This window comes from Carassius gibelio, chromosome A6, assembly GCF_023724105.1.
Source record: "Carassius gibelio isolate Cgi1373 ecotype wild population from Czech Republic chromosome A6, carGib1.2-hapl.c, whole genome shotgun sequence".
Classification (NCBI taxonomy): domain Eukaryota; kingdom Metazoa; phylum Chordata; class Actinopteri; order Cypriniformes; family Cyprinidae; genus Carassius; species Carassius gibelio.
In genome coordinates this window covers 20,380,586-20,668,943 of record NC_068376.1, presented here as the reverse complement: position 1 = coordinate 20,668,943, position 288,358 = coordinate 20,380,586, and the positions used below count along the sequence as shown (strand labels likewise).

The 288,358-nt window shown below is 36.3% G+C and overlaps 6 protein-coding genes, 2 long non-coding RNA genes and 1 pseudogene across 14 annotated transcripts in view; 6 read left to right on the top strand and 3 right to left on the bottom strand.

Moving 5' to 3' along the window:
* LOC128015671 (plasminogen activator inhibitor 1 RNA-binding protein-like) overlaps positions 1-3,478 on the top strand; it is a 5,193-nt gene extending 1,715 nt beyond the window's left edge. Inside the window, exons 2-8 of one of the 2 annotated variants that reach the window (XM_052599718.1) lie at positions 1-31; positions 436-576; positions 662-733; positions 832-906; positions 1,163-1,334; positions 1,697-1,882; positions 2,420-3,478. The exon at positions 1-31 is cut by the window's left edge and continues 153 nt beyond it. In XM_052599718.1, coding sequence (XP_052455678.1) covers positions 1-31; positions 436-576; positions 662-733; positions 832-906; positions 1,163-1,334; positions 1,697-1,882; positions 2,420-2,479 — 737 coding nt within the window. In that variant the 3' untranslated portion in view covers positions 2,480-3,478. The remainder of the gene's footprint in view (positions 32-435; positions 577-661; positions 734-831; positions 907-1,162; positions 1,335-1,696; positions 1,883-2,419) is intronic. The other variant, XM_052599719.1, reaches the window with a different exon arrangement.
* Positions 3,479-4,969: 1,491 nt separating this feature from the next.
* Positions 4,970-19,534, bottom strand: LOC128015670 (interleukin-12 receptor subunit beta-2). 3 transcript variants are annotated; one of them, XM_052599715.1, is made up of 16 exons: positions 19,391-19,534; positions 18,992-19,101; positions 17,926-18,177; positions 17,377-17,491; positions 17,067-17,242; positions 16,130-16,263; positions 15,063-15,204; positions 14,458-14,543; positions 13,875-14,076; positions 13,602-13,772; positions 13,406-13,504; positions 12,527-12,682; positions 12,177-12,314; positions 11,946-12,045; positions 11,757-11,841; positions 4,970-6,326 (listed from the first exon to the last, which is right to left on the bottom strand). In XM_052599715.1, exons 2-16 carry the CDS (start codon positions 19,059-19,061, stop codon positions 5,955-5,957), a joined length of 2,298 nt encoding a protein of 765 aa, XP_052455675.1. In that variant the 5' UTR covers positions 19,062-19,101; positions 19,391-19,534; the 3' UTR covers positions 4,970-5,954. The 3 variants fall into 3 exon arrangements, with proteins under 3 accessions (XP_052455675.1, XP_052455676.1, XP_052455677.1); XM_052599716.1 differs by having other exon boundaries at positions 11,757-11,823; XM_052599717.1 differs by lacking the exons at positions 18,992-19,101; positions 19,391-19,534 and having other exon boundaries at positions 17,377-17,510; positions 17,926-18,049.
* Positions 6,323-11,038, top strand: LOC128015673 (uncharacterized). Its single transcript, XR_008183984.1, has 4 exons — positions 6,323-8,268; positions 9,101-9,170; positions 9,587-9,768; positions 10,679-11,038. It is a non-coding gene; the product is annotated as an uncharacterized LOC128015673 (long non-coding RNA).
* Positions 19,535-23,146: 3,612 nt separating the features above from the next.
* LOC128015669 (interleukin-12 receptor subunit beta-2-like) lies at positions 23,147-35,655 on the bottom strand. Its single transcript, XM_052599714.1, has 15 exons — positions 35,305-35,655; positions 34,939-35,211; positions 34,470-34,587; positions 34,156-34,319; positions 33,848-33,984; positions 32,873-33,029; positions 32,707-32,789; positions 31,676-31,874; positions 31,364-31,552; positions 31,095-31,193; positions 30,232-30,387; positions 26,709-26,885; positions 26,131-26,218; positions 25,844-25,934; positions 23,147-24,905 (listed from the first exon to the last, which is right to left on the bottom strand). The coding sequence occupies exons 1-15, from the start codon at positions 35,366-35,368 to the stop codon at positions 24,384-24,386; spliced, it is 2,517 nt and encodes an 838-aa protein (XP_052455674.1). The 5' UTR covers positions 35,369-35,655; the 3' UTR covers positions 23,147-24,383.
* Positions 35,656-40,023: 4,368 nt separating this feature from the next.
* On the top strand, positions 40,024-50,852 carry LOC128015668 (UDP-N-acetylglucosamine/UDP-glucose/GDP-mannose transporter). 2 transcript variants are annotated; one of them, XR_008183981.1, is made up of 12 exons: positions 40,024-40,192; positions 40,874-40,907; positions 41,018-41,104; positions 41,314-41,381; positions 41,477-41,548; positions 41,657-41,725; positions 41,900-42,002; positions 42,694-42,786; positions 43,768-43,835; positions 44,260-44,664; positions 47,618-47,696; positions 47,789-47,847. XR_008183981.1 is itself a non-coding variant. In XM_052599713.1 (12 exons), the coding sequence occupies exons 1-12, from the start codon at positions 40,041-40,043 to the stop codon at positions 48,071-48,073; spliced, it is 1,017 nt and encodes a 338-aa protein (XP_052455673.1). In that variant the 5' UTR covers positions 40,024-40,040; the 3' UTR covers positions 48,074-50,852. The 2 variants fall into 2 exon arrangements, 1 of the variants encoding a protein (XP_052455673.1); XM_052599713.1 differs by lacking the exon at positions 44,260-44,664 and adding an exon at positions 47,965-50,852 and having other exon boundaries at positions 47,789-47,871.
* A 335-nt stretch (positions 50,853-51,187) lies between these two features.
* Positions 51,188-56,738, top strand: LOC128015667 (mesoderm induction early response protein 1). 2 transcript variants are annotated; one of them, XM_052599711.1, is made up of 13 exons: positions 51,188-51,304; positions 51,812-51,839; positions 52,051-52,202; positions 52,330-52,494; positions 52,582-52,699; positions 53,091-53,146; positions 53,239-53,311; positions 53,427-53,578; positions 53,673-53,754; positions 54,227-54,321; positions 54,456-54,583; positions 54,712-54,842; positions 55,511-56,738. In XM_052599711.1, exons 1-13 carry the CDS (start codon positions 51,296-51,298, stop codon positions 55,735-55,737), a joined length of 1,416 nt encoding a protein of 471 aa, XP_052455671.1. In that variant the 5' UTR covers positions 51,188-51,295; the 3' UTR covers positions 55,738-56,738. The 2 variants fall into 2 exon arrangements, with proteins under 2 accessions (XP_052455671.1, XP_052455672.1); XM_052599712.1 differs by having other exon boundaries at positions 51,189-51,304; positions 54,537-54,583.
* Positions 56,739-60,360: 3,622 nt separating this feature from the next.
* LOC128015666 (low-density lipoprotein receptor-related protein 8-like) lies at positions 60,361-207,970 on the bottom strand. Of its 2 annotated transcripts, XM_052599709.1 has the most exons (19): positions 207,804-207,970; positions 206,902-207,021; positions 142,023-142,145; positions 119,294-119,422; positions 103,323-103,706; positions 101,264-101,389; positions 99,881-100,003; positions 95,438-95,557; positions 95,044-95,169; positions 86,776-86,947; positions 82,581-82,808; positions 81,338-81,456; positions 80,479-80,618; positions 77,435-77,576; positions 75,096-75,248; positions 74,533-74,901; positions 69,444-69,518; positions 66,381-66,568; positions 60,361-64,752 (listed from the first exon to the last, which is right to left on the bottom strand). In XM_052599709.1, the coding sequence occupies exons 1-19, from the start codon at positions 207,868-207,870 to the stop codon at positions 64,714-64,716; spliced, it is 2,943 nt and encodes a 980-aa protein (XP_052455669.1). In that variant the 5' UTR covers positions 207,871-207,970; the 3' UTR covers positions 60,361-64,713. The 2 variants fall into 2 exon arrangements, with proteins under 2 accessions (XP_052455669.1, XP_052455668.1); XM_052599708.1 differs by having other exon boundaries at positions 60,361-66,568; positions 207,804-207,962.
* A 43,978-nt stretch (positions 207,971-251,948) lies between these two features.
* LOC128015118 (uncharacterized) lies at positions 251,949-262,425 on the top strand (annotated as a pseudogene).
* Positions 252,537-256,588, top strand: LOC128015665 (uncharacterized). Its single transcript, XR_008183980.1, has 4 exons — positions 252,537-252,775; positions 253,415-253,480; positions 254,050-254,166; positions 254,960-256,588. It is a non-coding gene; the product is annotated as an uncharacterized LOC128015665 (long non-coding RNA).
* Positions 262,426-288,358: the final 25,933 nt, after the last annotated feature.

Here is a 288,358-nt window from a genome sequence, read left to right as displayed (position 1 = left end):
CTGCTGAGGGCGGAGAATTCTCAGTAGACAAGTGAGTCAATTGACATTTGTTTTGCTGGTAATACATAGTTTTATATTGAAAACATTTAATTCCATTTTAATGCTTTATTTTATTTTATCATTTTTATTTCTGATCTTTTAAATTTGGCGTGACATGAAAATTGTCCTGTTTTCCAATTCCATGTTGTACATCTTATTGGGAACAATTCATCTGTGCCTATGTTTCATTTTGAAAATATTATTTTGAACTCAGAATGTTTCGTAAACTCTTAGTTAAAACACCGACTTCTCTTTGGTAATCCACTTAAACCTTTAAAGGAACTTAATGCATTCTTTTTCCTGCATACATTTCTACAGTAAGTAGCAAGATCCAAATGTAGGTAATTTCAGCAGAAATGGCTGACCTCTAACTGCTGTATTATCTCTCCTCTTCAGGTCTGTCAGTGACAGGCCGTTCCGGGGTCGTGGAGGTGTCAGAGGAGGGCGCGGAGGCCGGGGCAGAGGTGTCGGCAGGACTGACGGCTTTGATTCTCGCGGCAAACGCGAATTTGACCGACACAGTGGCAGCGACCGATCGTAAGTCATTTGCATCCACGTGTTGACTCCACCTGTGATGCTGCCCATGTGGCATATCAAGGCTAAGTGTTAATTTTTGTTTCAGCAGCCTGAAAGCAGAGGAAAAACGTGGAGGAAGTGGATCTCATAACTGGGGCACTGTTAAGGATGAGTTGAGGTCAGTGGAGCAGCAGATGAGTTTGATTCAAATACGGGTTCATTGGAGGCCTTTTGGTTCAGTATGTTTTGTAAAATTGGATACATTTCTTTTTACAGTGAGCTTGACCAGTCAAATGTCACTGAAGACACCCCTGAAGGAGAGGAGCACCCACCTAATGACTCAGAGAACAAGTGTGTACACTTCAGCTCTAAATTAGCACTGCCGAGTCAGCACTATTAGCTTATGTTTCCACCTATAATAAAAGGAAACTTATAGGGTGTAACATTGGGCTTGATTCAAGCATGATGGCTCTATTAAAAGCACAATACATTCACAATCTTTAATAGTTATTGAAAGGACAAGTACTATTGATTAATTGGGATTTTTTTAATCCATGCAACTAGATGCAGCACTTTAAGGTCAGTTTTGTTGTTGATGTTTCCACAGGGAGAATGAGGTTGAGGACGCTAAAGAAGAAGGTCCTAAGGAGATGACTCTGGATGAATGGAAAGCCCAACAGAATAAAGAAAGAGCCAAAGTAGAATTCAACATTCGTAAGGCCAACGAGGGAGCCGATTGGAACAAAGGATACGTTCTGCACAAGTCTAAGGCTGATGATGTAAGAAAAATGTCAACATTTGAGCTTTGTGTTTCATAGTGTCAATTTTTTTTTTCATGTTAAATGGAAAACTGTGCTGCATCCCTACCATTCCCTAAGACAAGTTACGTTTGTTGTAAGAAGCATGGAAGTGTGCTTGAGGAATCTGATTGCTGTCAATCTCATATGACATCATTACTCTAAAAGCACAACACCAGTGTTTTTAAAACACGCAAGCCTTTAGCCTGCATTATTAAGAAATCATGTCCTTTTCAACCCAGTTAATAAATGAACAGCTTGAGTTGTTTGGATGTTGAACTAAAATGCAAGTTTAATAGAAAAGCACAGTATTATATCATATATACATATTCACTTTCCCACAGTCCTCTGCTGATGATGCCTCTGGAGATCACCAATCCCGCAAGCCTGCGAATGACATTACATCCCAGCTGGAGATTAATTTTGGTGACCTGGGTCGCCCAGGACGTGGTCGTGGAGGTCCTCGAGGTGGCAGGGGAGGCCGTGGGGCCCCTGCTACCAGGCCACCTCGCGAACGCAGGCCAGACAAGGTACAGTTTCTTTGTGTATTTGATCTGCAGGTATGCATATGTATTTGTACGACTGTGGAAGAGTTTGCCCATCTGTCCAAATATTGGATGTTCTCATCACAACCTTATTTATAGAGTTACGCACACCTGATTCGATCATGATTTCTAATCGGTTGGTAACATTTGGCTGACACCATATTGGGGCCAGTATTCAACAAGGACAACATTCAGTTGATCAAAAGTGTAAAAAAAAGAAAAAAAAAGAAAAGATATTTCAAATCAAAGCTGTTCTTCTGAAATCTCTAGTCATAAAAATTCTGAAAAACACATCAGTTTACACAGATATTAAGCAGCACAGCTGTTCAAATAAATGCAGCCTTTGTGAGCAAATCAAGACCTCATTCAAAAACAGAAATCTTACCATGATGTCCATGGCTGCTTGGGGAAAAAAACATGAAGTATATGTAAAGTAGTATTGCTAGATAATCTCAAAGATGAACCAAAACCAAAAACAATTTGACTCAAATGGGCTGCTTTTCTTGTATCTGCATCTTTTAGGCCGGTGGAGTGTCTGTCCCTAATGTGGACGACCCAGAGGCTTTCCCAGCCCTGGCTTAAGCTGCCCAGACAGCGCTCCGCTCACCCAGGAGGATAACTCCTCAACGGGTTCCTGTCTACGAGGCTTGCATGCAAACGGATCCTTCAGCAGATGAAATGATGGAAGACCGTCATCATGCCATTCACCCCTGAGGACTGATTTTACTTGTTTTAGAAAAAAAAAAGATGGAAAAATAAAAAACCAAAAAAAACTAAGGACGGACTTCTTGCTATTCTGAAGCAAATTATTGGTTGAGGTTTTGTATTTAGAAATAAGGTAGCAGGGATGTTTTCATACAGCGTTTTTGTTTTTTTCTCTCTCTTATGCATTGTTCATGGATACTTTTTGTACTGTTGCTTGAATATATGCGTTTCCAAAAATAGGTGTGAAAAGCACACCAGTTTATCTTAAGGTGTCCCGTAGCTAGATTGCTTTTTACACACAAATGCCTCAAAACAAGGCAGCCACTTCAGGAATAAGAGCTACAAGTTAATTATTTTAATTTGTAGAGGTTACAGCATCACTAGGGGAAGTTACAGAGCATTTTGGTACTGCTCTTTATTTTATTAAACATCTCGATTCGCTGAACGCCGGCCTTGAAACAATCTGAAATCATTTTGATTAAATATACAATTTATGATTAATAACTTATCCAAGATCCAGTTCAGATGATTGTTGCATTCGCCACAAAGTGTCTTTTATTAAATGACCACTGTCTTTTATACCATTGACTGCGGTAACTCAGGATAGTATCGTTACGCAAAGCTCCAGTGTAAATGCAGGAAGCAAGTTTACACACCCCACTCCTGTTTACTGAGAAATGAGAGCTAGGTTATTAATAAATCCTTTTAGAAATTATTCTATTTTTCCCCCATTGCGTTTACAACAGCTTTACTGCATAACTGATCTGAAAGAAACACCATCCTGTTCAGTGTGGAACAGCTGACTGCTACGATAATGTGTGAATTCGTACCCTGCTATTAGACCTCTGTCAATAATTAAAAGATGATCGATTCATACGGAGTTGTGTGGAATTTAACTTCAAAGATGAATTTGCTTCCAACTTGTTCTTGTCTGATGCTTGTCAGTTACATTTTAAAGTCTCGAGTTCCTAAAAAAAAATCCTAGTCTTGTTATTAACAGAATAGGGTGTCTTATGCTATGGTGCAATATTGGTTGAAATGGTTTCTGAGATGGAGTTTGGCTAGTAAATAACAATGAGGTCCCAGTTGTTAACATTTAAGTTGATGCATTAGCTAAAATGAACAATGAGATTAATTTTTTCTTTTGCATCTTGGTTAAAGTTGATCAAATGCAATAGTTCATGTTAGTACATGATGCATTAATGTTAAATGATTAGTAGTTCGCATGCAGAATGAAAATTGTCATCATTTACTCACCCTCCACTTGTTCCAACCCTGTACGAGTTTCTTTCCTTTGTTGAACGTAGAAGATATTCTGAAAAATGTTGGTGAACAGTTGATGAGCAACTTTGTCATAGTAGTAACAAAATGCTATGGAAGTCAATGGTGCTCATCCACTGTTTATAGATACCAACATTTCAATTCAAAACAATTCAAGTTTTTTTATTTTGTTTGTGTTGAACAGAAGAAACTTAAACCGTTATGAACAAGTGGAGATTGAGTAAATGATGACAGAATTTTCATTCTGGAAGTGAACTAAACCTTTTAATGGATATAAAAAAAAAAAAGTATAATAATTTTGAAAACAAAATTACATATGTGATCTTGAACAACAAAACCAGTATTAAGGGTCAGTAAATTGATATTTTCTTTGATGTATGGTTTGTTAGGATAGGAATCAGGATGATATTTGGCCAAGAAAATCTGAAATCCGAGGGTGCAAAAAATCAGAGGGTTCAAAATACTGAGAAAGCCACCTTTGAAATGGTCCAAATGAAGTCCTTCGCAATGCATTTTACTAATCAAAAAATAGGTTTTGATATATTTATGGTAGGAAATGTACAAAATATATTCATGGAACATGATCTTTACTTAATATCCTAATGATTTTTGGCATAAAAGAAAACTCCACAATTTTGACCCATGCAGTGTTACTTTGGCTAATGCTAAAAAATATACCCCGGCGACTAGACAGGCTTTGTGGTCCAGGGTCACATATACTGCAGAAATGTTATTCAGTGTATTAATGTTAGCGAATGGGACCTTGTTGCAAATGAAATATTTGTAAATCTATTGTAACTGAAATAACCAGTTGCTCATATAGTGATTCCTGGCACTGGTTAATTGGCATTTTACGAAAGCATTAATTTACGAAAGCATTTGGCAGCGGTCAGTATTTCTGGTTGCTGTTGTTGGCCATTCTCATTTTCTTTAGAAATGTTGCAATTTAGTTTATTGTTGAGGTTTAGTTTGGGCAATACACAGGGACTATTTATGGCTGACTGGTAAAACGTCTATCTATAGACTAAAGTCATGTGTTGCCTTGCAATATAATTAAAAAGATGTATTGACAGAAAACCACACACATACAAAACCGAGAACATATTTATTTTGTCCTTGATGCTTTGACTTCAACATGTTTACATTCAAATACAAACTTTACATTAAGACAGTATTCAGCTAAGCTGATGAAAAACAGATGTGATTATGACACATTTATTTGTGTCAAACATCTTGCATTGAGAGAAGATAGGAGTACAGAGTCTGCCTTGATATTGAAACGTGCAATTTTTTTCTTGATTGTAGAGAAAGAGTTAAAAAGTCATTGTTAAAGTTAGTGTTGGACAGCTGCTGAGTGTTTTAGTGGAAAGAACGACCTTTTCAAGTTCCATTCATTAAGTATCTGTACTCTTGATGGTCTGTTCCCAGTCTGTTAGATCATCTGCATTTCAGAGATAAGTAGCTGAGGCAGGCCGTGTGTGCTTAAAAGAATATGATAAGTTAACCTTGTTTTTGTTTTAACCCTTTATCACATCCCAAGAGGCCTACATTGGCCCATCCCTCAAACACAGCCATACAAGCTTTTTACAATTGGCATGAAATTAAAATGAATCAATTTTCTTGTTTCTTGCTTCATCCATGCATTTTTTTTTATTACCTCAATTTGTTATTAAAATAGAATTTAATCTTTCGGTGAAGCATCAGACTTCTATGCTAGACTTCTCCAAACATTTGATCTGCTTAAACTAACCCCTTCCTTAAAATCAACTGCAAGCTTGCATTCTGATCCAATCAACATCAGATATATATGAGCAAGTCCCTGCATTTAAACCATACATTTAAACCATTTCACTTGATTGTTCATCACAATACAGGAAACGAAAAACTGTTGCTACTTTGTTTCATTATGACTTTAAAATGACAACATTGAGATGTGCAGGTATGACTTGAGATTGAGAGCAAGAATATGTCTGTCCTTCTGACTGACAAATTATTTTTTGGATGTGCATGGTTATTTTTCCAGATCCACAGTACAGTCACAGTCAGGTCTAATTTTAATGCCTCTCGAGAATCATGTGCAATCCAGAAATTCACTGCAGTCTATTTTCACTACATCCAGAGTCAGCTTTCCTCCAGTTAAAAACAGGGGCTCCAGGAAAGGGCTGTGAGTGCTTGGGAAGAATTTAAATTCATCCAAACTCCTCTCTTCTCCTTCATATTCATCTTCCTCCTCTCCTCCACTTATTGCCCCATGAGTGGAAATGTAGTCCTCCATGATGTCTGTGATCTTGGTGATTTGGGTGCCATCAGAGGAACTGGACTCGTGAGAGAAACTTTTGATGTAGGCGCAGATGGAGGGATAGGGAACTTCCTCCACCTCCACATTATCAGGCTCCTCATTCACACTGGAGTCACACTGGTCTAGATAGAATTTTATTTCACTCTGTGGGAAGGGGAACAGGTGTGAACTAGTTAATGAATTACATTTATAGTTCATATTTGCACAATTTTTGTCAACCAATCCAATTCCATGTTTAAACAAAACAACAATACTGTGATAGGTTTGGGAAACCTACTTTGCTACTATGTGGAACAGTAGTATGTAAAAATAGTAATATGTCCGAATTCATAGTTCATTAAAAACAAATTGTAGGCGAAATACATTCTACTTGACATTCTAAAGCAACTTCTGTATTGCTTTTATACAACAGTTCGATAAACTAAATATTAATATTGCGCAACTATCATTTTAGTCACGATATTGCCAGTTGCCTACTTACAAAATACAAATTGTGCTCTACGTTCAAAAATAGTTCAGTTAAAACAAAAAAGAATGCTTTCGAATAAATCACTTGAGTGAATAATTCAATTCACTGAATTCTCGCTCATTAAGACAGTTGTTTTGTTCCTGAATGAATCAATATTTTGAATGAATCATTTAAGTAAATGATTCAATATCTCACTCACAGTGTAATACTGTTTAAAAAAAAAAAAAAAGAAAGATCCACCAAAACATTCCAACCACTAATGCACAAACTGACAAGCCAGCAGAGCTGGGTAAATTACTTGTCAACTGTAAACCAATGACAAACATTGTAGTCAGTTTCGTAATCCATTACATTACACATTTTAGGAAATGTAATCGGACTACTTTTTGATTACTTTCAGATTACGTTTGAATTAACTCTTTTATCACATTGATTTAAATAGAATAATCTTGTACCATATTGATAAAAAAATGCAAAGATAATATATTCCATTCATTGTTAGTAACAACCTATAAAGTGCATTAAATGTATTACTCCCTTGGCTAATTGCTAGTTTGTAAGAAAATGTGCTTCAGGGTTGGTCACACTAGACTACAATACAGTTCTTCGGGCACTTGTCTTTTAAAAAAAATATAAATTCAACAAATAATAATAATAATTAAAAAAATGAAAATAACCTCACATCCACTTTCCTACAATGCCACAAATCTTCAGTTTTAAAGCTTTTAAGAGGTCATGCTATGATGTCACCCAACCTGTAAATTTGAATGCTTTGGAATGCAAAACTTCTTTGCATAAGCTCGTGTCTCCAGAATTCTCACTCATATGAATTGAAGTGAATGGCAGTGTAGTGTGACCGACCGAAAAGCTTAACATAATGGCTGTGTTTATGCAACTAGCCTCTGATATACAGTACAATACACTGTAACAAATTTCTGTAGTTTTCACAGCATTATTACTGTAAAACGGGCAAATGCTTACTGTAAAACCTGTATACAGCATGTTACTGTAGATCTGCAAAGCATCATGGTCAATTTTCAATGGTGGGAAATTCTACAGTAAAAATATTTTTTTCTGTGAATCACAATACAGCAATTTCTAGAGGATTTTTTTTCCCCAGAAATGGAAAGCTGAAAAGCTAGATTCCACACTTTCATTGGAATTTTAACTTCAGAAAGGTAACTTTGCTGATTTATTTCCACAGTTTACTCTAGTCAAGTTAACTATTTGTTCAACTAATTTATTATTTATTATTATTTGTTCAAGAGTGCACTGAGAGAGAGAGAGGTAAAAGAGCGGGACACTTCCTAGTAAACTCGTGTCTTGTGTGCATTTTATTAGCAAAAAAAAAAAAAAAAAAAAAAAAAAAATAGTGCATAATTTCGATCGATTTTCTAATCTGGCAACATTCGATAACGTCATCAGTTTAGAGAAGGATAGCATTGTTGAATAAAAATTTAATTGGAATTGTGTATGTGTCTGTTGGTGCACTAGCAGGAGTTTTCTCCAGCCAGCTAACGTCAACTGTCACCGCCGACACCGCGTGCGTGCGTGTGGAGCAGTAAGCCAAGCCAGCCCGACTCCAGAGTCCAGACTCGACAGAAAACGCAGTTAGAGGTAAGACTTAACACATTTTTCATAGGTTCATGATTTTTCTGAAAATCATCGCAAGTCAAACCGCAGAAACAAGATTGTTGATAGTCTAATTTGAAGTGCCATTCCCGACATGTGGGAGCATACTGTATAAAGATTTGTCTTCTCTGGCAACATTAACGTACATTTCTAACGTCTTCAGTTTGATTAAAGAGTAACGTTTAGTATTGTTGAATAACATTAATTTGAAATTGTGTATTTGATGTATGTGCTGACGCGGTAGCCGTTTGAATAATCTCACTCGTCTTTTTTTTTTTTTTTTTTTTTTTTTTTTTTTTTTTTGCTTGCTATTAACGTTGGCGCCTGAAGAGTCAGACATTTAAGCGGGCCGATTCGAAAGTTTTATTCATTCGAGAGTTTTATTCATGACACGTGGAAGCATAATAATATATATATATATATATATATATATATATATATATATATATATATATATATATATATAATGATTTTTCCAGATCTTACTCGTATTTTTATTTGCCATTTGGTTCATTTCTTGCAGCAAAGAGGCCTTAACAATTAATCCAGGTAACGTTACATAAATTACATGAACTGGCATGTAACTATACAGTGTTTTTCAAATGCAAGGAATGTTGTTTCTCTTCAGACACAATCCCTAGAAAGTGCACATAAAACGTGCAAACATTAAGACATTTTGTGCGTTACAGACCTACATGTACCGATATTACTCAAAACCTAAACCAGCTAACGTTAGATCTCAAAAGACACACTTTCCCTTATGAATATTGTACTTGTGATTTCTAAAAGTGTTTTTTCTGTTTATTTTGTGTTACAGGAAACTTCCCCCCAAGCAGACGTTGAGGACCAGATTTCTCTGCCAAGCACTCTAAGACTCATCATGCTCGGTAAGATCCCAGCACTAGACATACTCAATAGATCCCCATTTTAAGTATATATGTATATTAAGTGTTTAGTATATTTGTATCGATTCACTGTGTGAACAAGGTTTTACGTCATTTTACACTGATCCAATAGAAAAAAATGAGGTCAATGCATGTATTCAAAACTTCATTTTAAAAGGTCACACTCACTCATCCTGTGTAATCCATGTCTCCAGTATTCTGTTATATGATCAGGACTTTACAGACACCCAGATTTTTACTAAATGAAGTGCACAAATTCTGCACTGTGCATACATGTGCAGGCTCACTACCTGGCTGTGCATCAGAGGATGTTATGAAAGTGAACTGGGTAGCAAAGTGTTTTTTTTGCCAAACAGTAAACCCTATCAGATTGAATGCTATACAAATTCATTTTTTAGGAGAGTCCATTCTGGGGGCAAATAGGTGGATGCTTTCCATCGAGGGCAGAGTTCTCCAACCAAATCCAACTGAGTGACCGTTTCGAATTCACTTCTGCTCTGGCTGTTCTTTTTGCATCATACTATATATTTAACATGGAATATCCTGCGGAGGCAGCCACCACATTAGAATGTATCCAGAGGTAAGCACTTATTTGTTGTTGATATATTTTTGACTAGGAATGGGAATAAAATATTAGAGTACTCATTCTTTAACCACCTACCTGATTAGTAAAATACTTATCAAAGTGTTTATTTGGGATTATATGGACTGTTGTGTAATTTTTAAACATCAAACTTTTATTTTAACTCACCATGCAAATGGTAGAAAAGTAAGCACAGCCGCTCTAAAGTCTAAAATTCATGCACATCACATTTTCTTTTCGTCACTTTATTACTAAAGTACTTGGTTTTTAGAGTACTTCTAAATTACTTAAACTTCCCATCTCTACTCTTCACACTTCCATTATTGTGCTCACTGTTATGAGCATATAAAATATCAAAACTAAAAATATTTATTTAAAAGACCATTTGTGAAGCTGTTTCATGACTAACGTCTATGATGACCGAGATCACAGTCTTTGAAGATGAATTGAGCAGCTCTATTTTATAATCTCTCTCTCAGCATCTAAGCAGGACAAAGGCTTTTCAGTGTGTTCAGTCTCATGTCTCTTCTACATGTCCACTCTGGATGTTACAACACTTTAATACTCATAGATAACAACACATTTCATCCTCTCTTGGAACGAAAGTGGCTAACTTCTGTCAACCTCATCTACAAGCAAGAACATAGATTTTAGATTCTGAAATAAAAAAAATAAACGCTTTTAGAATCTATGCAATAGCTAGGTGAATCGATTTTTCTCTCCAGGCCCTAATATGTGTGTTTTAAGTAAGACTTTTGGTTTATAGAGAAGTGGACATTGTATTACATGTTGTATTACACGTTGATTGGCTAAATCAAATGATCCAATCAAACTTTTATATATTGTCATCAACCCATCTGTCTTGCTTATAAACCTTTCCATTAATAATTAATTTCTTCCACTGCAGGGTAGAAGACTCCAGCCCAGGAAATTGTCTAATTCAGGCCCGTTTCTGAAGAAAAATACAGTTCTGGGAGAAAAACAACATTCAGGGACCAAATTCTACTGTTTGAAATCCTGCTGTTTTTAAATAATTAAATTTGCCTTTTATACATTCTAATTTTAACCGAACATATTAATCCATTTGAACAGGATTGATTTGTATGTTCAGAAAAGTGTTGTTGTATACAAAACTAAATGAAATGTTAACAGACAAATGTTTACCTATTGAAGATTTTTTTTTTTTTTGCTATGCTATTTTTATTTTATGAATTTAGAAATTAAAAGTGTGAAAAGTTATCAATAAATGGCATTTTTTTGGCAAAAACAGTGTCTTCATTTTACAGTACACAAAATTAATGCTGTAATCCTTATTACAGTAGTAAAATATGTGAGGTGATGAAACACAGTACTGTGATTATTACTGTTAAAAAGTTTACAGTATTTGTAAAGTTACTGCAGTTAAGTTTACAGTAAGCATACTGTGAAATGAACTACAGCAACTTACTAGCTAATTGCTGCCAGCAAGTTACTGTAAATTTCACAGTATTCTTCTTACAGTGTAGCACTGGGAATTTTCATTCTTTGTATGAGCCCACTGGCATGCAGAGTTGGGTAGTGACTGTTTACATGTAATCTGGATTCATAATTAAATTAAATTAGTTCCTTCAATAAGTTCCTTCACGAATATATAACTAGTCTTAAAGAAAAAAAAAACTTAGATGACCAACTTGTAGGACTAATCTAGGAAGTTCATGAAACTTGCCCCCGAAACTCTTGCAACAACACTCAAGCTCTGGAACTAACTGCTGAATACCAGTGAATGAGATTATAAAGCTGCGGTGTGAGGGAAATATTTTCTTACTGTCCTCGTTTTCCACAGAAAAAAAGTCTTAGTGGATGAGTAAATTATATCATTTTGATGAGTTTTCATTTTGACAGAACTATCCCTAAATGCTAAAGCTTGCTTATGATACCCAGAAATGCTGTTAGGTAGCTCACTTGTTTTGAAAATACAGTCTGTGTAGGCACTTCCTTACATTTACCTGGTCATCAGCATACGTCTTTGCACATTTGCTGTTTGCTGGATCTGGAATAATGGGCAGCAGACCCCTGCAACAGCATAAGAATCTATCAAGGAGAACAGACATGGCAGTGTTTCAAATCACAAAAAAAGTATTATTATTATTATTATTATTTGTCTGTAGAATTCAAGGATTTCTGCTGATTCTTACCTTCTATGGACAGAGGAGAACTGACAGATGCACAGGAGGATTAGACAGGCCAAAAGTACTACTCCACCAGCCAGGATCACCAGGGACAGAATTCTCTCAGCTGAAAAAGGATATCATAGGTCACTCTTACCTACATCTTCTTTGTCCACAAAAGCGCTTAAAAAATGCCAAATATTTGGATTTAAACCCAGTAAATGATGTTGAAGTGCAACAATCTTCATAAATACATACAGTCTGATAGCGTGCAGAATGGGAGATCAGTTCCTTTGGGTCCCTCCCCTGCATCAGTCCAGGCAGTGACCCACAGATTGTAACACTGATCTGGTGACAGACCACTGATGACAAACTGTGTCTTTGGATGGTCTACACCTGCAGCCAAAGTGCAGCACCACATCAGAAATCTAATATCTCAGTTGATTTAGCACTGCAATTGATGAACATCCCAAGCAAGCAGTCTTTTTATATTGCTTTATAAAATAAATCTTGAGAGCCAACAGTAAATATTGTTTCAGTGTTATACATTTTAACATTTATCCCCAATTAATGCTTCTTGAACTCCCTTTAAACAAGATAAGCCTTACTGAATTTGTGAATATCTCCCTTCAACTTGTCCATCAAGTAGACAGTGTATTTTTTCAAACAGCCTCTTCTCTTCTTTTGAGGGATTTCATTCCAGGTCACTCTCAAGCTCTTTGTGTCCTTCCCTAAATGTTTAGGATCTGGACCCTGTTCTGGAGCTGTGAATTCCAAGATGAAACAGTGATTATGATAAGGAGAGTCATGCATTTTAATGTATATTTTCACCAGGGCTACATTTCTTTTATTACAAATACAGTCAAAATAATAGTAGTGTTTGTGTTATATACATATTCTTGTTTTATATTTTAATACATGTTAAAATTCAATTTATTGCTATAGTGTAAGCTGAATTTTCAGCAGCCATTACTCGTCTAAAGTGTCACCCTTCAGAAAGCATTATAATAAGCTGATTTGTGCTTCAGAAACACTTCTAATTATTGTCAACGTTGAAAATATTTTTTGTGGTAACCATTGCATTTTTCAGGATCCATTGCTGGAAAAAAATGTAATCAAAATAAATAACAAATGTCTTAACTGTCACTTTGATCAATTTAATGTATCCTAGTTGAAAAAAAAAAACAAATTATATATTTATATATATATATATATATATATATATATATATATATATATATATATATATATATATATATATATATATATATATATATTTTTTTTAAATAAATAAATCGTACTGAAATAAAAAAAATAAATGAAATAAAAAAATTAATAAATCTGCAAACTTTTGAATGTGCACTGAGTGTGTGTGTGTATATATATATATATATATATATATATATATATATATATATATATATATATATATATATATTTAATTCACTTTGATGATTATTTATACAGAATGAGAATTAGGAATGAACCTGATTGCCATGAGGAGATGCCTTTGATGGTTGCCATTTTGGGACCAGATGATCGCAGAGCGGTGACTGCAACCTGATAGCATTCTTGAGGCTGCAGACCTGGAAAGACAACAGAATATAAGGTATTTTATTACAGTGTGGAAACCAACCAACTAATTTCGACTGGTCTTAACTCATACCATCCAATTAAACCTGCCTGTAATGTGAGCTGTGGTATCCACCACTCTGGTCCACTGAATCCCCTCTATGTTTCCAACCGGATACCAATGCACCACATACTCAGTGCCTGCAATGTCAAGCTTGGGCCAGAAGAGGGCAATGCTATGATTATTCAATGGCCTGTGTGACAGTAAACCTGCAACTAGACCTGTGAACACAATATGCATGGCTTAGCTTTGCTATATTGGCCACAAGCATCTTTCAATTATTTGGCTCTGCATTGCAAAAATTTCAAAAACCAAAGGCTTACCTGGAAACCGCAGCTGAATAATTTTGACAGGAGATTGACCCTCTGAGTTAACCGCGGACACTGACACAGAACAATTATAGCAGCATATGCTCTGATTTCTGCTGGGTGGAACTACGATGATAGAGTGCCTCTTTCCCTTTTGCTCCTGGACACTTATATTATAACTCTGAATTTTCCCCTTGGCATCTGAAATGTTCAGTTCCTAAAACATAAAAAAGCTGAATATTAAGGCAATCTTTATTACGCAGTTCAGTTTGTCTAAATGCATGCATCTGGCCTGTGATAGAGTCAGCCGTTAATGACATGAGGCACAAAAATGACTCTAAAAGAGAGAATTCTCAAATCCATCATTTCCTCTAAGCCCCTGCTCAGTTTTTGTAAACTGAAACTAACAGTCGACTAACTTTTGGTTTCAGACTAAGTGTGTTTGGGAAGATGCAATTCACACAAGCAAACCATTGCTTAGAGGTGGTTTGACATTTAAGGACCTGTGTGAAAAGTAAAGTACAGGGGGAGGGAATCGTGTAAGGACCTGTCTAAATGAAACATTAATAGAAAATAGGTCAGTGAAGGGGTTACGTGCCTTCCAAAATATGCGGAAACACTTGCTTTTAGATTGTGGGGGCTTCTGTTCTTGGAGGTACCAGACATCAAGTGCCTTATCAGGAGCTAAAGAAAGAGAGAAGAATAAAAACAGTTCTATTACAATCGGTCACACTCTTTTTCTTTCACTTGGCATGTCAGTTGTTAATAATCCGTATAATGTGGGGTGTATTCGTTGTTGTTTTTTTTGATTTTTTTTGCTAAACCAAAAGTCAGTGCAGTCCCGTCAAATTTGAAAGTTTTCTCTTTAATCACTTCTTAACGAAGTTAAGTAACACTAAAAAGTTAATTTAATCAGTCACCACTCACGTTTGCTTTAGTTTTGCCCATTATCTCAAGCACCTGCGACATGCTAACAAAGTAGTGACTATCCCACGCCAGTACAATCAACTTATCTAACACCATCATACTTCTGAAGCGCTCTTTCCAGCACACGCGTAACTACCCACATTCATACGACCCCTTACAGTTTCTGATGAGGGAGCAGCTCAAAATGACTACACAAACTAAGCTACCTTCAAAATTCTATAAATACAAAATGTGACTTAATGAAGGTCCTTACGAGTCATATATTTCATAACCTACCTTCTTCTTTTGTTGTTTTTTGCTTTTGTTGACTCCAGTCACTCCAAAGACCTGCTGTGTGGTTTATTTTCCTCCTGATCTGGAAATTGTACGTGGTATCTGGATGTAGCGAGGATATGTTCAGTCTGCTCTTATTATTAGTCTGCGGAGACAACATAATCAAATGTGTTGTTATCTCACCAGATGCGAAGATAAATATGAAGATTTCTCTGTTAGAATATCTTTCAAGAATATTTGAAATGCTTCTTTTAAAAATGTTAGCATCTGTTTTCAATAAAACAAAAGTTGATGGAGTTAAAGGTTAAAACCGTTGTGCAGCTTAATATTTTTTAAAGAAATTGTGATCAATTTTTCAGAATCCTTTGATGTTTCTTTTATCCATTGCTGTTCATTATAAATATCTTCATTCACAGTTAAATACAACATGGCATCTGTGGATGAATCACACACTGTTTGATGTCATTGATGCCAAACAGCATTCAGAATTTCCCCGTTTGTGTTCCAAGGAAATGAGGGTGAATAAATGACAAACAATCATTTTGGTTGAACCATCCCTTTAAGCACACGATTGACTTTCACCAGTGGAAAGCGTCCTTAGGTTTAGAGTCAACGAGACCATCTCTGGATCCCCAAACATATTTCTTTATCAAAATTAAAATATTTGGTATTCCTGCAAAGCTGTCTGTCCTGTACTGTATGGAATAGTTACTGAAATAATTTCATTGATAACGAGACATCAAGACGTATGTTGTGGGATGTGCAACAGTCATCCTAATAATAAGGATTGCAAAAAACCCCTTTCTTGACATTTCTTATTCCAGTTTTGAGTCATCACGGAGGGCTTGTGGTTTGACGACCAAACTAATCTGTGAGGTTTTGTGGGTTTTGTTTTTGTCATCATGAATCGACTCATCTTTGCAACTCTGCATTTTTATTTATCAGCTTTACCAAGATAGACAATGGAGAGGTCTGCAAGTAAAAATGAAGTGGCTTTGAATACCACTTCAGTCTGATTCTAACTGAAGATGCTGAACAGTTAAACAACATTTCAGAATCAGAAGCTTTACCTGGAAGGTGTCTGAGATCCCATTTACAGCACTGTACTGGATTTCAACCAAGTTCATGCTGTGATTGTCTGTGTGTAGGTTGCACCATCGGGAGGAACAGCTCACATTAATGATTTCAGGCATTGAGGGTTTTACTGTAAACGAACAGAGAAACATTGCATCATTTTCGGGCCACATTTCTCTACATCTGAAACGCAGTCCAATTCTTTTTGGTTTTAGATTAAGTCAAGATCTTTTGCAGCAGCATCTGAAATAATAAAGTCAACTAGCGTTGGTTGTAAAAACAACCAATTCTATAAAACTGACCAAATTTTTTGGAATCCTCCCAACCCACAACTCTTCTTGCTAACCAGGCACAGCATGACAAAATGAAAAGCAATAAAAGCTATTAACATCATTTTTTTTTTCATAAATAGGCAACAATTTTTCTATTCTTATTTATTTATTTTTTTTATGACATGGACAGACTAAGGTGAGAAACTGAGAACTTTTTGTTCTAGTTTTAATGCAGTGGCTTTCAGGACGAGTTCATTTTTTAATAAGACAAAACAAGCAAGCAAATAATATCTGTACATTTTAATATTGTAAATATTAATATAATTTAATATTGTATTTTAAATAATAAGGCTGAGAATGGCCTTTACTGTTTTACAAGTAGCCAACAAAAATCTCATCCACACACTGTACTGACTGGCTTTGATATGCATCATGCAGCATTTCTGCTTTTGGTGTTGACAGAAAAACTTTTTCTAAAAATATATATATTTTTTTTTTTTTACAAATCCAGGGTGCAGTAAAAAGACTTTGGAGAACTGTCAAAAGTTAATCAATTCCATCATCCATATTAAACATAACTAAACCTAAACATTGAGTGAATTCAACTGAATGGTTTCACTCTTTTTGTTGTTAATAATTATGAGTTTGGGAATTTATTTACCTATATTTATGAGGTTGATGGTGTGAGGGCCTGAGGTTTTTGAGCCCAGGGTATTAGAGACACTGAGCCACACAACAACCTGTGTCATTTCTGAGCTTTTGATGGGGAAAGTGGAGTGACAAAATCCTGTAGCGTTCATAAAACTCTCATAGCCAAGTTCCAGGTCACCATGAACCCTGAAAAGGCACAGGGAAAACATCAAGTCAAATAATTAAATTAGTTGTACGTGTGTCTCTGCTTTTGGTTGTATCGTATGATCTTTAACCTTAAAGATCCTCCTTATAAAGCTGATTTGACTCTTTTTACTAACCGTAACTGACATGTGGTGTCGATTATGGTACCTCTTCCCGTTGTCCAAATGCAACTGACATTGCGAGAATTCATTTTTTGAACACATGTGAGGTTTTGTGGAATGTCTGGAGGGTCTGAAAAAGAAGCACATGACTGTGAAAGTTTCAGAATTAAAAGTGTCAGAGTCTCCACCCTTGCCAAAGGGTGGAACAAATCATACTTGTCAACGTTTCCCACTAATTTAGTTTCATTAATTAGTTTCAGCCCTTTACAAACATTTTTTATTTCTCTGCACATCATTTTTCACTAAGAGAAGGTGTCTTCATTTTGTAACTCTAAAAGACACATTTTGCAAAGTTGAATAATATGGCATGATATAAGACAAGGTTACCACACATCTAGAAAGATAAAAGTCTGAAATTAATTTTCAATTATCATTTTAGCTGATTGCAGAGCTGAGAATTACTTGAAAAAATTGTATAATCAATATAGAAATTTAGTGATACAGACTGTCCATGTGTGTGGGAAACCTGAAATAAAGACATGTTCTATAAAGTTACAAGCTTACATCCAGGTTTGATGTCGATTCCACATGGTTCTGGGTTCTCCTCACACCTGCAGCTGAAAGTGCTGAACTCTTTTATATTCACAACTTCCACAGACACCTCCATTGACATGGCTTTCTTTTTTATATATTGAATTTGCGTTCCATTTAGAAAAATGAGTTTGGAGCATTGCTTGTTAAAGATACAGGAGAAGGTGAAGTTGGATCCTAAGAGGACTTCTTCACCTTTGCTTGATCTCACAGTGCACACAGTTCCTGCAAGAAGCATAAACAGAGGAAGCATTAAAATAAAAACTATGTTATCACAGTATAGCACGGGATATTTGCACCAGGGTTGTAAATATCATAGACATTCCTCTGTACTCCCCATTATTCACAATAAGCAATCATTATGTGCTTATAGTTCATTCTTAAATTAATTTATTTTGTCCACCACAATCCCAATTATGTGTTCACATCCTTAAGTTTTTGAGTGTTTTGTATGCAAATCTGAACGCAGAAGCCAAATGTTCCATACAAATTAGGTCTAATTTCCATTCCACATTCTCAATACATAACATTCTCACTGATGACGCTGTCCAAAATTATATGTTTTGATATTTAGGCCACATAAAATTTGTGTTTCTTTAACTTAAGACAGTTTTGGTCCTGAGGACTCTCTTTGTCATTTATTTGAATAACAATATCCGACTGTCAGTAAACATGCATCACCAAATCTGCAATTTGTTTTTAAAAGTCATAGTGTCAAGCCACAGTGTCATTTCCACCACAACATCAAACGATGTCGTTTTTTTCTTTAATAACAATCTATGCTAGAAATGAGAACGATGCAGATGACTTGAGTTTTTTTTTTTAATAAAAGGTCTAATTTTGCAGCTAGCCTTAAATAACATTAACAGTTTTTTTTGAGAAGTAGCAAGAATAAACGTCGAAGCCATGAAACGGTTTCCAAGCGCTTCAAATAGGCTAATGGGAAAAAGTGGTTTGTTGGAATACAAGTCAAACCGTGGCCCATCAAATATCCCGAATCTAAAGCAAATCTCATACATTAAAAATAATTATATCATACCTTCATGTGCACCTGTAGCCAGGATGAAGCAGAACATTACAAGGATCGACCACGTACATTCAGAAGACATCGAGCTCGGTGCTGAAGACCACACAAACTCACAAGACCCTCTGTAAACAAACATTCATGAGATTTTAAGAGTTACCTTCCAACTTTACTTGCTTATTGAGAAGTTCAAGCCACTCTTTTATCATTTAGACAGGTGGAAAAGAACGCGTTCTACAAAAAAACAAAGCTATAATTCAGCAGTATACACGTCTCCAATAATATTACAACAGTAGAGCGTTTGTCACGTCGCGTTAATGTCGCGTAATTGTAAGACTTGAAGACCCAAACGGTTCATCGTTTAAGATAACACCTTTCAAGATTTTCTGGTATATAACATAGCTGTATACTTACCCCTGCCCATGGGACAGAACTGTTCGGTTTGGTCATCGGTGCGGTTTGTGAGTTTTAATGTGGCAGTAGAGCCCTCAGGCGCATCTCCTCCCTCTCCTGTTGAAGAGCTGAGCGCGCGACGTCTTGTGTGATTTGTAACAAATGAGCGCGTATGACATCAGTAACCTCAGCACTCGGTTTACTGCAGGATACTGTTAATCAGGATTTTTTTTTCATTACTGTATTGTGAAGTACAGACGACACATTAATCATAACGGTCATCATACAGTCATCCATTGCATTTTGAGGTCTGTTTTTATTTTATTTTATTATTTTTATTTTATTTAGAAAATGTGAGAATATTATATATATATACACACATATATTTATAATATATATATATATATATATATATATATTATTTTTTAATATCATAACTTATTTACATTAACAGCATTGAACCTAATACAGCTAATTACAAATATTTACGTTTTTTTAACCCTTTAATATATATATCAGATTGTTTAAGATGACGAAAATATTTATGAAACATTTCAATTAGAGGTGAAGTGAATAAAGTGAATAGCACTCTAAAATATTTATTAATAAATTATCAGTTTTCATGCAATGGACATGGATGTTGGTTTAAAAATGCCATGTTTAACGTTTTATCCAATTAGCCTATTGCATATATGATGGGAACAAAAATGTAGCCTAACTGCATAACAGGAATGATTCGTGACACATAAAATAAAAAGTGCTGCAGTCCAAAATAAACGGACTTGATCAACAGGCCATCCCAAAACAATTAACAACCATTTGCAAATTTAAATGAACAGAAAGTCTAAAGCAATTTACAAACAACTATTTTATCAGTGCAATAACATATATCAGGAAGAACGATAAACTATACCTGAATATAGTTTATTAATAGATTATTATATTATACGTTTTTGCCTTGATATTAGGTTATTTCCCTACTGATCTATAACAGAGAAATTTAATATCACTTTAATAGCTATTTTTAACATAGAAACATAGAAACCTGTTAATAGTGTTCCTGGGACACCATACAAAAAACCCTAGTTAATAACAACATAACATGAAAAATATTTATTACAAATCTAAAGGTTTAAGAGACTGAAAAAAACTAAAAACGCCTTTCTCAGGCCTTTGAAAGATGTTGCATGTTTTCTCCAAAGCATTTTCTCTGCTCTCAAGTGCAACATATGGCAGCTCTACATTATTTCACTTTACATAATCGTAAAGGGACAAAATAAGTGCTTTTGTAAGGACAGACTCCCCACCCACCCTTAAAGTTCCCATACATCATCTTGAAAGGTATCATTCAGTATCACAATAATAGAGTGGAATGTTTGTGCAGAGAAGTGCTACAAATAAGTTGATGGTGTCTCCTCACGTGTGAGATGATGAACTGTATTCTTCAGGGCGACGAGTACTTTCTCAGGAAGTTTTAAAAACAGCTTTGCGGTGCAGGTGTCTCTGCAGGATGGAGTGTAACTGAGAACCAAAAAGAACCCCTTGAGACTCACTGGCTAATGGTATAAATAACATGTCAGGTTAACAAGGTTATACAAGTCAAATGCAGCATGTCAAATGCAGCTTTGCAGGTTATTAATATGTTCTATCCACCATCTTACTGTGTCAAAAAATATAAGCACTGCAAGACTGTATATAAATCAGATTTTATTCAGTGATTGGTTAAAACATTCAGAAAGAGATTTGTAAAGTGATTTGTATTTTAAACAGGAAAATCACACTAGAATATACTTTAAATGTACCACCATTCCTGTGAACTAGCACCAAAATATAAAGGTGTGGTTCCTGCTCACTGAGCTTTGAAACACCTGCAGTTGTGGTACAAGACATGTATTAGTTCCTTTAAAATATCATGCCATTTTTTTTCTCCTGAAATCTATATTTAGTGGGCCAGCATACATTCAGGAAGTCCTTTGCGACCATGAGCCTGAAATGAAGATGAAAACAGTTTTTGTTTTATCCAGCTGTATTTACTCAGTGCAACTTATAACATCAAAGTAAAATATATCACCAACATGTCGGCAAAATAAATAAATAAAAAACTAGAATCATTTCGTTGGAAAAATAATCACCCCCTTCCTAAAAATGACTTGTACAATCAATCAGATGTAGCTAACCACCTTCTCAATGGCACACAAAGCCATTTCACTTTCATTTGTGATCTGCTGTATAATTTTAATTATAGCTCAGCATGAAAAGAGCTAAACTATGGGTGGCAAGGCACTGTCAAAAGATCTCTGGGATAAAGCTGTGGACAGTCCAAGTCAGAAGATGGATGCAAAAAAAAAAAAAAGGCTTTATCAATGCCTAGAAGCACACTGAAGTCTATTATTAAGAAGTCAGGACGTCTCTCCAGACTGGATGAATGAACCAGGAGGAAACTGGTCAGAGAGGCAAGAGACCTATAGCAACTCTTAAGCAGCTGTGGGAATTTTAGAAAATGAGTGGTCATTGTGTGCATGTGACAACAATATCACAAATTCTCCATAAATGTGGCTTGTATGGGAGGGTTGCAATAAAAAAATGCCACTTCTCAAGAAAGGCCACATGCAGTCACGACTGAGCTTTGCCAAAACGCACCTTGAAGATTCTGAGGCAGATGCAATTAACACTGAATTATTTGGCCTCAACACCAAACAATTTGTCTAGGGGAAGTACAATACAGCTCACCATCCAAATAACAGCATTCCTTAAGCATGGAGGTGGAAATATCTTGGATGTTTCTCTGCAGCAGGGACTTGGACTTGGATCTTATAAGTTGCATTCAGTAAATACAGCTGGATAAAACAAAAACTGTGTCCATCTTCATTTTAGGCTCCAAAGGAACAAAATGTGATAATTTTAATTTTTTAAGTAGGTGATTCTTATCTATACCCACTGTGTGTGTGTGTGTGTGTGTGTATGTATATATATATATATATATATATATATATATATATATATATATATATATATATATGAGCAGAATGTCATACATACACACGTTGGATTTTCGTGTTTTATGAGGACACACACACACACGTTTGTTTTTGTGAAAAGTGGGGACATCCCATAGGCGTAATGTTTTTTATACTGTAGAAACTGTATATTCTATGGCCCTACACCAACTCTACACCTAACCCTCACGGGAAACTTTGTGCAGTTTTACTTTCTCAAAAAAAAAAAAAAAAAAAAACTCATTCTGTATGATTTATAAGTGTTTTGAAAAATGGGGACATGGGTCACCCTCTCCTTGTAATAGCTGTGTCCCATGTCATTATACAAAGTTGTGTCCTGATATGTCACAAAAACATGCCCGTATAAGTCTCTCATCCTTTTGTTTGCCTCAGATTATTACATTTTCCTTACACATTTGTTAAATAAATTAGTTGTCTTCAGAATTCATATTTAATCTGATGAACTTTCATCCGAATTTCCCTTGTGAAAACAAGTAAACTTTAGCATATTTTTACTGAAATAATGTACTTTAAAAGAATATACTTAATGTAATGTAATGATATGAATGTAAGGTTTTTGGACAATTGATTACATGTTAATTACAATTAAATAAAATTGTATAATAATTTAAATTGATATTTAATGCAGTTAGTTGAATATAAGAGTGCTTTTTTGACCTACCTAAGTAGGTCATTTAATGCACTTATTTTAACTGTATTTAAGTGTGTTAAACATAATCATGAATATTTAAGTACACTCAAAAATTTTTTTGGTCAAAATATACTCTCCTAACCAAGTTTATTATTCATTGACGACTTTACATTGAGATGTTGAACTTACAGAAATTCTTCTTGATAGGTAAGGTTAACGTTTTTTTCAACACGTTAACTCTACTTTCAAGCCCCATATAACATAGATATAACAAGACACTGTAAGGATAAGAATAATCTTAAGGGGATTTTTCAAAAGTTGTGCAAAAATATGCTTTATATTTGTGATTGTGTTAGGTGAGATTAGTATCGCAAATACTACAGACCATGGCTTTTTATTTAGTTAATATTATATTATCTGCAAGTATGTGTGTGTGTGTGTGTGTGTGTGTGCGGGAGTGTGTGTGACCCTGGACAACAAAACTAGTCATAAAGGTCAATTTCTTGAAATTGAGATTTATACATCATATGAAAGCTGAATAAATAAGCTTTCCTTAGATTTATGGTTTGGTAGGATCGGACAATATTTGGCCGAGACACAACTATTTGAAGATCTGGAATCTGAGGGTGCAAAAAAATCAAATACTGAGAAAATCGCCATTTAAGTTCTTAGCAATGCATATTACTAATCAAAAATTAGGTTTTGATATATTTATGGTAGGAAATTTACAAAATATCTTCATGTAACATGATCTTTACTTAATATCCTAATGATTTTTGACATAAAAGAAAAATCAATAATTTTGACCCATACAGTGTATTTTTGGCTATTGCTAAAAATATATCCCAGTGATTTAAGAATGGTTTTGTGGTCCAGGGTCATATATATATATATATATATATAGATAGATAGATAGATAGATAGATAGATAGATAGATAGATAGATAGATAGATAGATTTGAAGTATACTACAAGTGCACATTCAGTACAATTAAGTCAGTCATGTATCTTTTCTTTTGTATCAAAACAGTATTCAAGAGGAAGACGTTACTATGAATAAAATGATCAGCAACATACAGGACAATTTACTTTAGATACTATCCACAGAATGAGCGCAAACCAACATGTGATTTAGATGTGTCTGACTAAATGTGGACAAAACAGAGAAAATAGGCTATCATATCTGTAAAAAAAAAAAAAAAAAAAAAAACAATCTTAATGCTTTATGTACAAGATCATGTCATACAAGATCCTGTATATGCTTGTGTTTATGGCCAAAACACATCCATGCACATATAGTTCAGAAGTAATCTTGCCACATGAAATTTCTTAAAAATGTGCCTAACCCTATTCTGGAAATGAAAAACTATGACAAAGCCTTTGTGGGGAGTATTGGTAGTACAGTTTGACTTGTGAAAGTGCTCTGATTTACATCTCCTGGTTCCACAATCCTCTCATTCTCTTCCACTTCTCCATCCTTACTGGAGACTGTCTGAGGGGGAGTGAGGAGGTCTTCAAGAATGCCCAAAGATCCTAGCGCTCCATCCATAGCTAAGAAGCTATTAAGACGTCCATGTATCACGGGAATACAGGGTAAATCCCAGCTGAAGTCATGATGTGATGGAGACACCAACAAAGGGAATTGGTCCTCTTCTTTTAGCTCTTCCTCTGTAATCTCAGAGAAGTCTTCGTTTCTCTGTGAAGCTGTCAATAGCTGAGGTTTATAAGGAGAATCAATGCAAAACTGGTCTGTTGTTGGCATTTCTGTGACATGAAGCACCGTTGGATAAGAGTCTTGCCTCTCCAACGACAGACTGACTTCCTCAACGGGAGTTAAGGGAGGATCGCTGTTTTCAGGAGGAGCTCCCCAAGGGCCATAGCTGTCGTCCTGAGAGCAAAAAAAAAAGTATGGACAATGTCAACCTCTGATATTATTTTTTGCAATAACAGGTGCAATATTGTATCATAATTATAATGCATTTGAACGTATACTGAGCATTACAAGATCGTTATGGGCTGTCCAGACAGTTTTGGCATTTCTGCATTTTGCTTTTTCATCCCAATCCACTTCTCAGCATCTTGTGTTTTAAATGCGAAAATGTGTTTTTTCAATGATAGCTTTAGGATGTGTGGTTTGCTGTTTTCACTCTTTTCTTAACTATTATTTTTACAACCACCTTTCCAATTAAAAGCATGCTGCACACCAGTTAGTTAAATATTGACAACATCTAGCAACCAAATCTCAATTTATAACAGGTAGAAATGTGGCACAAGGCATCAGAAAGGTTGAGAACCACTTCAGAACCTTGTTATTGTGTCAAATCTTATTTTACAGTTTCGTATAATCGAAGTTCAGTTTATTCGTTTAATTGTTGACGGATACTGAGGCTATGTTTAACATGACATTTCTGCTACTGTGCTTCATAGTGGGGGGAATTCTGGTGGAAAATTTTCAAAAAAAAAATATGACATGTTTTGTATTTTTTGAAAGGTTTCATTTTCGGGTCATCTGTCCACATGCCAAACAGGATACAGAGTCAGTATTCTTGTGCAGTGGATTTGTCAATGCTGCTTATAATACAACTGATGCCAGCAGACACCCAGCTGTTATGTTGAGATTCTGTGACCTCCTTGAAGTTCAGTATGCTTCAGATTGAGTACTTCTATTTGAACCTTTGAATTCTCCCATCCAGGCTAATGAGCTACTAACTAAACCCACATCATAAGATTACTTGTGTTGTATTTGTTTTAAAGAAGGCCTCCAAACTCATAATATTGCATCATGATCATTACATTTAACTAAAATGTATAAATAAACATTATTACCTTTAGTAGTTTTATAGCATTGCTGTTATCAAATTTCGGTAGATTTTCGAAAATCCAAGAGACTCCAATGGACATGCACATTTTCATCATTCTGTAAAGAGAGTTTTTTTTTTTTTTGAGAAATAAAATAGCAGCTACACACACACACACAACTTACACACTGTTCACACTGACTGTGACTGTAACATTATGAAACAACGCAGACATGAGCCACATTGTGAAACTACTTGCACAAATGAAAGTGCAAACACTTAGTTAAATCAAAACGCCCTAGTTCAGCACGTCACCTCTGCCGCACACACTTCATGTACATCAGGTTGGCCAGGATCACCATAGGAACAGCAGCAGCCAAACTAATTCCAGCTATCATTCCACCTAGAATCACATTAGGCACTTTAGGATACACAAATGACATCCAATTGTTTGAACAAATCTGCATGAACTGCTCCTAATATTTTTGAAATTACTTTATAAGTGCATAATCTATGAATAATGCATGAATATTATTCAGTGTCTTTTATACACACAGTATAATATTGTAGTCTGAATGTGCACTGAACCTCATGCTGATTCTCTTAAAGGGACAGCATTACTTTCTTTCATCAGTAAAACACAAAAATGCTGAAAAATGTCTCAGGGTATTTTGTTCATACAGTGAAAGTCAACTGTCAACTATTGAACTTTCAAACACTCTAACCCACGTTATAATCACTTCTGCAGAAGCCTTCTAGAAATATTCATGTTTGTAATTGATTGTGGTCGAACTAATGTGATTTTTAGTTGAGTTGAGTTCCTATACATAATCCAACACTCCTTTATTTCAAAGATCTTTGAACTTTCTCATCTATTTCATAAGGAAAGGCACCTGTTGTCTTGTATGAATCAGTTTGGTGAGGTAGTTTGCTGGGACAACAGCAAGTGGCAGGTTGTCCTTTGGGCCCTTCACCCGCAGAATTCCATGCAGAGACCAGGATATCGTAACAATCCTGTTGGCCTCGCAGCTCCCAACTCAAAGATCTAGGAAATGCATAAGGCACAGTTTCTGCAAGAGACAACAGAACATGAGGAGATGAGGAGTGTTTCTTCCAGGATGTTTCTTTCTGCAGAAGATAACTAAGCATTGTTTTGCATCACTCACACTCTACTGTACTATAGCGATGACTAGTTAGCTGACTGACAGTTTGTCTTTGAAACAGGTTTTATGGTTAAGCTTCAAAGATCTTTCAGTAACTCTGTAGAATGAAACATGAAAGTTAAAATTCTCATGTAACTGTTCAGCAGGGTGGAGATGTTTAACACTGGCAAAACTGTTATGTACTTTTTCTGTCTGTTCTGCATTTTTTGAAAACACCGTTATGCCACTGGATCATAACAGACATTTTTTAGTTACTGATGTCTGTTTAACAGCTTGGTTAGAGTAGCTTATGTTGGAGACAGAAACATTTGCACACAGCCACATGCTTTCCGCTGTCTACTTCCTGTCATGCCCTGAAGCCACATGTTAAGAATAGCTGCTGAGTCTCAGTCGCGTTAGCCGGAGCTGTAACTTTAAAGACACAAAATGACACAGAAAACAGAGGGCCTCAAGAGATTTGAGTGAGAATCTAGAAAATACGAGAATACATTGATGTCCAGCAGGATTGGACAAGACATATGAACGGCCTAGGGCTGGGATAAACTATTATTTTTTAAACGATTAATCTAGCGAATATTTTTCCGATGCATCGATTAATCTAACGATTAATTTTTTCCAGACCGATTCGATTTCGATTATCTGCCCATTAATTGACTACTAACGATTTATACATGTTGATTTACATATCTGAATGAAAAAAAACACAAATTCCTTAACATTGCAATATATTTTTTTTTGCTCTTAAAATTACAAAATAAAAGACTGACTAAGAATGCATTACTTTGCACTTGCACATAGCTTACTGAAACAAGCTTATTGAACACATAGGGCCTAGCTTACTGAAAAAAGTCCTTCTTTCAGATGAAAATAACAACAACTTGATGTCTAGCATTCAATAAAAAAGGTCACCCAAAATACTTGTTTAGAGCAATTGAAAGAATACAGTAACCAATGTAAACTTGAGGGCTTTAAGCTAATACAGAGAGTGCTTTTCCAAAACAAAAACAAAAAACAAAACAAAACAAAAATTAACAGTGGGAGCAAGCAGCCTATCATGGAGAAAAAAAAAATCTCTGAATGCTCCAAGTGAAACTTTGGCGTTCCGCCCTTTTTCCATCGTTTCTAATGACTTTGGTTAATATGCACTAGGGAGAGAGAGAGAGAGAGAGCAAGACAGCACTCGTGTAGTTTGAAGACTGTGAGTGCACCATCGCGCCTGAAACTTTGGTGTTTAGCCCTATTTCTATCGTGTTTAATGATTTTCATTAATATGCACAAGGGAGAGAGAGAGCAAGAAGCGCTCGTGTTGTTTTAAGACTGTTAGTGCGCGCGCACAGCCGGGGCTTTCTCTCGTACGCGCCCTGTCAGGCGCAGCAGTCATTCTATTCTACATCACATTTTATTCGTCTTTATTTATCGTTTAATTTTTGATCTAGAGATTTAAACTATATTCACCATGTAGGCTACAGTGATTTACGAAGTTATTAAAACACATTCATGTAAGGTTTTTTTATGCTGCGGCTCCCGGGGAGCAGTCGGGGGTTCGGTGCCCTGCTCAAGGGCACCTCAATCGTGGTATTGCCGTCCCGAGACTCAAACCCACAACCTTTGGGTTAGGAGTCAAACTCTCAAACCATTAGGCCACAACTTCCCCACAAATTACTTTTTGACCCAATTAGTCAAAAAGTACATAAACAATGCAGCAAGCATGTGAGCTGTTATCAAAGGCAAAGGAGCCATTTTTTGTTATTATGTGAATAAATACTATTTAGTTTTTTCAGTTAGTTTTTTGTCCAAATATTAAAATTCCATTAATAGAACTTTTTTGACAGATTCCTATAATATGTGTGTTTTTTCAGGTGGTCTAATAAATTGTTAAGGACTGTATGTTTTCATAGCATTCAGTTGGCACATTTGTTTTTAGGACATTGGGCAGAATGTGGAATAGTGGGTTTTTCTCAGTAAAATTAAAATAAAAAAGGGGGTTTAATCCGATTAATCAAAAACATAATCGGCCAACTAATTGATGATTAAAATAATTGTTAGTTGCAGCCCTAAATAATTTTGTGCGACTACAAGTATATTATAACATTAGAAATTGAAAGTCACCTGCTACAGTCGTAAACATGTGAACCCCATCTGTGAATAGTTTTCACTTTCAGTTCAATCTGACATCTGGGCCTGTCCCTCTGAGAGTGACATCTTTTTTTTTTTCCAATAATAATAATACATTTTTCTTGAGCACAAAATCAACATATTAGAATGATTTCTGAATTATCATGTGACAGTGAAGACCGGGGTAATGGCTGCTAAAAAACTACTTTCCCATTACATTAATTAAATTACATTTTAAATTATAGTAAAATATAAAACAGTTATTAAAAAATAGTTACTGTATTTTTGATAAATTAAATGCAGCTATGGTAGGTGAGACTTTTTAACCGATCTGTCAGACCCTATACTGGTCAGATGGCTTGCTGGTTATTTAAGATTCCGGTGAAGCTTGTTTCATACTCAGTTTCATATTTTGTTGCATCAGGGTAGGAAAAGCTGATTTGAGCTGGTCTGTAGGCTTTATAGGGCTTTTTGGGGCACTTTTCAGCAGGTGAGTAGTAGATCAGCTGGCCTCCCAGCTAAACCAGTTAAACAAAAGCTTTGCCAGGCTGGAAGTCCAGCTAAAACCAGCAGCTTAGGCTTACGCTGGTATAGATTTTTTTTATAAAATATATTTTTTATAAGCATGCATATTGATTTTGTATAATCCATTAACGCAACAAGACATAAAACGTTTTAAAAGTGATTCCCATGTCAGTTGCTTAAAAAACCATTACCTTATTTACACTCAGTTGTTTGCAGTCACAGTTCAGCAACACACAGAACATCAGTTTTAGACCAGTGGTGTAGAAGTGTAGAGGAGTGGGGTTACTGGAAGAGGATGTGTACTCTTTCAGTAAATGGTGGAAAACCCTGCTGTCAAACTGTGGGTGTGACTGTGATGAGTCTCAAACCAAAGACAGGTAAAGTCTTTCCACTCTGCTAAATGCACAAAGGTGCACTGCATTACTTGTGGAGTGAGGTTAAAGACGCCAGAGTAGTTGTGAAAAAAAAGAAAAAAAAAACTTTCTTTTTTTTATATTTAGACAGTGTTAGCGAACAAACAAAAGTTCTGATTCGCATTTACAAACCATGTGACTCCTGCCCTCACACTGACACAAACCACAGCCCAACACACTCACACAGCTGTTTTACTCACGGTTCTGAAGAAGTCTCTTGTCAACATGTCTCTGGAAGTAAATGGTGTAGTTTCTGATAAATCCCCTTTGTTTTTCTTGCTTGAGCTCTTCCCATTGGATCAAAATCAGGTTTTCCCCTATAGTGGTAATAGATACATCTGGACCAGCTAGAGGCTCTGAAAGAGAAACAACACACTGGATTAAGAGATTAAGTGACACTTCGATCTCTGAGCAGGAGAATGTTTTAAAAATTATAAAAACTAAAATGTAACCTTTATAAATGCTACTGTATTTAATAAACTCATTAACTCACTTATTTTTTACAAATTCACTGTCGGCGCCCTCTTGTGGCAATTTAGAGGGAGAGCAGGGTTCTTGTAACCCTTTTTTTCTGCTCAATTTTTTTTTTTAGTTTAGCCTAATGTTTTTGAAGTAATGCCTAAAATATCTTTGACATATTAGTAACTGTAATAATATAGTAGAAAATATTTTTTATTTAAAATAAATGCTATTATTCAGAACTTTCCATTCACACACAAAAAATATAAATAAATAAATAAATACATAAATGTATCATAAAACAATCTAATAAGTGCATATAGGTGAGCAAAAGAGATTTCTTTTGAAAACATTGAAAAATATGACTGTATTAAGTTTAAGTTATTACTAGTATTACATTTGAGTAAGAATGATCTCACCTACTAAATTCTTTAGACAAAACCCGAATAGGTGTGCTATTGTCAGTAGTTTCCCAGCAATAATAATAATAATAATAATAATAATAATAATAATAATAATAATAATAATAATAATAATATAAGCAACAACATAAAGCTCACACAGACGTTGAAAGAAAGAGAGAATATAGTAATCATGTACTTACTCTCTTCCTTTGCATAAACCTGAACAAATGCAGGGTCTGAAACTCCACTGGCTTCTTCAGTATATAATGAAATGTTATACAGGACTCCGGCTCGCATCCCTGCAAGAAGCAAGAACAAGTTCAGAATTGTTTAAGGACTTTATGATGAAACTTGAATAACGAATATTATTAAATGAACTAAATTAATCTACAAAACATATTATACTGTGTTTTTAATCGTTTTAATACTTTTCAACCTTAGATGTTAAGATCAATAGCAAACCTCTTACCTTCTAGAAATGTACAATTATAATCTTTTCCTAATCTCTTCCATTCTAAGGTCACTGGGCTCTGTTGCCACTGCACAACAAAACCCAGAATGCCCTTCAGCTCCTCACTGTACTGAGACACATCCCATGCTAGAAGCACACTGCCCCCTGCTGCTGGACCTAAATGTGTTATCATGGGGGCCGGTTTACCTGTGACACACATACACCGCAACGAATATAACATTTCTGTGTAGACACATGTAGATGGCTTTTAAAAGAATACTATCACTTTCTGTGAGTTCTACATAACTCAATAAATAAATAGTTTCTGACCTGTATATGTCAAGCTTACAGGAGCAGGCGGGGAGGAACCAGCTGCTGTCACAGCACTGACATTAACCTCGGCTGTGTTCAGCTGAAGAGTTTGATGAGTGACAAGAGCTGAGCAGTTCAGTTCGTGGATCTTGCCTTCTTCTTTATAAGATAACTTGTAATATAACAAACCTCCACTGTCATATTCTGGTCTATAGTGCTGTAAGAAGGAGAAATAAATAGTCAACAAGTGAGTTCATGTTGAGGGCAAAGGCCTATGAGATTATAAATTGTTCTTTTTAGTCAGTTCTTTCAATGAGCTGCCTGATGTGGTTCACAAACTGAACTGAATGATTCATTCTCAAACTGGACTGCTCCAGTTCACAAACTCGCTTCTTGAGTGGGATGGAGAAATAAAGCCATAGTCCACCCAAAGAGTATCTCATTATGGTTTAAAGTTAATAAAGGTACTATATATATAATTTCTTATTTTATTTTTTACAACTATCAGATCATTTCAGAAAACTCTGATTCATCAACTGTCTTACAGATTACTGTTATGTTTGCTTTGCATGTTTGTTTGATTTTTAAGCACTGGCTATGACTATTTGCATATTATCAACTCAAAGTAATGGATCATTTGATTTGGTTGGAAAAGCCCTTAAATTTTCAGTTTAATATTTAAATATAATGGTCTACTGTATAATGTCAATGAACTTTCAAAATGTTTTGGATCTAAGAAATTAATTAATTAAAGAAATTAATACTTTTATTCAGAAAAAAATAAAAAAAGTTTTTTATTTTACTTAAATATTTAAAATATAAAAAAAAAAAAAACACACACACACACATACAAAAACAGTTTTTCTATGATAATAATAAAAAGAAATGTTGCTTGAGTGATAAATTACTAATATTTGTTTATAAACATAAAAAACCTTACCAATCCCAAACCTGAAAGTAATCTATGTTATATACAGTTATTCCTTTGTTTGAAATCTACAACCTAATTTCATGTTATGATTCATCTGTGCAGTAGGTGGTGCTGTTACCTTCCACAACACTGTGACATTCACAGGTCCATGAGGACTGGTTCTGCTGATGACTCTCCACACATCAAGTTTGTGTGATGGTGCTAGAACATATTAAAACTAAATTGTCAAAACAATATGCAGGTAAAACACATTGACTAACCTAATCTGACTATAAAGGAATTACCAATTCCTGGGCTGATCATATTGAAGGGATGACTCCACATGCTGCAGTTTGTTGAAGAAACACACACTCTCAGCTCAAACTGATAGGGTATCAATGGTTTTAAGGCTTTCTGCATCAGAATACATCCATCTAGGAGCTCCTTCACACTTCCCAAGACCTGATCAAATATGATAGCAAAAATCTCTAAGACAGCTTTTGGATGGTTTGCTTTTAAAGGAATGGTTGACCCAAACAGGAAAATTTGCTTCGCCCCAAGGTCATCCAAGATGTAGAAGAGTTTGTTTCTTCATCAGAACAGATTTGGAGAAATTTAGCATTACATCACTTGCTCAGTGTATCTGCTGCAGTGAATGGGTGCCGTCAGAATTTGAGGTCAAATATTTGATAAAAAAAAAACATCACAATAACCCATAAGCAATTAACACAGCTCCAGTCCATCAATGAACATATTTTGAAGAAAAAAGCTGCATGGTTGTAAGAAACAAATCCATCTTTAAGACATTTTTAACTTTAAACCATTGCTTCTGGCTAAAATATGAGTCCGTTATCCATAATATTGCTTTCTTGTCTTGTCTGAATCAGTAGAAAAATATACACACTAGTCCAACCCAGTCCAAAACAGTTCTAAACAAATGTCAGTAGATTTTGATGTGATGCAAAATATGTAAAATCGTATTTTATCCATAAACAAGCTTTTTTTCTTCACAAGATATTAACCGATCGACTGAAGTTGTGTGAATTATTGTGATTTTGTCAACTGTTTAGACTCTCATTCTGACGGCACCCATTTACTGCAGAGGATCCATAGGCAAGCAATTTATGTAGTGTTAAACTTTTCCAAATCTGTTCCTGTGAAGAAAAAAACTTGTCTACATCTTGCATAGCCTGAGGGTGAACAATTTCTCAGCAAATTTACATTTTACTATACCTATTATTAACATGTTTTTATATGAGAAATAGGCATTTGACTCTCACCCAGTCCTGGTCATCATGTGTTTCTCTGAACCTCAAAACTGGTTTCAGCGTATCTTCCGAGCCATTCCAGTATATTGCAGGAGAAAGAGTGCCATTTTCAAACACAACTCTTGTTATCTCTGGAGTGCCTGGAATCACTGAACATAAAATTGATTATATGATTCAGGTTAAACAATCGTATCTTGGGATGTCAAAATATATTCTATAGCACTTTTACTGAGTGAAAGAAGAAGATCAAGAGACCATGATATGTTCAAAATGAGAAAGTGCTTCAGAAATTAGTAAGTGTGTGTAATTTATTCTCTTACCAATGTCCCAGATCGAGAAGTTAAAAGTAGAGTGTGACTCTCCTAATGCATTGTGACCTCTTACATGGACTTTGTATGTCATGTTCTCAACAAAAAGTGATCGTGGAATAGAGACATGACCATCTTTGTTCATCACATACTGGAAGAACTGGGAAGTTCTGTCGCTTTGCATAGAATAATACATAAGAAAAATAAATATTGTTTTGATTTTTAACTCTATATTTGAGAAAGGTTTCTTACATTATTAAGTGTACAATACCATCTTAATGTCATCAAACTGTTTAAATAATACAACTTGAATAAGAAATACTTACTGAAATGTCACTGTGAAATTCGTGAATAAATATGTCTCAGTTGTGACCATCAGAGAGCAGTTTACATACTCCGAATTTTTGTATGTGAGGCAGCTGAATTTCGGTTTACCTGGAGGGTCTAAAGCAGAAAATTGATTAATAACTGCATATTTGTAATCAAAATCTGGGTAGTTGTTCAGAATATTCACAACTAACTAGCATGTTTAACCAAAGGAGAAACATATGGGGAATTAATGGTTGGTGAATGTCACAGAATTTTCATTCATATATTTTCATATATATTTATATTTCATGTATGTGATCTATTGTCTCTTAAACTCCTTAAGCTATATTTAACCCTTCAAATCATTTAAATTGGTTTAGATTGATTCAGTCATATGAAATTATATTTTGGCCTGAATAAGCCAGTTATTTGAGATATTGCATCTATGGTGTAGAGCGTGTGAATACACATAACATATGAACTTACAGCCAGCCTTGAAGTCTTGACCGCAAACAGTGTGCCATGTGTCTCCCTCCTTCACCTTGCAGAGTAGCCAAAAACTGGGCTGACTGATGACTATTTGTGTTTTTATTACAGAGCAATTAATTGTTTCGAAAATGGTCTGTCCATTGAAGACTAAGGCAAAGTGTCTGCCACAGTCCTCCGTGTTCGACTGGCAACCTACAGTCAAGTTGGAGCCCAGGTGGATGACATCTGAGTCTACTATCAACTTTCCAACACAACTGACTCTGTAGCAGTCTAAGCAGAGAGAGAAACCCCTGTTCAGTTACAAGCTTGATCATAAAACATATTCAAATATAATACAAATGCAATCACAGTGACTTTACTCACCACAGAATTTGCTGCTGAAAAGGAAAAAAAAGACCACCTGCCAGACTCTGAGGAAATAATCCATTTCATGCCTTTCTTGTTCTGGTCCTCAGTGTTGATCATTGAATAGTGAGAATATTTTTTCCCACGCTTCATGCCTAGTCCTTACGCTTCTTCTCCTGTCCTCTCATTGCATGAAGCAAATCAGCATGTAGCCTAGTCAGAACAAAAAGTGGGTTGCCTTCCATATCATCATTCCTTTTTAAAGATGTAAAACGGGTCACATGTGTGCATATGAGTATTGTATATCAAAGGTATTAAAAAAACTGCCAAGGCTGAATGTTCACAGAAAATGATAAGCTCGCGATCTAGTCAGCATCCTCATGAGAGATACTGAATGCTACAAGCCTAATCTTTTTTATGTCAGCCTGGTTTTCTCAGAGTTGTCTTGCTCTTTTAAGAACCAATGACCTAGATTCGTGGTATTTGTGCCTTCTCTGAAACTCTGAAGCGTGTTTCAACAGTCATGCATCCTACTTATTAAACCACCTTTTTAGTCATCACGATCATTAACTGCTATCAAACAGTTACTTTACTGTACAGCATACATGAAATATTCTGATGTTACATTAACTTTACCTTTAAAGTCATGCATCATAGAATCATGGTAATTCAAATCTAAAACTGTAAAATATGTATTTCAGTAAGATATGATACTTCAAATGGCAGTAGAAGAAAAGTGAAAACCAAACAAACCTTTCTAATGCACGTACAATAGTGATTTCTCATCAGTTTGGGCTCCTCTGCTGTTTCCATCATAGATGTTATGAGGATGTTAAAACCAGTGGAGGAAGAGAACAATACTCATTATTTCAGTAAAACCTCCTCATGAAGCATGATGTAATGTCTCTCATAAACATACATTTTACACACAAACTCTGTTGATAGCAAAATTATACTTAAGCAAACTAAAGACAGCTAAATATGTGAGGCTCTCGAACAACGAAATTAGACTGAATTACCCTTGATCTCCTAACACGTTCCCTCTCACATGTGCATAGCTTGTGAAAATAACACCACAGAACAGCCTTCCTGCCTGCCCCAGATTTTTGATCTCTTTAAAACTTACTTTCCATCTTAATCTTCAAAATGTTTCTGGGGAAAACCAACTGACATAGATGAATCGGAGATACAGAGTAATACGAAGAATGCACTAATAACAGATTAATAAGAAGAGGCATTTATAATAATAATAATAAACAATAAAAATGATAAGCTTCATGAGATCAAGTTATTTACAGTAATGGTGTGAAAACTGAAAAATGAACAAAACAAAAGAAAACAATGAGGTTAGCGTTAGTCCCACAATTACAGTTTGTGTAAAAACTGACACGTCTAAACCACAAAGACAGACCACAAGTCACAAAAAAAATAAAGAAAGGAGGAAGGAAAGAAAGACATTAAAATATCTCATTCTTTTGCATGTCTCATTCTTTTTGCATTTAACAAATTTACCTTAATAACTTTTTTGTTTTGTGAACATGAATAGAGACATATTAAAATATGCACACTTTTTGTGTTAAACACAAAAAACTCCCCAAATAATTACTCATATCCTTTGAGACAGTTGCTAACCTTTGACTTTATCTCAGGAGTCGTCTTATCTTTCTTTGATAAAATGAACTGAGGTCTTTCGACCGCAATTCATTTTTTACGAAACACAACCAGAACCTGCTTATTTGAACTGTTAATCTACCTAGAAAATGGAAGCCGGTTTAAAATTATTAATTGGTGATATAAAATGTGGACTAATAATCATTTTAGGTTGTCACAGTATAATGAAAAAATTTCTCTAGTATTTTTATGCGCGCGCGTGTGTTGCAGTTGTTGTTGTTACTCTTGTTTTTATATAATTCGCACACTAGATGAAACAAAACACAAATGTATTTAATAATCACATTATAAACATAATAACCCCCAAATAATAAGTATATAATAACAATGCATAACTTTGGTCTTTGAGTATGAAAGGGGGCGTGGTCATCCAAGGTGCTATGTTGCTATATTGATCAACAGTTAGTTCTGGTCATTGAATCCGAAGTTGGTTGATAAAATAACTGCAATAAAGTCATTAACAATTACGTATTTGTTTATATATAGGATACATAGGCCTAATGTATTCCAGATTATTTAATCAATTATAGGCTATAGTTGTACAGAATGTTCTAATTCAACGTACTGTGAGTAGTCAAACTAATTTAACATTTTCTAGATATTATTTCGTACTCCGTCATAGTTAATCCGGCTCTTAAGGATTTAATGCTATCTCTTGGAATATGAAAGTGACATGCATGTGACATGTGGCCCATACTCTGCATTTGTGCACACACACAGCAATGAACACACACACACACACACAAAGCAGTGGGCAGCCATTTTTGCTGCTGCGCCCGGTGAAGCAGTTGGGGGTTCGGTGCCTTGCTCAAGACCATCTCAGTCCTGGTGTTGAAGGTGGAGAGAGTGCTGTACATTCACTCCCCCACCAACAATCCCTGCCAGTACGAACCTCAAACCCACAACCTTTGTGTTACAAGTTCAACTCTTCTTAACTGTATTTGTTATAGTAAGGCTATTTATTACCAGGCCAATAATTTACCATCAGCCTCGCGATAGGAATGGCTCGCCTCGCTCAAATCTCACCACACTTGTCGAGCGCGCTGGTAAACGTGCGCCGCTCACGCTCAATTAAAACTCTCGAGATTACTGAAACATGCGCCCGTGCATCTCTTCCATCCAGAGAGCACCTTTGCCCTCCAAGAACCCCAAAAAATGTCTAAGGTTACGTATGTTACCCTGGTTCCCCGAAGGAACGAGACACTGCGTCGAGAACGAATGAGGAACGCGTCCAGTGTGACGTCTCTGAATAATGGTATAATCAGTCCAATGGAAGACCGTGACGTCATAGGCGGGTGACGTCAGAGACCAGGAAGCATAAAAGCATGAGCGGCGAAGCCCGTAATCAGCCTCAAAGGATGAAGTAAGCGCCGACCAGAGATGCTGGAAGTGTAGCACTGTGACGCAGCGTCTCGTTCCTTCGAGGAACCAGGGTTACATACGTAACCTTAGACGTTCCTCTTCAGGAACTTGAGCTACGTCGAGAATGAATGGGGAACGAGAATGCCCACGCCGTCAGACTTTCAAATCTCTGCCTAGTGTGGAAGAGCACAGCTAAAGCAAGAGAAGGAGAAGGAGCCTGACAGAAATCGGGGACAACCTTCCAATGGCCAAACTTCAGAAGGAGTGAGACTTGACCCCCAGGAGAGGGGAGATCAGAGGACTCGAAGCTTAGGTTAGCATCCTGATCACAACTTAGCATAAGCATCTTCTTGCCGGAGGCCTCAGCGCACCATGGAGGAAACATGTAACCAGAGGGTTTCTGCTCACTGACTGGCCACCGAGAGGGGCGCAGTAGACCACCATGGCCGCCACGTAGACCTTCAGGGTGGAGTGGGTCAACCCTGCGGAGAACCTGCAAGAAACTCCAGCACTGTACCATCTGGGTAGTTAACTGGGTCGAGCTGGCAGTCTCCGCACCAAGAAGTGAAAAGCTTCCACTTCAAGGCATACAGTTTCCTCATTGAGGGAGCTCTGGATTGGAGAACGGTCTTACAACCTTGGTTGAGAGACCGGAAACTAAGAGTTGTGCATCCTCAGAGACAACACCTACAGCCTCTAAGCTCCATGCAGGGGCGCACCCTCCGCCTGCGAGAGGAGATCTCTCCTGACGGGAACCTCCCATTGAGTGCCGTCAAAAAGAGAAATCAGGCCCAGGAACCATACCCGGCCCGGCCAGAACGGGGCTACTAACAGCAGCCAGACTCCGTCCCGGCACACTCTGTCCAGAACTCCTGAGAGCAGAGCAATCGGGGGAAAAATGTACAGATGAAGCCTCGGCCACGTCTGGACCATGGCGTCCAGCCCCACTGGAGCTGGATGAGTTAGAGCAAGCCAGAGGGCACAGTGCGATGTCTCTCAAGTCGCAAACAGATTCACCGGAGTCTGGCCAACCTCTCCAACCCTGCTTCATCACCTCAGTGTGAAGCCGCCATTCCCCGGGCCTCGGCCCATGCCTCAACAGGATGTCTGCTCCCATATTAAGATGCCCAGGAATGTGAACTGCTTCGCCGCTCATGCTTTTATGCTAACTGGTCTCTGACGTCACCCGTCTATGACATCTCGCCCTTCCATTTGACTGATTATACACGTTATTCAGAGATGTCACGCTGGACGCGTTCCCCATTCATTTTAGACGCAGCTCGAGTTCCTCAAGAGGAATCATCTATGCATGCTGGGACACAAAACAAAGGGAGCACTGCATGTTCTTCAAAACAGAAAATAAATAAATTAATAAATGTATCACTTGGTTTGATATCATATTTGAGAATGTCTACCTAAAAGTTCATGATATTAGTGTGATTTTATATTAGTTGAATATATGTTACAGTTATCTGAAAACATTTTGTGCTATTTTATGCTAAATTAAAATCTGTGTTGATATGCTAATGGTCAATGTTTACCTGTTGAATTAAAAAAAGTCTAAGATAACAATATCCAGTATGAAAGTTACATTGCTCTGTGGGTAAATCTCTTACAGTCTGCTGCCGCAGGGCGGCGACAGAGCACTGCGCTTACGTATGTAAATTAGAAATGTTGTCGTCACTGTATACGTAGTTCTGTAAACATGGCGGAAGTTCAGAATGAAGCAATGTGAATGTGAGCCAAGGCATGAAGAGGCTGGGATGGCGGACCAGACGTTGACGGTACTTTTCAAACTTTTAGCTGCGGGATTTTATGGAATCAGCTCTTTCCTGATAGTTATAGTGAACAAGAGCATCTTGACAAATTACAGGTAAGAAGACTTTTTACTGGAGTTACATACTCTGTATTTTGTGAGTGCTTGACTGTCTCTAGATGTTGAATGCTTGGGATAGTTGGACACTTAATTGTTGCCGAATTATCAGTGTGCTACGGAAGGCCGTTGATCTCAGTGGTCAGTGATCTTGTGTTTTTTTTTTGTTTGTTTTTTTACAGAAAAGTGCACATGTACCATTGTGATACTGTAATATTGCTTAAGTACTTTAGAGTACAGTGTTAATACAATATTGCATGGAAATGGTACTCATTCAGTAACGGTTTTATCAAGTAACGTTATGCTATTACCGTCTTGCACAATCTCTTTTGTATCACCACGTCCCATTTTTCTACGCATAGTGAGCTACTACCTGGTTCTAAGTATTTAAAATGATGATTATCTAGATTTTGCCTTTTTTTAAGTGCAAGAATCCTGAAACTGTGTAAATAAATAGTGTGACTGTAAAATAAAAAAAGTCTTTTGTATGGACTAAACTGAGTTAGGGATGTAGTATAATAATACTGTATATATATAAAAAATCACAATAAACTCTACATTGCATATGATGGTTCATTCTATATATAATAGCACAACAGTAATGATAATGAAAAGAAACATGTAACGTAAACAAAACTTTGTGCTTTTAGTCTTTGCTAAAAAGCAATCTTTTCCGAACAGGTTCCCCTCTTCGATATGTGTTGGAATTGGTCAGGTGGGTTTTCATTCTTCAGAAAAAAGTTTTTCTCACTCTCCATATTTTGGGCTTTACACATTACATTACAGAGCAGAGTGTCATGTACATAATGTGACTTTCCTCTGCAGATGCTGGCAACAGTTGTTGTGTTACGGGTGGGAAAGGCCCTCCGGGTGATCACCTTCCCTGAGTTTGATGGGAGCATACCTAGAAAGGTGAGGAATACTGGTGTTGTCACATGTTCTTTCCCCACAGAACACATTTATTCCAGAACAGTGGTGAAAGTCTTTTTTTTTTTGTTGACATGGGATAAAATACACTTGTGGGGCTGCAAAAAATAAAATAAAAATGCTGCTTTGTAAGTGTTGCTCACAACTTTCTTGTATGCCTTCTCAATATTCATCTATCTATTTTATAATTGCAGACATTTCCACTACCTTTTCTGTATGTTGGGAATCAAATAACAGGACTCTTTGGGACAAAAAGACTTAAGTATGATTCTGTACATAACAGCTTTACACCAGTCTGCCTTATTGTTTAGTATTTTATTCATTGGTATCTAATTAATTAGTTTTTCCTTCCTTCAGCCTGCCAATGTTTACAGTGTTGAGGAGGTTTTCGATTCTCTTTACGATGCTGGCGGAGGGGTTCTTGTTAAAGTAAGTGACAGTTCTCCAGTTACTATGGCAATGTTTCTGATAGCTTTTATCGAAATTAATTAATATTATGATGATAAAAGTATCACTGATTGTGTTTCCTCATTACAGGAAGAAATTCTCCTGGCCGGTTCAGCTGACAGTGTTTACTATGATTCTAGGGGCCTTTGTAGCTGCAAGGTAAAAGTTGCCAGTGACACGCTTTTTGTTTGAAGAACATGGCAATTATTCAAGTTATTGTTTATAAGAATGTCTTACTGCGAATCAGGAAAAAATTCCAACCAAATCTGCATGCATTTAATCGCATATGTCTTTTTACAGTGTTTGATGAGTGCCCTTATATTTCTTGTACAGTGCTGACTTGGCTTTTGACCTGCAAGGGTACATGTTCATTTTAATGAACGATGTCTTTACTGCTGCCAACGGAGCTTTTGTGAAACAGAAACTTGACTCTAAGGTAAGGAAAGCAACACATTCATGATCAAGATTACTCAAATACCTTAAGTGCATTGTTAAATTTGACAACGGATTTAGGCAGCATGCAGCATTTTGTCCGCACATCTTGCTATCCTACCCACAGTTCTATCAGAACATAATGGAAACCCTTTGGTTTTGTGGCTTTCACATATTAATTTTTACTGTACCCAGTCTGAGAAAAACTTCACATATGCATGTTCTAACATTTTAAGCACAGGTTCAGTTTCAATCTATTTAGAAGAAATGCGTATGTTTGTGTTTAATGACACGGAGAGTGCTGGCACCATGATGAGCAGTGTTTACTGCATTACCCTACTGGCTTGGACTGAAAAAAGAAGTTCTGTGTGTTCTGTTTGAGGCCTTCAGAGAGAGTAGTTTTATAACCGTTACAGCTTTCATTGAACAATGTGGGTTATGTGGAAATACAGCTTTATCCACTGACAACTTGAATACGGAAGTCAAAATTTTGCAACCTGTTAAAACTTACGCTGACATGCTGAAGAAAGACCGTTGCTTCATTTCAGACTTTTGGATACCATCTGTTTCTCTGTGAGAAAAGAGCAGCTAGTGTAGAGGGTGCGAGAGAAGTGAGAAATCATGACTTGACGTTACTGTACCTCAATTTGTCTGTCTCTCTTTTCTTTTTCTATTTGTTGATTTTTGTCCTGTAGGAGCTGGGAAAGTATGGCCTGCTCTATTACAATTCTTTATTTATGATTCTTCCAACACTGCTATTAGCACATGTCACAGGGGATATGGATAAGGTAAGTTTATTTATTTATAATTATTTTATTGTATTATTGCACTTATTTTTAAACCTTTTTTAATTTTATATATAGTTTTATCTAGCAATGGATATTGGCTCATTAATTAAAATAGAAGTGCACATACAGCAGATAGATAGTTGGATAATTCTCACTTATACATAATATATTGTGTTCACATACCAGACCTTAAATAACCCCCAGGACTCTAGTCATTTCTAAGAGTCCATCTCTCAACAAGACTTCATACCCATAGATGATCTGGCAACCGCAAACACACCATCTGCTCAGCTGCAGTGAGCTCACATTGCCAGAGAACACACAATTAGCCGATTGGAACGACTGCACGTTTGTCATAAATTCTTTTGAAATCATAGCAAGCTGAAGGACATAAATTTCAAATAACTGCATTTTCTGAAAGCGTGCTACATCCTGGTCTTTTTGAGCAAGTATTGTGAGCACTAGGCTCAGATGTTTGAGAGGTTAGGATGACAGGGCCCTGCTCCATGAATCCCTCATTTTATTTAGCTTGGTGAGTTTATAGGGAGGTAACAGTTTATTTGGCAGGTGCTGCTTCGGGAAGGAGAGAGGACAGGAGGCAATGTTTTTTTGTTTTGTTTTTTGCGCACACGGCTGCCATTATACCAGTCAGGGTAACTAGCATAGTGAATGTAGTAGTTTATGAATTTATTTGTTAAGTATATTCCTTTTAGGTGAGCTCTTCACCTCTTTTTAGACTTGTTGAGTGGATCTGTTGTTTTTTACTCCCCACGTGAATACATTCTCTACAGTTTCAGCTATGATAGCCTATGAACAAAAATAAACGTGTTATGTTATGACATTTTTACCATGCAAGACCTTTAAAACTGAATGGCTGACTAATGTTATCACTCTGTTTGTGTTATTGAAGGATCTCTAGGTAATTATTTCATTTAAGTGTGTCTTTCCATGCATCAATTAATGTCTTGTTTTTCCCCCTAGGCTTTTGAATATGAAGGCTGGTCAGATGTGCTTTTTATAGGTCAATTCATTATCTCTTGTATAATGGGGTAAGTTAACAAAGGAACTTTATATTTGGTAAATACTAGGGCTGTTAATGTGTTAATTAAGTGGCACTCGTGTGTTTTAGTTTGTGTTAGTGTGATTATTAAAAATAATTGTCTGTAAAAGTAATTTTTCTTTTTGTAACTGATCATTCATAAAAGCTCAGCAAATGATATACCACCAAAACATTAAACTCTATCAATTGTAGAAACGCAAACACCAGCCAGTGCCCTTGGTCTATACAGATGTAAGATCACATTTAAGTGCCAAAGAAAATTATTTTATTGCAGAAGTACCTTGAGCTCCTCACATTTAACAAAGACCCACCAATACACTCAACAAATGAAACTACTACTGTAAATTGTCTGAATACTTGGTAGGGACTTTTGCTTTAATTACAGCCTTACCTTGATTCTCTATGGGGTTCAGGTCTGGTGAGTTTGCTGGCCAGTCAAGCACACCAACACCATGGTCTTTAGCCAACTTTTGGTGCTTTTGGCAGTGTGGGCAGGTGAGCATCTTCAAAAACCTGGTCAGCAGAAAGAAGCATGAGGTGCTCCAAAATTTCTTGGTAAATGGTTGCAGTAACTTTGGTTTTCAAAAAACACAATGGACCAATACCAGCAGATGACATTGCACCCCAAATCAACACAGACTGTGGAAACTTAACACTGTACTTCAAGCAACTTGGGCTATGAGCTTCTCCACCCTTCCTCCAGACTCTAGGACTTTTGTTTCCAAATGAAAAAACTTACAAAGTTTTACAAAACTTGCTCTCATCTGAGAAGAGGACTTCTCAGGGCAACAGTCCAGTTCTTCCTCTCCTTAGCCCAGGTAAGACACCTCTGATGTTGTCTGTGGTTCAGCAAATTCCTAGACATGTCTGTGTGTGGTGGCTCTTGATGCCTTGACCCCAGCCTCAGTCCATTACTTGTGAAGTTCGCTCAAATTCTTGAATCGATTTTGCTTGACAATCCTCTTAAGGCTGCGGTTCTCTCGGTTGGTTATGCATCTTTTTCTTCCACACCATTTCCTTCCACTCAACTTTCTGTTAACATGCTTGGATACAGCACTCTGTGAACAGCCAGCTTCTTTGGCAATGAATGTTTGGGGCTTACCCTCCTTGTGAAGGGTGTCAATGATTGTCTTCTGGACAACTGTCAGATCAGCAGTCTTCCCCATGAAAAAAAGGCTCAGGAAACCTTTGCAGGTGTTTTGAGTTGATATGCTAATTGGCATGTCACCATATTCTAATTTGTTGAGATGGGTGGGTTTTTGTTTAATGTGAGCCACAATCATCACAATTAAAATTAAACTACTTAAGTGTGTGTGCATGTATTTATTACTCGAATTTGACAGTTTGGGCCCTATCTTGCACCCAGCGCAATTGACTTTGCACACCGACGCATGTGTCATTCCTATTTTGCACCTGCGCAAAGCGCGCTTTTCCCTCCACAGAAACACGTCGCTAAACTAGTGAATGAACTTGGGCTCCCTGGGCGGTTCAGCGCAAAAAATGAGGCATGTTCCGGCGCAAACAATCCCTGGTGCTATTTTGCTGTTCCATTAAACAATTGCGCCACTGACCAGAAAAAACCTAGTCTAAAGTCATGCTTGACCATAATGTATACCGTGCACAACGCGCATACACTTTGCTCATGTAATCTACACAGATGCAACAGTTATTTTTGCAAATCATAAATTGTTACACTAAAAATATATTAACACATGAGATGACGGAAATCATTGTGGTGTGCCACGAAGACGTGAAAAAATAGGCATAAATCTAGCTTACAAATTATTCAGGCTAATTGTAGTAATTAAGGATCAGACCTGTTTGAGGTCATATATGTATATAAGGACATCTGACAAATTGGTTTGTCCGTCAAGAACCAGGAAAAAAAATCGATGAAACAATTGTGGCTATTTCCTCCCACGCCTGTTTAACCGACGCTATTTTGGGTGGGTTTCTCTCATCGCCATACTACACAACTTCTCTGTCTTTCACTGCTCTTACAAGAACATCAGTCTCCTCGGCTGTGAACCGCTCCTGGCGTGCGCCTGGTAAATATGCCATAATAATAGCAATCCATAACGGAACTTGCGCACCTGCTTTTAAAGGGAATGTTGGATGACGCTCTGATTGGTTTATTTTACGTTACGCCCAAACCACACCTATGAATAATGAAGCTACTTCAGACCAACCCATTTTAGATTTGCGCCAGGCGCAAGAGCCATTTATCCCACCGGGAAAATAGCAACAGCGCCGAGACCCGCCCACAAACTTACTTGCGCTTTGCGCTTTGACACTTGCGTTTCAGATCGTTAAAATAGGGCCCATAGAGTTGAATTATTGAAATAAATGATCTTTTCCACCACATTCTAATTTATTGAGATGCACTTGTAATGGTGAAAAATGATGTTGTTAAATTGTTTATAGCATTGTTTTAGTGTTGTGTGTTGCCATGATGCTGTATGACACTACACACCTTCTATATAATAGTATTTACCTGAGCTTGGAAGGGAAAAACTTTGTGACTAACTGTGGTTTTACACATGGCTTTCTTAATGCCACTTGTGTTTTAGGTGGTTGTAACTGGATTATAACGAAAATGCAAAATACATTTTAATACTTCAGTAGATTGGAATATTACAACCCCAAATCAGAAAAAGTTGGAACGTTTTGTAAAATGCAATTAAATCAAGAATCTGTGTTTAGTTAATTTTCTTTAACCTTTATTTAATTGAATATAAGTGCAAAGAAAAGTATTTTGTAAATATAAACAAATGTACATTTTGATGGCTGCAACACACTCCAAAAAAGTTTGGACAAAGGTATGTTTAACACTGTGTCTCATCTACTTTCCTTTTCATAACAATGTTTAATCGTTTGGGAATAGTTGAGTATACTAATTGTTAAAGTTTTGAAAAAAGCATTTCTTGCTTGATACAAGACTTCAGCTGCTCAACAGTCTGTGGTCGTCATTGTCTGGTCTCCTTTTCATGACTGGTCAGTCATTTTTGATATGAGACAGATCTGAACTGCAAGCAGACCTATATTCTTTGTGATCTTGCATTGAGTTTTTTTTTTATTATTATTATTAGTTTATTTTTCATTTGTTTGACACTTCTCTCATGAAATTTGTCATGATCCAGCTTTGCTTGTAATGCTCCTTGGCTTTTATACCCCAACTTGATACTCTCATCGATTACCAATTCACCTGCTTACAGTGAACTGTTTCAAAACGGTCTAATTTGGACATAACCTTTTCACTTTTATTTTTCCTCTGTCCCAACTATTCTGGAGTGTGTTGCAGCCATGAAAGTCAAACATTTTTATATTTACTGAATGGATTTAAGTTGGTCAGTGAAAATATTGGGAATATTTTCTTTGTGCCTTTGTCAGTAAAATAAAAGATTAAAAGAATTAACATCACAGATTCTTGATTTCATTACATTTTTTTTTTTTTTTGCAAAACATGCTTACTTTTTCTGATTTGGGGTGTCAAAATGATCTCAGTTAATAATAAATGTAATAAATACATTCGTTTTATATTTGTGTTTTTATTTATTTCATTGCATTTTACAAAACGTCCTTACTAATTCTAATTTGGTGTTGTAACATTTTTTTCATTAATTTATTTTTCTAATATAAGTTAAGCTTAACCATTAAAAAAAGAAATTGACACTTTTTATTTTTTATTTTTTATTAAGATAAAGTGTAGATTTATGATTTCAAGCATTAGAAATTTCCTAAACAACACATCTTCTGTTGGTAAATTTGCAGGTTCATTTTAATGTACTCCACCGTACTTTGCACTCAGTACAACTCTGCGCTAACTACTACCATTGTTGGCTGTCTAAAAGTAAGTGTTTTTTTTGTTTTTTTGTTTTTTAACATGCGAAGATTCAGTTTGTCCTGCTTTTTATTATATTAAAAAGTTTTTTCTACCTACAGAATATATTAGTGACGTATATTGGAATGGTGTTTGGAGGAGATTACATTTTCTCATGGACTAACTTCATTGGTCTGAACATCAGGTAAGAAGTGGGCTTTTCCCAGAAGGGTACAGATGGGATGCATGGGATTTAGTGTGACGCTGATGATCTGATTGCTTGTACTTGTCTTCTCAGTATTGCTGGCAGTCTGGTGTATTCCTACATTACCTTCACAGAGGAGCAGACCACCAAACAGAGTGAGAATACCAACAAACTCGAGGTCAAGGGGAAAGTGTCTGTATGACCAGTTTGTTTGACGTTTATAATGCACAAGGCTGTATATATGAGTTTTTGTAAGAAGTCACTCTTGAGATTGCTTTTTTTAAATTATTATTTTATGAAGAAGATATAGACTGAAAAAGGTACACAGGTGCTGGCAGGACATCATATCAAATGAAAGATTCGGTCAAGTTTCAAATATACCAGAATGTGTTATTCCAGAGTAAAATTTGCCTGTTAATTTTCACTTCCGTTAAGAAGTGGTGTCTGTGTTATACTGATGATTTGTGTCCTGCAATGTTGGACGCTTGCCACAAATTGGGAATGAGAGCTGTCATAAGTGTTGAAACGCCTGTTGTATTCTCTATTTAAGCGTTATTTTAAAGAGTTTTAGTCAGTAAGGCTGTTTATTTTCATGAGAGTCGTTTTTTTATTGCTAGGATTGTGAATTGTATTTTATTGTTGGTAAAGGGTTTATTCTAGCTATAAAAAGGGAGTTTACATACATTTGATTAAATAATCTTGTGACAGTTCTCATAACCTGTTACACAACTTGAGTTTTAAAGGAATGTTCCTTCAAAACCTGAATGATAAATGGAAAGTGAGTGTTTGAATGTGTAAAACAAGGTACATGTGTGCAACTTAAGTAGATGTTTGATTTTGAGTCTTTTGATAACAAGCTTTAAAGAACAGTATTTTGTGTTAAGTGTTCTCAGTGTTACACAGTGTTCAACTGGACATATTCTTATAATGGCTTTTGTATTTTTTTGTATTTGGGAATGGGATGCAGTATAACTGTTTTGTATTAATGAAATCATTATTATAAATGCAAATGCTCTAGTAATTGCACTTAAACAGTTTACAGGTTTTCTCATTTGTCAGTGACTTAAAATGGATATTAGTTTTTGCAAGAACATTGTAATACAATATGCACAAACATTTCAGTATGTTGGTCTGTCTTGTCTAAGGTTGGTTGCTACGTTTGGGCAAATAAGAAAAGGAGGATGTCTCCTACAGTCGTGGCCAAAAGTTTTGGCAATGATATATATTTTGTGGTTTGCAAAGTTTGCTTCTTCAGTGTTTGTAGATTATTTTGCCACATGTTTCCGTGATATACTAAAAGCATATACGTTTTAAAGGTTTTTATTGGGAAAATAATGGGAGTCAGTATTTACAATGTTTGACCCTTGTTCTTCAAAACCTCTACAGTTCGTTCTGGCATGCTGGATATTAGCTACTGGGCCAAATCCTGACTGATAGCAATCCATTCTTGCCATAGTAGTTCTTGGAGTACAGTATATCACAATTTATGGGCTTCTGCTTGTTTTGAGGAATGACCACAGGTTCTCTATGGGATTGAGATCCAGGGAGTTGCCTGGCCACAGATCCCAAATGTCAATGTAATGTTCTTCAAGCCACTTCTTTATCACTCTTACTTTGTGACGTAGTGCTCCATTGTAATTACTCATGGATCGTTGGAAGAAGTCGCTCTTGCAGGATGTTCTGATACCACTCTTTATTCATGGTATTATTTTTGGGCAGAATTATGATAGAGCCCAATCCCTTGGTTGAAAAGCAACCCCACACATTGATGGTCTCGGCATGCTTCATCAATTTTTAAGATTTCCTAAAACTTTGGAAGGGAGCTTCATCAAAGAAAATAACTTTGTAACAGTCTTCTGCTGTTCTCTCCTTGTTCTTCAAGTAGAGTCTCAGTCTGTCCTTGGCGTTTTTCTTGGAGAGAAGTGGTTTCTTTGCTGTCCTTCTCGACATCAGGCTGTGGTTCTTTGTAGCAATTTCGTTGCTTGTGAGGACATTTTGATGCAAAGCAACGAGGGCTGCACATGTTTTTGGAGGTAACCATTGCTAATAAGGACACAATGATTGGAAGCGCTTCTTCCCTCTATCAGTCTGCTCTTACAGTCTAATTAGTCTGATAGAGAATTTACCAAACTAGTACTCATCCACACTTTCACATGTGCTGCTGAAATTATTAGTCAATTAATGTTAGCTGGTCTTTTTGTGTCGGATCAACAAAAAAAAAAAAAAAAAAAGTTAAATATGTTTGAAAAAATTTTAGCCAATGAAGCTTTTAGAAATTATTTAAAAGGCATCTGATTACTCTATGATAGACAGTCTAGAAACAATGTAATTGAACACAACACCAGCTTAAGCAGCAAATTTTGCAAAATACAAAGTGTATGTCACTGCCAAAACTTTTGGCCATGGCTACATTTATGTCTGATGTATGCTAGTCTGAAAATATCACAATTCTCAGTTATTTATTGTGCTATATTTGTACATCTGGAAAAGCTGATGCATTCTGCGGTTACTGAATGAATGTCTGTTTTCAGTCAGGTATGCTACTTTTTGAAACACTTTGTGTTTAGATTTTAATTTTATGGATGGTGTGCATTTTTGTGCTTTATTTTATTATTATTTTTGCACCGATTGATATTGTTGCTGCAGAAGTATTTTGGGTTCAACTTGTAATTTTTATTTTATCTTTTCACGTTTTTATTCACTTTAGTTGAAGAAACATAGCTTGATCAATTTCATATCTGCAAATTCTCTGTGATCAGTGAGAAATGGGATGTGTACAACATTTAAAATACCTCAGCTCAAAGAATGAATATAAATATATATATATATATATATATATATATATATATATATATATATATATATATATATATATACGTGTGTGTATGTATGTTATTTTCTGTTGTTAACCAAAGTACAATCCTTTTTCTTTTTTCATGTTGTCTATTGCTACTGTGGCAATAAATTGTGTACTTTCTCTAGGGTTGTTTGTATGTTATTTGTTACATAAAGCCATCTCATAGTTTTTAGTTCTACAAAACATACCATTCTATTTGGCTACTTCTGGGATGTCTAGAAGCAAGCACACATGATGTGACTGCTCCATGTGTTTCTAATGTGAGTGTACATGATTCTAAACCATTTTTTTCTAGCATACTATTCATCTCTTTATGGGTAAAACCTTATTAATTTAATTTGTAATGAGAGGGAAGACAAATTTTGAAATACGTTTTAACAGTTTCCAAATATACGGACAGTAACTGGCCAGCTGTGCTTGTCACGTTTTTTTTTTCACATTTGCGCAGTGTTTGGACTTTGCTCATGACAGGACTTTTATTGTGTAGTAGCATTGACCACAGTAGTGCAGCTCTAACTCATTTTTAACACATGTATTATCGCTGGCTTCACAGAACCTACAACAACTATGGCGGAGGTAAGATAAACATTACAAAATGCAACATATAATGCACTTGAGCGGTCAGTGTAATCTTTTAATTAAATTTTATTTTATTTCATTTATAATTTTAAATATTTAAACGATGACGTGTTTTTAACGTTCAGCCCTGAATACTTAGGGCGCCCAATTTGAATGTGTTAGCAGCTAGCAGCTAACTTGTTGCTTGAGCGCCAAACTCACATTCAGTAAGTTATATGTCTAGTCTGCTTTTATTAAAAAACACCAGCAATGCCTAATAAATCATAACCCATCGCACCCTGTTATTTCTAGTCTCATTCATTAACATGAGGTTGTACTTGCTTTAACAGCTTTGCCTCTGACTGTAGATAATTCATAGTCAGATTCAGGTCATATATCATGGTTTTTACTTATGGTTTTTGTTCATATAATTAAACTCTCGGAATTAAATAAAAATAATAATAATAATAATTAATTAAATTAAAGCGTCTGCTAAATTTTTTAAATATCTTATTTTCTTCCCAGCCCTCCTTAAGTGGTCCAGGCTCTGAAGGTAAAGATTTCAGTTATTTTTATTTTACTACCAATAAAAAAATTAATGTAGGCTGCCACATTTATATTAATGTGTAGTATCATTAGTGTACATTTAATGCATTTAATAGTGTGTGTAGATATTATTAGTGTGTACCTCTCTCTCTTTCTGTGTATAGAATAGATAATTATATTAATGTAAAAAAAAAAATACAATATTTCTTGTTAAATAGGAGCACATGGAGTGGTCCAGCATGAGGACAAAGACTTTGATCCTTCAGCAGACATGCTCGTACATGACTTTGATGACGAGCAAACATTGGAAGAAGAGGAAAGGCTGGAGGGAGAGACCAACTTCAGTGCTGAAATTGATGACCTCACTCGAGTATGGACCATCAGTTTTTTTTTTTATTATTTTAGTACATATGTTTGTGATGATATCATGAGGCACATTAAATAACCTTCACAGTCCTTGTCTTGATTCATGACTTTACTACTCTCTGGTTTGGTAGGAGGGTGAGATGCCCATTGAGGAGCTTCTGAAATTGTATGGCTACAGAACTGGTGGGTCTCCAGAGGAGGAGGAGGAGGAGGAGGAGGAGGAGGAGGAGGAGGAGGGAGACATTCAAGAGGAGGATCCTTCAGTGAATAATTGCAGCAGCCATAGTAAACACAAAGTAAAGCTCTTCATGAAAACAATGAATCTGTATGTTTTTGTATGCATAAGCATAGTAAAATCAACGAATCGTTGTTGTGGCTGTCAGGAGCTTTCTGATCAAGAGGAAGAGGACGTGCAGTCGTCTGGTGAGGAGCCTCCGTCCTGCAGTGTTTCTCACAGCACAGCTCAGCTCCTCTACCCTCGGCCATCCAATTACTTTATAGGTATGATCATGAAAAAAATAAAGCATGCTACATATGTATGAAAACGTGTTTCCTCCATGATTCCTCTCTTTAATTTTGAATATTGTGGTGAAAGCAAAATAACTATTTTGTAAACTCAAAATTTATAGGGAAAAAAAAAGTCAGGATTACTTTATAATTTGTTATTTTATTATTTTTTTTATCCCATGAAGACCATGGCAAAAACAGGTTTCCATACACAAATCAGCATCACACACTATATTTATCAAATAATTTCAAATGTAACAAATGTACACTAATGTTAATTAATTATTTCTGTTTTTTCATGTAGTATTTGCCTGGTAGGACCAGCAGATGGTGATAGTGATAAAGTCTAACTAGATCAGGCTCCATGTGACTTTTTGTTTTATAGGGGATGAGGAAGAATCTGAAGATGATGATTATATTCCATCTGAAGATTGGAAGAAGGTAGATTTTAGATTGTTGTTTTTCCTTCCTTCCTTCCTTCCTTTTTTTTTTTTAAGATTTCAAACATGGATTTTTTTTTCTGTCATTCTTAGGAGATAATGGTCGGTTCAATGTATCAAGCACAGACTCCTGCTGGCCTTAGCAAATATAAGGACAATGAAAAAGGTGACAAAACTGAATGATATGCTTATTTAGATGTGATGTGTGTATATATTTAACACATGTTATATGTACACTTTTTTGTTGTTGTTTTTCATCTGCTTGTCTCCTATAAATGTAGTGTACGAGAATGATGATCAGCTTTTGTGGAATCCGGAGTTAATTCCAGAAGAAAAGGTTGTTGAGTTTTTAGCCGAGGCTTCTAAATGCAGCGAAGAGGAGACTGGTGTCCATGCAGTTCCTGAAGGATCTCACATCAAAGACAATGAACAGGCAGGTCACCATCCAATGACAAATTTACTTAAATCATGTCGACGATTCCCTTTTGACATCATGACGAATAGCAATTTCTTTGCTTAAATTTCAGGCTCTTTATGAATTGTTTAAATGCAACTTTAATGCAGAAGAAGCTTTAAGAAGACTGAAATTTAATGTAAAGTCTACCAAAGGTGAGTATGTGTTTGTGTGTGTGTGTGTGTGTGTGTGTGTGTGTGTTAAAGATGATGTTAGTTAATGTTACAGGGTTTCTTAATTCATCCACAAGCCATCCACAAATTGAGTGCATTCCAATACTGAAGTATTTTGTCAAATACATTAAAAAAAGTAATAGAGACTGCTTAAAAGTTGTATTTTAAACATCTAAGTGTTGCTAATATAAACTAATTTTGTGTTCTCTAGAACATATGTATGAATTGTGTTCCCTTCAGTTTATTCCTTACATTTTCGGTCAGACTTTTAGTTTGGGGACCAATTCTCATGATAAACTATGACTTTGGCCTCAATAAGATTCTAAAGATTTGAATGTATTAACAGCTTCAGAATGTTATTTTTGGGAAGTATAAAATGCTCCAAGGAGCTCTTAGCACGTCAGTCAACATTATCTCAATGTGTCACATCAACTAAAGTCTCTCTCTCCCTCAGAGGACATTTCAGTTTGGACGGAAGAGGAGTGTCGAGGTTTTGAGCAAGGACTCAAGACTTACGGAAAAGATTTTAACTCGATACAAGCAAATAAGGTTAGTGTTTAATCACATTCCCCATTCTAAAACCTAATAGGATGGTATATGACTGCTGATTAGAGTAATCAGTTAGTTAACTTGGTTGTCTTTATTGTTCACTTAGGTAATTGTTACTTAATTAAATTTTCCAGGTGAGAACTAGATCTGTAGGGGAATGTGTGGCCTTTTATTACATGTGGAAGAAATCTGAGCGTTATGATTTCTTTGCACAGCAAACCAAGCTTGGAAAAAGAAAATACAGTCTTCGTCCTGGAGTTTTGTAAGTCACTCATCAACACTGTGGTAGATTAAAGGTCACTAGTCTACGTCCTCTAATTAAACTGTGTGTGTATAGAATCAGATGCTGTTTAAGGTCATATCCTGCCTGGTGTTTGTTTGGCATTACAGGGATTATATGGAGTGTATTTTGGATGAGAGGGAGAGCTCTGAGTCCAGTGGATCTTCATCTTCACTTCCCAAATCTTCCAACAACAGCAAACACCCATCAGAGCCAGAGAGTGACTCAAATGCACAGAATGGTAATCATCAAACTCTAACAAACACATTTTTAACCATATATATATATATATATATATATATATATATATATATATATATATATACACACACACTCACCTAAATGATTATTAGGAACACCTGTTCAATTTCTCATTAATGCAATTATCTAATCAACCAATCACATGGCAGTGGCTTCAATGCATTTATGGGTGTTGTCCTTGTACCCATCCTCTGATGGCTACTTCCAGCAGGAAGCTCGAATCATTTCAAATTGGTTTCTTGAACGTGACAATGAGTTCACTGTACTAAAATGGCCCCAACAGTCACCAGATCTCAACCCAATAGAGCATCTTTGGGATGTGGTGGAACGGGAGCTTCGTGCCCTGGATGTTCATCCCCAAAATCTCCAACTGCAAGATGATATCCTATCAATACGGGCCAACATTTCTAAAGAATGCTTTCAGCACCTTGTTGAATCAATGCCACATAGAATTAAGGTAGTTCTGAAGGCGAAAGGGGGTCAAACACAGTATTAGTATGGTCTTCCTAATAATCCTTTAGACAGTGAATTTATTTTTCTTCATTAAGTGATACTTTGTGGAGTTAACCCCTTAAATGATCTCATATTACATATATTATGTGTTTTTAACAACATTAAATATAAAATGTTATCTTGTTGATTTTACAGGTGTAGGGAGCCATTCCTCTCAGCCACTTCTTTGTGTCACAGATGAGAAATCTCAGGCAAACGGTTCTTCCACGTGTCCAGATATTTCCACAGGAAAGTCAGCACCCTGCTCTAACCCTGAAGCCAGCAGCCTGAGCACACAAGTCATGGAGATCACAGTCAAACAGGAGGAGGAAGATGAACGACCTCTCAAAAGGCTTAGGACTGACACCCTGTTTTTAGCGTAAAGGAAGCTGTGTGTGGGAATTTCAGGGATGCAAATGAAGAATATTTCTGTCCTCTTACATTACCGTCACTGGGCTCAGTTCATATCTCAAACACTCATTACTGACTGTCATATCAGACAGTCATCTCTGTAGCACTATTTATTAGTAGAGGTTAAGATGATCAATGCTATTGTGTTTTCTCTAGGTTGTTTGAAACAAACAGCTGACTGTATTTTTATTGTGAAGCTTCTGTCAATTAGTGTGCTTAACATTGCTCTAGCTGTAACTTCACACTGTGGGAAAGCCCTCTATATGAAGTATAATACTGTAAATATTTGAAATCTAAAATAATTATAAAATACGCTTTTGTGTTTGGAACATTTTTAATAATTCAGGCGGTTGCAAAACTGCAACATTCCATCCTTTTCATTTCAGAATTTCCTACTTGACCAAAGTGAATGGTTGATATTGGTATTTTAAAACAAAAAGCATTTTTAGAAGCTTTATCCTCTTTATATGAAAAACTGACTTATTTTTGTATTTGATAACTATTTATTTTTTTAATCAGATATTGGTGATGCATGAGGCCAGTATACAGAGTATATTTGTATTAAGCCGGAGTGAGTGATGTTGAATTTAAAAGGCAATGCGGAAATGATGGGTGCTATTTATTCATTTTCTCACTGATAATGTCAACCCATACCTAAGATAGCAATTTTATTTTATTTTTTTTACATTTTTGTAGGAGCTCTGTTATTCCTGTCAAAAATGGTAGAGTAAAATGGGTTCTACAGTTTCCATTAATTCGTTTTTGTCCATGTCTGCATAGCTTAGGAAAATCAGTACAGAAACATTACAGGGTGTCAAATAGATGTCAATTTCAATTAGTGAACTACTCATTCATTAAACTTGGATTATTTACTCAAATCCATAGTCTTTTGTGATTACTGTAATGTTACCACATTTTAGTGGATTGGATTGTACACTGAATAAATCTATCAAGCTGTTCTTATTTTGAAGAATCTGCCATTTCTTGTGTTTTGTTTTTATCTGCCATCCTGTATTTCATAAGGTCTGACTGGGTTCAAACCAAGAAAACTGACCTTCGTGTGGTCAAAGAGCCTTTGTTTGTTTGTTGCCCATTCATATACTTGAACAGCAGGTGTCAGTGTTGCTCTTAATATAGCTGAAATATGCAAAAAATAGAAACACATTAATTGCCTGTATAATCCCAAACACATTATTTCATAGAACATGGCAACATGGGCTTAAATGTACGAAGGACTAAAATAAACATAGAAGAAAACAAAACATTCAAAGTACAAAAATATGTTCAACTGTGATTGGTTCATCCAATAAATCAGTTTGTGAATCAGTCTGAATGCACAACATATGGGAAGAAATGTAAACAACTTAGATATAACCACTTTATGTCAAATTAAAGCTGCAGTAGGTAACTTTTGTAAAAATATATTTTTTTACATATTTGTTAAACCTGTCATTATGTCCTAACAGTAGAATATGAGACAGATAATCTGTGAAAAAATCAAACTCCTCTGGCTCCTCCCAGTGCTCCTATTGCCATTTGCAGAAATACATCGCTCCCGTTAAGAAACAACCAATCAGAGCTGCGGTCCGTAACTTTGTTTGTGTTCAAAATGTAGAAAAATTTATATAATAAGTACACCATGAATCAATTTTCCAAACCTGGTTTTTTGCTTGTCCTGAATCACTAGGGGGCACCTATAATAAGTGTTTATATTCTGACTATTTTAGATTGCTTCGGGGATACCGCGGCGGAGTAACCCAGTACCTTTGTGATTCTTCATAGACATAAACAGAGAGAAGTAGTTCCGGCTACGATGTTCTTCCGCAAGACGCAAGCAGTTCTGTTTATTAACCGCTAGAGCGTCAAAAGTTACCAAATGCAGCTTTAAGGCTTAAAATGGCATGACAATGATCTGTGCAAGTTTTAGTGTTCAATCAGCTTAGTGAAATTTAAAGTAAATCTCTGAGTCTGTGACTGATATTTACAGAGATATGAAAAATAAAAATAAAAATAGTTCAAAGTTGTCTAATAAAAAGAATAGCTGAACGTAAGTTAAAAATATACTGTTTAAACTATACTGCTGTGAGTTGTTTTAATAAATGTAAAATGCTTAAAAACACTGTTGATGAGATTTATACATGACTTCAGTAAATAGAATATTGATTACTCTGTTGTTAGTGTAATTAATACATGACTTTAATAAATAGAATATTGATTACATTGTTGTTAGTGTAATTAATACATGACTTTAATAAATAGAATATTGATTACATTGTTGTTATTACATTGCCAATAAAGCACATATTGAATTGAGAGAGATAGGTCACTCATCTATACAGCCGTAGGACATGAGCTTTTTTATTATTAAAATATATATATAAAATAATAATAATAATAATAAACTAGCAAAGTATGAAAATATAACTGGTCTATATTACAAGTCTTGTGAAGCTACTGGATACTTGTGTGTGAGATTTGTATGCGACACTAATTCTATTGATTAAAATAGAGTCATATTGACAAATTCAGACCAATTCAGCAATATAGTGTTTTTCTAAATATAAAGTGCAAGATTAGAAAGGAAAGGACTCAAAGGACAATTTATTCATAAATTTGACAACTATTTCTGTCTCTAAAAAAAATTATGTTCATAAATAAACTAAAGGTGCATTCTAATTCGATTATGCAGATTCGGTGGCCACTACATGCCGTCCATGCAAACTTCTGCAAAGCTTGCACTGAGGCGACTTCTACACGACAGTCAAAGTGGCATTACGTCATGAATGTGTGAACTCAAAAGCAGACCACTGTAACGATACCTTTGAAAATTAAAATTTTGTGTTTTGGACCAAATTCAGTCAGATTTGAACCAAAAAAGCTAAAAAAAATTCTAGTAACTACATAGTAGAATTTCTTACAGATTTGCAATGACATTGGGGCATGTACATTTCTGGGTGCACTATCCCTTTAACAAAAAAAAAGCAGGAAGGAGGGCAACAGGAACAGCGGCATACTGGGTTTTAATCCAAAATGCTGTTTTCCAGTTCCCTATCCTAATCGGAATTACCTTCATGTTTACCATGCCCTTTTTGCAGATCCTTGTTTATTTGTGAAAAACACACTCCCTGGTACCACAAAGAAATATTTAGCAGTAATTAAGTCGTAATAGCTTTTAGCGAATGCTCTGTCCCCCTTCCACCTAGACAGATGACACAGACACCCAGCTCTCTTTGCCACAGTCAGACCGGCTGCATAATAATTGGGTGTTCGCACAGAAGTAGGGTTCTTTAAATGTCATTCGCCCTGCTAAAATAAAGCTGGAAAAAGAAGAAGAAATAACTGTACTTTTGAAAAAAAAAAAATTATTGAAGGATAGAAGTGATTAGGGACTGGGAATATTCATCTATTTTAAATGAAGATAACAAGATTCAGTTCTCTTTGAGGACTATTTCAGAGACTACATACTCAATACCATCCATCTTACACAAAGAACTACAAAAGTGCATTAGTGCCTGTGCACCTTTTCAGCAGACTTGGTTCCGGAAGTATACTTGCCTTTCATTTTAAACCAAATCAAACAGCTATGAGATGAACCACAACAACATACACTTTAATTTGAATCAAGTGTTTGAAAATTGGACAAGAAGACAAATGTACAAGACTGTTTTTAACAGCTTTATTGAGGGAAAGAACTACAATCCCATAAAGTACTGTGAATGACAAAACACACAGGCACACACACACTAAAGTAATTTGGGGTGCTTCATGGGAGTGAGAGTTTTAAAAACATTTTTGGTGTGATTTGCTCACCATGATTCTCTGATTGGTGGATAGTTTTTTCCACAATCATTGGTAATGTAGCTTTTCACTAGCAATTCTGCTGTTAAAAAGTGTTTGTTTAAAAATACTAATCATCAAAAGAATCAATTAACATTTACAGATTCAATATTTATTTCCAGGAGCTGTACTATTGCACTCTACAGCAATGTGTTCTGCTCTCTAATGTAGAGTTGTGCCACAAAAATTAATGAATTTCTTACCCCCCACCCCCGTCGTTCCAAACATGTATTTCTTTTGAATGACATTCTTCAAAATATCTTCTTTTGTGTTCTGCAGATAAAATAAAGTCATACAGGTTTGGAACCACATTAGGGTGAATAAATGGTAACAGAATTGAGATTTTCGGGTGAGGACCATGACAACTTTGTAAAAAAATCACATTCATCAAATGTGTCCGCTGTCAAGGCGGCCGCTGGGAGTTCAAGCAGTTTCTTCATTTTATTTAGGTCTCCCTGTAGGCTAATACTCACTGCAGACATTAGCAAAATCACAGTGTGACACCTGGCGGGGGAGTATCTCTTCCCATTACCAGGCACAGAGCCACCATCTCCTCCGGGGAGCCAGACTTAACCGCAATGTCGGCATACTGACAAGAACTGTAAGCTGGTATGCAGGAAAGGGCCTGCAAATTTATGCAGGGGTACAAACGATAACAAAGAACTTTAAATCATTTCATCAATACCACAAACAACTGACAACAGTTCTGATTTAACAGAATGCAATGTTTAAGAAGAACGAGACAAAGAGCGACAAAATATTTTGAACAATTTAATATATCAATATATAGATATTTATCAACAACTTGAATTTCATAGAAACGTGAGTGTGACCATTTTGGCATACAGTACAGAAATTCCATGTAAGTACAGTTTTGCTAATGTTAAAACCCCCTCCCTGTTCCCACCACCTCCGACCCACTGACAGACAGCAGAAAAGCAAACAAAACATAACATTATAGGAAAAAATACATGAACACATACAAGGCACCAATAAATTAAACTGTAACCCTCTCTTTCAACACTAAGTCTAATCTATTAAATAGAATTTCAATTAAATGTATCTAATAAATAAAGGTACAAGTACAAATTAAACACTATTTCTGCGATGTTTGCGGTTAAAATGCAAAAATAAAATTAAGAACGGGAGGAAGAAAAATAAATACAAACACTTTGGCAGATTGTTAATTTTTAGTTACAATCAAGTAGTAAAGAAATCCAGTGCTTTTGAGTACATATAAATCCATATGGTCTACACTCATTTTTTGTCTAGGAGACTAATATACACATCTTCATTTTACAAGAAAAGTTTAAAACCTTATCAAAAGTTTTGCTGTATGAAAACATATTTACAAATCATGATTCAGACTCATTGGACTGCAACGGCTACCCCTCCCCCCATCCTATGTAATCATTTATACAGTGCAGAAGGCTTCTTGAAAAAGTTTGTGCAACAAACAGCGTACAAAATGTCTCCATACAGCTATGGACGCATGTTTCCTCAAATGACAGGAATGACAGGCCCTCCTTCCTCCCCCCTACAAACCATACAAAATATGAACAGTTCTTCAAGTAATATACACTTTTGTCAACATGATCTCAGGGGCAAACCGTTTTTTTCTCCCACAGGTCACAAAGAGAACAGACGGGAATGTTATCATGACTCTTCAGTGGTTCAGCTCTACAAGTCCACCAAACTAAACAGCACTGTTCCAGGAGAGGTTTCGGCATATCGTCCGTTTTAAAAGAATGGTAGCCCTTTCAAAAGCAACGTTGGGCCGATGTGGATGACAGGTAGACGGTGATGAGGAGGAGTTACGGATATTACGAATGTTAGTCACAGTGGAGTGGGGTGAAGGAGCAGCGTGGCGAATCCCTGCAGTGCTAAAGGAAGGCAGGACTCGCCGTTACATATGCATAGAGTAAGAATGATGGAGAACAGTCATGAAGTACTGCTTGTTATCTACTGTACAGAGAGGCTGAAAATCCAAGGTCTAAAAGCCTGTTCTAGAACCTTCTGTGACCAGACTGAACATGTGTTTATAAATTATAATAAACTAAGTGATCTGTTTGTAAAAACCTTGACAGCTAGAGAGCTCAATGCAACTATTTTTTTTTTGCACTAACTCTAGAGTAGCATCTCAAAACTATGATGAGTTTGGGGTCAGGAGAAAGAAACATTCATGATTAAAAAAAAACCCTGATTAAATCAGCCTAAGCTTATTTGTTATTCTTAACTGGTCTTCCAGGATGGCTATGCTGATTTTCAGTTGGTTTAGCTGGTCAGCAAGCTGGTTTGCCAACCTTACCAACTGGCAAGGGCATAAAATCCATTTAAAACCAGTTTCTGGTCTTAGTTTGTTTGGTGTCCAGTTGGTTTCAGCTGTTCAACAAGCTTGTCTTCCAGCCTAAACCAACTGATAAGTGTCCAAATTCCATCTGAAACCAGTTTAGGCTGTTTTTTTTTTCTCATTTTAGTTGGTCTCCTAGCCTGGTGTCCAGTTGGTTTAGCTGGTCAAGAAAGCTTGCCTTCCATTCTAAACCAGTCTAAAAAGTGCCCAAAATCTTTATATTTTTATTTTAGTTGGTCTCCTAGCCTGGTGCTCAGTTGGTTTCAGCTGAAACCAGCTGATGTGCCCAAAATACCAGCAAACTAGATCTAATAAATCCATGGAAGGCGCTTCTGAAGAAAACAAATTTATAAATCAAACAATAATTTATGACATGAAAGTTCTGAAAAAGCACATTAAGCAGTTTGATTACCCTGTATTGCTAGTCTTAGATTCTCAAATCGAAAACTAAAGTTTCACTTTTTCAGAACCGTTATTTTTTTTTAAAAGTACTCAAAACATCTAAACTGCTACTGCTTCCAAAGTCCATTCATCCATTATACTTTCCATACTGTATACACCGTTTGAGAAATGGTTAAGGATGAATGAAGATTCAAATTATAATATCGACGACAATAGGTCTGTTATCTCCAAAACATGTCTTCAGTGAAGACATCTCACGCCTATTTGATCAGAAAATCAAGTACAGACTAGAGCTTCTTTAATCTTCACAGACAAAAGCCTGAGCAACGAAACTCCCACATGGTCTCTCTTCCTAATGGAAAGCAAACAGTGACTTAATGGAGGATTCTTTGAAATGTGGAGGGATGTTTCACAAGAACCACACACAAGATGCCTCATCACAGCAGAGAAGAGCAAAGGTGGCTCCAGATGCGAGACCAGCCACATGCGGGCCAGAACCAACCATACATCTCCGAGACCAGCCACATGCGGGCCAGAACCAACCATACATCTAAGGGACTTTCGGTAGCCTCCAACAAAGGGCAACTCCCTAGTTCTTCAAAACCATCTGATCTAACATCACACCCCAGTAACAAAGAAACATACTTTCACATGTCAAGTTTTGATCCCTGCTAGAAAATCTTAACCCAGCCTAAGTTATTATTATTTTTTGCTGGTTTTAGATGGTTTAGATGTAGTTAAGATGGCCTTAATGGTCTTTAGGATCTATAAATCAGTGGTTCTCAACCAGAACAAATAGCAAACTATCAGGGGGGCACCAATTACATATTTTCTTTTTAGTTTATTTCAGTTAGTCTTGGACAAAGTGGGATAACCACTTTTCTAAATCCATCAGAGCCCTTTCGACCCATCAATTTAGGCTAGGTTTTTTTTTTTACATTGTCCAATCAGTCAGTGTCTCTCTGACAGTGATACAGAAATAACCAAGCACTCATTCATCACACACAGAGAGTTGGAGAGTTGATATGTACAGGAAGCCTATATTCAGGCACTCCTCATTTCCTGTGCCACGTGTTGAACAAATGACTGTTCAAAGGAGCAAAGCTTTGTTCTAAGACTCGAATCCATCCCGCCATTAAGTTACCCAATATGGCAGACAATGTCTTCTTTGTCAGCATGCTAAATGCTTAAGAGTTTTCTCCAAGGCATGACGAATGTAGGGGCGGAAAAGACACATTTATGTTTGTGCGAGAACATGTGTGTATTTTTGTGTGTCTGAGAGGGAGCGATCTAGACTGTAGATATGAACAAACAGCATTTAAGCCATTATCAATCCTTGGCTACCGTATCTATAAGCGTGTTTGTGATAACAAACCACACAGATTATATCGATAACTGATTTTATTTTAGAAAAACTGACATCCTGAGTTACATTTTTGGGGTTATAAATGTGCCTGGGCAGGAAGATTTTAGTTGGTACTAGAAACTTGAAAAAAATGGAAGACCCAGTGCTGGAAATAAATAAAAATGGAAAATATATTATTACCTCTCAAAGCTGGGAGGTGAAACCCTTCATCTCCAGACAGTGGCTGCAGATCTTTTAGAAGGGTCCAATCTGACTCGAGCGACTATGGAAGACGCCAAGGAACACTAGTCTTGGCATTAGAAATATGTAAGCAGGAGGATGGAAAATTACAGACTCTGACTTATTTACAGGTAAATCTTATTTTTTGTGGTATATTATTTGCTTGTGAGATTATATGAATGCATAACAGCCACATGGAGGAATTTGTGTTATGTCTGCAAATATGAATTTTCCACATCCTATCTCCAAACCTATTTCATATTTCCTTCTATTCATCTCCTATGCTAACAGCATGGACTGCCCACAATTCTCTCCCAACAAGTTTTGCCAGACAAAATGGCCATAGCTCAGCTCCAACCAGCTTAACCAGTAATACAATTATTTCTAATAAAAGAAAGAGAAAACTACAGCACGAGGTTTACAGGAGAGCTACTGAATGTTAGCAACTACTGACGTGATGAGCTATGAATTTAGTCATCATTAGACAGCACTACTTATAACTACTGACACAGAGCAAGAATGATGCTAGTAGTTTAATTTTAGAATTAGTGATTATTGCCTGAACTGAGGGCTTAAGGGCTGGAAAAGACACTATGAGAAGACAAACCCAGTTTGTAGCTCTCGGCTGTGGAGAGCAAGTGCTCCTGTGTCCTTTTGGCTAACTGCACCTTGCTGCGTTGTTTCGTGCGACCTCCTCGATGGAAGGAGAGATGGAGGACTAAAGGACGCATGGATTCAGGGATGGAGAAGGAGAGTGCAAGTACAAGAATCCCCTCAGGGGAATCCGTCATCGTCCCGATTGAGCGCCACGCGCTGCGGAGAGCAAATAAAAACAACAGTTACACGTGTTGAGAGAAAGGGTGAGAAATAAACACATAGGAAAAAATGAGAAGGACCATGGAGAAGGAGACGGCTACAGAAACATCCAATATGCAGATCCCCTGCCCCACACACACACACACCATGAAGAGCGCGATGTGTGTGGCACTGGAGAGAATCCTGTTATGCCACTGGGGCGGCCCGCCCCGTTTCTGGTGCGCGACTGATGTCTTTATCTCTGCTTGTGCTTGACATGCTGACTGTAGCACAGGAGGTTCAAATCACACTGTTATAATCCCTCACTCTGAATAACAGCTCTCAACAGCGCCATGGTAGCGATTTTAACCCAGGCCGACCGTTATGCAAATATATTAATTAATCATTACACCATCCAAATAAATTACCAGCAAACACCTAAATTAATAAATAAATTAGAATATATTAAAAGATTGTCCAGTCATTTAAGGTGCTCGTTGCTCATCCCTAAAGTAGTTGCACTGAATTAATAAAAAGAACAACAACAACAACTATTGGATAAAGGGAGAGCACAATTTCAAAGCTTTCAAACGAGGAAAGCATTTAAAGCTTCACACACACACAACTCGAGGAAACCAAAGACCATGGCTGCACCCAAAATCGCATACTCCTGTAGTATATAGTAAGCAAAAAAAAAAGGAAAGGAAAAGAGTAGTATGTACCACTTCATAGTAGTCTTAAAACAATAGGTGAACAGTTCCCATCAACTTTACTCTTTTCTATCCCATGAGGCCAGAGGAAAGAATTTGTGATTGGCAGTGAATGGGTGATAGGTCACATGATAATGACAATCTGGCGAATGTAGTACATCTGGATTAAATTCAAACTAAACACATTCATACTATTTACTAGAACACATTTTTTAACGGTCGCAAAGTAATTACCGTATTTTCCGGACTATAAGCGCACTTGGCTGGTCCTGCGACTTATAGTCAGGTGCGACTTATTTATCAAAATTAATTTGACATGAACCGAGAGACATGAACCAAGAGAAATAGAAAGAAAACATTAAATTCTTCAGCCGCGAGAGGGCGCTCTATGCCCTGTAGTATACACTGAGCAGCATATAGCGCCCTCTCGTGGCTGTTTTCTCTTGGTTCTTGGTTCTAAATAAATGCGACTTACAGTCCAGTGCGACTTACATACGTTTTTTCCTCATCATGACGTATTTTTGGATTGATGCGACTTATACTCAGGTGCGACTTATAGTCCGAAAAATACTTTACTTATTAAAAATGGTACCTACTCAGAGAGTACGCGATTTCGGAATCAGCCTATGGGAAACACATACAGACTAATGAAACCTCACATGGTAATCCGTACACTAATTAAACATACATTTGAATGGAAATGTGTGGTGAATTATGGGTATAAATATGTGTGACGAAAGAGGTAGCAAAACGCCCTCTCTTAGGGAACGCTGTCTTAGCCCCGCCCACATTTTTATCACTATCCGATTGTCTTCCTCTCTTTGTTCACTTTGCGCTGGAGAGCATAGGTGCCCCTGAGTACCAGTGAGCTGCGGGGTCTGGGATACTGCCCCCTAGTGGCAGTGCTAGGTATGGCTGTCTGGCACTGCCACTCACTGCAGGATAGACGTGGCCGATCTCCTCGCTGCGGCCGATGTGGATTTCGTCGTCGTCATCCTCTGTGGTCTTGCGATAAACAGGGTTGTCGAAGTTCATGCTCTTGGTGTTTCGTCTCCTCCAGTTGCGCCACACCAGGTAGCCTCCGGTACACATCAGGCCGATGACCACTGTGGCAAGGATAGGAACTGCATGCATTTAACACACAGTCAACACATATGGCGTGGGCGTTAACACAGCCAGGCGACACAGAGCGGTGCATAATAACACATACACGCACAAACACATATTTATTCAAGCTCACACACTCAAACCTTAAGGTGCATCATGGCAGACCAGGGTCAAATGGTTTTATTAAAATGGTTTATAAAACAAGAAATTTGGTGGATGACAATATGTATCAAGGCAAATCTCACTGTATTCCACAGAATCACCAGATGATAACACTGGTGTAAAAACTACACTATGTATAGAACCTACTTGTAATATATCAGCAGTATGCATATTGTGTGCAGTATTTGCATTTTCTGTATGCATGGAAGATCTTACTAATTAATAAAAAGAAAAATAGTGTGTTTTTTTTTTTCATTCAATGCTTTCTACGTTTGCAACTCTCTTACCAAAATCTAGTACATATTTTAATGGAATTTAAAACCCTTATTTGTGTGATTTTATACCAATAAACATTAAATAAAATCTACAAAATTGTATAGGTTATAAAAGTGTAATTTAAAAAAAGGAAAAAACAAACCTGTCTACATCAGCATGGAAAAAGAGGCTGTAAATGTAGTTTTTTTAATATAAATTTTACTTTTGACAAAAGAAATAATGTTTTCCACAAAAATATTAAGCAGCACAGCTGATTTCAAAACTGATAATAATAATAATAATAATAATAATAAGAATTTTACTAGAGCAGCAAATCAGCATATTAAAATGATTTCTGAAAGACAGAAAACTGGAGTAACGGCTGCTGAAAATTGAGCCTTGCCAACACAATAAAATACATAAATATATTATAATAGAAAACCCTTATTTTATAGTAATAACATTTCACAATATTACTGTGTTACTGTATATTTGATCAAACAAATGCAGCATTGGTGAACATAAGAGACGTCTTCTAAAAACATTCAAAAATCTTATCGTCCTCAATCTTTTAAATGATAATGTACAGTACATAATTTAAGAAGAGTCAGATCATATCACCACCAAAAGGACTACTTTAAAAGCAGGTCTAAAACCCCCAAAATAGCACATATGTATATTTTATAACTAGGGCTGCCAAAGATGCACCTTTCCCACTCACAGTCACACACGCAAACACACACACGTGCGCGCAGTGGCTTACTGGAATATGTGAGAAAACAGGTGTCTAAGGGGTCCAGGGGAAATTGAATTGGACTGTGTGTATGCTCACACAAGCCTACATGTAAATGGTTGGGGGGAGCATATTGCTATTCTCAGTGAATTGATAACCAAGTGTGGCTTTCCTGCAGTGGCTGGCTAACCCATTCCCTATTTTAAAAGATCAACCGTGGCTTCTCTGGTCCCCTGGAAGTTCTCCCTAATTTCTAATTTGACTGGGAAACCTCAGAGACCTCCTCATGATGTGTTTTTCTCCATCAATTAGGTTCTATTGTCTCACTATAAACACTTTTTTATATGATGATGTTTTTTTTTTTTTTTTACCAAACTACAATAAAGAAAGCATTTAGAAAAATGTTGTAAATTTAAGGGATGGTCATAGAGGGACTGTTTTTTTTTTGTTGTTTTTTTTAGAGGAAAGGTATTTCACATAGTGTCTTTCATTTGAATATGAGCACAGACAAGGTCATTTCAATCCCACTAAGCCACTCACCAGACACAGCTCAGACAATCAATGAAGCCCATCAGGTCCTTTTGACAGAGACTTTTTGCAGAAATGTATACATTACTGTACTTTAGATATAAAAGTACTATTATTTAGTTTGCTCAAACAGTCAAAAGGACGATGTATAGAAACTGAGAGAATGATCAGAATCAAAATGCATGAGTGACACTTTTTGCAGGATCAAAAATAACCATTTATAAAGCACTAATTTCCTAATGAGCACAACATATTTAAAAAACATGTTTTGACCGCTGTAATATACATTTTTAAAATAGACACTTTAATTTAGAAAGAATATTCTGGATTAAATACAGTTCAAGATTCAAGCTCAACCGACAGCATCTGTGCATGATCTATGGATAATCTACAGTACTGCTCGTCATTCAAAAAATGAAATTATGGAAATGTCATGCTGTCTAGTTTGAAGCATTTTTTTAACCTCGTCAGTGAAAAAAGATATAAATAAATACAAATGTAATGAAATATGAACGTATAAATATAATTGTCCTTTTTAATAGAGCAAAATCCACCCACAGAAAAAAACTGCAACATCAATATCCATTTCACTGCACAATGTTGTTTCTAGGCAACAAGAAAACTCATGCTTCAATTCAAATTCATACAAATAATTCCAATCTAAATGTAAGGTATTTAGTTGAAATATAAATCAGATTTTTTGGGTCGATGAAATTGAAAAATCTTTAAAAATGTTTATGAGAGAAGTTTCAAGAGCAAAAAGTGTGTCCTCCACATTGTGTACCATTGCCGGGATAAGAATGAACAGATACAACTGACCACCGGGATGTAATGTGACCTTAAAAAAGATTTTACTGGTTTATTCCAAGTAATCTCTAAGAATAAATATTTATTATTAACAATTGTTTCATGCATCACGTGTTTGCAAAGTGAAGAAATGGATTTGTTGCACAGAGGGACAGTAACATCAGATCGCAAACTCAGAAATTATTTCTGGAATAATTAGCATGCTGTCAGTGGCAAATTGTATTTAACCAGGAATAATAGGCTAAATGAAGCAGCAGCTAGTTTATAAATGGCTAGTTAGGACCACCGTAAGTGTCTCCAAAGCAGGTAGTGCACATAAAGCTTGAGGTCAAAAGCTGTTCATTTACTGGATGAACAAGTCTGAATTCAAAATGCAGTATAAATGCTTAGTTGAGATTAATACTCACCTATTGGAATGACAATACCCAAAACTGCAACAGTTATATTGCTACCAAGAAGGAAGTGGTCATTTCCACTGCCAGCTGAAATAGAAAGATGAGCAAAAAAGACAAATGAAGGAAGAAGACTATTAATGATCAATGAGGGAAAACAAAGAAAGACTATTAACTTTCTATTTATTCACAAAATCTGTAATCTGCAGTTTAGTAAACAGCATTGCATTGTCCACAATTATTGAGAGTGAGCAAATGATGACAGGTTTTCCTTAAGTGAACTTATTTCTTAAAAACAGCATCAAAATAAAACACTGACTGTGGTTGCAGCGTGTAACAGGCATGTTTGCATGTTTTCAATGCCTTTTCATTTAATTGAATCTTCTCCAGTTTGTATAGTAAAGTGTCCATTTACATTGCTATCTTGCCCAAGGCCATATATTGCTATTCATACAGCACTTTGCTTTGTGCTGTTGCTTCCCCTTTTACAGGTTTCTGCTGAGCAGTTGTTTCCACCAAATAAATCCCACCTCAATCTCACAATTAGCACGTGGCCCTCTTTTAGTTACAGCATAATTAGTGTCTGATAATGGAGTCTGAGCCGGGAGATTAAGAGGACTAGATAGTACAGCATTGGCATACAGATACAGACAAGACAGCCTGAGGGCTTGGAAAAATCGGTAGGAAACTAAATAAATGCAGTGTATAACACTAATGACCGCACATAAAGGGAAAGGCAATCAAGAAACATTGTCAGAAAGGGGATCCTCTTAAAGATAAAGTGTGTGTTTTATTTGTGTGAGACAAGTGGCATCTGGGTTTCCATGGCAACGCTGCATTTGCATCATCTGCTTCTGTTTTATATAGTGTATAATTCCTGTTTAAATGTTATTATTATTATTATTATTTTTAAAGCTCCTATTAAAAGAGCACTGCATTTCTCTTCATGCTAAATTTTTTATCACATCCATAAAATCATTCACAGAGCCATATGGCTGTGAAAAGATGCAGCAGTGTATCCAAACTCAATAATGTGGAAATGCTTTTAGTACAAACAACTGGCTTGTAACAGGTGATGCTGACAAACTCCATTAAGAGCACTGAATACAGTTAATACACGCTTAATAAATTCACAACCCATGGTTTTAGTTTTCATTTTGCACAATATTTGATATATATTTTTACAAATCTACTACATGTACATGCATAGCTGGTGTGCTTGGCACTTAAATCACTGTTTGCATCTACATACACCACCGTTCAAATGTTTGGGGTTAGAATAGTTTGAAACTTTTTAAGTGTTAATAAGATACTGACCAAGGCTACATTTATTTGATCAAAATACAGTAAAAAATTATAATATTGTGAAATTTGATTACAGTTTAAAATAATTTAGTAGCCGTTTCTCCAGCCTTCATTGTCACACGATCCTTCAGAAATCATTCTAACATACTGATTTGGTGCTCAAGAAACATTTCTTATTATCAGTGCTGAAAATGGCTATGCTACTTAATATTTTTGTGGAAACTGTGATTTTTTTTAATTGCTGGAAAAAGTGTATATATATATATATATATATATATATATATATATATATATATATATATATATATATATATATATATATATATATATATATAATGTGTGTGTGTGTGTGTGTGTGTGTGTGCGTGTGTGTGTGTGTGTGTATATATATGTATGTATGTATATAAATATCTTACTGTTTCAAAACCTCTGAACAGCAGTTTATAAAAGATTTAGTCATATTTGTAGAATTCTCCCAAAATCTACAGGCAAGTCTTTGTCTTTATTAGTAATCAGCCATAAAAGGCGGAAAGGGTGCTAACGTAATTCATCACTATCATCAGTGCAGCAATTTACAGGTTTTATCTAATGGAGAGTTTCACATGTCCGTCGCGTAATATGCTGGTAGTCATAAAATATTCAAGAGCAAATTTACGGTTAACATCAAGGATGAGCACTTCTGCGCTTTAATTATGGTTTGAGAGGTGACAAGGCTACTAAAATGTTGTTTTCCCATATTTCTAGTCTCGACAGACAACCTTTCAAAGACTTTCGGAGGGCTATCATGGATGTAGATCCTATTACTGAAGTCACTAATGCCTTTTTTCCTGCTGTGTCAAGGTGGCTGTGTACCTGAGCATCCCCACACAAAGCTCAGAGGCTGTGGGGGGTGAGAGTGAAACACTGAGTGTGGAGAGGAACAAGGCTGAGGGCAATGTTCATCAGTCAGGGCTGGCTGCTCGGCTCTCTTCACTGGCTGCTCTAATTCAGCACAGACACACACTGGGACCCTGGGCGACCACTGCTGCCTCATCTATCACTCTCAAGTGGCCCAGCGATGCACAGTAAGCAAATTCCACCACACATTACTTTTTCAGACTCTGAGGACTATTGTACGAGTACTTTATGAGAGTATTTATATAAGCTTCATGCCTTCAGCTGAATTTTAGCCGTGATGGAAAACAAGTACAACACAAGTAAATCAACACAATATCACGATATCATTCTTATACAATAGTCCTAAGAACATTTAAATAAAGGTCAATGACATTAAATACTCTTAAAAGTTTGTAGTTGGTTAGATTTGTAAAAAAATCTACAATTTTTTTTTATAAAAAATACAGTAAAAACGGTAATATTCTTACAATTTCAAATAAGTGTTTTCCATTTGATTATATTTTAAAATTTACATTTATTTTTGTGATGGCAAAGCAGTATTTTAGCAGCCATTACTTCAGTCATTATCACCATTAATCGTTCTGATAAGCTGATTTGGTGTTCAAGAAACATTTCTTATTATTATCAATGTTGAAAACAGTTCTGCTTAATTATTATTTTTTTTTACGTTGGTCAATCAAGTAGAAGTACATGTTTTCCTAACACCTGGAATATGCCTTCTTAACCATTATTTTAAAAAAAGTGTAGTACATATTTTTATTTGACAGTGTTCTGTTCACAAATACAAATAATTGATAATTGTTAATTCAAAATGTCATTATCATTTTTGCGGACCTGAATCACATGACATTTTACAACTCGTAAAAATATTTATATTTAAAGTTATTTTTAAAAGCATGCTCATCATAGAAAAGGTGTACTCGAGTTAATGCATATGATTTACATTGTAATTAGTGCTGTCAAAATTTGCGCGTTAACGAATTAGATTAATGCTTTCAGTTTAACATTGTTAAAAATATTTAGTGCAGTTAACGCAAGGGCGGAGCTAGGGTTGGCCACTCCACTCACTTGCATCTGCCTATTTTTTTTCTAGACAAGAATTGCGTTTATTTAGACGCAGTGAGAAAAAAGGTACAGGTGACAAGGGAGCTTCAGTAGAACAGCAGTGAACTGCAGTCATATGAGATTTTGTCAGTAAAAATAGATTTTCTGTTGTTCTAGAATCCTGATAGCATTATACTGTGATTATAGCACATGCTCTTCAATGGTACGCACAAATTTCATATGATTATATTTCATATTAAAGCGAAAAAGAAACCACGAGCAAACAATGTCATAATTATGTCATCAGACAAGTCATGAAATTACATGCGGCAACCTCCCGCTCTCTCTCGTGAAGCCAACAAGGAAGTGACTAAAACTGCAATTCATCGACTGGCCGCTTGAGGCTGGCTGCAAAAGGGAGTCAGTCCCATATTTGTCCCATATTCCCATATTAGACTGAAATCAAAAAACGATTTCAGTCTATATAGCTAATTTTACCCTTCATGACAATTGTGAAGGGAGTGATTTTTTTAAAATATGTAATTCATTTGTTTAAATTATATTAAGCCTTAAATTTCTGCATATTGAAAGGGGGTGGCCACTTGAGTGACAGGTGGATTGCCGCTGCTTTCACCTCCGGCGCGCTAGGTAGGTGTGGCTTCAGCAACCAGCTCCCGCCTTTTTGCCCATTTTTGATTACACCGGAGTGACACGCGGTGACGCATTGCCAAGATGGCAATGGCCTGCTCCGCCCACTTTTGGCTTCAAAAAACGCTCTTCAAATCTATGGGTGACGTCACAGACACTACATCCATGTTTTTATACAGTCTATGTGAAATTACCAAAAAAGGCGATTAAAGCTGCCTTAAAACTGTGCTTGCATTTAAGTATTTGTTATATATGAGTCACATTTAAGAACATGTCTTTGAAATGCACTGGTTTTCAAAACTGTCCTGGAGCAGCCCAGCACTGTCTCCCTCATCTACTGTAACACACCTGATTCAACTCGTTACTCGTCAGCCCATAAGTACAGGCTTTAAGACCTGAAGTGGGTCAGAAAAAATAAAAAGAATCCTGAAAAAATACGATGCGTGTCAGATCAGCATCATGTTCAGCAGCGGCAGCTCTTATAAAGTAATAGCAGCCAAAATAACCAAATAACCCAGCTATTGTGATGTCTATTAAACAAAGAAAAAATAAAGGAAATCAATGACTTATGTAGCTTCATCTATGAGGATCCATCTATGTTTAATTTAGAATTTAGTGTTTAACTTCATTCAATTTCCCAATATTTCTTAGTGGTTGAAAGGCACAGGCTAAATTTGACAATTATTATCATGGGTTCATATGAATGGCTATAATCAATGGTTAAATATTAGGGGGAAAATATTTAATAGAGATATCAGTAGTAGTATTGGTGTTGATATTGGCCTTCAGTCATAAAAAAGACGCCAGTTAACAAATATAACTGTTCCTGTGGCTCAAGTGGTAGAGCATTGCATTAGTAGCACAAGGTTGTGGGTAAGATTCCCAGGGAACACATGTTAGGTAAAAAATGTTAGCATGAATGCACTGTTAGTCGCTTTGGATAAAAGCGTCTGTTAAATTCATAAAAATATTTTCTTTTAACATTAATTTTAAGATTGTGTGTGAAATTATTGAAATATAAAAGTATATTTAAAAACCTTAATGCTAGGTGGGATTAATCGCAATTAATTTGAGAAGAAAATGTGTGATTAATTAGTTATTTTTTTTAATTGATTGACAGCACTAATTGTAACAATTTTAAATAAAATAGAGGCAGACAAAAAAAAACATTATGATGTCATTGATGCATAAAACAAAAACGGAAACTCACCGCGATGAGAGAGATTGCCATTGGCCCCTTGTATGCTGTTGCCGTGGGTGATGGTTGTAGATGTCTGTCTGTGATCTGCCGGCGTCTGGGTGGAGGTTGGCTGTTTCCATGGCGATGTAGTGCTAGACTGAGTGGTCACTAGGGTTGAAGTGGCTGTGGAGTGTGTGGTGCTGGAATGAGTGGTGGTGCTAGGGCTGATGTTGGTTGTACTTGATACTGTAGCTGTAGGTGTAGTTGTGGAGATTGTACTGGTTGTTGTAGGAGTATCTGTGTTTGTAACTGGAGTGGTGGTTGTAGGAGTGACAGTAATAGAAGGTTCTGGTGTCGTAGTAGTGGTTGTACTTGCAGAAGTTGTCGTCTTGGGTTTGACTATAACAAACAAAACAGATATATAGAGATATATGGAGACATGTGCCTCCTAGAACTATAATTGAAACTTGAACTATAGTTGAAACTTCCTGTAAACCCTTCAGGACCATTTTTAACTCCCAGACATCAATCAGGTGACTTTTGTTTCTTTAAAGTGTGTAGTAAGCTTGATCTAGGGATCTGTATTTTGTTACCTGTCACACAGCGGCGCATGTCTGGGCCCAGTTCCATGTTGTCGGGACAGGCACACGTGTACTTGGGTGAGTGGTCTGTAATCTGAGGAGCTCTGAGGCACAGGTACTCACAGCCACCATTGGGCAAACTCCCCATGTTGCATGTATCTGGAGCTTTTAGGGGAAAAAAGTTTGGAAATAAAAGATCCGGCATTTTTTTTTTCAGCCTAATTCACCTAAAATTAGTTTCTATGTACTGTATAACTACACAGAGCCATTTTTCACTGACAAGCTGCGCAAAACATCAAAATATGATGTTTTGTGCAGCTTGTCAGTGAACAATGGCTCTGTGTAGTAAATGCTGCTCCATGTGAAAGCGTGGAGATTTACTGCTGATTACAGAACCGGCTTTACTGACAAGATGCACATTAAATATCGCATGCGTTTTATTGTGCAGCCCTAATGGCATCTCAAAGTATATGCAAAAATCCATCAGAAAGCATACATTTTTTGGCTTGTGGAATTGTTATATTTGTACTTAAAGATAATAATTTAATACATATGTTTTATGACCAGAAACTAGAATCATTCTTTTGATGTTATCATCATCAGTTGAACAAGTGTTGAACAGAAATGTACAGCAATGGAAATATGTATGAAAGTTTAATTCTAAAAACAATACTCAATTATTATTATTTATTTTTTTTGCAGAATAATATTTTATGTGTAGTTCTTTTTTACACATTCTCATAAAATCATGTTTTGCAGGGATGCATATTTCACTCTTGAGATACACTTCAGATACAAAAAGCGGTTGGATTCCATTCTCATCATTTCTTGTTCAGCATAAGTGTTTTCCTGCGTTCGTTTAGAGCAACGCTTAATTCTTTGATTTAGATTGAAATAGCACTTCTGATTTATTAATTTGAGGAGGCTGTAAATTGGTTCTTCTGTTGGCATGCTGTGCGTGGTCTATTTGGTCTACATTTACACTGCTTCTTTCACTTTCTCTGCCTGTCTCCAGAATAAAAAAATCACCATAAATATACTATTCGACAAAAGGACTGCTATTACTGGGGGAAAAAAAAAACTGGGAATCAGCAAAGGTTCTCCTCTCATTATTATAACAATGCTAAAGATATGACACTGTGAAAATAATTCTTTTCAAGCATAGTTTCTATTAGCTCCTAAACAGGCATTCTTTTCTTTGCTGCTGTACCTTTAAGAAATATATGCATATGCATTGAGAATGAGCATAGAGAATAGCTGTATGGCTGAAACGTCTGCTCTTGCTCTAATAAAATGACTGATTCTTTTTTTTAAAGACTTTGTCTAGTTTTTCAGAGTGCGAACCATCTACAGTCTCTTCTACATTTTACTGGTTTTCACGCACCTGGACTTACAACTAGCCTTCATCTGAGCGAAACAATATTCCCTTGTCCTCTGAGTTTATTGAAATAAGAAAAGTTTTCTTTATTGGAAAAACTACCCTAGTTTTAAATTCACACTAATTAAAGTGTAGTTAAAGGTGGGGTATGTATTTTTTCAAAAACACTTTAGAAAACTGAGTCGGGTCGAATACCAAAACAAACGTGTAGCCAATCAGCAGTAAGGGGCGTGTCTACTCATGATGTGGAAGAGAGAGCACTCAGGATGGACTTTAGCTGAGCCAAGTGACGACAGAAAGATAGAGATGGCGGTAAAAAAACAAAAAAAAAAACATTTACAGACCAAAAGGTGGTTTACAATAAGGTAAGAAGAAGGACCTGTAAATATCGGATCAGCTTTCCAGCACTGGAGAGAACTCAAGGCCTGCGTATGGACACCGAGGTTGCTTTGTTTCTTCTCGATAGATGAGTAACATTGGTTTTTCTTTGTTTCACAGAACAAATGTATGCTGGCTTTTGCTTGAATATGCTCATGTGTCATGTTTGCTTGTTTGTTCCTCTGCAATTGTATTGTCGTTCCCTTCAGCTATGACAAAGACGTATATAAACCTATAAACCTGAAAACCTGGAGCTTCTAAACATCCTCCACTGTCTGTTTCAAGCATCAGCTCCCAAAGGGTGTCCGAATAAGTAAGGTAATATGTTTAATACAGCAGATAATAACACAGCAGATTCCACCATAATCGTTGCCTGGGTTGTGTACGTATGTGTGGGGCTGAGCTATCAAAATAAGGGCGAGACCCTTTTGGGGTGGTGTTTGTTTTGGTGATTTGAAATACCAACATTGGCCCCCAGAAATTACTTACCACACCTTTAAGTAAACGACTACATTTAACTAGTTACTCTCTGACAATAGCCAGATTAGTCAGACACATCTAAAGTGATGTAAAGTGTATTTCACTTGTTTGTCACCTTGAGGCTGCCGGAGCTCGTGGAACACCACCACGTCCAGTGGGTTGTTGAGATGTTGAGCCAGCATTGCCACATCATGTCCCGTCAGCCGGTTTACACTGTAGATAGCCTCATCCTTCAAGTCTGTCCAGTAAACCCGGTCCTGTAGAAACACACAGAATGTGAATTCTGCACAAGCAGGAGCTAACGCATTCCTGTGGTTCAACAATTACAACATAGCACTAGCAATTAACTAATACATAAACTGATAATATGTATATGTATATCTTGAATAGAATCTGCTTTGTATAAAAGAGTGGAGACGAGAATAAATGCAAATTGTAGCAAGTGACGTGTCAGTTTTATGCCCAGTTTACACTACTGTACATAAGCTTGGGGTCCGTAACATCAACAATAATGTTTTTGAAAGTGGTCTCTAATGCTCACCAAGACTGCATTTATTTGATCAAAAACACAGCAAAACAGTAAAACTGTGATGTTGTTATAAAAGTTAATTTTGATATATTTTAAAATGTAATTTATTCTTGTGACAGCTAAATAGAAAGCTGAAAAGAACCGCGTTTATTTTAAATATATATTTTTCTGTAACAATGTAAAAGTATTTACTGCTGCTTTTGATCAATTTAATGCAACCTTGCTGAATAGGGGGTGTATTATTTTTTTTAGAATTTCTTTCTTTTTTTTTACTGACCCCAAACGGTTAACAAATATATTATAATTTAGTCACTTCTTGTTTTACATGAGGCCTCAAGTGACTACTATTCACATTGTTCTTGGCTATTTTATTGTGAATCAGTGGAAGATGGATACCAATACACAGGACACAAAAGATCAAGATCAAAATCAAAATCAAGACAAAAAAATCTAACCAAACAAGTATTATTCGGTTGGGCATGTTTTTATTTTTTCTATGTATGATGCAAGACACCGAAAAAGGAAAGAAAAGAGAGGAAAATGACAGTGAAGATAAAGGCTTCTGTGTCTTTTGGACCACAAAGGTTTTTCATCAGACTAATTAAAGCTCACAGCTCTATCTCTCATTTGTATCTTCACCTACATGAGCCTGAAAGCACACACTCCACCGTCTGACAATAGCACTTTCAACATTCTCCTCGCTTCTCCATCTGCCTCCTCTGATCAGGCCTTATCAGCAGCTACAGATTTATTGAAAATGTGAATGGTGAGATGGTCTGTTACTATGACAACCTAAAATTCATCATCTTTTCAAACAGGGGCAGAAATGGATGAGGAAGTTCTGGAGGGGGTGGTTTTTGGGGTAACAAAAGAAAATTACAAGAGGGAGCTCGACAAAAAAAAGAAAAGAAAAAAAAGTTCCAGAGCACTATGAATGCCCAAGTGGGCGACTGGCTTTGAGTATTAGAGGATGTTTACAGAGACGTGATTTTTTGGAAAGGTCAGGCTGCTGGATCCCAGTGGATCTCCGTCAGGTGCTCCTGCTGGTGGCGGTTGATCAGTAGGAATCCTTAACCTGCACTAGACAGCATTCAAATTCTGCCGCATTGCAGCTCTCATCTAACGTACGGGCCACAAAGGCACCATATCTGATATAGATAACGGCTTTAATCTATGACACAAAAGGCCAGCTTCTAACATCCAGGTCTGAAATTGGTACTCCTTGAGCGAGGGGAGCGTCTTTATTAAAACCTTTCATCAAAGTCTTCGCTGCATTTGGAAAGGAGCAACTATCCCTGTGGAACTGAATGGCTCTTGACATTTTCAATGCTTCCCACTAACCAATAAAATAATGTGAGAGCTGATGTGGAGATACTGGTCTGTTATGAGACAGGGCAATGTAAAGGTCACACATCGTCTGAAAAGGTGACAGGGAAATGGAGTTAATTTATAATATGTAATTTGAGGTCTGCTATGTTGGAAGCCATTATGTGGTGTACAGCACTGTCTTCTTTAAGATGCTAAAATAATTCCCTTAGTTCATTTAAGCCATAGCACATTAATTTACAGTAAAAATTGTAATATTGTGAAATATCTCAGAATAACTGTGTTCTATTTTAATATACTTTAAAATGTAATTTATTCTGTGAATGGCAAAGCTGAATTTTCAGCATAATTACTCCAGTCTTCAGTGTTATGATACTTCAGAAATCATTTTAATATGCTGATTTGTCGCGCAATAAACATTTCTTATTATTAGCAATTCTGAAAGCAGTTGTGCTGCTTAATATTTTGTGGAAGCCATGATATATGTTTTTCCTAATTCTTTAATGAACTGAAAGTTCAAAAGAACAGCATTCGTTTTATAGCAATTTAAAAGTTTTTATTGTCACTTTTAAACAATTTAAATTTTAAAATAAGGAATGCCATATTGGTTTGTAATGAGATAAAGGTGATTAAATGATGTGGGGAAAAGGGAAAAGGGCATTTAGAAGCTTCAATTTTCAATACGTAATGTTTTTTTTTGTTTACTTTTAAGCTGTCAACTGTCAAAACATAATGTGTACTTGAAAAATGCTCCAGAACTTCGAGGGCAGTTTTTGGCTGCAGTTGTCTCTAACTGCAACTTCAACAGCCAAGTGGAGAACTTTAGGAATACTTTAGGACCAGCCTCAAGGATATTGCATCAAACTAGCGGTTCATTTCACATGTGCCCTCGACAAAAGTAAAAGAATGAAGAAAACAATTTGTTTTTTTTCCCTAGTGTTTGGCCCCGGGATGCCCTCTTACTGAGCTGGCTCATCGACTTGCCTGATGAAGGGCATTAGGTGATCTATTGTTTGGGCTGGGTCCTGCCTTCAGGCACCATAGAAGCCGCCAAAGTAAAAATACTTTTTAATTTGGTTTGTTTCTTTGGCTGGTGCCAGCCACACAAATCTCTTGGCAAGGGTACGGTCTCACAGTGAGAACCCTGTTCACCAACTACACCCTGTGTGCAGAAACATGTTCATGTATGCATTATGAAGCCAAACTAAGCGTAGAAGCATCTTAAGGCCTGTTCTTGCCAATGGAGCTCCATTAGTGCTTGCATGAATGAGTACCTCAGTAAATTATTTTATCAATTTATTCACCTCAAAAAGAGTAAGAGCAAAGGGATGTCCGAGATGATCCATGGAGGACAGCAGAACTCTACGGTTGTCCCCGTTCAGGTCCACACTGGAGATCAGATGGAGCTTGGAATCCACCCAGTAGAGTCGTCTACTAGACAGATCTGGAAGAGGAAAGAACATTTAATGGAACATATAAGTAGTCAATGATACAACAGATGCTTTTATTTTAACATGAGTGGTCAAAGCAAACGTAGAATAGTGAGTAGTATCTGAAGGCATTATTTATATTTCAGTTCATATTCTATGATTTTTAATTATAAAGCTTTTTGTTTCTAAATTCTCAATTCCACCTTTTTTTTGTCAATATATTCTTTTTCTATCCTTCTACCATAAATGTTTTTTTAAATGACTTTCATGTTAAGTGAGCCAGAGAAATGATATATTGACAGCGTTGCTTGAGCAATTCCATTTAGTTTTTCTCAAACTGACGGGTGATTGATGAGAAAGAGAAACAATGAAGGTGAATGATTCAAAGCCCTATTGGCCACAGGAGGCTGCTCTTCATTATTAACACTCTTTCTTCTCCTTCTGCCTCACTCTTTCTGTGTTTGTTTGGTCTTTCTCAATTCTAAAGTTGTTTTTCTTGCTCTTGTATTTTGGTTGATGTCTTTGTCTCTTGTAAAGATGGCAAACGCAGCTCTCGCATGTCTTGCTTTTTGGTATGATATGCTTTGTTTTTCTCTCTGCTGTTTCTCTTTTATCTCTTGTTGTCTTTTCTGCTATTCTCCAGTGTGTTCTCTATTTTGACTATATTTGAAGGTGAGAATTTTCGATCTGAATGGGAAAAAGTGAATTGCAAAACTTTCAAGTGGTGTTTTACCGAGCGCAATCCCATTGGGCCACTCGATCCTTTCTGAAACCAGAACCTGTCTATCAACCCCGTTCATTCCGGCTTTCTCGATCTTCGCCTGCGTTCCCCAGTCTGACCAGTACATGAACCTGAGGGGGTCAAAACAAACAAAATATTCATGATCAGAATCATGGAGAGATCAAACCAGTGGTTCTCAATCCTTTTTGCTCTATTGTCAATATTTGAAGGCACCATGATTTATATATATATATATATATATATATATATATATATATATATATATTTTTTTTTTTTTTTTTTTTTTTTTTACAAATTTCTACCCAATAAAATATTTCAAAGCTTGGCATAACCACAAAATGTATTTTTCATCATAAAAATGAAATGCCCATGGAGTAAATATGATTTAATTAATTTCCAGGTGTAGAAATCACACTCCTAAAATTAAGCTACCTCATAAATCCAAAATCTCTGGTTATTTATAGAGAGATAAAAAAATGTGAAATAAAAATAAGACATATCTGGATTTTCAGTTGTTTTAGCTTATTTTAATGCTAGCTTTGTCTTAATTTGATTTTGTTTTAAATGATATGAAATCTCAATTTGAAGTTTTTTTGTGTGTGTGTGGTTCTTGATAGTCAATTTTTCCGTGAAATAATATCTGATATGTGGATATCTGAAATTTTGTTACAATTCTGTAAAATTTCCGGAGCTTATGGACGAGTTCCCTTTGTTGGGGCCACATAAGCTTCATGCTACCAAATAAACAAGATGGAGTTAAGTGGAAAATAAGGAAGCTCCAATGGCTTTGAAACTTTTACGCTCATCACCTGTCAGAAATCAAGATGAATAGGTGAGAGTATGATCATTAAAAAGAGTCAGTATACAGCTCCGGCCCTATAAGAGGGAAGTGGGCACTCTACCCACAGGCAACAATTAGTTGGTATTCGCACCAGCTTAAGACTCATTTGCATGTTTTTCATGCTCTTCTACTTGTGTAATATGGTGAAAAGACCCCTGAGGGGAAAGATTCATCACGATGAATGGCAGTAAAAAAAAAATGAGAGGAAGGAACCTTTGACAAGGCTTTCAAAAATCTTCATGTGTTGACATAGATCATGCAACGTACACCATATTTACATTATTCATTATTATTTAATGCAACAGAGGGTTAAAAAAATAGGCGGGAGGAGGCTTAAAGTTTTCTTTAGGGTGTTGAGAACATGCACATACATTAAAAACATCATATTGTTACCCTTGTCTTGGGTCAACAGCGATGGCACGCGGTTCCCCAAGCTCTGTGTGGATCAACACCTTCCTCTTCTTGCCATCGCCAGTCGCCACAGAGATAGTTTTGTGCCCAGAGTCGGTCCAGTAGATGTTCTTATGGACCCAGTCCACTGCTAAGCCCTCTGGGGAATGTAGCGCAGTGTCTATGAGCGTGATCTGCTGAGAAGCATCGCTGGCTTTGTTGATGTATGCGCTGAAGAGGAACAAGCACCCTGTTAATCTACATCCAAAGCATTTAAGCAGATGTATCTATCTATTCATAAACAATCACAAGATACTAGATGCATTCACAAGACTCAAGATGGTGAATAAGCATGACATTAATAGCTGACACTCCCAGCTGTTGTTTATCTACATATAGGCAGCAAATTGAAGCAACATCTGCATGTTTCTCAAAGAACAATTGTAGGATGAAATGGCTGTGACTTTTCCTGTCTCTGAAAGTTACAGTGACTTACAGTGAAGCTAGTCTGATTGCCCTTTGAAGCATGATGTAATATGACGTGACTGATCTTATGATCTAGCACTCATGAGAAAGTGCCATTATCACTTTGGTGCTACCTTGGTTATTCGACAAAATGGATTCCATTTGAATACGCTATATACATGTGCAAACAATTACTTTAATGAGTAGCTAATGCCAAATGTGTTGCTACAAGCATTGATGCAAACACTAACAACAATCCAGTAACATTTAGTGTTTTTGGCTTGTCTCCACTCAGGTGTTTCTTACAAATTAGCATATTTTCATGAAAATACAATACGGAAATAAAAGTTAACACTGTGTCTGTAATCTTTGTTTATACACTACCATTTGAGGTCAGTAAATAAAAAAAGCTTTTATTCATAAATGATGCATTAAATTGATAAAAAAATTACTTTAAATCATTCCTAATCTTTTCTATTCATCAAAGAATGAACAAAAAAATGTATCACAGTTACAAAAGTATTAAGCAGCACAGCTGTTTTCAACACTGATAAAATAAGAAATGTTTCTTGAAAAACAAAGCAGCAAATTCAATGGTCTCTAAAGGATCATGTGACACTGAAGACTGGAGTAATGGTTAATGAAAATTCAGCTTCACTATTAGATTTAATATTATTCACTATTAAATATAAAATATTTCACATACTGTAATACTGTTTTTACTGTTTGCAGTATTTTTTATCAAATAAATGCAGCTTTGGTGAGCATACCAAGACTTCTTTTAAAAAACATTTTTAAAAAAATCAGTAGTGTAACAGTGTATTTTTGTTTTACTGACCATGCATTATTAAAAAGATTTAACATTTTGAAACACTTACTTAAGACTACTAAATATGGGAAAAGGCACACGTTTCATCGAACGACCCACCTGTCACTGACAGTGAGGAGGTGGTTTTTATTATAACCTGATCATTTTTTTCCTCAACTGTTTACTTTCACTTTAAAAAATAACTGACAGTTTTTTCAAGCATGATTTCCAAGGTGGATATTTTGACATATTTTGTATGTATTTGTCGGCACAAGAGCAAAAATAAGCAAATTCGATGTTCAAGTGTTTTGAGACGCCTTTCTCTACGTGAGCCCTGAACACCAGAACACCGCGAGTACTGAATTGGGCTCTTTCACATTTCGTTCGTTCAGGTGCAGGAGGGACTTCGAGGAGAACTTTGCAGAAGAGAGCTCGATTCAGTGTCGCTGTCCGTGATGCGCGGCTCTCTCTCCGCGTGCGCACCGAACACAGTGCGCGAGAAACCAGCTACTCTGTTCAGGTTTTCCGCGTCTTGTGTTTGGATGCTTTAATGTTTAAATCGAAAAAGCAGTAAGGCTTAAAAACATGTGAAAAAGATAAGCTTTCGTGACGATGCGCAGCAGTGACCCGTCAACTGTCCTGAGCATCTTTTTAGGCTGGCCTCAGCCAGTCGGTTATATAAAATATCAAGGTGAAAGTTATCATAGCTTGCTTAGTATAGACCCAGCTCCCAACCCAACTTTGAGAATAGATTAACGGCGATATTTTTTTTATCGCCCGATAAGAGTCTTGCTTTAACGCTGCACGTTAACGGCGATAACGGCCCACCGCTAATATATATATATATATATATATATATATATATATATATATATATATATATATATATATATATCACTACAGTTATGGACCATTTTATGGACCAATCAGCTACATGACATTATTAAGAGTACTATAACACCATGACATCCTTACATTTCAGCAAATAATTCAGTAAAAATGCTGGACAATGTGACACAATCACTGCTAATCACTACTTGGAACTACACAACAAAAATAATAATATATTTTATAATATATGAATATTGACAAAACTGTTGCATATCACTTGCTGCATCACGTCTGGTTTACGGCATGGTGTAACAAGTTAAAGTGAGTCAAACATCTATCAAGGCCAAAACCACTAGGCACAATGATGTATTTGATCAAAAAGACAGGGTTTGGGTTCACATTAACCCAAAATGATGTTAACTGGAATTAATCAAAGCAATAAACACAACATTAATCTATCAATCCTTATGCTGAAAGAGTGATTTTGAACTCTAATGCAAAAAAAGAATTAAAAAAAAAACTTCCTACTAACAGCACCGGTAAGATCAATAACCACATGCCGGTTCCAAGTGAACTGAAGTGAGGATTGTTTAATGGCCCCAATAATGGCCCTTAAAATTGATGTCTCATTTGAGGTTTCAGCTGTCAACAGACATCTACACTGCTGCGTCTTCACTGTAACCATCAATTCATGCCACTCTCTCTGTCAGGGACCACATGCATAGATTAAACTCCCTGCAGACAAGCAGAAGTATTTCCACTGCTCTTCTAAATGGGTTCATAAAGTAATAATGAACTGTCCTATGTCGTTCCAACACAAGCCCTCCTGAGAGGAGTGGGGATGAGTAATGGGACGCATTATTGTGGGAGGTAAATTATGGGAAACATATGGTGTGGTTGAAGTGATTTAGAGATGGTCCTAGAGGCTGATGTGAGTCAGAGTGATTCAGGAAGTGAGGTGGAGACCCGAGCATGACGGGCCAATGTGCACACTGGGACAGTAAAGGACAAACCCTGGTCAAGTTTTCCAGCAGCTGTTGAAGCACAGGAGGCTGTGTGACAGGCTACTGTCTGACTGATAAAGATGACTTTGTTTAACGGTTGGTAGTGAGGAACTGAAATGTCCTTCCATGAGGACAAACACTTCTGAGAAAAGTGTTTTGTTAGGAATGGAGTGGCAGGGATTGGAAATTAAAGGAACGCTGCAATATATAATTTTCTGAAAATCTGAATTTGTTAATATTCACAATCATTTAAAAATTTTTACATGGTTTTGAAAAAGTCTTTTGATCAAAATAAACGACAGTGAAATATTTTTTTGTGACTACAGTATCACAGGATCCTTCAGAAATCATTCTAATGTGCTGATCTGGAAACATTTCTTATTATTGTCAATGTAAAAAAAAAAAAAATCAGGAGTTAAAAAGACCAGAACTTATTTGAGACAGAAATCATTTGTAACATAATCTACTGTCGGTTTTGTAGTAGCGTACATTGATATTCTTTATGTGTTATAAAAAATATAATATATTCTAAGTAATGACACAAAAATTGCACTAAGTAAATAATAAATAATTTAATAAATAAATGAATTCATCAATCTGAAAATGTCCTTTAAGAGGTTTTTGAGGTTTATGCTTAATACAAGAAGAACAAACAAAAGTTAACAAGAAAAAAAAAAAAACATCTATTTCAACATATATTCTCTCAAAAGAAGTGTTATAAACTTTTAACTTGTTTCCTTCTCAAATAAGTTGATCTTGTTTTGAGGATGTTTATGTCGGTCAATCACACCTAACAAAAAATGTGTGATTGACTGTGAAATGTGCATAGAAGTAATTTCCTTCACAGCTCTCCATCCATGATGCTGGTTGCTGTGAGAAAATTTCCCACAAGTCTATAGCAGCTGTTCTCATGCATTTAAATATCTGCCAGCTTAGAGGAGGTGGGAAGAGGTTCTCGAAAGAGGGTTTCAACACGGCACCGTCTCCTCCTGCCGGAGTGTTGAACACTAATTGCTAATTATCCTTTTAAAATAAAGATTAAACAGCTGTCAAGTTAGATAAATGGAACATGCCCTAATGTTGTGCATACCTGAAGATCTTGCGATGGTAGAGGTCACACCAGTACATCTTGTTGGTGTTCACGTCCACATCTAGGGCCACGGCGTTCTTCAGGATTGGCACTACCTGCGTATAGTCCTTCTTCAGCAGGTCAATGCGTCGGATCTCATGGCGGTTAGTAAACATAAGATAAGGGCTCTTACCTATGAGGGGAACAGAAAAAGTTTCATTAGAGCACTTGTTATCTTGGGATCCTCCCAACAAATGACTGAACTGACAAACCAATTAATAATACGCTATTATGAGACAATCAACATCAGCAAAATCTTTAAAAATAGGACACATAACTTCTCAATTTTCAGTTCACCTTGATAAACTGTGACTTTTGCTTATTAGTGAAAAAAGAGAGCAGAACTCTCACATGTATCCCCTTTTGTTTGAGAAGAGATCCTAATGTCAAGATCACATTTATGATAAATGTAAGATACCAAATTCTACAAAGTAAAAAAAAAAAAAGTAGACTAGGACTAGTGGCTTTTTTTTATTTTATGAAAAATATAAACCTTTAGTGTTTCATTCTGTACTGTATTGTTAATTATTACAACTATGCAGTTAAGCAAATTCAAATAATTCCAACTATTAAAAAAAAACTCAAATTTTTCTCATACACTTGAAAAACTAAATGATCTGGACTATGCCATTCATGTTCATTTTATAGCTCTTTAGTCTTACTGTATTCTACCAATTGTTTCATTTGTCTTTTTTTCTCTCTCTCTCTCTCTTAATGAATTTTTAGAATCTCTGGGACAAAGTTGAGGTTTAAATAAATCATTGCTAAGAACTCAAATAATAAAATAATTTAACTCCAAAATCTACCAACAAATGACTGCGTTTGTGTTGGATTCCACTGTCACATATCAGTGCACATATGTGCTACAGGGCAAAGGTAACAAAACACTAAAAATCGAATGATTAAAATGCTCTCAGAGCAGAAGAATATTTTATCATTTAAATAATTACACTTGCCGGAAAGCAAATGTTGTAAGAATGAAGCTAATGAGAGCTGGCACTTCAAGTATTGCAGCAAAAAAAAAAAAGAAGAAGAAAAAAAAACAGCAGTCTTCTCAGATGGCTAAACACACTAGGGCATATTATATTTAAACAAGCATAGTGGCTGATTTGCACTCATATTAATTAGAAGGGCATACTTGAAAATAAAATGAAAATAAAAAAAAATATAACCAATGTGACTCGCACAAGTGCACCCATTTGTGTGTGTAAAATCACTGACTGAAATTTTTGATTGTTTATTTCATTTGCAGACTGAACACAAGTGTGTTTTTGTGTGTTTCTGCAGCATTGGTTTACTCATGAATGGTGTGTGAGACTGCAGTGCACCTGCAGACCATGATTCAGGTTTCCAGGTTACTGACATGTGGCCAAAATGGTTCTGACAGTTTCCCGGATATTACCCTGCACTGTGGTGTGTATGCAGATGAGTGAGGGTGTGTGTGTGTGTGTGTGTGTTTGTGCGCGCTGCTGGGGAGCTTAGTCACTGTGATTTGGTGCTCAGTCATGCCAACACAGAGTATCACTGACCCTATTAGTTTATCCGCTATGTAGCCCCCCCCCTCCCCCCAAAAAACCTACTTGTAATAGGTGTAATTCATTTTCATCCTGTCACCTGCTCGTGTCACCAAAAAAAACTACGTTCCTGAGGAAAAATCTGTTTTCCCAACCCTCACTGTACCCTTCCTGTGCCCTCTATTATACTTTCATTGAGCTTTTCATCTCTAATAAACTCACTGCATCCGAATATCTCATGGTTTGTATTACTGTAGAGGATATAATGTGATTTGGGTACTTCTTTTGCTCCTTTTACTCTCTAAGGTATGCTGACAGGGATAGAGATTTCAAGCAAAAAGCAACAAGTAATTAATTAATTAATTAATTAATTAAAATTATTTAAAAAAGTGAAAGCTTATTTTTATTCATTCATGCAACATACAGTACAGAATAAAACAGCAATGCCAATAAATCTTTATGCAAATAACCTTGATGAAATAAGGAATGTGTACTAGCTACACACAAAACCAAGCCCCACAATTTGGTGAGGTCATGGTTGATTTGGTAGACTATTATGCCTAAGGTGGTGGAAACACATGGTCTGAATTCCACAACTAACTTCAACTTTGGCTGGTTTTATAATAGGGTTTTTAACTTAAAGGGGGGGGGGGGGGTGAAATGCTATTTCATGCATACTGAGTTTTTTACACTGTTAAAGAGTTGGATTCCCATGCTAAACATGGACAAAGTTTCACAAATTAAGTTGTACGTTTGAAGGAGTATTTCTGTTCCAAAAATACTCCTTCCGGTTTGTCTCGGAAAGTTTTTTTCGAGTATGGCTCTGTGTGACGTTAGATGGAGCGGAATTTCCTTATATGGGTCCTGAGGGCACGTCTGCCGGAAGAGCGCGCGCTCCCGTATAGCAGAGCACTGAGAGGCTGAGCACAGGCATTCACTGATCAGAGCGAGAGCGTCGCGAAATGTCACAAAATGAGTTTGTTTTTAGTTGCCAGTGCAAGACAACCCTGCACAGATTACCAAAAGAGAAACAGCATTAAGGGACCAGTGGATGGAGTTTATTTTTACAGAGCATCAACGGAGTTGTGCAAGTGTTTGTGTTTGTTCCCCTGCATTTCGAAAGATGCTTGTTTTACAAACAAGGCCCAGTTTGATGCCGGATTTGCACATCGTTTATTTCTTAAGGATAATGCAGTCCCAACGAAAAAGGGTCACGATCGTGTGTTGGAACCGCAGGCGGTGAGTAAAACTGCTTCAAATATCTCTGTGTTGTTAACTTAGCTATCGGCGCGTAAGAACATCAAGTAAACAACTTGCGATGTTGTCATCAATCTGCATGAGTAAAACTGCTTCAAATATCTCTGTGTTGTTAACTTAGCTATCGGCGCATAAGCACATCAAGTAAACAACATGCGATGTTGTCACCCACTCGCCAAACCAGACAATCCACAGACATTAGATTCACATATACCTTGATGTTTTTCTATAAAACCTGAGAACAGTTTTGGGGAATTTCATGTTTGGGACAAGTTCACAGAGAATATTTTTTACTGTCCTATCAGCAAAAGCTTCCCTCACAAGACTGTATGATACACAGATGGCCAAGTGTTAGAAATTAATAAAAGACAACCAGAGTGCAAAAAAAAAAAAGGGAATAGTGTAGGGGGTGAAGGAGAGGGAGACAGTGAGTGAGCATGATGAGCAGCAGGTGCTGCGTGGCCAGATGTCACTATGAGAGTGCAGGAACAGCACTCAGGTTTGGCAATGATGAAGGGGATGGGGATGAGATCTCATGTCTCTGTTATTCTCTACCTCCCTGCCTCCCTCATTCCCTCAGCAACTATCTCTCACTCTTTCATACTTGATCTTGTCTAAGCCAAATAGCGCTTTTGCTGAGGCACTGAGCAGTGCTTGTAAGCTGGACAGGTGGATGGAAAGCCCTCCAGATTGTGTTGGAGAAAGAGTGTTTCCTGCTGCACTTCAGAAAGCCCTTATGGACCACTATATTGTCAGCAAATATTTTCATTTTCAGCAAGAGTCAGGATTCAGTAAAAACTCAGAAAGCGAGGGTGAGAAAGAGAAAAAGAAACCGAGAGAGAGAGAGAGAGACAGCAATGTTACTTCCTGCTTTATCTGAGCTGCAATTACATTAACATATAACATGCTGATCATCTTTGATGTCATGACAAATACTTTTGAGAAACACACAAATCAGCACTTTCTCAGATGGCCATATGTGCTCTAAGCATCTTCATTCTGAAGGTGATACACCGCTGACTAAAGGTTTTTTTTTTAAGCTAAAGGCCATGAACTCTTAAAGAGCCTTGATCCTTTTTTACGAAGGACTAAATCAAACATGTTATTTTAATCCTTAAAACATGCTGAAGTGTCAAGAATAAGGTATATTATGCGACCTAACTCCATAAATTTCTTAATTTAGCATTTTTACCCAATTGATTTTATTTTTTTCTACAAGCTGTATCAAACAAAACTACAAAAATAACAGAATCATTTGAAATGCTACTAAAAAGTAAATGGGAGTAGGTGGTTGCAAACAGGGAAGGAATTGACAAATGTTTTTGCTGTTATTAACAAAAGCATAATATATTTTAATTAATTTTTATATATTGTGTCAAAATGTAAAAAAAGAAAATATTATGTATCAGTATCTGAATTGTCATAAATCTTTAAAAAATTATACTGGTCAAACTCTTTACAATAATCCATTCTGTAGTTACTGGCAAAGGTACTAAGCAAGGAGTTATATATATATATATATATATATATATATATATATATATATATATATATATATATATATATATATATATATATATATATATATATATATATATATATATAATATATATATAAACTATGGTAAATGTTTTTTCTCAAGGCTAAAGTAGACTGTCCAGTTAACGGCTCACACTAATTGGAGATCCACCATCATTCTGTTATGATCTTCCACCAAATCATTCATGCTTTTGATCACACACACGCGCGCGCACGCGCACACACACACACACACACACCCACACTGTGCTTTATTCCGAAAACATAATTAACTCCAGAGCAGGGGACACCAAACTCAGTCCTGGAGGGCCGGTGTCCTGCAGAGGAAAGTTGGAGCTAAACTCTGCAGGAGTTTGGTGAGTCCTTCTCTAGACAGTCACCTGTGCTTTTGATCTCCACTCTCAAAGTCCACTATAATTCTCCACTGTGCTTCACCTCTGCAATCATTTCATCCAATAATATCCCTTAGCTGCTTGCAATGGCAGCTAACAGAATAAATGTGAGGCATCAGTCCCAAAGACAACACGACACATTCAAGCATTTGATTTCCTCCACGAGCTGTTCTACCCCGCAGACAGGCATCATCCTATTGGCTGACACCCAGAGTGTAGAGCACATAGAGCATGACATAGTTTCATCAATTTCTAGAGTCATATTTAGAAAGTGGGGTGACATAAAGAAGGTGGGAGTGAAAGCATGAAGATAAAATGATGCATGTGGGAGTGTAACACCTTGACCGACAAGTAACAATGAAAAGAGATGGAGACAGACATGAAAAGTGTCTGTGGTTATGCCAGCGCCCCTCATTTCTCATACCCCCCCCCCCCCCCCCCAAACCCTTCATGTCACTCAGCTGAGTCTCACATTAAGGTCAAATTACACAGCTCAGATTCACTCTCAACAGGTGAGTGACCTCACACTTCTAATGACAGTATGTGACAGGCCTATCAGAGAGCTGGAAGCACATGACACACGTTAGTATAATCCCACACCATTTCACCACACTATCTCCATGACTTCTCCTTTCATTCAAATTTTCCAGATAAGGATTTAAAAAAACATTCATCACAAACAGTCTCTTTACAATATTTTAGAGCTGTGTATAACTAGATAAAAGCTATTTACTCTAGTCATTTTCTTGACTTAAGATTTAATTCATTTCCATGCCTTTGGCAGGATCTGCAAATTCTTATCACAAGCAATTTTCTTTTTTTAAAGACTAATATTTGTTCTGACAACTCACAATAAAAGGCAAAAAGTAAAAGTGAATGCACATCAACATATTTTTTTTATTTATCAAATATATATATAATTTAACCTTTTAGTGGAATTCAGTGGGCACCAACACTTTTTTATCACCAATATTGTATAAAATATGAAAATAATTAATAAATAACAGAATAAATGACAAAGATTTTATCATTTTTTAAGGGTATGTGCACTCCATTTGGTGCTGTGGGTGATATGTACACAAATGATTGGCTTGGGTTTTCATTTATAATATTTGTATCCTCAAATCTAAACAAGTTGATTATGTTAATTCAGATGTATAAGAATATTTCATTAAAACTGCTGGCAGTATTGAGCAACGATGCTCATTTCTTCAGCATCACATATGAAAGGCACTGTCTGTTTTGTTCTGTTTGATTTTGGCTGCATTTGAAAGAATTAAAAAAAAAAACTCTGAATGTGAAATCTGTGAAATTGGACTGGTCGTGTTTTGTCTTACTTACATGGTCACTGAATGCTCTCTGCACTCTCCATTCATATCACAACTCATTATAGCTCATATTGGCACCCAGAGGTCATATTTGCTATTACTATTGTGTCTGAAAAATGGCTGCTATGCCCAGAAAACCAAAGTCTGGAACACGGTGTATAAAAGTGCACTTCTCTCTTATCTTTAATGTGTCTCTGCCTGATATGCTTATGAAGGGGAACAAAAAAAGTTATTAATTTTACATTTTGAAAGATATACCTGACAAAAACATCAAGCTATTCAAATGATTTAATAGCTTGTCTAGGCACACCAACAAGGTGGAACGATGAAGAAAGAATATAAATCACAGCAGCCCTTTAAAAGAGAATTTAGAACGACTGAAAAAAGTTAAATATCTAATCCCTTAATATGAATCTGGATCTGTAATCTTAAACACAAAACAAAAATTCCATTTCATATCACAGAACAAATCAGAAGTCGATCTTAAAAGTCACATTAGTTACAGTACACATATTCTCTATTTTTAGCGCCAAGAACCATATAAAGATTGAAATGTCACATTAAAATAAATAAATAAATAAATAAGTATGGATGCACCGAATCCAGGATTCGGATTCGGCCGAATACTGTGCTTTTTGACGGGGTTCAGTTTCGGCCGAACCTTAGGTTTTTTGTTCACCAAAAAAAAAAAAAAAAAAAATTGAACTCATTTCATGTGAAAGATTAGAGGTTTTATGTTAATTTAATTATGATGCAGGAGATGTGATCTTCCATAATATTTTTCGTAATATTTGGCTACTGCAGTCGTAGTAGGGTGACCAGTAGGGTGACCATATGCGGGTTCATACGGGACACGTCCCAGCCAGGATCTTAATATTGCCTAAAATATCCAGGTTTTTTTGCACTGTGCAGGTTGATCGTTGTGTAACATTCATGAGAGCTATAAAGAGCAGAGCAGATGGCTACTTATGCTTTCGAATCACTTTCACGTGTTTGTTCGTTCGTTTGACTTGAAACATTGTGGCGCACTTTTTTTGGGGGGGGGGGGGGATTTGTACGCAGCGACGCTTCAAGTCAATCGAACGAACAAACATATTTTTGCGCATATTTGCATTGCTTTGATCTTTCCCGTCTTGATCTCACCTTCTCACACGCAGCCCCACGATTGGTCAATTATGTACAATACCTGCATGTTATTGGTTAAACTGCTCTGGATGTTTTAGGCATTATTAAAATCCTGGCTGGGACGTGTCCCGTATGAACGGCGCATATGGTCACCCTAAATCGTAGCCTATTCTACTGTTATAAACGAAAACTAAACAGCCTACTATCCATGTTTATTGAGTTAATGTTCAATTACATTCATTTCAGTTAATTCACCAAACATATTCTGATTTTTAAAAAGAAAAGAAAAACACTAAACTTGGTAATTGTCAAAAAAGTTTTTCTCACTTGTCATCCTGGCATAATGTTGCCTATTCTTTTTTTTTTTTTTACAGTTAAAATAAAATAAAATACAATGCTGTTGACGTTGTTTACTTCATTAATGTGTTTTACTGTGTTAATGGAATAAGGATGCGAGTAGGATTCGGTATTTGGTTTCAGATAGGCCGAACCCCAAAAATCTGGATTCGGTGAATCCCTATAATTAAGTAAAAATTAAAACTATTTTGACCTAAACACACACACAAATATGACATATGACATTTATATGAAACTTACCACACAAACTTGAACTGATATATCAGACCCGAACACAATACCAACTGAATGCAATTTGTGCATACTGTTTTCAGTTTTGTTTGGCAGCTTTACACACTGTACTCAATGACAGTGTTTCTCCAGCTGCCACGGAGCCTATCGGGAGTACTGGAAATGCACTGAGGTTTTACGCAGGCTGATCAGGCAGATGAAGGACAATACAGATTAGCTACATTAGGTACACAAAACCCTCACAATTCCAAAGTATACCATGCCACACCAATCCCATCTTCTTTTTAAAACATACAAGTGGTCAACAAAAAAGAAAGAAGAAAAAAAATCCCACCCTCTTCCTCACTTGAAAAATACACATATAATACACATATAATATAGCAATTTTATTCCATCATCACAATGTAATGTGATGCGATACCATCAAAAAGAAATAAATGGTCCAGAACAGTGAATGGATGGAAATGTTACTGTGGAGTTTCTTACCCACTGCTTTACATGTCTTGGTAACCGGGTCCATCTCGTAACCCTCATAGCATTCACATTTGTAGTCGCCTTTGAGGTTGATACATATTTGACTGCAGGCGTCAGGGTTCTCACATTCGTCTATGTCTGGCAAGGACCATCAGAAAAGCATTAGTAACAGAAAAGATACACAGAGAACAAAGGCTTTTGTAGTGGTGTCCACAGACAAGATAAATGATGCTTGCAAACACCATCTGGGGATTTCTCTACTATCAATTTCAAAGAGAAGACACTGAGAATAAACAAATCCTACATGTTCACAATGCACGTACAACAGTGGGCTTCAGGGAAAATGTGTACAATGTAGACTTGCACAGCATCAAAATGTTGGTGTCTGACATAATATATCGGTTACCTCCACAAGTCTTCTTGTCCAGGAGCTTGTAGCCCGAGGGACATTCACACTCATAGCCGATCTGCCGGTCCTTACATATGTGAGAGCAGCCTCCATTGTTAATGGCACATTCATTCAGACCTATGAAAAAAAAGAAGAAGAAGAAGAAGAAGGTCAGTGAGCCCAGCGGGAACTGGATGGTAAGTGCCCCATGCAACCTGACAACAGCTGGCGATAGACTGTTTCCTTCTCATTTTCTAGGTTGAGCTTCAAGTTTGTGTCAAGACTTTATGAGAAAGTGATGAGGTGAGTGCAGTCCAACTGAAAGACCTGCCTTAAATCCTTGGGGGAAAAAAAAGCAGTGAATAGGTGGAAACTGCTTGTGCGTGAGGTGCTGTGAGAGAGAGACAAAGCAATATGGCAAAGGTCTTGCCAGTATTACATTCGATAACTTTTCTCTGAGCAACAAACACATCTTAATTATGCAAGGTAGACATTAATTACCTTATCACAATTGACCCTTTGAAAAGACCTGCCCCCTTAGTTATACAGTAGTTACGTTCGACAAACCATAGCTCTTTCACAACACACATTGTTCTCATGCAGTGGAAATTACATCTTGACACTGACAATGTGGTGACAGACAAGATAATGCAGTTTACTTTTAGTATGAAACAAAGTGTCAGCTTTCATATTTTGTCATTTTTTAAAGAATTTAAAACAATAAATACCATTTTGTGGCTCATTAATGTGTCGAGACAGATGGCTGTCTTAGTTTAAGCGGCATGTGAACCGATCATCTCTTCCTCTTTACTAGTTATAGCACAAAAATAAACATGAATGAACATCAGAAGGTATCTCATTTCATCTGTGAAGAAACTACAAAAGTCCACTGACGTTAATCTATACTCTTGTCTGGTTTGTTTGTTGGACAAAATAGTGTTATGATTGGTCGGATTGCCTGTCAATCGTACCCCCGAAGGGTAAATTAAAAAGCTGAATAAATACATTAATAAATATGAACTATTTATAAAATGTATGTAAGTTCATATATATATATATATATATATATATATATATATATATATATATATATATATATATATATATATATATATATATATATATATATATATATATATATATTATTTCGAAGATATTCTGCATTTCGAAGATGCTTGTTTTACAAACAAGGCCCAGTTTGACGCCTTGACGATTTGCACATCGTTAATTTCTTAAGGATAATGCAATCCCAACGAAAAAGGGTCACGATCGTGTGTTGGAACCGCAAGCGGTGAGTAAAACTGCTTCAAATATCTCAAATATCAAACTGCACTTTCCACATGTACAGCTTAAAAAAAAAAAAAAAAAAAAAAAGACGACATAAAGTGGAACTTAGTCATTTTCCCAAACCGCTAAGCAAATATATACAGTTTCAGTACATACCACATAGAGACGTTGTTGCTGAAGCTGCTCTTGTTAAATTTCAGCCTCTGGATCTGATTCTGGATCATAAATATACGCTGAATCTGACTGTTAGCCATGGTTTGTTTTGGATGTTTTTTTCCCTCATGGTAATGTCACAGCTTCCAAACACTCTCAACGCAAAAGCCTACTGGCGCTCGTGATTCTTTAGCTCCGCCTACACGTCACGCCTCCAGCCGGTCGTGTTTTTCCGGGAAAAATCGGTACAGACTATCTTTCTCTTATGAATATAATAAAACTGAAGACTTTTTGGAGTTATGAAGGATGCAGTACTACTCTATAGGTACTCAAGATTAACAGGATATTGAGTGAAAATGAGCATTTCACCCCCCCTTTAAAAACCAAAAATATTAATATTAATACTTTGCTTTAAAACAAATAAATAAATACATTTTTTGGATATCAGTGTGACACGATGTGTGCAAGTACAACACAAAGACACAAGAACAAGCCTGACAGTAGAAAAAAAGAGGAGGAAGGACAGCAAGAGAACAGAAAAAAGAGAAGAATAGCTGATGTTAATGCTGAGGAACAGCTGACAGCAGGAGACAGACGGAGGACAGAAACACCACAGGAAGTTCAAGTGAAATAGGGGAAAGAAAAGACAGAGTAGAATGAAAGGAGAGAGGTTGAGAGCAGAGGTAGGACAAATACATGGACCGTGACTAAAAGAAATGCGCACTCAAAAAGTCAGTTAGAGACACTCTCCAACAAGCCAGAAACTCTATTTTCTCTAGGCCGCATATAAATCATATATAACAAGTAAAGGATGCACTAGTGAATATGGTAGAAACGTAATCCCTGGCACCAGTCCTAGTGATTTAGCATGCATAGCTGCAGTGGCCCACTTGAAGCCGGTCCAGAATGCACTGGGCTCAGAGGGGGGCGTCTGCCGTGCGTCAGGTGCCTGCACTAATCTCATCTGCTGAAATTAACACCATCCTGAAGACCCACTGTGGGACCATGCATTTTACATCACGGATTGATAAAAGAGTGAACATAACCATGAGGAAAGAAAGAAATAGAGAGAGGCCGAATCGAGGGAGGAGCTGGCATTTCCTAAATACCATATCGGTTTAACATACACCTCCAAGGTGTTTGAAAACTGTCTGAACATTTAGTTAGTAAGATGTTTTTCTTGTAAAGGTGAAGAATGCAATATCTATGTGACTAGCAATGCCACAGAGCCAAATGCTAAAATATATCGATTTTTACATTTTATGACTGAAAAGTGAGTGGTTTTACCTGAGCACAGCTGAGCCACAATTTTTTCACTGTTGTAGGTGGTTGATGGGAATTTCTAAGCAGCTGTGTGTTCTGAGTAGCTGCTAGGTGGTTGCTAGGGTGCAAAATACTGCAATGACGTGGTTTAATGTAACATCCGCAAATCTGGGCATGTGACTAAATGTGCCAGCTTTCTTTTATAGTGCGTTAGAAAAGATGAGACCACCTCTCTGTACAAAACTTGCCACATTGTTGGTGTGCAAATGTTTGCATAAATAACCATTTATTCAAATTAAAATGTTTATTGCTTCAAATTTTCGCACTGAATATTCATCTTGTGTGAACAGGCTTTTTTAGTCTTTAACTTTTTTTCACTCATTTTAAATGTAAATTCAATTGCTTAAAAAAAGTATCTCAACCTTCAAAACACTGCTGTTATTATTATTAACTGAAACTAAAACTATTAAAACCATTTTTGCTAATTGAAATATTAGATAAATATTAGATGAAACACTGAGCAAAACAAAAAAAAAGAAGCACTAAAATAAATAAAAACTAAAATACAAGTAAATTAAACCTAAATAGTAATGTTTAAAACTAATAAAAATTCCAAAAACACATAAAATTTGTAAAATTGAATATATAAAAATAAAAACCAAATATGCAGAAAAGATGTGAAGTGAAGTGACATTCAGCCAAGTATGGTGAACCATACTCAGAATTTGTGCTCTGCATTTAACCCATCCGAAGTGCACACACACAGAGCAGTGAACACACACACACACACTGTGAATACACACCCGGAGCAGTGGGCAGCCATTTATGCTGCGGCGCCCGGGGAGCAGTTGGGGGTTCGATGCCTTGCTCAAGGACACCTAAGTCGTGGTATTGAAGGTGGAGAGAGAACTGTACATGCACTCCCCCCACCTACAATTCCTGCCGGCCCGAGACTCGAACTCACAACCTTTTGATTGGGAGTCCAACTCTCTAACCATTAGGCCACGACTTCCCCACAACTATGCAGTTCAAGATATGCAGTTCTACTCCAATTCCACACTACAGTTTGAGCCAGAAGTTGAGATATTGAACTGCTCAAACAAACAGAGCCCCACAAGCATTCACACTCTTCAGGAAGTTGACCAATGAATGGTTTACTACAGTTGTCTCTGTACGTTGAACGTGGAAAAATACAGATATTTTAACATCAAATGTTTTTTTTTTTTTTTAACTTTTTCAGCTCTAGCTCATCGCCGAAGAAAAATTCCAGTTTCCCAATATGATGAAAGACAAAAACAGAGAGAAAAAAAACAGATCTATGGGAACCTGCATTCTCTCTGGAGGGCAGCAGTGTATGCTGGGCACGTTCTCCTTGTATGATAGCCCCCGAGGGAAGACTCGCACTTTGATCTTACTGATCGCTCTGTGGGTAGTTGGCCCTTGATCAACTGAAGCCCCTAATAAGCCAACGCTGTATATAAGCTTAAATTCTGGTCTAGAATTTCTTTTCCCTCTCCAAACCCAACACTCCAAGTGAGAAAGGAAAAGCTGAACCTAGTTCACTGGCTGCAGGCATAACATTTTAAATTTTTTTACAATTCTATCTTTGGTTTCCCACACTGTCAAAACTTACATTAAAGTCATCATATAAAATATCTCATATAAAATACTTGCATATGAAACCTAATTTATAAAGTCCCAAATATATGATAAGTTAACTGAGGATGTTTGCATTGGTGCAAAAGTGGCTGAACTCACCGCACTCCTTCACAGGCTCATCAGACCAGTCCTTGCAGTCCTTGAGACTGTCGCACACTTTACTGCTGTCGATACATTCCCCGCTCTTACACATGAACTTCAGCAGACCTTCACATTTGGTGGCTGTCAAGGATACAATAAAGAGTTCTTACAGTTCTGGTATTTCAGTCGTAGCACATAAACAAAACTAAATTATGTAGAGTACAAAACATGAACCGCCATTACACAAAACACATTTTCAAACAACACTCATTGCATGAATTTTCATTTTGCTCTTTGCCGTACAATGACAACAGACAGTGACAAGATGCCATCAAGCTCAAAACAAGAACATAAAAGCACCATAAAAGTCTGTGGAATTTAACACTATATCTCAAATCATGTAAGGTCAATAAAATCGGTCTGTGTGAGAAACAGGCTGGAAAATATGGCTTCAGAAGATCTGGAATTTAGTGCACAAATCATATGGACTACTTATTTGGTACTTTAATGGTCTTCTTTTTTTTTTGTACTGTCTGGATCTTGACAGCACCCCAGCTCACAGTATGTTTCAAAGAACATTGCTTTTAAAGTCTAAATATCTTTAAAAGAAATATCTTACCAAGACTACATTTATGGTCAAAATACCATAAAGCAGTAATGTTGTAAAAATGACTGAAATCTAAAATGAAGTGTTCAATATTTATATGTATTCTGAAGGTCACACTGGATTAAATTTTCACATTTTTTAGCTTTTTTGCATTTAGTCTTATTACTTCTTATGATTATCCATCTTGGAAACATAGCTTATGTGGTAGCTTATGTGGAAAACATGATACATATTTCAGGATTCTTAGATTTTTTTTTTGTAATATTATTAATGTGTTGACTAGCATTTTTTTTTTTTATTATTTTAATGCATCTTTGTTTACTGAATGAAATTATAAATTTGAATAGCAGTGTATGTGTATGGGAAAGAGCACTGAGCACACTTTTTTTTGTGTTTCAGAGGAAAAAAGTCATCTGAAATGGCATGAAGGTAAAAAAAAAAAAAAAAGGACATCAACATTTTGGCCAAATTATGCAATTACAACATGATTTATCCAAATAAATTTAAAAGTTTGTCCTGGAAGAACCTTCCTATCAACCAACTGTAGCCCTAATTTTACCCCTAAACCTAACCCTTTAGTCACAGGACTCTGACTTATCAACAGAAATGTTGTTTTAGGACCAACAAAGGATGCTGATCCTATGTTCAACTTAAATCATGTTATGGATCTACATGATTGGATGCACTCTAGTCTTTCATCTTGAACTGAACTGAAAATGCTGCTAGAAGAGGGGAGAGATGAAGAAGCTAATCAAAAGAGTGATAGGGAAAGGGAGAAGATGGAAGTTACTCACTTTTGTTGATGCAGCCAGCCTCGTCGCTGAAATCTGGACAGTCGTGCACTTTGTTACATTGTTTAGTGCCGTGAATGCAGGAGCCGTCGCCGCACTGGAACTCATCAGGACGACAGGTCAGCACAGCTGTACAACAAAAACACGGTTTATATAGGACTATCATTCCGTTAGATATATATATCAGCCTTACCAAATAATCAATATCTGGTCATTTTGCGGAAAAATGCAGAGCGGAGTATGATTTACTGATTCCCAGAAGTGGTCATTCCACCTAATTTCAATTCCAAAATCTGCTGACATCCTTGTCAATGGATAGTACACATTTTCTGTTTTTAAATATTCGTAGTTAATTTTGAGTAAATGATGGTGATAAAATAAAATAGATAGTATATAAGATATTATAAAATATATAATAATTAAATACATTTTAAATAATATTACATACCTATACATTTGTTTATTATTATTTAATGTATATGACCTTGTTTTTTAGACATCTTTTTAAACATCAGCCATTAAAACACATTTTGGTTCACTGCAAATGTGTTATTTAAATATAAGTCACTTTGGAAAAAAGAATCTGCCAAGTAAATGTAAAGGACTAGATAAAGCCATATGTTGGTAAAAGCTGTTAAAAACATGCACACTAAAGCACTCCATCACACTTTCTATAGTAAAAAGTGTGTCACACAATAGTCACACATTGCACCTCTGTTTGTGAACTTTAGTTCTAAAACAGCACATGCTTTTGGCTTTTACCTCCTGTCAGATCTCAAGGTAATAGCTTATTTACAAGAGTTTCCTCAGAAAAAAAGCTCTGAAGATTAAAAACAATCAGTCACTTACTCTGGGGCATAAGCGAACACACTGAAGAAAGAAAAATGTGCTGTTCGACAAAGAAAGGTCTTAATTTTTCACATTCGTCTTTTAAAATCTCTTTAATCATTCATACGGTGTAATTTGGAGGAGCTGCGGAGGGAGAACATTCACCGTGATCAGTTTCACTAGAGCACATCAACTTATCTCATGCCAGCTCTCTTGCCTCTATACACTGCTTAAAAATACGTTTGATCTATATTTTTGTCCTAAAAGAGCAAAAAAAAAAGAGCATGTAATGCAGCAAAGTGATAAAACTGATTATTAAGTAATTTCATTCATTCATTTGCCACACAGCAATCCTCTCCAATGTAAATACCTTAGGAAAAATGCTTGAGAATGTTAAAGGGGGGGTGAAATGCTAGTTTTTTACACTGTTAAAGAGTTGGATTCCCATGCTAAACATGGACAACGTTTCAAAAATTAAGTTGTACGTTTGAAGGAGTATTTCTGTTCCAAAAATACTCCTTCCGGTTTGTCACAAGTTTCGGAAAGTTTTTTCTAGTATGGCTCTGTGTGACGTTAGATGGAGAGGAATTTCCTTATATGGGTCCTAAGGGCACTTCTGCAAATATCTCTGTGTTGTTAACTTAGCTATCGGCGCGTAAGCACATCAAGTAAACAACATGCGATGTTGTCATCAAACTGCACTTTCCACATGTACAGCTTTAAAAAAAAAAAAAAAAAAAAAAAAAAAAAGACAACAAAGTGGAACTTAGTCATTTTCCAAAACCGCTAAGCAAATATATACAGTTTCAGTACATACCACATAGAGACGTCGTTGCTGATGCTACTCTTGTTAAATTTTAGCCTCTGGATCTGATTCTGGATCATAAATATACGCTGAATCTGACTGTTAGCCATGGTTTGTTTTGGTTGGTTTTGTCCTCACGGTAATGTCACAGCTTCCAAACGCTCTCAACGCAAAAGCCTACTGGCGCTCGTGATTCTTTAGCTCCGCCCACTCGTCTCGCCTCCAGCCACTCGTGTCTTTCCGGGAAAAATCGGTACAGACTATCTTTCTCTTATAAATATAATAAAACTAAAGATTTTTTGGAGTTATGAAGGATGCAGTACTACTCTATAGGTACTCAAGATTAACAGGATATTGAGTGAAAACGAGCATTTCACCCCCCCTTTAATGATCAGTATATTAAAAATATTAGTCTTCTTATACACTTACGACAGTTGGTCTCATCAGACTTGTCCTTGCAGTCTACATCTCCGTCGCATTTCCAGTTGAGGTGAATACACTCTCCACTCCTGCACCGGAACTCTCCTGCAGTGCAGTGGGGTTTTTGAGGCTCCGTCCTGCGGCTGCAACGCTCCAAAGATTCGTCCGACTTGTCTCTGCAGTCGGGATCTCCGTCGCAGCTCCATGGCGCTGGGATACACTCGGAGTCGTTACAGCGAAACTCGTGCGGCCCGCAGGTGCTGGCGGTGGCTGCCGTGCACTTCTCCTCATCGCTGCCGTCGCCGCAGTCATCATCCCCGTCACAGACAAACGTGGGAGCCACGCACAGACGATTATGGCACTGGAACTCTTTAGCAGGGCAAGCCTTGGCATCTGGAAAAATAAAGAATGTACTTTATTAACACAGAGTCTCAAAGTCCCTCAAATACATATACAGTATGTAAAAACATTACTTAAACAATAAATCAGTTCAAGGTTCAAGGTTCAAGGTTTCTGTTTAATGATGCAATATAACCAAACCAATGAGGTACCATTACAGTAAAATGACTGAACCACACTTCTCACTGGAAATTTATGGCAAATGCAGCATGAGCTCAAACAGAGCTATCCTGTGCTGATGTGAGCTCCGTGACCTCACTGATTCAACTGTGCTGCAGATGACCTGAGATTCACACTTCAGCCCCACACTGGCACCAGACACTAAATGGGCTTAACGGTGCTGTAGTAAACGCCTGTCCATTCTTTAATGGGGTCAACCACCCCACCGGAATAACCGTTCTGAAGAGCTGTAAGGCGACTGGGTATTACATTCACGGAGGCCAGTTTTGTAAAAGGATTTGAAATGGCTTACGAGCATGTGATCAGGTGTGAGCATGTTTGACTGGATGGTATATGAGAGAAATCGATCCTGATTTTTTGTGACTTTGTGTCAATAAACCTGTAAATATGCAAACAACTTGCAAAGAGCAGCTGGGGCTCATAAATCACTTTTACCAACAAAACAGTGACATTATCAAAATTGAATAGCCGGATTTAAAATCAATGTTATTTGTGCTGCTCCCAGAAAGGTCATTCTTCTTGTTTATTAGCTGATTTGTAGTTCACATTTCTGTCACCTACGCTAGTTGCTTTTCAAGTCAATTAAAATAATGAGAAATTATGCTAATTGTCTTTTTATAAAGCTGATTAGCCAACAATGATCTATAATAAAAATTAAAATTAAAATTTCCAATCAACAAAGTCTATTAGGAAAGGATGCTCTGCATCTGCTGATGACCAGTCAAAGGTTTCTTCAATGACCATCGAACAGCTGAGAGGAAAGTTGTAATAATATTTTCTGGAAACTGTAGATTTTATCTAGATGCTACATTTCTCCACCCTCAAGGTCAAGGCAGCAAACAAATGTAGCATGTTCTTAAAATAAAGTAACGTGATTGGATCTTTTTTGTGTGTACAGCATTGAAGGAAAGTTGTATTTGCTTTAAGCAGGGGGAGATTGGATTGGCTGACCCTTCCTGTCTTTGGAGGGATGGAGACAGCAGCCTAAAACAACATCCTCTCAGAGAGGAACAGAACAACCATGGACAGCTTTATTATATACCACTGTCACATTCAATCTGGAATGAAAATCAAACCACCCAGCACTAAACACTTGCAGAAGGTGTGGATTGGATGCATACAATATTATCACATACTAAATAAATCTACACTAAATATTGTTTAGTGGTGCTTGCTAAGTGGTACATTGAAGAAGAGACCAGAGATATTTCTAGGGGCATTAACAGGATTGTTTACTTGGGCAAGTAAGCAGCCACCCAAAATATCCCAAAAACCAACAAGAACATCCTAGAAACTGCAACTAATTGAAACACCCAGAACACCTTCCTTTATGACAATTAACCATGGTTTTACTACAAATGAAACCAAAAATAATTATTGTAAGTTATTGTATTTAAATCATGGTAACCGCAAATTAACCACCAGTATTTGTACTATTTGTAAGAATACTGTGGATATACAAATTTTAACAGCCAAAAAAAAAAAAAAAAACATGGTTACTACACTTATACTTTAATAAACCCACTGTTAATTTTCATAAGCGTTAGCACCCACATACTCCTAAAAACTATTTAACATTAGCATGCTAGCATCTTTAGTTTTTTTCATGGACAAGGACTTAAATGTTCTTAAGAAAACGTAAAAAAAAATAAAAATAAATAACATTTCTAAGTATAATCAATCACAAATACAAAAACAGAAATATACCACAAAATACTATTTAAAAAAAAATGTTTTACTAACTAATGTTTTGTACCAAATGCCTAAAAATGTCATTCAAAGGCTGCTGTGTGGATTTTGATGCCATCTCGTTTAGAGGTCAGGCACAACAGTGAATGGATTTTAGAAGAACGGAAAGGAAAAGCTCAAAGCAGGTCAATTGAATTCCACTGACCAACGTCAAATACTCATTCCCCGGGCCAACAACAGACAGGTAGTAGATAGGGCTTTACATTAACAAGATCTCTGTGGCCTTGAACCGCACAAGCAAACAACAGAGAGCTGAAAAATATATAGCAGAACTAAATGTGAAAGAATTACATGCAGCTACACAGAGAGACAACACAGAATATTTGACCAGAACTAACTGTTGTATAATATATGACAATCACATATGTGTTGATGCATGGCACACTACAGGATATTTCCACTTTACAAAACATTTCATCATTAACTTTTTCTATAAATTACATAAATGAACCTGCAGGTAGTGACAAGTCTTTATGAGTCATTGAATCATTCAACCAATTTTTTTTAAACCCGTTTTTTTTTTACAAGCGATTGTTTTTACAAGTGATTGTTCTTACGTGTAAGTCACTATATAATTCAATACAACCAATTATTTTAAAAACACTGATTCATTCAGTAAGAAACAAGTTACTTCATTCAGTTAGTTTGTTCAAATAGACAATTTATTCTGATTCACTAATGTGAGTTTACTCAAGGATGCACAAAGTAATGTGCATTTATGACATTACTATGACATTTGCAATGAATTTAGAATAATAAATATTAACTTATTGGGCTCTATTTTATCGATCTAAATGCAAAGTGTAAAGTGCACGGGGCAGGTGCACTCAGGGCGTGTGCAAATCCACTTTTGCTATTTTAACGACAGAAAAGCGGTTTGTGCGCCCGGGCACATGGTCTTAACGGGTTGTCCCTATTCTCTTAATGAGTAATGGGTGTTTTTTTGGGCGTAATGTGCAATAAACCAATCAGAGCCTCTAAAATTAAACAAAATAAACATTTGAAATATATCAGTCTGTGTGTAATGAATGAATATAATATACAATAATATACTTTTTGAATGGAATTAGTGAAATAAATCAACTTTTTGATGATATTCTAATTATATGACCAGCACCTCTATATTTGTCTTAAATTTGTCCATTCAACCGGAACAGAAGAAAGTATTTGTATATGTTTAAAAATACACACTACACCTTTTAAAAGCAATGGGTCTCATTCATGAAACATTCGTAAATATACGAGTAAATATGTGAGTGATTTGCCCGTAAAGAGAACTTCCCGAAAACTCTTCTCCTGATTCACAAAAACTTCGTAAACGTCAGATGTGATAGTGAAATGTGTGTGTGTGTTAATGAATTCCAATCAGTTGTAAATGGGATGCGCATGCACGCTCACTCTCAATTACCATAAATCCCGCCCATTAAATCCGACTGACAACTATATATGAGCATCATATTATGACACCAAACGAAGGATTTCAACATGTCTTCTCAAAAGCAAATGAAACATTTAAATTTCTCAGCTGCAGAAATTGAAATTTTATTATCAGAAGTTCATTCAAAATGCCACGTTTTATTTTCAAGCGTATATAGTGGCGTGTCAGGTCCTAAAAAAAGGAAGCTTTGCAGCATATTACAGATGCTGTTGATAGAGTTTCATCTGTTAATCGAACAGTCCCAGAAGTGAAAAGAAAAACCGTATGTAATTACTATATATAATATTTTTTTCAAAATGCTGTGTAAATATGTACCCGATTATGAATTAAAATGCAGCCGTATTAATGAGCAAAACGTTCAGACGTTTAACGCACTATTTACGCGTGGCTGGGAGCAGGTGTAGATTTATTTTGTACCAGCTAACATTTGGAAAATACGAATGTTTTAATGAATCCGAAAATTTATGCCAGAACCACTTTACACGCGATTTACACAAAAATTTCTTCTGCTCGTGTTTCATGAATGAGACCCAATGTGTCTGAAGACTGGAATATTTTTAACACAATACTTACACCAAAGATATTTCAATTTAAATCACTACCCCATATCTGTGAGAACAAGCCACCGGGGGCAGCTTTAGCACTGAGGTTCATGCCATACTCAGCAAATGGCCCGAGGCATCAAGTCAGCACAGAGTTAATGATGCATTCGCCACTGTCCTCCATCAGTCCGTATTATTATAGTATCCCGTATCAGAAAGAAAGACTAGCCTCCTCCGGGGAGAAAGACTGTAACCATGATGCACTGAGCTGAGGGAAATAGGTGCCACAAACATACTGAGGCAGCTAAAGACTGCGATGCTTTGGATGAGATCTGCCTCATGAAGCTTTTCCCAGTGCTGACAACAGCACCTGCAGGCACAGCGTAAGGAAAAGAGGATATACTAGCAAGAAAGAAAAATTGAAGAGGACAGGGAATTAGTTCAGGCCGGTAATTCTGTAAGCCCTCGGTGTGGTTTCTTTAGTTAGTTAGCTTTTGAAGGAATAAAAGATTTTGTTTGGGAACTCTGGTTTATGACTCTTCTTGTGTGAAAAAAACAAACCGGTAATGTAGATCTGGCGGTGAGCTACCGTTTCACTGAATCTCTGCTGTAAATTCAAGTTTTGATGCATTTCCAAGATTTTGACTGGACTATCTGTTTGGACAAAAACCTGTACAGTGCAGGATGAGTCATCAAAGTCATTTGTGCTCCATTTTTCAAGAAGAGTCTAATTACAACATCTCTGCTAATTAATGTCTAATTGAGTCAAACAATGTTACAAAATAAACCAAGAAGGGACAGTGGTCTAAGGAAGGAGGACAGTGCATTAAAGGGGGGGGGGGGGGGGGGGGGGGGGGGGAGGGGTGAAATGCTATTTCATGCATACTGAGTTTTTTACACTGTTAAAGAGTTGGATTCCCATGCTAAACATTGACATTTCAAAAATTAAGTTTTACGTTTGAAGGAGTATTTCTGTTCCAAAAATACTCCTTCCGGTTTGTCACAAGTTTCGGAAAGTTTTTTTCGAGTAGGCTATGGCTCTGTGTGACGTTAGATGGAGCAGAATTTCCTTATATGGGTCCTAAGGGCACGTCTGCCGGAAGAGCGCGCGCTCCTGTATAGCAGAGCACTGAGAGGCTGAGCACAGGCATTCACTGATCAGAGCGAGAGAGTCACGAAAAGTCACAAAAGAAGTGTGTTTTTGGTTGCCAGGGCAAGACAACCCTGCACAGATTACCAAAGAAAAAACAGCATTAAGGGACCAGTGGATGGAGTTTATTTTTACAGAGCATCAACGGAGTTGTGCAAGTGTTTGTGTTTGTTCCCTGCATTTCGAAGATGCTTGTTTTACAAACAAGGCCCAGTTTGACGACGGATTTGCGTATCGTTTATTTCTTAAGGATGATGCAATCCCAACGAAAAAGGGTCACGATCGTGTGTTGGAACCGCAGGCGGTGAGTAAAACTGCTTAAAATATCTCTGCCTCCTTGTTAGTGCGTCCGCCTCCCATGCCTGAGACCCGGGTTCGAGTCGTTGCTGCTGCTGCTCTCGTTCAGTTTCAGCCTCGGGATCTGATTCTGGAACATAAATATACGCTGAATCTGACTGTTAGCCATGGTTTGTTTTGGATGGTTTTTTCTTAACGGTAATGTCACAGCTTCCAAACGCTCTCAACGCAAAAGCCTACTCGCGCTCGTGATTCTTTAGCTCCGCCCACACGTCACGCCTCCAGTCGGTCATGTTTTTCCGGGAAAAATCGGTACAGGCTATCTTTCTCTTATGAATATAATAAAACTAAAGACTTTTTGGAGTTATGAAGGATGCAGTAATACTCTATAGGTACTCAAGATTAACAGGATATTGAGTGAAAACGAGCATTTCACCCCCCCTTTAAGCATTTGATGTGACCAACCTGAATTTGAATGAGCTTTTTACCACTCTCATTTTCTTGCATTTCTCAATCACATTTCAGCTTGCCGATGTGTTTATTGTAAATAAAAATAAGTTAAAAAGCAAAAATAAAGTGCCAAATGGGTATTTAATGGGGATGAAGGGTTTAACAGCATTTAGAGGCAGTTCAGCATCTATTTACACAATAGCAACGATATTTGCTCTTAACGCAAATAGCTTCTGCCAAATCTGAAACGCACATGACCTGCTAAAAGTGAATTAGTCAGCCAATAGGAGTATACTTGCATTTAAATGTTATAACACACATCAACTAAAAGCCAAGAAAACTAAAACTTTTATTCAATAGGATCTTTTAACTGACTTTAATTTAACCTAAAATGTGCTTAATGTGTTAGCATCTGAATGAACTAGTTTCAACCAACTCAAAGAAAAGAATGAAGTCTGAATCAATCTGTATAATTTGGTTTATTCCAATAAAAGTAATTTTTATTGGTCATTCGTATAACCTGATCTGACTTATAAAACCAGAAAAAAGCTCGTCAGGTTCATTTTTACAGAGCGGAAATAACTGAGAGAGCAGTTGAAACGGTCTGAATCTCTATTATACCGTTTGGAAAATGACTGACCCCTCTGTGCAACAAAATCATTTAGAGCAGAGCTCTGTGGAAAAACCTCTCTGCACCAAGCCTTCAGCTGTTTACGGTGAAAGGAAAGACATTTTCACACCCGCTGAAGTGCGGCTATATGTTGACCAGGGGTAGAGGGGCATTACCTTTGGGTGGATAAGCAAATGGCAGCGCAGATGAAAGGGAAATATCAGGCTATTGTCAGGGGATAGCGGAGGTTCAGCATAACATCTGGCATTACACGGGTGCAAACACCTCAGCCCATGCAACTGTGTGCTGAGTACAGCCAACATTCTCACCCACATAAAGCACAAAAGGCCAAAAGCTTCCCTCTATCGACGGCACTAAGCAAACAAAATAGTCCACAACAGAATAAAACACATCAGACTCATGTCATCAAAATTCATTTTGGCATTATCAAAAAGTAAATGATTTATTAATTTCACTAGGAATCATGTTGAGTTCCTGTTTTCTTCAGTCAGGGTGCTAGCATATATCAGAACAGCACATATCAGAATTCATTAGCTTCAATGTCACGCAGGAAATAAATGAACACCAAGAACATCGTCACACCAAAAATATTTAAAACACAGCGCGGCTTACACTTTCTGCCAGTGCTGTAATTAGAATTTTACATGGATGCATGAAAACAGATTTAATATTTGCCCTAATCACATTAGCTGTCAGTAATAACCCCGCGGATACTGATATAATCAAATAAAGAGATATTCTTATGTAGCATCTAGCCCCTCTGAATCTCCCTTGAGGAAATGCTTCAATAGATGCTGTAATACTTCATTATTACGGCCCTCCTCAGTGGTACAGCAGAGGCTGGGTGTTGTAGGTGGTGATCGGTTGTGTTTTTCAGTGATGACAATTTTCACAGCACCCAGAGATGTGCTAAAGCCTGGGAATGGAAATGGAAAGACGAGCAAAAAAAGCGAGAAAGACAGAAGATCTGTCCTGCTGTTTCGAATCCTAGCAAGCTGCATAAAATGACATCCTTAATGGATAATGCGACCTCAAAATTTACAAAAACTTCTGAGATAAATCATCCAAGAAGCCAAATTTATTTTTTAAATAAATTAAATTATATATTTAAAAGTATTTTTTTTTTATAAATTAAATAATATAATGATACATTGCCAGTTATATTTATAACTAAAAAAGCTAATATTTACATAGTTACTGACAGACAGAAAGTATGATTGAAGTCTTACCAAGAACAGCAAAAATAACACACTCACATAAACTCTGTGCAATTTGTACAGTACTCCCACACATAACCTCTTTCACCACTAACATACTGGTTCACATGTTTGTCTTTTCCAACTTTTCTGGTATTTTATCCCTCCATTTCAATATTTTTATCTGTATCGGTGCACTTCAAATCCTCCCACATTAGGATCTACTGAGTGTCACCAGCTTCCCTCGCTTCTCTTATCTGATCTCACCATCATCTCAAGGCAATGATCGACATTACACGCCTCAGTGCTTGCCAGCAATTTCCATTCGATCTTAATTGATTGAATAGGCTCTGGTGTGTGGCCAAACTAGCTATATGAGAATGAGATCACAGTCGAGTACCTGTACATTTCAGTGCTAGCAGCAATGCACACAGCAAACATGACCTTCCTCTGACCCTGAGTGAGCTGCAAATGCAACTTCACATTTATGTTTGATTGTCATGAGAAATTCTGTTATAAATATTGAATGTAGTTCAAATTTGAGTTGCTGTTCCAGGGTACAGTTTAAAAGTTCAGGGTTGGTAAGACATAGTAAGAAGTGTAATATTGTGAAATAATATTACAATTTAAAGTAACTTTTCTATTTAAATATATATTTAAAATAAAGTGATGGAATGGCAGAATTTTCAGCATCATTACTCCAGTCTTCAGTGTCACATGATCCTTTAGAAAACATTCTAATATGCAGATTTGCTGCACAAAAAAAAAAAAAAAAACATTTTTATTATTACCGACATTGAAAACAGTTGTGCTGCTTGATTGATGATTTTTCAGGATTTTTTGATGAATAAAAAAGTTCAAAAGGACCGCATTTATTTTAAATAGATTTGACACTTCTCGTCAATTTAATGCACCCATGCTAACATAGAGTATTATTTTCTTAGATTTAGCTTTTAACCTTTATGTTACATAACATTAATGGACCTAAATGGACTACATTTTTCTAGACTGTATCAAATTTCATACATCATTTGCTCAAATACTATACACAAAGTCCCTTGATCCAAAGTTACTACTGCTTTTACTACAGATCATAAAGTTCACAAAAAAAACAGCGCCATATACCCAAAGTTATAGTGATACACACAGCACAGAAGATCACATTAATCCCACATAACCATCATGACTTTGTTATGCATAAAAGACATATGTGAATATATTTAGAGCAAACAAAATAACAAGGACCCTGGTGAAAGGGTAAGAAGCAGAGGAAGACAAAGAAGAGGTGTGGATAGGGTAGAGGAAGAGGAGAGGGAATAGAAATCTATTTCTGCATCCAGCTCTGGAGTTCATCTCTTCCTGGAGATGGCAAATGTTCATCTGCAAGATCTGATAAAGCAACTCTTCTCCAAGCAATAGAAAGGCTTGCAGGGATTTGGAGTCAAACGCATGCCAGGTGCAGATAATTCAGTAATAAACATCCTTTTTTAATAGTTAAGCTTTCACTGTGATCTTTTAATACATGACGAGAATGCAGTACTTAAGTATGAAGTAAAATTAGAAATATTTTGCTAAATTAAGAGTCTGTTTGGAGACCCTTGATTAGTTTGGGGTAATATGTAAAATTCTCATAATGTTAAAACTTCAATACAGAAATCTAGATACTCTAGAGATTCATATAGTAATCTATTTTTGTGGTTTTCGTATTTCTCCTAATCAGTTTCTGATGGTTCTGCTGGAATCAAGTGGGTGTCTGTGTGGTACATTGAGAGGCAGAAGTGAGGACATAGAATGAGACAAAAAGAGAGTGTCAGAGATAATAACACAAATATAACGGTGATAAATCCTTTTATATTACAGCATAAAACATAAACACTCCAATATTTAATATGCATAAAAGGAGCTGAGAATAACCAATAAAAAATATTGTTATTCTTACAAAAAAAAAACACACATATATATATATATATATATATATATATATATATATATTCCCTTAAAAACATGTTCAAACATCTGCAGTGACAAAGTGACTGGATGTCATTAATTTTTAACTGCCATATACACGCTTTAGTTAAATACGGTTGTCACTCTTCAGCTTGAGAGCTTAATCTTGTTCTGTTCACACAGAGTTCAGCTGTTCACATGAGTGAATCACATCCTGTGACCGTTCACTTACTGCAGTTCAGGACCGAACTGGACATGACAATTTTTGAAACTGACAGCTCATGAGATTTCTGCTTTTTCCTGTCCATGTGCAGTGCAAGCAAATCAACTGAGGGATGTGACTTGAATTAACTGACGTTTATTGTGACACCAGATTTTCCCAGTAGTCCTGTGCTCTAGGGTTGACCAAAAACATTGTGACTTGGTGAGATCATTAAAGGGGGGGTGAAATGCTCATTTTCACTCAATATCCTGTTAATCTTGAGTACCTATAGAGTAGTACTGCATCTTTCATAACTCAAAAAAGTATTTAGTTTTATTATATTCATAAGAGAAAGATAGTCTGTACCGATTTTTCCCGGAAAAACACGAGCGACTGGAGGCGTGACGTGTGGGCGGAGCTAAAGAATCACAACGCGAGTAGGCTTTTGCGTTGAGAGCGTTTTGGAAGCTGTGACAGCTCTGAAGGCTGAAACTGAACGAGAGCAGCAGCAGCAACGACTCGCTCCGAGCGGGGCTCGAACCCGGGTCTCCGATGGGAGGCGGATGCACTAACAAGGAGGCAGAGATATTTTAAGCAGTTTTACTCACCGCCTGTGGTTCCAACACACAATCGTGACCCTTTTTCGTTGGGATTGCATCATCCTTAAGAAATAAACGATACACAAATCCGTCGTCAAACTGGGCTTTGTTTGTAAAACAAGCATTTTGGAAATGCAGGGAACAAACACAAACACTTGCACAACTCCGTTGATGCTCTGAAAAATAAACTCCGTCCACTGGTCCCTTAATGCTGTTTTTTCTTTGGTAATCTGTGCAGGGTTGTCTTGCCCTGGCAACCAAAAACACACTCCGTTTGTGACATTTCGCGACGCTCTCGCTCTGATCAGTGATGGTCTGTGCTCAGCCTTTCAGTGCTCTGCTATACAGGAGCGCGCGCTCTTCCGGCAGACGTGCCCTCAGGACCCATATAAGGAAATTCCACTCCATCTAACGTCACACAGAGCCATACTCGAAAAAAAACTTTCCGAAACTTGTGACAAACCGGAAGGAGTATTTTTGGAACAGAAATACTCCTTCAAACGTACAACTTAATTTTTGAAACTTTGTCCATGTTTAGCATGGGAATCCAACTCTTTAACAGTGTAAAAAACTCAGTATGCATGAAATAGCATTTCACCCCCCCTTTAAGTTCTATTCAAACCAAAAGTTTTAAAAATGTTCTAATTCTATGAGAAAATTAAATTCCATGCCACCGCTTTAAAAGTAATGACGAAAAAAAAAAAACGATATTGTTGGAATCACATTAAGAACATTTTACTTCCATTTGATGAACGGCAAAAACACTAACAGCCAATCAGAATTTAAAACTCAAACTTGAGCATTTAAAGCAGCAGATGACATAACTGCAGTGTGCGCTTATAACAAACAGAATGCTCGGTTGTTGTGGACTCTAATATAGTTATTATTTTTGGTATGAAAAAAAATATTTTTAATACACACAAAACCTAAAATTCATTGACTGGCAGAACGATATTTTTCCATGATGTTGTTCCAAAACTGTACGATTTTCTTCTGTGGTTTATAGAAGATATATAGTTTTTGCTTTTGTTTAGTTTTTCATGTCCATACAATAGAAGTCAATGGACACCAAAACTGATTAGTAACCAACACTTTTCAAAATATCTTTGTTTTTCCACAGAAGGCGGCCAGAGTTTTTAAAAGAAATAAGGCCATGAGTACATGATTAATTTTCATTTTTTGAATGAACAATCTTGTTAAGATTAACAAGTTAGTTATTTAAGTTTTATTTGAGCTGCTTAGCAAAACATTAATTTATCACAGCTAGATATTTTTGCATAGAGAAGTATATATTACTTGTTTTAAGGTATTTTTCTCAAAATAATTAGTACATATTATTACTGAATCAACATAAATACACAGTGAGAACGTCCCTTCACAGCTTCTATAATCATGCTGTCAGTTTGACCAGACCAATTCAATTTCAAACAAAACTGTGAATAATATGAAGAATGTCTAAAGTCAGAAAAGTATATGTTTGTGTTTATATGGCACTGCACCTTATCAGCACAAAGATGTGCATTTATTATTAATAAAATATGCAACCAGCAATCAAACTTCACACGTTTGAGGCTTCAATGCTTTTTTCCCTCACGTCAAGGAACTCCTCCCTCATAAGGAGCTAAACGCCACAGCTCTGCCTCAGCAGGGGTTCCTCTCTCTGTCTAAACTCAGTTTTGGGAATTAAAACCTTTCAAATTGTCTTCATAGGGCTTCCACAAGAGCAAAGGGCACTTTGATTGTGCATTTTTAATGCAGGTTACTGATAATAATTTATACTTAAAAGCTTTCTTCGCAGTGTATCTGGAGATTAAGGTAATAGAGGGGAAAGAGAAAGCAAAGAGCAAAAGGACACAGCTGAGTTGGAGAGAAAATAGTGCCTTTCTTCTACAAAAATGGGAAAGTGATGTTAGAAGGTATATTATTCATGTCTGGAACTCCCCAAGATGTGTTTTATGTAAATCTTCCAACCTTTAGTAGACTACAAAGGGCTTTGTGCGTGCAGCAGGTTTTAGATGTATGTGTGGAGTCTGGTAAACCCACTGAAAGTGGACTGTTGCCCCAATCAGCAAAAGAAAGCACTAAATCAGTATTATGTTTTTCAGCATTATGTATAATGTAAAAAAAGCTATTACATTTTACCAGCCAACAAGGTACTAAGAATTTGGAACAACTTTGAATATACATAACACCACCAACGCATTTCCCCCAAATGTTCTTCAACTAGTTTAACAGAGGCTTCTAACAAACACTGCTGATTTCCAACTTCCCAGCATGCAACTGCAACATGAATAAACGCTGTTGGTGTTTTGCAGCTTGCTGACTTTATTTACACATCTTTTTACATAATAATGCTTGTTGACTGTCATCGTTACATGTTGTCATACTGGGGTGAATTATTTATAAAATTATTAATAAATAATAAAAAAAAGCCTGAACTTCTGTCAAAAAAAAAGGAAATCAGAGGAAAACAGGAATCAGTGTGACGTTACAAAAAATGACAACATTAAAAATAAATACAAATGTAGTTAAAATTTAAATATAAATATGTATTTTCTGGTTTTAGAACCATAATTTTATTTATCATAATAACTAATCTAATTAATAATTTATGCAAAATGCAAAAAATATTAAGCGGGACAGTTTTCAACTGTAACTGTAATAATGTTTAGAAGTCGCTCTGACCCGGGACCAAATCAAACAACATACCACTACTATCAGCATAACATGGATAAAGCATACATTTAAAAACATCTTGCATTCCAATTCAACATAACCCAGGTGCAATGTATGTAAGCAAGTAGGGTAATGTATGTATATAATTGCAAATAATGAGGAATAAGTCAAGGGAGGGAAATGAATGTCCATGTGCCTTAAGATAAATTGTGAACCCACCACCATGGCAGTAACAGAGGGGATAAAGGGAATGAGCAGCATGGATGCATATGCAAACCACTGCCATTCAGCCAGGGTTAGAACTACCTGCTCTACAAATAAGAAAGAGTAGTATATTTACATTAATCAAAATACAACATTTTAAAAATGGCTGATGCAAAACAGCCAACAGCTAAACATTTTTCACAATAAATAAAATAATTACTCTCATCCCTGTTATCACTTCTATGTCACATCTGATTGATGAGCTTCTGGTTCACAGGGAGGTGACTGATTTGAAAATGTGATTTGAGTAAAACATGATTCTTCAGAAGTTATGGGCTGTACAGCATTAAGAGTAATATGTATTCATAGGCCGTGCCTTAACATCTTCAATTATAAATCAAAAGGAGCAGTCCTGCAGGTTATTCTAGAATAAAAACTAGCTAGAAGTCTCAGGACCAGACATCAAGCAGGAAATCAATTATAATCAGCAGCACAATGAAATATTACAGTGGCGTTAATGCTCTTATTTTCCAGTTCAGCGCAGGACTGTACGGCACGCAAATCACAGCTATAAATCCACAGAGATACACAAACTCTTGTCACGCTGCTAATCAGACAGCTAATAGTCAGAAAATGGAAAACCATAAAAAGATCAAGCTAGAGTTGAAAGACGTGTCCTGTTTTTCATTATTACATGATTAAGTAGAAGAGAAAGCGTAAACCCATAGTGACAAGGACAAGAGATCTTACTCGGCTGTGTTTGGAGATAGGAAAGGCACACGTGTCTAGGCTGGATAATAGGCAGGATAATTACATATTATGAACACAACAATGCAATTCAATTGTGATGTATGTATTTTTTAGACATTACTGGATAATGGCGAACAGAGAAACACTTACAATAAACAATTCTTTACGTCCTGCCAGCATCATCTCATCGGTTTTTAAATACAAAGTAAGTAACACGCATACAATTTTTGCATTTGATTTGACAATACAACACCAATCTATTTAGAGATGCACAAATCTTCAAGAAGAAAACTGAATTTCATGAAGAAAATTGAAGCTATGCAATACACGGATATATATAAACGTCTTTATTGAAACTGACTTTCTTTAAATGTTTAACACCTTTAAATGTGTCAGAATAAAAGCTTCCAATCAAAACTGCTTCATTTTGTTCTGTGTGAGCGATGATAATTAAATTATTTCATATAAAAATTTCAAATGCCTTTTGAATTAAAATCCTGGAATTCATTTATAAATAAAGTGGTCACTCAGATTGAGTTTTTTTTTTACATTTAATTTTTTTTACTTGGTAAAAGTTTCGATCACTTTATTGTAACCTTGCTGAATAAAAGTATTAATTTAATTTAATTAAAATCTTACTGATCCCAAACTTTTAAAATATAGTGTATGCAAAGGTTTATTCTTTGGAATTGTTGGAATTTGTTAATTGTTGTTTTGTGCAAACAAGCATAAAAAAGTATGTGCATTTACACTTCATGAACTAATTCTTGAATCCATTACACACACTAGATCCCTTTGCTTGCCGCACACGTAGAGTATAAACACAGATAGGAATCACAAGAAAAAAAAAAAAACAGCAATATAAACACTGTAATATTAATAATTATCAACAGGTGCATTAGTAAAGAAAATATTGAGCCATACTAAACTAACCTGCCAATTTTTAGCTGCAATTCACAAATGCAGGATTTGCTTTTATCCATGACCCCTTCAGCGGTACTTAGGAGTTTTTTTTATAATGATAAAGATCCTGAAAGGATTTAAAAGGCTAAATGTATAATACATAATACTTCCATAAAAGAGATAGCTGGAGAATCAATGTTTGTATAGGTTGCATGTCAAAGAGCAAAGTAAAATCAATATTGTTTATAATCTAATATTAAATTGAAATACCTGCATTAGGATTATTGTGTGCGTGCGGGCGTGTTAGTGTGTGAGAGAGACGAAAGGAGAGAGAGGAAGTGCATGTGTAAGCAGAATTTCTATTTATTTATATTCATAACACACTCATTCTCACCCGCTGTGACACTTTATCAATGCAAGAACTAACTGCTGGGGGTCTGAACAGAAAAACCAGCCCACCTTTTTTTATGATCCAGAGCATTCTGTAGTATCTACCCTGCACATTATGAGGACATGATGAAAGTATAATCAGCTACAGTAATGGCAAACACACACAATAAACACAATGCAACACACACACACCACTCTGATGCCTGACTGTGCCTGTGCCAGACAGCACCTATTCTTAATGATATTCTCTCTCTTTCTCTTTCCTCCCTGGACTTACCTGCAGCACACTGCTCCTCATCTGCTCCATTTTCACAGTCCTGTTCACCATCGCAGCGCCATGACAATGACACACATTTGCTTGTTGAGCCACCACAGTCAAACTTCTCTGGGGGGCACGTCTGTCGACCTGTAAGTGAAAGCAACACAGAAAAGGTTTAAGAATAAAAGATCAACTAATGCCAAAAGGCATATTCCTGGACGCTGATCGGTCAATACAGTCATCCAACAAATCAAATTCACAATACAAGGACAAATTTTCATACAAAAAGATTTTATTGACACTATCTTAGATTTCTATATCTCTAAATGCAATACTATTAAAAGATTGTAGAATTGTAGAATATTTAAATGTGTTTGGAAGTCTGCTCGCTACTGATCAAAAATATAGTAAAAACAATATAATTTTAAATGTGACGCGCTTAATTTTCCACAGTCTTTACTTCAGTCTTCAGAGACATATGACCATTTAAAAGCCACACTAGATTGGGTGCTCAAGAAAAAAATCTTATTATCAATCATTTTGAAAACTTGCTGATTAATGTTTTTGTAGAAATGGAGATTTTTTTTTTAGGTGAATTTTGGTGAATAGAAAGTTATTGGAAAACTACAATAACTAACTATAGAAAACTATAATTATATGCTATATTTTGAAACCATTGAGCATTTATTTAAAATATGATTTCTTTAAATGTCTTTATTGACAAATGTAACATCCTTGCTGAATAAAAAAATATTTATTTATAATAAAATAATAAAAATAAATCTATGACTCAATAAATGATAACATTTTTGTAATGTGTAATTGTTTTTGATGTAAAACTTTTACAAAAATATTAAACAATATAACACCAATGAGACATTTACATATTATTTTTAGCCAAAATCGAAGGCCATTGAAACATATTTAAGTTTCATCCCAGATCAAAAAAGCATTCCCAAGACAGCTCCATAAATTATACATCTCCACATGTCTGGGAACCCAACTTCAAATCAATAGCAGCTAGACTGATTTCTCTCTTTTCCATTCTTCAGTCTTTTGAGTAATTTTCAGTGTATAAAAGAAGATTCATGAAGACCTTCTCACCTTCTCTGACAACTCGAATCTGTGTCTGCAGCCCATTGTTGTCTGAACCCTATCTATAATCATAAAAATGAATGCCATGTCTCTCGCTGGATTCCACTATTGTACAGACTTCTCTGAAGAAATGGGAAAAAGACAGCTGTGAATCTCGTTTGATATATCTCTTCATCAGCACACGGCCATTGTGGCTTTGCAGATTGAGGCCCAGTCCTCATCTGTGGAAGCCATAGTGGATCTAAGACTGTCAGAGGCAAAAAGTCCCATTTAAGGCCTGAGATTAACCTAACACCGCAAGCCTTGTTGGTGTACGACTAGGGAAATGTATTTGACAGAGCGGGTTTGTTTGAATAGCCTTTTTATGTGCTTGTGCTAGCGGGTGTGTTTGTGGCTTGTCAGCATGTGTCTGAATAAACTGAATGACCCATTCTTACTGTCTGGCTGACTGCTAGAGATAGCACAGCCTCATGGGTAACTCAGTCTTATCACCTCTCTCTCCTCGCTAACCCTGAAGACTACTGTGCCCACAGGGATTTTTCATTCACTGCCCATAAAGCCCTGGTTTCCTATAGTTCACACAGCAAAACACTCACAGATGTTTGCAACGGCACCACAATCAGTGTAAAATAAACACCACACTGGGAATATCAACATTATTTTAATGTACTTTAACCTGCTTGTTACACTTCCTTAAGACCATCATTAGGTTAGTTTTATGATCCTTCCTTATGAAAACATTAAGACGGATGTTTTAATAGCGTCTCTGATTTAAACTTCAAAGAAGTGTTAAGAGTTGCTAGAATTCACTTTTGTGAATCAATTCAAACAATGAATTAATTCATAACATAAAAACTCAATGAAATGATTGCATTATCACTCAAACACACACACACACACACACACACACACACACACACACACACACACACACACACTACCATTTGGTGTTAGTAATATAGTTTTTTATTTAGGAAGATGCATTGAATGGATCGGAAGTGATAGTAAAGTTACAACATTTTCAATTTCTAATAAATGCTGTTCTTTTGAACTGCTATTCATAAAAGATAAAATGTATCACTATTTCCACAAAATATTAACCTGCACAACTTTTGGTTAGGAGCCCTATGTTTTCAACAATGATATTAATATCAAATGTTTCTTGAGCACCCAATCAGCATATTAGCAAGATTTGTGAAGGTTCACATGAAAACGAAGACTTTTAAAATATAAATACATAAAATGATTATTTTAAATTGTAAAATGATTTCTGAGTATTGATGCTTGATGACTGTAGCAGTGGAGCGGATCAATTTAGAGACAGAATCTTTGTAAGCTTGCAAAAAAATATCACCTGCATCTTCAAAGAGTTTCAGACACTGACAGCATAAATCCTCAGTTCAAGAATATAATATTAAAAAAACAAATACATTATTATAATAAATCAAGAAAAAAATTGCCAACAGCAAATAACACCTCAAGACCTCTCTGATCGTTCTATAATTCTAAGAGGCATCAGAATAACACCCACACTGCTCTGACAGATGAAGGTTCAGTGGATTTAACTGTAAGAAAGTGATGAACTCAACACGTTCTCTCAGGCACAATGAGCCAGAGGTCAACTCAGACTCAAAAGATGGTGAGTTCAGACTGATGCACTCCCTGACGATTTTTAGAAACACTCTCAAACAACCACGCAAGGCCTGTGGCCCTAAACTCAGAGAATGATAGGAAACTGACTGACAGTGGGATAAACTACAATAACAAAGCAGAAATTCATGTTTATTTCTTTATGAAGACAAAATAAGAAAGAGCTCCACTCGTACACTGTGCACGGTTCAACTCACCCTGACTGCAATGCAGTTCCTCCTGGGAAAATTAAGTTATGGAAGTACCACAGGGAACGGGTGAGATTAGATTAACATATTTATCTAATAATGTAAATTATTTTCTCGGTGCGGGTGAAACATTGTTAATCTAAGCTGGGGAAATGAAATTTCTCAGATGCGCCTCAGTACGCTCAAAGAAATAATCATTAGCTTTGCACAAACCACATTATATTAGGGAGGCGGTTTCAGTCAATGACGTCCGAGTGATTTCACAGTCAACTAAATTCAGGCATTCTTGTGAGTGGTGAGAATATGCGTGTCTAAGTGGCCATTGAAGGATCTTCCATTACTCCTTTCTCATTTACCTAAATGCATCAGAAGTTTGCATAAGCCTATAATGGCTAAAAATATCTGGATACCCCACATATAATGGTTTGGCTACTCCAACTACAGTATGTCCATAACTAATAAATTTATATAATCATAGTGTAGAGCAGTCTCTCTCAGTGCATGTGACCCGTGTTGGCAAAATGAGTCGTAATGTCTAATTTTGAGCTACAGACAAAAAAGTGAAACATTTTCACAAAAAATGTGTTCCTTAAGCCCTGGTCTAGAGATCCCAATGCTCTAAATAATAATTTTAGATGTTTAAAAATTACCTTTATTTGTACGTTTTCTAAAAGCTTCTCACGGTGACTGTCATCCAAAGTGCATGAAAAAGGTAATGCATTATTTGTTTCTTTCTTACATTCGTTCTACTGTTGTTGTTGTTGTTGTTGTTTGCATCTGTTCTTATAACAACAAAGATAAAATAAAAAATTGCTATATTGTGATTACTAATATAGTAATTATAATTAGTAAAAAAATTGGAGGAAAACATGCAACATTGATCTGTGATTTTGCTTTGGAACCTTCCGAAAACTTAAACTCAATTTTTTTCTCGAAATTGACTTTGCAGAATGTCGACATCAAACGGGTGCAGCTCAGTCATTTTTCATCCGATACCAACAAATCATACATAATTCTGAAGGCCTGAACATAAAAATACACAAACCTGCTTATCTGAACTCTGGTAAACACTTTTTGGGATGAATTGAACTACTGACTACAAGGCAGGACCCAGTCATGCAACATCTGTGCCTGAACTTAACTTGTCTGAGCCAATATAGCATTATCGTGTGTGGCTGGTGTTAAAGAGAGCCATGAGAACGGATCAAGGCCGGTGGAGAAAGTGATAATGCACAACACCTGTGGCACTCACCAGTCTCGAGTCCCACAGAGGAGCTCTAGAAGGATAAAAGGAGAAGTGATGACAGTGCAAGACAAGAGAGGACCAGGCCTGGGCTGCTTTATTTTGTTTTATTTGTGCGCAGCCATCATCCGTGAGGGGCTATCGATTTACTTTAAGTTTTCTGTTTGTTTATTAAAATTATTTAAATGTTCACTGGTTCCTGCCTCCACCTTCCAGGCCTACAAAAGGTGTGAGTTTGGGTACAAAAAGTTGTGTTAGTCCTTGGGAAAGTCATTCTTAATCAGACTATGAACCTCCAGGACTTCCAAGAGATATACCTTTATCACAAATGCTGACGGCTGCACACTCAGATGCCGCCCAACAAGAAGAGGCAGCTCTATTGACTGCCTTATCGACAGCTTTCTGGAGAACCCTTTTGATCTACAGATACAGCTCTGTCCAGCACAGTCAAGGCCAGCAGCATTCTGCTCCACAATCCCAGAGTTTCAAGACGGTTATAATGGTTGGAGTACACAGTTTTTTCTTATGCTGAATTACTTTTTCATAGTCCAACTTAATATGCAGAGACAAGTATAAAAATATAAGACAAACATTTATTATTCATTACTATTAATCTCACAATGTTTGCATAGTTAACAACTAACTACAGTTAACGTCCTTTTAAAAATACTATATATATATATATATATATATATATATATATATATATTATTATTATTTTTTTTTTTTTTAAATGATAAGGTTCAGTAATTTGTGTGGATGATACATTTATGCAACATTTATCTCAATCACAGAGAACAATCTAACAAAAACTAGAAAAAAAACAAACAACACAAATAAATATTTCCCTAAACACGCAGTGGTCATGCATGCATATTCTATAATAATAACTTTACGCACACTTTATGGGTAATAAGAGTATAGAAAAAGTGAAGGCATAATATAAATGAATTATTTAATTATTTAATTTTTAGTTTAATTAATTAACTCAGTCCTTTGTTCACTTAATTTTTCCGCAGATTCCTTTTCAAACAGCACAGTTTAATGCAGGATTTTCAGAAAGATTAAAACTAAAAGACCATGCTTTCCCGACTATATTGGATCCAACAGTAATGTTGCACCACACAAACGTGAGTATGTTTTTATTTTGTTGTCACTGTTGCTCTGTTATTAGAGATGGTTTAATATGTATTTATGCATTTTTAACCTAAATCACTGCATTGTCCATCTATGTAGGATGTAGGCTGTCAAACAGAGTGTTCTGATGAGGACAGAAAATAGCTTCTAAATTATGATTTTTTTTTTAAATGTAAATGATAACAATATAAGTGACCCTCAGAAAACAGTGAAAAATTATAAAAAAAAGGGAGTTCATGACTCATTTAAGCCTTTTTTTTAAGAATATGATGCTGATGAAATGAAAGGCCACCTAAGTGTAAAGATAGTTTTAGACTTTAGACTTTTATCACTCTTACTTAACATACTTAAGTACACTTTTTTTAAAAAGTGCACTTTGTAATGTCAAAATTTACTTTAAAGAAAAATCTAATTCATTATGTATTAGTATTCTTTGTGCTCTAAAGATGTTCACTTAATTTGATGTGTTGACTAAGGGTGTATTCACACCTGTCTGTATGGTTCAACTGAATTTAACTCAAGTTCATTTCCCCCCTTGGTGGGGATCTTTTGGGCAATCAGCAATCGCACTTGGGAGTGGACCAAACAACCACTGCGAAACCCAGATGATAAGGTGGTCACGGCACGGTTCCAAAATTACTCTGGTATGCTTAAGAATATCTGTCCAATGAATGGAAGACCTTAGCACATGTGTGGTTTTGTTTACAATTTCTGGTTCACGTGTAAAAAGGGAAGTGTGAAAATTAACTACACCAAACAACATTGTATTTGGTCTGGAGAAAACCAAGTAAACTAGCAGCCTTTCCTGGTGTGAATACATCCTAACATACTAAAGCATAACTAAAGTTTATTATAAATTTAACTGTAATTTGTTATTCAATATTACATTTTAAATATTTTTTTATGTCCTAAAATGCAACTTCATAAAATAATTTAAATACATGACACACAAGTTTCAATAGAAATTACAAGAAATCATTAATTAATATGAAATTAATATGAAATTACAGGTGTAATTATTTTTATGAATGATTGACAAAATGACAAAATTCTGCAGTAAACTTAAACCATACTGTATTTCAAAGACAAGAGATGATGTCCTACTTAAAAACGTCCTACTTAAGTCAAAAGTTTAGCTAAAAGCATTTAATATCATTTTAAATTATAATGCATTTATTCTTTGAAAAAAATAAAATTCCATAAGTAATTTATAAAAGTATTTTTAAGTGTACTCCTATTTTATAAGGGATGCAATGTTGCAACGCATGCTCATCTTCTTATGTCTTTCTACCTTACTATGATGTACAGTTTGTATAGTATGTAAGAAAAATGTAGCACCTCCCCTTAGCTTCACTCAGTCCCTCTTTAAATGTTAAAGAGTCGCCAGACAAATTGATTAGCATAGCAATTTCCTGTCAGGTTAGGACATCAGAATTAATCAGGGTCCCCCATACAAAGCTAAATATGACTGGGGGGTTTCACCATGATAAACTCTTAAATTTCTCCCCCTCTCCCCACCTCTCAGTGACATTAGCGATGCAGTTAATCAAAATCACATTAGCATATAGTACAGGCACCTTTAGATTATAGTGGCCAAGGCCCACAGGAGCAACGTGGACAGAATGCTGAAATGATCTCAGCATTCCTGTTAATGGGATCAAAGTGTTTGGGTTTAAGATGGATTCAGGTCAAAACTGAGCTGGTCATTATACCTACATAGCAACACACACACACACACACACACACACACACACACACACACACCTGCATCAGGTTATTAAAGCACTTTTTTTGTGTTAATCAGAAATCTCTTCCCTAGTTTAGTGGCAAATGTGTCAATAAATGAGACAAGTGGATCAATGGAGTGAGACTGTTAAAACCATCCTGATTATCTACAGATCGGTTGGTAATTCAGGCTTTGTGTGTGGCACTTTTGATTGAGAGGTTTCAATCACCTCTGTTTACCTCTGTGCGTGCTGGAAACTGTCTGTATTAGCATGTAAGCACATGTGATTTCTTTACATTTGTTTAACACTGTTTCATTTTGAGCGGGATTAAAGGGATAATTCTATTTTATAATTCTAATTTATCATTTTTATAATTTGGTTTCTGAGTATAGACCTGTTTTTGCATCTCTCGCTATTTAAACTATGTCCTCGAATCGGTGGGCGTGGCTAAACAGCCAGTGATATAGAAGTAGGTGTTGATCTACTTCTGTAGAGGCGGTTCTTAGCCACACTATTATGTCATAAAGTGGCACACTCCATAACTTCGTTTTGGTATATTGGCTTCAAAACAAGCTGTTTTTAGACCAGTGTTGGGGGTAACGAGTTACAAAGTAACAGATTACAGTAACTATATTACTATAACTTTTTTGGGTAATGAAGTAAAGTAACGGATTACACTAATAATATTGGTAACTACACTACTTTACAAGACTATAGGAACATGCTTTCCTACATTACACATGCCGTGTTTGCTTGTGTGTAAAGTTCTGGGCCGGATTTCCCGATTACGATTGATCTTAGCGCTTAAGAGGGTTTTCTACAAGTAATTTTACGATTGTTCATTATTGTTTGAAGTGCGTTTCCCAACATTGCATGTAAAGCAATTGCACCGCTGTGCTTCAAGTGCTATGTAGAAGTCGCTCTCCGTTTGTCAAGTGCTGAAATGTCATCTTATAGACGGTTTCATCGGGTGCACCGGTCTGTGTTGTTTATATCGTTCTGGCTGCGGTGCCTTCTACAAACGCAGTTAAAGGCAAGGTGATGAGTAGACTGAAGTTGGGCTCAGGTGGTTGTGATGTGGGATGTGTTTCCCATAGATTTATTTTTTTTGGAGACTTGTCATGATTTTAAAACTAAACGATTTTCCAAAAGGCTTTGTTGAATAAACATTGAGTACGTACTGCATGTTTAATAATAATAATAATTCCTTACATTAATATGTTTAAGAATCAAAACGAGACACAGGTGTTTTTATATCACTGTATTTCTGAAGGAAGACTTGCATGTTATATGCCTGATAAAGCAGCGTTTGTGAGCTGTTATTGTGTTTTGTTATTGGGGAAACCTCTATTTCTCGTGCTTTAAAGCATCTCCTGCTTAACATTTCTTCCATGTTTTATTTTTATAAAAAGTGAATCCCCTTTGTTTACCAAAAAATAAAGTTTGCTTAATTTTCAGTTTTTAAAAGAAAATCTAAATGAATGTTTTATGCCTTCATTTGATAACCAGAAAAATGTTAATACACAACAAAATTTCTGAGGGGAAAAAAACATTTCATAAGGCTATTTTAGGAAAATTTAATAAATGAAGTTGTTTTTATGCATTTAAATAATTACACATGCTAAAAAACAATCTAAGATATAGTGAATAAATTTTCTTTTTCGTTTTGATTAATACAATTAAGTTAAACCATTAGAAAGGAGTTGAGAAAAAAATAAAACTGAAAAAAAAAAAATGGAATCCAGAAAAATTAAAACGGAAAACAGAATTTGGAAAAAAATTCCCTAAAAAATAAAAAAAGTAAAGTAATAAGTAGTGAAGTTACTTTTTCAAATGCAGTAACTAGTAATCTCATTACAATTTACAGAAGTAACTAGTAACTAGTTGCATTTTTTGAGTAACTACCCCAACACTGTGTAAGACTAACTTTTAGACTAAGAAAGTTTTGTACTCTGAAACGTACAGAATATTTTTTATAGTACAATGACCTCTTAAATGTTAAAAGATCAAGGGAATTTTGATTTCTCAGTCCATGAACCCTATAAGATTTAAAGTACAAGTGCACATTCAACACAATTAAGCAAAGTTTATTTTCACAAAGGAATACCATTGCCATTAAAGAAAATTGAGACTATTCTAATGACTCATAATGCAGCAGGTTTCAATCTAAAAATGTGCTTGAATATCTGATAATAATACAGCTTAAAAACAAATAAAAAATACATATTGAGCTCCATTCCATGGCAAATTTCTGGGCAATCATAATTCATAAAACCCATCAGATTATCAGAAGTTTTGCTTTTAGACAAAGAGAGGCTGAAACCAAGTTGACAAAAAATCTATAAACAGGACACCCCCCCCCCCCAACTCCCGCTGTACAGTAGAATGAGAGAAATTAATTAAAATTTGCTGAAAACCGGTGTGGACTCCAGCTATGCTATAGTAATGTTTCCATCATGGTGCTTTTCACCAATTATGCTAATAACACAAAATCAATAAACACTCAATACTATTTGGGTGGGGGGGGCGGGGTGAAGACTTGTGATGTCATGAACAATGATCCTTTTTAGACAAGAAAAACATTTGATAACAGCTTTAACGGCTTTCAATTTTTAATGCGTGATTTTAATTAAATAAACAGTTTATCGTTCAAATTATAATATATATTTTTTGACCCAAAGTAATAAGATGACATCAATTGTGCCTAAAATTAAATACATTTAATTAAAAGTGAAAGTGAAGTGACAAGTCCAGCCAAGTATGGTGAATCATACTCAGAATTTGTGCTCTGCATTTAACCCATCTGAAAAGCACACACACAGAGCAGTGAACACACACACACACTGTGAGCACACAGCCGGAGCAGTGGGCAGCCATTTATGCTGCGGCGCCCGGGGAGCAGTTGGGGGTTCGATGCCTTGCTCAAGGGCACCTAAGCACCTAAGAGAGAGCTGTTCATGCACTATCCCCACCCACAATTCCGTCCGGCCCGAGACTAGAACTCACAACCCTTCGATTGGGAGTCCAACCCTCTAACCATTAGGCCACGACTTCCCCCTTAATTGATGAGAGGTAGAAAATCACAACAATTACATTCATTCAGGCAAGGGGAGAAGATTAAAGTGGAAGGGGAATCCACAGTGTGAGTGTTTCATAGAAGACGGCTGCTCTGTAATGCAAGAGGAGACAGAGCTGCCATTTATATCAATAAAACTCTCCTGTGTCTCCTCTTCACTTCACCACTCAACCCATAAGGGAATAAATGTGATACAAATCAGAGTGAGATGGATAGAAATGGACAGAGATCAACAGAGCGTTGGGGGAAGATGAAAAAAATATGGCAGAAAGAAGGGATGAAAATGAAGACAGCACAAGAAAGAGAGAGGAAGCGCCACACACTCATGACAGCAGGAAAATCAGCTGGCGGGGAGGTTATAGACATTTTGATGGCAATAAAGTATAATACAATCAACAGCGTCTCATAAACAATATTACTCCACACAATCTCACTAAGAGGAGGTAATAAAAGGATGGTACTTTAACACTGAAGACTATATTATCACTCAAATAAAAATGTATCATGGTATTACTATTATTATAGTGTCCCTGTAGCTCAAGTAGTAGAGCACTGCGTTAGCAAGCGCAAGGTTGGGGGTTCGTATCCCAGGGAACAAATGTTAGGAGAAAATTGTTAGCCTGAATGCAATGTAATTCGCTTTGGATTAAAATAAATTACATTAAATTTTTAATTACCATGTTTTTGGATACATACCATTCTTTGAAAAAAGGCTATATATTTACATGCACAGATTCAGACTCTCCATCTTGCAACATTACTGTTTTTAATGCAAACTTGATAAACAAAAACATGAAACTTTAAAAAATAAAAAATCCTCCCAATTTTTTTTACACAATTGTATACGAATAAAAAAATACAAATATATTGCAATTATATTATTATATAATTTTTATGCCAAGAATTATTATTTTCAGTGTCTTTTTTTTCCTTTTTTTCTTTTTGTAAAAGGAGGTTGATCACCATTCAGAAAAATTACAAACATGTAATATGAATGATAAAATAAAGAATGCACTTGCAGATAGCTGCAGATAAGAAATAAATGAGTAAAAGGTCACAATATACCACTGTTTTATGAAACTGTGTAAACAGAACTATGGTATTACCATTTGACACCATGACTGTACCATTGTGCAACCTTTGCACTTCAAATAAAAGAAGCAACAGAAAAACAAAGAAAGATGCTGATAAAAAAAAAGCGGGTGGGCAGGGGTGTGTCTAGACAAATGAAGTGCGTCACATGTCACTAATAACATCTTTGCTGTTAGCAGACATGCTGATCCAGCACAAATGACAGTTTAAAAAAATGACACACAGGCAGTACCACAATTATAGCTTCGTTAGCCTGTGGTGAGACATTTGAAGACACACTTCTCCCCAAACACGCAACTTATTGAAAAACGGGGTACTAAACCATGGGATATGCCTGGGACTGAATAGATCTAGGCTGGGAGGGCTTAAGCTACAAACACACACTAGCCAGCAATCGAACAAAACAGCACATTGGGATCGGCTACCCTTGTCTGTGTGCACACACAAGCACGGCCCTAAATTGATGTCTAGGGCAAACACATGACAGGAATCCTATAAACTGTAAATCGATAGTCTCTGCCTTGCTTTAATTACACATTCTCTGGCTCTCAAATGGGTCTCTACAGATTTGCCCCACTGGAGGCATAATCTTAACAATGAGAGGGGAAATACAGTGGATCGTTGCACATGGGGGGATGTTTCTGAACAAGCTGATATTTAAACAGCACATTTAAAAGAAATTAGAAATCATAATGTCAGGGAAAAATCAAGACCGGTGGAAAAATAACAAAAGAAATGGCACAGTGCCCTATGGATGCTTTAAATAATTCATGACTAAATATTTCTTCAAGAGGACAAAACCAAAATCAAAAACGATTTAATATATTCTAACATGCAAATAAAGATGATTTGAATACAAATCCCTTTGGTCTTCCAAAATAATGTTTTTCTTTCGGAATTCTCAAATTATTTTGATAACATCATGAGAGTACAAAAACATATTTGAATCACCATTCAGCTTTGTATAATAAATGTGTATCGTCATTGTTTTTGACTTCCAAAGTGAAGAAGCTGTTTTCTAGGGTTTTTGATTGTGATGTAGCAACTCTTCAAGCAAAATGCATGAAAAACAAGTCAACCCTTCTTTTGTTGCAATCACGCCTGCGATTTATACTACACTCCCATGAATCATTAATGTTGCAGGCACTTTTGAAAGTCAAATGACATCACTTCAAATGTTTGGCACTCATCTTGGGTTTATAATGACGGTTCCCCAATATATAGGTTTTTAGGCTCTGTATGCTCTGGTCAAGAGCTGCAGGTCGCTTTCTGATGCCCAGTGTGCATCAAAGCATTTTCTGAACCGAGCCAGACACAGATGATTCTCATCTATTGAAATCACACCAAATGAACTTAGCTGTCCCTTGCCAGAGGGCATGTAAATAGGATTCCACATTTGGAACATCTCCAATGAATTCAGATTTAAAAAGAGCAGATGCAATGATGTAGACAGTGGAGCATGACATGGGAAAATCTCTGCTTTACTCAATAATTAATTAGCAATAAATCAACAATTGTTTTATTACAAAAGCACAGTTGTAATTCTCTTTTGAAACTTTAAGTGGGTGACTCAACACACAACAAAGGCTGAACTAATGAAAGCATCTGCCTCTTTAAGAGTAAAAGGAATATGGAATATTTAAAAGGAATATTTGTCTGCCTGGGTCGCTCAGAATGGGCTCAAAATGATTTTGTGTATACATAAATATGATTTGGTTTATGAGAACATTTGAGAGAAAAATTTGAATGCAACAACTCTATCAAACAATGTATTGTTTCATTCAACAATAACCTTACATCATTATTAAACACCAACATCATTATTCCAGACCAACAGCAGTTTTGTAATGTGAAATGTTTGCAGATATCAAGTCAATGAGTACAGTATTATACACTGACATTTTTCCTACAAAGATTTTTTTTTTTTAAATCCAGCCAAATCCATCAATCCGACTTTACACCATAGTGCTGATTCAATGGAAACCCTGTGCAAGACGGTCCTAAAAAGACTTGTAATGGTGATCTGGCGCTAGGCTGAATGCACTGATGAAGGATCAATAGGGAACTGGTGAGATCAAGGGTCAATAATTACAAGTAAAAATGAAATTGAAGGAATCACACAAAGGATGTTCAGAGAGCATTTTTAGTTAAGGCAGATGTCTAACGCAGATCTTTTTTCTGCCGATCTTGTCCATTGGGGCACAATTAGTCATGCTATTCATCCATCATGTTGATCAATTCAGGAGTGATCGGTGTCGAAGCAAACACTAAAGATGTTTATTCTCGAGACTACAAGGGAAGTCGACAGCTTCCTGTTCCTTCTGACCTCTGTTGGCTTTTGTAAACTTGTAAAGGTGACATGTTTATTTATGACCTCCCCTACAAGAAGATACATGCATACAAAATACATTTTAACTCAATGCACACCCACAAATGCATTCATGCCTGCCAAACTGACCATGCAAGTAAGTACAGAGCCCTGTTTCTACGTCTTCTACCAATTAAATGTGCCTGCAGGGAATAAAGCCTCTTGACCCAATCCAACCAGTCCTTTGCACAGTCTGAGCAGCCCACTTTAAAATCCCAGAGTGCTTCACAGCCAGTTAATGTCACTTTGACATGACCTGCTCTCATGAGACGCCTCAGTCTTTGATAGGTTTAGCTCAACACTAATTAGTCTGACAGACTGGGAAAACATAAACAAAAGCAAAGATTAGTTAATTATAAGATATAAGCGAGTTTGAAGAGCTATTATAATATGTAATTGTGTCTTTGTTTTAGACAAAGTGGATCTCAAAATTGGTTGCTGAACTGGATTATTAATCTAAGAAGCCCAAACAAATTTGCATATAACCTGTCACTGTCATATTTATGAGCCAAGTGTAATTTGAATACAGCTTCCAATATATATACACCTAATATATATATTCACATAAAATAAATGCATCAATATAAATAATATTTCTTATCAAATATCTTATTATAAATAAACAATACAATTATAAACAAATGTGTATACTTTTATTTATATACCTACATACAGTAGGCTATATATAAGGGACAAAAACATGTTTTAAAATGTGACTATTTATTATTTAAAGGATACATTATTTATAAATTTATATATTTGTGGAGAAAGGTCTCAGCTAATGGACCATGTAAGGGAACAGGTTCAGAATTGTTTTATATATATATATATATATATATATATATATATATATATATATATATATATATATATATATATATATATATATATAAATACATAAATAAATAAATTCTTTGTGGCAACTCCATCAGACATATTAAAAAGCATAACATTTTAATTTGATCTACCCAATAACAGGGTGGAGGTGTGATCTCAGTCCACTCTTCTTCCAGTCTCTTTCATAGTTCAGTAACAGTAGGTTTCTTAGCCATAACTTTGTAGCCAAGAATTTTCAAGAGATTTTCAATCAAGCTTAAACCAGGACTTTGTGCACGTCATTTCATTATTTCAGTGTTTTTAGCTTCAAGGAATTGCTTTATTCCTTTTGCAGTGTTACGGGGGCATTGTGTTGTATGAAAACTGCAGGTTGATTGAGAAATGCTTGGAGGGAAGGTAAGAGGTCAAACTCCTGCTGCAGAAAACATTTCCCACACCATGACACTTCCTCCTCCACCTTTCACTGACTTCTTTACACACTTGGGCTTCAGTCTTTCCTAAGTTTGACACCAAACAAAATGTCTCCCATCAGACCCAAATAAATGAAACTTAAATAATAAAATAAATATAACTTTTTTTTAATTTAGGGCTGTGCAATTAATCATAATCATAATAAAGTCACGATTTGAGCGTGCATGATTTCTAAATCGCTTTATAGCACTATTTTCCACGCCCCGAACTACCACAGTTTGTTATCTGATCCAATCACAATGCAGCATGCCTAAATGGAGCACAAGAACAGAACAGACTGGGCATATGTCTATGTAACTCCAAGTACACACACACTGTCTGTGATGTGTATTTTTTCCGCACCCATGTTAACGCATCAGAGCGTTCACACTGCACGTGGTAAAAGATGCAAAAGATGTGAACAGAAAAGGTTAGAAATAGAAAGGTGCGAAAAGAATTAATATCTAGCGTGTGAGCATAGAGAGAATTGCGAGTGCACAAGACACAGTTTTAATGAGAGATGTTTTCTCTCCGGGGTGAGAGCAACGTGTATCTGAGCACACGTGCCTGGTTTAGTGACAGAGCAAAGGAAATCTGCGTGCGAGCGGAGATTCGCATTCGCTCATTATTTTAGCGTGCTTTCGCATTACAATAATGCATTCTCATTGCTGCTTCTGCACTGCATACACATGCTGTATACACACTGCAGACGGAGTACGTCTGACCAATGCATGGCAAAAAAGAAAGAAAAAAATCCCTGGACACTACATTTATTTTTCATATGTTCACTTATCTGAACTTAGAACCAGTTCTCTCCACACAACATGCTCCTCAGCCAATACTTTTGAATCTTTCAGTTGATGAGAGGCTTGGTCACTGCAGAATATGTTTTAAGTCTGACTTTTTTTAACATGCCGAGACAGATCCTTACCTGTTTCAGCACTGAACTGGTGAGCAATTCCAGCTGCAGTGTTGAACCCAATATTCTAGAAATCACAGATGTAATGACCAACTTCTCTTGCAATGGCTAAAAGGGTCATACCTTTGGCCTTCATTTGGACAAACTCCAGTTTAAGGTTATTAGACACTTTAGAGCTGCCCGCAATCTCAGTGCCAAATAAACTCCACTAACGTTGAGGTATCTATAAGTGTTTTCTAATTTTGATCAGAGTTCTTTGTCAAATTTTTCATTTAAGTTTTACTCTTGCATGCTTTTTAAAACATTTTCCTTGCTCCTTTGTCCTCCTCCTGCATCAACTCTAATAGTTGACGACTTTGTGACATTTTTTCATTAAAGGGGGGGTGAAATGCTCGTTTTCACTCAATATCCTGTTAATCTTGAGTACATATAGAGTAGTACTGCATCCTTCATAAATCCAAAAAGTCTTTAGTTTTATTATATTCATAAGAGAAAGATAGTCTGTACCGATTTTTCCCGGAAAAACACGACCGGCTGGAGGCGTGACGTGTGGGCGAAGCTAAAGAATCACGAGCGCGAATAGGCTTTTGCGTTGAGAGGATGTGGAAGCTGTGACATTACCGTGAGGGAAAACCCATCATCCAAAACAAAACATGGCTTACAGTCAGATGCAGCCGTTTATTTATGATCCAGAATCAGATCCAGAGGCTGAAACTGAACGAAAGCAGCAGCAGCAACGACTCGCTCCGAGCGGGGCTCGAACCCGGGTCTCGGCATGGGAGGGGACACACTAACAAGGAGGCAGAGATACTTGAAGCAGTTTTACTCACCACCTGCGGTTCCAACACACGATCGTGACCCTTTTTCGTTGGGATTGCATCATCCTTAAGAAATAAACGATACGCAAATCCGTCGTCAAACTGGGCCTTGTGAACAAGCATCTTCGAAATGCAGGGAACAAACAAAAACACTTGCACAACTCCGTTGATGCTCTGTAAAAATAAACTCCATCCACTGGTCCCTTAATGCTGTTTTTTTTTGGTAATCTGTGCAGGGTTGCCTTGCCCTGGCAACCAAAAACACACAGAGCCATACTTGAAAAAAACTTTCCGAAACTTGTGACAAACCGGAAGGAGTATTTTGGGAACAAAAATACTCCTTCAAACGTACAACTTAATTTTTGAAACTTTGTCCATGTTTAGCATGGGAATCCAAATCTTTAACAGTGTAAAAAACTCAGTATGCATGAAATAGCATTTCACCCCCCCCCCCCCCCTTTAATAAAATTAAAAACATCAGTGCACAATTTTCCACACCAAAATCCATGAAGCACATCTCACCAGCAAACATACACTCATTCACATCCTTCTCTTCACTCTCTGAGGCAGAAGTCTCCAAACTCTTCCTTTCTAATCATCCTACTACTTGTCCGCTTGATCCAATTCCAACTCATCTTCTTCAAGCCATTTCTCTTGCAGTTGTAACTGCACTCACTCACATCATTAACATATGCCTCACACTGGTGTTTTTCCCTCAACATTCCCCTTCCTTTCATTGCAAAAACACTTGAACGAGCAGTGTTCAACCAAGTCTCTGCCTTTCTCACACAGAACAACCTCCTTGACAGCAACCAATCTGGCTTCAGAAGTAGACATTGAAATTGCATTGCTCTTAGTTGCTGAAGCCCTAAGACTGGCAAGAGCAGAATCCAAATGTTCAATACTTATCTTGCTTGATCTCTCATCTGCTTTTGACACGGTTAACCACCAGATCCTCCTGTCAACCCTACTGGCAAAGGGCATCTCAGGAATCGCACTCCAGTGGTTTGAGTCTTGGCAGGTCTTCCAGCCAGTGTTATGGTTTAAGTTCAAACCTTTAAAATTAATCCAGAACGTTTTAATTTTTAATGAGCCGAAAAGAATACACGTCACACCTCTGTTTATCAATTTGCACTGGCTACCAATAGCTGCATAAAATTCAAGGCATTGACATTTTTCTACAAAACCACCACTGGCTCTGAACCCCTTTACCTAAATTCATTACTTCAGATTTATGTGCCCTCTAAAAGCTTGCATTATGCAAGTGAATGTTGCTAGATTGTGCCCTCCCAAAGAATCACAAAGTCACTTTTACGGACTTTTAAATTAAATGTTCCCTCCTGGTGGAATGACCTGCCCAACTCAATCCAAGCAGCTGAGTACTTAGCCATCTTCAAGAATTGGTTTAAAACACATCTCTTCCATCTTTATTTGACCCTCTAACTTTAGGACTCACTATTCTAAATCTATTCTTTAAATGAAATAATTGAACAAATTTAACTAGCTTTCTAATCTTTTTGTATTCTGTTTTCTTTTCATTTGTTATACAATTAACAAAAGCAAAAAAAAAAAGACCTCTAATACTGGCAGCCGGGAATGGAGCGTGTGGCCGGGAGACTAGGGCTTGCTCTTGGGCTGCAGCAGTGATCCTGGAGTGTGGCCACATGGGAAATTACTGCAGGGAACCGCTGCCTGAAGCATGAAATTGAACCCATCCGGTGCATCTGACTGGATGCCTCCGTAATATTTAAAATAATTATGTAGCAAAACTCTGTGCAAGGTTATAATAGGCCCAGGCATCTGTCTCCTAGTTCAACTTGTCACCTATCAATATGAAATCAACACAGTCTTGTGAATGAAAAAAATTTCACAATGGTAATGCAAACTGACAAAAACCTTACAATTAACAAAATAAAAATAAAAAATATCACTGAAATTCACTGAATTTCAGTATAAACACTGAAACATTTGCTGATGTTCAAATAAAACAACATATTCCACTGTAATGTCTATTTAGGGCTTTACTCATCTGCCACAAATGTTATGTCTTAACAACCATACTTTTTACTCACAAAGTCGAGTGAGTTTAATAAAAAGTATGAAATGTTTTACATTTATTAAACTACTCTGAACAAGCTAAAAGCAAATTACATCTGAAATCTCAAGAAGAGGTTTGTGATCTCAAGAGTTTGGAGATGGACACATTTCTGATAGCAACATTAGGGACAGAAGTTAAATGTAAAAATTCCAATGCAGAATATGAGAATGAAGGAGGAAATTATATATAACATGAACAGAAACACAAGATTACATCTTTGAGTGTAACTATAAAGAAACATTGGCACACATTGATTGATGACATTGTTCTCAGAAGCAGAGGTCTTGCAAGCATGTTAAATATTTTCTATAAAGTGTGTTTCTTGTAAAAAAATGCTTACAGATACAGTTTATTTTTATTTTCTCACTTGGTAGACGATTAAAGTCCAATGTAAACAGTCTCTCTTTGTTTCTCTGGATTCAATCAACACAAAAAGGTGTGCAGCACTGAATGTGAAGTGTAACTTGTTTGAATGTCCAACCGTTCTAAAGCATAGCAAGAAATACAATATTTTTATATTTTCTCAATGAAATATGAATTAACATGTTGCTATGTGGTTGCAAAGGGTGTTTGAAAGGGCATTGTTAATTTAGGGTTCTGTCATCTAACAATCACAAGTAAATATAATCTATAATGTCAAAAAAGTAATATCCAATAAATTACTGCAAATTTACTTGTAGCATTTACAAAGTAAAAAAATAAAAAATAAAATTAAAATATTTGAAGTTGTTGCATTAGCAAGCACCACTAATTTAGCTCCTTAAAGTCTATCATAATTCACCATAACAATATTTCTTGTTCAGGTCTGTATAAAGAAATAAAGGTTTAACAATAAAAAGGCAAAAAGTTTGACCAGAGACCCTTCCATATATACAAATCGATCCTGCAACAGCTGGAGGAGCCAAGAAATGACCCTTCATCCAACCCTAAATTTCACACACACACACACACACACACACACACACACACACACACACACACACACACAGCACTGTAAATGTGCCTTTCAAATACACACAATCACACACTTCATCAAGCTGATTAATTATTACCCAATCACAGCAAGGTACTCACCTCATTTTTCATAATCATGCAAGCATATGATCCCAGATTTGGTTTTGAACAAGCACCTGAGTCATGTCCGCATGCTCTTGTTTATTACTTTTTAATGCAACCATAATGAATGCCCCGTTGTTCCTACTCATCAAGATATCCCATACTGAGAGACTACACACCACAGTCGTTTTTCAATATTACTGACTTAATACCAGGTTGAGCACAACATTATAGTCTGCTGTAATGACATGCCAGTACTTATATTCTGCATTACCTAATGTTTGGGGAATCTAGACCTATTTGAGGCACAAAGAGGTGTTTGTGTGAAGAAGCCGTAAAGAACTATGATCCATGTGTTCAAAGACCTCTACAGAGGTTCTCCTTCTATCAGAGCAAAGCTGAGAGCAATTTTGAAAAGCAATCTAACACAGGCAAAGGGATATTGGGAGAATGTATCTGGATACCATTGCAAGCTTTGACCTTGGGCTAGCGGGAATATACGTATATATGTGTGTGTATACTGTATGTCTTGAAGCTATATGAATGCTTTTACCTCAGTGAATTTGATTAGCATTTAGACATGCATGTGGGCTGATTTAGATGGACATTGACAAGCAAATCAAGCAAAAGTTTATGTAACGAACATTTCAGTGGTGGAATCCACATCCATACTTGAGACTAATGGTAATAACACACAGGATTTCACACCTGTCAATCATATGGTGACAGTTTCTGTGGGTGGGAGCTCTGAAACTAGCACAACCTGCATATGTTTATGGCACAGTTGTCATTGACATTCTATTTCATTTTTATAGTCATGCAGAATAAGATCATGCTTAAGGAGAGGGGCAGCAGGAAGGATGTAATCAAATAATGAAAATTGTAAAAAGCAAATATATACACACACACACATATATAGACATATATATATATATATATATATATATATATATATATATATATATATATATATATATTTAAATCTCGGTTCCATTGCTTGACAGAACTCCCCGAAGCCTGATCCTACTGATCGGTCTCATGTCCTTGCAAATGAACGAAATTTATTTATCCGTTATGGCCTCTTGTCGTGTTTTAGACAAAGAGCTTGTGGCGGGGATGCAAATTTAACGTTAAGTGTAAAAACGTGACTGTTTAGCTGGAGTTCCACACATTATGCCATGCTCATTTGGGTGCACATTTTTGAGATTTGACCTCATGTTGCTAGTGGTCGAATGGTATCCTAACTGTATCTTAAATAGCTTGCATACAACTTTATCTCGCGGGTCAATAATTTTACCTCATTTTCTCTGCTGCGGTTGAGTTTGGCTTTGCACTTGCTGGCATCTTCTATGAAGATGCGTCAACTTTCAGCACAGTGATGCTGTGCCAGACAGTGCAACTCATGTGACCTCTCCCTGAACCCTCAGGCGCGCTAGCGCGCCCACTCACAAAGCAGGCAACCACGCCTATACTACTGCGGCCGTTTTTTTCCACATTTATTTTAAATTCGAATATTAGTTTTCACCTTCGAAATTAGTTTTTTTTAACTATTAATACATATTCGAATTTAGAATATTCGAATTTAGAATAACTTGATCTTGCGATCACTAAACTAGAAGCTCTACTTTCCTTCGGATATTAGGAATCAAAAGAAAGTGAGACAGAACTGCTCTTGGATCAGAAATGAAGTAACAACCAAATCAGAGCACAAGGAATATGTGTAAAAATGTGATTTGCACATGATCTGATATCAATTACCAGTACACAAGAGAGTGGGTATGCCAGAGGGCATTAGCATTACCACTGCCAATTAGCAGCTGGAGCCTGATTCAGCCAACGGCAAAACCACATCACATGGTCAGTGAGAAAGACTTAGTCCACAGCTTAAAATGACAATTACGAAGATTGCCAAACAGCCACAGGCAATCTTTCATAGAAAAACATACTAAACAGAAATGGCTGCATGCAAATAAAAGTCAAAACTCCACTAACATAGTTCATGTGCATGACAAATAAGTTTACTACAACAAAGAAGACAGTCATATGAATATGCAGTAATCTGAGCATTTACACAGCCTTTGAATGTAGAAACCTATTCCAAATGGTGTTATTAAAATAATACAATTTGAAATAAATGAGCAATAATGGATGCAAAAGCATTATCTGCCTATACAAACACATATTTTAACGGCTATAAATATGAATTTTCCTGCTACTTTATCAAGATAGCATTCTGATTTAAATCAAATTGTCAAAATATCTTTGCAGTACAATTGCACCCTAATAGACCCTCTGCTGTTTATTATGTTGTTTAAATAAATCAAACAACAATAACAAGAAATTAAAGCAACTCGCTGCTCTTAATTTATTTATTTGTTATTAATTTAATTACTAACTGTTTACTTGAATAAATTCTTAGAAAACCTTGATGAAATGCTTGATAAATGAAGAAATACTTCAAGGCCATATAACACTGCTGTAATTTAATTAGTTAACATTTATATTAACACTACCGTTCAAAATGTTTCAGGTGAGGTTATTTTATTTATTTTTATTTTATTTTTTTTTGAAGAAGAAGTATCTTCGCCAAGGATGTTTATTTTATCAAATATGCAGTAAAAAAAACATTATTATAATTCAAAATAACATTTTTTAATATGTATTTTATTCCTGTGAAGTTTAACTTTCAGAAGCCATTACCCCAGTTTTCAGTGTCACATTATTCTTCAGAATTCATTCTAATACGCTGAATTGGAGTAGAAAGTACAAAAGAATGATATAAAAAAATTATGGGACTTAGTTATAATCAAGGTGTTTTTTTATGGGACTTAGTTATAATCAAGGTGTGGTGATGCACCCTTTCAAATGAAATTTGCCTTTAGATTTTCATACTTTTACTTGGAAAACATTTTTCAGAATCGGTCAACGGAATAAAAGACAGACACACACACAGACACACACACGCACACACTCATACACTCACTCATACTCACTGCAGGTGGAGTCTGTTTCATCCGAACCATCTGGACACTCCGGTTCTCCATCACACCTCCATCGAGCCGGGACACACTGCCCATTCTTACACGCAAAGTCTGTTGTGGCACATGTCTTTTTTGCTGTTGAAGAAAAGAGAGAAAGGTAAGTATAAGGGCATATGCATTAAGGCTGTGTTCACACAAGAGGTCTGTTTAGGTCAAAGGTCAAATAAGATGTACCTGCTTTTTCACTTGTCAAGCTTAAGTAGAAGGAGGAATTACTTTTTTCAAAGAACAGTGAAACAAACCACACTGCTAAATCTAGTCTGCAGGAGATGCCTTGACAAAATAAGATCACTTGAGAAACACTGGTAGACTTGCACTTGAAAACAACTGTTCTGGTGCAGAAATAAAGAAAAACTGAGCTGTAAAAGCCTCATGCTTCAGATTTAAACAACAAACAGCAAGCGATATGAGACTAAGTGCACTGTGTGTCTCTGTCATTTCTTCTTGTTGCATTTATAGTTTAACTGAGAAGAGAATTTGAATGAATTGAACACACAGCTCCAGTGGGAACAATTACAAGGGCCCAGGTACACATCACATTACTTTTGTTTGTGTATATGTGTGAATGAAGTCCAGTAAATTTGTAGTTGGGTAAAAGAGCCTGAAGGGAGAGCGATTGATGATGTTGTCAGCTCCCTGGGAGGGATACCAATAAGAGCTTTATCATTCAGAGAGGACACAGTGATTTAACACTGTTCACACGTTTGGCTTTTATCATGTGCATCAACTGAACCCATGCAGAGCTTGGTCTGGGCGGGTGTGATATTCTCGAATGCCAAAAATTAAATCAGCTTTTTTTCCCCACAGTCGATACGTCTATTGTAAATCAATCAGCTGAAACAACTTACTTTTATACATTTATTATTTTTTAAAGGTAACATGAAACCTTGAATATTCCAAATCCATATTTGGAATTTGTTTCCATAATCTTAAGTTATTCGAGGGCAAATAGGACAACATCCAGAACACACCAAAAAAAATTACAAATATAAATACATATATTTTGGCAACTGATTGGATAACAAAAGGCATTTGTATCATCAGCTGAAAAAAAGAGATAAGTTGTTTAAAGCCTAAACAGGTTATTACATTCTGATAAAAATGTGAAAAATATCTGATTCTCTAAACAGATAAGAGATGAAAATCATGAAAACCAACCAAAAAAGCAAGCAGAAAAAGTCAAACAGTCACTGAGTTGTAACAAACCAGACTGAAAGAGATATTCTGTGAAATTCATTTTTGGAACAGTGAGCAAATCCCAGGCCCTTGCCTCCCATCAGAACAAGAAGATTTCTACTAAGTCTCCCCTATCTCCACAGCCAAGCTACCTTACACTGAAACAAGCCTAGAGATTTAGCAACTTGCACATCATTGGGGCCATGTTCCCCTGCCCCTTATCTTCCTCTGGAACCATAGGCAGCATGTTCTGGGTTGAGCACCTCCAAAGACTACAGAGAGAGGTGGTGAGTGAGCTCTGACCAGCGCTTAATTGCCAAAGATCCTTCAATAGCCTTACATCAAGGACAAAGCTTCACCTTGTCACACCCTTCATTCCATTCGAACTGAACATCATATTCATTTTCTTCAAGGTAAAGTGTATAACTTTGTTCATTGTTAAAGCCATTTGTAAGTTGATTCCACAAAATGCCAAAAACCAAGAATTATACATTACTTGTAGAGTGCCGTAATTAAATAAAAAAAGAAAACTGCAATTACTAGTGATTAATTGGACCTTATATTAAAATATGTAATCACAAATATATATTCGCACTGAATTCCCTGTAAATGTGTGTAGAAACAACATAAAGACAACATATTTAAAATATTTGTTCAAAGGCATTTTTTGCTAAGCACTATGAATGAATGCCAGTATCACAGATAGAAATAGTGAAACTGATGTCTCTTTTTTTCTAGGTAAAGAAAAGTAATCATATCATTCAACATTACAGTAAAATTTGTGCCATAATTTGTTCAAATATAATAGGCATATTTGTTATAGAATAAAAAAAATATAAGCCTTTCATTTAAATGAACTAAAAACAATCTTCACATAAACCTATAATGTCAAATTTATAAGCCTGTTATATAGCGTGTTTTATATAGTGTATATTGTAATTTTGTGATGTTTCTGTCTCTTTCAATAATGGCTCTCTCTGTTCGAATAACAGCTTTCAGATCATTTCCCATAAGTTTATTTTGCACATTCATTTTCACAAGAAGAAAATGACAAGTTGAATATATTTGCCTTTCAGTGAATATACTGGCTCACTGTAATATACTTAAAATTATCCACAGAAGCAAAAATCATTGCTTGAAGTACTGCCAGATGTTGCTGATTTGGAGGGTGGAAGGGAGCTGATGTGTGGATTGGGGGCTGTGTTGCGTTGGTTTGAGAACACGGGTGAGCTCAAGTGCTGGTTTTACTAATTTTCCTGTAGGACTGCCAATGCAGGCAGGCAGCTTCAAGCACCCACTCATGGGATGTGCTGATTAAAAGATGGTATGTATTACAAGCAGCAAATACTTCATTATGGAGACACTCACACTAGGCACACATACATAAAGACTGCATGTACAGCGCCTTGATTTGTGAGCCTTACAACAATCATAAATCATGCACAAGGCTGTGCAAACAATGAGCACACACGCTCTGATCTACAACAATCATCACATGCCATATATAAACATCAGGCCTGTCACAGTGCAAATGTTATTTTTCTCTATTTCCCTGGGACTTCCAGGAATTGAGTGTGCATTAGTGTGTAGAAACAAAGCAAGAGATGTGTGTGAGTTTTCTGCAAAAGCAGGCAAAGCCATGACATTCCCAAGGTCCCATGCTTGAGAGACCACACTGATTGATTACTGACGGACTGCTGATCTGTGATGGTTAGCGGTAGGTGACCTCTTTGTGTCCGCTGCCAGCATTCCACAGAATGGGCAGTCTGCATGGGACAGAACTGCAGCTCAAGGTCAGCATTCTTCAATTTTCACAAACCATTTCCTCCAATACTTCACAGGGAACTAAGACCACAGACTAAACACGCATGACACCTTCAGCTTCCTGCCAAATTACCATTGCAATTTTAAAAAGCAATGAAGCAGATGGGAAACTGTCATTCAATCTACTTCAGCATGGTCTAAAGAGCTACTTAAACACAATGAGCTATGCACTTTATTGCTTTATTTGCTTACTTTGTGCTAACAAACTAATGCCTGAAGATGGTTAAGATATGAACAGCTTTTTAAAGCAGTAGTCATTTATAAGATTCTAGGCACTCTATGCTGGTCTAATGCTTGTTAAGTTTGATGCAAAATTCAATAGTCTAAGCAGCTGGAAGAAATAAATCAGTGATACCAGATCAGAGGTCTATAGCGTGCTGTTTGGGGAGGTACTGTGATTGACTGGCTGTGGTTTATATGGTTCTGAGTACTCGTTTGAGATAAGAGAGCCCACCTATTATAGGATAAGGCAATCGCAGAGCCATCTTGAGCAGGGCTATAAACATGGACAGGTCATAATCGTAAATGGAGTCTGTGAAGAGAGGCGCCTCAGTGGGTCACCTTTTTCTGGTGGGATCCCTTTATTTCTTTACTTTCCTATTTCAGTCTCTCTGTCATTATAGTCATTAAAATCATATAACATTTTAAGCACAATGCTGGCATGAAGCATGAGCGATATATCAAATGTTTGAAATATGCTGTTGAGGATTTTGTTCGCAACAGAACTAGGCGTGTTCATTTCGGTTATTCTTCCTAACCGACAACCAATGCGCGTTAACTGATTATTAACCGTTATTATTTTAAATTAGATCTGAATTAAATTAGAAAGGATAAGTGTATGTGACCTGTTTATAAATACCTGCCATGCTTCTGTGAGTGGAATAAAATAAAATAAAGCTAGGCTGTATAGCAAATAAATAGGCCTATACGAGATACATATTTTTACTTGAATAATAAATTAAGAAAATTAACGGAAACCGCAGAGTTTCTGTTAATTTATGTGCTCTGCGAAAGGAAACAGACGGCTTATTTTACGCACAAAGATTTGTTTTTATTGTGAATGTATACAAATAAAGGCAAAAAGTGTACAATTCAGATTATCTTTATGACTAAAAGGAGAAGTTGCTTCCATTGTTAGAAGGAAAAAAAAATCAAGTGATTGCACTGGCGCTGCATGTGCGCACAGAGTTAAGCTTTGCTACTATGAAAATGCAGCCTGTTTATTATCATAATAAAATACAGTCAGTCAAACATATGGAAAAAAAAAACACTGCTCAGTTTAAATATGTAATAAAATCTGTACTTTACAGTGTTTATTATAATGTTTGTAAACATTTCGCATCAGCATTAGGCCTATTTCTGAATGAAATAATAATATGCAACTTAGTACTAGGCTTTGTGACATGTTTTTTTCCCTCTAAAAAAAAACAAAAAATTGTACGCGTAGCGTAGCCTATTTTAGCAATGCAGTAAACCTTTTAAAATATTTTGATAAATTACTGAAAATAAATAAATAACTGACTTTTTAAATCATTTAACTGATTGTATTAATCGGTCAAAATTCTTAACGTCGGTTAACGGTTAAAATAAACATCCCTAAACAGAACACAATAAAAACAAATCTAAGGTATAAATATAAACAAAAAGTATTCCTCCTATTATAATGTGATTGTTACATAATGTGACATATATGTAGATAAACATATATAAACAATGTTCATAATGTGAAATGTGAAACAATTTTTTAACTGTGTATTATTATTATTATTATTATTATTATTATTATTATTATTATTATTATGTGTTTTAGTTCAATTTTGCTTCTAGACATTTGTAATTTTATATTGATATTATAAATATTGATATTGTAGCTTTCATCCAAGTATTTTATTATGATTAATCAATTTCACTCATCTTTCTTTTTTGTAAACATTTAGTTTTTAAACATCACTTTTTTTTAAATGAAAGAAAAAAATAATAAATCAAAACGAGAACCAACTTTAACAAGACAAAACTAAAATTCACAGCGTTTTAAACAACTGCTCACAGACATTAAAGCTGCTATATGTCAAATTATGTTGACTACACATTTATGAATGAATAGAGCTTACGATTATTGCCTTAAAAACATATAGTGCACTGTTCAGCCAAATGAAATGTAGATTTATTTACAATCTAGCTGCTGAGTACTTACTAAGTCCCTAGTGTGGACTTAACATTCCAATTTAAGTTTGAATTTATGAAAATCTGATGCAACCTACCTAGACTTTTGCCACAAGTAAAAGTCTAGCAAAACTAGCGACCTAATGTCACAGTACATTTCATCTTCTTGCATACTATGAGTGGTGGTCAATCTCTTTTTCCCATAGATATTAAATGTAAAAAATGTAACTACAATTCTTGATTCTTGCCATTAGAATTTCAACACAGTTTCATGAAGTAAAATACTGCAATACTTTGAAATATTCCAGGTTTTGCCCATACCGCCAGTGATTGCACCTAGAAACTCAGGAATCAACTCTGGGAGTGCCAAGTTAAAAAAAAAAAAAATTGAATAAAATTAGAAATAAGCAAATAGCCTGCAAAGCTACAACAAGATTAAGGCTGAAACCCAGGTGGATTTCAAAGAGCACAATTGAACTCCTTTGAGGAAGTATGAAGATAAAGCCCTGTGAGCACAGCTTTACACTGGCACTTCACAGCTCAATACCACACACTAATCTGCCTCTGCTGCTTCTGTATGCAGATTGTGTGAAAGCGCCTTCATCAGACACCTCTCTCGCCTTTTTATTTAACACTTCATGGAATTTGAGTATTTCTGTGAAAGAGGTAAGACGGAGCGAGGCAGTTTTGATGGCACACTTGCACTCAAACACTCCCGAGTCAATAAACTCCCACACATGAAAAGCTTAAGTCAAGCATTTTGTCTGGTTGAAGTTTGTTCTGGAATTGCATAATGCCTTCTTAAAGAGGAAAAAGATAAATGCAGTGTAAAACTAGGTCCATTTGAAAGAGCAAGTGGCACAGGGGCATCCCACTGAATGGAGCATTAGGGAGTTGGAGGAAAGATGTAGTGCTACTGCTGCTGTCAGCAACTTGGCTGGAAATAAAAGTTTTCCCGAAGTGCTGATCCAGGACCAACTTTTTACAACTAAATGCAGCTAATCCACACAGAAATATGCAAGCCTGGACTTAGGTCCTTACAGTAGCAGAATGTCTGGCCACAAGCGAAGCGACATTATAGTGGAGTAGGGATGAAAACCAATAATGGATGACATTTTTAGGATTTTTTAAGTTTTTGAAATAAGTCTATTATGCTCACCCAGGTTGCATTCATTTGATTAAGAATAAAGTGAAATATTTTTTACTAACTTAATATAGTCAAATATAATTAGATTTGATCTATTTGATCATTTTATTCCTGTGATGCAAAGCTGAATTTCCAGCATCCATTACTCCTGTCTTCAGTGTAATATAATTTTGAAATAATTCATTAAAAATGAGCTGATTTGGTAATTAAGAAACATTTCTTCTTCTTATCAAAGTTGACAATGGTTGTGCTTTTTAATATTTTTGTTCCAACAGTGATACTTTTTTAATGATACTCTAATGAACAGAGAGTCCACAAGAAAAAATCTAATTTTTTTTTAGTTTACAGTTAGGAGAAACTATTGGATTGCATTTGTTGCACCTTTGTTCAACATTTAAAGTATGTGCAAACACTTCTCTATTAAATTTATTTCTGATTTGTAATATCAGCTCTGCAGAAATGTGAAAATCTCTCTTCATTCAGCAACTCAAGGACAGTGAATGCTATTAGAATTGTTTGTCTTATTTTCAAACATTTCTTCTTTAAAACTATTAAAATAATCATTAAAGAAACAGAATCGAAAACCAAATCATTCAATTCCTTAAGATTCCCATTCCTAGAGCAGATTACCAAGGGAAAGTGTGCTACTATAACCAGAGAGAAAAGTGATAGACTTATTGATGAGAAATACAAAGGAGAAGAATGGGTGAAGGAGAAAGCAGTTCCTATTAGCCTGTTTTATGTGTGCCTATTCCTCTCCAGCTCTCCTTTTCTTCTCTCATGCTCCATTTATTTCCATTGATTTCTGGATGTTGATGTTTCTCCTCAAACAAACAGGAGCATATCAACCATAATCGCACAGTAACCGTACATAAATATTTATACTGGCCAAAGGATTGGCCCTTTTACTCTGCATATCACTTCATGATTTTCTTTTACTCTCAACCTCTCATTCTCTCGGTCAGCAGACATTCATATTTTTCTAGAATTGAATCACAGGAATTATGTTCTTGCCACCAAAACCTATAAACTTGTGAACAGTATTGTTTACAGTCTTCTCTTTCTGAAAAAGGCTATAATGTAACTAATTATTTTTATACCAAGAATAAAAATGTATACATTTCTTTGAAATCCAGTGCCCAAAGGCACGTGATTGATGCAAACACAGACAGTGGTTGTTATCGGCACTGAGGCAGGCTGAAAATAATCAAACAGATCATGTCAGAGTCTGTCAAAGTAATTGATTTACATTACAATCCAGAGCTCTCAGTAATGACAAATAAAGAATGCATGTAAGGGAACACAGTGTGGGGAAGCATGAGAGCCAAATGATGGGGCAACACTAATTCAACTTTCAGTACTATAACTGTCACCGTCCCACCTGTGGGACGCTTGGCACTCTTTTTTGTTATTGTCTTTTTCTCTATAAAATCTTTTAGTAATCATCATAAATATATCATTTAAAAGCTTCGAAGCTCAAGATTCATCCTGTGACAACTATTTTGAAATCGGACATTGCTTTACCATGGAAATGGTACTTTAAAATCTAATGGCAGTCACCTCCCCCTTAGTGGGCAGGGCCAAGTGTCATAAAATATAATGCATTACGGTCTTCTAGAACCAAAACTTTTTATAATCTTGGCAACAAACATATCATTGGAAAGGTCTGAGTCTCAGGATTTCATATTTGGTGGTTATTTTGAGATAGAAGTAAAATTCACAGAGAAATCTAGAGAAAAATTCATTATGCAAAATTCAAAATAGTTTTGATGACTCCCAGTGGCTGTGTGTGGTATGACGCCCTAAATATAATCTCACAGGAACCTCAATTTTTTTTCATATTAACTTCAAATTTATAACATAACTTATTTAGACACAAGACTTTAATTTTATACCAATTTTAGAATTAAAACTGTTATGTAAAATATTTATAATAAATAAAATTAAATAAAATTAATATAGCGCATATTATTTACAGTACATTTAAACTTATATAACTTTTTGATACTTACATTTTTTGACAAAATCTGTTAATTTTCTTCTTTAAAAAGAGACCAACCTTATGTTTATATTCCAAAGTGTTCATAAATTACAGCAATTTTAGTTTGTATAGTGCACTTTAATGCCTATTTAAAAAATGGGGGGGGTGACAGTTAAGGAGTTAAAGTGATAATTCTTGCACACTTTTAGTTTAAGGTGTGTTCACATTAGCATAATTTGGGAAAAAAATGAGCAAAAAAAAAAAAAAAGGAAAGATGCACAGCTTAAACAAAAGGCACTTTCAAAACAAGCAGCTTTCTATCAGTTATTCCCAAAATTCTAGATAGCATGCTGAAATTACTCAATTTCGATTGAAAAATTCACTGAACAATGGCAAACAACCACACATTTATTTTGATTTTAAGGGTATTCTCAACTTTGGGAACTTTTAAATCCCAAAGGATGATTCTTATTTAAACTTTAGGTCTCAACTGTTTAGTGAACATGCTAGCTTTGAAATTAGCTTTACCAAGACAAAAGAGACAGTTGTTTTATGTAAAAATGATTAAAATATAATTCCCACACTTCCATTTCCACCGCAGAATGCTAGTGAGAAAGCTAGTAAGAGTGTGAAAAGTGTTTAAAAGATTTTCTAAAATTCCACAGAACCGAACGTTCCCATAGTTGAAGAAACACCCTTAAGCACAGCTTACAGTAAGTAACTAGCAGGAGACATCATAATCAATAACTGATCCACAGATTTCTTCAGAATTCGAAAACCCTTCAATTATACAAGTCAACATATCTCCTTCCCCTTGTGTGCTCTTTGTGAATTTTCCCAGAAACCCCCTCCCTGCAGTTGAATTCATTGGTCGGTCAAATCAATTACTCAGTCACCTGTCAGTCAGACGTCATGGATTCAGTTAAGAGTTCTGTAATATCATAGATGGATTCCATTCCGACAAACAACAACACCAACTATCAAAGCTACACTAATTTTAAGGTTAGGGGTAGGGGTTAGTATTTGTCTCAGTCTTATGCAGGCAATCAGCACTGTGTCTCACATGACCGATGAAATCTGTAGAATTGGTTGCAGGGTGGAACTTCCCCAGATAATAAGAGTGTAGATCACGTGGACCAACATATTGATATAAATATCAGCATGATGTAAAATGCAGTGTATATAAATCACTAGAAACCACCAGACAATAAAGTGCCTTTTAAGGCTTTTAATGCCTAATTAGTTTTAAAGGCTGGCCACTTTTCATTGAGATAATGCAGTCATGTTTCAGCAGTGAAATAGACTTGAGATGCAGTAGAAGTCTGTTTAACATATGATCAAATTGCCACACAGGTGTTTAAGCACGTAATGGAGCAGGTGTGTGAGAACATTATTTGTGTAGATGAAAATCAAATAGAGGCCATACACTGTATATATGCCAAACACCCCTGTTAGAGACTACATGCCACACAGCCGAGGGACATCCCTGAGCATTCTCCTCCCTCTTTCCCTCTTATTTGTAAAGTTATTCTTCAGGCACACATTTAAACACATTTGAAAGTGAAAGTGACGTGACATACAGCTAAGTATGGTGATGATACTCACAATTGCTGCTCTGCATGGTGACCATACTCAGTATATGTGCTCTGCATTTAACACATCTAAAGTGCACACACACAGCAGTGAACACACACACTGTGAACACACACCTGTGGGCAGCCATTTATGCAGTGGTTCCCGGGGCGCAGTTGAAGGTTCAGTGCATTGCTCAAGTGTACCTTAGTTGTGGTAGTGCCGGCCCAAGACTCGAACCCACAACCTTAGGGTTAGGAGTCAAACTCTAACCACTAAGTCACGACATCCCCAATTTTTTTGCTAATCGATGCCATAATCTCAGTCTCCTTGATAGGTCAATGTATTAATCACATCCATCAACCTCTCCAGCTCCTTCTACCTCTTGTTCTTTTTCTCCATTGAAATGATTAGTCCTCCAGCAGTCTATAAGTCAAAACAAGTTACACTTCTATTTCTCTGCACCCTGTCTTTCTGTCCCTCTCGCTTCACCACTCTTGCCCTTAACAGCCTATCTATCATTATGACTTAATATCTCAATGGTTTCTGTTAAAGAGAAATTAGATCAATAATAATTTCAGTATGAACTTGAACATTTCTCATCAACTTTTATAAGACCATTTTTTCTGAACTATATCAATATTAATATTAGTGTTCCTGTAGCTCAATTGGTAGCACACATACATATACACACATACAGTATTGTTCAAAATAATAGCAGTACAATGTGACTAACCAGAATAATCAAGGTTTTTAGTATATTTTTTATTGCTACGTGGCAAACAAGTTACCAGTAGGTTCAGTAGATTGTCAGAAAACAAACAAGACCCAGCATTCATGATATGCACGCTCTTAAGGCTGTGCAATTGGGCAATTAGTTGAAAGGGGTGTGTTCAAAAAAATAGCAGTGTCTACCTTTGACTGTACAAACTCAAAACTATTTTGTACAAACATTTTTTTTTTTTCTGGGATTTAGCAATCCTGTGAATCACTAAACTAATATTTAGTTGTATGACCACAGTTTTTTAAAACTGCTTGACATCTGTGTGGCATGGAGTCAACCAACTTGTGGCACCTCTCAGCTGTTATTCCACTCCATGATTCTTTAACAACATTCCACAATTCATTCACATTTCTTGGTTTTGCTTCAGAAACAGCATTTTTGATTTCACCCCACAAGTTCTCAATTGGATTAAGGTCTGGAGATTGGGCTGGCCACTCCATAACATTAATTTTGTTGGTTTGGAACCAAGACTTTGCCCGTTTACTAGTGTGTTTTGGGTCATTGTCTTGTTGAAACAACCATTTCAAGGGCATGTCCTCTTCAGCATAGGGCAACATGACCTCTTCAAGTATTTTAACATATGCAAACTGATCCATGATCCCTGGTATGCGATAAATAGGCCCAACACCATAGTAGGAGAAACATGCCCATATCATGATGCTTGCACCTCCATGCTTCACTGTCTTCACTGTGTACTGTGGCTTGAATTCAGAGTTTGGGGGTCGTCTCACAAACTGCCTGTGGCCCTTGGACCCAAAAAGAACAATTTTACTCTCATCAGTCCACAAAATGTTCCTCCATTTCTCTTTAGGCCAGTTGATGTGTTCTTTGGCAAATTGTAACCTCTTCTGCACATGCCTTTTTTTTAACAGAGGGACTTTGCGGGGGATTCTTGAAAATAGATTAGCTTCACACAGACGTCTTCTAACTGTCACAGTACTTACAGGTAACTCCAGACTGTCTTTGATCATCCTGGAGGTGATCATTGGCTGAACCTTTGCCATTCTGGTTATTCTTCTATCCATTTTGATGGTTGTCTTCCGTTTTCTTCCACGTCTCTCTGGTTTTGCTCTCCATTTTAAGGCATTGGAGATCATTTTAGCTGAACAGCCTATCATTTTTTGCACCTCTTTATAGGTTTTCCCCTCTCTAATCAACTTTTTAATCAAAGTACGCTGTTCTTCTGAACAATGTCTTGAACGACCCATTTTCCTCAGCTTTCAAATGCATGTTCAACAAGTGTTGGCTTCATCCTTAAATAGGGGCCACCTGATTCACACCTGTTTCTTCACAAAATTGATGACCTCAGTGATTGAATGCCACACTGCTATTTTTTTGAACACACCCCTTTCAACTAATTCAACTAATTGCCCAATTGCACAGCCTTAAGAGCGTGCATATTATGAATGCTGGGTCTCATTTGTTTTCTGAGAATCTACTGAACCTACTGGTAACTTGTTTGCCACGTAGCAATAAAAAAAATATACGAAAAACTTTGATTATTCTGGTTAGTCACATTGTACTGCTATTATTTTGAACAATACTGTATATATATATATATATATATATATATATATATATATATATATATATATTAGGGGTGTAACGGTTCACAAAATTCACGGTTCGGTTCGATACGATACACTGATGTCACGGTTCGGTTCGGTTCGGTTCGATACGTTTTAGATACAGCAAAATGTAAAAACATCTCAACTTTTCAGAATGCCGCAAGCGCACCGCGGGTCATGTGACAAGAACCAACCAATCAGCTTCATCCTTTCCCGTAACAACGTTGAGAGCTCAGCCAAGATGAAGGAACAGCTGATCATAGTTGTATATGGATTGCAATTTTGAAATAAATTCAGTAGCAGAGCTACTGCAAGCGATTTTTAGAGCTGCAAATCCATTTATCCTTCGCTGAAATTTCCGCGTCTCATGGAGAGAGCACGTCATTGTTGCTTAGCAAAGACAGACGCCTCATGAGAAAGACGCGCTTAGCGTTTTCCATGCGTTTTTAGGCACGATATGTGAACGGCCCCTAAGGCGCTGGCTCACTCAGCACGCGCTGAAGGCTCGTTGCAAAATGTCTAATGCATTTAACAGACCAGAAATATAAGATCCTAAAATAACCAACAGGTCTGGTGTTTGGGTTGGATTCCCTGTAAGCTATAGTTTCTAAATGCTGCAGGGATAGTTTGCTGCGTGCATGTTTCTCCTTTTTTTCGTCTTTTCCCAGATAGTACTGACGCATATATCCCAGATATTCCCGCTGTTTTTTTTTTTTTGTAATCCCGCTGGTGTACCCTGTCATGTTGCAGATGCGACATACCGTTGTTTTTTTATCCACCACTCTCTTGCCATCACCATTATAGCTTAAAGGGAATCCAAAGTGCACCCAAACACCAGACCTGTTGGTTATTGGAGGATCTTCTCATTTCTAGTCTGTTAAACGCATTGGCTATTTTGCAACGAGCCTTCAGCGCGTACTGAGTGAGCGAGCGCCTGCTGAGTAGCCTAACATAAACATATAAGATGGTGTTTTTTTCTTCTTCGGGAGTGTCAGGGGCGTTGCCTGTTACGTTGTTTGGGTTATTGGGCTACCTTGTTGAACGCATATCATTATATTTCTTTCTCTCTCTTTTTTTTTTTTTTTTTCAAATATAATTAATTACTCCAACGAACCGTTCGGTATACATAATGCGTACCGCGTACCGAACCGAAAGCGTCGTACCGAACGGTTCAATACGAATACGCGTATCGTTACACCCCTAATATATATATATATATATATATATATATATATATATATATATATATATATATATATATATATATATATATATATATATATATATAATTTGTTAAATTAAAGCATTTTTCAGAAACACTACTGTTCACAAGTTTATAGTCAGTAAGATTGTTTTATGTTTTTGAAAGAATTGTCTTATTCTCACCAAAGCTGCATTTATTTGATCAAAAATACAGAAAAGAAAGCAATGCAAAATGTTACAATCACTCTGATTTATGCTGATTTGGTGCTAAAGAAACTTCTTATTTTAATTTGTTTCTGTCACTACTGTTATTATAAAGACAGTTTACAATAGCAATGACTGTTATGTATCAAATTGCAGGATCAAAAAATATTTTATACATTTGCTTAATGAAAAGAGAGCAAACACTATTTACTCTGTTTCTGCAACTGCAAAAAAAAAAAATAATAATAATAATGTGCAAGAGATGATTATAAACTTGTGATTGATGCTTACGACGGGGGTTTACAAGGCTGCAATAATATAATACTTGAGACGACATGCTGATAAACTACATCCGATCTCAGTGTGAAACCCGTGTGCTCTCGTGTGTATGTGTGTGTGTGCGAGTTCTGCGCTGCTTCATCTGGTTCAGTGCCCAGTCATATCCCATCATCACAGTGTGTGCTCAGCCAGTGAACACACTGCCTTTTGCTTTATTAATACAAATGCATGTATGTAAGCCTGGCTGCCTTTGGAGGACCAAGGGGGAAGCCTTGACAAAGCAGCAAGCCCTGAGACAAAAGATTTGTGGGCAAATCTGCCCTGCTGACATTGAAGAATTCATTTCAATTACAAATGTCCTCCACCACTCGGCAAAGATGAAAAGCAACAGCCCTCCAAATGGAGTGATGCAAAGGAAGAAGGGTGCAGTACATCGAGCAAACAAGACACAAAAACAGCAACCTGCTGCTTTGATTTGCTTGGATGTTGTGCTAATGATACTGTGTGGCGTTTTTTCCTTTGTGATTTTCCATCACGATGGTTCGTTCACAGAACATGACGCAATGAAAATCCAACCTTTGTTCCTTCAAGACACACTTCTACTTCTTATTCTTTTTATCATTATACTTAGGGATAAATTATATATATTTTGAAATAATTCATATTAAAATGCCTGTTAGTGAATTTGATTAATACAATTTACATTAAAATATCTGAGGGGAAAATGGAATAAAACAATCTCCTTCATATAGGCTAAAAACACTGGACTTAACTCACTTTCATGGTATGAAAAATATTTTATTTTAAATAACTTTTTTTCTCTATTTTAAGCAAAACATTCCTTTATTATTATTATTATTATTATTATTAATATTATTATTATTATAAGTTTACACTTCATGATGTGCTTTTTCTTTCTCTGGACCATTAGTATGTAAATCAAACAATATTAAGACATTCAGTCCAATATGGTCAGTGTCTGGAGGTTCTGCTCAAAATTTCTTATGATTTAATTTTCTTCATGCTACTTGCATGCAGCCTCTCCCTCCTTCCTCCTTTGTTACTTATTCCTTTGAGTGTGTTTGCCTCAGCCCAGCTTTTCTGCAGCGACGGCAATATTGTGGTAGCCCCACCATCACTCATTGCTGGCTGATTTATATATCATATACATGTTATATATATTATGGACACCTGATTATGGAAATTATTGAAGAAAAAATGGACATCCCTAATATATACAGTCCACCCTCATCTCATTTATAAAACCCTGGGCCAATGTTATTCTGATCATTGTTCCACACAATACTGATAGTGAGATTCAAATCTGCAAAAGTGCAAGTAAAAAACTTTTTTTAAAAGCCATTATACCAAACAATCATCTCCTCACTAGGGCTCCAGACTGACATTCAGTGTCTCACATTAGAGCAACAATTAGCAGCATATGGCTCCAGCATCATAGCAAAGGGGCTTAATGGACTAGGCTTTAATGAAGCACACCAGCATACATACAGTAAGTGCTCCAATCAAACACTCCTCAAATTCTGCATCTATCTTCACTCATTAGTATTCACTGCACACAAGATCCACGTAATCAGCACCTCTACTAGCGAATTCAGAGTTTATGTTTATGGATTTTAACAAATTTTCTGTAGAGCTCTTTTCAGATTTTTTGACTGTCACGATAACAGTCATATCTCTTTAGAAAATCATTATTGCGTGTAGGAGGGATATGCACAATGACTAAGCTCCTCTGTTGCACTACAAACCAGCTTGATTGGTTGGGAACCCAGAAAGGTTGACATGGCTTTTTGTTGATGCCTCTGAATCACACGAATAATCGGTGTGATGCATCAACATCCGAAGGCGAAAAATACCAGGCATGGCTCATATTGACAGGTATTTAAAATCACTGTTCAAACAACATTCAATCACAACACAACATTTTACCACTGAACTAATGACTTTATAATTAGGACTTGGATCATCAGCTGAGTTTCTACATTGAGCACTTTCAAAATAAGAATGACAAACAGTGCTTGCACATGAAACATCTGCAGACACAATGCTAGATTTTTGTGGGTTGTTGCCAGAGCATTATTATGCAGTTGCTAAAATGTTTTGTGTTTTTATTTTTTATACTACACTTGTATTGCAATGCACTAATTTAGTAAAATTATCTTGAACACCTGACAGCATATGTTGCCTAAATCTAATGCTAATCTATTCAAAGGACTTTAATCTTTATCAATTATTAATGATGAAAATGGCGCTCTGGGGAAAACAGCAATAGTGTGGAATTGGGAGCTAGTGAACCTCACGTTTCAATTTAATACTCTTATTATTTTCAGCAGAGTAATCCCATCAGTTTCTTTTTGATGTGTATTGAATTACCCACAGCTCTGATCTATTACATGCATGCTATAGGAATGGATATATCAGCATATGTCAGGTCTGGAGTGTTTCCTGTTGTTGCAAGTCTCACACAGAACACATTATCACTTTCCATTGAGCCTGTTAGCAAATTCCATTCTACAAAGAAAAGACTTTGAAAGTCCATGGGAAATATACATGTTTGCTTTTTGAAAAGCCCATTCCCCTTTTCTGTGTCCACAGGCATAGCCGAGAGTTACCTTCAATTGTGAGAGTGATTTCAATCCGCGTAGTTATACAAACTCACCCTCCAAATCAAAGTCTGCTCACTTCCTCTCGTTGAATGTTTTCCAGTCACCTAAGCGTATCCAGGGCTACCCCTTTCCACCCCAACCCACCCCCCCACCTCCCATTAGAATATAAATGAATCCCTTGCCCAACCGCCACGGTTGTCACAATGTTCCCCACCTCCCTATACCCACTGACTTCTCCTTCATTTGGTTTCAAGGCGACTGACATGGGGGTAAACATGGTGCTGGTCTGCAGCGGTGTGAGAGAACTCCTGATGGGCCGGGTTTCTAAAGGCCCATGTGTGCGGTTTTCTGAGGGAACAGAGGGAGACGTGTTCTGCCCTGTTTTATTCTGTAGGGAGCTATGAAAGCGTGAGCTGCGGGAAACCCTTTTGACATGACGGGAGCAGTGAGCAGAACGCAGCCCAGCGGTGGAGTGAGGGTGGAGGCTGGGGTTTGACAGGAACAAAAGACATCTCTTCATAGACTTCGGTGTTGTCCGGAGAGTTTTCACGGCTGATGACCAGTGAATGAGGGCAAAATAAGTTTGCTTAGCGATCTCACACTTTCTCAGAGCTAAAAACGCAATAACTTCAATGTAATCCAAAGAGCACTGACATTCATGCTCACAAGCAAAAATGCACACGTAGAGTTGGGTACCAAAACTGGGTGCTAATACGGCACCAGCACTTTTATGACCGGTATGTAATGGGCCGAATCAGAACAAAGATTTCGGTGCCACTTAAATGCCTGAGCTGCTTGAAATATTTGCGCTCTGGTCCTCCAAAACTAATTCTAAGAAACATCATCACTGCATGTGATCACTATTTAAATTATACTGCATGTGGTCAGAATAACTGGAAAAATTATTTCCTGACTGAGAAAAAGTCACGTGAACAGAAGACAGAAAGCTCTGATAATACAAATCCAACACATCATTGTAGTAACACTGGTGTCCATCTTGTTTTCATATTCCGACTTAAAAGCACTACTTGTGAATTGAGATAATCAGAGGAGTGCATGGATGTAACGATTACACTTAGCCTTCCGTTAGCTAGCTACATTAAATGTACTTGTATTAATGACTTGCAATGATAAGCATTTCTAAACCAGTTGTCCAACAAAACAGAACATTATAATACGTCTTTACTTATAAACATCAGTCAAATGCTTCCTTTTGTGATCTGATTTGTCTTTTTAAATCACGGAATGAGGCAGAAAATATATACAAAAAAAGTATGTTGATTAGCAATCGCTTAAAAATATGGTTAATTTTGAAAACACAAGAGATGACTTGAAGGACACAGGTAAACTATAAATTCCAGCAGTCAAGTGTTTATTGTCTTTATCATCATTTTAAATGTTTGTAATCTTGTTTTAACTTAGTTACAATGATAGCTGGATGCCTTGGTACATATCAGTGATTTCCTGGAATGTCATCAGTTCTAATAATTCTCTGATGCATATTTGGAGATTCTGCGTGAGGGCACCCTTGGCTTCCAGTATGAATGAAACAGATAATAAATGTATAGTGCTCAATAATGGCCAATCTATCCTATTTGGGGTAAAAATAGGAGAATTTTTACTTCTCTCAAAAGAAATTTGAAGTAGATATGATAAATGATAATATGATATGATAAAAATATGATAAGTCATTTTTGAAGTATCGGTTCAGGCACCGGTACTATTTTTAAATGTGTCAATTAGAGACGGGCGATGTCTACCAAATTGGTTCACTATAAGGCCATCTGCCAAAAAATGTAAAAAATTATATGTACACAAAAATGTATTCAAAAATTAAAAATGTATTAATGGGCAGCCACAAACCCACAGGCTTTTGATCTTCTGACAGAGAGTATGAGATTGTTTTGATGTTGTGGACCAGAGTCTTGCCCAATTGAACTGAGGATATATCAAAGGTGTCCAGCAAGGGAAGGGAACCTCTCAGATCAATGGCTGCCCCTGGCTCGTGAGCCATCTTTAATATTTCAACTGTTTAAGCCTCAGAACTATGTTGCGTTGGCTTAACAGAAGCTAGACGTGTCTGCAATCCAGTAACCTGCTGAATGCAGATTTCCCACCTACACACCTTGATGCAACCAATACAGGTACTCTATCATTCAAAAATCAGATTAGAGCACTTTTTTTTTTTTTTTTTAGAAATTCATATTTTTTTTTCATCAAGGAAGCATTAAATCAAAATTAAAAGATACATTTATAATGTTACAAAAGATTCTTTTGAACTAACTATTCATAAAAGAATCATGGAAAAAAAACTAGTGTATCATGGTTTTCCAAAATAATTAAGAAGCACAACTGTTTACTGAATAGTGAAAATGAGAAGTTTCCTGAAAAACATATCAGCAAATCTGATTTCTGAAGGATCATGTGACACTGAAGACTGGAGTAATCACTGCTGAATCTTCAGATCTGTCATCTCAGGAAAAAAATAAAAAAAGTTAAACTATATTAAAATAGAAAAGTTATTTTAAATTGTAATAATATTTCATAATTAATGTCAACATTTTCAAGATTATGTCAATATTCTGTTAATACCAATAAACAAATTGTACATTCGATAAATCAACAATGAAAGATCATTTTCTATTATCAAGAAAGGTTATAAGCTGTTTAATCAAAACGCGGTGGCTTTGTTTATTGATTTGCATCAAATAAAACAGTTTCAGTGAAAACATGAGCTGATTTTTGACCCTCGATATTTAGTTTAGTTGTGCACATAAATGCACTCAATATTATTAATTATATTTAGGTTGATGTGAGCAACATTTAATATCCTCCATTAACACAGTAAGGTGAGCACTATGACCGTTAATCACGGTTCCTATGCTAATCTATGATTTGCAGCATCCCAGTCAACACATAACCGTTCTCATTGTCCCATGTGGAAATCTTAAAGCATATATCGGTGTCATTAGTTTTCATTGGAGCTACTGCTGTTTCCTCTCTGTGGACCCTGCAGAGCAAGGTTAGAGGCATTCAGAAGAGCGTACACAAAACCTCTCACTTGTGATATGAATGAACCACTGCTTCATCAACGCTTAGCATAGCATTATGTCTTTAAACCTTTAAGAGCTTTAGAGGCACGTTCATGAATGCTAATTCCTTTTATATTTGATCAGAGTGAATTGAATGCTGTATGCAAAAAGATGTGCCTAAATCTCCTTAAACCTCAATTTTGGAAGTCCTCTGAGCAGTTGGTGCTCCCACTGAGCGATAACAACAGGTTCCAAAAAGGGAAATTAAGAGGAACAGAGAAACTCCACGGAATAAAGGAGAAAATTAAAGAGAAGAGGAGAGAAAATTAGACAGCAGAGATGAGCAGACCCCTGTTGAACAATGCTGTCAGTCTGGGCCTCGGTCCCGGCCTCTACAAGGGAACACAGTGTGTCTGTGCTTGGCTCCAACACTCTGTGAATAAGAACAAGGATTGTGGAGCAAGATGTTTATGGCACATTTGCTAAATGTTCAGCCGCTTTATCGCATATTTTATTCTAATGTGTCCTACTAGTAAACGCTGATTTGACACTATTTAAAAATCATTGATATTGTAAGAAGCAAAACAAATGCATAACAACACATCAAAAATAATGGTAGTCTGAAAACTATTTTACCTGCTCTGAAAAATTATCTTCATTTATTTAACCTTGATAAACCTAATGGAGTAATATTTTAATTAGTTAAATTTTAGTTCTTTTTAGTTTTACTAAAAACTTATTTATGAATTATCTTTATGAAGTGAAGGTCTTTCTGTTTTAATATTGCCTTTAATATAGCCTTTTCAGAGCTGATATCGGGCTCGTTTATTTTAATCTATGAATGTTGAACCTGGCCAAATAAACTGCTAACCCAGTTTCAATGAACAAATTATGTAACTGAAAACAATATAAAGGAAAGTTTCATCTGTTTGAGAAATCGAAATAATGACAAAAACAGGGAAAGGGAAGAAAAGAGTGATTATGCATTAAAGTGGAAATAAAAGCGTTATATGGATAATAGAAGGAAATTAGCACAGTGAAATCGTTCTAATTCTATTTATTATATTAAGGCAAATAGATAAATAAGACTAAATACTGATTAACTAAATTACTTCTTTATTTTCCAGGAAAACTTGTTTTAAGACTTATTTAAGGAGAATTTATCTTGAATGAAGTAGACTTTTTAATAACCCAAACACAAATATGTTCTTGCTCTAAGCATAAACCTCATAAAATTGTTATTCAGTATTCATTCTCTGAAACCAAGACTAAATTTTATGCAATATTAATATCTTGAGCACTTTTGGTTCTCAAATAATAATATTTTTGTTTGTGTGCAGTGATAAGGGCCTCTATTACATTATCATACATACATTCTATTATTAGAGATGATGGATGATATCTAGAAATTAACCAAATATAAATAAAAAAATTGTTTTTACCAAAAAAAAAAAAAAAAAAAAAATACACTCAAGATACACTCTCATACAATTCAAATTAAGTTATTATAGGGAAGAAGAAAAAAAAAACATTCAGTCTGGGCTTCTTTACAGTGGTATAAGATTAGAGCTATTATGATTCATCACTCTTTTCTCAGTGGAAATAGAGATGTGCAGACCTTATGGTTCTGCTGACCTTAAAATGAGCCACAATGTAAATAAGGCAGGTGCTTTGAGGGCCTCCAAATCTCTGTTTTTGTCTTTCTCTCTCCGTCTCATGAACATGGCTTCACAGTAGCCTAATTTCTTTTCAATTACACAAACCTTCGCTGTCTAATAGCTCAAATGTGTGCCGTGTACTCTGAGCTATTGTATGCACACTCATCATGCTGCTATCACAGTTGGGGGAGATAGCAGCAACTAAATGGATAGAAACAAGGCCAGCATAACAAACAACAACCAAACGTTTTGAATCAATTCACTAATATCCAGTTGCCTCCCAAAGAATGAATATTAAGATTCACTTAAAGAAACCATACACTGCAGTTAATCACTTAGCCTATTGAAGTAATAACAGGTGGTGGCCTTAAGTGGCCACTCTCTTTCTTCCCAACTGCACCTGGGCATAAATGGCTGACTGGAGGACTGCGAGGGGTCTGGCGCATTGACATTCCCCCAATGTCCAATTTGGAACAAAGAGCAGACGGCTTTCCCTCACTTAGGGAGGTGTGGGACATTTCCTTCCTTTCTCACCCTTTACGTGGGACTGAAATTTATGGATCTTAATTGTATTACTCTGATCCGTATGGCGGGAGCATGGGGGGTGGAGGTGAAAAGCAGAACAGAAAGGGAATTTTGATTTAATGAAAGACTGTAATCCCAAAGCTCTCTGGAGATAATTCACTTTAAGAGTGAACATTATGCCAGTGCGTGGGTAAGAGGATCACTCACGCCTGTTACGCAGAGAGGAGAGAGGGAAAGGGTCAGTTATGATGGGGAGGTGAATTTAAATGATCAGTAACATTTAAATTATTATTAATAATAATAATAATAATAATAATAATACATGAATACATATTTAAAATAATAATGATAATTTTAAAATAAAAAATATATAATAGGTGTGAAAAAATAACCCTGAAAAATATACCTTTTTAAATTGTATTTTTAAGAAGTGGTTCAATCATTTTCTTATAAAAAATAAACAATAATCCTCCCCCCTTTAAAGCAGCGTATAACGAATGTTTAAAAGCAATATTTTGTGCAGTAGTGCAGTATCTGTCCCTCGCCGCTGTTCGTGTTGGCACACTTTAGGCTCCCTAGTGCCAATTGTGCATAGTTTTAATGCCACGGCCTACCTGAGCATTGTGTCTGACCATGTCCATCCCTTTATGACCACCATGTACCCATCCTCTGATGGCTACTTCCAGCTGGATAATGCACCATGTCACAAAGCTCGAATCATTATATGGTTTCTTGAACATGACAATGAGTTCACTGTACTAAAATGGCCCCCACAGTCACCAGATCTCAACCCAATAGAGCATCTTTGGGATGTGGTGGAACAGTAGCTTCGTGCCCTGGATGTGCATCCCACAAATCTCCATCAACAGCAAGATGCTATCCTATCAATATGGGCCAACATTTCAAAAGAATACTTTCAGCACCTTATTGAATCAATGCCACGCAGAATTAAGGCAGTTCTGAAGGCGAAAGGGGGTCAAGCACAGTATTGTATATGGTGTTCCTAATAATCCTTTAGTTGAGTGTATAGTACGCTATATTGTTGGTGTAAAAAAATGATAAATTATTTGGAAAATACTTGCGAATACAGCAGCCTTAAAAAAAAAAAAAAAAACGTACAGTAGCCCAGCCTAATAATAATTTGTCTATATTAAAGGTATTGCTCTTAATAGACCTGTGTGTTTTCACTAATGCAAGGTGTCCATTCTTGGAGCATATAAGCCCTGCCCACTTCTGGCTTGTACTGTTTTGTACATTAGTTTATTAAAAGTTGATTAATTCTGAACATGTCACGTGTCCATATAGCACCAAAATGTGACACTGCACTCCCTTGGGTCCGCAGCGACAGTTGATTGGATGAACGGTTCTCAACATAATACATATGCAAACAGACAGACAGACACACAGTGATTCCTGTCTTTATAAGAGATAAGAATATGTTCAGCCCCGCTAGGGCTGGGCGATATATAAAAAAAAAATGATGATATCTCGATATTGTCAACATTTTTACGATATTCAATATATATCTCGATATGTTTGCATTTGCATTTAAATAATAAATAAATATGATTTTCTTTTGCCCATTAAAAAAAAAAATTGATTAAACAGCTAATTTAAGCAGTTTAAAAAAATCTAGACCAAGAGATCACTTACTGCTTTTTATTAAATTAATACATGTAGGCCTATATGTAACTGAAGCAGTGCAAATTAAGTACAGAAAGTGCATTCTGTCAACTTTTTAGTGCATGCAATTCACAATTTATACTATGCAACTGGGATAAGTATTTTATTTTAATTTTTTTAACAAGTTTTTAAGCTAAGAACACAAGTCTGTCAACTGTTTTAAGAGAAACTCTGTGGCATGAAACTATGTTCCTACTGACACTAAAAACCCTCTTAGATGGGGAGCTAGTTGCTGAAGCAATTCCAATTGGCCATAGCCTATGTTTCTCTATTCAAACATCAGCAGTCGAGTAAGAGCATTTATTTTGCGATCACAAATGCAAACAATACAGTTGAGATCTCACGAGAGAACACAGACCGGCTAAACGACGCTTTCATTAGATCGCTCAATTCCAGCTTGTTAGTGTTTTCAGATTATCGTCGGCGGCTCTTCCGCAATGAGGAGTGAGCACGTGCGCATGGTTGCCAGATTGCTTAAAATAAGCAAACACCGGGCAGAAAATGTATCCTTGTAACAGTGGAGCTCTGATTCGGAGATTTAACCCCTTGTTATCTGGCAACCGCTATCATGAAGCTCTCGTAGTAGAGAGGCGCAGAGCAGTCAGCAGCTACAGGTTCCTTTTTTGGACATTCGGCGCGTTGTTTTGGGAAAGTATGCTTGAATTTGAAATATTCCATATTCCCGATATATTCAAATTTTACATCGTCGTCAAAATTATTCAGATATTATCGCTAATATTCGATATATCACACAGCCCTAAGCCCCGCCCTTAAAATATTAGGTGCTGATTACTACCGAAGCTTCAAAGCTAAAAAAAAAAACTAAAAAGGTATTTGGAACAGCCCTATATACATGCATTTCTGACTACCTCTGAATGTAATTTTGATTGGTTTAATCATAATGAGTCTTGGGTACATGTAGGCATGCATTTTAATGCAGTAAAATACTCTTGCTGAAAGCCCAATATGTTTTAACTAACCAGCAATAGAACCATTTTAAATAAACAACAAGTTCAATTGAATTTTGTGGCCAGTCTAGATCAATGTCATGAAATTTATGTTTTTACTACAGATAAATTTATCAGCATTGGCCAAAGTTAAATACCTAGGGGGAAAAAAATCTCTAATTTCTGTGCTTAGAGAATCTACCCTTGGTCCGTTAAGCCCGTGAACCTTGAAGAGTTAAACAGAAGTGAATGCAAACAAAAGGTCCTAGTGATCTTTGCAGACACAGAAATATCTGGTATTTCCTAGTTTTAAATCTGTGAATGATAACCAAAAATCTCACTTGAAGCAGACAATGGACTGCTTCACCTTCAGTCACAGAAGAAAAAAATTATGCTTTATTATGTGAGCTTGCTGTTTGGATTGAACAAATCATTCTTTTGAGCTGGTTCTTTGAATAAAGGTAATGGCTGGAGAAAATTCATATTTTGCCATCACAGGAATAAACTATACATTAAAATTGATTAAAAATCATATTTTATTATGTGAACTTGATCTCTGAAATGAACAAATTAGCTTTAGAACTGGTTCTTTGAATTATTCAAAAGACTCAAAACTCACAAGTTTTCGGGTTGAATCAATCTGAGAAATCCTTCGATGAATGTTCTCAAAGTCAACTACTGAATGAACATCTGACTAACTTACCTTCACATGCAATTCTTTGTGATTTGTAAACTAGTCATATCCAACTCGAATTAAACAAAAATTAAATGTATTTAATAAAACTTTTATTACATTTAAAAAGCACTACATTTCATATTACATTTAAGTAGAAATATCAGGAAAAGTTGAGAAAAACTTAAGCAGAAGAGCAGTAAAGTACGAAATTAAAGCCAGATGCAAAACATAAAACTCAGATGGTGTTTTAGGGGAATAGTAGAAAGGAGAAAGTGAACAGACAAAATATATGAACTGAAGTACTTGAACAGGAATTTCACATGCTGGATAAAAGTAAACCCTTCCTTCCAACTACCCATGGCTCAATTCTGAACTTGCTCACCCATTGAAACCCTTTCACATTGTGCAAGGGACCATTGTGTAAGACCCCTTTGGCCCTTTTAGGGAAAGAGGTGACAACTATAGGCTCGAAAACTAAGATTAATGCTTTCCAGTGTCTAAATACCAAACACACACTCCATAAAGACCTCCCCTTCACTTAACTAACGGTATTCCTTCCCTCTCTTGTTTCTGGCATGGCATTCACTCATTACTTAGGCTATGGGAAATTCCACCAATGTGCTAAAGGCATCAACCCTGTTCAACACTCAGTGTCTGTTTAGTACACGGGCAAGCCAACAGCAGAGTAGTGCAGCATGTACCATAGAATATTCCATTATTTGACCTGTGAGTTCCTATCTTAAGTTCACCATAAAAATAACTGTTGTTTATGGTTCAGTAAAATTATCTAAGATACAGTAATAAGCTTAGTTACATGAAGGGTGTAACAAATTTTAACAAACTCTATTTAACATATGTATTTATTCCAGTATTATTTTTTTTTAAAACATTTTGCAGTGCCATATGAATACCATGTTAATTATTCTGTACCATGGTATACATTTTAACTGATATCATCACTGTACCAGTGCAAAATTAGATGAATTAAAAATAATAAAATATACAGTATTGTTCAAAATAATAGCAGTACAATGTGACTAACCAGAATAATCAAGGTTTTTAGTATATTTTTTATTGCTACGTGGCAAACAAGTTACCAGTAGGTTCAGTAGATTGTCAGAAAACAAACAAGACCCAGCATTCATGATATGCACGCTCTTAAGGCTGTGCAATTGGGCAATTAGTTGAAAGGGGTGTGTTAAAAAAAAATAGCAGTGTCTACCTTTGACTGTACAAACTCAAAACTATTTTGTACAAACATTTTTTTTTTCTGGGATTTAGCAATCCTGTGAATCACTAAACTAATATTTAGTTGTATGACCACAGTTTTTTAAAACTGCTTGACATCTGTGTGGCATGGAGTCAACCAACTTGTGGCACCTCTCAGCTGTTATTCCACTCCATGATTCTTTAACAACATTCCACAATTCATTCACATTTCTTGGTTTTGCTTCAGAAACAGCATTTTTGATATCACCCCACAAGTTCTCAATTGGATTAAGGTCTGGAGATTGGGCTGGCCACTCCATAACATTAATTTTGTTGGTTTGGAACCAAGACTTTGCCCGTTTACTAGTGTGTTTTGGGTCATTGTCTTGTTGAAACAACCATTTCAAGGGCATGTCCTCTTCAGCATAGGGCAACATGACCTCTTCAAGTATTTTAACATATGCAAACTGATCCATGATCCCTGGTATGCGATAAATAGGCCCAACACCATAGTAGGAGAAACATGCCCATATCATGATGCTTGCACCTCCATGCTTCACTGTCTTCACTGTGTACTGTGGCTTGAATTCAGAGTTTGGGGGTCGTCTCACAAACTGCCTGTGGCCCTTGGACCCAAAAAGAACAATTTTACTCTCATCAGTCCACAAAATGTTCCTCCATTTCTCTTTAGGCCAGTTGATGTGTTCTTTGGCAAATTGTAACCTCTTCTGCACATGCCTTTTTTTTAACAGAGGGACTTTGCGGGGGATTCTTGAAAATAGATTAGCTTCACACAGACGTCTTCTAACTGTCACAGTACTTACAGGTAACTCCAGATTGTCTTTGATCATCCTGGAGGTGATCATTGGCTGAGCCTTTGCCATTCTGGTTATTCTTCTATCCATTTTGATGGTTGTCTTCCGTTTTCTTCCACGTCTCTCTGGTTTTGCTCTCCATTTTAAGGCATTGGAGATCATTTTAGCTGAACAGCCTATCATTTTTTGCACCTCTTTATAGGTTTTCCCCTCTCTAATCAACTTTTTAATCAAAGTACGCTGTTCTTCTGAACAATGTCTTGAACGACCCATTTTCCTCAGCTTTCAAATGCATGTTCAACAAGTGTTGGCTTCATCCTTAAATAGGGGCCACCTGATTCACACCTGTTTCTTCACAAAATTGATGACCTCAGTGATTGAATGCCACACTGCTATTTTTTTGAACACACCCCTTTCAACTAATTCAACTAATTGCCCAATTGCACAGCCTTAAGAGCGTGCATATCATGAATGCTGGGTCTTGTTTGTTTTCTGACAATCTACTGAACCTACTGGTAACTTGTTTGCCACGTAGCAATAAAAAATATACTAAAAACCTTGATTATTCTGGTTAGTCACATTGTACTGCTATTATTTTGAACAATACTGTATATCAAATATATATACCAAATAGCAGTTGCGCAGTGCAAAAGACACATGCCTTTGGTGTGTGAGACCCGGGTTCGAATCCACTGTGAGACCCCAATGTTTCCCTGAGCAAGACACTTAACCCCTAGTTGCTCCAGAGGCGTGCGACCTCTGACATATGTAGCAATTGTAAGTCGCTTTGGATAAAACCATCAGCTAAATAAATGTAAATTTTAAATATCCAGTACTGTCAAAACTTTGAGGTCTCAAAGACTTAAGAAATTAGATCTTTTAGAGATAGTTTGATCACAAGTGACAGTAAAGACATTTCAAATAGGACAAAAGATTACTATGACAAATAAATGCAATACTCTTGAACTTACTATTAATCAAAGAATCCTGAAAAAATATGCATCACAGTTATTAAGTTATTTACCATTTTCAAAATCGATAATAAGAAATGTCTCTTGAGTACCAAATCAGCATATTAGAATGATTTCTGAAGGATCATATGCATGAAAAATCAGCTTTGCCATCATCAATAAAAATAAATAACTAAAGAAATAAAATATCCCAACATTACCATTTTTTTTTTTTTTTTTTTTATAAATGCCTTGGTGAACATAAAACATAAAAAAGAACACAACTCAGTTAAAACGTTAATTAACTTCCATAGCTAATATGCACCTGAAGATGTGAAAAGTGCCTGCAGGTGTGTGGAGAAAAAAAAAAAAAACTCCAAGACTCAAATTCCAATTGAAATATCTCTTCACTTCTAGATCACTTTCATAGCACAACACACAAACTACTACATTACTTTACACAGAGTTTACAAAGTGTCGGTGGGCACTTTTGTAACTTTGGAAAGATATTAATGACAATGCAGTCTACACTTATTGATAAGTTGGTAAGTCCAGTAAAAAGAGGTTTCCCTTGTAACCACAAGACAGATTGTCTCATTAGCTTTCAATAAACCAGTGAAATGGATCTTATTTGCAACAAATGTATGTCTCCTGAGGGGAAACCAAGCAGTGATTGGCTTCCCATTCCCCAAGGGAACTCTCCTTTCCTTGCAGATTATCATCATCACCGAAACATCTCTATGCAATGATCCTAAATGTAAAGCTCATTATAACTAAACTATGTGAGTTTCGAGGTGACAACAAAATGAGACGAAAGGCTTCTAGCAAATTCTTACAAGCAGGCATTTGGATATTACTGTAGACACAGATTGTGGGGGCCATATGGGGGTGGCTGGGTTTACTCAGGGAATACCAGTGGAGCTCCAGTGACATGAGGGACGAAGAAGCAGACTGCCAGTTGCCCAAGGATGAAATATTTCCTTTGCCAGGCAGCTGTGACTTTCATCATATGATATCAAAGTCATTCTCCGCAAACTACACAAGGGCATCTTCCCAAAAGTCATTGTCAATGTCACATCAGGTGCTTAGATGAGCGTGTTGACTTAAACTTTCTACAAAAACTTGACTATTTCCATACTATAACTGCCAAATTCTGATGTAAAAGACTTGCCTTAAACAATTACAGCTTAAAACAGTGCTTGAAACAAGAGTTCTTTGAACTTCTTTAGCTATTGTCAAAAGTAAACATGGACCAAAGAATATACATTCACCCTCAAAGCATCTCCCATATGAAAGAGACAATAGCCCAAGGGGAATGCGTTTGAAGATTTTATTCTTGAAAAACTCGGAGGTGTTTCTGTTGTATAATTCATGCCAGTCCGGTTTTGGTCTTTGGAGTGAGTGTTTGATGCTTCTTCACAATGGCATAAATATTTATTGACCGTTTGCCAATCTCTTCGCTCATTAGTGAGCTCTCCTTCAGGCTAGGATGGGCTCCTCTATGGACTGGTCCATATGGACTAATTCACACTTGCCAACCAACTTTGAAAGAGAATAGAAAATGAAATAATCGTGAAATTAAAGGTGACCTAATATGCAAAAATGACTTTTATAAGGTTAATGAACACAGTTGTGTGGTTGCAGTGTGTGAAAACAACTAGTCTAAAACTATAAAAATCCACACACTCATTTTTTTTTTTTTTTAAATAATCCCAATAAATCGTAAACAGTCTCTACAAATGATTGGTTCCAGATTTCTCCTTATACTGATGTCATACTAGGCAAAAGTCCGGCCCATTTGTGATGATCTCTGCCCTATTAGCATAGACCCCACCCTGAGTGAGAAGCAGCAGTCTGCCATTTTTCTTGCTGTAGCTAATGGAGATACAATGTCAGCGCCAAAGAGGCATTACAAGAGTCGTGTGTTGGGATGCACCAACAAACATGGGAGTCTCCATATACCGCTGAGGACACGGTGGTTACATTAAATTTTCAAAGGAATGTCCCCAAAAAAACATGGAAAAGTCCTATATGTTTGTGCTAATCATTTTACACCGGACTGCCTCACAAACGAAGGTCAGTTCAGCGCCGGAGCTGTGCAAAGGTTGATTCTGAAAGAGGGATCAATAGCAACACTTCGTGCGTGAACGTCAGCTCCAGACAAAATAAATATCACGAGTCATATTTTGTTGTCTGTGTGCACTTGGATGGGTTAAATGCAGGGCACAAATTCAGAGTATGGGACACCATACTTTGCTACGTCACATTACATTACGTCCAAAGTGCAGTTCTTTTCCACAAGCTGTTTATAGTGACCACCATAACAATATTATGAAATGGATTATTTGACTCATGCTCTAATTCTAGTCTTCTGAATCAATGTGATCGCTGTGTGATCTAATATATATTTTCCTATAGTTATTAACTCAAAATACACAGTGACTGGATCACAGAGTCAGTGAGAACTCCAGAAGAATCCTTACAATCTGAACACAAATCGTTCTTTTAAGACTCCACAGATTTTCACTCTGTTTCTCACACAAATAAATCATATTTCCATTAATATTTATTTAAATGCAATGGAAATATATAAAAATGAATAAATTCTACCCCTGGACACAAGTGTGAAAATTTGCAGCATGAAAAGCAAATTTGATATGGGTCAGTTGACCGCCTCAAAAAGCTGCTACACGTCACGCATATTTAAACATGCAGATTATCCACAACATGTTGTTCTTCTGTGTTAATGGCAGTTTAGGTTTAACCCTTTAAAACATAAATATGAAAGAACATAATTTTGCCAGAATATGAGTGTCATTATGCTCTGTTATCTCCATGGGTCTCAATATCATCGTTCAGGGGATGCAAGCAGTTAAGGGGGTTGGCTGGGTGAGACAAACAGCCGGGTGGCAGATCTGGCAACCTGGATCTAAGCCCCACAAAAGCAGCAGGACACTGCTCTCTCACTGGTGCCCTCTAAATACATGATACTGATTTACTGTGGCAACAAGGCAAGGACAAACAGTGGGGAAGAAAAGAGCTACATGACTGAACCGAGACCTAAAGTACTGAAATGTCCGATGGGAAATACAGGTAACAGTTGTAAACACACAAATATTTTCTAGCAGACCACGAAACATGAGTCCAATCCAAAGATAATCACATGGTATACTGTGTCGTCAGACAATTACATGGTCAAAAAAACTTCAATAATAACAATTGCTTGACCAAATGTATTTGTTGACTGACCACATGCTTTTGAGGCTTTTTCATCTTTTTCTGATGTAACATGGTGCTTTGATCAAGAGCACTCAAATCTATGCTTCCAGTCACATATCAGCAGGACTTTTCAAAAGAGGCAGCTGGGTCTTTGAAGTCAAACATGGCCTATGGCGAAGCCCAGCTTTGTATTATCGTATTCAATGTAAAAAAAAAAAAAAAAAAAAAAAAAAAAAAAAAAAAAAAAAAAAAAATAATATATATATATATATATATATATATATATATATATATATATATATATATATATATATATATATATATATATATATATATATATATAAAATGCAATGTGTGTTATTTTATTTTTTTTTTTCACAGGATTCTGGTCCCTTGACAAATCAGCATGGTCATTTGGCCATCATAATTTAAGCCCCAAACAAAAATGTTGTGCTTCATTAGATAATTTATGAATATAGATGAAGCATGAATTCAATGGTTCATAGCCCCAGTTACTAAGCTGAATATTTAAAGGGTCAGTTCATCCATAAAATAAGCCATAAATTACTCACCCTGAACTCTTCTTTCAGACAAATTCAGTTGGAGTTATTTTAAAAATTGTCTTTGATCTTACAAGCTGTTTGATGTCAATCGGCAGGTGTTGCACCGCTTCGGTAGATGAGACGTTTGATAAAATAAAACCATTAAAAACAAAACAAAAAAAAAGTGTCTCCTGTAGCGAACTGATGCGTTTCTGTAAGAAAAATATCCATATTCAAAATGTAATAATCACTTTAATTGCTCAGAAGTGACCCACGTGGAAACGCAGCGGAGAGATCAAAACAAAACAATGGTCACTAATTAGAAGTACAAAACAAGGATTTATGAAGAAGAATATTAGTGGATTTCGATATAAGCCAAGAGGAGACTGGTTTTCCTTTACTAAAGTAAGGAAACCTTTGCTCACTGGTGCATGCGCAATGCTGACCTTATACGTCATTCCCGCAGAACTGCTGATTATTACGTTTTGAATATGTACATTTTTTTAACAAATACACATCAATTCGTACAGAAGGCCTTTGCTCACCCCCCAGAGTTGTGCGAGACAATTTTTAATGGGTGCGCTTTTTATTAAACTTCTTATGAAGGGATGCAGTGCAACACCCACTGAGTGGCATCAAACAACTTGAAAGATCAAAGACAATTTTTAAAATAACTCTGACTGGATTCGTATGAAAGAAGAAAGGCATATACACCTAGAATGACTTCAAGGTGAGTAATTTATGGGCTAATTTTCATTTTTGGGTGGACTAACCCTTTAAATATGCAGATTCAAATTACTTCAAAAAAACTTGCTCATTGTAATAATGTAAATCAAAAAGAATTATTAACTCATTTTAATCAACAAAAATAGAATCAGTTCCACTTCCACACCTATTAAATTACAGTCTTTTATAGTCCATTTACAAAACCAAAATCAGTGCTCAAGTACTAAAAATGACCCTGTTATCTCAGATAAAGATTCGTCTGCACTGTCAAATCAAAGGAAGTTCAACTGAATAAGACCAGCCCAAGAGCGATTTCCACAGGGAAAAAATTCATTCATTCTTATGGGTTGTTCTACTTCAGAGCACTTTACAGATCAAAGGCTTTGCTGCAAACGCATGTAAACACAGTTTAGCTGAGCTAATCGCTCTTTGCGTAACTTAGTTAAATCATCGCCCGCTTCATGTCTTCATAGGCGCGTTTTAATTGCATAATTTCTCCTGTGTCTGTGCTTTACAACACTCCCGGCTCTACCTCATTGATCTATCCCTCTGATTGTTAGAAACCGTGAGTGAAGACACTTGGGAAAGATACAATTTTTTAGGCCAAGCAGTCAGACAATGATAGTGCTGAAATCTCATTTCACGACTCACTGCCGTGTTTGCAAAGCCGGAGGCAATGATGCATTCTGGGGAGCAGTTTGGCTTTTGAGACCCATGCAGGTTGTCCAGGTGGACGTTAAAAGGTGGGGAGATAAGAACGTTAACAAATGACACCGGGGGCTAAGGTCACACTACACTGGGCTCAAGCTTCCCAGGTCTGCTCATTTGGGTGCTAATGGCTTATTGATCTGGAGCATTTCTTCTGAAGCAAGGCCGTGTAAACCCCGACGCTCAGCGGAGATCAGGCGAGCTGGACTTCTGCAGACACAGTTGTTCCTTCCAGTCCATTTTGTAGGATGTCGATCAATATGACTCCTTAAACTGCTTTAAAAAACTCATACATCTTATTTTGGGATTACTTTGAGAGCCTTTAAAGAACCAAACAAAAACGTCACTCCCATTAAAGTCTGGGTTGTTCAAAATGAGTTTTAGCTAAGACAAAGTCAGATTAGAGAGGTTTTAAAAGAGACTTAAACATCTGCATCAAAAAGCAAAAAGGTTATTCTGTTCATTTGTGCTGCAACACTATTGTTTCCTTTTAAAATAGGCATACATTAAGGATGCTTCCTAACTACATTAGTCAGTAAAACTTACAGTGTGAATAGAAACTCTAGAAGCAACAGCAGCATCAAGGAGATTAATGGGTCTCAACTTCTCAGTCCCATAGTGCCGCTAATACAAAACTGCGTTGCTAAATTAGATGGAGGAACAACTGGCACCATTACTCAAAAGATAATTGCTCATTACATCATCAGAACTGGATTGCCCGCCAGGCAAAAATCATATTGACAGAATGCCATTTGTGGTGGTGTGTTGATTTACCAAGTCTCTTGTCAGTGGATTTCATTTTAACACAGCTCATTCTTATTATTAATGGCCATGAAATGGTCTTTGTAATTGTTCCTTCGATGTCTTTGTTTTACATTCTCTTGTGAGCTCACTTGGGGTTGTCATGTAATATCTCATGCCTAGCACATGTATTGTGCCTTTCTCCATGCTTTATATATCAGTGTCAGAAATTTATATTTTATAAAGGAGCAATATTTTCTTATTAGATTTTTTTTTTTTTTTTTGGTCACACTTTATTTTTAGGTCCCATTCTCACTATTAACTTACTATTAATAACAACTTTTGCCTCAATAAACTCAGAATTTCCTGCTTATTAATAGTAAGGTAGTTGTTAAGTTTAGGTATGGGGTTGGATTAATGGATCTAAAATATGGAGAATAAGACATTAATATGTGCTTTAGAAGTACTAATAAACAGCCAATTCTAGAAATATGCATTAAAGTTATTAATGAGAATTGGTTCTTAAAATAAATTGCTACAATTTTTTTTTTTTTTTTTTTGGAACTACAATTTATGAATGTTTTTGAAAGTCCATTACGCTCACAAAGGCTGTATTTAACAGTCTTTTATACCTGTGATGGCAATGCTGACTTTTAATCAGCCATTACTCCAGTCTTCAGGATTATTTAATACTTTCAATGAAGAGCATTTATTTGAAATATATGTTTTGTAATGTTAGAAATGTCTTTACTGTCACTGTAAATCACTGTATTCACAAATACTGTACTTGCTTTGAGCACCAATTCATCATATTAGAATGATTTTTTGCTTCTGAATATTTTGCCATTGCATAAATAAAGTGCATAAAAAAATACCCAAACAGAAAACAGTTCTTTTAAACTGTAATAATATTTAACCATATTAGATTTACTGTATTTTTGATTGAATAAATGCAGGCTTGGTGAACATAAAAGAAAACACACACACACACACACACACACGCAGTGTACACTCATTTAAAAAGTCTTCATTAATTATATGTAATAAATTCTGAATCTGAAAAATTATGTTACCAAAAACAAAAATAGCTGAAAATAAGTATATGCCCCTATATTTCAAATATCTGGTGCATTTTCAATACTGAAGAAATACGATGCAAATTTTGAAGAAAATAATAGGTGTGTGCAACCATTTAATCACCTCATTAAGACGCACAGCAAAAGCACTCTAAAGTAATTAATTTCTCTTTTTTTAATAAGGATATTATGCATACTGCCTTGTCAAACAAAAACTGTGCCACTCATCTGCAGAAAGTTTCTTAGGAATTTTTTACCTTTGACAATACACAAATTTACATTTGTTCATTTGGCAGATGAGTTATTCCGTGAATGTAAAGCGCACACAATAAGTGCCTTATTGCGGCTATGGGAGGCAGGAGGAAATGAACAGGCAAGATGCTATCGAGTGTCTCTTTCCAATAACAAATTGCTTGTGCACACATTTTATTTTTCTCTCCATATTTGTGACAAGGGTGGGCGAGGCATGCCCCACAAGAGTGGGCTTCCTGGTGTCTACCATTTGCTCACTGATTACTTTGGTGGGGGAGGGGAGGTGGAGAACAACAATCTGTGCACAAATCTCGGCACTGCCAAAAAACAAGACACTGGTGGAATGAAGTCTATACACGTGCCCATCCGTCTCCTTTCATCTCCCATCGTACTCAGCAGGTGGACATCTCTGGCAACAACGCACAGAGACTAATGTCATCAATGGGGCTGTGCATGTTCTAAATCAAAGATGAAGCATTACATACACCTTGTTTTGCTTGAAAGGTAGAAAGACTGCAATTAACTAACACTTATTAATGACAAAACATTTTACTAGAGTAAACAAAAGGAAAAAAGGGTACACAGAATGATATGTAGACCAACAGAGAGACAGAAAACAGAGACATGACAGAATATGTAGAATAAAGGAATTACATATAGAATGATGTATAGATATAAAAATAGAATTCTACTATACATAAAATGACAGATACATATATCGACATATTACAACAAATATATTCTAGACAACAGGCTTCATATAGAATTTTATATAGAAAAATAATTAAAACAATAGATAGAAAGAATAGTAGATAAAAGGATACACACAACAATAGACAGATATTCTAGCTATGGTTTAAAAAAAACAGACATAACAATAGAAATTTCTAGATATTACAGACAGACAAAGCAATAGATATTCAAGATACCATACAGACAGAGAGAACACAGATGCACAAATACACAGTCAAAAGGATAGACAGAATGATATGGATATTCTAGATATCATAGACAGAAATATTATAGGTATTCTTGATCTTGTAGACCAGTGGTTCCGAATTACTTTCCTATAGGCCCCCCAGCACGGCAGGTTTTCCATGTCTCCTTAATCAAACACAACTGATTCAGATAATCAGCTCTTTAGTAGAGACTCCAAGACCTCAAATGGGTGTGTCAGACAAAGGAGAAATGCAAAATGTGCAGTGTTGTGGGGCCTCCAGGAACGAGGTTGAGAACCACTGTCGTAGACAGACAGAATGAGATAGATTTTCTAGATATTGTACATTGACAGAATGGTAGATATTCTAGATATTATAGATGTTTTAGATCATAGGATATTTTCCCTCTGAGTTCAGGCTGACATTAATCTGCATCCATGGGTCTCTCAGATTGTCCATATTTATACATGCATTGCCCCACTAAGCTCCTGTATTCCAGTGGGCTGTTAATCCCCCCGCCTCTAATGTATGAATAGTGGGTAATTTATTTAAACCAAGCTGGATCCAGTATTTAAGCCAAAGTAACTAAGCAACAATGACTGAGCTGGGCTGGGCTTTGAGGACACAGACTTCAGGAACACATGGTTGGTGGTCTGGTGGAAACTAATGGGACCCTTTAAGTACAGTTAGAGTCGTGTGGTGCTGATTGAAGGTAGCAGGAAAGATGGCAAGGATTTGACGGAGAATAAAGCCACAGCACATGATACAAATGGCAGGAATGGGAAAAGATTCCACCCACTATCCCGCTCCAACACATGGGAATTATACAACTCTCTTCACTACCACAATACTTTATTATGCTTATTCCAAGAAGCATTGTGCACTTTAGTGCAGAATTTTGCAATGGTTTGGCTGTACAGATTTGGGATTTCTTAGACTTGTTGAGACTAACTTGCATCACATCTTCATTCCACAAGCCTGGCACTTGCTCCAGCTGGCCTCCTCATGCTCCTGGCTAGCAGCACGTCTCCTGCCCGGCCACATGTGCAATGTCAGGACTGCAAACACAATTGCAGGGTGCCGAGTGGCCCAGCCAGGCTGTTCAGCCCAGACTGATCTTTGTACTATTAAGGCCTTCTGGCAAAGGACAGTCATCTTGTTTACCCAAGTCTGACAGCACAGAAAAGTCCATCAGTCCAAAGAGGTCTGACAGCACAGAAATTCACAAAGGTCAAAACTTCCTGGTTAATCCCAGCTGCAACTCTTATGTTTCCACAGTGACTGAACATGGTACCATAAAATAATAGTTCACCCAACATTGAAAAGAAATCCTGAATTTACCCAGACCATTCAATATGTACAGCAGGTGAGTTTTGGAGAAATGTAACTTTACATCACTTGCATCCCAATGGATCCTCTGCAGTGAATGGGTGCCATCAGAATGAGAGTCCAAACAGCTGATAAAAACACAATAATTAGTTCACAATAATAGTAATTCACTTGACTCCAGTGCATCAATTAACGTTTTGTGAAGTTAAGAGCTCCATGTTTGTAATAAACAATCCCATTTTTAACTTTAAATAATTGCTTGCGGCTAAAATACAAATCCTGTATCAATAATATTTCACTGAAATGTTGTCTTGCCTGAATCAGGAGAGAAATATGCAAAGAGCAAGTACTGTTTACAGACAAAAACAGTCTGAAACGGTTTTAAACAAATATGTCTGTGGATTTTGGTGTGAGAGGACAACACTGAATAGACTTTTATTTAATATAATTATGGACTGGTATTTAGGCCAGAGGCAACGGTTTTAATTAAAACGTCTTTGAGGATTTGTTTCTTTCAAACATGCAGCTTTTCACTTCACAAGATGTAAATTGTTGGACTGGAGTTGTATGGATTATAGTGATGTTTTTATCAGCAGAACTCCCACTTTGTGATGCTGCTACATTTCTCCAAATCTCTTCTGATGAAGAAACAAAGGTAGTTTGTCTCAGTCAGAAAGAAAGACAATTATCAGGTAGCACTATTTATTTATTTATTTTCATTGCAAGTTTAGGTCTGCAGCTCCTCAACCAGTAATAACTGTGATATTAATCATGGAATTCTCCAGACAACGTTACTCTTGAAATATGCAATATCCCATGTGGCACTTAGACTTGCAAAATAAAGCCAGCTTTCACTTTCTATTTCACATAATACAAAAATATATATTTTTTTAGGCTTGCTAAAAAGCAATTTCAAAATAACAAGGAATATTATGAGGGAAACTGATCTTGATGATAGACTGGGCACATATTCTGAAATTGTTTACATGCTAGACATATTAATTTCCTCTTGTAGGACTGCACTTCTGTCAGCATTAATACCAATAGTTTTAAGCAGTCAAAGTTTTGAGTTTATTCCAGTACTGCTTCTATACATTATGTATAACAGGTATCACTTGTAGACACACAGATATGCCATCATCTCTGACAACCATCCCATCAAGCACTTTCCTCTATTATAAATCTAAATTAAGAAATTATTCCTCTGTCCAATTATGTAAGTCCTTGATGTAAGTCACATATTTTCATATACATCTTCTCTGTTGTTTAAGATCTGGACATCTCAACATTTAAACCGAATATTTCAACAGTGGGCATTTTTCCAGTGAACCATCTCTATTTATTTTCTGCAGTCGTATAGAAATGTATCAACTAATATAATCTAATCTGATATATTCATCTATCCATTCCATCCATTCCATCCACCCTTCATTCTTTTTCTTTTCTTATTCAGTAACCCACTTACAAACACACACACAAACACACACACACTCACACACCAGCCAACCTAAAAGCAAACTTTCATCACTGTAGTCTGGGAACCTTGGAGACAGCAAACATCTGATAGGGGGAGGCTCAGAGGAAGCGCACTGCAGTCTGTGAACCCCATTTGACAGAATTTCACAGAGCCAACCTCATACTCACCACTCCAGCTAAAAAAATAAAATAAAAAAAACCTTCTCCAAAAAGAACACACAAACCCTTACTCAACCTCTCTAGGCTATTTTACCAAAAATAAATCCCTTCACTTTGAAAAACAAAAGCCCTCACCTTGTGAGACAAGTGGAAACCGGTGTGTCATCAGAGTATTAGAGAACAACAGTGATTCTGCAATTAGATTAGCATTAGATCTCTACAAGCAAATATTACTAGATTATGCGACTTCAATTAAAAATACACAAAGACCTCTTGAGTTCTCAGAAGGTCAGACTGTCCCCAGCTGCCTCAAAAACCAGACATGTGAAAGTGCAAGGATGGTTTAGTCATGTGACGCACATTGTACCAACAGATATCTATGTTTATACTGGTATTGTGCCAGTTATGTGTTGTTCAGCTTCACACTGTTGCTAAATAGATTTACTTTCCACACTCTTCATTTTACAGTACTAAAAAGATGACAGAAAAAAACATTCACAATTGCTGTTCTGCGCCAAAACTATGAGATATTTCTGTAAATAAAATGATCCTGCCAGCAGAATTGCAAAAAAAAAAAAAACCTTATTATGTTCTGATTTACACATGCACAGTAAGGTGAATTTAATGTTTTCCGACGTTTCAGTATGGATGAGAAACTTTAGAAAAATGCTTGACAACGCTAATGTGGACGGAGAGCATTTTAAAATGAAAATGCCTTTTTTAAATGCATCCGGATTAATTTAGACGTAGCCTTCGAGCAACTTCAGTATCCCACTAAAATAACTAAAGTTATATTTTGCTTGAATTATTAGGTAAAAATGTTGTGAATTTGCATTTGTAGGTGCTGTAGAATGCAGCACAAATTAGATGAATGACACATATCTTGCATAATGTGCAACCCAGTAACTGCAAGAGAAATGCCATCTGGATAGATGATGATAGCCGTAAAAAAAGAAAAAATTGTTTGGGATTACATTATTCTGGTAAGCAGATCAAACTCACCTAACTTAAACTAATCCTGCAATATAAGGGAGAAAAAGAAATGTTCCACAGTCACCTCATTCCACGTGATGTGGAGATTACAACAGCAGATGCATGTTCGTCACTGACTCGTTGATTATTATTTCGCTTCATTTCTTTACATCTCTTCTCTCAATAAGAAAGATACACACGAATGGTTCCATTCTTCTATCCCCTAGGATTATTTTAAAGAAAAAAAAAGTTAATTCTAGCTTTATAGGAACAATAGCTTGTGCTATTGCATACATTAATATTTAATATTATTTATGTATACATTTGTATACAAACTATTTTGAAGTTAAAACAAAATGTATTCCTGTAAAGCAGATTTTTTTAGCAGCCATTACTCACCATTAGTGTCACATGATCTTTAAGAAAACATTCTAATATGCTAATTGGCACCCAAGAATATTATTATCAATGTAAAAAACACATGTGCTACTTAATATTTTTTGGTGCAAATGGTGATAATTTTTTAGGGTTCTTTGATTAAAAGAAAGTTATTTTTGCATCCATTCTACTCTCATGTGTCGAATTGTGCCTTGATTTTATGGAACAGTTTTTTAGAAAATGCTTTTAATACAGCATGTTGCATTAAACTGTCTGTACTACAGCTTAAGGCAAACCATAAATAGCTAATAATACGACACCTATATAAACAATGACTATCACTCTGACAAACTGGAAAATGACTACACTACACTACACATTCTTTCTACTAACATGAACAACCTGTCAAATAAAACTCAAGAGACACCTCAAAAATGGATCCTTCATCTCAAATATTCCCAAACCCCTAGTTACTTACTCCGTGGTGGTCAAGCATTAAGGTAAATTGGTAGTCTCATGGCTAATCTCGGTATCTCTAAAGATAAAGCATTCCCCTTGATTAATTATCCCTCATAAAGTTATGATTAACCCAAAGAGCTGCTCAGCCCATATGTCACTGATCAACCAGAGGAGATCAAGATGATGACTGCAGACTTAAAGAACAGACGAAAAACAAAAGTGAATTCTAAAATAAACATCTACTGCTCCTTATAAAAGAATCTTTTCACATTTCAATCCTTGGTGTTAAGGTGGCTCTTTGGTTAATTCTGTAGTTGTGGAAACTGGCTTAGGTTGTCTGCTTCAACGACATCCAATATTTAAAGATGCATGCCATGGATTGGAAAGCCTGTTTAACATGTGCCTGAGCACAGATCAGAAGGCCAAAGCTGGAGTATTGGGCTCAGCTGAGACAGCTAAGGAGATCACATCTTAAAGATGGGTTCCAGGACCTGTAGGCCAAGGAAAAGTAAGGCAAACAGGATTGGCCAATGCAGCCAGGCAGTCAGAAATCAGATCAGATCAGGGAACCCAAGCTATCTGGTAAACTGGTGCGACAGACAAACATCCGTCACATGTCGAACATTTCACCTTTTCTTTTGGTCTGCAGGTCCACTTGAGATATCTACCAGAAAGCAAATATGATCGAGCAGAGGGGGGTCTCAACAACACTTTTCATTCACACTTCACCACCTCAACCCTCCCCCACCTTCCCTATTCCCTCATTTCATAGGCAATAACTCATTACGGCACACTGCGCATCCATAATTGGAGCGGAAAGAAAAGGAATAAGGGTTTGACACTTAATTTGACCTGCTTTGCATTTCCCTCATATCGTTGGAATCTGCATAGCTTTCATTACAGATCTATTCAGGACTTGTATACGAGATCATCATGGCTCCAAAGCTGCCAGTTAAGGTGACTAACACTGAGAGAAGGTTGCTGTATACCCATTGCTCCTTTGAAGAGTGTTCAATCACTAGGTGGATGCCCAGTTAATTCTGGGCTTCATGGATATATTTGTAAGCTGAAACTCTCAGTGCTGGTGCTACCAAACCATCTTAGTCCAAACCCCTCACCTAGAAGAGCTTTTTTCTGCTCATGAAGGGTCACCACTAGTGATGGAACACATTATAACAGTAAATTACAACACTGGCAGCAGTCACAAAAACAGATAAACACATAGATAGTTCTTGATTTAATCCATTAAACACAATAGAAAGAGAAACATAATGGAAAAATCTGGGATTAGTACATCTCACTGTAAAACCAAATACTGCCTTTAACTAATTATTTAAGTAATCATGACTAAACATTACTTAAAATTTTACGTTTTGGACCCATAAATCAAGTTTAACTTATTTACCTACAAAATACGTCAATTCAAGATTTCAAGTGTTGTGAACTCAAAACTGATCTGATCTGTATTTGATGTGATTGGCTGTGCCCGCAATTCTGCCTGGCAACAAAGAGAACTAATGGACTGATTGGTAGATAATTACTAAAGGCGAGTCACTTTTCATGATGCTGATTTATGTTATTTTTAGGAGCTGAATATTTTCGTTCTTTACGTTTATTTATAAAGATATTATTTATAATGTTTTATTAGATAATATCTTATCAGAATTTTATTTCTTTTTTTTTATTTCTAAGTTGAGTTTACTTGTAAGTGCACATGAAATGAACACCATGTTAAGTGGACTTCATTTTTTTTTTAAGTACAATATGTGAACAAATAATCAAGTGAACTTTAAATTTTAAGTAGTGTACAAGAACAAAAGGTTAAATGGAATCAAAAACAAAATGCATTGAAAAAAACGAAACAAAAGCAAACACCAAGGACAAAACTATCAGCCATTCGGCAAAAAAAACTAAAAACAAAAACAAAAGCAAAGCAAAGTCCAAAAAAATACAAAACATACAAAAAGGAATAAAATCTGTGGGAAATTAGCGCCAAAGTTGGTGTATTTACTACTGGAAGTGCCAGTTGTATGCCAGCTGCAGTTGGCAGTCGGTTGGTTGGGGGGTCTAACAGCGAGACAGCTGGTGAAGTCCCATGTAATGGCATTTCCACAGTGAGACAAATGTCACTCCAGCCTGTTCCTGTGAGCCCCACATGCCATAATGGCTGTCTTCTCATCCCACAAAACCCCTTCACATCTCCATCCACCTCTAAACACCCCCACATATCTCATACAATCTTGACAGCAGTGACACCATGGAAAGGGAGATGCTGAGGTCACAAGGAAGCTTGGGAGGCACATAGGAAGCTGACAGACTGCCAACCTCATCCACATGCAACAAGCGGCTAAGCACACAATATAACCCTGGAGAGAAGAGTGCCAACCTAATCCAAGACACACAGCTCTAATACATTCTCTTTACACCAGTCTGCACAAACTACAGCCAGACCAAGATTTACATTTCGACCACGACATTTGAAGTGTTGTTTATAATTTACAAACTGGGACACAGAAAGATTCACCAAGCTCAAAAAGTCTAAATCAAATCATCAGGGATAGTTCAACTTAAAACTAGAATTTATTTATACTGATGCGGTTTCAAACCTGCACCTGTACTTTCTGTTTTCTGTGGAACACTAAAAGAAGATATTCTAAAATATTATTTTATATAAACAAATATTATTTATTTATATAAAACTAATAATAAAATTATTATTATTATTATAAAAATTGGCTTAATAATAACACTTACTTTGCAATATTGACACTGTTATTTAACTGAATTTAATCAACATTGAATTGACTTGAGCTGAATAAATGACACTATTGTCTTCTTTAAAGCTGCTCATAGCTGAAATTAGTTTGTTTCATAAATTAACGTTTACATGCTGTTAAAATTCGGGTTATGGTCGGGTTAAGGTCACTATTTGGGTTTCTGAAACATTCGGGATAACCCGTTTACATGCGTGAGCAGAGAGAGTTACTCCTGTATACATGGAATGTGTAATCAGTCGCCAATATCCCGAGCATATCCAGGTTTTTGCCGGTGTTTACATGGCCGTGCGCGACCGGGTTATTGCTAATATCCCGGTTTTGAACGGGTTATTGGCTGCATGTAAACGTAGTCAGTGACACAGGTATTGAACCAAACTAAAATAACACTGAACTAAGCTGAGCTGAATAATGACAGTAATATATACTTTAGATCTGCATTACATCTGAAATTGAACACATTTCATAATTGATTAATTTTACAAAAATAACACTTTTATTTTCCACTATATAGCACTGTATAAATAAAGGTGACTTAACTTGAGGATCATAAATCATGATTTTTGGATGAATTACCCCATTAACTAGACCAGAATGAAAGTTGTTTTTATTTTAGCAATATCATGACCAAAAGAAGCTAAATTTATGATACCATTTTATTGTTTATAATTATTTATTTTTTTTAAATAATTTTAGTTATTTTAAATTGAGGCTTGGACATTAAAGCACACTGAAACATTATTTACATACATATCACCCACATTGAAAGTAGCTGCCAGAGGCATTTCAAAGATGACCACCAAGTAAACATACTTGCCTTTGACGGTGCACAGAATAACATCAATATGAAACAGTAATGAAATGTATTGTTTACAACAAAATTCAGCTAGAGGTGATTAGGTTTAATCACTCTTCCTCAAAAAGGAACCACATATTTTCCAGGATTACAGTACGAATCCCAGAGAACTCTGGCTCAATGTGTATAAAGGCCTCCACTTTACCGCATGTACACGGTCATGTAAATTAGCAACAAAGGTAAGAGGCTTTAGAGCTGGTCTTTTTTGCCATAGCTTTTTTGTACTAGACCTTTCATAAAGAGAAATTCTAAAGCTTTAATGAAGAGACTTCTATAAACATGATCCAGTCTTAATTAAAAGATCCACTGCTCGGAGTCTGTTGGTCAGTGTATAACGGCAATTGTTTTCTTGTCATTCTTATTCCTCTGGCTTTTGAAAATTCACTCCCCATTTACACGAAAGTGTTCCTGTGCAACTCATTCCTCATGGATTCTAATAATTTCCTGTCCTGTGGCCCACAACTTATTAGACATAATGGTGTTGTGTGTGTGTATTAGGATGGAGGAGGAATTGCACCGCTTCAGTCTTTGAATAATCACCCTCAGTGGAGCAACAAAAGGCTGTAGCTCTTCTGGAAAAACAAATAGGGCTCATCAAAAACCAAACTTCTACGGCACTGGGTTAATGTGAATAGATAAATTGTCAAAGGATAAGGAAAGAATATGCAATGCCTCATAAAGCCTGCTTAGCTGAAGTCATTGGCAAGTATTAATCTGAGACTCAGAAATCTGTTCATGTTGGGTCACAAGCACTTGAAGTAGAAAATGTTTTTTAAGGAGAAAATAAAAGTTTTTATTTTTGGTTTCAAAAGGACTGAAGCGCACAAACCCTGCTAATTTATAAGACTGTTGCAGCCTCACATGAGAGTTGAACTGGCTCAAACGATTGTGACCTTTTTCCACAAGCACCCAAAGCTACAGATATCAGTTATCTATAATGAGAAAGCCTGGCCATAAATCTAGGGTTTCACAGACAAAATTGGAGCGTAGTGGTGCAACAATGGAAACCCAGTGGGCGATACACAGATAGAGAACCAAGCATACTGAATATCAGAATTTACCCACTATATAATGCCTGTATTTTCACAATGTCATTTTTTTTCACATAGTAACAAAAGTACTGACAACACCATTGGATAATAATGAAAATAATGAAATTATATTGTATTATAATACAAAATATGTAGAAATAAGTCTGATAGTCCTTCATGTCTTTACAGATTTACAGCTCTCAAAATAAGGGTATTTTAGTTCCACATCTTAAGTGAAACAATGTTACGGAAATTATTCCTCACCCTCAAGTCATCCTCTGATCTATCATTAGTTTTTTCACGATCATTATCCTTTCTCCGCTTAGTCATGCAAAATAAATATAGCAGATTTGCTATTCTTTATTAATGTCCCATAACAGAAAATGAAATTGAAAGTCACTGCCCTCTGGAGTAAATGGTTAGGGCTAAACGGTGCTAAAAAGCTGCTCTATCGCAACTGGCATCAAACTGTGCTTTTCTAACCGTGCTAACACTTCTCTGATCTAGCCGAAGGCATGGACTTTATTAATGTCTGTTAATGATCTGCAACAAACTTTCAGCCAGAGGGTTGAACCCTCAGTGGCGCCAGTCAGCACAGAGAGAGTCACTGAGTATCCATTATGAATGAGGAGATCCTGACTTTGGGAATTGGGGGGCTGTACAGTACATGTCTCATGAGAAACAGTTAGCAGGATGTGCACTGGAGGGAGAACACAGCATCACCTTCTGTTCTGTGCTAATACAGGCATCGCAGAGCCAAAAACACATCTGAGCTGCCAGGGCTGCACAATTAATAAAATTTATAATCGCGAATACAATTATGGATGCCACAATTATGTAATCGTTCAAAGTGGCAATTAATCGTTTAAAGTCCACTTATGTTATTCTGTGTGCTTAAGATGTTTTTTTTTTTCCTTTCTGTATGTTATCTTAAGGGTTTTTTCCATTGCTTTATTTCTAGTTTTAGTATAACACTTTAATACCATTCATATTTTTTTTAACTTTTTATATAATTTAAAGAAGAAACCAATAAGTTGACATTTGAGACTTAATACTATAGAAAAGCACTAAAGGTTTTTCAGTTAGAGTACTTTCAGCCTGATTATTTTCACATAAAAATACATCATGCAGTTGCATCAAACAATGACATAAACATTATTCAGTGTAAATTGTGATAATCGTATTTAATAATCACAATTACAATTTCAAGGGAATAATCGTCAATTATGATTTTTGTCATATTCGTGCAGCCCTACAAGCTTCTACTTCCTACTTTCAAGACTGTTTAAATGTGCTCCTCAAGCAATGCTGAGTTAATTATTCCAGCCTTCCTCACATCATGTTCACTATGCACACAAACAAAAAGAAACTCTCACACACCTACTGTATGCAGCTATGACAAAACACAGCTATGACAGATACATGGAAAGATAGGTAGACAAAACAACAGACCACACAAAATGAAAGGCAGACAGGACAGTCAGATCCAAAAAAAAAGAACAGACAACAGAAAACAATTAAGCACAACAAATGGAACAAACCTACTTAAGACAGACACATACAACGAACATACAAAAGTCTGACAGACAGATAGACAAAACAAACAACGAGACAAAACACACAGAATGACTAAACAACAGGGAACAGCAGAAAAACAGATAGACAAACATAAAAAGACTGACCAAATAAATGAATGGTAGACAGACAGCCAGACAGACAGAATGAACAAGCAAACAACAGATACAAGAGACAAAGTGAACAAACAGTAGACGGATAGAAAGAACAATCAATGAACAAACATCAGACAATAACAGAGATCGAACAAAAAATGGACAGACAGAACAAACAAATGATAGGCAGACAGATTCAATGAATTACAGAATAAAAGATAGAACCACCAAAATACAAAATGAGAGTGAACAATCAGTCAAACAAACAACAGACAAACCACAAATGAAAAAAGATAGAAAAACAGAATGAATGAAACATGAAAATGAAAGTGAACAATTGGTTGTTCAAACAGACAGCAAGAAAGAACAACGGAGAGAATGAAAGACAGACAGGCAGCAAAGAAATGACTTTGCCAATTTAAAACTAAACTCAAATCCTCAATGTCACACTGATCACATTCAGACACACAGTATAAATAAATTAGCCTTAAAGACTTGGGATGTTCATTAACTCAGGATTCATTCAGCTGATGACATGGGGGCTGAGGAGACATAATAAGGCCGTTCGTGACACATCGATCCAGCACAGTGAGGCAAGGATGGCACAAAGGAGCCTCTGCAAGATTACTTCGTAATGAGTGTGTGATCAAACTGAGAGAGACAAAGAGGGAAGGAAAGTCAGAGCATGGAGGATAACAGGCGAGGTGGTTCAGGAGGTTGGCTGTTTGTCTTGTCTGGTTATGGTGACATGCATGGATGAGTCAAACACAATCTTCTAAGCGATGAAGCCACAGGTTCAGCCACTGCTTTGTCTGGCAGTGTTCACACCTATATCTGCCAAGTACTGGAATGAGAGGGTGAGAGGATGAGTGAGAAGAGAGCGTATGAGTCTGAATGCAAACTGGACCACAGAGACCCCTTGGAACTGATCTGGCAATAAGACTGACATTTATAGAGCTGGCAATGTGGGGAAAAACTTTAATTGAGGCAAATGAAATCAAGACCCTGGTGAACATAGGAGCCCCATGCAACTGTATGCAACCACACCTTCTGAAAGTCCAGCACATACAATGACGATTTAACAGCACAGCTAAAAAATGACTGTGATTTAGCAGTTAAAAAAAAAAAAAAACGATGACATTTTTAAATAAATAATAAACATAAAAACAATTCCTCTGACCCCATGAGAACTGGTTTGGAGAATGGATGGCTGGATATAATAAACTATATTTAAATATTGGAATGAAGCCTAATCACTTGCATTCTCCCCCTTTATGATTAATTAAACCCTGGGCACCTACCCAGAGTCTTGTCCTTTAACTCGTCTACAGACTCCACCCAGAGCAGAAAACAGCAGCCAAATGATCGGCTAATACTCTCAATCCTCTAAGAGAGACAAGACATAGGGTATAAATGGGTAATTGGCAACTAATCACTATGGAACCGGGATTACTAGGCATTACATGTTGGACAAAAGCCTTTGCTTAGTATGTGTGTTATGGATGTACAAAGAAATCCACAAAGCCATAAAGCTTTTGTATACCTGCAACACTGTGATGACTATGAAGAACTATAGAACTACTGTTAAATAACCTTTTTTTTTCGACTTTTCTGATGCTTACAGCCCTCAGTTGTGTAGGTAAAACAAATTGTATGAGCCTGAACAGTAATTGTTTGCTACATTTCTCTGCTGTGGTCAGCAGTGCAGCACCTCTCAACTGAAAGCAGCAGGACAACAGGCCTGAGATTTATGAGTGCAACTCTATGCTTTCTAATCACACAGGATGCCAAACGCACATAATCTCTCACTCACTCACTCTCTCTTTTCTCTCTCTCTCACACACACACACAGACACACGTCTCTTGAGATGGGGAAATAGCTGATTAAACCAACTGTGTGCTGAATGGGAATGTTTCGGTCTCTTCTTCACAGTATGACAGATGGGCAAGTGAGTAAAGAAGAAAGAGGCGATGTGTGGGCAGTGCATGAGAAAAAGTCTCAATACAACTTGCCAAAAACACACTATATCAGCCAATATCTCAATACAATGTGCTTTCAGTATCTGAATTATGTTCCTTTTTAGTAGGTTGTTTCATTAAAAAACATGATAAAACTAATAAAATAAAGAAAAATAAAGAAGGAGACTAAATGATTAGCCCGGGACACACCAAGCTGACGATCAGCACTCGTTTGCTCTCTTCGGGCTCACTTCGGCGGCAGTTTGCCCTATTCATAGTCGGCGTCGATCATTCTAATACACAAATGTTTTTTATAACAGCATGAGCCGCTTAAAATGATTAACTTAAAGTTGTTAACGTTACTGATATTCAAAATGGTAAGCAAGCGCTGCTTGTTTACAAAACCCTGTTTTGATTGTTACAACCCTAATCAGGACATCCCTAATTTATGGCTGCTGATATGAACAGCTCGTTCCTCTCAGGCATGTTCCTCTAATGTCCGCTGTAATCTGTATGGTGTGTTCCAGCGTAGCTTTTTGGTCCGATGCTTCCGACGTTGCTGACGCGAGGCAACAAATCATTGGCTTTCGCACTAGTTCTTTGAAGTTGGCTTGGTGTGACCCGGCCTTTACAGTTAACAGTCTTCATGTAAGCTCACTATCATTTATACTGCTAGTTCTTTGAAGTTGGCTTGGTGTGACCTGGCCTTTACAGTTAACAGTTAGCAGTCTTCATGTAAGCTCACTATCATTTATACTTACTTTTATATTTATTTATTTAGCAGATGCTTTTATCTTAATTGACAGAATGGATTAACCTATTTAAGAAAACAATACAGGCAGTGCTACCGATGACAAATTAATAATAATAATAATAATAATAACCTATAAATAATAATGATTCAAGTGACAGCAGTCAAGTAATGTTGATAAGTATGCTATCTGTCACGATCATCAGCTATCAGCCCGTGAACTCCAATAGAGGGCACTCCACTCAGGACTCTGGAATTCTTGTATTTCCATTCCCAACTCAATTTCCCATAATCCCGTGCTTGGGGCTAATAACCACCAGTTGTTCCCCATTACCACTCCCCTATATAAACGGTGTTTGGAATCTTAATAAGTGCAAAGTGTTGTTCTAGCCCAGTCTTTCAATTCCGAGCAATTTCTCCTTGAGTTTGTTCCTCCCATGTCTGACTTTGGATTGTTTATACTGCCTGTGATTCTCTGCCGCCTGCCCTGACCTCTGCCTGGTATTGTTGCTGTTTATGGATATCCCTTGACACACCTGATGCTGTTCCTGATTTATGCCTGTCTGACCATTCTTTTATAAACAACTGCATATGGATCTGAATGTCTCTGACTCCATGTTACACTATCAAACATAAACTAATCAATAAATAGCACATATTGCATATAATCAACTGAAAGAAGTAAAATACTTGTCTCTCTAACAACAACAACAGAAAACTATTATTTAAAATTTAGGTTATGTTTCTGAATTAGTGAGATATCAAGATTAACAATTAATTATTAACATGTTTGATTGGAATGCCTATAATTGTAAATAATTAACTGAAAATAAGTAAAATACTTAATGTTGGCTCCAACACACACACACACAAACTTACAGCCAAGAAAAATACTTACACACATCAGAAATCAAACAGATGGAAAGACAGAAGGTACGGATGAGAGTAGGCTTTTCCATGTTCCAAGCATTTGCATACAAGCGGCTGTGCATGAGCAGACACACTCACACACACAAAGTAAAAAAACAACAAAAAAAAAAACACACAAATAAATAAATTTCATCTTGTCTAGTCCAGAGCTTCATACAAGCGTATTCACTAGGGAAATTCTTGAGTAATAAATGAGTGCTCATTCTGCACCTAATTAGCTGTCTAGTAAAACACTAATATCACATATTGATTTTCCTTTGCAAGCTTTGCCTACCAAAGGCAACAATGAAAGGCTTTCCATGTTGATCTCTCAAATTAATTCATTGGACAGTGCTGTGGATGTGCGATATTGTGGTGGTGGAAGGTGCATTTGCATGTAGTGATTTTCATTTTTACCGACATATTTTTCTTGTTAGTCATGAATCCCACCAAGATGAGAACCTGCTTTTAGGTATGCACTGATCTGATACTCGGGATTGGTATCAGCTCCGATACTAGCATCTTCTTTGGATCGGGTGGGTATCAGTCAGACTTGACCGATCCAAATCCGATATTGTGCGTGTACTATTCTGTGTTATTGTTGAGCCCCACAAAAGGCACAAACACATTATTAAGCACCAAAAATGTTTTTGTGCACATATTTCAACTGTTCTGAAGCTTTTCCATAGTTCAATATGAAGTACAGATTATTATCGAAGACATTAAAATCAAGTTCACATAATATCTTCTGTCTGCTGCGACTGTCTATCATCATCCATTCAGCAATCAAAATGCGTGTCACGTTCGGTAACGAATCGTCGATTTAACCGGTTCTAAGTGAACCGGTTGAACCAGATCCAAGTGAACCGGTTGAACCAGTTCACCAAATCGGACTGAATTATTTGAACCGGTTCGCGTCTCCAGTAAGCATTAATTGTTTGTTATTTATAATAGTTTTTTTTTTCAAAAAGGAAATGAATAAAGAAATTAACACTATTATTCAGCAAGGATTAGGGATGTAGTAATGAATCACTCAACTCACGATTCAATTCGATTCACGATTATGATTTCACAATTAGATTTTCTCATAATTTTCTTTTTTTTTTTTTTTTACAAAATGAGATTAAAGACATTATACAGTAAATGAAAAGCTTATTAGGCAATTGCTGCATTTTTCTTCTCGAAATTAAAATATTACAAGACTAAATAGAAATTTTAAAACAAACAAGTAGCCTGTTACACAAATAAAATAAATATCTTAATATGAACAAACTAAGGCTTTGTTTGTCCTTTTCCATTTAAAATTGGAGGCAACAATTTAATTTTAATCATGATCCAAACACAGGTGCAACATTCATGCAGCATGAGTAGATTTTAATCTAAATTACACTGTATAATTTCAAAATTTGAAGCCAAAATCAGAACGGTCTGACTTTAGTTTTGTGAAACTATGCTACATAAAACATATTTGAATGAATCGGCAGATGGGGTGAATGAGACACAGATTCACTCTCTGACAGCAGGTGGTGCTTATGAACAGCAATGACACAGTGTTTACTAATCGCGGTTAATTGTTACATACCTATGGATTAAATGGATCACATTGCAGTTAAGTAATTTAACGCCGCCAGTCCGCCACACTAAGTGAGAAAAAGCTAAAAAAATATCGGACGTAATGACATAGGGGACGTTGTGGCCTGGTGGTTAGAGAGTTTGACTCCTAACCCTAAGGTTGTGGGTTTGAGTCTCAGGCAATACCACAACTGAGGTGCCCTTGAGCAAGGCACCAAACCCCCAACTGCAACCCGGGTGCCACAGCATAAATGGCTGCCCACTGCTCCGGGTGTGTGCACTTTGAATTTGAAAAATGTAAGAGTGTCCCGGAAAACAGAAGACAGTGGATGCTGAGTTCTTGTTATCGTTGGTGTTCAAGAACAGATTTTCTTCTCACATTCTTTACAGAGAATAACATTTCTACTACTTGTTCACTGAATTATGTATTCACAGTAGAGCACTGTCCGTTTTCTTCCACGTGTGCAAGTGTTTTGAGTCAGAGCATGTTAACTCTTTTTCTGCACATAAAATATGAATGCAAATAGACATGATTATGATTATATATTTTCTGTATGTGTTTTGTATGCAGCTCATGATATTTTTCAAAGCAATGAAGGATGTTTATGACAAATATTACCATTGTAGAGTTATTAAATATACAAACATTTTGTGCATGTGTCTGCTGCTTTTTAATCAAAATAAGATCACATTCGTTATTACAAGCACACTCAATGATGGTTTAAAGTGAATATATTAATAATTACATACATTTTCAAGTGTAGCTTGATGCTAAGTGTACTTCTAATTATATTTTACTTCTAGTTATATTTGTATTCTGGTAAGCATTATAGATAAGTTCATAGTTCACCGGCGATTGCGCGATCAGTGTGGAGAGGCCTTTACATTACATTTTATATATATTTATCTTCTATACAATTTTTGTTTAATAAAACACTTAAATAAAAATCTTACCAGCCCAAAACTTTAATTGTAATGTATGCATCCTATTTGTTGTTTATACAATATTTTAATTTACCGTTTTAATGACATGTTTGAAAGCTTTTGGAATAATCAAGAACACAATTCTCAAAAAAATAAAAATTGCATACTATTGTAGTACTCAATACTCAAGTGCATACTAGTACTCAAATCCTCCCTTTTCCTCTGCTTAGACTGGCTAAAGCTCGTGTTTGGCAGCTGGATAGTGGGATGGGGAGAGTGTATCTGGGTCACTAGAAGCCATGCATCCCAAGTCCGCCACCAGCAAAGAGAAAAAGTTCCTTTTCTTTTTCCCTCTCTTTCTTTAATCTGTAGTTTTCTTCCTCACACACTCCCTTTCTTGACGGAAGCATTGGAATGTTGGCCCCTTACCCTCAGAATGCAGCGTAAGCGGTTACCAAAGAACGAGACAGACGTGAACAGCAGGTGGAGTGAGAGAAAGTGATGAAGACAGAGAAAAAGAAGAAAAACCCATGCAGGTAACAGACTGGAAAAACACAAAAAAGGGTAACCAAGAAGAGAGAGAGATCTTCTTCTGCTTGTCACTTTCTTTCACATCCCTCTACTTTCATCTCTGCCTGTAGCAGGTGTGTTATGTTGATGCATGAGTAAGCATCATACTGAGAGCTCTTTACATTTAAAATAGCTCTGACTGGAAAACATGAACACTCTTAAAACATTCTCCTCAAAAACACACCTGCACCTCCCACGAATGGCCCTGATGGATTTCCACTCTCAACCCTCCTCCTGCACACTTGCTGCTCCTCACTCTCTGTTCTTTTTTCAGTCTCTCTCTTTTCTTTAAAGCCACTGATTTGACTGTGGGAAAATTACAATGATAAGCGAAAGATAGAAAGTACAGAGAAAGAGTGAGCGTAAAATATCACTGTAATATTCATCCTTTGAATATTTACGCTGCTATCCAGTAAAGTGAATCAAATTATCTTCTCATTACTCCTCCATTTAAGACTCTTGTTTTAACAGCCTCTCAAATCTCTTCCTCGGTCCATCTATCCCTAGCGAGGTGTGTCTAACAGGGCTTATTAACATCGAGTTTACAGCATAAATATAGCGTTACAGTAGACAAACACACACCCGACATACAGAACGCATGCACAAACACACTCTTACAAAGCAGCACATAATTACAGATTTGTATTAGAATATATATATATTTAAATTCTATATTAATTCACCTAGAATTCCTTTATTTAGATGGAATTTACTGCACAGTAATTAAAGTTATTTTAAATAATTGCAGGTGATTGCGTAATGAGTTGCAAAGGCCTCCTGACAGCAATTTGCAGATAAAGCAACTAGATGTCTTTTTTTTGGGTGATCAGAGGCAAAATGAGTGACAGAAACTGCTGAGCAGAGTTAAGTTGTATGCAAATGCACAGCAATAATTCAAGATACAGCAACTACCAATGTAGCACAATTTATGCACTGCATTATGTAGTTGTATATTGCAGTTGAGTAGGAACAGCATCAAAAAGTGCAATGATTTTCAGTAATTAAATGGTATCTTGACTGAACTGAAAGGCTCTGCATAGGCAGGAACTACTGGGACGGTCCCTCACATGCAACGCAAATAACACCACTGTTATCACCACAGCCTAAACCTTATAGCTACTAGCTCAGGATGGGGAAAAGTTGAGTTACACATGGCAGGTGGTCTGAGATAATGAACAGGACATTCAGTCCACCATACTTTGTGTCAGTCTATATGCGACAGTCTCAATCACAGCCCTTACAAACTGACTTTTCCACAGTCTGTAATCAATGAGGTATTGAAGCAGAGCTGTGAAATAAAGGGCTCTCTGGGTTTATGTCCAGAAAGTCACTGCCTTTAAAACGCCGCTGAGAACAATTGAGAAGTTTTTACTTCACTAATTTACTTTGTCTCACGGCTACTGTCGCTGAAGTGCTTTGTCTCGCTCTCGAACTCTTTAGGTTTTTATTCTCTCTGAGGATTTGACTCACTTGGTTGTTAAATCACATGCACAAATGAATCACACACAAATGCACAAGCCCCTGCCTCCTGTACCCAAAGCCACATTTTGACACTTTAATATGTCAGAAGAAGGAGCCGTACCTGGCCTGCGACCGTGATTTCTACAAAGCAAATTAATTCAAGCTCTCGAGTCCTGAAAATACTATTCCCACGATTCTTAGCCTTCCTCTCTCTCACTCTTTTTCCAAATGTCCAGAAAAATGTTTTCACAAAAAGCAATCATTTGACCTTTTTGACCAAAACATTCTGTTCCAATGTCCAAGAATGTACCTTCTGCAACAATTTAATGATTATGTTAAAAGTCTGTTACAAAGTTAATGTTACAAATTAGATCATAGTTTGTCATCTTTATGAAGATCATAGTTTGTCATCCTATTTGCTTTGACGCATGAAAATGAATGCTTATATTCACTTAAACACACATTCAGCCATCCCAGTGTTTACCATCTGGGTGGAGATAGTAAACAGGATTAATCACATTAGAAAAGCACTGACGGCAGAGACAGCAGAGCAGACATCATGTGTACAGCTTCTCCGGTTAGTAATTTAATAAGTGGTTTGTTAGCCCCTGCATTAATTTAATTCAATTAGGCAATTTTGTCTCTTACGATCTCTGGTCCTGTTTTGCAGGGAGAAAGGATTACCCATCAAGCATTGCTTTGGGTACGCTGCATCTCTTTGTGTTGCAGAAGCCACTGATCCATTATTACAACAACTGCATTGAGCAGTAGGTCAGTACTACAATAAATCTGAGTGAAACATCCGGTTAAAGTGGCGAATGTTGGTTTATTCAGCAATCCTTTGGAAGCTAGTTTTCAACTAATAGTAAAAGGCAATTTTATCTCATAATTGCAACTTTGCTTTTTGTACTTGCTGTGCAACTGCAGTTTTGTTTGTTATGACTGCCACATTATAATGTAACTTTATACCTTACAATCCAACTTCATATTTTGCAAAACAACTTTACTTTGTTTCTTGTAATAATAATTTCATATCTCATAACATGACTTGATCTTGTTATGTGAATTTATATCCCAAAAAATTCAACTTTTTGTCTGCTACTTTGTATCTCATGTGACTTTCTATCTTGCAGCTGTGACTTTATTTCTCATAACTGTCAATTAGCTCTCACAGTGTGCCTTTATTTCTTATTTAATTCTCACTTCCCACAATTGCCCATTATTTTCCATTACTCTGTATAAATGGGCTTTCATTCAATCCAGTCCACTAACTTTCCAATTACACTTACAAACTGAAAATCCATGACACCGAATCAAGATTCAGGCTTCACCTGTCCTGTATTTACCTCGTTTGTGCCAATTTGCAGCCAGTTTCATCTGTCATTTGCTTCATCACCCTCCAACCCAGTACTAAATTCACTGGGAAATGAAGTGAACCAATCTGGAAGATAAACCCACAATTTATGGTCTCCACTGCTGGACAAATTAAAGAAAATCTTTTAGAATGGTAGTTAAGCTCATTTTCTGAAATAAGTGTTACTTTGCAAAGAAGACAGAGCAGACGTTTGGCACATTTCTGCAGAGAGATGAAGGCCTTGCCTCTGTCAATTCCATTTGCTTTCCAAACACCATCCTTGCTCTCTTTTCATGCCCTAAGCTTCAAGCTCTTTTCTTTTTCTCCCTCCCATTTCTGAAACTACAAAGTAAGCCTCTGAAATATTTGTGGAAATGATATATAGCGGGTGAGTAGAACTGTCAAAAGGGCAATACAAGTTCTAGGGAAAGTTACCAGCAACTTACAAATCAAGAAAGAACATAAACATAGGTCCTTACAAAATTAATTCTTAGACACATCAGTATCGGAAAGGAAGATATTGTGCAACGGTTAATATTTATGAGCTCCAGAGGAAGTAAAAGTGAAAATAATTAATCAGGGTAATGGAGATGAATGTTAATTACAGCAGAATCTCTTGCTCGTTTGCTAAGTCCATATCTCTGCCAAATGGAAGAACAAAAATGTAAATGGTGAATAAAATGACAATTAGTCAAGACCTCAGCGTGTAACCTTCTCTTTTAACATTCACATCACTGCAGGCTCTGAAATATAGCAAGTGCTCTAAGATTAGTTTATATGCTCCGGTATGCTACACTGAGGAAGACCAACACTTAATATCACCACTTGCTTTTATTTGTTAATATTATGGGTGTCAATTTACCAATTGATTACAGAAATAAAGAGAGAGAGAGAGAGAGAGAGAGAGAGAAAATACAGCTGGATAAAACAAAAACTGTGTCCATCTTCATTTCAGGCTGCAAAGCAACCAAATTTGATTATTTTTGATTTTTTTCTTTACCCACTCTATATGTCAGGGGTCAGCAAACTTAGTCCTGGAAGGGCCGGTGTTCAGCAGAGTTTCACTCTTATCCTAATAAAACACACGTGAACCCAGCAGGGTTTTCTCAGCAAATACAGATATTTGTGGTTCACTAATTCACTGAAATTAATCTGATGAACAGACATATCATGTAATTGATTATAAAAAAAATGTCTGTTCTCTAAACTTTAAACCCACCTGGCAGCCGGGTCAGTGTGTTCTCACAAAGATCAGAAAGGCTGTAATCTAATTACTGAAGCAGTGCAGCCTTCATTACTGACTAGCTGTAGCTGTGAAGTTTGTTCTGCAGTCATGCTGAGAGGTCCGGCTGGAGTGGACAGACCTGCTCTGCACTCATTAATGCAGCTAAGCACCACCTGGGCTCTGTATGTGTCAGAGTACACATTCAGAAGTACACTTTTCAGAAGTGTACAGGAAAATTAAGTTTCCAGAAAACTAAATGGCCAAATAAAAAATGCATTAAAATCACTGCAAAATTCACCGTTTCTTAGTTTTTTTGTTTGTTTGTTTGCTTTTTCACTGTGAATAAAATCATCAGAAATGTACTATGAACATTCTATATATAGCTCAGCTCTACTTATTCTGTTTGAAATCCTTGTGTAAAATTTGTTTCAAGTCAAACTGTAGCAGCATGCTTAGCTAAAGAATATTGAGAAAATAGCTTTGCAGTTTAACCAGATGAACAACTATATAAGTTTTTCACTTCGGTTTTGAAAGCATATTCCACCATAAAAAAAATAAAAAAAAAAAATAACCAGCTCTGTGTGGGTACATTATTCAAAACTAAACTGAAAACGTAACACAGTAAAAACAGTATTAAGCATACAAACACGCAAAAAAAAAGAAAAAAAGAAAGAAACACACACACACACACACACACACTGAATAGCATTATTGCTGGTGTACCATGTGCCGGAGACTTGGGGCCTACTCACACTAATCTTGCATGGAGACAGGCCTATTGGGGAACTGTCAGGTTGCTTGCAAACAGAAGGAACACTTACACGGGCATGAAAATAAAGAAAAGGCGGAAAGGAGGTGATGGGTCCCACAGACCATGCTGGCAAGAAGAGTGAGAGAGAAACATGGGAAGCACTGAGCACAGAAGTGCTGGCAAGTCAAGGAGATGACGAGACTTGAGGAACTACTGAGGGCTTTGAAAATTGGAGGATGGGTAAAGTGAGAAAGATACAGGAGGAGAGAATAAAAGGGGAAAGAGACTTTGAACAGTCTTTTGAGGCCCTTCTCATCTTCAAAAGCTCATTGGCTATCTATTGGGGCTGGACTATATGGCGAATATTCATGACAGAATTATTATAATATTGCTTGTTATATAAAACAACCAACAATTTAATAATGGAAATGAAAAGGTCATTGATATGACAACTAAAAACAACAGTAATAATAAACTTAATGCTACAATTTCAAAATTAATAAGGATTCATTTTTAGGTGTCGTCAATATACGTCATTTTGAATATTTAAATGCTGAAAATATGTCAGTGTTGTACATTTCAGTACCTGTAAAAACATACCGGTAAGTAAATGTACGTTTTATAGAACCACATTTTACGTAAAATACATAAGAATTATCTTGAGATCACGTGGAAAGATTAGGTGAGGTCAGGAGAGAGTTTTCTCTCTCTTTCTCTGCCAGAGAGGATACAAGTAAAGAAAAAAAATACCAAATCTTCAAACATCTTTTTCTATCTTTCAGCAAGGAGAGTGTTATAAAATATACCAACTCTCCATGTCGTAAATACAACTGCGGGAATCGTTTAACATCATCTCAACGGAGTATCATAGCTACTTAGAGCACATATCACTCCCTGCTGCACTGCTGTGATTTAGGACACTTTTCAGCTCGATTTCCACAGCTGACACAGTACAGGAAACACAGAGGAGAAAGGTAAGGACTCATGTGAATAAATGAGACTGAGAAAAGACTGGCCAAGATGTAGACAAGCTCAGAAGAATAATCATCTCTGAAGCTGTGTGACACAAAACCACACACACAAACACTGATATCGGCTTACACACATTGGGAGTACGTCAGTCACTGTGTGTAGATGGTTATTAGCCATATGATTTATTCATGAATAACAGGTATTGAAATATTCTTTGGATTCCATTCCAGGCCAAAATTGGGAAAGTGACAAGCGAGCGGGAGCATGAATAACAGAAATGTAAATAAAGCAGAGTCATGGTGAAATATTCTACTAATCTTGGCAGGAATTAGATAGTCTTAAATGTATGCTGTCAGGCACACGGACCGATCAAACAGGAACTTTGTAGCATCATGACAATACATACATATAGTCCATAATATACACACACTATATAAAGAAGCTTGTGAATTATATGCGGAAAAAAAACTAAAGGCTGGATGCTTTCTGTTGTGTTGTCACTACTCGCTAAAACACAACGAGCACAACATACTGTCCACTTCACAAACTAACGTTTGGGAGGCAAGCTTAGTCTTTCAAAACTAAATTCATAAAAGGCTAGTTCATTTGTAAGGTTTATCGTGATGAACAAAATGTGCAGGAATCATAATTGTTTTGTTGGTCACAGAGCTTATTACTTAATACTTAATACTAACTACTTAATTACTTAATACTAACTAGTGGGTTGGCCTACAAAAATCAGTCATCACTGCAGCACCCTATTCAGTGCCACCCACTGCAAAACCAAAATAAGAACCATGTGCGAGAAGAAGCAGTTCTATTTCTACATCCTCTCTTCTTTTCAACCAGCCTGCCAAACGGATCACTGGCCTGTGGCTGATTGTACTGCACACCTTGATGAGCAGAGACGACCTGGAACATATCAACCACGAGAATACAATGTAGAAAAAAATTTGATAAATGAAACAAAAAGCGTGTTATCACCACTGCAGCTGCCCTTCACCAACAGCTACGGAGTGTGCTAGAGGCGGTGTCTTTGTTCACCTCTCCCTTTATTCGGTCTCTGTCTCTCCTTATGTGTCTGTCACATTCCCCACCCCCACTCATCCAAGATTTCATATCAGTAAGGATCTGATGAAACTCACCCAAAAAGCTTATCCACAGTATCCAATATCCACAATATGCAGGCAAAAACACGTATGTCACCTCTCTTTGTTTCCATCGCTCTCGCTCACCTCGGCTCTATTACAGTTCCTTAATAAAAACATTTTCACAATATATCAGCATTACAGAGGAAATGCGATTTAAAAAGGTCCCATATGCACTCTAAATTTTGAGAAATGTTATATATATATATATATATATATAGACACACACACACACACACACATACTGTATATATGCGCGAGTGTTGAAAGTGTGAGAGGACACAGACTGAAAGCTTTATGCTAATGAATGTTCACACGTTCAAACAAGACACCCTCAATTGGACAGAAGTGATACTTGGATATAAACCAGTTTCTGTTTTAGTATTTTGAAGAGTTTGTGTTTTTGCACAAGCAGGACCTCCTTTCCCTTGAACTGAAATAACCCCACTGATATGGCATATCCACACTCTCACTCACACACACAAAATCCGCACATGGAGAGACACTAATTGGATTTATATTATGCACATGGACAGTTCATGTTCACCTGGGTCTTTGTCTCACAATAACATCTCAAATGCACTAATGCATGTTTTCTGATCATATTATCTGAACAACCAAAGCCCTTGGGTGATAACAAAAGCCAGCAATAACTACCACAGCAGTAACTGGTTCCCAGACATGCCAACTCAACCTTCATATACAACATATGCTTTACATTTTCAAACAAAGAAAAGTCACTCAAGATTTCTCTGTCAATGTGACTTGGAAAAATCATTGTGACAGGAATTTAGCTGATCCAGTGTGCAACAGTTAATAGCCCACAGACACAAACTGTCTGGTTAGCTTTCAAAGATAAATGGCTTCAAAAAAACTTTTATGATATTTTATTATGACTTTTATGATGCTTTGAAGCCTGAAAGCTTCAGTAATCATTCATTGTAACTGCGTATAAATTTCTCTGTCTGTTTTTTCGAATGAAAGAAAGTCATGAAATGACATGAGAGTGAGTAAACGCCTACCAAATGACCAAATTTTGGTTTAATGTGGTAATGCAAGAAGTATAAACTTGCTGATGAAAACATATCCTAAAAACGTTGTTGTTTACTTCCCTTTTCCCAGAAATTACTCTGTGAAATGACCAATTCATCAGATTCATCAGTGATTCCAAGTGTCCAGCACAGTGATATCTTCACTGCAATCGCACAAGTCAGAACATGATACACAAGATAAAAAATATTTATTTCTTGCTAAAACTTTCCTTTCTTCACTTTTGTCTCATTTTTATTAAACCTACACATAAAAAAGAAAGAAAGGGAAAAGCTCATTTATATTCCCATGAGGAATAATTCCTTCCTCAAAGTAAACAAATGAGATCCTCCTCACAAGGTGTTGCAATACCTGGAGAGCAGTATCAGCAAATGATTATACGAGAAGCAGTGTTTGCTCACTCATCTGGCTCCGCTTCACTCTGTGTGTACTATGTGTGTGTGTGTGGATTGAATAAGAAAGGAGTGCATTTAGACACATAATACAAGAGCTCAGTCTAATAGCTGCACATAATTCATAGCCCTTCTAACACAGACCAGCTTTATTAGTTGTAACCTTGCACAGTCATTTAATATAAAAACGAGATATTATTTGTACATGCATCTCTCACGTCTCTGAAACACCCCATGCCTGTGATACAGGAGGTTAGGTTCATTATCTCAACAGATTCGACGGGATACCTGATTATGTCTCTGACCCGTGACCTCGTATGATATGCCCTATTTGACGTCTTTTTAAAAGACTGAGAGAAAAATAAATGATTTTGTGTATTTGTGCATGTGCAAGTGAGATGGCACTTGCCTCATTATATTTGTGGTAAAGGTATGTGAAACGGGTTATTAAAAAACAGCCATAAAATCTGTTGTGATGTCTGAGAGTGGCAACTCCAAAATAATATGTGCATCTGATGCAAAAATAATAATAATAAAGGAAACCAGTTATGTCCCCTTCTGTCAGTTATTTTCTATTTGTTCAAATAAAATAAAGTCACTGTGAAACAATGTATACAATAAGGAATGGTAACGAGAAAAAACAGCCTAGTCAACACTATTCAAAATCTTTTTTTCCTCTCGCTCTCTCTTTCAACTAACGAACTGCAAAATTACATATCTTTGGCACATTTCTGCTCCACAAAACATCTACTGAACAACTACACTACCGTTCAAAAGCTTGAGGTCACAAAAAACACTTTTATTTAGCAAAGATGTATTGATCAAAAATGACAACAAAGGCATTAAAATACATTTCTGAAGGAAAGTGTGCCATTGAAGACTGGAGAAATAGCTGCTGAAAATTCAGCTTTGCCATCAGAGGGATTAATTACATTTTTTTTTATCTGTTTGATTGTAATAATATGTCCGAATAATACTGTTTTTACAGTTTCTTTGATCAAATAAATACAGCACTGATAAGCGTAAGAGTTTTCTTTTAAAGTTATTTAAAACACAAAACTTTTAAACAGTAGTGTACATGCAAATTATGAAACAGTCTTTCTTTTTTTTTCAACTGTTAAACAGTTTAAAACTGTTTTTCTTGAGTTACCACGGTTTGAAAAGTATTATGACATTTCGTCAACACTGATTTGTGCTGTAATAATAAACGTCCATTTGACGTTTATTAAGACTGAAGGCCATCCTGACACACATAAATAGCCCCTAAGCTGGTTTCTACCGAAGAACCCACTTCATCTTCAGACACAAAGCACTGTGATTAGAATTTGGTCCTGAAAAAAGGGACACAGAAAGAGAGGGAGAGGGAGCAGAATGTGTCGTGAAGTGTTGCTATTACCGTCTCCATGGGCAACTAAAGAGGAATCCTGCCAATTCTGTGAGTAGGTTGTGTCTGGGAGGGGAGTGCAAAGCACAATCCTTAAGGTATTATTCTAATTCAGTGTCTGTCCAAGTCCACGGGAAAACATCCAGAGGAGAGAGAGGAGCATTTAGCCCACTGACAGCCCAAGAGAGCACTTCTACCTGGGGAGAAGCCCCACAGATACCCTGCCTGCTGGAGATACCATGTTTAATTGGCCACCTTAGCATGAATCCATTTAAACAAGCATAACCGACTCCAAGAAAACACCAGGTGCATGCGACAAAAACCTGAACCTGGGGGAATGAAAGTCAACGACACAGAAAATTCCGCATGACCATGTAACTTCAAGACTTTTAATTCAATCAGTTTTGAAAGTAAAAAAAAAAAACATCCTCTCCACTGTGTCTACACATTACCATTTTAATCAACTAGCCATGATAATTACTGCACTTAATGCAATTAATAATGTGACCAATACTTCGGGATAATTACATTTTGTACCAGTTGCGATTTTCTCCCCTCTGCTGTAGCCTACGTCTCAATTAAGTCTTTTGACTTGCTGATTACGATTTTTGTTTGTCTTTCATTAGTAGGTCCTAAAAAAAGTCAATCCCAACGGTCAACCTTCCTGCAAAGTCCTACATCCATTTACAGCTAATAACTGGATGTCTGTCTAATAATATGCTCAAAATGCCATGAAAACTTAGAGCACGATCACTCACACTTTAAATGACAACGTCCATTTTATACATGTGACTTTAATTGATTACATGCAGCTTTACAAAAGTGCATAGTCCAATACATGATACTTCATAATATATAAAAATTGAAAGTAAAACCTTTGAAACATCCAGTGTGAAGGTACCTAAAGCCACAACTCGTGACAGTTGGAGGCTTTACAAAGAAATAGTGCGTTAAGATTATTCCCATTTCAAAACCTAGCAAGTTGTCTATAACAGAATTTCTGATTTCAGTCGAATGAGGAACAAAGAGGATACCAGCATGGCTACATAAGTCATCTATTAAAAAGAGGTTCAGATTACTCACGGCAATTCTCCTCATCGCTGTTGTCCGAGCAGTCATCATCATCATCACATCTCCATGGAGTCGGGATACACCTGCCATTCCCGCATTGAAACTGACCGCTTTCACAGTCCGGGTTATTTCCTGTCATACAAGACGTTTTGAGTAAGTGCAGGGTCCAAATTTTGAGAGGATCAAACTTTTAAACCCAAAACTAATCTTCAATATTTGGTTACATCTTTAACCCAAAATCCCCAAAGAATGTCAAAGCAACTGTTGGGTAACTTACAAAGCACAATATTACATATAATTGTATTTAAGATTCACATATTGTACATCAATAAAAGCTTCTGAAATATGAAAAAAACTTTAAACTTCAAAGAGGTTTGAAAATAGAGGTCATGTAAAGACATTCTAAAAACATTTGAACACATTCTTAGTAATTGTTGACAGTTTCGTTAACATCAATTTGTATTAACTATCATAGTAAAATCGATGTGCACGTGTGCAATGACAGGTTGCAGTATGATGTCACTATAACTGCTGTCTATAAGAAATTGCACGTGTGCAAAAACAATTAATGATCTATCTGAACGATGTACAAGACGCATTCAGTGGGAGTAAACTTACGCTGACGAATGTGTGTTATTTTCAGTGGTGTACTAATATGGTAGACCTAGAAGAACAGAGTATTGTAAAAAGCGCTTTATTCATGTAAACCCCGTGATGAATAGGGCAAGGCAAGAACAACAACATGTACTTGATCAGATTGCAATTCTTTACAGTACCTGCCTAAATAGATTTACGTGACACACGCTCTATGAATGTCTCGTCAATGAAAGCAAACGCACGCGGCTGCGCCAGTGTTTCTTATAGCATCATTTACATTCATAACAGCGGAACGACAAGCGTAAACAGACACTTACCGTTTACCAGCAGACACCCCACGAGTATCATATGTAAAAGCAGCAGTTTCCCTATAGTCGTCCACATCTTCACAAATCAAGGCGGTGTGCTCATACAAAATATAAAAAGGCTGTGCAATACAGACTGTGCCTCCCTTCTCTGTGCAGCCTGTGCTCTGACTCGCCACAAGCTCCACTCTGCTTTCCATACCAGTTTGAATTGATGACGCCAACGATGGTGGGCGGGGCCATGGGTGATGACTTGAACGTATAGGCGGAGTCAACGTTGAAAAATAGCTGGCTGCAAAAGGGAGTCAATCCCATAGACTCCCCATGTTAAAATACCCAACTTTACAGCAGAAAAAAAAACGTTTCAACCTGGTTTAAAAAAATATATATATTTTGGTCTATATAGCTAGTTTTGCCCTTCATGACAACTGTGTGGGGGGGGGGGGGGGGATTATATAACTCATCCGTTTAAATTATATTAAGCCTTAAAGTTCTGCATAATTAAGGGCGAGGTCACTTGAGTGGCAGGTGGATTGCCACTGACATCAAGCTAGGTGGGTGTGGTTTCAGCAACCAGGTCTGACATTTTTGCCCATTTTCGATTGTCCGGGAGTGACATAAAAGAGGAAACAACTAGAAATGAGTGGTTAAGTTGTATTTACAACACTGCTCCAGAACAGTTACAGTATACCCGAAAATACAGATGCATTTTCAGTGCATTTTATGGAGGACTGTTTCCTGATCCTGAGAGAAGACTACAATGCCAACTGTTCTGATTCACAGTCAGGCGGCAAGGAAGTCGACCGGAAGTTGAAGTCGGCTGCGTGCTGCCATCTTGTAGCAGAACTTCACTTGCGTTAGCATTCCCATTGACTCCCATTCATTTTGGCGACACTTTGACAGCGAATAACTTTACATCTGAGGAATTCAAAGACTCCGTTTGTCCATTATTTATTTCTAAAGATACATGACAATGTATAAAGGGCTCCATACCTTTTATGTTACATTATGGCCCCGTAGAAACAGTTTTTGTAAAAAATAGGCTAACGATTGCATCATAACCACTCAACTCTCTGTCGCATTACCGTACAGACAGGAGGAGAAGCTCGCAGGCAATTAACTTAATATGGTGTACTGGTGTTACATTTTAAAATACTATACAAAATAATTAATCAGAATACTTACTCCTGCTCACTCACGCCAAAGAACTCCCCGCTCAAGCTCGCCGTCTCTGCAAGATTAACGATGGCAGTTTGCACGCACAGCTACTATAACATTTACATCTGTCAGACAGGTTGCTGACGTCGTCAAGCTTTGTTTGAGTCTGCACGTCAGAAACGGAAGTGCTAAAAAACGATAAAAATTGACTTCAACTGTCTCAGTTGAGTTCCAATGGGGTCGCTGTGTCCATTCTTTTACTGTCTATGCTCACAGTCTGTAAGTACGTTTCCATATTTAAAGGATTTGCCACTGACGATTCAAACGCGAGTTTTAAGCAGTGTAGAGTAGTGCTTGTTGTTTGTCATTTCTCCGATCACAAATGCAGACATGGTTTTATGTTTACGCGACGCGATGCAATGCAATGACAAGAAAAACAATGAAAGACAGTATACTATTGTCCTTATATTCCGTAATTATGTCCCCACTGGATGCAACAAATGCCTCGTTTATAATGGGTTCCGGGACACATGGCCTCACAGTATATGCTTTTCAGCAACAATAATGTACAGCATGTAGAAAATAATGTTTTTTTTTTTTTTTTTACTTAAACCACATAAAACCATTTCATTACATCAAATACACAAAATAATGTTCTTTTTAGCTACATCATACAGTATGAAAAATTAAAAAAAAAAATTGGGCATCATTGGATGTTTTTTGAGACAGTTCAATTGAAAGAGGAATAAAGAGGATACCAGCATGGCTACACAAGACACCTGTTAAAAAGATTTCTCATGGTAGTTCTCCTTGTCGCTTTTGTCCGAGCAGTCATCATAATCACATCTCCATGGCATTCACCTGTCATTCCTGCAATGAGATTGACTGCTTTCACAAATCCGGGTTATTTCCTGTCAAGAAGTTTTGATTAAATGAAGGGTCCAAATGCATGTGATCAAGTTTTTAAACCAAGGGCCAATCTTCAATAATTACTTATGTATTTAAGCAAACTGTTGGGTGACCTACAAAAATATTACATAGTATCCAATATATCAGAAGATTCTGTCAACATTCAGAAAAAAAAAAAAAAAAAAACAATTTAGGAATAAAATCAGGCAAATGACATAAGGAACAAACGTCTCTGTGAAAACATTACAATTGTAAATTTTGTTTTGTTGATGGGTAAATATCATATCCAGACTTGTAAATGGAAAGAATGTAAGCCCTCCTTCAATATATTTTTACGTGAGTTTGCTAAAAAGTTTCAGAGCTTCAAATGCTTCAAAATACATAATAGAAAATCTGAAAAATTATGCTTCTCTGTCAAAATATGTATGACTTTTTTCTATATAATGTCTACATTGACTACATTTGTTTTCATCCTCAAATATTTAAACATATCAGAAAACTTGCAATACAAACCTGTTGTGTTAATGCAGTTATTAATGAACTTAGGAAGTAGGTGTATGATGAATGATGATATCTGTCCTATTAATCTGTAGTGTCTTGCTCTAATAATAATAATAATAATCTTTCCAATGTCAGAATAAACATTTTTGGTGACAATGACATTTTGACTGGTATTTGAGTCATTTCTAAAAAAAAAAAAAAGGAAGACAAGTTCAAAACTGAACATAAGAGAACATAAGAGTGGAGGTCTGCTGATCAGCATTTTCTCTTTCCTCCAGTAGCAGAACTTGCCTAAACTGGCAGAAATGCTTACTGTCAAGCTGCCCCCCCACCCCCACCATGTCTTGTCGATAACTGTCTGGCAGCCCACCAGCTATTATGGTGACAAACAGATTTTAATGTCAGTGCATCTAAAGTTATGACATTGGAGAACTAGCATACTGCAGTAACTTATATGAGAAGCAATGGGACATGCCTGAACAGTAGTTCCCTGCCCTCTTTTGAAACGCAGGTCAACTTGATTAGAACTCATTATTTGAGGAAAAATATGGTTGTTAATGTGGTGTGCTTAGCTTGTCTATTTTGCTGTGGTTTGGAAGCTTGATTCCATTCGCAGAAAATCACCTCACTGGGTAAAAGAATGTGAAAGAAGAACATTGGAGATATGCCTGAATTCATTGCTTTTGCCAATTAGACTGTAAAGTGTGAGCGCCCTTATTGCTCCTCAGGCCTTGAATCAAGTATTTGCCTTTATTAATTCAGTGTTACTCAAGCATGAGAAGTTGTCATAGGCGGAAATCCCCGTTGGGGGGGGTTCCAGGGTGGTCGGGGCCGGGATATTTTCAGGGAATTTGTTATTCCCTGAAAATACTGTTACTTACAGATGAATATGGAAAATATGAAAAATAGCACATCATATGGACCATTTTTATGATTCTTTTATAGATTTCATCACATTGAGTGCTTTTTGAAGTTTGGAAGTCTCCATTTATTTAAATGCATGGAAAACAATGAGTACTGTTCTTCATAACTTTTGCAGTTGTTTTCCATAAAAGAAAGAAAGACAAATAGGTATGAAACAATATGATAACACCTGTACAGTATATAAAGCTGTTTTTACAAACTCAGTGATGAGTCAATATAATGCATTGTGGTAATCAACAGCATCTTTCCATTACCACAGGTTTCAAATAGATTTGATACTGAATTGGAACTGGAATTATAACTGGAAGTTTAACTGGTTCACATGACCCCATTAGGATGCTCTTAAAACGGACTGTTATGAAATGGACTGTTCTCCTATTTGCTGCCTTTGATGTCACAGATCAGTGTAGCTGCTAACGAATGTTCTGGAACTGTGAACATTCTTGAGGTGCCATCAGCCAAAGTAACTAGTCACATGCTTGGTTCAAAAGAAAATCTGAAGAAAAAAAAGAGAGACAGGTTTGCACAAATATAAAGAATAATATGACCTATAAGTATAACCCATATAAATATAACAGTAATCTGTTACAAGGCCTTAACGATTTATTAAACTTCTTTCACATTTTCCATCCGTGCCCAAGTGATGAATTGACTTGCAAAATAAAAGACTCTCAAAGGTGGGTAAACACAGCTATACTTTTTCTGTATTACTATCCTCAACTGAGAGATTAACATTGTGATGGGTTCTGGCATTTGAAAGGTTTGTTCTTACAATACTGATAATCTTATAAAAAAATAAAAATCAACTTTGTTGCCTGTTGGCAAGTCATACAGGATTTTTTTTCTACTCCTGGATTATTGAGTTAAATCATTTAAAGTTCATAAAGCCGTCCATGGACTTTTAAGTACTGTATAACAATGATTTATGGTTCTCATGTAACAGTAAAATACCTTTTAATGAGACTTGAGTTTTGTTAGATTCCCATCAGAAATTGTGACATTGAAAAGAAAACAAGGTTGGCAAAACAACCCTCAGTTAATGATAAAACTACATTTATATTTAAATCTCAATCAAGTTGATGATGAAAATCAACAATTAATCATTGTCATAATTTTGATTACTTTGAATCTGACAGTGACAATGTGAGACATTTCTTTTTCTAAAGTAAATGTCATATTCATCTTTGTCACATATGCACTTCTTTATACACTGTTTAACATGAGTATGCTGTCTATTCCTACAGTATCTTCTCTGACATAACAAGGGTGCATAATAATAATCAACTCGTCTAAATGCAAATCATAAGGCATATTTTGATGATGTCTGAAGCATACAGGATATAATTTTCCATCATACTTCTGACTGCCCAAGGTTTAACTGTTTAGGAGACAAGACCTGAGTATTTTCATCTTAAGAAAAAAAAAAAACATCCAGGGGAAATATTTACAACCAGTTAGTTCTTACAAAATTATTAAGGAGGAGTAGAGGAATTAAAACTAGGAGGATTTTAAAATTCGATAGTTTGCTTTTCTTTCTTTATCGAACACAAAACATTTTATAAAATATTTAATTTATTGTCCATACAATGAAAGCCAATGGGGTCTACTGACTTTTAATGCATGGACAAAAAAGCAGAAACATTCTTCATTATATCTTAATTTTTGTTCTGCTGAAGAAACAATATCTTACACGTTTTGAACAACATGGAACAGTCATTTTTGGGTGAATTCTCTCTTTAAAAGGCAGTATGAACTCTCCCTGCATGGCTGTTGTTGTTGTTGTTGTTGTTTTATTTTATTTTTCAAGAATGGTCATTTTAGTTTACATTATGTGAAATCAAAGTAATAGAGCCAAAGAGGTCTGTCTGACTCCAGATACTCACTCATGTGTAACTATGCATTTACTATTGCACCAAGAGAAGTAATCTAACTTGACAAAGGAGAAAGAATGAGAAGGCAAATGGTGAAAAAATGGACAGAAAGACAACAGGGGAAAAAAGGAGCTGACACTCTGTAAGAAAGACGTCTCACTGACATTATAACTGAACTGCAAAGGAAGGTCTAGAATGGAGTGGTGGAGAAAGAAATAGGTTATGGGTGGATGTTTGGTGGTGAGATGGCAGTTTAGTGGACATCACATCGTGTGCTCAGAGTCACAGGCTCACACAGGAGTCTACAAAGAGAAAAGCTGAATAATTATACTCCACAGAGGTGTTCTCAAAGGTTTTTAGTTGCTATTGTGTTCTAGATTGGTGAAGTCAATATAGCTTGTCCCCAAAAGTCTGTGGCCTAATTCAAGAACATTCTAAAAGGTAGGGTAGGTGATTTCAGAGAGGATAGCAAGAGCAAGCTAGCTATGAAAACAAAAGATCCCACCCATTTAGATTTTCTGAGCATCATTTTGTTCAAGCCCCATCTATTGTGAACAACGACCAGCACAGTAATTGTGTTAACTGTATGGGTTTGTCTCACGTGTGCAATGGTTTTTATTGGGCATCTAACTGTAAATTTTGTGAGAATCTCGTTCTCAAAACTCTTTGTGCAAGGCTCGCAGTTTTTAAAAAGGGTTCATATGCTTTCCCCTGTTGTGCTGCTCCAGAAGCCACTGATGCCCTCTGTGGACTGGGGTTCAGATATGGAGCTATGGTTTATTTATGTCCCAGCCCAGAGGCACGCAAGGCTGTTTCCTTCTGGGTTAGATGACATTTTGTACACCGCTGTGTCCAACTCAGAGTATTTTGGGTCCGCCTAAGTTGACGCTTTCCTGCCTAGTGGCCAGGAAGCGCGGCGTTCTGAGGTCTTTACTGAGCTACTGTAGTCTCCATCGTGTTTCTAGGAGCTAGTTTCCTTTCTAGAGCACTCCACGAGTAAGATTCCAATTAGGAAAAACCTGCTGTCTCAGCTTCTGGGCAGGATCTGGCACCTTCATCCCGAGATGTAGAGGTTATGGGTGTTGCCGATCAAGGGCGATCAGCTGTGACCTTTGGTCTTCCTGTGGACATTCAGGAAACTGTTGATAATGCTAGGGCTCCTTATACTAAGTGGCTTTTTTTCTTCCAAATGAAAGGTTTCTGAGTCGCGGTGTTCGGCTCATGCAGTGGATCCAATCAGATGCCGATTGGTTCAGTGCTGGAGTTTCTGCAGAAGTTTGAGGCGGAGTGGCTGCTACCACCTTGAGGGTTTATGTATGCACAGGTATGCAGACAAAGTCCCCCTAGGTAGACATTGTTTGGTCTCTTTGTTTATGCTTGGGGTTTTTTGTTTGAGGCCGGTGTGCAGTTTTCCTTCCTGAGACTTGTCTATCATCCTGGAGGGCTTATTGTAGTTGCCGTTTGAACGCCATATGGCCCAGACCCAGTTATGTCCGCAAGGTCTTGTCCATGTCATTTTGCTCCCAGGTGGTCGTGCTTCACTCCTTTTGTCCTTCTTCTTTTGCTTCTGTTGGAGACGAGGGGCTTCACCTGCTCTGCCTTGTTCGAGCTTGAAGCTTTATGTGGACAGCCCAAGCCAATGGCTGAAGTTCTCACAGTTTTTGGTGTGTTTTGGTGCCAGCAGCAGAAGGTTCACCACATCAATACATAGGATTTCTCATTCGGTAAGGCACGCTATCTTGCTTGCGAATGAGGTGCGAGATCTCTCTTCACTGCTAGGTTTTTGAGCTCATTGGCAGAAGGATGGTCCTTTCATCACACTATTATCAGGTTTTATTATTAATCCTATGAAAGAGATCGTTGTTGCACAATCTCCTTGCACTGTCAACAGGACTTCTTCAGCAGAAAATCTAAGGAGTTGATAGCGTGGTTGCTAGTATTAGAGTGGGTGATGTAGTGATGTCGAGGTGGTTCCCACACATCAGTCAATGAACTGACATGATTCCATATGGGCTTAAGACAATTGGCACATGAAAGGGGCATTCCCATTACATCATAGCTATGCAGCGTCTCATTTCCTGTTCAGAGAACATGGGTTACACGAGTAACCTGAGATGTTTTTGTGCGTGCATCTTGAAATGCAAATGATCCACTGCTCCCACCTTCTTTCCAGAATAGGGCTGTGTCCTTACTTTTTTTTTTGTTTTGATTTGATTGTTATTAAATTGGATTTGTACCCTTGGTGGCTGTGTACACACACTGCCAACACATATTTATGTCCAAACACCATGTAAAAGTGAATATATATATATATATATATATATATATATATATATATATATATATATATATATATATATATATATATATATATATATATATATATAATAGGTGCCTTTAAGCATCACATCATAACAGTATCACCATACACTCTGAAGTGACACCATTGATCTTTATCGTAAGCAATCAATATGGTGATACTGAGAAAAAATTTGAATTTTTAAATAACTCACTGTGACAAATTTAGACTATCCCTTTAAGATTTTAGTGAATTTGGCCCCAACGGGTTCCTAGACATGTTTCAGGACATGTGTTGTACTAGTTTTATGATTCATCTGGCAAAATTCATAAATGTAATAGCACTATAGGTACACTTTTTGGAATCAATTATGTTTCTAACACAAACGGTACAGGATTAATTACGCACTGAAGTTTAATTATTATGGGTTTGTTCAAATCACTAGATCAAATGAGCAACACTAGAGATACTTTTTCACAGCAAACTCCACTCAAAAGCAACTGAAGGAAAGAGATGAAGGGGAAAAGAGTAGGTCACAGAGGAGTCCATCTTTATGAGCTATTCTGTAGTACTGCACACAAACAGAAAGTATTAAACTGCAGCTTAGAATGCGAAAAAGGGGATCAATTTACACACTACGCTTCTCCTTACGTCAAAGTTAAGATGGCTAACACGTGCAAAATGGGGATCAAGATGCTGAAATTGGGGTCAAGAGAGGCTTGTCACCGATATTACTTCTCAAGGCTTGTAAACAACATGTAAGAGTATTAAAAGAGACCTTTAGCAAGATGAGAGCGGTTGTTTACAGGAGAGTCTTTGTGTGCCTTCACATCTCACAATGACAAGTTACTCTGTCACTATTGGAAACCTACTCATACATGGTGAAAATGAAGACATTCTAGTGTGGACTATAAGGATTATATGTTCAATCATCCCTGGGAAATATAATACTATAGTCTAGAGTAAATGTCTTTATATTACATTTCAAATCAAAATTTCCTAGAATTCACATATTAAGCTCTTGTATGTTTATTTATTGCCAACAGGGCATAATTTGATATATAGTTATTTGTTTATTAATGAACTTAGTGACATGAGACTTCCTATGGTATGTGGTAGTATAATAGGCTTCTAACATTAATAAATAATGTTGTTTTGCATCATGATTTATCTTGTTTGCAGAGTTCCTGATAGTTTTTGACCATATGTGCTTTAATAGTGCCATTTAAATTTTCTAAAATGTTGTGTTAAAACAGTGCTTCGTGTGATGATATTGATACAGCAAGATGAGAAAGAACAAGTCAGTAGTAAATGTCCCGCCAAGGAGAACCATCTTACGTAAGATGAAGCTGCAAATCATTTAATATTAGTCAACTTTTAATAATACGTTTTACAACAGAAATGTTAAATGACCGACAGCTATATCCAGTGGTGAAAAGTTTTTCTCAAGTATGGCCATTTTGAGAGAGAGAGAGAGAGAGAGAGAGAGAGCGAGTGAGAGATGTAAATTGTTTGCGTCTGTCTCTCTCTACAAACAATGATTTTGCCCTCTTGTTGTTGAGAAATATAATGTAGCGATTCAGTATCGATAAATAAAAGTTGCGTTGCAGCACGGACAAGTTTATGAGCTTCTGAATGTTACTTTTTGCACAGCGCAATCTCAGATCTCTGTTGTGTGTATGTGCACACGCACATCAATTAAAGCAGCGCATTAACGGGGATTAAACTGAACTGTTTTAATACATTGACCTTGTCACACACACACACAGAGAGAGAGAGAGAGCACACTGTGTATCTGTTATTCAAATTTTTTTTAAAGATCCCCTGGTTGTTGGCACAGTGGTTAACCAGAAAAATAAAAAATGGCATTTCATGCCGAAAAGGTTGCAAACCCCTGCACAAACTGGCTAAACTTATACCCAAATATAGATGAAACCCAACAGAATCTGCACATTTAAGAGTGGCCTTTTATTGTGGCCATCCTAAACCACACCTGTGCAATAATCATGCTTTCTAATCAGCTTCTTGATATGTCACGTCTGTAAAGGTGGTTGGATTATCTTGGCAAAGGAGAAGTGCTCACTAACACAGATTTAGACAGGTTTGTGAACAATATTTGAGAGAAACAGGCCTTTTATTTACATAAAAAAGTCTTTGATACTTGAGTCCAGCTCATGAAAAATGGGGGCAAAAACAAAAGTGTTGTGTTTATAATTTTGTTCAGTATATATATAGAAGAAGAAGAAAATAAGAAGATATATGTGTGTGTGTGTGTGTGTGATTATAACTTTAGTATTTATTATTATTATTATCATTAATGAAAGAAATAGAAAAATGTGATGAGAAATGCATGTTCTTCATTATTGTTAATAATAACAAATATTACTTGAGCACCAAATCAATATTTTAGAATGATTTCTGAACAATCATTAGACTTAATCAATCGAATAAAAAATGTATTAAAACAGTTACTTTACATACTGTATGACCAAAAATATGATGGATTGCTCTAGGTAAACTTGTGAGACAGGAAAGTCTACATCATCACTGAAAAAAATAACATCATCACTGCAGTATTCTATATACACAAAGTTTTGAAAAACTTGTATTAGTACAGGAAAGTGACCTGAATATGTTCTGCCGTCCTCTATCCTTCTTTCTTTGCTTGATAAATGAATAGATGGCAACACACTTAATTTAGAACAAAAATAACAAACAATTTAGTAGATTAGATACCAGGTGAGTAACGTCTCGCCACAGAAAAAGGATATCATGTTCCTCTTCCTCCAAATGTAGGATAATCTCTCATTAATCTGTCAGTGTCGTAAATGTTTTCACTGGCTGCACCACAAAATAAATCTGATAGATTTAGAGCCTAAATTTATCTCTGCTATTCTGTCTCTTTTTCTCTCTCTACCTCTCTCTCCCTTTATAAAGGAGGAAAGTACACATACCGTAATTTTTATCTAACAGCTGGCAAAGCATTATGTTACTATATAATGTAAAGAAACTTCTTAATCTCCCCAGCATGTAATATCCTCACATTATTCTCTCTCTCTCTCTCTCTCTCTCTCTCTCTCTCTCTCTCGCTCTCAACAACCAAGTGCTAGTTTGATAGCAGAGCGTCTCATGACCGTGAGAGGAAAACGGTATCCTGCAGAGATTAAATTATAGCCTACACATGAATTATCAACAGAAAGCCCAGCAAGGAGCAGAAGAGCAGGACTTGAGGAGGGAATGGAGATGAAATACTGACAGGGTGGAATTGTTTTTAATTGTTTAGGTGTGTGTGTCAGATAATAAAGAGTGTAATAATATGCATTGAACTGCACAAACTACTGTGAATTAATTCACACATTCAGAATGCTGACACATATACAGGGATGTTTCAAATTAATTCTGCTCGACTGTACACTAGCAGTAGATAAATGCCATCAGGCTGATCTCTGGATAAACTTACCACGTGTGAATTCATCATCCAGTCCATAATCCTAACCTTTGCCCTAAATTTCAGGCCTACAGTTGCCTGCCAAAAAGTGAAATCCTTTGAGTTAAAAAAATCTTAAATTATTTTTAGACCTTTAAAATTAAGAATAAAAAATCTGACCATTACCCTGACCATTACATTATGATTATTGGAATGATTCCCCACTCAATTGAGCTACCTAAAATTAACATTATCTTGTCATTAGCAATATTTCTTTAGTAATTCCCTGCCCTGCAATGCAAATATGTGATGACTAACAACACCCTTTTGTTGACTTGGAATTTAGAGAATTTATACGTTTTTTTTTTTTTTGTTTCATACAGTCATTGCCCTCATTTTGCTCGATACCAAATCCAAACAAGACATCACAATAGCAGATCTCGCAACAGTTTCTGTGCAAGTAAATAGTTTAAAATGATATTCTTACTCAGTATCTTTTCCTTCTTTGTTTGCAAAAATACATTTTGTCAGGTTAATGAATAAAACATGAACCCAATCTGCCAGAACAAGTCTGAACAAGACAAAATACATTTTTTGAAGACACATTCTCTGAAAATAGGTTGATATTTCATACAGTTTTTGTATTTATTTTCTTAAATTTATCTTGTTTTAAGGATGATTAAATATTTTTATTGGAAAAAAAGATAAAGATTTTAAGAATAGAGTTTTCCTGCAGTCTAAACCCCATTCAAAGGGCTGGTGTCAGGGGGATCACACTTGAAGCAGGGCATTAAAACTAATGGATTATGCTTCTAATAATGTCAGGTCATTACTTTCCAACAGGAAAATTTTTCAAAAAAGGCACTGATAAACTATTATTTCAACGTGTTTCAAGTGCATTGACATTTCTGCCAAACAAATGGAGATTTAACATCAAAAGTCTGGATAACCCTCAAAATATGGGAAAATGCTGAGGTAGAAAAAAATAATTTCTTATTTATAATCATTTCAATCACAAGAAACTCTAGAGACTGGGAAAGACATTTAAGATTCAATACAACTGTACACAGCAAAATATTTCCAATGCACACTTATATCTCCCATTAGCTTTCATTAGCAGAAATAATAGTGTTTGCAAATTTGCTTTGTAAAACACAGTTTTACATTCAGCAGCAGAAAATGAGATTTGAAGTGTTTAGTTTCAGGTCATATTTAAGAAATGAGCAAGTATCTGACTCTTGAACGCAGAAGATTAGAACGGGGGCCAAGGGCAGGATGGGAAGGTGAAACAAAGTAATAATCTAATAAAGAAGAACGGGAAAAGGATTTGAGTTATTGAATTATCCACTCATGTGATCCATTAAAAAACATATTCAGCCTGTAAAATACTGCATGGTGCTTGAAGACAATGTATTCAGCTTTTCTGTTCTTTAGAACCATTTCCATTGGTTGATCAAAACAGACAAAAGAACTGCCTTTATTGTGCCCCAAAATGTCTTGCTTTTTGATATAATTTCCTGCTGTTTCCAGCTGATTTAATTACTTATTGTAGTAAAACAAACAACTTTTACTCCTTTCCACACAAATTATGATTATAGTGGCAGATCATCCAATAATAAAGACTCTGCCATAATGCATGATGTGTAAACTACTAAATTTTTTATTTGCATCATATAACCAGCTTCATGGCTTTTCTGACATAGTAAACTTGCTTGGTAGCTCACCTGGTATTGCACTGCATTTGCAAATCAGAGTGAGTCACAGTAAAAAAAAGCTCAAATCTGCATGTAAATGCAAGCTAAAATGTCAAAATTTATTTAGCAAAAGCATTTATATTTTCATGTTTGCTTTTGTTAACACTATTGGTTATGTTTAGGGTAGGGTTTAGTGTAGGTGGTATGTAATTTTCAAAAGCAACATTAACCTTTTAGTACCACAGACCCAACATTTAATTTCCAAAATGCCATGTTATGTTGCTAACAACCACTATGAAAAAAAGCTGCCAGATTCACGTCCATCTGTTTCTGATAAAACTGTTTTAGCAGCACTCGCTGGTCATTTCACTTTCTAATTGTAACAGAATATGGAAGAACCACTGTTGTATCATTTTGCAAAAATGTCCCCACAGGCACATATCTCCCTGTATTAAAGATTAAACTGGCATTGGTTAACTGTAGCTCAGTAGCTTAAGTCCAACCAACAAGTAGACTATTGACATGCATCCATTATTTGCATATTGGAAGAGTCTGTATGGATGACCCAACACACCATTCTCCTAGTTGGCACATTGTGGGATGTCCCCCCAATGCTGCTGAGAGCTTGTTGACAGTGCAGGCACACTCAGTGGTCACCCCTTCCTTTGTCTTGTCTAAACATAAAAACTGTCTGTCTGCTCCTGACTATTTGAAATGGATGCTGATGTTTTTGGATGTGGTTGGTGTGCTTTTGTTTCTCACTTCTCCAGAGGCTGAGAGACTTCTCTCTTTCTCTTTAGATGCATGGCCAATCCGTCATACATATGGTAAACACACAAACTCTTCCAAGAGCCAGATAGAGAAAGACAGGAGAGATGGAGTGAGGGAGAAAGTAAATAAGTGCTTTTATGCCTTTAGAGATCACGCATCAGTCCTCTCAGGTGTTGTGAAATGCATTGTTCAAAATGAGATGGCACAGACAGAATGAACCCTCCAATTCAGATAGACTAGAAGAGTGGCTCAGGTGGACTTAAATCCATGACACATATTCCCACACACACACACACACAGCGAAGCGCCAATCAGCGGTAAGACATACCCGCACTCATTCCACTTGCTGGGCACAGAGGGGAATAATCCAATTGGAATGGGACAGTGCTGTCATGGCGACGAAGATCTGGAGTGAAGGAGCTCTTTAATCAGAATATTCCCCACATGGAAGGACCTACAACACTTGTTGGAGTGTGAGAATCAAGTATGCTTTTATTCCTTATTCCAAGTATGCTTTCATTCCTGTTTTCTTGCTAGTAATATCAAAATATGATAAATAAGGGAGACTAAGGCTAGTGTCACACTTTTTACGAAAGCGAATATTTCTCAGGTTAGATTCATGTTTGAAAGCATAGGTAAATGCTATAAAAAGACAAAGATATTGAATATTTCTGGTGTTATTGCCCAGGAGAAAATAGGGACATGTTATCATAATAACACCTACATTAAACAGCCAGCTTAGAAAAATTTTAACAGTACAATAATTATATAAAACAATGAATGAAACAGCAAAATTTTAAATGGAATGTCATGTATCAAATAATTGTTTTTGATTGCACAAATCAAATTAAACATTTCTTGGCAATTAAAACCAGAATTTGCTCCAATAATAATGCAACAACTTTTCCCAAACCGAGTTGTGTGAAATAGATTTCTTTCCCTAAGAACACAGATAATCTTTTAGTTAAAATATTCCATAATTTCATTTGTAGTTTGTAGTTTATTAAAAAGGTTTTGCACACAAGATTATGTAAACTAACATACAAACTCACTGATAGAGAAATAAGCGTCTAATTAGACCTTCTGATTCAAAACTCATGTCCCTGGACTTCTGTGTTCCTGCTTTGTTGTGTCTTCCTTCCCCATGTGCTCCGTGACCTAGTTTTCCCTCATGTTTGATCGTCATCCCTTTCACCTTTGTTTCTTTATTATTCTCATTAGTCTCTCACCTGCTCTCAGTATACTATCACCATCACCTGGAGTCTATTTCCCCACACCTGTTACAGCTAATCAAGCTCCCTATATCCTTGCACTCTCCTCACTGTCACATTAGCTGTCTCCCAAAGTTAAGTGTACACACTTCAAAGGCCACTAAGGGTCCTCTGAAGTGTATGAAAGATTCAATATTTTTATTTGTCACATATACAATTACATAGAGAATATATAACCAGCAGTGAAATGTGAGTCAGCTCTGCTCCGTGGACAGTGCAATTATTAAAGAATACAGATAAAAATATACATACATATAGGTATGAAAGAATTAAATGAAAGTAAACAATAAAAATATAAGAATAAAATATATAAAAACGATGTATACTGTAAAACTAAATATAGCATAGAAAATAATGTGGATGAAAATACAGTATACTGTGGTCTTAAATATTAAGATACACAGGAATGTACAAGTGGCAAATGTGCATATGTGCATTATACTGTAGTCTTAAAAATTATACAAAGGAATGTGCGAGAGGCGAATGTGCAAACAGGTAGTGACATTGTCAGTATGTCAATGTGAGGTAGAAAATGATGAATATCTTACTGATTAAGTGAATATTAAATGGAGACAAGTGGATGTTAAGAGGTTGATTTTGAATTTAGGAGCCTGATGGCCTGGGGGAAGAAACTGCTCCTAACTCTCTCAGTTTTTGCCATCAGGCTACGGAAGCACTTGCCAGATGGCAGCAAAGTGAAAATATGGTTACTGGGGTGGATGGAGTCCTTGATGATCTTAATAGCTCTGCTTTTGCAGTGTTTGAGGTAGATGTCCTGCAGAGAGGGGAGAGCAGATTCTGAGATGCACTCAGCTAAGCGCACAACTCTCTGCAGGGTTTTGCAGTCTTGACTGGAGCTGTTCTCATACCACACTGATATACTGTACACTGAGTCAATACACTTTCTATGGCCCCTGAATAGAACGTTTTCAGGATTGCTGCTGAGACCCTGAATTTTCTCAGCCGTCGCAGATGGTACATTCTTTGACTGGCTTTATTAACCTGTGTTTGAATGTCGGTAGTCCAAGTCAGGTCCTCAGAGATGTTTACACCAAGGTACTTGAAGCTGCTCACCCTCTCCATAGGGGTCCCGCTGATCATAAGAGGAGCATAGGGCTGCTGCTGTCTCTTCCTGAAGTCAACAATGAGCTCTTTAGTTTTGCTCACATTCAGAGAGAGACAATTGTCCTGGCACCATGATGTTATTTTCTCTACCTCATCCTATTATGCGGTCTCATTATTGTTGTGAAAAAGGCCCAGAAACACAGTATCATCAGCAATTTGATGATAGATGTAGAGCTGTGGGAAGACACACAGTCATGTGTGTACAGAGAGTAGAGGAGGGTACTCAGGACAGAGCCCTGTGGGGCTCCTACATTCAGGGTGATGGAGCCGGAGATGAACTGGCCTACTTTCACCACTTGAGGTCTGCCGGTGAGAAAGTCATGAATCCAGTTGCAGAGTGAAAGATGCGCTGCCTTTGCAGGATTTCCTAATTGCGACACCAGAGTTTCCCGATTAGCACTCTGTTGTATAGCAATGGTGTGAGGAGAGCCGACGAGAGGACAATCCTGCCAGGATAGGTGGAGCCAGAATTGCTCCTTTTTGTTTTACTCATAATGGAGGAGAAGGTGATGTATTTTTTGTTTAGTTTTTTTCCTCACAGGACAGCAGAACCACAAAAATATGGTATTTTCCAACATGATACATTGTTGTAGATTAAACTACTCAACAGTATATTTAGTAGACAACTTTAAATTGAATAACCTTCAGCATATTCAGAAGTAAAATGCAACATGCACATTAGTGCAGCAGAAATATTAATGCAAAACCATCCTCCTGACGAATTTTTACTTTTTTCAGAACAATACTGTACATACTTTTACTCTAAATATATTAGGTATATTAGAGTATGTAAGGTGTTTGTTTTTTATTTATAAAAAAGGACAGTTCAGCCAAAAACTAAAGTTCTGTAATCATTTACTCACCCTTAAGTTGTTGCGAGTTTTGAATTTTCATTTCTGGGTGAACTCTCCCTTTGCGAGGGTTTTTAAATGACTACTTTGGCTTTTTTCTTTTTTTTATGTGGTATTCATAGTTTCTAAAAGTAGTTAACAAAAGTACCTCAATATTTCTTCTACTAATTAAATTGTCATGGCTCTAAAAAATGTATCTTTTCCTTCTTTCCCTAAATTAGACCAGACATAACAAAAATACAAAATGTACAGAAAATACTTATTTAATTATTTATTAAATTACACTTAAAAAATGAATATGTATACAACTTGTCATTCTTTAACTTGCATCACAAATAAACTACAGAAATCAGATTGTTTCTTTGACAATACGACATTTAAAAAAGATATTGAAAAACTGCAATATACCCATTTTTTCCCAGATTTGTTTTCTATTGGCTAAAGGAGAATGGCTAATAACTATTGTATTTGTTAAGCATTCTCCCAAGAAGAGAAAACGTTCTCTCCCTGCTCTCCTGTACTCTTCTCTCTCTCTCTCTCTCTCTCTCTCTCTCTGGAGTTTGATGTCCTCTCTGAGCAGCTCCACCAGCTTCCACTCTCTCCCTCACCTGTCCCAGGACACTCACTCACTCTTGCCAAAGTAACCCTACCTGATAACAACAACAGCACTATGAATTTCAGAAAAAATTGGTCTATTAACTTGCTAACTTTGTATTTTTTAAGTATTTCCCCAGCATGCTTATTTTCTCCAGAATAGTACTAAAATGAGAAAATGGAAACAATTATGAAAAATATAAAGACAGGTTTGCAATCTTAATATTACAAAATATGATACAGCACATGCATACAAAATACTGAATTGCTAAAGTTTGGTTAAATTTTTTTAGACATCTCTTGCATGACAGCACTACAGAAATGCAAAAAAGGGAAAGACTATTGCATTACATAGTGGTTGTTTGTGGGCTTTATGTAAAATAAAATAATAATAAAATCCGGGCTTTTAACACTTTCGCTAGGTATTTTGATAAATGAAAACACTATACTTCCATTTCAATGTGAATTCCCCCAGAACTCTCACCTGCCTTGTTTTTGTTCGGTTGTCTTCTGCGCACAAGTGATTCTGGGATATGGTAAGGTGCAAAGTGTCTATGAGATGTACACTTCGGTTGCATCTAAAAAATGCTGCCTTCGGAGGACGCATTCCAAGGCATCAAGGCACATCCGAATTCAATGTTAGCTCCTGAGATGCCTTCATCTGGACGATTTTTGAAGGCAGCATAGATGTATAATTCGCCGCCTTTGATATCCCACAATCCTATGCGTTCCATTCTGTGAATGTTAAGCCAATAAATAAAGAAGGCATCTAAAAGTTACTGTCAGTGGTCAGTTTGTGTGTTAAATTGATATTTTTGATCAACATTTCCACTTTTTATGTCATTTCTAGGGAAAAATTAATATTGCAGCATTGAAATATCCACTTATTTATCACCAAAGCTCTCTATATTTTGCTGTAGATCATTAAACTGTTACACTGCCTCAGAAGCCTGTCCAAAATTCATGAGGTGCCTTCATGCAAAAACGCTGACTGCAAAATCATTGCCTGATACGGCAGCAAGGCAGCAAGTCACCTGCCTAAGTTTTCAGATGCAGCTTTCATTTTCCTGGGAAATTAAGGGCACATTTGAAAGTAAAAAGAAAGTGACAGTGAAAGTGACGTGACATACAGCCAAGTATGGTGACATATACTCAGTATTCGTGCTCTGCATTTAACCCATCCAAAGTGCACACACACAGCAGTGAACAGACACAAACCATGAACACACACCCAGAGCAGTAGGCAGCCATTTATGCTGCAGTGCTCGGGGAGCTGTTGGGGGTTCAGTGCCCTGCTCAAGGGCACCTAAGTCTCACACCAAGACTCGAACCCACAACTGGCAGGAGTTAAACTCTAACCACTAGGCCACAACTTCCACACAGCCGAATTTGATTACAAAATCCTGGCTCTTATTTAAACTAAAAGCATTAAAAATGTTTTCAATTATTTAATAGATGAGACATTAAAGAGAAAAGTCTGGTTTTCTCAACAATAGACATAAAACAAATAATATAGGTTTAGTTTTTGATATCTTAGATTACTCCAATTTGATTTGTGATAATTGTCACAGTAGGAAATCCATTGTTTCCTCCGTGTCATGTTTTGCGTTTGTATTTGTACTCACGTAGTCTCCATGTGCTCGTTTGGTTGATTGTTGTCACCTGGGTGTTGATTGTCTCGCTCCAGCTGATCCTCATCTCCACTCAGCTACTTATACTCACTCATCTCTCTGTCTGTTGTCAGATCCTCATTCATGTTACAGCCTCACAAGTTGGATTACCGTCGATTGTGTTCTGGATTGTGTTCTGGATTGTGTTCTGGATTGTGTTCTGGATTGTGTTCTGGATTGTGTTCTGGATTGTGTTCTGGATTGTGTTCTGGATTGTGTTCTGGATTGTGTTCTGGATTGTGTTCTGGATTGTGTTCTGGATTGTGTTCTGGATTGTGTTCTGGATTGTGTTCTGGATTGTGTTCTGGATTGTGTTCTGGATTGTGTTCGTGTTGTCGTCTTCGTGTGAGTGTTCCGGTCTGTTTCTGGGTTCATCCATTGACCGTCTTCACATTCACCACCGACTTCACCATCCAGCACTTCTCACGCCACCGTAGACCTTCTATCACCATTGCCTACATTCTGGACTCAGTTTTCATCGTACTCATTGCTGTGTTTTGCTACCATCTTCAATAAACCATTTCTGATTGCCTGCATTTGCTTCCTCCTCTTTTACGAGCCGTCACAATAATAGCTTTCTTCTCTTTCTGGATTTTTATAAAGCATGGAACATAAAAAAAAAAAAATTTAATATCTCAAAGTTTAGTTTCAGAATTTTCTTTTTTTTTTTATTATTATTAAGGGACATTCAGCGGGGCTGCCCTATTTCCCCATACCTTTTTCTTCTTGCAGCCCAGATTCTTTGTTCTCATATAAAGTCAGCAGTTTAAAAGGGGTAACTATTTCTGAAAGAGAGGTGATTATCAGTCAGCTTGCTGACGACATGACCCCTTTCCTTAAAGATGAAAGGATGATTTCACTTGCAATAAATATCATCGATTCATTTTCTAAAGCCCAAGGTTTATGTTTAAATATTCAAAAGTGTGAACTTTTTGCCATTAAAGACTGTAATGAATCCTTTGTCCATAATATCCCAGTGAAATAATTTTTTTATCTAGGTGTGCTAATTACTAAGGATCAGAAAGAAAGATGTAATATCAATTACCAACCCCTTGTTGATAAAAAAACAGACAAAATTTAACCAGTGGCTACAAAGAGATGAATCTTTGAGAGGCAGAGTACTTTTCACAAAAGCAGAAGGCCTTTCAAGGCTTATTTATGTCGCTCAGTCTGTTCCTTTGGACTCAAAATTAGGTAAAAGTGTTGAGCAGCTACTTTTTAATTTTTTAAGGAAGTGTTCAATACATTATATTAGAAAATCTGTTGTAATGAACACATACGATAAAGGTGGTCTTAATTTTTTTGGAGTTCAGTACTTTAAGTTACACTTTCAAAATCAATTGGCTTAAACAGTTTAGAAAGAACCCAGTGTCTTTGTGGAAATTTATTCCCAATTATGTTTTCTCTCAGTTTGGTGGACTTTTGGTCATTTTTTTCTCATGTATAAGTATAACATTGATAAACTACCAGCTATATTACCTGCTTTCCATTGGCAGGTTCTCTTGGCTTGGTCGCTAATATTCAAGCACAACTTTTCACCCCACAGATCTTTTATTTGGAATAACTGTAATGTTTTATACAAGAATAAATCCATATTTTTCAGAGTTGCTTTGATAATAACATATAATAACATATTGTTGATCAGTCAGTTAATGAACTCTCAAGGGTTGTTATTTTCATATAATGAATTTTTAGATCCCTTTCAATTTCCTGTCTCTCCAAAATAATTTCCATAGTTATGGGTTCTATCCCATCAGGTGTTGTTGCTTTACTGAGAGGTACACATCCTTTGTCACCGGTTTCTCCTTAATTTGGTTGATACTTTTGTTGGTATATTATGTTTTGCATTTCCATGCAAAAATAATAATAGGATAGTTCGCTCATTATTTCAGCAGAATATTATTACTCTGCCAGCTATGACTGCTTATTGGAATAATGCAGTGGGTAACATCTTCTGGAAAAAGTGTGGATGCTTCCTTACACGTATTCCCTAAATAACAAAGAAAAGGAGATTTCTTACAAAATAATTCATAAGTTCTATCCTGCAAAGCATTACATGAAAAAATTCAAAAGTGATATTTCTTCCAATTGCTCTTTTTCTGATGACTCTGTTGAAACTCTTGTCCATCTTTTTTTGGAACTGTCCATTTACAAATACATTTTGGCAAGATGTTTTAAGTTTCATTAGGAGTAACATTTATAATGAATGTATTCTGTTTTGGAAGGAGGTAGTACTGGGTTTTATTGAGTATGAACAATCTAAAAAGAATCAGTTTTATGTAGTGAATCAGATTTTTGCTTCTTGCTAAATTTCACAAGAAGCAAATATTCAAACTCTAGACCTCTTTTCATTGTTTTAAAAAAAGATTTTGAGCAATACCTTTTATTAATCAAGTTGCCTAAAAACAAAAAAGCATTAAAAACTCTATCAGTCTGTAACTCTTTTCTTATCTTTGTACAATTTTATTATCTTTTGTTAACACCCCCTTTTTCTTTTTTTCTGTTCTTTTGTTGTTGTTGTTTGTTTCTACTCTATTTTTTTGTTATTATTGTTTACCACTTTTATGTTGATGGTTGTATTATTCTATGTGCACTATTATTCTATATTTTTGAGCACTAAAAACAGAGGGCACATTTGTCTTTGGGGCAGCTTCTTCATGACTCAGTTGCACTTCACATCCGCACATTTCGGAGTCCACCCACTTCAGTTTGGGACAGCCTTCATCGTGCCTCTGTGACACAATTGCACTTCAAATGCACACTCCGGAGTCCATGCACCTTTAGTTTGGAACACAGCTACAGTCTGGTCTCAACGTCGGCTATGCTACCCTTGCCTGCGATTTTCTACCTGCCAGTTTGCTCCAGCATTCTGCTCCCCATTCTCCTCAGCTCCAGTGCTCCATCGTCTCCATGATCTGCCGTTCCCCGGGTACCACCTGGAAAGGAAATTGGACTCTTTGCCTTGTTTTCTCCTACCTGCCTGTGTTCATATAATCTTAATGATCAATTGATGATATATAGTATTGAATAAAACAGGTGTTAATCTGTTTTACTTACCGTATTTTTCGGACTATAAGTCGCACCTGAGTATAAGTCGCATCAGTCCAAAAATACGTCATGATGAGGAAAAAAAACATATATAAGTCGCACCTGACTATAAGTCGCATTTATTTAGAACCAAGAACCAAGAGAAAACATTACCGCCTACAGTCACGAGAGGGCGATCTATGTCTTCAGATGTAATGAGAGTAATGTTTTCTCTTGGTTCATTTCTCTCGGTTCATGTCAAATTAATTTAGATAAATAAGTCGCACCTGACTATACGTCGCAGGACCAGCCAAACTATGAAAAAAAGTGCAACTTATAGTCCGGAAAATAAGGTACACATTTTCTCAAGGCATTTGATACTACTTGATCGTATTAGATAAGGTCAAACTCAAATCACAGTGAAAACTACAAAAAAGACCAGATATTATGAGCTATTATGCCAAAAGGCTCAAGAACAGGGTGACTCTTTGTTAACCTCATCCTAGAAAAAGTACATTTTTAATGCAGAGCTTTTACAGTCAGGGCAAAGCTTACATGTTATACGACACAAAGTAACTCTTAAGCACTGAAGTTTTCAATATACTACACTCAGTGGAAAAGATTACAGCAAGGGTTAAGTACATTTAAAGAACTCAGTCTGAAGTATTAAAAATTAATCTGCTCTCCGTGATTCTTAAATGATGATCTATTATATTAAATTGCATCGCTTAATGTGTCAATATAAATACAGTCTAAAGCCACCACACCACATGCATGACTCGTTTCAGGATATTAAAATCAGTGTAACCACACAAATACACAAGTTCCTGTTCTTGCTCTCCAAAACAATTTTGTTTTGTATAAATGCAAGCTTCTAAAAAAATAAAAAATAAAAAAATAAAATAAAAAAAGGAAAACCGGCTATCATTATTTTGAACCAGTGAGGTTAAATCAGGGAAGAGATAAATCAAAACTGCTAATTAAACATTAAGGGAACATTTTCACAGTGTTGGAATTATAAAGTGCTTGCACTATACTGAAATCATTATGTATCTACAAGTAAACAAAGCCTTGACATAAAAAAAACACAAATGAAATGTTTTAAAATGTGTAAAGAAGTTTCCCCCACACTGACATGCTGAGCACGATACATGATTGATACATGCGCTTCAGCATCTTACCTTCTCTCATAAATAAACATGCATTGCTGCATGCAAGGTCAGGTGGAGGCCGCTAAATGGAGACAGACTCTCAAACAGGTGAACACCACTGGAGCTCAGAGGTCAGCGGGCCGCCACTGGAGACCTTTTAACCGGCATTATGGAAATAGCAAACTGAATAAGACTCTTCCTGTAGCATTAAGAGGGCAAGCCACTTTAATACTTATGGGAAAAGAAAGAAACAGAGAAAAATAATCAGAAATGCATCTGCAACACCAGATATGTGCTTAGAGTCAGATGTCTTTCTTAAACTAAATTAAATCTACTTTTGGTCAAACAAATTGTATTTGTATATGAGCAATCTACAATGAATTTCGGCTTTTCTAAGAATCTTCTGTGTGAGAGAGCCTACGCTGCAAATGATAAATCATATTTTGTCTAGTTTTCCAGTTAAATATCCACACTGACTTGAAAAAAAAAAGATTTATTTTGATTATGAATATTGATTTTTGCAGAAAACTCATAAAACAGGCCATGTTTTTATCACTTTTTAATATTCTGCTCTAACGTAACTCATAAATGGCAACCAAATGTTGACATTTTCTCACAACAGTTTTGACAACTATTTAAAGTTTATGAAATCCACCGACCAAAAGAGCTGTCAAAGAGAGGGGCTTCAGATATGATCCATACTCCTCTGAGACTCTCTCACTGTCAGTCATTTGACAAGACATCCTCATCCTCATGGCTATAAAGCATATTTCTATGGGGGATTTCTGAGGGAGGGGGCCGGACCCTTTGTACCTTTGACCAGTGAAAGTACAATCAAGAGGTATAACTCAAAGAAAAAAAAAGAGAGAGGAGAAAGGGCAGATGATGGGGTAGGCTGACAGTAATGGATGAGTGAAGTGGACCTCTGAGGTTCCTCATCTCGCAACCGGAGAGATGTCATCAATAACTCATCTGACACACTGCACCGGGATACAGTGAGTTTCCTCCCCCATCAGCGCTCAGATCAGACACTACTGGGCCATTCTGCTCTAAAAGAGGGGAGCTGTGAACAAGTGCTGGGAGAAAAAAAGAGTAAAACACAAGCCTATAGAGAGCACATAGATGAGAAAAACAGCAACGAGACAGAAGTGACCGATAATTAGATACACTTAGACTAGACTAAAGTCCATATAAATACTACACAATGTACTGTGCTAATATGAAACAATTTTACACACACATTGCAGTGTAGTGTTTTATATTAGTTAAATATCTGTACATTTAGCTCAAAATAGTAATATTTTTCTTGCAATGTATACTCAATATATTGTACACCCCAAATAATAATAATAATAACAATAATAATAGCAATAATAATTTTAATTATTATTTATATTTTTTATTCCAATACAACAACAATAAAGTTGCATATCTTTATGCTGAATGCTGCAACATGCTTTGACCCACGCTTAATGCATGAGTTTAAATGTGCAGAACATTAACTGAGAGAAAATATATGTGGTTCAGAAAGATTTCAAATAGAATATTGAATGTCTAATAATCAAACTGTGCCAGTTAAACTCACAAACAATTATTTAAAAGGGAATTGACAGTTTCAATGATTAAAGGATGTCAAAGCAGGGAAATCCAAAGCTAAGTTAAGTTTTTGACACTTGACACTTCCGACATCCGTCACAGACCACAAACACATTTTTGAGTGGCAGCCTTCATTTCACAAATATTTAATTTAAAAAAAATGCATTTGGTTAACTGAGTATGTAAACATATGCATTGTAATGTTAGTTATTCCTTAAATTAAATAAATGTACCCTTATTTAAATTAAAACACATTTTTTTCAGGCTGTGAAAGCCTAACATTGATTTTACCTAAATAAACTACAAGTTAATTCTGAGTAAACATTCATGTGAAATACTGTAGCTGTTAAGCCCTCGGAAGACATCAGTAATCTGCCTATTACACAGCAGTTTAGCCTAAAGTTTGCGTTACAGAAATTAGACTAACCACACAAGCTCTGCTGAGGAATTTGAGGTGACCTGATTTTGTCCAAAATTATATTTTGTGCTATAATTAACATTTATTTGTGAGTAAGCTCCCTAGCAGTGAAACATGAACTCAGAAGAGAAGTGCAGACACCCTGAGGCATCTGCCTGGAGGAAGACCTCACCTTGTCAATGGTGAAAAACAAAGGCTGTCTCAACTTGCTGTTCAATGAGACACAAATATCTTGTTTTAATATTATATTATATTATATTATATTATATTATATTATATTATATTATATTATATTATATTATATTTTCTGGTGTCCATTCATTCAAAAAAATTACACAGAGTGTCAGGTTTTGAAGAATTCATAGCATATCAAATAATAAATATTTGTATTGGTGAATTATTAAAAAAATATAGAAATGAATACCAATGATCAGCAAAGACATTTTAATTTAGAGTACTCTATTTTAAATAGATGCTATTATTTGCATCTTTCTGTTCATGAAATAATCCTGCTGTTTTTAACACTCATGATAATAAGAAATGTTTCATCAATTCAAAATAGCTGAAAATTCAGCTTTGCTATCACAGAAATTATCTTAATCTTAAAATGTAGAAAATCAATTTTTACTGATCAAATACATATATAATCTTATTGAGCATAATAAAAGAGATTTTGATGAGATGATGCAATATTTTTGTCTCGGAGTGTCGTCTGTTAGAATGTCAGTCAACTCTTCCTGAAAACTCCAACTAAGAAACTGCAGTTCATCATGCTCTTAAAATTGGAAAGTGGGGAATCATTTCTGCCAGTTGCCTTAAGAAACTTCAGCACCTCCAGCTCTAGCTAAAAGTAACAAAATTGCAAAATTTTTGTTTACTATCTCCTGTAACTGCACTGTCTGAGCATATTTTGTTTTTGTGCATTTTCGTTTTGATGTTGCTCCTGATTTTCCCATCTGTGAGCAACAGGGTACATCTATAGACTACAACTATTGAATACATCTTCACATAAATTGCTTGTTTTCTATACAGTAAATGGACTGAAAGTTCTCTCCTGCACTAACCAGATTTATACTTTTTAAAATGCACATATTTATGATGTAATTGCATAAAACCCTTCAGAGGGAGCAGTTTGAACACTAGTCTCTCTCTTTCTCTCACTCTCTCTCTCTCTCTCGCCTTGTTCTGAACTACATCAGGAGCTACCACATGGCCACTGTTTCAGATCTGATCCATCTGTCCATGCATTGCTTTGCATTAATTTACAGAGTTGTCAAAGCCTTACATTTGAATAGCACAAACATACACATTCAATATAAATGTCAACACAAGAGGCTGCAAATATCTGTGGCCAAAAAGACTCCAGGATTAATTAAGGTCAGTGTTCTCATTTCTGACTTTCTTCTCTATACACGTTAACCTGGCATTCCCTACAATTTAGCAACCATTCCTCCATCAGATGAGCTGACCTGACCGGTGTCCGTCTCCACATCTGCTGTGCATTTTTAAAAAGCCCGATTTCCATTTCAAACGGCAAAGCTGTGATCTCTCCAGGTCTTTTCTCTGGAACACAGACAGAATTTGAATGGTGCAAGTTGTGAATATAGCCAGATGAATACATCACAACACTTTGGTCTGTGCTGGCAAACATAACATGCTGCTGTTCCTATGTAAAGAATGTTTAGAAATTCCTCAGTCAGTGAGATCTGGCCTTCTGAGTAGTGCAAAAAAAAAAAAAAAAAAGAAAGATTTTTTTTAGATCAGATTTTTATTAAATTAAATAAAAAAATAATAAAAAAAAATCACAATTACACGACCCCAAAATAATAAATAATATTAAAATGGCCATAAATAAAATGTAGTTTTATAGTATTTTATAAATATAAAACTTAAAACATTTACAACATGAAAATGTCTAGAAAAAGTGAAAACTATAACCAAGACAAATATAAATATAAATTCCGATAAATTAAAAGTTAGAATAACCCTAATATAAACAGAGCTGCATGCTAGGCATTAAGTTACAGACCGAGTTCAGTAAAAAAAAGTTTTCACCAGTTACTTTTTCTATTTTTTTTCCTCTTTAAACATCGCAACATCACGCACGGTCTAAAAGCAGTTAAAGTTCAGTAAATCACAATGCATCACAATGTGGTGAAAGCTATTATCAATAGTGAAACAGCAATACCAAGATGAATGAGAAATGTGCCATTTTCCTGTTATGGAAAGTCATAATCAATAGTTCAAACTCATAACTTTTCTTAACTCGCGCAATAATGGGTTTGATGGATTAAAAAGTCAAGGAGAGAGACTGCCTAGACTGTCTGTGTCACGGCAAATGAAAACAAATGTGACATACATCTATGTGTTTGGCCAGGCTCCAGTAAACAGTCGTTGTGTGTAGCTGGTGGGTCATCAGTGTGTCTGTGTGTGTGGTGTGGAGGTAAACAGCCATAGGCAACTTCTTGCACAGGGCCAAATTCAAATCAGCTTGGTGACTGGGGCCAGGTCCTCTGTGTCAATGAAAATTTATTAGTCTAGTCTAACCAGTATTTGGTTGGCAGTCAAAATTTTTATGGTCAATTTGATTACAGCCTCCAAAGAAATTCTGTCTAAAACATGAATGCCTTTATTTGATTAAAATGGTCAAATTGTGAATCTAACTGAACTCAGTGTTAAATCTTGTTTATAGAAAGCATATATATAAAAGCATATGTGGAAAAAATTGAAATATTCAGCGTAGATTTGCATGCAGTTGTGACTGTTCAGCCTTTAGGTATAGGAAATGTGAGGCAGTTGGAGATAATTGATTCCTGGATGAAGGAGGGTGGCAAACAGGCAAGATACTGACAACAAAGTTCCCCCTGCTGTGGTTTGTCTAGATTCAACATTGTATTTGATACGGTTTACAGACTGAAATATATATACCCTTGTACACAAGAACACTCAAATTCTTCCAACTTCTTTGATCATTGTGTGACCAACACCAATTACTTATTCTATTCACAGAGGAGGATTATTCTTTTTCTCAGACATCCCTAAAACACAACTGAAAAGCACTAACCAGTAAGGATGGACAAAGTCCTTCGGATGAGAAGTTTAACCAAGGTCCTGACTCTCTGTGGTCATTAAAAATCCCAGAATGTCTTTCAAAAAGAGTAGAGGAGTGACCTCGGCATCCTGGCTGAATTTTCCCATTGGCCTCCGACCATCATGGCCTCCTAACAATCCCCATATCCTCTGACTGGCTTCATCACTCTGTCTCCTCTCCATCAGTAAGCTGGTGTGTGGTGGGCATTCTGGCGCACTATGGCTGCCGTCGCATCATCCAGGTGGATGCTGCACACTGGTGATGGATGAGGAGATCCCCCTGACTATGTAAAGCGCTTTGAGTAATTAATTAATTAATTTATTTATTTATTATATTATCTAATCATTTTTTAGCTTGACAGCATGTGGTCACTATCAGCTGTCATTGTATGGAAAAGATCAATGTCAACATAACTGAAACATCTGTCATGAGTAATTATTTCAATGTGTCTTTAAGTAGTACCAGCAGATAACCTTTAGATGACCTTGAGAGTATGCCTCAACTTTTTTGAGTCTCTGCATTATGAGTTAAATGGTTATTGGATACAGTTATGAGTTACAGGTTAGAGGGTTTTTCAGAACGTATATATTGACCTTCAGATTAGAACAAAGCATATCATTTGGTCTGTAATCAGCTAATGCCTTCTAACGTTCACACGTATCCTTGATCAGTGTAGTTAGAGAACACATAGTGCAAAAACATCTTTGACCAGACCAGCGTAAAATTAGATGCTTTAATTATAAGGCCAATTTGATTAAATGTCATTTTGGTCCTGTGAAATTATATTCTTTAAAAAAAAAATTTTTATACATTATTTAGAAAATTTCAGATTCATATTTGGGGTATAATATATTAAAACATCTAATTATATATAAATATTATATATAAATGACAAACTTGACAACCTGTTTATATAAGTGGACTTTAACAAGATTTGGCTGAATAAAGAATCTTTCAAATAGTAAAGACAATTTAAAATGTCTGCACAAGCTAGTTTTTGATGACATATTAAGAATTTGGCCCTCAAAGGTATATCCAAAACTGTCCACACACACAAATGCACTCTGGTTAGTACTATAAGCAAACAAGAAGAACTTATTACGTCACTTTGGCTTGATAGTCAGTCACACAAGATCACTGAATGTCATAACATATGACATTTATCTGCCTTCAGACATTTATGCCAATCACACACACAAATGCCTTACCACAAATAGAAGCTGGCCTACCTCCAGCAGAACTTGTGTGACAGTGATTTGCTTTGTGTTACAGGCTACAAACACCACCATTCCCCTCTGGTATGGCTATAAAAGGTTAACTTTTTCAGTTTTCACACAGAAAGTTTTAGAAATATGATTTCATGCCTGGAGAAAAGAAACAGGATGTGGCATTTCCATTTGTGAAAAATAAACAAATAAAACCCGAAATGAAGTTCAGTCTCTCAGGGGAAAGTGTATTAAAGTGAGAACATTATATAATGAAGAAATTATTTATTCAGACATTCTACAATACATCTATGATGAATGGCAGGCAGGAAATAAATCATATCATGGCAAAATATAAAAGGATTTGGTTTGAAAAATGAGTAGACTGGAATGGAGCAAAACAATAGTGCAAGACACAAAAAAATTGAACTCAAACAGACTTACAGAATAATTTGTTACTCTAGTCAAATGTAATAAACATCAGGTGTCTGCCTGGTTTCTTCAATACAGGTGCTTTAGGCATTTAAAATCAATGAACAACTTCTATAAGCATTCGTTCTAGTTTGTAAACAACAGAAGATAAAAATCTAATAATAAACGGAGACATCCTCTTCTGTGTGGACTTATCTTTCCATTATATGCTTTCATTTACATGTAAATAAAGTTCATTTTAAGGGTTTGCATCCATAATCAAATCACCACTGTTTTCTGATGAATATGTTTGTTTTAATCTGCTAATTGTTATTTTCATTATGGGTGAGGTGCACAGCTTGGAAAAAAACATTTAAGGGCCAATGATGACATTGTGGTTAGACATGACAAAATTGATTCTAGTCACAACTTGGTATTAAAGCCATAGTTCACCCCAAAATTACATTTCTGTCATTATTTACTCACCCATGTCATTCCAAACCCATAAGACTTTGATTAATCTTCGAAACAGAAATTAAGATATGTTTAGTGAGGTTTTTGTCCCTCCACTGAAAGTCCAGGTAACTAAAACTTAAAGATCTAAACATTTAATAAAGGCATAGTAAAACAGATCCATATGAATCAAGCAGTTTAATCTAAGTCTTGTGAAGGCATAAAATCAGAGATGAACCAATCTAATGTAGCCTTTTAATTCACATCTTAACACTCAGTTTATATGGACACCAGGTTTTGGTTACTTGGACTTTCAATTGATGGACAGAAACCTCTCAGGTTTCATTAGAAGTATCAAAACATGAGGGTGAGTAAATGGTGGCAGAATTTTCATTTTTTGATAGCTTTAAAGGTACAGGTTGTATGACCTGCCACTAGAGGGCGCACTACCAAAACAATAACAATCACGTGGTTTGATGACGCTAAGAAGAAGCGTGTAATGATGGGATTTGTTGTCTTCTACCCAACCGCTGACGGCCATCAATCAGACAATATGAAAACGATTACCACCTGTTCAACAAATATATACACTTGTGTACATTCACACAATAATTGGGCATATAAAGTAAAAATGAGTTCAACGATTTGCGCGAGTAGATTACATACAAAGTCAATGCAAAGATGCGATCAAGTTATGGATCCGACACGACCTCGCGCAAGTCTAGAGACGAGATGCCCCGCATTTGGCGTGTATGCCCCATAATACTAATCTTGTTGATCGTTATAATAGCATACGTTTTCTGTAAAGATGCGAATCAAAACAACTGTTGAGTAAAACACAAGTGAGATTGGCATCTCTTTCCAGATCCTCGCTCTTTCTCTCCTCTTGTCCCAAATTCTTCTTGGGTCGTTTGGTTGCCCCGTATGCTTACGTTTGCGGGAGCTGTCCTTGTCGACAGAACCAGCAGCAGACGGTAAACAGTAATTATGTTCCATAAATAAGTAACACAATCCACCATAAAACGTGCAAGAAGAAGTTAATAAGGAACTGCTTGAAGCAAGCTAGTGGTTTGTTGGATGCTAGACACTACTTCAGAATTTGTCCACGACACTGTTGTCATGTGGTTTCTACATCAGTAAAGGTGGTAACAAAGGGTAACTAACGTCATTGACAGGCGACTGCACTTCCCCGTGTCACTGTTTAGAATGGGAATTTTCTCATGATTTACAAGTAGTTGAAATCATTAGAAATATTGTTAGTAATCAGCTGGACAGTGTTTTTTTTTTAATATTTTACTGCAAATATCTTACAAATTGTACCTTAATATCACTTTAATAGTTTTCAAATGAAGTATTTGGACTCATTAAATAATGTTAATGAGAAGCAGGTCATTATTTCAGTCTTTGCAGAATAAGATTTTTTATTCTAACATCAAAAACTCTTCAATACCAATCAGGAAACCATCAAATCAACCAGTAACCATAATCAAGCCCAACTCAGTATGTAAGCTGCCCTCACCATCTGCCCTGCTGGCACATATTAATGGATCTGCATGAAGAAGTGCTGCATTTGAATCAGAGTGAAGGAGAGAGCATGAGCATAATGCAGCCGCAGATGCTGCAGTAAAAGAAGCGGAAGGACCACACAAGACACACAACTCGTCCTCTATATGGCCCTATCACAGCTCACTAATGAGTGTACTGACTTAGAGTCTCTGAAAAAAGAATAAGCCTCCGCCTGTGCCCTTAAACTGCAGCATGCCTAGCCAGCTAATGAAACCCCTCTCAAAGGCACCTGTCATCGTTTCATTCATGTGATTGCTGACTTTGAGGATGAGAGTAGAGTTATACGACCTTCATTATGGATGAGGCATTCCTTCACTTCTAAAAAAAACTCAGGTTGGGAAATAACCAAAAGTTTAGGGGGGAAAAAACTTAAAAAGTGTTCAGTATCTGATTCTGTGTGATAAAGACAAAAAGGGTAGAATGGATAAGTAAGATTCCAGATCAGTAGAATTATTTACTTGATATACTGTTTAATAAATCAGTCTAAACTGCCATCAAACACATCAATTATTTACAGGGAAATGCACTTTAAAGTTACTTTACATTTTTGAGACAGACACTTGCAAAAGTGGCTCCTGAAGTCACTATATTGATTATTTCCATTTCACTGAACATAATAACTGGCCTGCAGTCTCATTTTTTAATCAAATTCTGACATACAGTAGGAGCTGTTCACTCAAAACACATTCTTGTGCACTATTTTTGATGTGAGAATTTTTTTATGCAATCACATTGAATGCATAGCACATGGAACATCAACATAACATCCAAAATGCAAGCATCATTATGAAAGTTGGACTGCAGGATCTTAAGATGCATTGCAACAATCTAAGATTTCAATCTATGGCGCATTAATTTATTTACGTTTATCATACACACACACACACACACGTAAAAACAACAACAACAACAAAAAAAAAACACACACACACATTCTTAAATATATACCTACCATATAATATTTGACAATATTACAGTTTTAACTGTACTTTTGATCAATTAAATGCAGCCTTGGTTAGCATTAGAGACTACTTTTATTTTAAAAACATAAAAATAAAAAATAAAAAAAAAATAAAAAAAAATCCAGCCCCAGTCTTCAGACTGTATTTTTTTTTATTTTATTTTTTTTTTTTTACAAGAATGTAATTTACTTAAAAAAAAATTTTATTTAGATGATGGGCATTGTCTTAAAAGTCACACCTTCTCAGCAGCTAGAAAATACAACCCCTGATGTCTTTGGCACTGACGACACTCTAACACTTTCTAAAAACAAATAAAGAGGAAGCTTCAATTACTATCACAGTGAATGATGGTTTCCCTCAAAGAAAGCCATCATTTCAGGCCTCTGCATAAGATTACTTTTGACTGTGATCAATGGCTGCAAGTCAATGATTTTGTCAAACTGGATGTGATAGGCCTGGGGACATTTATTACTAGTTCCTCCCAATTTTTCACTTCAAAGGAATCACCTTTTCCATCAAGTCATATCTCATAGAACTTTGAAAGTTCCACACCTCTAGCCCTTTATAAAATCTCAAGCTTTTATTGGGCAGCTTTTTTATTACTTTCGGGGATGAGATGTCAAAGAACATGAAATGATGTTGTGGGCAACAGCACAATATCCATTTAATGAGGCGAAAGAGGAGATTTTCAATTCCAAAAATCGAAAGAAAGTACAGAGCGGCTTTCTAATATCCTCTTGAAGACCAACAAATCCATTTTTATGGAAGTGAGAGTGCATCTTTTGATAGACGTTTAACTTCAGACAGACTATTGTGCACCTCTTCCAGTGGGCAGATTGTTCTGCCCCACTTCCCTGGCATTTTCTGAGGACACACAGGCTGGTAGGTGTTGGAGGGCACTTTTGTTCAATCTTTTTACTCTGATGGAGTCATCAAGCCTCTCAGGCCTGCAAAAGTGTCAGATTCATGTTGCCGACACCATACCAACAGCTCCTGAAGCGCTTTTCACTTTGAAGGATGGTGAATCATATGATTCATTCATTGCCACAAGAAACTGATGTAATCTGATTTGCACACTACCACCAATTCGAAGGTCAACATGTTTTAACGCACAGTTTTATAAACGTATAAAACCACATATAGCTGCACTGCTTTCAAACCAACAATGACCAGTTTAATCTCTCAAAGTGTTGATCCAAAACCTCAAGTCTAGGCACTCAAGGTTATGGACATGTATCATAGACATGGTAGCCTGGCCAATCATTTTATGCTTCTATTCCCTTGGGCCCTCGAAGTGCCAGGTGGGGTCCAACTGGTAACACCATTTCAGTCAGCAAATGTTTCTAAATCCAATTCTCTATGTCAAGGCCCTTCAGGGACTGGCTGATGAAAAACACATCAACATCAAATCTCTAAAATATGTTTGCCCACAGAGGCTTACACACAGGCTTGTTCACACTGATTGGTTTGAATTTGTCTGCAAGGCAATAAAGAAGAAGCTTGTCATTAACATAGCAGGCTAACATGTTTCACATTGCACTCATTAAGAATGTGAAACCTCTCATGGGCATTTTGCATGTCCCAATAGGACATTTAGAGATAAACATGTCCTGTGCCAGTCCTTAAGTGCATTTTTTAGCAGCATACATACAATCATCCGTGTGTTTTTGTAGGAGCTGTCAAACTTAGTTTAGTTCTTTTTTCGCATGTGCTTTCACCTGCACCATCCTCCAACCATTTCTCACTCACCATAACATTAACCTCTAGAAACCAGCGAGAATAATGGAGTCAGAGGAATGATGGCGACACAGTGTTATTACAGCTGTCTCTCAATTACTAATAAGGTTCACAGAGCAAGAGATGAGCTTATTAGACAGCCCTGGCCACTCAATTGTGATGCATAGTATATCATCACCAGCCACTTAGTCATGTGACATTAAAAGACTTTGCTGGATTGGACGATTCACGGTCCAGCGGCTGCAGGCAACTGTGTGGCACAAATGGAATCTATTAAGTGTTTCCCAGACAGAGGCGGAGCAGAGCAGTGTGAGAAATACAGTGACTGACAGGGTTTCTAACAAGCAATTAACCGCAGTGACCCACTGTTGGCTAAACTGTGCTTCTGACTTTGTGTCACACCCATTATATACTCAAAGATCCACTGTAATAGATCACACTGCCTGGGGAGTCATACAGTTTCTTAGTCTGAATTTATTTACAAGTGATACACAAAGACAAAAATCAGCATTAGATTTTAAATCACACTGGACACAATTTCTGAGACTTTACTGATCTCAGTTATTTTCTGAAATATTAAGACATATACAAACACACACGCAGGAGATCAGATTTACAGAACAATATACAAACACTAGATTTTTTTTTCTGAAATAATGTTAATCTTTATTGCTAAATTGGAAGGAATATTAGCCAAACAGTGAGTATACCACTGTTAAACAACTGTTTGACATAACACTGATCAAAATGTAAGAACTGTCAGGGAACTGGAAGGAAGACCCGAATCCAGAATGAGTGACATGTTTATTTACAAGACATACTGATACAAAAGGGTTAGTGAGGTGCGTAGGTGAAATCAATCAATAGCTGGGACACAGGGAACAGAGATGAGGCAGCTAGGGAAGTCCTCTGGAACAGCCTCAGACATCAGCTGGTAGAAAAGTTGCAGAGGAAGTGGCAAGACCGAGCAGATGGGGAAGACCAAACAAAGCACCAGAAAACTGAGCCCAGATACTTGATGTCTGCAGACTCTGAAGCAGACTAGGTGCCAGGCAGAAGGCAGCAGCGGGCAGGAAATTACAGATATGATTTGTTCTTTAGTTATCAGGTCTCTCTTAATGAGAATGAAACCCATGTGGCCGTCAGAGGATTTTCTTGTCCTCTCTGTAAAACAAGATTGCAGATGGTTTACACATATTCAAGAACTTGTATATAAATACATTGTACCCTTGTCAAAAAAATCCTATTGGAATTTCACTTTGTCCTATTTGATCTTACTGGATTCTTAGAATCCTATTGGACATTCTGCTTGATTTTAATGGAATTTCACTTTGTCCTGTAGGATTTTATACATTTATTTATGTGACAGCAAAGCTACATTTTCAGCAGCCAGTACTTTTTTTTATCTTCAGTGTCACATGATTCTTCATTTTAATATGCTGATTTTAAACTTTTTTTAAAACTATCATTGTCAGTGTTGAAAACAATCATGTCTCTTAAGATTTTTGTAGAAACCGTGATGCAAGGAGTTTAGTCAAAGGAATCAAAGAAAGGAGTGGCAACTGAAGCACAGACACAAACAGAGAGAAAACAAGGGAGGCGCGCCAAACCAGCAGAGGCATATGAAGTTTGACAAAGGTGAGTGCAAAAGACACATGAAAATAGCAGATCACAGACATAGCAGAGACATTGACAAAACCCAAAAGAATGACACACAACTAGGATCAAGTCTGATATAATTTGCTATACCTCTACTCTACAAGTTCAAACACAACTAATGTATAAAAAGCTAATTATTTTTTAATCCTATAATTGTTCTTGTACCCTAACCCAACAGTTTTAGCCATGGTGATGGAAATCCACACTGTTATTAACCATCACAGTTAAATACAGACACCATGCACTGTGAAGACGAAGGTGTTGTTCCCCATCAAAGAAAGAGATCTTCGTGGTGATTATCTATGTGGTTATAATGATTACCCAAAAGTGATAATGATTATCCACGGTTAACTGATGGCATTCCCAAACAGCCTGATGGGCATATAAAACACATATACATACAACTGGGAAAAGGGAACTAGACAGACAATTTTGAAGTCAAGAGCTAACACCAGCGCCCTGCTTTATACAGATGAAGAAATTACTTTTACTCATTGTCAAAACAAGCTCCTCTGCATTTTAGAAGACTTAGATCTTATTCAGAGAACACTGAAAAGTCTTAAAAATGTCACAAGGGAATGCTGCAGGTCTTTAACAAAAACTGCCACTTTTTATGCTTATAAAGTATTAAACTTCATTCTCTCAGCCAGCAAAGTGAAAGCTCCTGATGGCTCAGAGATGAACCTCATTCATTTGAATGATTTGACCTTTTGCTTTTGCTAATCTACTCTGGACCGGTCTGGACTCTTATTAAGGAGGTGTCTATCAATCTTCATTCACACCCACTTGGTTCAAGCCTATCTTGTTTATCTTTAATTTACCTAGTTAGCAGGAAAGCATGAGCATTTCACAAACAGGTGGGCTGGGTTGGCGTGGTGCAACGAGACTGATGCTAATTACAGCAGCTGGCACAGTCACTTCTATTGACTTCCACTCATGCACAATGCTTTCTTTCAAGGTTAGGTGCACATGTGGAGAATATGATGAGCTGTGATTGGATTGTATGAATTATTCAGAGGTTGTAACTGGTAGTAAAATGATGAAATACCCTTGTGGAAAAGAATTGCGCTTTAGCATGTTTTGAAAAATAGTATGTATTATTGAAATAACACAATTAATATACTTTAAGTGTGAATGAAATATTATATAATTGAAATATGAATATAATATAAATATATAATTTTGTATATAATATGCAATGAAAATGCATTATTTAAAATGTTCATTTATATTAAATGCAATAAGCTGAATGTAAGAGTTATTTTTTTGATGTACTTAAGTACTATAGGAATGAAACATACAACTTATGCTGCATTTCAAATCTTCTGAAGCCAGTCTTCAATAGCTTCCTGTAAAGAACAAACCAAAATGTTAATCATTATTCAGTGATAGTTCTTTTTTTTTTTTTTGTTAATCAAAGAGATTTCAAGTTCAATTTAAGCAGTAGCATTGTCAGAGTTGTCAATAAACAATTATTTTGAATCGGATCTTTCATAGAATCGATTTACAACAAATATCACTGTATTGCAAAGAAATGTAACAAAATATAATAAAAATATATAATCAGATCCAAAATAGACAGAAACCACAGTACATGCAACCCCTGTGCGATTCTCAAATGAGTTACTTCCAGTAGTCATCGTTTGTCGTGGCCTTAAGAAATAGCTTAAATTTGATCCTGTTTCTCACACAAATTTATCGCATGACATTGGAAGACCTGGAATTTAGTGCGTCTTATGGACCACTTTTATGCATCATTTATGAAGCTTGAAATTCCTCTTGATGACGATATCATGAAATACCAGTGGGGGAAGCTTGTGCTGTACACATACAAGTCATATGAGTTTCAAAAATAACATTAGGGTGTGTAAATGATGAAAGTTTATTTTAAGTGAATTATTATGATGCCACCCAGTATGTTCAGCCTCAAACCGTGTTTTTTATGCTGCGGTACCCTGGGAGCAGTTGGGAGTTCAATGCCTTGCTCAAGGGCACCTAAATTGTGGTATTGCCAGCCCGAGATTTAAACCCACAACCCTAGGATTAGGAGTCAACCTCTCTAACCACTAGGCCACAACTTCCCCTGATTATTTCAAAAGTGAATGAATGAATGAAGTCAAAGGGGACCAGCAACTCTTTGGTTACATTTTTCTGAATGTCTTCTTTTTTGTTCAGCAGAATAAAGAAATTAATTCAGGTTTGGAACAACCTGAGGGTGGATAAATTATGAGTTTGGGGTGAACTATCCCTTTAAGTAAGAGAGTACACTTTCATGACTGTTTAACACTTGAGAACACTTTTGAAATAATTTGTAAACATTTACACTTTGTAATAACGTCAAAATAAAAGTTTTCTTGATAAGTTCATTTTAAATTATTCTTTTAATAATAGTATTTCATGCTTAAAGCACCTGTACATTTTTGAGTATAATTTTTACACTAGTATATTTGATATTTAAAATGAATATATTTCAATGAATAACTGTATTTTCATGAACTAACATTAACAAAGGTTGCAACAAATATATTGTTCGTTGTTAGTTCATAGTTAATTAATACATTAATGAATGTTAACAAATGATGCCTTATTGTAAAGTGTTACCCATATTTCAAAGACACCAAAAGTTATTCTAAAATGACATATAAAGATGAAAAGTGGGTATAGAAAATAATCTTAATGCAGTATCATCAGCTCCGACAGAAACGGTTCTTGACTCGAGAACGAGTCAATCTTTTGTTCGTTGTCTGGCTCTGCTCGGTGTTCATCTTCAGTTCTCTCTTCACAGCAGTTCAGTCAGTGTACTGTTTGAGTAAATTAATTACTCCGGGATATTGGTTTGTTTGAACTCAGAGGGAGTGTCAGACACATTAAAAAAGTTAACAGCTTAAGTTATTTGTGGCTTAATGCGTATTGGAGACGCGAACCATTTAAAACGATTCAGTTCGATTTGGTGAACTGGTTCAAGAAGATCAGGTTAAATCGAATGATTCGGTTGCGAACCGGATATCACAAACTGCTTTGTTTTGAACTGTCTCACAACAGACACGGAAGGAAGACAATGCTGAATAAAGCTGTAGTTTTTATTAATTTTGGACCAAAATGTATTTTCGATGCTTCAAAAAATTCTAACTGACCCTCTGATGTCACATGGACTACTTTGATGATGTTTTTCTTACCTTTCTGGACATGGACAGTATACCGTACACACAGATTCAATGGAGGGACTGAGAGCTCTCGGACTAAATCTAAAATATCTTAAACTGCGTTCTGAAGATGAACGACTTAAGGGTGAGTCATTAATGACATCATTTTCATTTTTGGGTGAACTATCCCTTTAGAACACTGCAAAATTACTTAAAGAAAGCTTGAAAAGACCATGAGAAATATTTTGCTAAAATCACAACCTTTAATATTTAAGTTTAAAGTTTTTAATGTTAAATGTTAATTAAATTGAGAAATAGTACAATTTAAGATGAATTTTTCATCTTCCAAAAAAAAAAGAAAAAAAAAGGAATGATAGAAAGGAATGGAATTCATAAGAAGCAGAGTGCAGAAGTACATTACAAAACAGACAGAAATGAGAGTATGAAAATAAAAAGATGGATCAACAGATCAGAAAGACCAAAGACTCCAAGGACACCTCTGCATTTGCATTTTGCTTTTTACATTTAGCAGAACTCATTAACCTGTGCTGAAACTGGGAGAAATTCATGAAGAAGCCGTTCCCAAATGCTTTTCATCATATTCTCATGCTCTTTGTTTTCCGGTCTTACAAATCGACAGTGGTTGCAATAGCGAGAGATGGTGAAATGAATCTTGTGATGACAAACACTGATGAAAGAGCTATAATTCCATTGAGTTACTTCCATTTGTTGGGTTACATGTGGTAAGCACATACAGTACTTAACAGGGAAAGAGTGTAGTAACAAAATATGCTATTACTATATACATAAATAGTGTGGTGTTATGCCTCTTTTTTTTAGAAAGGCTGCAGCATAAAAAGGTTGAACAACTAGTAAAGTGTGACACTTTACTTTTTGTTTTTAATATTTTCCTTCTTTTTCTCTCTGTATAATATATAACACAATTTCATAGCATCATATTTTAAAACAAGACTAAATATCAACTATCAGAAAGTGTTTTTAACTGTGTTAAGACACTTTTATCATTTATAGTTTGTCTTGTTAAAAAATATTATGTAACATCTGTAAAATTGTAAGTAAAAATGGCAGCTGTTGTTGCCAAAACTTTACTTTAAAAAAAATACAGAACCAACATTTTATTATTGTTTTCATCATTATTATTCTTTCTTTATTTGTTTTTTAATCATTATTATAGTATATGAACAACCAACTTTAAAACGTGGTAAAAAGAAAATCACAAGTAGCTTTTCCACAAGCTGAGGTAAATACTAAAATATAGAAGGTGCATAGTGTCATACGAACACACACACACACACACACACACACACACACACACACATACAGACACACAAACCTAGTTTACTATCCTTGTGGGCACTCTCCATAGGCATAATGGTTTTAATACTGTACAAACTGTACCCTATACACCCTATATATAACCCTCACAAACTTTCAGCATTTTGACATTCTCAGAATAAAAAAAAAACAGAAAAGAAAAACATGTACTGCACACACACACACAAATCATGGTAATACACATGACAGGTAAATAATGCAACAAACATTCATTTAATAACATAAGATGTAAAATAATACATAACTGATAAGAAAAAAGTTACTAACAGTTTTTCAATGAAAAACCTAATTTCTTGTTTTTTTCTTCTTCTGTAAATTACAAGATTTTTCACGTCCTAAAAATTCACATTTTACAGTATTTAACTGTAAAATTACATGTAATGTCTAAATAGGTCTATTACAGTCACTAGTCACTTCATAGTGTAAGTGAATCTTTTTATGTATTCATCAATTTCTTCTAAAAGGAAAAACTCAACCGAACAGATTGACCCCTAGAAAGTTGTAAACCCTTGAAGACATTTTCCCACCAACTTCTCCTGTTATGACATCTAAGCATAAAGCTTAAGCCCTTTGGGTGTTGTTGAGCAGAAAAAACAGAGTGAGAGAAGAAAAAAAGGAAAAAAGAGTTAAAAAAAATTATAATAAGTGGATCAAACAACAACAGAGCAACTCAAATTGACAGTGGTGAGTGTTCTCTTCAGGTCATTAAGGATTTCGTCAGACAGTGTGGAGAACGCATGAGCCTTGCCACCAACCACATTTCCTAGTTCTTCACAGGCTCCAGATTTGCCTCTCTAGCCTCTCCATATACACTGGCTTCACATGTACCCATGCCAGGCAGATCTGTATGCAGACTCTTCATTTGGATGCTGTTGGGTTTGACCAACTGGAAGGATGACTAAGATCTGGTCCCATCTGGTGGCCTGCTAGTCATTAAGACCCTGTTTGAATTGCATTTCTCTATAAACAATGTTTCTCTTACTAAAGAAAGAGTTCACCCATAACTGAAAATTTCCTGAAAAGCAGCCTACGGCTATCCAAGATGTAGATGAGTTTATTTCTTTATCGAATAGATTTTGAGAAATTGATCATTACATCACTTTCACCAGTGGATCCTCTGCAATGAATGGGTAAATTAGAAAATCATCACAATAATCAACACGATACTAGACCATCAATTAATATCCTGTGAAGTGAAAAACTTGCAATAATTTTTTCTCACTTTAATCCTTCATTAAAGTATATATATACACTTATAAATATACACTTATATATATATATATATATACTCTGTGTATGTTAGCACAGACCAAATCAAACTGCAGGTGTTTCTGGGAAGATTATTTAATTTCAGGATAATGTTAGTGTAATTCATGAGATGTTTAGAAAGAAAAAATAATAAAAAGAACATCTGAAACAGCCAAGGAGCTGGTGCGCACACCAGTCAAAATTCATATGCAACAAAGTAACATGCAAATTATACAACTATGAAGTAATCGTATTAATGTCATCTTTAAAGAGAATAAGGCATCATCTTGTCAAAAATATCTAACTGTTTTTAATCATTACATAAAAGCTTCAGTTAATTTGTTTTAAGCTGTCAATGAAGCAGAACAAATGTAACATCTTAATATTGCTGATAGGTTTAGAGGCCTCTGGGGATGTCTTGTCTGCTCTATAGGTGCAGTATTATACAGAATGTGAGTTATGGAATATTAATATTAATAATACCTTTTGTTTTGCTGTATGTCATTTGGTTTGTTGAATACCAGTATTATCATAGTGACTGAATCTCATAAAATAAAAATGATACATACAGAAACAACTGAGACATTTACGAAAAGTTTGATTAATTTCAGCAATGTGAATACTAACAATGTGTAAAAGACAACAAATATTTTACTCGGAGTGTTATTACTTGTATATGGCAGAGGGGGGCATCCAAGGTAACAATTTAAAATGCCCAGCTGGTCCTGATAATACAAAGATCTTCCACATGGGGGCGTCACAGAGGTCACTGTCCCCTAAAAAGGGCAGCGAAATCACATAGTGATAATATGAGTACACAAAATGTGCCTTATCATTTTAAACCCTAAATTTGGGTGTCAGAAAACAGGGCGACTTAGAGAAGAGTAAAACACTGCTTCAGTATATTGATTAATTATAGAAGAGAAATATTATAGGACATTGGATTGGTATAACATTGGATACTGTATTTGTTATTGCAGATTGCAGCATATTTATTCTGGACGGAGTAAATGTTAAGTGTCCTACATTTGATTGCAGTGCATTTTAGTGGATTTTCAAAAGCATTGCTCGAGGGAGGACAAAGACACTCAATTTAGTTCAGTAAATAATGCTTTTGTTGTTATGAAATTACCATTAAACATGACACCAATATTAAATGACCAATAAAATATTATTAAATTTAGTTATTCTTTATAATTCTATAATTACATTCTAGCATTTTGGTCCTCTATTTTAATATTTGAAACAATATTTAAATGATGCAGCAGGAACAATATCACAATGTACACAATTTACAGAACTGTGCCAAGACTGTGGATTTATGGGTTAAATGTATGGATGATTATTTATTATGGGGATATAAATATATATACATATATATATAGAGAGAGAGAGGGAGAGAGAGAGGGGGGGGGGGGAGAGATTATTATTATTATTATTATTATTACTATTTGAACAGTGGAATTGTCCTGATTTGAGCACATTTAATATGTTTAGAGGTGATATAAAAAAAAAATCTGACCTGGAATCAATCCCAAAATAATTTTAGAATTAATTAATTTCAACACTTAAAAAAAATTAACAAGAAAGAAAGAAAGAAAAAAAAGAAAGAAAAAGTTATGTTGCTGTAATTTTCCCTTTAAACCACAACGAATAAAAAATCATTCATATACACTAAATAGGTTATAAAGCCTTTGTCTTGTGTTAATAAAGGTAGCAACCTGGAGTAACAGGAGCAGATGTATGAGGAGTTTGCGTTGCATCATCATTAAGATGAAAAAACAGAGTGTCAATAGTGAGGAAAGTTAAATATTGTTAAATATTGAGTGGGTAATGTGAGCTGAAATTTAGTAACTATGAGGTCAATGTCAATCACAGCTTTTATCCGACAGTAGCTATACAATGGCTAGCCAGGCGCCTTCCAGGAAACAGCCAGATTCTCTAACACAGCCGAATGACTTATAATTTCAAAACTCTTGCCAGTATGTTCCACTAAGTCTTTTCTTTAGTTGCGCATTGGAACTAATCAAGTTTGCATATGATGAGCTGCGTCGGTTCATGAGAACGGCTCATAAATGTCCATTAAAACGGATAGAGACTCACAGGTAGATGTAACCCACCTAGATTCCCTCAAAGCAGAATGGGCTGAAGACATTGACGCGGAGAGCGTTGACGGAAAAGCGGTGATTTGGACGGATGAAGCTCCAGCGCCCCGCAGACTCAGCCGCAGCCCGAAGTGCGCTCGATGCAGGAATCACGGCGTCGTGTCGCGCCTCAAGGGCCACAAGCGCGTGTGTCGCTGGCGTGACTGTCAGTGCGCGAACTTTCTGATGGCAGCGCAAGTCTATGGAAGCATATGGGTAGCATTATTCATTTTGGGATGTAATATGCAAAATGACAATGCAATATGTAAAATGGCAATGCATTTCTGTATTTACATTTACATTTTTCAATACATCTGTGCAACGTTTGGTGCAAAATGAAAATGAAAATTAAATTACATAATTTTCATTTGCCATTTACTACACCAGTTTTAATATGTAAAATGAATATTAATTTTAACGCTTTATAAGTTGCAAAATTAAAATGAAAATGTATTACAGAAATGATTATATATGTCTAACATGTTCACTCTAAAAACGGCTGGGTTATTTTTTGACCCAAAATGCTGGGTTGAGTCTGTTGGGTCATTTTGTTGGGTTATTTTATTTATTTTTAAACACTTTTGGGTAGTTTCAGTTTACCAGGTGTTGGGTTAAACCTGCTGGGTTGCGTCGCTGGGTTGTTTCAGGCCAGCGCTGGGTTATTTAACGCGCCATTAAGATGTTTAAATCGCTCCCCAACTGTCACTTTGGAAGAACAACGGGGCAAAGCCACGGCTTTCAACTGTTTTAAGGTAAGTTTATTTAATGTTTTCAATAATAATTATTTTAAATTGGCAGAATTATAACTTTTTTTTGCAGCAACAATACTGTTAAACGTCTACAGGCCAACATTATTTACGTTAAATGATGGACTGTTTACCTCAAACGGCCAACCTACGTTACGCGACTCGCATAATCGTGTTAAGGTATCTGAGACGACAGATTAATAAAGTTTTATTAAGTTTCAGACAGTGACTGATGGTTGAAATATGCGAATACCTGTGAAAATAGAGGAAAAAGTAGTTTCTGACACTGAAAAGCGAATTTGATATTTAAGTGAGTCAAATTAGTTCAAAAAGTGAATAGGACTTTCTGCTCTAATGTAAACGCCTGCAGTTGTCCATATCGACATTTAAATCATACAAATTACGTACAATATAGTCGGACCGCAGGTCTAAAAGAACCGACGACCCAGTTCAAGTAAACCGGTTCAGTAATTCTCGAACAAAGTGATTCCCGGAAAAGAATCGACGTCTCAGGGCATTTCAAAGTGCGCGGATGCACAGCGAGTGACGCTGGCCGCGTTAGTGAAGTGATTTGATGCTTTTGTGGTTTATAAAGTCTTTTTACATACAAATTATAATTCAAAATGTGTTTTTTTTTCCTGTCAGAAAAGCGCATGGATACATTTGTGAGAGAAAAACTCGTCGAGTGCAGTCTTATTGAGGCGTCTAACGGTAAGTTCGTGTTTATTATACATTTTACATAATTGTTTGTCTGTGATAATCAACTAACGTTAACCCTCACATAACTTAAACGCACATATATTTTTATTTCGTGCTATAGTTAAAGCTGCACCAGAATGTACCTAATTTATGAGCGTAAACATCATATATTAATTTTCCAGCTCGTGTTTTTGACTTGTCCTTATCACTTTGGTACATCTATAAGTTTTTATATATGGACTGTTTTACCTACGTGACTTGTCATAGAAATGTCTGTGTGCGCATGCAGTGTGATCTCCCTTATCTGTGCCAGTGACTGTGTGTGTTTGATATAGCCAGCATATTAACATAAAACTGTGATTTATAATGACTGGAACATCCCATTGATTAGACAGTTTGAAAGCACACCTTCCAGCCAATCACTAGAGCAAATTCTGCTTCTGTAGACCAACTCATAGGTGAATTTAACTCATGATCATGATGGGTCAATTTCATTATTAACTTCACACAGTTAATTGAACTGAATCACTGTTATTAAAAAAAATTGTATTTTTTTCTTTTTTTTAAACTTTATTTTAAAGGTTGGAACAAACATGGAATTCCTTAACTGAGCAGAGTCCACAAAACCCCATCCAATTGTCGTGGCGATTTAAAAATGCCAGCAGATCTCTCAGGCATTGATCATAATCAATGGACAGGTAAGGATATTCTGCACTATTTTCAAAAGGAATTGCAAATTGTATATTTAATTGTATTTTTCCACATGTGGACATATACATTGTGAAATAGTCCAAACTCAATTGAAAAGCATTTGTATTTCAAATGCCTTACACAGAAAGCTGTCAATTTGTGTCAAGGGTGGGACTATACTATGGGGCGTGTTTGTATTGGGAGATATTTTGTAGTTTTTACCCCAAATCTCTCACTGTTTGCACTCTGATGCACGTCAGCAAACAACATTGCAGTTCTACTCGTATTTACCTAGCTGCATCTTACCCTATATTTTATACCTCAGGTGAAAAGCATTTGGTTAATGGTGAATATTGACCAATAGTACCATGTGGCTCTAACGGTTAGCAGGGGATAGTAGCTGCATTTGGGGTAAAAATGACATAATTATTTATTGTGTGAGGTGCCAAGAATATAGGGAGATCCGGGTTGCACTGTCTGTTCTTTATCACACATCTCTCGGAGTGGCAGCTGCCTTTAGTAGTGCCTTAACCTCCATTGTTCAAAGCATTTTGCACAGTTGTCTTTGAGTGACGTCACCTCCCATTACAAACACTCTCCATAGTATGGTCCCACCTCTGACAAAAATTGACAGTTTTCAATGTGAGGCATTGGGAATTCAGATGCTAAAGATTCCATTTGAGTTTTGGCAGGTAACGTGCAACACAGTGAAAAAACAGACATGGTAATTCATAAAACCTCATGTACTTGTTCTTATGTTGCATCTATGCTAACATTAGTCTGTTTCTCTCTTATTCCAAGGTCACCGTAGCCACCCGTATCCAGTACGTATCCAGACCAGATGGAGATCATCATCTAGAAAGGACCTCTACATCCCTGAAAGACCGCGGAGACCAGGACAACTAGAGCCCCAGATACAGATCCCCTGTAAAGACTTCTCAGAGGAGCACCAGGACAAGACCACAGGAAACAGATGATTCTTCTGCACAATCTGACTTTGCTGCAGCCTGGAATTGAACTACTGGTTTCGTCTGGTCAGAGGAGAACTGACCCCAACTGAGCCTGGTTTCTCCCAAGGATTTTTCTCCATTCTGTCACCGATGGAGTTTTGGTTCCTTGTTTTTCTTTAGTTGGGGACAATTAATATCAAGCGATATCATCCACTTGATTGCACAGAGGGACGATAAATCACTGAATCAATGACGAATTGACTTTAACTGAAAACTGAGTGTTTACTGTTGTCTCTCTGCATTATTACACACTATTTTCCTATTTAATACTGTAAAGCTGCTATGATGCAGTATTTGATCAATATGAGAGGCTTATTACTCATAATACATGGAAAATACAGCTACAAACTGACTTTGTTTTTCCATTTGAAATTTGGCAGTCACTGTGCATTCATGAAAACTGAAACCGTAATTTTTGTTCAGTGTTTTTGAAACAGTGTTTTTGTTCAAGATTTGCAATTGTGTTTGGATTGTCACAATTTGTCACATGTGGAAAACGCAATTGAAAATATGATTAGCAATTCCTTTTGAAAATTGTCCTTCCATAGACAGGCTCTATAACGGAGTACACTGCTCTCAGGTGTAGATCTTTGCTTCAGAGCTTAAGTGTTTGACAATAGTTCACCCAAAAATGAAAATTGTCACTAATTATTCACCCTGGTCTGAAAGCTCTCGAATATCAACGAAAATATCTTAACTTGTGTTCTGAAGATGAATGAAGGGCTTACGGGTTTATAACGACATGAAGTTGAGTAATAAATGACAGAATTTTCATTTTTGGGTGAACTATATGTTGAACTACACTAAGCAGTGCACATCTACCTACGTAGGAGTCTTTATATACTTGATATAAATTTAAGGACATCTTTAAATGATTTTACATTTAAATTTAAAGAATGTTAATTGTCAATGTCATTTCACTGTGTATTTAAATAGCTAAAAATCTCAAAATGTAATAGTTAAACAGCTAGACAGAGGTCATTCAGAAATAATTTTCTTATTTATTGCAACTGTATTTCTGTGATTTTTATATATTTATTTTGCATTTGCTGGAAACAAAAAAAGGGAAAATTCCATGTTGTTTGTCATTGGTACAAATTTTTGAATGTCAGATGGCATTAAAAATATTTTTTAACAGTCTAAATAACCTGTATTCTTCATTATTTATTAATCCATGATTGCTTTGTTAAGCAAAAGTGAAATTATGAGAATAACCCAGCAAGAATAACCCAGAATCATAAAAATGCAAACCCACAAATGGTAAAAATGACTCTATCTTGGGTTTTCTCAATAACCCAGCATGCTGGGTTAAAATGTGTAAACCAGCATGCTGGGTTACTTTAACCCAGCACGTGTTCTGTCCAATATTTACCCAGTGCTGGGTTGCCAATTGGGTTATTTTTAACCCAGCCATTTTTAGAGTGTTAAAGCAAAAACTGTGGCAAAATTATCATTTAAATGCTATTTTTCTTAATTGCATTAACACTCACAGTCAAGACACTTACGATTGCATTTTCATTCGGTGTCCCGCAATGAATGTAGCAAAACTCAATGTGCACATTGAAAATGCATTCCGAGCCGATCACGTGTCCCCGCCCTCGCGCCACGTCAATCATTGTGTGAACAAGGCGGGGCTTACAGAAGGTCAGAGACTCAAGTCTCAAGAAGAGGATTCAAGTGAGACAACATGGACAAGACAGTTGGTCCGTGTATGTTTTGATCATTTCGGTTTATGGCTTCAATATTTCATTCGGACTTGTGGGCGGAGCTGAAACGCTGCTTTCATCTGATTGGTCGAATCGGATCGGTTTTCATCTGACAGTCTTCAGCTGAAATGTCTGAAACTACACTCTCTGTTAATTAGCATAATATTTGAATCAGATGTAGCTGGGCACATCATTCGTGCTGCTGAGACCTGCAAATTATTTCTAGGTTGTAGTATTGTATGAATATTGTCCCACTGATAAAAACAGTGCAAATAGTTCTGTCCCTTTGGATAACAGTAAAGTGGAAATAAATATAGTTAAATTTATGAAATAAAATTAAATAGGATTTTTTGGGAAGGTAAGTCTGACCAGTTATACAAGCAACACGAGTCGGACGAGTCTAAAGATATGAGCTGAATTGGGTGAAACATTAAAGTTCTAGTCTGTGTCAATTAGCTACTCTCATAATAAATAATAATAATAATGTTAACTGTATTTTTCGGTATAAGTTGCATCAGTCCAAAAATACGTCATGACGAGGAAAAAAACATATATAAGTCGCACTGGACTATATGTCACATTTATTCAAGACCAAGAGAAAACATTACCGTCTACAGCCGCGAGAGGGCGCTCTGGGGTAGGCTACAGGAGCACTGAGCAGCATAGAGCTAATTTTACTATTTTTATTTAGAAATGTAACTATATTCATTTTTACAATTATTTATTAATGTCACACACACACATACCTAGTGCCTTATGACTTAAAAGATGAGAGTGGTAAATGTTACAGACATGGAACTGTTCAGTCTATTATTGATTTTAATTTCCACTTTACTGTTATCCAAAGGGACAGAACTATTTGCACTGTATTTATCAGTGGGACCAGAGCCGGCCCTAGACCTTTGGGGGCCCTAAGCAAAATTGGTTGGAGGCCCCTTTGACCGTTTTAAGTAAGGCCTACAGAAATTAATGACTACCTTGTAACTATACTGTACATATTATATCTACTATGTTATTTTTTAATTTTTTAGTCTATTAAATTATGTTTTAATTATTCTATGTATGCTGTATGTTAATTATCTTTTTTACGCTGCTGGCCCTGAGTAAGTATTTCGTTCTTATGTGGCAACATGTACAGAATGACAATAAAAGACCTTGAGTTCCTGAGTTGAGTTCCATGTTTGATGTCTAAAACAGGAAAATTATGATACCACTGAGCTGCAACGAACACACACTGATGAACTGGCAGAATAAAATGACTGATAAAGTGATTTTCACTGACCATAAAATAAACATTTTTAATTGACACCAGAGTTTAAGAGGCACAAACAACAGCCTTTATATAGAATTTAAATGAAATAGAGCAAATAGAACTGAATACTGTGTTGTGAACCAGGAAAAGTATTATGTTATTAGCATTTATTACATGGCTTGGTTGAATCCCAATGTAGAATGCGGTTTGTTATTTCTTAATAACAGACCGCTGCGAAGTAGAACACACCATTGCCATAAACAGAGCGTTGCTATGGACGCGGAGCGGACTGTTTTCTTTAACATGGAGTCACAGTGTGCAGCGCTGCGCTGCTCAAGTGCGCATTTAAAAGTTCACGGCACAAAGCGAAGAAATGTCGAGCGCACAAATCCTAATATATATCTGTCCAACAGTTTATTGATCATTTGTTTCTTCACAGTTTTAAATTCCAGTTAGTGTGTGTTTGATGCCTTTTCAAAGTCCTTGTGATGTGTCCGTGATCTATCACTACACACGGTAGCGAGTCGTTTAAAAACAACAAACATAAAATACAAATACACAAAATAAAGTAATCTTATGCAAATCCACAGCCTTTTATCTTCAGATCAAGCATTATAATGTGAATATATCATATACTGAAGAGAGTTTTACCATGCACGAGTCGCGCGCGCTGTTTGAATAACGTTACTGAATGGAGAATGATTGACGAGGAAAAACGAGTTTCCGTAAACTTTAATTTAATGATGTAAATAGTCTTCTGTCCCTCACATTAAGCTATGGAATGGCTTCAGATGACTTCGTGAAATTATAATCAGACATTTTCGTTCCTTGTCTAAATAAAGAACTAAATAAAAAACAACTGTGCTTATCATGATGCCTGATATAGAGCCCTGTAGGCCCATTTATTTTTATTTATTTATTTTATGTTACTTTTGTTGTATGGTTTTTTTCACCCACTATATAGCAGTGACTCAAGGGGGCCCTCTGCTGGCCACGGGGCCCTTTGCAATTGCAAGGGTCGCTTAGTGGCTTGGCCGGCTCTGAGTGGGACAATATTCATACAATACTACAACCTAGAAATAATTTGCAGGTCTCAGCAGCACGAATTTGCCCAGCTACATCTGATTCAAATATTATGCTAATTAACAGTGAGCGTAGTTTCAGACATTTCAGTGCTTCACTTGCACTGACTCTTATTCTGCCTGAAAGAATGACAAGACCGAGCTGAAGGCTGTCAGATGAAAACCGATCCGATTCGACCAATCAGATGAAAGCAGCGTTTCAGCTCCGCCCACAAGTCCGAATGAAATATTGAAGCCATAAACCGAAATGATCAAAACATACACGGACCAACTGTCTTGTCCATGTTGTCTCACTTGATTGAATCCTCTTCTTGAGATTTGAGTCTCTGACCTTCTGTAAGCCCCGCCTTGTTCACACAATGATTGACGTGGTGCGAGGGCGGGGACACGTGATCGGCTCGGAATGCATTTTCAATGTGCACATTGAGTTTTGCTACATTCATTGCGGGACACCGAATGAAAATGCAATCGTAAGTGTCTTGACTGTGAGTGTTAATGCAATTAAGAAAAATAGCATTTAAATGATCATTTTGCCACAGTTTTTGCTTTAACATGTTAGACATATCTAATCATTCCAGTAATACATTTTCATTTTAATTTTGCAACTTATAAAGCTTTAAAATTAATATTCATTTTACATTTTAAAACTGGTGTAGTAAATGGCAAATGAAAATTATGTAATTTAATTTTCATTTTCATTTTGCACCAAACGTTGCACAAATGTATTGGAAAATGTAAATGTAAATACAGAAATGCATTGCCATTTTACATATTGCATTGTCATTTTGCATATTACATCCCAAATTGAATAATGCTACCCATATGCTTCCATACAAGTCGCCCTCCGGAGACAGCAGGCCACAGAGGTTGGTTGACTGAGCAGGGTAGTTTAGAGCTGTCTGTGTGCTCCAGTGGAACTAAAAAGGGTGTTATTTGCAAACAAAGTGATTTGAGCGAGCGTGTACTTTCTTTCTAAGCAGTAGTCTATACTGCAAATGATTTAGGCATTGTAGAATGAGTAGGCTATTTTATATCTATCCCGTAAATTAATGCTGAGTTATGCATTCTCTTTAACAGGGTAAAAAAGGTAAAAAAAAAAAAAAAAAAAAAAAAAAAACACCTCTGTTCTCAGACGCACAGCTTATCAGCGCTACACGAGGGCACCATAAGTCTCCTGGCCAAGAGTATTCTAGAGGGTAAGCCTTAATTAATGCACATCTCATTAACACAAATGCACCCTGAAAGGCAACATTGGGAGAAACTGGATTAGTTCACCTGTTATGCTAAAGAACCCTCTGTGGGGAATAAATCTGTTTGTGTTTATGTAAGGTAATTAAAATTATGCAAATTGATAGAAGAATTAAAATAATAATAATAATAATAATTGGCTCATATGACTGCTTTGGAGTTTGAGTTTCCCTGATGTGAGTCTTACTGTCAACATTAAGGTCAAAATGACTTAATTGTTATCATAAATTTAAATATGCTTAATTTGTTTTGTACTAGAATATTTAATACTGCTATACTTTTATGAGTTCCACGTGGAGTCTAAGAAATTTATTTTTTAATTCTTCTGAAATTAGGTGAAAATGATTTGTACAGCTGATTATACAGTACTTAAGAAATGCATTTAAAAAGTGGTTCTCAAATGATTTTTGAAATTTGATTTTTAATGGTCAGCAGGAAAAACCATTAACAGATACTAATAAAAATTGTAGCTAACCATATAATGATACATAGTTAAGACTGCAAAATATATAGGCTTGTAAATTTTTGAAAGAGATGACAAAGCACTTTGCATGCTTTCCATTTGCTGCTGACATCAAAAGCTCTGCTTTTTTTTCTAAAGAACACTGTAGGAAAAAGTGACAGTAAAGAGAAGTAAAGACATTTCTAATGTGACAAAAGATTTATATTTCAAATAAATGTTGTTCTTTTGAACTTTCTATTTATTAAAGAAGTCCTAAAAACTATCAGCAGCACATCTGTTTTCGACAATTAAATATTTGTAAGTGTTTCTTGAGCAGCAAATCATCAGATTAGAATGATTTCTGAAGGATCGTGTAAATGTGACTTGATTATGAACAAGAAAAATCCACTATTTTAATACTCCTTCGTTATGTTGTAGGCTACAAGCCACCTGTGCTGGAGGAGTGGCCTAAGAAACTCCAACAACCCCCAGTCAGTGTTCGTATGAGGAAGAGGAGAGCATTTGCTGATAAAGAGCTGGAGACTGTGATGCTGGAAGAGGCAAAGAGAGATTGAAGAGTTGCCTGTACTCCTCCTCCATGCTGTGGTGCCATCAGATCCCTCTCCATATTTTTTCCCACTTTCAGACCCTCTCATGCCCACTTACATGCCTGTGTCCAAAAGCTGCCCTCCTTTGACTGATTGTGATCTCCCTCACCATCAACATGCCCTTAAATCCAAGACTTTAGACTGTGGCACAGACAAACTGACAGACAGTGTTTCTCTAAGAGTGTGTGAGAACTCAAAGTTCAGTTCGATTTGGCCTCCACCGCACTGCTACAGCACAAGCCCAGGTGTCAGCATGGTTAAAAACATGCCGGACAGTGGGTTTTCTGATATGTCTGTAAAACCAAAAAGTTTTGTTATTGACACTATGTCAAAGCAAAACATTCCTCCTCCTCTGAATATGGCAGACGTACTGGTTCAAGCTAAATCGCCGCCCGAAATCTGCAGATCATTAGGACACGAGGACTCTGTACACATGGACTGTATGGAGGGTGCAAACACAGACCCCAATCATAAAAGCTGTAACACATGGCCATTACCTTTTTCTGTAGAGGCATTGCTCATGAGTCATGAGATAAAAAATAATTTCTTCAGAGCTAACACTTTACAATAGGTTTCAGTTTGTAAACATTTCAGTTTGTTTGTATTCTATTAAATATTAAATTGCATTAATGACCAATGTAATTCTTGACACTATTAATGTTGTTTAATGTTAACATCTACAATAATACATTTCAACATTTCAAGTTATATATTAACATTACCTACTGTATTATGAATGAATGTTATGAATTAAAAATGAACAATAGCATATTTATAAAGTAACATATAGATTATTGAAAAGCTCATTGTTATTTCATGATCTCTAATGTATTACAGTTTTTCTCAGTCACTTTGGTGCATTTCTCAAATCAGAAATGAAATTCTCAAAACTACTTGTACAACCTCCACATCATGTAGTCATCTATACACATCATAAAACCAGTTTCTCATTCTTTTGAACAAGTTGCGATTGCTTTTGTACTTTTCTTGCAATTGATTATGCACATTTATCTGCGGTTTCCTACATTATCAGTTGCTAATGTCATGTTGCTCAAAATGTATTATTCAGTTTTCTGTGCAATAGTCTTACCGCTCAAAACATCTACTCTTTAGTTCATCCTGTAAGTCATTAAATGTAAAATGGTTCATCTAGTTGTCATAAACTCCCAAGCACACTTTTTATTTTTATTTTTACAAATTATTACTAGACTTTTTGTCAATTTGGCATGAATTGTGCAAGTGAATCTCTGAAATAGCTCAAAGGTTCATCTCATGAATCTTCAGTTGGAAAGTTTATACTGTATAGACAGAGGACAACACAAGAGTTACAAATTCTGAAAATTGACTTATTTTCCTCTTTGTGCCCATATTTAATTTTCCATTTCTATATCACAATTGCATAGCAAAGGTTTTTATTTATTTATTTATTTTATGGCAGACCACTAGTAAAAGTGTAACTGGGAATTCTATCCAGTCTCTTTCAATCAATATCCCACATACAGTAATGTGTAAATGTGTACGTTTGAAATGGATATATGGCATACATAAGCATATGACATACTGTTCAATACAGTAACTCATCCAAAATGTTTCTATAGTTTACATCAGAACATCCCTCCAGAGTACAGTTATTGACAACATGACTAAGCAATTTGACTGTCTTATCCATAAACTATGACACAAGGACTTGTCATTCGGATGGCACTCACATGTTCATTGACACAGATATTTACTTTTGAGAGATGAACTAAGGATTTTGAGCAGGAGACTGGCTTTTGCAGGTAATCCATGGTGTTTTGCTATTTGTACGAGTTGTTTTGAGAAATTAACTTACTGTTTTGCAAATCTCAAGGATGATTCGAGAAATGTACCAAAGCAACAGAGAAAAACTGTATGTGATCACTGAATCATAAAAATAGCACTCTGACATATTGGCACGTACTTAAACATGATTAATTGCACCAGCATCGGACTCCAGTGGAGGAGAGGAAGGCTTATCTACACATAAACCTTTACCAATGATGCTGGGTAAAAAGTGTGGGCAGCAGAAGAAGGTGGGAGGTTGAGCAATGACAGTGGCTTGGCGGAAAGAAAGAGTGAGAAAACCAAGAGGCAGTTAGAGAAATAAAAGTACATGTGGAGAAAGAGACAGAGCTAGAGAGACAGCAAAAGACTGACTTAGAAGGAATCAGATGGACAGCCAGACAGTGTGTGTGTGTGTGTGTGTGTGTGTGTGTGTGTGTGTGTGTGTGTGTGTGTGTGTGAGAGAGAGAGAGAGAGAGAGAGAGAAAGAGCTGTGTTAAGTTGGCAAGATGAAGGAGTGGAGAGGCAGAGGTAAAGCAGAGAGACCCTGTATTCACTGCAGTTGTACAGATGACTCACCAGCCAAGAACAACACCATGTTTAAGGGCTATTAATTCTAACTGGATAACTAATACAGACACCACAATCCATGATGTGTGTTCTGAGAGAAACAGAAACCACAGGGTGGATTAAGGGATGCGATTCATTCTAGTAGTTCTGGCTATATATTGCAATCATATATAGCAATGCATTACTGCATATATGGAATCACAGTCACAACTTTTTTTCTCTCGATGTTTATTGTTATAAACTCATTTACATGTTAAACCAACAAATCAGACCAAATAAAAATGCAGATCTTAAAGGCACCTCAAAGCCATTAACAGGTTTGTGCAGAAAGTATCCATAATTAATGTGAAATAGGCTTACCCTTTCTTTCTTTAAAAAGTTTTCAGTTGCATAAAAAATAAATAATGAAAAATAAATAATGAAATAATAAAACAAACAATCATGATACTATTTGAATAAACACCTATAAAAGCACAACTGAAAGAAATATGAGTGTGTAAATATTAGTTGATTGTACTGTAATGATCCTTGTCTCTGGCTGGCTGCTCTAATGGAATTTAGACAGCCTGGCTGAACCGGTGTTTATCTAGTTTTAGCTGGTTGGTCAGCTGGTCTCCCAGTCCAACTAGCTAATATTACAAAAAACATTCTAATACCAGCCTGCAAACCAGCTATGACCAGGCCGGAAGACCAGCTAAAATATGCCAACCAGCTTAGGCTGGTTTCAGCTGTTTTTATTTTTTTATTTTGTTGCTATTGTTGTTTTTCAGCATGATGATCCTTGTTTGTTTTGCATGCACAATACCTCACAGTAGGACCTTTATAGATGTGGGTTACTTTTCACCACTGATAAAAATGTCAGCAAAAGGCAACACTAAACGGATTAAAAATGAATAAATTAATAAAGCAATAGGGACAAAATTATCCATGATAAAGAGTGGCTACCAAACGATCCCATACTGATAAGTAAAGTTTAAATGTGACTTGAACAACCACAGCATTTACATATATCACTCAAAACAATATTATGGCTTAAATTTATGGTTTGCGTATTTGAATTACAGTACGTACAAGGTTTCTATCCATTTGAATAACACAGTTTTATCATAAGTTAATTAAAACACTTGTGATACAATGCATAGCTATATCAAAGAGGTAAGACTTTTTAGATTTAAACATGTATCATTAATAAATCCAATTTGTTTTAATCTCATATATTTTACCTGATATTGCTTGCTCCACAGCAATACTGTCATGCTTTTAACTAAAAATATGATTATTTAAATAAAATCAAATAGATGCAAATAGTTAATAATAAATCATGCCAATTATTTTTTACCTTTTTCATTTGATGCATAACTGACAAATATTAATCTCATTACAATTAGAAGCTTATGTAAAACTGAATAATCCAAATTAAACAAATACAACAAATCTTACATTTCACACCTTGCATTTCAAATGTGTCTCGGAGGGAATTTAAATTGGGTTGTTTCGTGATTGGACAGCTGATCAGTAAAAATGCATGTAGTGGCCTAGTATAAATAATCCTTAAATGACATAATCAAACTTTCCTACATACCAGTCATTCAAATACCACTCCACATTCATTAAGAGCCAGAACTGCTGCTGGTTCATGAGAGAATAGAGTCCAAACAGAGAGTGTCTTTATATGAATCAGCCTTCGGGTCAATATTGCCTTTTTCTCTGCAGCTCACGCACTAGCTTTCATTACTAGTTAACATTTGACCTGAAGCTTTTCACCAATCTCATACCTAAGGCTATACTCACCAACCTCACCATTGCATTTGTTACAACTGCGGTTTCCTCTCCCCCCAGGCTGTTGATGGCTTCTAGTAGAACATTTTACCTGTAACACAAATCCTTCTGTCTTGTGTTTTTACTTAATCACCTTAATTGCCCTCAATTAACCTGCGCCTCCAGATGCTCACGGCACGTCAATCCCTGCACTGTTCCTGCCAGCCAAACAGAACATACATCAACGAGTGGAGCAATTTGCACCAGCAATTCCACATAATGTTTGCGGAAGCTGAATAACAAAACATTAACAACATGGTAACAGGCACCTGGGGGACGGTTTATTTGCCACAATGGGCTGGTGATGACATAAACAGACATGGAACGGCAGAAATGAGCAGAGAGTGTCCTCTAATTTGGGACAAGATTTTGCCCTCCCTGTCCCAAGTGGCACTCGGGGGTTTGCCAAATGTTTGAAATCTTCGACCAAAGTGCTTGCTTTGAATATGCTCTTACACATGGGTCTATCTTGTTTCACTGTTACGAAGCCTAAAACATTCTGGTCATGACTGGATTGTTAACAGGTGTGACAAGTCAGGCTGTTATCTATGGAGAAAGAATTGATGCCATTGTGACATTTATGACAGTGTATCTGATTTCAATAAGGAATTTCTTTTTAAACCAATCAATCTGCATTTAAAATGCATCAGCTGAGCTATTCTGTCAATAATACAGAATAAAGAATCAAATCTACAAGAAACTACCAGAACCTATGTGAATTACAATACAAAATATAACTGTTAAATTTTAATTAAATGCTTTCTATTCAGAAAATAATCACAAAAATATATCCTGTTCCACACACCAATAAATAAATAAATTAAAATAAATACATAAAAAAGAGCAGAACAATTAAATACACTTCAATGGCTGCAAATTTTTTTTTATATAAAATAAATAAATATTAATTAGTAGATCATTAAGTTTACGTTAAACCTTGATTACAGGAAACAAAATAATTTAATTTTAAATATATAAAATAAATATTTATCGAGTTGAAATTATTATATTAAAACAAATAAATTGTTAGGGGAGAAAAAGAGAGAAAAAATAACAATCAGGGTAAAAACTAGCTCAAAAAAGTATTTTATTTTAAGAAAATAAAAGAGATAGTTGTAAAAAGCAAGTATATGAGTGCAAGTGTCACAGTGGCAAAATCCTTATTGAAAGCAAAATTTTGGATTCTCATATAGTATGTGGGTTTCAGGCCTTGATGCGACCACGTAGCAGGGCTTAGCTGCTATAAAAGAAGGCCAAACCCACTTGATCTGCCTCTTCAGCGCATTGAGCAAGGATCAGAGTCTCATTACAAGGATTCCCCAATGTAGCAACCACAATCTGACCAGGCAGTGAACTAGCACAAATCAGCCACACACAGTATTATGGAAAGAGTGTGATATGTGGCATATAGAGCTAATGTACTATACTTTAAAGAAAGGTTTTAAAAAATAATTTTGAATGTAAATCATTTGTCCTTATTTTCTTAGACAGAGACAAAAGAATTCAAGTAGGCTGCTTCATGCTTTCTTCAGGCTTGAAATTATGGGAATGATTATTAACTTAAGCACAAAAATTGTTGAAATATTTCCTTCAAATGTTTAGTCTCACACCATTAACATTCCAAGAGATCATCCTGTAGACGACTGCTCCCCTTTCTGAATGAACACTTTTCTCTGTTAGCTAATGGATTGTTTTGCTTACACACTCATACAGCCTTAGTAGACATGTCATCATTTGATAGAGACCCTAAAGGCCTGAGCACCATTATTTTCTACTTCACTGGTTAAATAACGTTCCATCCACTCAGCTCTCATGCAGTCAAGCTCTCAAACACTTAACCATAATTTGTTTGGGTCAGGGACATAGTAAAAGCCTGGATATTGGATAAGTCTTGTTTTAAGTGCAGGAATGGGCGTTTTTGCTTCTTGATTAATATTAGCAAAATTGCACAATGCTTTGTCTGCTTGAAACAGATAATGAGCAAATATTACACAAAGACATGAAAGATAGCCTTGTTTTTATTTTTTTCTAAAATGTATGTTTCTTTTTCCTGAGAATTTACAATACACTGACTCTCAGTCTGTTTGGAATAAATAACATTGCATAATTTAAATATCAATTGTGTCCTTTTACTAATGAGAAAAGCCAGCAGTCAGTGTCCTCTTTAATTTGCACAGTAGTTTGTGATTTACAGGTACAAAAAAAAAATCATATCATTTTATTACTTTAAAGAGTTAAAACATTATTGAGGTGGCTTATCCTCCTCTGATAGAACAACATTGCAAGAGATCCTGCTACTAAGGATTACAAAAGACTTTAGAAAGATCTTTAGAGTGATCCACTTTACACAAGAACCTCTACATCATGCCAGACGACATGTTCCCTTGTAATGATGACAGGCACAACGACCAAGATAAACAGACCAGCAAGACCCTGATCTGATAGTATGAAGAAGTGTAAGGAGGTGGTCAACATGTCTGAACAAACCAGTGGGACTTGAGCAAAGTGTTTCAATAAGTGAAGGGTTTACTTAGCGTAACCTGATCACCATTTGGGCTCCATGGGAATGAGAGGCAGTGATTGGCATCACCTCTGTGGTGCAGACATTGCTGTTTTAACACTGGACAAGGATAGAGGAGAGGAGCCTTTGTGCTCTTATCTGTGCATACTGCATGTGGAGTCGCCACCTCAGTTTGGGATCAGTCTAGCTGTGTGTCTTAGCTCCTTCTGAGAGCAGACAGAGCAACCCCACATGTTTACAACAGTAACACATTCACAGCATGGCTCACACCTGGGCATGCATAGATCTGAACTGTTTCAGACTGACACTAACCTTGGAAACAGCATGGTAAGGGTTTGAAGAAACCCTAAACACTGACGGTCAGTAATCACTTAGAGGAGCAACTCATTAGTATTTGAGTTAAAGAAATAGCATAAAAGGAAATCATTTAAGAGTCTAGCTTTCACACTTTTTATTCCAGAGCAAATTTATCCCATCTTAACTCAGCTTTACTTCTAGAGCACTTTAAAATACCACAATGGGTACCAAAGTGCTGCATAAAAAAAAAAAAAATCACATATCTGATGCCAAAAACCCACAAAGATACATTCCCAATACATTATTAAAAACTAAAGAAATTATTTTTTAAAGCCCTCTTTTACAGTTTCTACACCAGTGTATATTTATGTTTAATATTTAAGTTTATCAAAATAATATACATCCATTCATTGATGTGTGTATATCACAGTTCTAGCTTTAAAAAGCTGAGCATTTCACTACATTTACTGAACATTATTGAAAAACATAAGTGACAACATGCCTCAGATTTCCCAAATTGCAATAATATTTTAGCAAATTATTCACAAATTGACATTGTATTGTCCTTATAATTTGTATGTATACATCTGGAAGTAAGATATATAAAAGTTTTTAAAGAGTCTTATGCTCTCCGAGGCTGCAATTATTTGATAAAAAAAAATACAATAAAATCAGTAATATTGTGAAATATTATTAGTTTTTTTTTTTCATTTTAATGTTTTCAAATGTAACCTATTGTTGTGATTGTTGTGTGTGTGTGTGTGTGTGTGTGTGTGTATACAGTACAGACCAAAAGTTTGGACACACCTTCTCATTCAAGAATTGTGTGTTTCAGACTGGTCTGTTTTGTGTGTTATGCTCCTCATGTGCCTCCACTGCCCTTATTTGGTCCTTCCTGTCCCTGTCCTTACTTGTGTGTATTCGTCTCCAACCGGGTTTTGATTAATTTGTTAATTTGCTCCTAGGTGTGTTCCAGTTGGTGTCTGTGTATTTAAAGTGTGTTCTGTCTCCAAGTTCTCCCTCTGCTGTTATACATCATTCTGTTCTCCTGATGTCTCCAGTCCTGTGATCCCCAGTGTAGCGCTAATAAAACCCTTTTGATTTATTTACCCCTCGTCTTCTCGCTCCTTTGTTCCCGTGTTCTGTGTGTGAGTCGTGACAGTGTGTGTGTATAATTTTCTTTGTCTTTATACCATGCAAAACAGAAAGTTTGCTGCAAGAAAACTTTTATTGTGATATTTAAATATTCTAAGTTTCTATTCCCACACACAGTCTACACACACCATTATATCCTGTCCATTGAAATCAATTGAGTTAGAAAGGGGACTACCAAAAACTAACTGATTCCATTTCAGTGTAATTCCCAGACAGAGAGTAAAGTGTTGGAGGTGTGAAGGTGTGAAGTATAATAATTATATCAGAATGAGTGTTATTGCCAGGTATGTTTTTACATACGAGGAATTTGTTTTCATGACAGAAACTTCCGCAGTGCAGCGGAATGACAGTGACAGAACAAAAACACAGAAAATAAAAGAATAAAAATAGAACAAGTAAATAAGGAATAACAATATACAGTATAAATCAACAATTGTATGTGCAGGTATATTACAACAGACAGTTTTGTATGTACAGGTATACTGTGTATTATGTGCAAATTTGAAGTGTAGACAAGTATGTGTGTTAGATAAATAAGTTATGTGTGTATAAATAGTGTTGTGTGTTCCACAGTTATTTTCAAGTGTTCATGAGATGGATTGCCTGAGTGGAGAAACTGTTCCTGTGTCTGGTCGTTCTGGTGCTCAGAGCTCTGTAGCGTTGAACAGATGGCAACAGTTTAAAGAGGGAGTGTGCTGGATTTTGCTAGCCCTTTGTTATTTTGCTAGTCCTTTTGCTTACTCTGGATGAGTACAGTTCTTGAAGAGAAGGGAGGGTTGTACCAATGATCTGCTCAGCCATCCGGACTACCCTCTGTAGTCTTCTGATGTCAGATTTGTTTGCTGAGCTGAACCAGACAGTTATAGAAGTGCAGAGGAATCAATGATGGCAGAGTAGAACTGTTTCAGCAGCTCCTGTGTTAGCAAACTGGCCCAGAGCTCCTTGAACAGGCTTTCTAATGACATTTCAGCATACTCCTGGAAAAAGCCTGGAAAGAGCTGTCAGTAAATCAACACACCGAATTTATTTCTAAAATTGAGATGGTAGTTTCCCATTTCTTTGAAAACTACTATATGATGTTCTGTTTGATACAAATTAGCAGCAACATTTTTTAGGATTTTCTAAATAGCACGGAAAGGATATTTCTTAATTCAGTGACATTATTGTCATATTGCACATATCTCAGTTTGGAATTTCCCTGTAAAACCAAGAGGCCGCCTTCAAATGAAATTGGCACTAAACTAGTTTTTCAGTTTTGATCCATCATTCAACTCATGGCAACTGTTTACATTAACAAAATGACTAAATTCTACTCACTTCACCCTGTCTCTTTTAGATTGCCATGTATGATAAAGGGATTAAAGATTATGATTTATTCTGATTAATATGATGGACAGTATACAGTATAGCTGTCTGGGACACATTTAGCCTCTGAAATAAAGAGTTCATTGTAAAGGTTTAATGGGATGTCTATGAGTCTCTTTGAACTTAATGAGCCCATCAGTCTCAATTTGATGGATGACAGCTACTGTTCTACAGTAAGTTCTTGCAGTGGTTCTCTTATATTTCAGTCATTGTGTCAAGATAATATAACATTGTCAGGCTTTTAGAGAAACAAAAACATGGTTATTGGATTAGAGTTGTACAATTTCAAGCAAAATTTATTGAAAATTTCAGAGAGTCTTGTCCTGTTTTCCAATAGAAAAATATCTAAGCACTGACAAGATGTACTTGTTTTCAGAGAATCTTGAATTGCATTTATTTATTTTAACCATTGTAAAAAAAAGAAGAAGCATATGTTATATGCTTTTAAAAAAGGCTTTGGTACATTTCTCAGACCAGAATTGAAATTCTCAAAACTACCTGTTCAATTCTCACATCATCTAGTCATTTATACACATCATAAAACCAGTTTCTCATGCTTTTGATCAAGTTGCGATTGCTTTTGTACATTCATGCAATTGATTATGCACATTTATCTGCGGTTTCCTACATTATCAGTTGCTAATGTCATGTTGCTCAAAATGTATTATTCAGTTTTCTGTGCAATAGTCTTACCGCTCAAAACATCTAGTCTTTAGTTCATCGTATAAGTCATTAAATGCAAAATGGTTAATCTAGTTGTCATAAGCTGCCAAGCACACTTTTTATTTTTATTTTTTACAAATTAGTATTAGATTTATTGTCAATTTGGCATGAATTGTGCAAGTGAATCTTGACTAATGAAGAGAATGTAGATGATAAACCAATGATAAACCATTTCTCTGAAATAGCTCAAAGGTTCATCTCATGAATCTTCAGTTGGAAAGTTTATACTGTATAGACAGATGACAGCACAAGAGTTTCAAAATCTGAAAATTGACTTATGTTCATCTTTGTGCCCATATTTATTTTTCCTTTTCTATATCACAATGACATTGTAAAGGTTTTTTTATTTGTTTTTTTTTTTTTTTGGTCAGACTAAAAGTGTAACTGGGAATTCTATCCAGTCTCTTTCAGTCAATATCCCACATACAGTAATGTGTAAATGTGTACATTTGAAATGGATATAGGGCATACATAAGCATATGACATATTGTTCAATACAGTAGTTTACATCAGAACATCCCTCCAGAGTAAAGTAATATTGACAACATGACTAAGCAATTTGACTGTCTTATCCATAAACTATGACACAAGGACTTGTCATTCTGATGGCACTGATATGTTCATTGACAGACATTTATTTTTGAGAGATGAACTAAGGATTTTAAACAAGAGACTGGCTTTTGCAGGTAATACATTGTGTTTTGCTATTTGTACGAGTTGTTTTGAGAATTGCACTTGCTGTTTTGCAAATCTCAAGAATGATTCGAGAAATGTACCAAAGCAACTGAGAAAAACTGTAATCTTATATTTAAAAATGTGAAAATGTTGGTATGATATAAATGACTGAAAGTTGATGTCAGAGCCGCCTATAAAATTACTAATAAAACTACAGAGACTATGATCATGCTTAGTTTGCCATATACTGTGTCCACTGACATTCACCGCCATCAAAATCCCATTAAGATACTGCTGTCTGATAAGGAGTCTTATAAGTGAACTTTGGAAACTCTCTCACGCAGAAGACAGAGCACGGAGGCCACGGAGAGCCTGCTATTGTTGATCATATGATCTTAAAGTAATCAAAGTATTTCCGTCTACAGTTCTTTCCTCTCTCTTGCCTGTCAGGACTGCTCAGGTCCCACTCATGACGAATTTCATTGTGGATGCCCTTGTGATAGATCCTTTTCCCAAAAAAAAGCCACTGGAGAAAAGAATGTGAGAAGCAGCAAGTTGTTTCTGTATTTGTCTAATGCTTTCTTTATTCCTCTGGACATCCTCTTAGGAATGAACAAAGTGACAGTTACAGTAATAACACTTGTTTTATAAGGCCAAGGGAATAGAGGGAAAACTGGAACACATGTTTTATGCGACATACCCACTGAAGTTGCTATTAGCAGTGACAAAGAGTAGTGTGTGTATTTCTATGTTTAGCTGTCTGTGTGTGATGATGACAGAAGAGAAGAAGACACTTGATAAGCTTGTGAAGACCAGACAGGATTTTCGCCAATCAGATAACTAGGGATGCACGATAATATCGGCACAACATCGGTATCGGCCGATAAAAGCTTAAAATGACCATCATCGGTATCGGCCGATATGAATATTTCTGCTGATGAGCCAAACCGATATTCTCCAAGTGAAATAATTGACCTGTTTTTCAAATGTGAATGTCTGTCTACATTTGTAAAATAATACATTTATGGTAGAATCAGTACAGAAGAGATACATGGATTTCTCTTCAGTAAAATTAAAGTTTAATATATCAGTATAAATTTGTATATATATCGATATCGGTATCAGCATCGGCCAAAATTATTTTGAAAATATCGGCATATCGAATATCGGCCAAAATCCAATATCGTGCATCCCTACAGATAACAGAACACATCAAGTGCCAGTGTAGTTAATGCAGTTAATTTAATAAATGTCAAACTAATAAGTGCAGGGGATCATGTTACAAAAAAACTAAACCTTGCATAAAGTGTGTTAGTTCATTTTATTTTTAGAAGAATGAAGAACTTACAGATCCTCTGTCAGTTCCTGTAAAGATACATTTTTTTATTACTCGTAAAACAACACAACTGACTCAACATAACTGAATACCTGGGGGGAATAGTGTAGGAATTACAATTTCACAAAGAAATTACAATAGTACATTGAATAGTTACAAGGAAACAAGTAACATTGAATTACACCTGAAATTTTGAAATGAAACAATATTTGGTATTTATATAAGATTATTTTCTTGTAAAACATACATCTTTGTCTCACTAGCTTGAAAAATAATTTTTACAGGGAGGGATGAATGGATGGATTGATTAAAAATCTATAAAACAATTATGAAAAAGACTGTAAAGTCCAAGCAAAGACGTTGGCTTGCCTTGCACATCCCTTAAAGGTGTTCCTTGCTAACAGCCTTAAATTAGATAATCAGTATTTCTTTTAAGGCAGATATATTCTGGAAATTCAACTCTTCAGTCGCTGCTGCTCTAAGCAGATTGAAGAATAATTTGACTCAATCTATTTAAGCAATTTCAAGCTATTTAATGTGTTACTCTATAAACATTTTATTAAGCCTACTTTACATGCATCAAGACATTCCTAAGTATTAGGAATTGATTTGTGTGTGTGGAAATAAATAAATGCAGAACAGACTGGGACTCTCTGTTGGATGCATGGTCTCATTTTGGCACCCTTTAATCCTTTACACAGTCCTATTAACAGAGAACATGCTGAGGCTGAAGGAACTCTTAGAAAACAGTGCCAATCTGATTTTTCAAGAGAGTTTCCCATGACCAAGTGGCGTCTCCATTGGGCCTCAGTGATGGTGAGTGTATGAGTACAATAAGTGGTGTATGACTCCTGGGGTTTATCGACTAGATAGAGATTTTGCAGCTGCTTGTTCTCTACCTATGCGACTGAGGGGGGGAAAGAATGATGGTAGGTGCATTTATTTGAACCTCCAAATTCACTTACTCACACTTAGACAAACTCACGCCTCCACGTTCATGTCGTCCCTTTGTGGATGAGATAGAGAATTATCTTGGTGTGCGTGTAGACAATAGGCCTTGAGCGAGTGTGTGTTTGTGTTTCACAACAGATTGTGGTTATGGATGACTACTAGTCACAGACAGAGCATGGACTCATGGGTAGATGCGCTGGAAACTTTCTCTCGTTCCTTTTACTGATCCATAGGAAAGGCAAGCAGGCATCTTTAAAATAATGCAAAACTTTAGTGTAAAACAAAAAGATGGAAATATGAATAAATAAAAATGATGCGCTACATGTAGTTGTTCTGTGCAGTAAACATTTCTACTTCTTGTTTTGACTGTACTAATGAATTTGAATTCTCCAAGAGATGTAATATCAAAGAGCAAAATGCTAATAATTTCACAGTTTTATGCAGCTTAATTAGGTACAAGGAAGCTATGTCACGGAAAAGAAGACTGGATGCAAATGCAAGTTAATATCTCTTTAATATGAGCTTTCCACAGATAGAGTCAGATGTTCAGGAATTGACAAGACAAACAAGCAGCAGGAGAGATGGCAACACAGGGACCTTGATGGGCGATGGTGTTCATGGTGAGTGGAGTCCGTGAAGTAACCATGGCTGAAGTGATGAACGAGGTAATCCAGCACTAGTGTCCACAGGAACTGACAGGCAACAGGAAACAGCGACGAGAAATCCAGAGCAGGAACAACTACACGAGAGACACAACAACACCAGGACTCCAAACAAACGATCTGACAAACATGAGACTAAAGACAAGGCGTCAATATAGGCAAGATGTAATAAGCCGCAGCTTATTGCGGGGTGTATCACCTTATTGTTCTGTGTGGGCGCCCACACAGAACAATCAGGTGATACACCCCGCAACCTACACACAGACAACAAGATGACACCATGTATCTATGAACGGTGACAAGCTAACCTGGGCGAAAACCATAAACCCTGTAATTAATGATCATTTTAAAACTATTAAAACACAAAAACATCAAAAATCTGACAACAAACACTGGCATAATATATAAATAAATATAATGCAATACAAAAAAGACCTTAAATTTAAGACTAAATGAGCATCCATAAGCATGATGTTTCTTTTGAGCAGTTTGACCTAAAATATTATGTTGCATATAGACTATCTTAAATATATTCAACAAAATATTAATCATTTTGGATAAACCACAGAAATATTTCATATCATACACTTTCCATGTCAAATATTTTTATTTGTTTGTTTGTTTGTTTGTTTACACGTTTAATTACTATGATTACTTATATTTGTTTGCTTGCTTGCTTATTAAAAAATAAAGGTGTTTTGGGGGTTCTTAAAACACAGAAATATTGTATTTTATTGAACACTTATTGTTTGTTTGTTTGTTTGTTTTCAACAAAGTAATTTAGGATATTCCTGGTGCTTAAACCATAACAAATATTGCACTTTAACATCGCACTTTCCATGACAAAGATGCTTTTTTTTTCTTTTCTTTTTTTGTTGGGTGGCTTATTTTTATTATTATCTTTTATAAAATAATGAGTAAATTTTAGGTACTCTTGGTTTTTAAACCACAACAAATGCTTCCATGTCCCAATACAATACTTTCCCTGTCAAATAAAACAATTTCAAAGTTTAATTCATTCATTCAAACACAAGCAGATAAGGGTTGCTGCTGGAGTAGTGTATAATCACAGCCTTACAGACGCCTCTATTTGTACGCATTGAGAAAATACCAGACAACTTCAGTTGCAAACGAAATCCTGGGCTTTGGGCGCCCTCTTGTGGATAAAATCGTTTTAGGGCTCTGTTTACGGTTCCCAAGCAACAAGGTTCTTAGAGAAAACGGAAGTGTTGGCCATTTGCTGCGTTTGTCATCACACTAGCAAATATTAGCAAATAAATAAATAAATACAATCTTGATAACACTTTAGTAAATATGGCAAACCCTAAAGGAAAAGACCCTGTGGACATATTTCACCAGAATGCTACACGTGTCAAGACAATAATGAGACACCAGCTTCACACTGAGTTTAGAAAGAAACGTGAGAGCAGAGCTTCACTTGTGGCTCTGTGTTTGGCTCGTTTGTTTGTTTGTTTGTTTGTTTGTTTGTTTTTTTTTTGTTTTGTTTTTTTGACTGACAAGCCAATGTACAACATTACCTACAGGAAAGAAGAGGAGGAACATAAGTAGGCCTTTTTGTACCTCATTTGATTTAATACAATTTATAGTTACTGGCAAAATACCTTACAACATGTTAAATCCACAAAATATCTATCTATCTATCTATCTATCTATCTATCTATCTATCTATCTATCTATCTATCTATCTATCTATCTATCTATCTTTCTATCTATCTATCTATCTATCTATCTGTGAATGAAAATGATTACAGTGTTCTCTAAATGTTTAGATAAAGATATAAAGACATTTTGATCCCATTTAGATTTAAATATGTGTGCATTTATTAATGTATTACCACTTTAAAATAAGGTTTGATTTGTTAACATTAGTTTTTACTAGCTTAGTTAACATAAACAATGAAAAATATTTCTATAACATCTTACATTTTCTATTACATAAAAAAAATAGTTTCTATTTATCTTAGTTCATGTTAATTTACTAAAACTTTATTGACTTATAGGAACTTATTGTAAAGTGTTACCTATGTATTTATTAATCCATACACGTAAAAACAGAAGATACATTTAAGCTTATTTTTGATTAACTTTAAAATTGGATAGCTTTTGCTTCTAAATTTAACCAAAAACAAACTTGTGTTGTTGTTGTTTTGTAATTTTTGTATTTTACATTTGCACACCCCATGGATTCATTCCCAATTTACATATTATAGTATCCCAGATTACTATGCATATAGATGACCTTCATTAGTGCAGTAAAAAAAAAGTAGGATGGCTTTCATAATCATCCTAATTATCTGTTTTGTGCAACATTAAGCTTAAATTTTCCATGGCAGAATTCTGAAATCAGTAAATACATGGACGCTGTCTGGCGGTTGATCGAGCAGACTCAAAATTTGGGATGACAGTTTTAACTATTTTCCTAATGCCATATACACCATACACTAATGCAAATAAATAAGTTAGTACCAGTGAGAATTTCAGAGCATTCTTTGTCATAACAAATAAACACAACAAATGCACAAGTGCAAAAATATTTCAGAGAACATTCACTAATACAGAGAAGGTAAGGTTGGGTTTGCACAGAGGCTGCTTGTCTCAAAATCCCATGAGCTGCCCACCTAGGCAGTGTTTTTACCATTTTGCAAGGCAGGTCATTCGATTTTAAGACACAACCAGGTTGTTTAGAATTTCAATCTTGTATCTAGTGATATGTTAAAGTGGGTCAAATGGCCACCATTCATCACTATGACTGTGACTGCTCCTGTCCAGCAGAATCTCTGCATAGTAAGCAAAAGAGATTAGTTCATAACTAATCGATCTTAGATAATGGCATATTATACAGAAGTAGGATTCGCACAGCTTGTTTTGCAAATGTGCCTTTCTCCCAAGAAAAATCCATTACTGTGACCATAATCCACTGGTGGTTTATTGGAAAATATTACACATAATATATCGACCACTCAGGTCAAAATGTATTATAACATTTTCCTAACATTCTCAGAGAATGGTTCAAAACATCAGGATGCAATCGTACAGTAGATTAACAGAATACAGGTTCACTAAAATATTTAAATAGTCCTTCTTTTAAATGCATAACCCTCTTAAGCCATACTTAAGTCAGTTTAATGTGTTGTTCTGGACACAATACAATCAGCATCCCTTGCAATTTCCATCCAGACGGAGATGATGCCATGCAGCCAGACTCTAACAGTGCTTGCTGACCAGAGTCACGTAAAATGGAATAATCATCCCAGACAGGATCTGATGCTGCTCAGCCTGACTGGGTTCATAACTACACCGGGCCGTGGAGATCTGTGTTAGATGCTCATCAGAGTACAGAAGCATGCCAGCTTTTAGGCCATCTGTATTATAATTCTTTTTTTCACACTTAAAAAAGAAACAATCTGCATAGTGAGAAAAAAAGAACAACCATTGGCATAAAGTTTTAAAACAGCACATGGCCCAGTGTGTAAATATATGATCTGATATGTTGAAAGACCAGCCCAGTGAGAATGCTGTGATGTTTGTAACCAGTAGCAACTGAATTTGATTCTGTGCCACACTTCGAGCTGTGAGAGCAATTTTCACTCACACATAAATGTTACTGTGGCTCACTACAGTTTAGCTGATTAATTTTTTGAGGTCTCTTCGGATAAAAGGAACTGTGGCTCATTGAAAGTGCACTAGATTAGTAGGGATCAACTGGTGAGCCGTGACTCAGAAATGGACAGCAGGGAAAAACATGCTAAATGCACATAAAATAATATATGTTTTCAAGCTTTCTGATGTCGAAATCAAAATGTCCTAAATATGTTGATACCTGGATAACTGATGATATTTACATTTGTCCAACAATAGAAAAGGATCATATTTTAGGTGCAGTTGTAGTTATGACATCTACCAGCAGAGGGTTACATAAGCCAACCCTGGACATCTTGTAATAGTAGTAAGATTATGTATTATTTTTGAAGAAAAGTATCCTATGATCATCAAGGCTGCATTAAGTAATAGTAATAGTAATAATAATATTATTACAATTTAAAATAAATGTATTTTTTAGAATGCAATTTATTGATAGCGAAGCTGAATTTTCAGCAACCAGTCTTCAAATGTCACATGATCATTCAGAAATCATAATAAGCTGATTTGGTACCATTTCTTCTTATTATCAATGGAGAAAAAGTTGCTTGCTTAACATTTTTAGTTGAAACCATGATAAAAAAATGTTTTCACGATTCTTTGATGTATATAAAGTTATTAAGAACAGCATTCATTTGAAACCAGAAATCTTTTGTAACATTATAAATGTTTTTGCCATCCCTTTTGATGAATTTAATGTATCTATACTAAATGAAAGTATTCATTCCTTAAAAAAAAAAACTAATCTTACTGACCCCAAACTTAAGGACAGTAGTAGTGTTTTAATCCACATGTTGGGTGTGGATTTCCATTTGTTTGCAGTTTCTAAGTCTTGAAATGAATATATTGAAACAATTATAATTGCACTAGCAATGGTTCGTACAAACAAATAATGATTAATGTTTTCAATAAGTAAAAAACAATCCTGAGACTGGAATGTGACTCACTGGATGATTCAGCATTTTTCATGCCCTCTTCCTCTATTGCGGAAGACCACTTTGTGTCCCAAAAGAAAACAGTTATTAGCTAGTCAAATTAGCCAGCCAATGAATCACACCAACAGCACACTCAGCGGACAGATGTTATGCTAGTTTGCTAGTGAGCATGTTTCACTCTACACAAGCTCTACACACAGCAATATCTATCCAGTAAAATAAACATTTTTAAAATTCAATGATACTTGCGGGATTTGTGTCATTTGTCTGTAGAACACTACATCACTAAAAGGCCTGCTTTCACATGGTGAATTTAAATGTTATCATTTACCTGCTAACAATTCAGTTGGGATATGTTACTACAAAATAGGTGCTGTGTCTGCTAAAAGCTAAAAGTTTAACATGCTACTGGTGTTCTTGGTTGGCAATCTAATTTGATACACTTGAATGAGAATGAGAGAAGAGCGATAAAAGGAGTTTGTTGGGTGTTCACTGAAGTATTACACAGTGTAGACCTAGTGGCTACAGATGAAAGAGGTGTTAGCACTTCAATAAATCACATCAAATCCTGCAACTGTGCTGCCATCAAGGAGCAAAATAACTTTTCTGATCATTTGGATCAGAATGAGTGGAAACTTGGAAGAATTCTAATTAACCTTTCAAGACCTTATTGAGCGTCTAAATGTTGCAGCGCAATACATTTACTTGTCGGATACAGCATATTGGTGCTGACTTAAGGGGTCATGTGAAGTTGCCAAAAGGAACATTATTTTGTGTATTTGGTGTAATGAAATGTGTTTATGTGGTTTAAGGTTAAAAAAACACATTATTCTGAAAGAGGTGTGCTCCGATTGGCCAGCTATCCAGTGCATTGTGACTGTCCATATGTTTCAAGCGTCTGACGGAAATGTTGCACCACATATACTGTTGTGGTGTGTCCCTATCAGAACACCGGCATGACAGGACAAAAACAATAAAACCCATTACAAACGAGGAAGTTGCTGCATCCAGTGGGAACATAATTATAATGATTTATACTGTCTTTTTATGTGTGGCGCTGCGTAAACATAAAACCATATCTGCATTTGTGAACGGAGAAATGACAAACAACAAGTGGTACTATACACTGCTCAAAATTCGCGTTTGAATCATCAATGGCAAATCCTTATTATATGGAAACCTACTTACTGTGAGTCAGAAATGCCAGACTGTCTTTGCACAGAGTGAGGAATGGCCCACTGCTTGAGTGAGGAACAGCCGGGGGATTGAGTGAGGAACGGTCCACTTGTAAGCAAGTGAACAGCAGCAGGCAGCTATGACGAGGAACGGCCGGCGGATTCGACAAAGGAGTGGAAGATGGTTGCGGCAACCACATGTGACCACCCCGGGCTGGACTCCACTTTGACCACGGTGCCGATCCGCCGATCCACAGCGTGAAGTTGATGTATTTTCTCAGCGACCAGCACGGATCAGGAATGACGAAGCAGATATCATGCTCTTTTGGAAGGCAAAACAAAGTAGTTTCACTTTCACAATGAAACACACATCTCTGGCAGCTACAGACAGAATAAAAGGTGCGCCTTCTTTCTTTGCATGAACATTTGTGCTGCGTTTTTTTACAAATCTTCCCACATAGTGACGTAGAGATGTGGGGGCATGTTTAAACAAGCCGTTTTAGGAGGGTGTGGACAAGTCTTAACTTTTATAAAGAATATCTCTTTGGATTTAAGACTTCAGTCTATGCAACTTAAAAGACCTTCTTTATGCACCAAGAGTTTGTAACACCCCAAAGATAAAGGAAAAACTGAAATCGCATCATATGACCTCTTTAGGATATCAGTTTAGACTACTTTCCTTTGCTGACAAATTGATTGAGGCTGAAAGGACTTGTTAAGACCTCCAAGTATCTCACCTTGATGCTGAGTGGGGTCTTTAACTTCATACAGATACACTTTATTTGAATATCTTAGAGTAATAAAAGAAAAGATGAAAAGCTTTGCAGGCAAAGAACCTATTCTAATGGGAAAATTCTGCTAACGGTTTTTAATGTTTGTATAATAAAACATTTTAAAAATCTATGTTTTGAAATTTAGTGTATTCAAAAGGTAAATTCACTGATCTTTATGTCGTTACAGTGTCAATAGTATAATAATTGACCAATTTATATTATTTTTCTATTACCTGCACCAAGACATCAACATTTATTTGTCAGCAAAAGCTGCTAAGCTGTCAATAGCAAGATGTAGACTCCTAGCACAGTAAAAACAAACAAACAAAAAAGTTCCATAACTAAATTTTGATGTTATGAACATGTTCCTGGCACATAAAATTGCTAGTTTGGCAAGTTTTGTGTATATTGCACACATATTTTCTATTGATGTGCTTCTGCTGCCGTATATGCATGGAGCATGGAGTTTGGATAAAGGTTGTCTTCTGTTGAATGGTTTGTGTGGAACATCCTTTCCATTAGCAAAGGCAGAGAGCATGGCTAAGCTCCTTTAGTTACACAGGATTGGCTGTCTCATCAGAACTGAAATGCATGTTTGCTGTAGTGTGAAGACAGCTTTATGAAATTACATAGGAGGAACCAATTTATGGTGTTTTTCCCCCCTCTTTTGTTTGTGTATGTGTTGGGTGCAGAATGGTGTGATGTACCGCTGGTGCAGCTGTGATAGTTGATGAGTCAGCACTGAAGAAGGCTCATGACTGGCCTGGGAACCAATTTTGTGAAGACTAAACACACTGATGGACTTTTACCAGAGATAAAGCACTCAAATCGCTTCAAAGGTCACTTTAGGCCATTAGATATTCCTGCATTAGTTGACTTTACTTAGTTGGCAAGATTGCAGTTGGATAATTGGTTCTTTGGAGATTAAAACAAGTTCTTGAATGTATGGGTTCTTAACTGCTGATTTTTTTTTTCCAGTTTTTTTTTTTTTTTAAATGTGCACTCAGTTATTCACTTATTGTTTTTTTGTTTTTTTTTATGTTGTTCTGTCCAACAGGGCAGTGACGACATGCAGCAGTAAAAGTTACCAATGCCACTGCAGAAAAGCATTATTTACAGTCACACATGGATGGTTGGTGGACACAATAAGAAATGTACATTTAAAAAATATTTTTCTTTTGAAGTGAGACATTTCACACACACACACACACACACACACACACACACACACACACACCATTTAAAAGCTTGGGGTCTGTGTGATTTTTTTTATTATTTTTTTATTTATGATTTTGAAAGTCTCTATGCTCACCAGGCCTTCATTTAATTGGTCATAAACAGTCAAATAATATTGTAAAATACCATTACAATATAAAATAATTGCATTCTATTTTTATATATTTTAAAATGTGAATTATTCCTGTAATTAAAAAGCTGAATTTTCAGCAGCCAATACTTCAGTCTTCAGTGTCACATGATCCTTAAAGGAATAGTGCACCCAAAAATAAAACTTTTCTCATCATTTACTCACTTGTTCCAAATCTGTACACATTTCTTCTGTTGATGAACACAAAATAATTTTTGGGTGAATAACTTTAACAACTCATTCTAATATACTGATTTGGTGCTCAATAAACAAATTCTGTTTAAAGTGCAAAAGATGGTCATACATGTGTAATAAAAGTATTATGCTTTGACAGGCTGCTACCATATACCTTGCAATATATCGTCATCATTTTTGTTTTTCACACCCAAGCTGTCCCACCAATGGGAAACAGTACAAGTCCACGGGAGGCCAAGCTCATAAAACTGGTGAAAGCTGGCCATTTTAAGCACATGGCATTTCTTTCCCGCTGTGACACTGATTGGAACAGAGCAGGCAGATTAATCAACGCTGGCATTTCACTGAGGACATCACCACAATCACGAAGGAACTGCGTCGTCAACTTCCATCAACATGGAGGGGCTAGACTTGAAAGACAGAGTGATGAAATCCTGCCTATAATCACTATTATTTTACTCTCCAGCTCCTGCAAAATTTATCGTATTATTCCCTGATGCAAGTGATACTACTCTGCACAAATGAGGTTGTCTTATACTTCCAGATGGTGGCTTAAGAGAAAAACCTAAGGATTTTCAACAGTGTCCAGTTTATGGATGAGCTGTCCTCAATATGAACTCTACCCTGTCAGTGTGCCGCCCGTGTTTGTACTTTCCCATTTCTTCACTTTTTTATTATCCTTCTAGATTTCTGCTTGCATAGTTGTTTCTTGTTTTCTTTCTACCTTCAATATTATCATCATTTTCTTTTCTTCTCCCCGTTCCCTACGGGCTTTGTGCAGTAATGGAGCATGCAGTTTTTCTCACACCCTCTTATTCGCTCACACACACAAACACGGTACGCAAACAAACACACTTAGGAAGACCATGTATCCAGGTGGGGAGTTTGAGCTGTTAAAGAGGCAGATGGAGGAGAAGAATGACAGACCGATTCAGGACATACATGTCAGCTGAGACACAGACCAGTCTGAATTGACACACAGATCTTATGATTATTCATCAATGAGTTAAAGATTTTTATATGGATATAAAACAATTCAGCATAGCTACCTAGGCCCACTATGATTTTACACTTTCTTACAGTATCAATATTTTAGGCTTCAAATATGGCAAGGCAACTAAGAGATTCATGCTGAAGATGAGGATGATTTCTCAGTTCAGTTATGCATCTGAAGCACAGCGATGAAAAAACAGCAAAATAAACAAATATATAATTTTTAACCTATAATAAATAATTATAATTTTATCACATCACTCTTGTAAAGCAGATTTCCAGTGAGGATAATTTCTCAGCTCAGCCAAGCAACTGATGCACAGCAATGAAATATGGGGAAATTATAGGAAGTGCTTTTTAATCCACATGAGATAATGTATATAAAGAAGCAGCTAATTTCAAAGTATTCGAGTAAGGGGTTTCTGCTATATCTGCTGACCAAGAACACAGTTCATCTGGGACCAGAGCGCATAGTATGAATTTTAATTCCGGAAGACTATAAATTCAGATTTTTGAGCCACAACAGTGGGACAGTATCTAGAAACGATCAATGTAGGCATTGCATAAGCACTGTGAGCAACACACACAAAAAAATCTAGCTACATTGATTTTACAGCCCCATTTATCATAAGTCCCTGGAAGGTAATATTTACCATAATTACAGTTTTAGAGATAACTGCTCTTCAATCCAGCAAAATATCTCATCCTATATATACTATTTTTTCTCTCCTTCTTTAGTTTAACAGCCCATTAAAAGGGGATCAGTGATGTGACTGTGGGGAGCATGAGGTATGAACAGCAGAAGCTACATGCATCCTCACCCAGTGCACAGAGATGGAAGAAATTTAATGGAAGAATATACAGATGTAAAAACATACATATACATTTCATCAGACCATATAGTTGCTTTAAATTATATATAATGTATAGAATCATCATGTCTTTATTGGTTGGACACAAATAATACAAAATAAAAAAATAGGGCACAACAGTAAGGATTTTTTTGTCTGCACGTAATGAATAATCATACACCATCAGCATGTGGAGACACACACCTGTTTTAATAATCTCGTCCTCACTCTCACACACATACACTCATTTTAAGTTAACAGTACCTGTGTGGCTGTCTCTGTGTATCTCCCTCGCAAAGCAATTGACAGAGCACATCTATTACCTGTCTTTTATTCCTTCCTCAAAGCCTCCAGCATCAACCACAGCATGTCCATGAATAATAACTGCCAACAAATACTTGATGTGTGACACTCTGCATGCATCTATTCAGCATTATGAGAGGGAAGAGAGCGCACACTCTGTGCTCAGTGTCACACAGACTAAACTGAGAGTTTACTGTGTCTTTTAAATGTGACAGACTTGGACTGGGCCTCATTGTCTCTAGGAAGAAATTAGATTGAGTGAAGAAAGCTACGAACATAATTGGCTATAAAATGAGGCCAGAATTTCAATGGCACAGACAATGATTAAAAATTAAACAACTGAGGCAGTTTAAAAAAAAAATGCACATATGCTGCACAATTCTATTTTCTATTTTTAATTATCATGATGAAATCTGATAAAGTGAGAAATCTGTCTCAGTTAACTTGACCGTCTTATATTTTGAAAGAGAAACATAGATCTCCAGTGGAAGAAGCAGAAGGGCATGCATGTTAAGAAAAAAATGTGTAATGTAAATTAAACGTAAAAAAAAAAAATGACCTCAAAGCATAGCTGGAATGGATCACTGAGGTCCACCACAGATGACCTCACAACTCTAGTGTCTTGTGAACACATATATAGAAATGATTTCAAACTTAATGTCATAGTGAACATACAAAACAAAACAACCCATACACAGTATACGCATATATGTGACCTCCTTAATGATCAAATGGCACATTTAACCTCAAAGCATTGCCAAGACAGCATTACAACGAATTGACAGAAAACAGCCTTGTACAAAACGTAGCATGTCACTTCAAGGCCTGGTAATTAGAATACAGTTGAACCCGAGATGATGCAGAGGGGGAATAGATCACTAATGGCTGAACAAAAAGATCGATGCTTGGGTTGCTTTCCTCTGGGTGGATGGAGAAAGAACTGGACAGTTTCCACAACATAAAAGCTCACCAAGAGCAGGACATCACTCAAATCGAACACAAACATCATGTTGCCGATGATGCACAAAGTGTGCTACGTGTATTTTGTCCTTATCTTGACAGAAGAGGGACTGGAGCACAGATTCATGAATGACCTTCATTCAAATATATAAGCTTCCTCCAAAGAGCCTAAGAGACTGAGGGACAACATCAAAGATCCAAAAAACCAGTATACATCAGGCATGAGAGGGTGAAACCCACGTTTGTCAGAAAAAGATGGAAAGAAAGGAAATTAATAAGAGAGTGTGTTCCTTGGATGCAGTGTTTTGTTGTGTATGTATAAATACAGTTACATATAAATATGGTTGCATAATTGTGTTGTTGCATTTGTGTATTTGAATAAGTTCAGATCCAGAAAGATGTCACAATGTGTTCACTGCAAATATTCTGCAAAATCAGACCTCTGTGGTTTGTGGTCTTTGCGTGTCAATACATATTGTCTAATGCTTGTGTAAGGTGTCACCTTACTGAACCACTGGGTGTCACCATTTTTAGATAAGCAATATGTCAACTATTTGTGCCTGTCATTATTTTTTCTGAAGAAATGCTAATATGGTTTTTAAAAATGTAAAAACTCTTTAAAGAATGTTCTAGCATAGGGTAGCAAAAATTATGCTCTATTAAAGCCTCTGTGTGTAAAAATAATAAAATAAATTTAAAACCTATATACATAGGCTATCAAATGATTTGTTGATTAATCATTATCAACTGGATTCATTCGAAAATTTTAATTAGTAAAATGTAATTAATAATAAAATGTATTCAAATGAATGAAAACAGATGAAGTGCGAAGTAAAACTTTTATGTTAATGCAATTATGAAAGGCAATTACTTTTGAGTCAACATGAAATCAGAATAACCCTATTCACCTAATTTATGCTCTTCTAGTGATTTGCATAAAAGACTGTCCCGTCCTGTCTAAGCCATTAATTTATCATGGAATTCAGGCACCATCCACACGGAGATGCATTCAGCTGTATACAGAACATAGTAGATCTGAAAACGCCTCCCTTGCGTTTTCGTGCGGACAGCGAATCCATATATTTTCTGAAACAATGACGTCATCGGCACCCTAGTCAGACACCGCTATGTCATGTAACAGAAACGAAAACATGAACAAACACTAAATTATTCATTTTTTATTAACTAACAATAACGCAGATTAATAAACGTGTTGTCTGTATGCGCAAAGTTTATGCGCACAGCTCAAGTCTTCTTCTCTGTTTTAAGTGTATCTCTGTGGCAGAATTGCACTGCCACATGCTGGTCTGGCATGTCTTCTACATCGTTTTGTGGCTTTCCTGTGAAGTAGTCTAATTATCCGTGGATTAAATTAAGCCCCGCCCTGTTTCCCGAAACATAAATATAAAATATCGGTATACCGAAAAAAAATGGGAAATACTTAGGTCTAAAATAACATATATTTATAATGAATAATAATTATTATCCATATAGCCTACAGTAGGCCTATAGGCTATATAATAAAAATGGATAGGCTATTACAATCCATTAAAAAAAAATAAACTTCAGTTTTGATTAGCCTTAGTTTGGAGATAAATATGGCTAGTTCTGAAAATCCACCATCAATTGTGAAGCGAATAAAAATCATCTCAATAACACAATTCTTGCAGTCGCCTGAGTGATCCATTTATTAAAACTGGTCAGGCTAGTTACAAGTTCCGGGTTTACAACAAACAGAGCAGGTAACTCCGAGACGACTTTCAGC

Coding starts and splice junctions, on each gene's coding strand:
- LOC128015667 (XM_052599711.1), top strand. Junction 51,840..52,050: donor AAGTGGTCCAGGCTCTGAAG/GTAAAGATTTCA, acceptor CTTGTTAAATAG/GAGCACATGGAGTGGTCCAG. Junction 54,322..54,455: donor ACTCGATACAAGCAAATAAG/GTTAGTGTTTAA, acceptor TAAATTTTCCAG/GTGAGAACTAGATCTGTAGG.
- LOC128015669 (XM_052599714.1), bottom strand. CDS start 35,368: ATGGATTATTTCCTCAGAGTCTGGCAGGTGGTCTTTTTTTTCCTTTTC. Junction 32,790..32,872: donor TATGATCAGCCCAGGAATTG/GTAATTCCTTTA, acceptor AATATGTTCTAG/CACCATCACACAAACTTGAT. Junction 31,553..31,675: donor TGTAAGCTTGACATATACAG/GTCAGAAACTAT, acceptor TGTGTGTCACAG/GTAAACCGGCCCCCATGATA.
- LOC128015666 (XM_052599708.1), bottom strand. CDS start 207,870: ATGTGGACGACTATAGGGAAACTGCTGCTTTTACATATGATACTCGTG. Junction 119,423..142,022: donor TGAAACAGACTCCACCTGCA/GTGAGTATGAGT, acceptor TTTCACTTACAG/GTCGACAGACGTGCCCCCCA. Junction 75,249..77,434: donor CGAGCTCCGGCAGCCTCAAG/GTGACAAACAAG, acceptor TTCCCCTAAAAG/CTCCAGATACATGCAACATG.
- LOC128015668 (XM_052599713.1), top strand. CDS start 40,041: ATGAAGCAATGTGAATGTGAGCCAAGGCATGAAGAGGCTGGGATGGCG. Junction 41,105..41,313: donor ATGGGAGCATACCTAGAAAG/GTGAGGAATACT, acceptor TTATAATTGCAG/ACATTTCCACTACCTTTTCT. Junction 42,787..43,767: donor TCACAGGGGATATGGATAAG/GTAAGTTTATTT, acceptor TTTTCCCCCTAG/GCTTTTGAATATGAAGGCTG.
- LOC128015670 (XM_052599715.1), bottom strand. CDS start 19,061: ATGTCTTCTGAATGTACGTGGTCGATCCTTGTAATGTTCTGCTTCATC. Junction 18,178..18,991: donor GGCTACAGGTGCACATGAAG/GTATGATATAAT, acceptor TGCTTCTTGCAG/GAACTGTGTGCACTGTGAGA. Junction 15,205..16,129: donor GGATCTCAGACACCTTCCAG/GTAAAGCTTCTG, acceptor TTGTCTCCGCAG/ACTAATAATAAGAGCAGACT.